The following is a 284,966-nucleotide window of genomic DNA, read 5'->3' on the forward strand; positions in this document are numbered from 1 at the left end:
CACCAGCCCACACCCCTACCTCTCTCCTCTCCTTTCTTCACCAGCTGTTTGCTAAGTCTGGAGTCTGTCTGATGATTCAAACATATTATTCTTGTCCTTGGAACCCCACTCTACCTCCCACCTTTAGAACTATGTTGCTCCCCAAACATTAGACACGAGCTGGGTCTTGGCCTCAAGAGAAATTGTTCACGGGTCCCCAAACTTTTGTGCACATTAGAATCACCTGGGGAAATTTTAACACTCCTACACCCTATACCAATTAAATCAGAACATCTGGGGGTGGCAGTCGGGCAGCAGTATTTTTTAAAGATCCCCAGATGATTCCAATATGCAGCCAAGATTGGGAACCACAACCTGGTGCTGTATGGAAGGGGGTTAGAGCCTGCAGCCAACTGAGTAAACCTCATGGAGCCTGGAGCTCAGACCTTCTTGTCTTCAGAGCTGTGAAGTCGAGAGATGAGGAGACAGGTCCCAGGTCCCCAGCGGGGCCAGGAGCATTCTCTCTGGAGTGTCCCTGCACTTGTACTGGGGGCTCTCCTAGCCTTGAGGTGAAGACCTGCTCTGGGGAGGGCTGACAGAGGCCCAGCAGACCTCCCCCTTCCTCAGCAGAGGGTGCTGGTTCCAGGCGGGACCTCTCAGGAGCTCAGTCCCCGGGAGAGCCTCGTATCTGTGGGGTGGGCAAGCAGCTAGGTCTGTCCCTCTTTCCCAAATGCAGCCCTCAGCCCGGGGTGGCTGACACACTTCTGATTAAGGGCACGGTCCCGATTCCCACTGTGCAGGCAGCCCCGATTCCTGCTGCTCAGCTATGAGGTCACCCAAGGTAGCAGGAGGCCAGGTGATGTGACAAGGGATGCAAGGCTGTGGATGCTCAAGGTGTAACCCCTGTAGGCTTTCAAAAAGAGAGTGACAACAAGGAAATTCTTTCCTGCTATTTCCCTAAAGCCCCAGTGATGGCAGTCCCGGGAAGGACCATCTCGGGCAGAAGTTTGATATTCTCACTCCTCTAGTCTTTCTGACAGACATCTACATGAGTGGTTCTTAATGTCATATCAGAATCCTCTGAAGTGCTTGTTGAAACACAGATTGCTGGGCCCAGCCTCAGAGTCTGACTCAGTGGGTCTGGGTTGAGGCCAGAGAAGTTGCATTTCTAGCAAGTTCTGCAGTGCTGCTGCTGCTGCAGAATGGGGGCCACACTTGTAAATCCCCTGGTCTAACCGCCTCTCCCCAGAACACGTCCAGTTTGCCACAGACTGAAATCAGAGGAAAACAGTAGGAAGAAATAAAAAGGGAAAGGGAAAGCTGATGTCGCTTTCTCTGATGAGGGAAGGCAGGGCTCTCATCTTGTGTGTCCCTCCTGCTCAGCGCTGGGCACGGTGCCTCTGAATCACGAAAGCACTGTGAATATTTGCATATGGTGATGTACTGGTACATGCAAACACAAGTGACAAATGCCAGTCTATCACGTACACTCGCGGAAAGAAAATGTCTATCTGTGGCTTTCTAAGAGCTCAATAATTCAACTCAACAAAAAACAGAGTTAGCCTAAAATGCCCGAAGGACCGTATCCTAAGTACATCATGTCAAAACAGTAGTGGGGATAAAATAGTGAATTAGACACTGACAGGGTTCCTGACCTTCTGGAGTTTACTGTCCTTCAGAGATGATAGATATGAAACAAGAAATTGCAGAGGTGAAAGTTTGGAAAGGAAGCTAACTTTCTAAGAGCAGGTTTTTCCCTCTTTGGACTGTTCACGCCCTGCTGACTTGTACCAGATTATAAATCTTGGGGAGATGGAATTAGCCCCAAATGTGCTGCTAGTTCTATTCACCTGAGCGGTGACCCATAGAGCCATTTAAAATAAGATGTTAAATGTTTCAGCATCTTTCCTGCTCATACTGTTTAAATTAAGACGAACTTGCAGTTCCACCCAGCTGAGGATTCGATGGAAACAGCCAGGCTAGTGGTGTGGAGGTTGCTGTATTTCTGTCTTGCTTGAGGCTGCCAGGCTGAGGGGGCAATGTGTTGGTCTGATGTGAACAAGTCGCTGAGCAGAGAATTCCAGCATGTTCAGGAAACCAGAGACAGTGCAGTGAAATGCACCATTGTGTGTCTTAGGACCAGCAGCCAAGTGAGTGGGTGAGCCCTGTGGCCATGGCAAAGACATTGATTGGCCAATGAATCTTCCATCCCAAAGCTCTCCTGAGAGCAGCTTGTGTCTAACTATTTTTCAGTCTGACCCGAAATCATGACCTCTTCTTGAAATTATCTTTACTCTTTTGTGGGAACAGAGGGGTGACCACATAGACCCATGGAAGGGACATCATTCACATGTCTTTGAGGACAAGGAGGTTGTCTGGTTTATCTGTATAGCATCCCACAGATCAGCGGCAGTTGCCTAAGCTTGGTCCACCACTTAGAATCTGTGACAAAGGTTTAAATTCTGGGGCCACTAGCTCTAGCTATGGAGAAATTCAGCCCAAGAATCCAAGTTCCACTGGGTGCTCAGGCAATAAACATAACCCCAGTGGCTTCGGAAGTCTAGAAGGACAACAAAGAAATGAGAGTCAGGGATGGCTTTTGAGGCTCTCAGTTCTTCCTTTTCAACTAGCTAATATATGCCGAAACAGGGGTACGCCTGTAAACAAGTGGAAATATTTTTTGGTGAGCTTCACATGGTCCTCCCATCTAAATGAGCTCAGTTTTTAGGAGTGACAGGGTTGCAAATAGTTAAACTTACAAGACGACCCATTTCTTAATATGGTGTGTTGCATCTATTTTAAAGATGCGTCCTTCACTTCTGGACCAAAGCATTTCAGTTTTGGATCTGGAGATTAGGGATCTCTTACAAAAGCATCTCTCGCCATCTCATAGTCCAGCATCCACACTAGAAGTTAATTCTGCAGTGAAAACTTTCCAAAGACAACAGAACTTGTGATCAAAAGAGTAGTCAGTTGGACGCACCCTAGGGATGCAGCTGAATGGTCACACTTGAATGCTCTTGGGCCTGAGCAGAATGGGAGTATTGGCCGAGCCCAGGATCTTCAACTGTGGGAGCACCCAGCTTGTCTTTACCCCACTGGGTAACTCACCCAAGATGAGGACTGCAAGGATTGAGGTTCAGCTACCCACCGTGGGCTCCACATGCAACCAGCAGTGAGTATATACTCCCTCAGAGGGGATGAATTGTTCATAGAAAACCCACCAGCATCAATGGACTTTGCCTCTTAGCTATTGTCCCTCTTTCCTGACCATGCCTCAACACCCTGTTTGCCCATGATGTGTGGCTTGGTTTCTTCTTCTCTACTTTGTCTTCTGCTGCATTCTTTATGGCTTTAGAGGGTGAGCGGCAACATACTATAGTAGAAAGAATGTGGCTTTACAAGCAAGGTAGACTTAATTTCAAATCCCAGCTCCGGTATGTGTCAGTTGTGAGTTTGTAGGCAAGTTCCTTACTCTTTTGTGCCCATTTTTTCATCTGTAACGTGGATAATGATATCTATTTCATAAGGCTGCTGTAAAGTTTAATGAACTAATGCTTGCAAATGCTTAGCATAATGTCTGTTAGAGGTTAAGTCTTCAATATGTATCAGCTGTTATCATGAAGTCAACTAAGGGAAGGATTGTCTTCAGGTAATTGTACAGATTACACCAAATGTGATGGAGTGAATAATATGGTATAGATTTCCTATGCTTAGCAAAACATTGGAAGTGGTCTAAATTTCTAACAAAAGAGAGCTAGTTAGATAAATTGCAGAGTATGGCTAGAAGAACCCTCTATTTCAGGCACCATGTATTGTGTAATCCAAATGTCAGCTGTGGTTATCCTTTGAGATCCCAAAATTGGCTTGAACAGTATCCCACATACAGTTGGGAAGTCCCGGAGGCACAATCCCATAAGGATTTGGTGGCAAGGTCCCATGAGGGCGAGGGTGTGGCGGGAGTGATATTTTCGTGGTCACCTCTGTTGCTTCACTGACTTTTCCATTTATGAATGATCTTGCTTCAGTATCTGCAAGCTTTTTTTTTTTTTTGCGGTACACGGGCCTCTCACTGTTGTGGTCTCTCCTGTTGTGGAGCACAGGCTCAGCGGCCATGGCTCACGGGCCCAGCCGCTCCGCGGCATGTGGGGTCTTCCCGGACCGGGGCACGAACCCGCGTCCCCTGCATCGGCAGGCGGACTCTCAACCACTGCGCCACCAGGAAAGCCCTCTGCAAGCTTTTTTTCTGCATTAGTCATACCACACTGATTCCTACTCCCTTCTTTCACTCCCCAAAAGAACACTGATTCAAAGCTGTGTGTGCAACAGGCTTTTACTGACTACTTGAGACAATGAAGAGGATTTACATTTTAGCACCACAGTTTGAAATCTTTTTGCCCTCTTGCCACCAGGGAGTCTTCTCACGAGTCCCTGAGAGGCTCCAGCATCCAGAGACCAAGCCCTGTAGCTTGGGTCCACTTTTCCTGTTCTGCTACTCAGCCCCCTACCCTCCATTGTGTACTGACTTTCTCTGCATTAGAAGGGATTTAGGGTCTTACTTTTCTAAAGAAGCCTAATAAGGTATCTTAGGAAACAAATGTAGTTTTGCCTCAAAGAGAACCCTGACGTTACTGTAATTTTGTGTATTTGCGTATCTGACCCCACAGGCCACTGTGAGCTCTTTTAGGTCAGGAATCTATGCCCGATCTGTGTCTCACGAGGTTAGGAATCCATGTGCTGAAGCTAAATTGCCTGGGTCCAAATACTGGGTCTATTATTTACAAGTTATGTGACCATTGTAGGAAATGAGTTGTAGGGAAGATTGAAATAAAAGAGCTAGTGAACTTAGTGTCTGAGGCATACACTGGGTACTCACTAAATGCCTGCACTGATTATACCCAGAAGGATTCTTTGCTGTCAGTCTGCAGTGACTAGCTTCATGCTTGGAGACATGTCATTCTAAGCTGAGAAGAGGCTTTGGTGTGATTAACTCGGTTTCCTGATGTAGAAGGACAAAGTATAAGTTTTTAGACAATTTTTTTTCCCCTTAGTAAGAAAGACTGTAGTTCAAATATTTGGACACAATAAAGGAAACTTTTACTTAACCAGGTTGGGAAAAAGAGTGGAAAAGAGTTCAATTGTTTCATCTAAACAGTAACAGGCCACAAAACGATTTAAGGCTTCCCTTCTCATTACTAATCACTTAACACTGAAGATTCATTTTGGGTCTTTTTTTCTCTTTCTACATACAAAACGAAACAAGGCAAGTTTAAAAATTCTTTATTTGAACTTTAGACAAGGAACAAGTATTGCATTATAAAGACTTGCTTAAAAGCATGACATAGTCTGTTGTCAAGTCTGTTGTCATTGTTTCCTTATGTGTTGTAAACCAACATAAATATTAAGGGAGAGAATGGTATATCTTTCCTCTGCATCTTTAACCCATTCTTAACTGAGCATGGATACAACCCTTAGAAAGAAAACCCTGGTGAAATGGCATCTCTAACACTCTCTCCTCAGGTTCTAATGGCTCCAGGGGAGAAGCACTGTTGGTCTTAGCCTAACCATGTTGGCAACATAACAAGAAACTAGTATCTCTAGGGCCAGTAGTGCACAGCAGTTTCCATCTAAAGTTCTATTTATTTTCCCACCATCTTTTATGAAGATGACTGACCTAGAAATTAGGGCTGAGTGTGAGTTAAAATGGTCCAATATACATTTACTGTGAAAGTCAACCTGCTAATCTCTATCTGGGATGATCCTGTTGGGGGATATGCCAAACTTCCTGGTTTGCTTATTAACTAATTAATTGTCACCAACATCACTGGGGGCAGGCAGCAAGACAGTGTGCTGTGTGTCGACCTTGGCAAATGATAAACTATGATTTATTTACTCCTTGGTTCCCCAACTTAATATAATTTAAAGTCTTTTAATGTGCCAGAAGTCTCTAAGGCAGCAAACTAATATGTTGAATATGGTGTCCACTATTTCACAGTGACTAGACGTGATTCATACATAGGACCAAGTTTCCTGATCAAGATACCTTTGTCATCCTTCTTTTTATAAATTCTGACAGATAATCTGACAGATATCAACATAGATATTAACACACAGATATTAGAATAAATTGCTAAAAGTTCTAGTCTTATCCAAAATAAACTTTGTTTTAAGCTTAGTCTTTAAAAATATAAGTTAACAGGATACATTCTGATTTCTTTTTTCAGGTAAGAGAAAACTTTTTTTTTCTTTTTTTAATGTGCATAGTTCCATCTGGACTCCAGCAACATTTTTGGGGGTAGTCCAATATTCTGTTTCCTAGAAAATTACAAATCAACCACAACCCCTAGGGAAACAGGAGTTGCTCCATCCCAAATATTGTCAGGGGTAAGAATAAAAATGTCTTACATTTCATTTTCTTTCTTTAAGCTTTATTCTTGTTTTTAAGGTAAAAGTTATAATTAGTATTCCTATTAGCAGCAAAGATCCTAATTTCTGTCAATTAAAATGACTCAGGACAGAAATCACATTTTCGCAAAGAATGAGGGATCCATAGCGGGTAATAAATGTCTATTAATTTGGGCATTAAGCAATCTTATTTGAGAGGTTAATTCATACGAAAACAGCCAATAGTATGCAAGGTCTCATTTGAAGTTCAGGCCTATGACGCTGCAGCAGGAAGCTGAGTTGGCCCAGCAGTACGCAGTGGAAAGAAGGCTTTCGTGGTGGAAAATTTCCACGTGGTCAGACTGAAGGGGGCATGGGCTCTTACTCTGGCTCTTCAGTAAAAGTGGTTACTTCTAATAGATAGTTGAAAGTGGAAGCTGCTTTGAAACTTTTCAAAGTGTTAGAAAGTCTAGTACAATTACAAGTTTTTCTGATATTCTGTCAAGTTTCACAACCTGAGCTTAGTGAAATGGCAAGAATCAGAAAATAGTACAAAAATTGCAAGGAGCTTGCGAGTTCTCCGGTTTTAGTCACTCCAAATGCCACAGCAGCAGCATCTTATCAGAGTGTCATTGCTGTGACTACTGGGGGTTCATTCCCAGGAGGAAGATTCAAGCCAGGAAAGTTTGATCAGGACAGTGTCTCTTTTAAAATGCTAGAAAAATCAGTTTGAATCCCGAGTTTCTTGTCTGTTTCTAAGTAGTGTTTATTCAGAACACTCAAGAATGACTCATATAACATTGCTGCTTTCAAATACCGCCATGTCTACTTCCTGCTAACAAGAAAAGGCAAAGAAATGCCAGCTTTGTTCTGGAGACTGTAGTCATTAAAAAAAAAAAAAATTAGAAGATGCTCAGAGCTTTATAATCACGGGATTTTTCACTTGTGAAAAGACAAACCCCACCCAATAACCTAAACCGCAAGAATGGCAAGCAATACATTTGTTTCAAGATGATCCTTTCACAAACCCTAACTTTGGAAAGAGGCATTTTACACTGCCGCCCTAATGGAGCTGTGTCCCTATTCTGCTGAGTGAGTTAACCCCATGGGGAAGAAGCTCCTGACGTCTGACTCAGTAGACAGCATGAGGGAACATCCACTTCCATTAAGCCTTAAAAACCTGGAACTTGCAACCAGGTGGAAAAACCATTCCCAGCAGTCTCTGCCATCACCTTCCAAGACAGTAGTACTGGTGACCCAAAGGGCACAGAGTCACCTAATAACAGGCAGACTTGCCTCCTCCATGAGCCTATCTAACAAACGTTCTCACAAGCTTGCAAAATGCCACTTAAAAACTCAATAAATTAAAAAATTACACACACACACACACACACACACACACACACACACACACGTCCCCCATAATTCCTGGCTGCAATCCCCAAAAGGCCATCTCACCAAAACAATTAAGTCAAAAGACCAGCTTAATTTATTCATCAGGCAGAGCAACTTTCCATTTCCTAAAGGACCTCGGGCTAATGTACAGACATGACAATAAAAACTACCATTGCGCCCAGAGATTAACAGTAGCCTTGACAGCAGTTTAAAAAGTAGAATACTTGTCAGCTGCCTTTCACTCCTTTCCTGAAACTTTACCCTGAGGAGAATCCTGTTCCCTCATCTCAAAAAGATCAATTCAAGAACGGGTAATGACAAGGGGGAGAAGGGTCAGTGAGTGAAAAGAGGAGGAGGCAAGGCTCTCAGACTGCTTTGCATGGTCACTTCACAGGTACCCTTAACCCACACTTTCACCTGAAAGGGAGGCATTAACATGACGTAACATAATTAAGTCTTCAGTCTGACCAGTTGGTAAAATGGACACAGGAAAAGCTGGGAATAGAGGGATAAAGTAAAAGCAAGTGCCCCAAACAAGAAATCCACGTGATGGTTTGTTTTTGTGTGATTCAGTGCAAAGGAGAGGAAGGAAGCACCATCTACAATCACTCCACACACACTGTATTTGCATCCACCGTGATAACTACGACAGTTGCAGGAGAAGATTGGCAGCTTGGGAATGACCATGTTGCCACTGCCTACTAGCCATGGTAGCAGCCTCTTGTTTGGCTAATTCACAGGACAGAATGGGAAGGAGCAGGGCCAGGAGAAGACAATCGATGAGAAGACCGCCCTGCAACCTAAAGGTCTTCTAGGCACTTGCCTTCTATTCCTTGGCACCCCTTAGAAGGAAGAGTGGTCCCCAGGGAAAATGGTTCTTGTCTGAAAGCTGCCTGGGGCAGCCAAATCAGAGAGGAGTGCTGCCCTGACCTAAAATGGTTGGTACATGGCTAAGGGATACTTTTCAATCTCCAGATTCCCAGGGAATAGAGCAGCAGAGTCCCCTTCCTCCCCTCACAAGAGTTAAACTGATTTCCTCTGAAAGTGTCTAACTGGCTTGAGCAGAGAGGCATCACTGTCCAGAGAGAAGTGCTGGTGAGTCTTCAAAATTATTTAGGAGCCACGCCTCATTTCACAGGTAGAAAACTAACTCACTAAAGGTAGTCCTTGAGGAGTTGATATAATGTCTCTTTCCTTTTCTTGCAAGGAGGAAGAGATTGATACAGTGTGGAATGGAAGGGAAGAAATCTGACAAGAGCAAGTCAATTAGGACAGGAAGCAGTGTTTGCAGAATGAATTCTATGGAGAAATTCAAAAGTTTCATAGGAGCAGAGGGTAGAAGACACTTTTAGAAGCTGAAGGTAGAAATCACAGAGGAGACAGTCAAAGTACAAGTGAACAAAGCAAGATATTTTTCTGTTTTGTTTTTGTTTTTAATAATGGGAGGACAAAAGAGTTAATTCCTTCACTGCCTTTTCACTGGAGGATTGAAAGTGATTGCCATGCTATGGGATGCACTCCACCAGCAGGAATCTAACTTGCCTGTCTGCATAGTCTTAAAGGAGTGAATACTTATCAATTCTCAAGAGAAAAAGCTCTTGTTTGTTTAAATGTAAAGTCACCTACATGCTCCTTAGCTGAACTGGGTATCGTATCAATAGAAGGTGTGTAGTGTGTGGAGATGCACAATGAAACTGAAGGATTTGTCCTGTGGTCCTTGAGGATCTGAACGAGATTACTAAAGAGAAGACATAAGTGCATGTGCTGACACTCAGCGGCCCATGGTCCTCAGAATCAGCGGCAGCTGTGGCTTTAATCTTAAACCGCAATCACATCAAACTTTCAGTGTTTTAAACATAGGTATTAATGAAGCTATCTCCTCTTGCAAAGCTCGCCTTCTCTTCCACTTCATTCTCGCAAATTTGCTACCCACCCCCGACACCAATACAGTTGTTCACATGCAGTCTCAGGTGTGAACTGCAAATCGCAAGATAAACTTTACCACCGGGGGATTTTCCCCTTTATCTGACACTCCAAATTGTTTTGCCTCTTCTGGGGATGCTTTTGGCTCTTCTGGTTTTGACATTTGCTTTCCAATAAGCACACATCCACAATTGGTTTGCATTAAGTTGATGAAAGATCTAATGAGTGGAAACATATGGGTGCTGTTAAATAAAAGTCTCTTTACCATAACAATAAGTGAAATGGCAGAGAAGGGAAATGGATCTTATTTGAAAGAATATGACTATTTAAACACAAAACAAATACAGAGGGAAAAGCAATTTAGAAAGGTACAGAAAAAAATATCTACACCAGACAACAGTGGAGGATGCAGGGCTACACGTGCCTGTGGAGATATGCTGCTCCCCTTGTGTCTGAGTTCCAGTGCTTTCCAAGTAGATGGGCAGATGGTGAAAATAGAGCAGCTTCTTTTTTTCTCTTCTGTCTCTTGAATTCTATTATGAGGCAGTTCTCTGCTTGCCACCAAGGCAGAAAGAAGCATTTCTCTCATCCACTCACCGATCTGGCAGGGTCCCATCCTTAGTTTTCCATTGTAGCCCCTGGGTACTATTGTAGTGACTCAGGGATGGTGCTGACCACGTGGGCTGCCTCTGTGGCTGCTGGAGGGGAACCAAAGAAGGTGTTGGTTTGATTCCTCTGCTGATCTCGGAGGTAAGGAGGAACTGACGAGCTTTTGATGTGGAGGATCCTGGTGTCCATCACCTGACAGTCAATCTGCATCATCACTTCGTAATCCTGCCCATTGATCACATTCTCTGCAGAGAGAAATAAACACAAGGAATAAATATTCAACAGAATGTGCAATTCTGCTATAAGCTTCAATCCCAGAAAGGCATCAATGCGTTTCAAGGGTGTGAACTGTCGACACGCTTTCAAGGGTACAGAGAGACTTCATCAGTCACTAAGCAGAGCTACAGTGCCAGGATGGCCTGTCCTCTCCTCAATTCTAGTTCCCAAACAACCTTCATTGGCTCAATAAAGCCTGGAGCCACTGTCAGAGTTAATACCACAGATTATCTGTCCACAGACATTATATGTCTTGTATGCTTTCCATGCAGTGTTTCACCACGACTGGAGCAACTGGAACAGCAGGAGATTTTATTTTATTTTATTTTATTTATTTTTTATTTTTTATTTTTTTGCGGTACGCGGGCCTCTCACCACTGTGGCCTCTCCCGTTGCGGAGCACAGGCTCCGGACGCGCAGGCTCAGCGGCCATGGCTCACGGGCCCAGCCGCTCCGCGGCATGCGGGATCCTCCCGAACTGGGGCACAAACCCGTGTCCCCTGCATCGGCAGGCGGACTCTCAACCACTGCGCCACCAGGGAAGCCCCAGCAGGAGATTTTAGTTGCGGGAGAGGAGAGCGTAGAGGGAAGAATACTTAAGTTCTCCCCTTCCCTTTCAACACTGGGAAGGAATAGTTGTCAAAAGGACCACCATATCATGCGAAAGGTAAGGAGACCTTGGCCAAGACTGCTTGGTTCCTGTTCATCAGTAATATTTCTAATTTCATCAGGACATTCCCAACTATGAATTTAAAGATTTGTGCTTAGGAACACAAAGTACAGTGAAGACTGACAACAAGTTGCAGACATCTGATAATCATGCTCTTTCCCAGAGACCACTGTCACTCCTTAATTTCAGAGTTCTGGAATCCAGGTACAAAGAGAGCAATACATTTCCAATTTGGGACTAACAGGAATGCTATAAGGACTTCCAGGTAAACTAGAGGCTACTGGCATAAGGGAATGGGAAAAACCACATAAAGCCATGCTTAACACATATGGGGTAACTTGCTATCATGAGTTTAATATACACAGACATGTACTACACTCCATTCTTCCTGAGGACAAAAGCTCTTTATTTTCGGGAGAAGGCCAAATTATTCCCCGATTTGTAATTCTAGGTTGTCATTTTCCAACTTGTAGTCAATGAAACTTGGGCATAAGACTGATGGAAGAATTATAAATAGATAACATCTTTCAAGACCAGCTGGACATTCATAGCAATGCAGCTAGAAAATGTGTAAACTTGGAAGAATGCTGGGGAGTCAACGTGGCACCTCAGTTTGCATTTTCAACCATGAATCCAGAGCTGGGTGTGGGACCAGGAAGAATGCTGGCGAAGGCCTAGTCCTGCACTGCCTTTTCATGAAGATGACATAGAGCCAACCAGTGATTTCAAAATTAAACATTTGGCTTCTCTAGGGCAAAGAATTGAATTTAAAAGTAGAATTCTTTCTATTCCATTATCTTTTTTTTTTCTTTTTTTTACTACTACACCATGCGTGCCAAGTATTATAAATCCAGAGGAAGAAAATCCAAAGTTTGACATTTGATCCTCAGATTCCATTATGTTTGGGAAAATTGAACTATGGAGCTTGTAACTTAACGAGGCAGGAAATGACTTAAGGAGATCATCTAATCCGGGTGTCTTAAATTAGGGTCTAATGCACAGACTTTAGGGAGTCCGTAAGTTCCCTGAAATTGCATGCAAAGTTTTAGTTGTATGTGCATTTTTCTGGAGAGGGGGTACATCAGATTCTTAATGAGGTCCATGACCCCCTAAAAGTTAAAAACTATTAAATCTAATAATGTATCAACTTTAAGTGCCTTGAGCAGATCGTATATCCCATTTTAAAGCCAATGGAAGACATCATTATTCCACTTCTATTGGTTGATTGCCTGTTTCAATTTCTAAAATAGTCTCCATTGATGGTGCATTTCCCATTACAAGTCTTATAAATCTCTTCAATTACAGTTGAAGCTAATTTCCTTCTTTCCCAGCCTTACTAGCAATGAAGAGCAGTTGGTTGCTGCTGTGTAATAACTAACCCTACCTATTCTTTAAGACCATTGCTGTGGACACTTAACTCCAATATGACAACTCCTGCCACTCTGTAATGGCTATCAAATCATTTACTTAGCTTTAGAGAATTAAATCTGATTGGTTGTAAGTTAGCCGACGTTTCCTATCAAAGTGATTTCTTTTCCAAAAAGTAGGCAATGGAAGAAAGACAACCTGTTAATGTATTTGGAGTCATTACATTCAGAACATGTGACAGGGTTCAGATTTCAAGGTGCCACACTAGTCATTTCCTTTTGGAACCATGGTCCCTCTCTGTTTTAGAAAAACTGAAAGACTGTGTGCATATACACACACACACGGACACACTGAGACACAGATGACCAAATAATGAAAAACACATGTATAAAAGACATGTAATATACGTTACTAATTTTTACTACTTTCCTAGATTAACTCAGAATCCAGATGACAGTTTAAGATCAAGACTAAGGTTCTGTCATATAGCCCATACCACCTGCAGAAGTTATTAGAGCCCATGCGCCTGCTATGGTTTAAACTGATAACTGGAGTTCTTTAATATCTTAAATGTTAGGAAGAGATGAAAAACCTGGTGATATGAGCTCAGATGCTTGGGGGAAAACTAGGGCTGCGACCTGATTCCAAAACCTGGGAGTCCCTAGTCATGGCTGAAGTGGTACTGTTATCTTAAGCCCAACCAGGAGGCTCATGCTAGGTACGGTTTGGGTGGCTTTAAAATGGATTCTGTTCTTCACTCCTTTCTGAACTTCTAGGCCAAGGAAACTGTCAGCATTACTAGAAGAAGATTCTACCAGATAGGATATGAACGCCTTAAACCGAATTTAGGAAGCCCCTTCTGAATGACAAGCTGGAAAATTTAGGTTTAAAAGTGACACACCATTAGGAATCCCAAGTTACCCAACACCTCTGGAAAATAGTTAAAGGGGCTACAGCAATTTCTTTTCTTCAGTCTCTGTGGGACCTTATAAAAGTGCTTTGGGTGTTTCAGTATTGACTCCCTTGGATAGTGAGTGAGGTGGTCTCTATTACTGACGAGGTTCTAATTATTTTAATTAAAGGAGGACAGAAGGGAAACAGCTTATGATAACTCGTGGTCTTCACAGGCCCCTGCCCTGCACTGTCGGGCATCTGTTCACGCGATCTGCTTCCAGGAGCAGCAGAGAGGCTCCGAAACTCCTCCCACAAGTGGCAGATGAGGCTCCCGTTATCCTTTACTTTCAGACTTTGAGCACAGTTAATAATTGACCACCCTTGGAAAGGACACTCTCAACTGTTGCCTATAATTTGTGCCTCGGTGTGAATAAAATATACCAGAGGAGGTTCTAACTGGAGAGATGAGAACCTGAAGACTCAGGTGGCTCAGCTAGGGAGGAGAGGAACAGCCTCTGAAGGAAAACCCAGGCAGGATGTTAGAGGCTGAGGACGGATGGCACACTTTCATTAAGGGCCAGGCCTCCATTATGAATGGGCAGTGCCCCAGTAATAAGAGAAAACATTACAGCTCATGGGCTTGCCGACAAGAGGGAACAAAGTAAACAACTAGGGAGTTGTTAGAGCTGAGTTATGTGAAAAGATTGCTGAAGGATTTTTGTGTACTTAATGAAAAAGTGACTATTTGGGAAAAACAGAACCAAAAGTTACAGTATGGAGCACAAATGTTAAAGGTTCACTTTCCCTCTTCTATTAGCAAACATTTGGGTGCTGAACAAGTGATATAAATAATCTTATGTTCTGGGACTTCTGAAGTAAACGGAATGAGAAGAAACACTGACCTGAGTCAGGAAAAAGGTATAGAATATGAATACTTCAAATTCAAAATTAATCAGACAAATAAAAAGGAAAAGAGATGACTGGCTTCAAACATGAGTGCCAGAAAGTGAGTCTGAATGCCCAGAAGAGTTGGGAAAGCAAGAAAAAAAGTGCCTGGACACTGGAGGTGGAAAAACTCTAGGCAATGTGGAATTCTGAACAGCCTGTAAACACACAATAACTGAATTAAGAATGGCCTGCCAAGAGGCTGTTAGCTGGGAGATGACTAACACACACATCAGGACCTTAACCATAAACAGAATTTAAATACCCCCAAATTTCACAGAAAGTTTAATTTTAAAAAATGACAAGACTTCACCAGTGCTTTGCAAAGACTATGTATGATAAAACAAGATTTCTATTCAGAATCAGACACCAATCCTAACAAGAGGCAGTTTGCTCTGTGTAAGCTAGGCTGGTGACAGGCAGTGACAGGCTGTCAGTACCTGTGCCTGAATCCTGTAGTGTGTGGGGTATGTGTGTGTACGTGGGGGAACATGGAAAGTAAATAAAAATCCTCCCTTCCACTGATCACAAGAGATACCTGCACCCAAAACAAACAAGTGGAAAAATCAGGAAAGGAACTCAAAAGGGTAAGAAAGAGGAGACAAAGGAGACAAAGGGAAAGGAAGGCGGGAATACAATGAACAATAAGGGGTAAAACACATTTTTTCGGTGGCTTTCAAAAACTTCCAAAGCTGACTTCACTATGTCTAACCAATCTTATCTCCAATTTTTAACCGGAGTCCTGGTTTTGACCATCCCAGAGCACCATGCATTGTATCTCTGCTAGTACTTTATCCTCTGCTTGGAAAAATAAAAATAAAAAAGCTCTTTCTGCTCTTCTCTACCCAAATTCTCCATCCAGTCAATTTCTATTAACGCTTTAAGGCCCATTTCAAATCCCACTTCTAAGAAACCTTCCATGAAAACTCTAGCATTGATCTTTTTCTTTGTAACCAATATATAAATGTTCCATGTTACTGAATATGTTAAAATGCTTACAGAAAAAAGGTTTGGCTCCTTTAAGAAACGTCGGGCACTTCTGAAGGTAGCGGGTGGGGGATCAGTGGTAGAACTAGATAGAACCTCTGCCTCATCAGTGGGGAAGAAGACTGAGTGAGTAAGTACCAGTCGTATTGCAGATGGAAACACAAAATATGCTTCTGACTTGAAAAATCTTTCTGGAGATATAAGGAAGAACACTGGCAGGAGCAAAGAGCTCCTAGCAACCACCATGTCTGCCCTTTGCCGTTTCCAGGACAGAGGAGAGATTTCAGGCTGTGAGTGTCCAAAGGCAGGGAGGGATGGTGGGAGGAATATTATTTGTTTAAGTGCAAGACAAATCAGAATTTGTTAAATATTTTAAAAATACATGTGTATTTATTTTTTTATTGAAGTATAGTTGATTTACTACATTACATAAGTTTCAGTTGTACAACATAATGATTCAGTATTTCTATATATTTGACTCCATTTAGAATTATTATAAAATATTGGCTATATTCCCTGTGCTGTACAATGTATGCCTGTAGTTTATTTATTTTATGCATAGTAGTTTCTACTTCTTTATTCCCTACCCTTATCTTGCCTCCCCCCCTTCCCTCTCCCCACTGGTAACCACTAGTTGGTTCTCTGTATCTGTGAATCTGTTTCTGTTTTCTTATATTCAGTCATTTTATTTTTTAGATTCCACATATAAGTGATAACATACAGTATTTGTCTTTCTCTGTCTGACTTATTTCACTCAGTGTAATACTCTCCAGGTCCATCCATGTTGTTGCAAATGGCAGAATTTCCTTCTTTTTTATGGTTGAGTAGTATTCCATTGCAGATATATACCATATCTTCTTTATCCATTCATATGTTGATAGACACTTAAGTTACTTCCATATCTTGGCTATTGTAAATAACGCTGTCATGAACATTGAGGTGCATGTGTCTTTTTGAAATAGTGTTTTGTTTTTTTCAGATATATACCCAGGAGGGGAATTGCTGGATCATATGGTAGTTTTATTTTTATTGTCTTGAGGAACCTCCATACTGTTTTCCATAGTGGCTGCACCAATTTACATTTCCACCAACAGTGTACAAGCGTTCCCTTTTCTCCACATCCTCTCCAACATTTGTTATTTGTGGTCTTTTTTTTTTTTCTTTTTTTTTTTGTAGTACGCGGGCCTCTCACTGTTGTGGCCTCTCCCGTTGCAGAGCACAGGCTCCAGACGTGCAGGCTCAGCGGCCATGGCTCATGGGCCCAGCCGCTCCACGGCATGTGGGATCTTCCTGGACCAGGGCATGAACCTGTGTCCCCTGCATCGGCAGGCGGACTCTCAACCACTGCACCACCAGGGAAGCCCTGTGGTCTTTTTGATGATAGCCATTCTGATGGATGTGAGGTGATAACCTCATTGTGTTTTGATTTGCATTTCTCTAATAATGAGTGATGTTGGGCATCTTTTCATATGCCTGTTGGTCATCTGTATGTGTTTTTGGAAAAAAGTCTATTCAGGTCTTCTGCCCATTTTTTAAAAAAATAAATTTATTTATTTACTTATATTTATTTTTGGCTGTGTTGGGTCTTCGTTTCTGTGCAAGGGCTTTCTCCAGTTGTGGCGAGCGGGGGCCACTCTTCATCGCAGTGCGCGGGCCTCTCACTGTTGCGGCCTCTCCCGTTGCGGAGCACAGGCTCCAGACGCGCAGGCTCAGTAGTTGTGGCTAACAGGCTTAGTTGCTCTGCGGCATCTGGGATCTTCCCAGACCAGGGCTCGAACTCGTGTCCCCTGCATTGGCAGGCAGATTCTTAACCACTGCGCCACCAGGGAAGCCCCCTTCTGCCCATTTTTTAATTGGGTTGTTTGTTTTTTCAAAGTTGAGTTGTATGAGCTGTTTATATATATATTTTGGATATTAACCCCTTACTGGTCACATCATTGCAAATATTTTCTCCCATTCTCCCATTTTCTACGAAAACAGCGTCTTCTCATTTTGTCAATGGTTTCCTTTGTTGTATAAAAACTTAAGTTTAATTAGGTCCCATTTATTTACTTTATTTTTATTTCCTCTGCTTTACGAGACAGATCCTAAAAAACAGTGCTACAATTTTTGTCAAAGAGTGTTTTGTCTTTGTTTTCTTCTAGGAGTTTTATGGTTTCTGGTCTTACACTTAGGTCTTTAATCCATTTTGAGTTTATTTTTATATATGTTGCTAGAGGATGTTCTACTTTCCTTCTTTTATATGTAGCTGTCCAGTTTTCTCAGTACCACTTATTGAAGAGACTGTCTTTTCTCCATTGTATATTCTTTGTCATAGATTTTTTTTTTTAAAGTTTATTTATTTATTTTTTTAATTAGTTTCTGCTTTATAACAAAGTGAATCAGTCATACATATACATCTGTTCCCACATCCCTTCCCTCATGCATCTCCCTCCCTCCCACCCTCCCCATCCCACCCCTCCAGGCGGTCACAAAGCACCGAGCTGATCTCCCTGTGCTCTGCGGCTGCTTCCCACTATCTATCTACCTTACGTTTGGTAGTGTATACACGTCCATGCCTCTCTTTCGCCTTGTCACAGCCCACCCTTCCCCCTCCCCATATCCTCAAGTCCATTCTCAAGTAGGTCTGCGTCTTCATTCCCGTTTTGCCCCTAGGTTCTTCATGACATTTTTTTTTTAAATTCCGTATATATGTGTTAGCATACGGTATTTGTCTTTCTCTTTCTGACTAACTTCACTCTGTATGACAGACTCTAGGTCTATCCACCTCATTACAAATAGCTCAGTTTCGTTTCTTTTTATGGCTGAGTAATATTCCATTGTATATATGTGCCACATCTTCTTTATCCATTCATCCGATGATGGACACTTAGGTTGTTTCCAGCTCCAGGCTATTGTGAATAGAGCTGCAATGAACATTTTGGTACATGTCTCTTTTTGAATTATGGTTTTCTCAGGGTATATGCCCAGTAGTGGGATTGCTGGGTCATATGGTAGTTCTATTTGTAGTTTTTTAAGGAACCTCCATACCGTTCTCCATAGTGGCTGTACCAATTCACATTCCCACCAGCAGTGCAAGAGTGTTCCCTTTTCTCCACACCCTCTCCAGCATTTATTGTTTCTAGATTTCTTGATGATGGCCATTCTGACTGGTGTGAGATGATATCTCATTGTAGTTTTGATTTGCATTTCTCTAATGATTAATGATGTTGAGCATTCTTTCATGTGTTTGTTGGCAGTCTGTATATCTTCTTTGGAGAAATGCCTATTTAAGTCTTCTGCCCATTTTTGGATTGGGTTGTCTGTTTTTTTGCTATTGAGCTGCATGAGCTGTTTATAAATTTTGGAGATTAATCCTTTGTCAGTTGCTTCATTTGCAAATATTTTCTCCCATTCTGAGGGTTGTCTTTTGGTCTTCTTTATGGTTTCCTTTGCTGTGCAAAAGCTTTGAAGTTTCATTAGGTCCCATTTGTTTATCTTTGTTTTTATTTCCATTTCTCTAGGAGGTGGGTCCAAAAGGATCTTGCTGTGATTTATGTCATAGAGTGTTCTACCTATGTTTTCCTCTAAGAGTTTGATAGTTTCTGGCCTTACATTTAAGTCTTTAATCCATTTTGAGCTTATTTTTGTGTATGGTGCTAGGGAATGATCTAATCTCAAACTTTTACATGTCCCTGTCCAGTTTTCCCAGCACCACTTATTGAAGAGGCTGTCCTTTCTCCACTGTACATTCCTGCCTCCTTTATCAAAGATAAGTTGGCCATATGTGCGTGGGTTTATCTCTGGGCTTTCTATCCTGATCCACTGATCTATCTTTCTGTTTTTATGCCAGTACCAGACTGTCTTAATTACTGTAGCTTTGTAGTATAGTCTGAAGTCAGGGAGCCTGATTCCTCCAGCTCCGTTTTTCATTCTCAAGATTGCTTTAGCTATTCGGGGCCTTTTGTTTTTCCAAACAAATTTTGAAATTTTTTGTTCTAGTTCTGTGAAAAATGCCATTGGTAGTTTGATAGGGATTGCATTGAATCTGTAGATTGCTTTCGGTAGTAGAGTCATTTTCACAATATTGATTCTTCCAATCCAGGAGCATGGTATATCTCTCCATCTATTTGTATCATCTTTAATTTCTTTCATCAGTGTCTTATAGTTTTCTGCATACAGGTCTTTTGTCTCCTTAGGTAGGTTTATTCCTAGATATTTTATTCTTTTTGTTGCGATGGTAAATGGGAGTGTTTTCTTGATTTCATTTTCAGATTTTTCATCATTAGTGTACAGGAATGCCAGAGATTTCTGTACATTAATTTTATATCCTGCTACTTTACCAAATTCATTGATTAGCTCTAGTAGTTTTTTGGTAGCATCTTTAGGATTCTCTATGTATAGTATCATGTCATCTGCAAACAGTGACAGCTTTACTTCTTCTTTTCCAATTTGGATTCCTTTTATTTCCTTTTCTTCTCTGATTGCTGTGGCTAAAACTTCCAAAACTATGTTGAATAAGAGTGGTGAGAGTGGGCAGCCTTGTCTTGTTCCTGATCTTAGTGGAAATGGTTTCAGTTTTTCACCATTGAGGACAATGTTGGCTGTGGGTTTGTCATATATGGCCTTTATTATGTTGAGGAAAGATCCCTCTATACCTACTTTCTGCAGGGTTTTTATCATAAATGGGTGTTGAATTTTGTCGAAAGCTTTCTCTGCATCTATTGAGATGATCATATGGTTTTTCTCCTTCAACTTGTTAATATGGTGTATTACATTGATTGATTTGCGTATATTGAAGAATCCTTGCATTCCTGGGATAAACCCCACTTGATCATGGTGTATGATCCTTTTAATGTGCTCTTGGATTCTGTTTGCTAGTATTTTGTTGAGGATTTTTGCATCTATGTTCATCAGTGATATTGGCCTGTAGTTTTCTTTCTTTGTGACATCCTTGCCTGGTTTTGGTATCAAGGTGATGTCGGCCTCGTAGAATGAGTTTGGGAGTGTTCCTCCCTCTGCTATATTTTGGAAGAGTTTGAGAAGGATAGGTGTTAGCTCTTCTCTAAATGTTTGATAGAATTCACCTGTGAAGCCATCTGGTCCTGGGCTTTTGTTTGATGGAAGATTTTTAATCACAGTTTCAATTTCAGTGCTTGTGATTGGTCTATTCATATTTTCTATTTCTTCCTGAGTCAGTCTTGGCAGGTTGTGCATTTCTAAGAATGTGTCCATTTCTTCCAGGTTGTCCATTTTATTGGAATAGAGTTGCTTATAGTAATCTCTCATAATCTTTTGTATTTCTGCAGTGTCAGTTGTTACTTCTCCTTTTTCATTTCTAATTCTATTGATTTGAGTCTTCTCCCTTTTTTTCTTGATGAGTCTGGCTAATGGTTTGTCAATTTTGTTTATCTTCTCAAAGAACCAGCTTTTAGTTTGGTTGATCTTTGCTATTGTTTCCTTCATTTCTTTTTCATTTATTTCTGATCTGATCTTTATGATTTCTTTCCTTCTGCTAGCTTTGGGGTATTTTTGTTCTTCTTTCTCTAATTGCTTTAGGTGCAGGGTCAGGTTGTTTACTCGAAATGCTTCCTGTTTCTTAAGGTGGGATTGTATTGCTATAAACTTCCCCCTTAGAACTGCTTTTGCTGCGTCCCATAGGTTTTGGGTCGTCGTGTCTCCATTGTCATTTGTTTCTAGGTATTTTTTAATTTCCTCTTTGATTTCTTCAGTGATCACTTCGTTATTGAGTAGTGTATTGTTTAGCCTCCATGTGTTTGTATTTTTTACACATCTTTTCCTGTAATTGATGTCTAGTCTCATAGCATTGTGGTCGGAGAAGATACTTGATACAATTTCAATTTTCTTAAAATTACCGAGGCTTGATTTGTGACCCAAGATATGATCTATCCTGGAGAATGTTCCATGAGCACTTGAGAAAAATGTGTATTCTGTTGTTTTTGGATGGAATGTCCTATAAATATCAACTAAGTCCATCTCGTTTAATGTATCATTTAAAGCTTGTGTTTCCTTATTTATTTTCATTTTGGATGATCTGTCCATTGGTGAAAGTGGGGTGTTAAAGTCCCCTACTATGAGTGTGTTACTGTCGATTTCCCCTTTTATGGCTGTTAGTATTTGCCTTATGTATTGAGGTGCTCCTATGTTGGGTGCATAAATATTTACAATTGTTATATCTTCTTCTTGGATCGATCCCTTTATCGTTATGTAGTGTCCTTCCTTGTCTCTTCTAATAGTCTTTATTTTAAAGTCTATTTTGTCTGATATAAGAATTGCTACTCCAGCTTTCTTTTGATTTCCATTTGCATGGAATATCTTTTTCCATCCCTTTACTTTCAATCTGTATGTGTCTCTAGGTCTGAAGTGGGTCTCTTGTAGACAGCATATATATGGGTCTTGTTTTTGTATCCATTCAGCCACTCTGTGTCTTTTGGTGGGAGCATTTAGTCCATTTACATTTAAGGTAATTATTGATATGTATGTTCCTATTCCCATTTCCTTAATTGCTTTGGGTTCGTTATTGTAGGTATATTCCTTCTGTTGTGTTTCTTGCCTAGAGAAGTTCCTTTAGCATTTGTTGTAAAGCTGGTTTGGTGGTGCTGAACTCTCTCAGCTTTTGCTTGTCTGTAAAGGTTTTAATTTCTCCATCAAATCTGAATGAGATCCTTGCTGGGTAGAGTAATCTAGGTTGCAGGTTTCTCTCCTTCATCACTTTAATTATGTCCTGCCACTCCCTTCTGGCTTGTAGGGTTTCTGCTGAGAGATCAGCTGTTAACCTTATGGGGATTCCCTTGTGTGTTATTTGTTGTTTTTGCCTTGCTGCTTTTAATATGATTTCTTTGTGTTTAATTTTTGACAGTTTGATTAATATGTGTCTTGGTGTATTTCTCCTTGGATTTATTCTGTATGGGACTCTCTGTGCCTCCTGGACTTGATTAACTATTTCCTTTCCCATATTGGGGAAGTTTTCAACTATAATCTCTTCAAATATTTTCTCAGTCCCTTTCTTTTTCTCTTCTTCTTCTGGAACCCCTATAATTCGAATGTTGGTGCGTTTAATGTTGTCCCAGAGATCTCTGAGACTCTCCTCTGTTCTTTTCATTCTTTTTTCTTTATTTTGCTCTGCATCAGTTATTTCCACTATTTTATCTTCCACCTCACTTATCCGTTCTTCTGCCTCAGTTATTCTGCTATTGATCCCATCTAGAGTATTTTTCATTTCATTTATTGTGTTTTTAATCGATGCTTGATTCATCTTTAGTTCTTCTAGGTCCTTGTTAACTGTTTCTTGCATGTTGTCTATTCTATTTCCAAGATTATGGATCATGGAAATAGAATCTTGGATCAGCTTTACTATCATTATTCTGAATTCTTTTTCAGGTAGACTGCCTATTACCTCTTCATTTGTTAGGTCTGGTAGGTGTTTATCTTGCTCCTTCACCTGCTGTGTGTTTTTCTGCCTTCTCATTTTGCTTATGTTACTGTGTTTGGGGTCTCCTTTTTGCCGGCTGCAGATTCGTAGTTCCCGTTGTTTTTGGTGTCTGACCCCAGTGGCTAAGGTTGTTTCAGTAGGTTGGGTAGGCTTCCTGGTGGGGGGGACTAATTCCTGTGCTCTGGTGGTTGAGGCTCGATCTTGTCTTTCTGGTGGACAGGTCCACGTCTGGTGGTGTGTTTTGGGGTGCCTATGGCCTTATTATGTTTTTAGGTAGCCTCTCTGCTAATGGGTGGGGTTGTGTTCCTGCCTTGCTAGTTGCTTGGCATAGGGTGACCCGCACTGTAGCTTGCTGGTCGTTGACTGAAGCTGGGTGCTGGTGTTGGGATGGAGATCTCTGGGAGATTTTCGCTGCTTGATATTATGTGGAGCTGGGAGGTCTCTTGTGGACCCGTGTCCTGAAGTTGGCTCTCCCACTTCAGAGGCACAGCACTGGCTCCTGGCTGCAGCACCAAGAGCCTTTCATCCACCCGGCTCAGAGTAACAGGGAGAAAAAGTAGAAAGAAAGAATTAGTAGAAGAAAGAAAGAGAGAGGGAAAGAAAGGAAGAAGGGAAGAAAGGAAGGAAGGAAGGAAGAAAGAAAGGAGGGAGGGAGGGAGGAAGGATGGAAAGAAAGAAGGAAAGAAAGGAGGGAGGGAGGGAGGAAGGAAAGGAAGAAAGACAGGAGGGAGGGAGGAAGGAAAGAAAAAGAAAGTGGAAAGAAGAAGGGTGGGAGGGAGGAAAGAAAAAGAAAGAAGGAAAGGAGGAGCGGAGGGAGGGAGGGAGGAAGGGAGAGTAGGAAAAAAAGAAAGAGCAGGTAAAGTAAAATAGAATAAAGTATGAAATATAGTAGCGTTATTAAAATTAGAAAGTAATTATTGAAAAAAAAAAAAAAAACCGGACCGATAGAACCCTGAGACATATGGTGGAAGCAAAGCTATACAGAGAGAATCTTACACAGAAGATTACACATACACATTCACAAAAAGAGAGCAGGGGGAAAAATCAAAAATCTTGCTCTCCAAGTCCACCTCCTCAATTTGGGATAATTCGTTGTAAAAAGAGGAAAAGGGCGAGAAGTCTGAAATCTTGCTCTCTAAGTCCACCTCCTTAATTTGGAATAATTCGTTGTAAAAAGAGGAAAAGGGGGGAAAGTCTTAAATCTTGTCCTCAAAGTCCACTTCCTCAATTTGGGACGATTCGCTGTCCATTCATGCACTCCACAGACGCAGGGCACATCAAATGGACCGTGGAGCTTTAATCCGCTGCCTCCGAGGCTGCACAGAGAGATTTCCCTGCCTCTGCTCTCACAGCTCCCGGGTCTCAGCCTTGGACCTGGCCCCGCCTCTGCGCGTAGGTCGCCGGAGGGCGTCCGTTCTTCGCTCAGACAGGACGGGTTTAAAGGAGCCGCTGATTCGGGGGCTCTGGCTCACTCAGGCAGAGGGGAGGGAGGGGCGCGCAGTGTGGGGCGGGCCTGCGGCGGCAGAGGCCGGCGTGACGTTGCAGCAGCCCGTGGCGCTCCGTGCGCTTTCCCGGGAAAGCCGTCCCCGGGTCTCGGGGACCCCGGCAGTGGCGGGGTGCACAGGCCCCCCGGAAGGCGGGGCGGACAGTGACCCGCGCTCGCACACAGGCCCCGCGGCGGCGGCAGCAGCGGCGGCGGCGGGCTGCGGCGGGCGGCGGCGGCCGCGGCGGCGGCGGCGGCGGCGGCCCACGCCCGTCTCCGAGGTCCGTGCCTTACCCGCGGCTCGTGCCTGTCTCCGGCGCTTCCCCAAGCAGCCCTCTTAATGCCCTCTCCTCGCGCACCAGGAAACAAAAGGGAAAAAAGTCTCTTGCCTCTTCAGCAGCTCCAGACCCTTTCCCCGGACTCCCTCTGGGCTAGCCGTGGTGCACTAACCCCTTCAGGCTCTCTTCCTGCCGCCAGCCCCAGTCCTCTCCCTGCGCTCCGACTGAAAGCCGATACCCGAGCCTCAGCTCCCAGCCCCGCCCGCCACGGCGGCCGAGCAGACAAGCCTCTCGGGCTGGTGTGTGCCTGAGGGCACCGGTCCTCTGTGCCAGAATCTCTCCGCTTTGCCCTCCGCACCCCTGTTGCTGTGCTCTCCTCCGCTACTCCGAAGCTTTCCCCCTCCGCCACCTACAGTCTCCGCCCGCCTCTTTGTCATAGATTAATTGACCTCCTTTGTCATAGATTAATTGACCATGTGTGGGTTTGTTTCTAGGCTGTCTATTCTATTCCACTGATCTATGTATCTGTATACAGTACCATACTATTTTGATGACTGTAGCTTTGTAGTGTAGTCTCAAGTCAGGGAGTGTGATACCTCCAGCTTTGTTCTTTCTTCTCAAGATTGCTTTGGCTATTTGAGGTCTTTTGTGGTTCCATATACATTTTTTAGAATTGTTTGTTCTAGTTCTGTGAAAAATGTCATGCGTATATTGATAGGGATTGCATTAAATCTGTAGATTGCTTTGGGTAGTACTGTAACTTTAACAAGATTAATTCTTCCAATCCATGAGCACAGGATACCTTTACATTTATTTGTGTTGTCTTCAATTTCCTTCATCAATGACTTAACAGTTTTCAGAGTACAGATCTTTCAACTCCTTGGTTAAATCTGTGCCTAGGTATTTTATTCTTTTTGATGTAATTGACTGTTTTCTTGAATTCTCCTTCCGATAGTTCATTATTAGTATATAGGAAAGCAACATATTTCTGTATATTAATCTTGCATCCTGCAACCTTGAAGAATTCATTTATTAGTTCTAATAGTTTTTTTTGTGGCCTCTTTAGGGTTTTCTATATAGAGTCATGTCATCTGCAGTGACAGTTTTACTTCTTCCCTTCCAATTTGGATACCTTTTATTTCTTGTCTGATTGCTGTGGCTAGGACTTCCAATACCATGTTAAATAGAAGTGGTGAGAGTGGGCATCCTTATCTTATTCCTGATGTTATAGGAAAAGATTTTAGCTTTTCATTGTTGAGTATGATATTAACTGTGGGTTTGTCATAAATGGGCTTTATTATGTTTAGATATGTTCGCACTATACCCACTTTGATAAGAGTTTCTATCATGAATGGATGTTAGATTTTGTCAAGTGCTTTTTCTGTGTCTACTGAGATAATCATGTGATTTTTATCCTTCCTTTTGTTAATGTGATGTATCACATTGATTGATTTGCAGATATTGAGCCATCCTTGCATCCCTGGAATAAATCCCACTTGATTATGATGTAGGATCCTTTTTATATATTGTTGAATTTGGCTTGCTAATATTTTGTTGTGGATTTTTGCATCTATAGTCATCAGAGATGTTGAGCTGTAATTTTCTTTTTTTGTAGGGTCTTTGTCTGGTTTTGGTATCAGGGTAATGGTGGTCTCATAGAATGAATTTGGATGTGTTCTCTCTTCAATGTTTCAGAACAGTGTGAGAAGGATAGGTATTAGTAGAATTTGTTAAATATTACACAGGCGTTATATTCCTGAACAATGGGGAGGCAGATGAGAAAGAGCTTATCTAGTTAGAAGATCTATAATAATTTCATTAAAGAAGTGTATGGGCCTAGAACAATGTATACAAAACCCACCAACCCTTAAGGAGCACTTGTAGTGGTCATGATGATTGAAGGGAACTACTAAAATTTAATGGGCAGGGGCCGGGAAGCTGAACAGTCTGTAATGCATAGGGATAGTCCCATGCAAAACTGTCCTGTATCTCATACAATATTCACATAGGCTAAAAAAAAAACCCTCATTATTACTATAGTAATAAACTCACCATTTTACATTAAAATATGGAGCGCTTTTACATGGGTTTTATATACACTAAATTTCCAGGAATAAACTGAGTAGTAATTTATTTATTTAATAACACCTCGTGCTTCTGTATGCCAGACACTGTTCATCTAATTCTCAAAACAACCTCCTAATTCAGGTATTATTATTATTATTCCCCATTTTATAGAAGAGAAAACTGGAACATAGAAACATCATGTGATTAGCCACTCAGCTGACAAATGGCAGAGCAGGAAGTTCAAACCTAGGCAGTGTGTCTTTAGAATACATTCTTATAACCACTCCACTATGCTGGGAATATTGCTTTTTTTCTGAACTTAACCAAGAATTATTCATCATTTCAGAAAATCACATCACCAGTGACAAATACAATCTTGGTATCTGGGTCACTATCAGGAAACTCTAGTATCAGTTTTCATTTGTAGCTGTTGCATTCGCAGTGATAGTACATATTGGTTCAAGCACCTGACGTGCTCACTGTGTCTTCTAATGCAATATAAGCATAATAATATATAATGTCTGAACACTATATATATTTATTAATTGAACAAATATTTACTGAATTCCTACCATGTGCCAGGCCCTGAGGATACAGTAGTGAACAAAACAGAAGAAGTGAGGAGTGAGCCATGCAGCTGTCAAGGGAGGAGCTGAGTGCACACATGTCTGAGATTCCGGGACATTTTAGTGCAGAGGACACGCAAGCAGTAGGAAATAGGGGTAAGGACTGATTGGTAGGAAAAAACAGGGCTAGAAGACTGACTGGCAGGAGAAAACAGAGCTAGGACTGTAATTGTGGAGTTATCTGCAGACAAGACAGATGGAGTCCTGAAACCAAATGGTACTCTTGGGGAAAGAACAATGGGAACACGTGTGTTAAGAAGGATGGGCATGAACCCACAGAATGGGAGAAAATATCTGCAAACAAAGCGACCGACAAGGGATTAATCTCCAAAATATACAAACAGCAGATGCAGCCCAATATCAAAAAAACAAAAAATGAACAACCCAATCAAAAAATGGGCGGAAGATCTAAATAGACATTTCTCCAAAGAAGAAATACAGATGGCCAAAAAGCACGTGAAAAGATGCTCAACATCACTAATTATTAGCGAAATGCAAATTAAAACTCCAGTGAGGTATCACCTCTCACTGGTCAGAATGGCCATCCTCAAAAAATCTACAAACAGTAAGTGCTGGAGAGGGTGGGGGGAAAAGGGAACCCTCCTACACTGTTGGTGGGAATGTAAATTGGTACAGCCACCATGGAGAACTGTATGGAGGTTCCTTAAAAAACTAAAAATAGAGCTACCTGATCCTGCAATCCCACTCCTGGGTATATATCCAGAGAAAACCATAATTTGAAATGATACATGCACCCCAATGTTCACCGCAGCATTATTTACAATAGCCAGGACATAGCAGCAACCTAAATGTCCATTGACAGAGGAATGGATAAAGAAGATGTGGCACATATAGACAATGGAATATTAGCCATAAAAAGAAACGAAATTGAGTTATTTGTAGTGAGGTGGGTGGACTTAGAGACTGTCATACAGAGTGAAGTGAGTCAGAAAGAGAAAAACAAATACCATATGCTAACATATATATATGGAATTTTTTTTAAAAATGGTTCTGATGAACCTAGGGGCAGGACGGGAATAAAGATGCAGATGTAGAGAATGGAATTGAGGACATGGGGGGTGGGGGAGGGGAAGCTGGGACGAAGTGAGAGAGTGGCATGGACATATATACACTACCAAATGTAAAACCGATAGCTAGTGGGAAGCAGCCGCATAGCACAGGGAGATAGCTCAGTGCTTTGTGACCACCTAGAGGGATGGGATAGGGAAGGTGGGAGGGAGGCACAAGAGGGAGGGGATATGGGGATATATGTATACATATAGCTGATTCACTTTGTTATACAGCAGAAACCAACATAACATTGTAAAGCAATTATACTCCAGTAAAGATGTAAAAAACAATAAAATAAAAATGAAGATGTGGTACATATATACAATGGAACATTACTCAGTCATAAAAAAGAGTGAAGTAATGCCATTTGCAGCAACATGGATGGACCTAAAGATTGTCATACTGAGTGAAGTAAGTCAGACAGAGAAAGACAAATATCATATGATATTGCTTACATGTGAAATCTAAAAAAAGGGTACGAATGGACTTATTTACAAAACAAAAATAGAGTCACAGATGTAGAAAACAAACTTATGTACCAAGGGGGAAAGCGGGGAGGTGGGGGGAATAAATTGGGAGATTGGGACTGACATCTACACATTACTATATATAAAATAGATAACTAATAAGGACCTACTGTATAGCACAGGGAACTCTACTCAATACTCTGTAATGACCTATATGGGAAAAGAATCTGAAAAAGAATGGGTATATGTATAACTGATTCACTTTACTGTATGCCTGAAACTCACATAACACTGTAAATCAACTATACTCCAATAAAAATTTTTTTTTTAAAAAAAAGGATGGGCATGAAGGAAAAGGGTAGGTCTGTGGTTTCATCAGATCACTGATTACTTTTAACTGAGAAACCAAACTCAGTTTGTAACCTTCATTCATTCATTCAACAAGTGTTTGCGCACTGACTGTGCTAGGCATGGTTACAGACTCTTATAAGCATTTAGATCCCATTTTCTGTATCCAAATTAAACAGAGGGTGAGTTTTCTAAAGAAAAATGGATACCATATGATGGGTCACAAAATTGTCAACCAACATTTACTGAGTGCCTTAAACTGTAAGGAATTACAGAAGAAAATGAGGTTTCTTCCCTTATGCAGCTTACAGGAGTGTTGCAAAAGCAGCAGAATTACATTTAAAATATTGGTAAAACATCAAACAAGTGCATTTCCTCAGAAAGGCCTTTTCTTACTACCAAAACTCAAGTAGCATCCCCAAATCATGTCAGTTCTTTTCCTTCATAGCACTTATTACAATGTATAATTAAACACTGGCTTGTTTACTAATATATGCCTCCCCACTAGACCATCAACTCCATAAAGTCAGAGTATGTCTGTTTCATTCAACACTGCATACCCAGAGTTAGCAAAGTCCCTTCTCAGCAGACAATGAAAAATACAGAACATGGTTAATAAGGCTGTCCTTCATGCTTGCTAGTCACGTCATCAGGTAATTCTTTGCTTTATGAAAGTTCCACCATTCTTTGACCCAACTTGAGAAAGTGCCATCCTAGAATAGTTCAGAAATGGTGGTAGCAACAAAGAATTTCTAACATCCTCAAACAAAAAAAATAATCCTATTAAGACCTCTGAAACACAGCCAAAGTCACTTCTCTTCAACCCCAAGTTTATATTTTGAATTCGTAACCATCAACAGTGACTCTTGGGTGGGAGGGAGGGAGACGCAAGAAGGAAGGGATATGGGAACAGATGTATATGTATAACTGGCTTACTTTGTTATAAAGCAGAAACTAAAAAAACCCCAAAAAAACAGTGACTCTTTTAGAGATGACCAGATGAAATTTATCCCCTGGGAAATTTAGGGGCTTATGCTACAGAGGTCTAAGCTATAAAGGGTCAAGTTCCTACTTTTTCTCAAGTTCAGCTCCCCTAGGGCTTTTGATAGTTTCCTAGGATGATTTCAGGAAATCTGGCTAATTCCATAATTGTTCAAAGACTAATGGTATCAGTTTTGCTTTACACCCTGGACTTGCCTACTCTTTCCCTGAAAATGCTGCCCACATATGTGAGAGTTTTTTTTCATCAGATCATAGAAAACAGTTACAGTTCACTGATCTCCATCAGCCCCTGAAAGATCATTAAAATGGACATGATGACATTATTAGTCATTTCTTCAAACTGAATTTCTAAACTACCAAATTGAAATCTGATTAAGTAATTTCAATTAGTGCCTCAAAAACGGAAAACAAGTGAACTTCAGGTATGAGTGGCAACAAAGGGACCCATAAGAAGACTGGGTTGGGGTTAAAATTCATTCTGAAAGCTGAGTGAACTTGACCTAGGACCTGATTTGCTGCCCTAAGACACAGTTTGGAGTTTTAGTCTAGGGCCTGGGCCCAACTATAGGGATGGCCAATAACTTTATTGCTTCTAATAATTAAATCACTGGCATCAAGTACTAGAAAACTGTTTAATGGTGTCACAATCTGAAATTTGAGAACCATAAGAACTGAACCAACGTTCAGAAGCACTTCCTTATAAAACCAGAACACGTGGAATAACTAGCCCACAGGCAGATTAAGGAGCAAACCTCTGCAAGTACTAACATTGGGTTAAAGAGCACTCTTTCTTCTGAAAAATAGTGGCTCTGTAATTGCATTTAAAGTTAATATATGGGAATTATACATTCTTCTCAGAGCATTAAAACGTCTTTCTCTGCAATATTTCTGCCATTGTGTTGGGCAGGCTCAGCTTCTAAAAGGAATCACTGAATCAGAATTTTAGAAGATGAAGGAACCTGAGGCCTGATACTGTCATATTACTCTCAGCCTATTAAAAAGTCTAGCATACTTTTTATTCATAAAATGGAACCTTAAAATATTTTGGAAATGATAGTCACACAATACCAACTACATTCAGAAAAACTCACTCACATGCTAGAAACAACTGTCAACAGGTTAAGATGAATGAGACCTGACGTGGTATTGCAATTGCAGACTAAAAACCAATAAAGTGAATCATTTATATATGGCCAGAAGGCAGTTTGTATTACACTGAGTGAAGGCAGCCGTTCTGCATTTTTTCTTAATAGGAGGAAATGTCTCTCCCCTTCCACATTAGCTCAGATATAAAACCTGCTGGAGGGCACAGAAACAGGTTAGGGGGCTCTGTAAACTCCTGAGGCTTCTCAGACACACCCACTCCTGAAGCTCCATTCAACTTGGACACCTCCTAGGAGGAGCCACACTAGAATGTCAGCTCCCTGAGAACAAGGCATTTTTATCTGTTTCTTCACTGCTGAATCCCCAGTGTCTGGCACACAGAAGGCACTCAATAAACATTTTTTAATAAATGAATGAATGAGGCCTCGGCTGTGTGGAAGTGGCCCCACAGGACGCTGACTTAAAGGGGGTGTTGTTAGTATTCCCCTCCGCCACACTCAGAGAACTGAGCTAAACAAGAATTAGAGTAAGGCAGCTCCCTCAGGAGAGACAGGCTGTCCTATGGATTCAGTTTTTAACTAGAGAATTCCTTCCCCCTCAGAAAAAGAGGCAGGAGTGGAGGTAAAACGGAAGTGGAGACCAGGCTCACAGGTCAATGTCCACAACATTATTTGCCATTCTGTGTCTCATTTTCTCCACTGAAATGTCTGCAGTTCTCAGTCTGCAGTAAATCTGGCTGCTTTTCAGTCACATAATGTTCAGAAAAACCTGGACATTTGAGAACTTTCATGTGTTTACTCCCCTCAGTTACTTACAACTGATAGTTTTGTAGGCTTACGTAAGTGAAACCCAGGGAATAGGTCTTCATAAAGGTGTCTGCATTTATAAATAGTTCTATTGCTCTGTTCAAGCTTTGTAACATGCAGTCCTGCCTGCAGCCAAGTTTCATTAACAACAGGTAAGGCCAAATATATGTTGAGATTCTGAGATTGCTAATTCAATCTCATCCTTAGTTGAAATTTAAGCAAGTATTGAGTCATCTAAGATTTTACTTTTTCAGAACTTAAAAAAATTTAAGTTTATCTTTTAGACACAGAGGTCTTTGATAACAAATAGGATTTTAAAAAAAAGTCTTAGTTAAGAAACGAATGCAGATATCACTCGTAGATATCTGGAAAAGAAATAACTGATGACTGATGCCTTTTTAGACATTCCCATAAATGACTGAAGCTCACTGTGGCATTTTCAGCGTTCACTTTACTCTTGCAGATGAAGTAATCAGAAAATTACTGGAAAAGATTTTTCCTTTTGCTACTATTGGAAACCAATCTGGAAAAGTTGTCTAACGATTGAGGAAACATCTCTGTATTTACTTAGAGGAAACAAACTAGAAGACACATAATTGAACAGCTGATAGAGGTCACTGCCAAGTACAATTAAGGCTCTGCTGTGAACTGATAGCCTATCCCCACCCCCCCACCCCCCAAAATTAGAAATGGACTGGCTTTTCCTCTTCTCTCAGATTCTCAAAAGAAGCGGCTTAGGGACTATAGAATATTTTTGATTTCTATAACATAAAATAATTTGGAATATACTATTCCATGCATCAAATAATTTTTCCATCCTGTGAATTCTGATACATTACCACATAAGTCTACAAATACTACCACTTATGACTCCTACAACAAATACCTCTTTTCCAAGAATTTATCTTGAGTTTTGAATTATTATAAAGTGGGATACAGACAAACCATCTCTTGCTATGATTGTACTGTTATTCTCTGAGCCATAAAAGCTATTTCTCTTTTTTGGCAAGGAAGCCATTTTCTCTCCGTCCTATTTCTATTTCTTCCAGAAGAAGGAAGCAGTTGTATTTACAAAACTACTGAGTAAATCCCGGTACCATACAGGTCTTTGGCAAGAAGCCAAATGTCATTTTGGAAAATTTCAAAGTGAATTAACCATAAAATGCTCTGATCAATAAATGTCATGTGACTTGCTGAGGAAAGAGTGAGAACAGGGAGTGAAGGATGATACCCAGGGATGAAGTCCAATGGAGAGAAGTCCCTTGCTCTCATTTTTTTTTTTTTACAAACTAAACTCACAAAAGCAAAGAGGTTGTTTGTTTTTTTAAGATAAGACCTGCTACATCGAAAATGATACTGAATGAAAAATGGGTATACTTGAGTAAATGTCACATTCCAGTGTTCTACTCAGCTGTGAAGATGACAAACTCTGCTGAAAACCAAAAACTAAGCCTGCTCTATCCCCCAAGGCCTGTGTGGAATGTATGCAACACATGCTCTGAGAATAGCTTCAAGACCAAATTCCCAGAGATTCCTGGTGTCAACTATGATACTCAAACTATGAAGAGATTTTTTATCAAGGATGTCATTTTGATTTTTTGAACTCCAGAGAATTTCTCATGCTCTCTCATGGAACAATTCCTAATAGGTGTCACTGCTACAGCCAAAGCATAATCTTCTTAAAGGATCTGTAGTTGTTCCCACAGGAGTGTTAACATCAGGGATAAAGGGCCCTCCTCACACTCCTGTCTGTTAAAGACTCTAAAGGTTTGCAGTCAAGAATCCTGTGCTGTCTTATGTAAACACTTGGGTAGCAGACACAGAAAATGTGCTCATAAAAGCTACTGGCTGTGGGTTCGGTGGACCCAGAGTGGTATCAGGCAGGGACTGCTTTCAGCTGAAATGTCTAACCAAGTTCCTGATCAGCTGTGATCATTCATAGAATTAGCATGTGTTCTGCTCCAAATGATTACATAACACAGTTTCTATCTGTAAGTAGTTTACAATCAAGTTGGCAGACAAAATACATAAAGAAAACACTAATAATTAGTTCAGAAGGAAGATATTAAAAAATTACAGAAAAATATAACAATTTGCCTATATGCAACAGAAATTAACAAACGGTAAACTTCTTAGGATCCTATTTGTAGTTCTGTTGTGACAGATAATTATACTTTCTCCCAGTGAAAAGTCATTTAAGAATAAATACAGTAGTGATGGGTTGGTGTTTTGGAAACTGCAAGACTTATTTGTGAAATCCAAACACTAGCTGGTACAGCGACAAGAGTAATGGTTATAATAAATTAAGGAAACCAGTTCAAGCAAAGAAATTAATAGAGTTGCCTTTAACTAAGTGCAGCTATAAAAGTGCTCAGGGATAAGGAGAAAGAAGAGATTAATTCCTTCTGGAGCAAAGGGAAATTGAGTAAGAGAAAGGTGACTGAGGATGCTGATGTTTTACTTTCAAATAACAGTTTTGATTTGATTACTGATCAAATCCCACATTCAGTAATTAACGTGCCATTCTTACTTTCTCAAATTTTTTCTATCTTGTCATGGTTCATGGCAGGTTAGTCATAAATCATTGTGCAAGCAGTATAATAGGAGTGGGAATCACAAACCTTACTCAAGTTGTGCGTTTCATAATTAATATTTGTGAAGGAGCTTGGAATGCTGCCTTCAGCTCATAAGGATATGCACACCACCTCCAGATAAATGTACTCTCTCTATAGAGAGAATTTTACCAAAGAAATGAACAGGGCTGAGATACATTGCAAAACACTGCCTTTAACCTCCTCTGCCAAAACTGTTGTACAGAGTTGGACAACCACCAACCTGACTTACCAGTGCATTTCTTTTTTAGGTCTGACAGCCTGGTGCATGTCCTTAACTCAGAATGGCAACAGTGTGGGACCATGTTGTAGACTTACTTCCTTTCCTAACCTGTGTGTCACTGTACTATTCCTGATTTAGTTCCCCAGCCTTAAGTGGCCTTGCCTTCTGGTTTGTTTGCTCCTTTGATGACTCTGAGGAAGCACTGGTAGAGTCGCCCTGCAGCAGAGGCTGCATGAGAGACCGGCATGCTTGCCAATCCTATAACGTAACACAGTGAGGTGAAAATACTAGGTCTATGTGAAGTTCTATACCTATTCTCATTATTCCTGCTGTGTGGAGACAGTCCAGAGGAAGGACTGGTCTATGTCCGCTATGATATAGTAATTAATGAAACAATTGTTTTAAAAGTACAAATTACATTGAAAGTATTCTTAATGAACTGGATTTTATGTTATAAAATCATTTATAACCTCTTCTGGATTTTGGCCCAGCTCAGCTCCAAACTGAAAAAGCATGGAATGTGGATCAGAAGACCAGGGTCAGCTTAAACCCTGACACTCTGGGCCACAGCATTTTCTGGGGAAAATCACTTTACCTTTCTGATCTTCCACTTTCTAATTTCTTTTTCATTCACTGAATATTTTCAGAGTGCTTACTATGTGCCAAGCCTGTTCTAGGTGCTGGAGTTGAGAAGTGAACAAAACAGACAAAACCATTTCTTCACAGCATTTTCTCACAGCATGTCCACCCTAGTGGGCAGGAGGAGGTCAGCGATAAACAAGAGAAGTAAATACATAGTATGTTTGAAAATGATGAACATTAAGGACAAAACTAAAGCATGGAAGGGGCATATGAAGAGCTGGGGGCTAGACTAGAATTTGTTTACAAAGAGTAGTCTGGGAAGGCCTGACCTGGAAGATGATTTTTGGTGAAAAGGTGACTTTTTCGTCAAGACCTGACAGTTCTAAGGCAGCTAGTCATGCAGGTATCTGGGGAAAGGGCATTTCAGACTGAGGAACAGCCAATATAAAGGCCCTGAGTATTTGAGGAACAGCAAGGAGGCCAGTGTGACTGGGGCAGAGAAAGAAGGAGGCATGAAGCCAGAGAGGGACTAGGGGACCAGACTCCTTACGGGTCACACAGATTTGGGCCTTTATTCTAATTAGATGAGACACAACTGAGAGTTTGAGCAGGAGTATCACTGACTTAGGTTTTAATAAGATCATTTTGACTAGTGTCTTATTTATTGCAAAGGGTATAACAACCATTCATATTTTCAAAGATCTTAAGAATTAAATGTGATAATCTTTGTGGAGGACTTTCAGGCTATAAAGTGATATATAATAAAATGTGACTTACTGTCATTGTGTGGAGTCAATGTGGCACAATGGAGAGAGGTCAGACTTTGGAATCACAGACCTGGGTCTGAAGGCCAGCTTTTCTAATTAGTAGCTAGCAAGTTTTTGTAACTTCATCTGTAATAGGGATGGGAATACCTAACCTGTAGGGTGGTTGTGAGAGTTAAACACATTAATTCAAGTACCTAACACAGCATGCAATGTACACCTCTCTAAGTAGCAGAACGGAAAGGCATCAGAGCACAGGGAAGAGGCCAGGGAATCAGTGATCCCGGGGTCTAGCCGTGACCTTCCACTGCCTCATGGTCTTGTGGTGAGGAAGTCAACTGCATTCTCCATAGTTAATTCATTTTCTCCATCTCTCCAATGGATGGAGATTACAGTGACTACCGTTTTCCTGTGGTGGTCTCAGGGTTAAGGAGTTAATACTTGTGACACCGCTGTATGAAAGGAGATACTGCAGAGTGTACCTATTGTTAATACAAGTGTGACTAAGACTTACATTATGGAGACAGTGAAAGAATCCAGAGGAAGGTGCTGCATTAGAAACAATGTGGGATTTATCTGTTTATCTTAAAAACACTATCCAGAGCCTTTCAAGTTCTATGACTTAGTATTTTAAAAAAAGGAAAAAAGAAAAGAAAAAGAAAAGAAAAAGGAGACAGGTTTGCAACCGCAGATCTCTATCACACAGTAGAAATGGTTCCACAAGGGAAATTTTTGGCAAGTATTAAAACCTTCTTTAAGTCTTCTTTTAGTGCTAAGAAAGCACTAGAAAATTTGGCAAGTTTCCTATCTCTTTTTCAAGATGAGTTATCCCAACCTGCTTTTGGTAACTTGGTACTTCTCACCAGGATCCGTGGCATCTTTCTGGGTTTCTTCAATGAAAATCTTGGGGCCCTTCCTGGGTAAAACAACTGGAACGACCACATAGTTTATATAGGTCACAGTTAATCTCTACGGGAGCCAGGCTAAAGGCTGAAAACTATGCTGGTTTATGACTTAGGAAATGCAGGCCATAAACTCCCTTGAAAGAACCTATATTTCTTGGGATTTTTTTTAAAAAGCAAGACTTTAAAGCAGAGAAGGCCTGCTACCCAATCTCTTCCACAGACCAACAGTGACTGGCTACTTTTACACTATTAGCTCATCTCATCAAAATACCACCAAACATAGAAAGCTACGCTAGACTGCAGCTGGGCATCACACATCCCAAACAACTGTAAAGTGTAGTCACTACCTATGTTTTTGCACTAGTAGGCACTATGTAATCTGAACAGAGCTACGAATATGCTCAATTTAACCTTTATTTTTTAAGCAGGGACTAAAGTATCCAATTTAATATATAGCATAGCAGCTCTCAATTAATAGAGTGTAATAAACAAGGGCTTTTCTCAGATATACAAGGCAAGGCAGATGTTCTCTCAGTGGGAGTTTGTTCATATGATCAATATGATTCAACTACATAAATATTTACTTAGCAGCTGTTATGTGTTGGGCACTGTGCTGTGTACTGGAGAAAGAGAGATGAGTAAGACCTGGCCCCAGATCAAGGCGTTTACCATGAAGTAAGGGAGGCAGCTATATAAACAGATATCACACAGCATAAATGCTATACGGGTATGCATATGGTATAAAGAGAACAAAGAGAAGGGGTGTCTTCCCTGGCCTGGGAGGTGAGGAGGGGGCAAAGGATGGCTTTCTGAAGGAGGTGCCACTTGAGTTGAACCTGAAAGATTCTTCAGCCTAGTTAGAGGTAGGGGAAATTCTAGAGAGGGATAAGCATTAGTCAATACATGAAGTCATGAGGCAACATTCTGTGCAAGGTGTTGTTGAAGTTACACTGTGAGGTGGAAAGTCGGGATGTGAGTCTGGAGAGGTGAGTCTGGGTGGTCCACACAGACCTTGGAATTTACCCCAGTGGCAATGGGGCGCCACTGAAGAGTTTTAAAGAAGTGAGAAACAGGATCGGGTATGTATTTTATTTAAATAAGTCACTAGTGGTAGTGAAGAAGATAGAGCTGGTGAAGGATGGAGACAAGAACAAAGGGATGATTCAATCTTAAATTTTATACATATTGAAGAAGTGAAGGAGTGAAGAAGTCCATTAGTTTTGCTTTATATCTGCCAGTGAAGATAAAAGTATGGAACAAAGATTTTTAATGTATGCCTAACATTCCAGAGCATATCCCACTTGATGCACAAGTCACACTCTGTCCTTATTAGGTCTCCTTTGTCTCTAATAAAGATACGTGAGCCCAATGTAAGAGGAGTCTCAAAAAAGTCCAATATGGCTCTTAGACCCACAGTGAAAAAGTCTTCCCTTCTTTTTTTGTAATAAAGTGGCAAAAACTACTGCAAAATTGTTTCCCCTTAAGCAGAATTTTTATTTTTTTTAAACATTCAAAATAGACTCCTCAGAACGGATTTGGAAAAATAAGGAATTATCGAGGGAATAGTGAAGAATTTGCTACATTTCCTACATTGCTTCCAATACCTGTATTGTTCCCTATTTAACTAAACTAACTTTGGTTACACTATTAAAGAACACACGAACATATCAAGATACTTCTATGGCTATGGTTGCTCTAGAATTAACACAACTGAACCAAACAATGGCAGTAAATGGCGTTATTAGGGAGGAGCAAAGCAGTTTAGAGCACAGGGAAGTGGGAAAGGATATGGAAACAGGATGGGAACTGTACCAAGGCACCTGGCATACACTGTTTCTTTTAATCCTCATGACAGCCCTGGGAGGTACCTATTGAATCCTCAATGTTGACACATGGGAAATCTGAGTCTGAGAGATTTATATAAATTGCCTCAAAGCACACAGCTAGTGAAGTAGAAGAATCACATTTGAACTCAGGTCTGATTCCAAAGTCTGAGTATTTTTTTCCATGACAGCAAGACTATGAGACCTTTCAAGAAGAGGTAGCATTCAAATTTTATCAACATATACTTAATTTGGGCTCAGAAAGAACTTTTAGGTTAACTAAAATGCCCTATATTTTAGAAATGTCTCCATTCCTTGTTTGCATTTTCTCTTCACTCTTCTAATCCCATGTATCTCTAGCTGTGTGAAAGAGTAGAACGAGACACCACTGGTTAGGAAGGAATTACAGTTGTCCTGCTGAGATGATTGAAGGGGGACAGATCAGAGCGACGAAGTGGAGATGATGAGAAGTTGTAGGATTTAGTGTTACTTTGAAGGTAAAGTTAATAAAACTTCAGATGGATTGGATGTTGGGTGAGAGAGAAAGAGAAGAACCAAGGTGGTCCTACATTTCTGACATGAGCAGCTGGGAGAAATAACATGAGAAAGGGGTTTGGGAAGAAAAGTAAAGAGTTCGGTTTTGGACATGCGGGTGTTTGGGGATGTTGAAAAGGCAGTTGGGTAAAGAATCTGGAACTCAGGGCATAGGTCAAAGCTAGAGATACAAAACTGGGAGACATCAGCACATAGATAATACTTAAAGCCATGTGTGGTAGAAATTGCTCCCTGTCCACCAAAATCCATTATCATCTTTTTCCTCTAGTAAAAGAATTGCCAATTTTTAGTTGGAGTCCACGGCTATCTGACTAAAGACTACATTCCCTAGAGGACCTTCAGCAAGTTGTTGTCATGTGACTCAGTTCTGGCCAGTGGGATGAAAACAGAAGAAATGTTTAATTCCTGTGTCCTCAAGGGTGGGGCTGTGTCCTTCACTTCCTATTTTCTTCTTCCTGCTGGCTAGAACACAGACATGATGTAGAGGCTGGAGCAGCCATCTGGGACCAGGAAACGGAGGCAGCATGTTGAAAACGGCAGAGCAACAGGAAAGAAAAGAGTCTGGGTCTCCAGCACTAACAAGCTATCATATCAGTGGGATCATCTACCCTCTTTTATAGGAAAGGAAAATAGACTTTCACCTTGTTTAAGCACCTGCATTCTGGGGTCTCTTTGTTACAACAGCTTGATCTACACTGTAATTTAGATACCATGGGATTAAATGAGATCACCTAGGTGAAAGACCAGGGCGAAACTCTAAGCCCTGAGATGTTTCAACATTTAGGGTTTGGGAGAAGAGAAAGAAAGAGTCAACAGATGAGACCGAGAAGCAGCTGCTAGTGAAATAAGGTGAAAAACAAACCTCACATTAATAGTACGGATGCTATTGCTACACTACAAATGGAAATAGGGGTAATTTATGGGACTCTTCTTATTTGTAACTCAGTGCCTACAATTAAAAAAAAACTTTTTTGATTGTCTGACAACTTTTGTCTACAAACTTTTAAAATCTACCTTATATATTTGGAACTAATGAATTAAAAACTTTGGTGTACTTTTTCCATTGGAGAAATCTGACCATTTCCCTGAAAATCCTTATGCTCTTGTATTCCCTTAGATTCACAGGGAAATCTCAAGTACTGTGAGAATCATTAACATTTGGTAGAAAAGGAGATGGGGGAGGAATCTAACTGTTCACACAAAATACTATATAGAGGCAGTTACTTCTTTAGATGTAATTCCAACATATTCATTTATGTGAGTCCAGAAGCCAAATCTACAATTGCCATTAGTCATAACTTCTGTAAGTACATAGAGTCTCATATAATATGTTAAAGAAACGACAGCTGGAAATTTCACAGGGAAGGTTCCCAGACAATAAAAGAGACGAGGAAAGTGCACTCTGGGCAGAAGGAATAGTAAATACAAAGGCCCTGATGTGGGAGTACACTTGGCATGTTCTGGGAACAACAAGGAGGACACTGTGCATGGAGAAGAGAAAATGGGTAGAAGAGTAGAAAACAAGATCAGAAATGCAGCATGTTTGTGTGTGTGTGTGGGGGGGGGGTCAGAATCATGCAGGGTTGTGCAGGCAGTTGTCAGGGCTCCAGCTTTTATTCTGAGTGAAATGGAAAGTGATTGTTTTGAACAGAGGAGGATTACTTACCCTAAAGAGGGCAAGGGTAAAAGCAGAAAATAATAGGACTCTGGGCCTCCCTGGTGGTGCAGTGGTTGAGAGTCCGCCTGCCGATGCAGGGGATACGGGTTCGTGCCCCGGTCCGGGAGGATCCCATATGCCGCGGAGCGGCTGGGCCCGTGAGCCATGGCCGCTGAGCCTGCGCATCCGGAGCCTGTGCTCCGCAACGGGAGAGGCCACAACAGTGAGAGGCCCACGTACCGCAAAAAAAAAAAAAAAAAGAAAATAATAGGACTCTGTTGAAGGATCCAGGTATGACATGATGAGGTCTGGTCCAAAGAAGCAGGGGAAGGAGGTGAGATGTAGAAGAGGTATGATTCAGGATATGTTCTTAAGTCAAGCTGGCAGAATTAGTTGAGGGATTAGATGTGGAGCACTGGAAGACAAAGAAAGGAGCTGAGGATGACTCCAAGGTTTTTGGCTGGGTGAACTGAAGGATGGATAGGCCGTTAACTGAGATGGGAAGACTATGGGAGGGGAAGGTTGGGGGTGGAAATGAGGAAGCCTGGTTAAGTGTGAGCTGCCTAGGAGTCATCTAAGTGGACATATTAAATAGGAAGTTGGATAAATGAATCTGGAGTTTAGGGGTTAGGTTGAGGTTAGAGGTATATCATTGAAGTGTAGATACTGAACACACATTGAGGAAGTGCATAGCCAAGTCACTCACTGTCATAATCAGGACCCCAAAACAGCTTGATAGGCTAGGGAAAACATGAGCAAACCCTAACAAGATGAAATTATTAAGTCGAAATGTAAAATTCTGTACAAATACATGATGAGGGATATAGAGTGACTAGAGACATGTTTGAAAAAAAGATTTGGAGGTCTTAAGCAAGTATATAAGTTTGATAAATCAAGGGTGAAATATAACTGCCCCCACCAACTCATGCCAACTAAGGTTTTGTTGAAAACACAGCCCAAAATTGAGAGTTCTATTCTCTCCCTGTTGATCAGAGCACACTTACAGTGTTGTGCTCCATTCTGGGTTGGTTTGAACCCAGGCTGTGAAAGAGTAGATGAAGGAACAAGATTCCTATGAACTGAGGGGGAGAAGATGCAGGGGTACAAAGCAGCCATTTTCAAAGATCTCAAAGCTGACCATGTGGGAAAGGGATCAGACTTCTTCTCTGAGGTCTAAGAATACTGAATTAGAACGAATAATTGAAAAGCACAGATTCTGGAGCCATATAGAAAGTAATTTCTGACATTTATAACTGTCTGAAAAATACAGGGAAAAAATAAATCACCGAGCTTAAGAACCAGAGGAACAACAATTAGAAGGGAGCTTAGAAGAAAACACTAAATCATAACTCCTATTAAAAAAATTCACACTCCTGAGAGTTATGGGCCATTACATAGAGGGTGTTGGCCATATATTTTCCTTAAAAAGCCTTTCGGGAAGTATGTGGTGCATCCAGCAAAAGCTCTGCCAGTACCACTAGGAACCAAAAGAGTCTCAGGAGCAACAGAACTTTGAAGAACTCACTCCTTCCTCTAGCTGAGCCCCTACTTCCTCAGTGGGTTTTATTCCTGATAAGGAATTTCCTGCGCTTCTTTGGCACCTCTTATTTTTATCAAACTTTTCTTTATCAGGTTTTGGGTTGTGAAGTGGCTCTGTTAAGGGAGTATGAAGGAAGGCAGCAACAATCTATTGACATTACAAACCAGAGGGAAGATCTGGTTTTCACAGGCCATTTGTGTAGCTTTACCCAGGCCAAAGGTGGTCTCACTACTGGGTGGCTCACCAGGGTGGGCTCAGATTCTAAGGAGTCCTCATGTGAAACAGACATACTTGAGTGGATGGAGCTTTTGCTTTGTACGGGGGCATTAAAAGGACATGTGTGTGGCTTCAACTACTGTGTCCTGATTAAAATTTTTCTTCATAGAGCAACATGTGTTATCTCCACACTAGCTAGTGAGTAATTAGCCACTAGCACTTATCCACTGGCTCAATCTGTGCTTAGTTTCCAACTGTCACTCTATATATTGTTTCACATAGTTTTCAGGTGATTCTTCTACCATTGTATTGTTTTCGCACTAGCATCTATGCTACTCCCTAATATAGTGGCCTGTATTAAAAAAGAAACCTTTACTTCCCTACATGATGATAATAATGGACATCATATTCTCACAGGTAATCACACAGATGATTGTGAACCTGCCAGGGAAATCCTAGCACAAAAGCTGGCCTCAATCAAGTTTTCACTAATTTCCTTTTTAAAAAACTGCATTCACTAACTCTCTATTCTTTGACATTTATTTTCATGATAGGATCAACTGAATTAAATATAAGACTGTCAAATTCATCAGTTTAGAGGACTGGAAGATTCTTCAGGTTGACCTACTCACCCACAATATCTGTGATCTCCAAAACATCCTCAGCACAGATGGGTAAGAAAAAAAAAAAAAATATATATATATATATAAAGAAAAACCTCACATATATTCCAGAAAACATGAAACCAAAATTAGCACAACAAAAGTTGTCTAAAAGAATACCTAGGCTTTTGGTAGCCTATATAGACAGGAAGGGGAGCTAGCCAAAATCACCGCAGTAGCACTGAATACTTGACATGAACTCTGAAAAATCCATGAGCCTTCTCAAGTGTAGACACAGGAAGAGTGGTTTGTAATCTCACCGAACATACAAAGATAACTGGATTGCCAGCTCAGGGAAGACTCACCCTGCTCATTCCTTATAATAGGTAGACCAAAAGGCTAATAGCAGATGTTTTCCACTTACGTTCATAGAGACATATTTCCCCTGTGCTAAATAGATATGATCATGGAGTAACCATGGAATGGAGATCCCAGTATCCTTCATCAACATGACACTTGTGTTCATGAGGGAAGCATTCCTCATGAACAAGTCTCCAAGGCAAAGGCAATAAAATGGGCAAAATTTATGCAAAAAGTTGAACGGGATCCTTTAAAATTGAGGTCAATTAAATGGTCAAGAAAAAATAATGTGGTTTTGGCAGATTACGTGCCATCTTCTGTAGTGTCTTGTGTTCTGCTTACGAGTACATCATCCTAACCTTTCTTTCAGGTCAGATCATTATCAATTCACAGCTGAATGAGTGTGAAAGTTCCTAACTGTAGCCTCTGCTCATCCATGTCTAATCCAGCCTCTGTGTACATACAGGTCATCTTGTACACTGTCAGGAGATTAATCTTTCTCCAATATCACTTTTGTCATGCCCCTGGCCTTTGATGGTCCTTATGATATTGTGAAGGGTGGTGAATGAATGCCTCTTTATGGTAATGATGCTGGAACAGAGAAGTAAATGAGGAGACGGAGTGAGCCAAGTGATGATGTGAGGTAAGAGGTTTCCAGAAAGATGGAAAGGCCTGAGGCATGAACAAGCAGTCAGGCTGAAGATGAGCAAGGACTGTGTGATGGAGCAGAATGAACAAGAAAGGGGTGGTGGTGATAGAGGAAATGAAGTTGGAGAGATGGACAGAGATCAGCTGAGCTATGGAGGCCAAAGTTAGGAACATGGACTCTATTTACAGGTGTAACTCACAGTGAGTTATGGGAGTAACTCAATAAGCCCTCCCTGCCTGTTGAACAAATGAATGCTTAAAGTCCATGCAGAACTACTTATTTTGTTAAATTAGAAGTGACGTTTATACATGATTTAAGAGAAAGAAAAATCTTCTTTTGCATGTTGAACATGTTAAATTAAAATCATCTTTACATTGGCCAAAGTTTTCCATTACTAAAACTGAATAATGTCAATCTTTCTAAGTCAAGGGAAAAAATGAAGTTACACATAAAAATTTCTCTTCTAATTGTGTCTCAGAACTTCAATGTCATCTCTTGATAAAGTGGATTAATAGTGGATATGCACATTTAAGATGCTTTAAAACATCATACATATATACACATATTTTAGGATGGAGAGACCTGCTGATAATATATATTTTCTGAAAATAAAATGATCACTTGTTTGCATGACAGAATCACATATGTCAATGTTCTACCTAAGAACACCATGACTTTGGGGTACTCCACGATTGGACAACAGATTCACTGAGTGTGATAGGTAGCCTCTAAGATCACCTCCAGTGAGCCCCACATCCTGGTATTCACACCCCTGGTACTCCTTCCTATTGAGTGTGGACTGTATTTAATGATTTCCTTCTAATAAGCAGAATATGGTAAAAGTGATGGGGTATCAACTCTGAGATTAGGTTACAAAGAGACTGTGGCTTCCACCTTGAGCATTCTCTTATTTGCTCATTCTGAGAGAAGTCAGATGTTGTGTTATGAGCTGTTCTGTAGAGAGGCTCATGTAGCAAGTAACTGCGGGAGGCCTCTGGCCAACAGACAGTGAGAAATGAAGCTCTCAATCCAACAGCTCACAAGGAAGTGAATCCTACCAACAACCATGTGAGTGAACTTGGACACGGATCCTCCCTAAGCTGAGCCTTAAGAATGAGACTGCAGCCCAGCCCCAGCTTGACTGCGACCTCACGAGAGACGTTAAACTAGAGGCACCCAACTAAGCTACCCCTATATTCCAGACCCACAGAAAGTGTGAAATAATAAATGTTTTAAGCCACTAAGTTTGGGGATAATCTGTTACACAACCATACATAACTAATATATTGAGCTACTTACACATTTTAATGGAGATGTAGATCATTTAAATTTTTTAACAGTGGCGAATCCAAAAGACATTTAGAATGTCTGAAATACACATTTAATTGCTTTGTAATAGCAAGTTTACCTTTATAATAGTTTTTAAACTTTGACTAATATTCGAATTAGTTTAAAAGGGCTAATTTGCAGGGAACAGCCAAAAAAATCCAAAGGTTATATTAATGAAAAAATTTGGTCAGAAACTAAGAAATTCCAGTTTCAAAGAGGCAGAAATCTAAGAGCAGAAGTGAATGACTGGGTTCCAACATAACTGAGAAAAATCTAGGCATTGTTATCGGATTAAAAATGAAGTTGTAAAATAATAGTTTTTAAAAGCATGACAGTGGAATATAAAGACACAATAACCTGAACTGGCATTCCAGCTTTAAAGCACTGGCATTAGTGCTTATTGATTTTGTGCAGTTCAACTTCTTCATGCCTGTTTCTTCATCCATGTAACAGGAATAATAAGAAAACCTACATTTTAGGGTTGTAAAGCATTCAGCACAATGCTTGGTACATGGTAAACAAACAAAAAATTTTGGTTCCCATAACAATTACTATTTTCTATTACAGTCTTAAATTAGAATCTAGTTCTACTTTCACAGAGTTTCAGGTTACTCTGCTTGAGACATTTAAAAAATTTAGCAGAAAGTTCAGGAAACTAAAGTTTAACTAGAGTTAAGAATAAGGCTTGTTCAAGAAAGTGAAAAGACAAACCCGTAGAATGAGTGAAAATCCTTGCAAATCATATATCTGATAAGGGAATGAAACTTGTACCTAGAATATATAAAGAACACTTACAACCCAATAATAAAGAGACAAATAATCAAATTAAAAATGGGCAAATGATCTGATTAGACAGTTCTCTGAAGAAGATATACAAATGGCCAATAAACACATGAAAAGATGATCAACGTTATTAGCCACTGGTAAAATGCAAATCAAAACCGCAATTAACATACCATTTCACACCCACTAGGATGGCTATAATCAAAAGATAGACAACAATAAGTGCTGTCAAGAATGTGGAGAAAATGGAACCCTTGTACACAACTGGTGGGAACGTAAAAGGTAAGGTTTTTGGTGGAAAACAATTTGGCATTTACTCAGCTGCTTCACTTTAATTATTTTAAACGCACAATTTGCTACCATCTCTATCACTGAATCAATTGAATCAAAAAAGAAAAATAGCTGACCAGTGGACACAGAATGTTTACAAAATCCTCCACCTTATTTATAATAAATGTGAAGAAGCCACTTTATAATAAACGTGAAAAATCTTGTATTTCACATTGAGACAAGACTATTTTTGAAAGAACATGATAACATTCTAATTCATTATCATAAATGCAACTTAATCCACAAATGTTACATCAGGTATGCTATGGCTTAAGATCTATTTGAGAAATAGATTATTGGAACTAGGAAACTAAAGAGGCTCTCATAAAAATAGAAGCCAAAAATAATGATGACAAATTCAATGAGTACTTCCCCTGCTGCAACTTGAATGCCTAAGCTGTACTGTGTGGGAAAATAGCATTGTCTTAAAATAAATAACTAAATTAAAAACTAAATGGGAGTTGAAGATTTAATTATGTGAGGTCATGGAAATTTACCATCATCAAAAAATAAGCTCATGATTTATTTACCTTCTAAGACACACAATCCATTTAAGCAAAGACATTAGTTGTCACTAGCCTATTACGTAGAAGTTATAGAACTTTAAAGATCACCTATCTCAACCTTCTCATGTTATAGATTAGGGCATTAAATTGAACATCTGGTTAAGGGCTGAGCAGGGTGAGAACTAAGAGTTCTGGCTCTAAGTGTGGGTTGTTTTCCTGGGCATTATGCTGAGACTAACCCTTTCCAAAGAGATGATAGCTCCTGTATCTGCACAGAGATAATGGACCTCAAGCGGATTACATTCTTTAGGACCTTATTAACTTCTGAGAGTATCAGTTATCACCTAGAGTTCCATTTAATGAGTTTTATCAAATGGTTTAGGAAAATAGTTTTTGGGGTTTTTTTTAGTTTAATGATATGAAGTAAGGTCAAACTCACTATATTTCTCCTTTGGTTATTGTTTCCTTCTTCTCACCTCCTGTGTTTAACCTTCTCTGACTATCCAAAACGTAGCTGATAGAAGTTTTTGCTCATTTAGCATCTAACTATCATTGTAGGTTTAGAGAATCTCCTATCTTATGAGGCAGAGCTTACCTCCCACTATATAAGTTTAAGTTCCTGTGAGATAATAGAAAATATATATTGGTCTCTGCCCCTGGTTCCTGGCACAGAGCTCCTGAAACCCTTGGAATTTCTTAAGTGATAAAAGCACTAGAGCATCTTTTGTTCTAATATTTGGTCTTTGACCTTGGTTCCTGACACAAGACTCCTGAAACCTTTTACTAGGTGACAGGAGTGTCTTTTGTCCTAATGAGGCCACTCTGGATTAGCTCCTGGATGGCTCCTGGATTAGGGCCGGTCACCGGAAAGACCAAGCCATGATGAGAAGTTTGGAATTTTCAGCCCTGCCCCCCATTCTCTTGAGAAGGGAAAAGGGCTGAAAAGAGTTAATGGTCAATCATGCCTATGTTCTGCATGAAGCCTCCATAAAAATCCCAATAGTATGGGGTCTGGAAAGCTTCCAGGTTGGTGAACACATCCATGAAATGGGAGGGTGATGTATCCCAATTCCATGGGGACAGAAGCTCCTGTGCTCAGGACCCTCCTAGACCTCACCCTATGGATCTCTTCATTTGGCTGTTCATTTGTGTCCTTTATCATATTCTTTAACAAACTGGTAAACATAAGTGTTTCTCTGAGTTCTGTGAGCCATCCTAGCAAGTTAATTGAACCCAAGAAGGGGGTCGTGGGAACCTCTAATTTGTAGCCCAGTTGGAGAGAAGTTGTGGGTAACCTGGGGGGCCTACTACTTGCAGTTGGCAGCTGAACTGGGGTGGGAGCAGCCTTGTGGGACCAATCCCTTAACCTGTGGGAGGTGACACTATTTCCAAGTAGACAGTGTCAGAATTGAGTTAAATTGTAGGACACCCAGCTGGTGCTGTGGAGAATTAACCTGGTGTTGGGGAAAATCCCATACATTTGGTGACCAGGAGTGTTGTTAGTGTTCTGTGTGAGAACTAAAGGAGAAAGCCACAGGAAAGGAGAATCATAGGTTCTTTTCAATACGGTACCAGATACTTTATTTCTCAGACTTCCTTGTAACTAGGGTGTGGGCATGTGACCTAGACATTGCCTACAAGATGCGCCAGCTCCAGACTGCAAAGAAGCTGTGGCTATGAAGACTCTTCTGGAGAGGGTGGTGGCCCTGGAAGCAGTAGTATCTAGTAGCATCAAGAGCCAGCTGTGGCACTGGTTCTGGAAGCAGAGTTAGGAAATCAGTGATCTCAATGGTGCAAGCTATGCTCTATGACCAGCTCTGTGGTGTAATTTGGGGCTTTGTTTTTGTTTAAGGGACCTCCAAGTCTGATTCTCTGGTTCTCCTAGAAATTCTGCTTGTTACCCAGAGTTAATTTCTGTTACTTGAAACTAAGAAAAATGACGACTAAAAGTAAAAAACAAACAAACAAAGAAAAGAAAAAAAAGGAAGGAAAAAAACACTCTATTGTGAGTTTATCTGGGGCAGGCACTGTATGTAGTTTTTTGGGGTTTTTAAAATTATTTATTTATTTATTTGCCTGTGCCGGGTGTGTGCGATCTTTAGTTGCAGCATGCGGGATTTATTTCCCTGACCAGGCATAGAATCCGGGCCCCCTGCATTGGGAGCGCAGAGTGTTAACCGCTGGACCACCAGGGAAGTCCCTATGTGTAGTTTTTATATTAAATAGTATTTCTCAGCTCATAAGATAATGTCTAGCCTTAATAAATGTGGAATTGAACTGGCTATTTACAAAGGTAGTACTTATTGATTAACTGCATGCTGAATGAGGCTCCCTGGGATAAAAGGGAAAAGAAAGCACCAACAGGATAGTACATTTGCTAAAATGTGTGAGAACAGCTCAATTAACCAAACTCAGAGTAAGGGGCAGGAGATTTTTTTATGTTCATAGCCTAGCTCTTCTAAAGGAACTTTCTAACTATCTTAATCTGAGTATAAGCCTGTTTTCCTGGGAAGATACATGGCCACATCTATAGAAATGTAGACAGTAAATTCATTAGTGAGCAGACAGACTGTTTATTTTTACTATTAAATGACATGTTTTATTTTGAATGTAGAACTGATCTGTTGGTCTGGGACAGACTAGGTTAGGGAAATGACTAACACTTACTTACTAGAAAATGTAAAACAAGGCTTTTGTATGTTTAAACACCATGGAAAAAACAAGCAAACTTTGAAATCAATGTTTGCTAAATTTGGATGGAATGAATTTATTTAAAAAGTGCTTTAATTAGGTAAATGTATGATGCCAAGAAAGCTGGAACTTACAGTTTCTCAATTTGTTTCTTCACATTTCAGTATACTGGTGAAAAAGTCTTTCTGGCTTATCATGGAAATTCGGGGGAACTAGTTTGTGAGCATGTCTATCTTATTATGAACATAAATACCTCATCTTTTTGTTGGCCATCATACCAAATTATGTGCTTAATACTAAATATTTATAGATGACTGGAACATAAACACAGTAGCTGTTACTCTGAAATTATGGTAACATAAACTGGCATTTAGTTCTACTGTTTTCACTTAGTCGAAGTAGGAGCCAGTGCTTGGGCTAAAGGAAATATACTGCAAGGACTATTCAGAAAGTTCAGTTATGGTTCTCTTAATTTCTCAGCCATTTCAGCTGTAAAATAGGGATAAAATTATACCATGGAGACTGTGTGAGGACCAGATGCAACTATGTATGTTAAAGAACCTACAAATATGCTTAATATACATGGTGGGTACTCAAAAAAAGGGAGGAACTAAACCTGAATTTGCAATTTAAACTATTTAGTAGCACAGGAAAATCTATGTCAAAAAGCATTTTGTTTGGGAAAAAAAATTCCAAAATATTTTAAGCTGTGTTATATGCTGAATAAATTTTATAAATGCTTAATTTTATTTATTTTTACCCTCTCATTATTCTAACAGTTTAGCTCATACTTACATACTATTTTTACTCATGATTTATACCATAATTCTTACTTTATTTATTTAACCCTTGATATTATCATTTTAATATGGGAAAATTTATGTAAACATCTCACTGTCAATTGGGGTGGTCCCTGCTTCAATAAACGGCAAGGTATGTGACACTGCTAATTATTTTCTCTAGGTTTACTAATGTATTATAATTTAGCTCAAAGTCATATAGTAATCAGTGACAAAGTGAATTGGTCTTTTAAGAGAAGATAAAAATGTTTTCTAAGATATTTATGTCTCATCTCTTCCATGTCAAATACTAAGTCATTTTGCTTCGAATATAAAAATGGTTTATGTTCTCAAAGAATGCCCTCGGTGGTATAAATAAATTACCTTTCACATTTAACTAAAGTGCTGTGTCTGGGAATCTGAAGATCTGGGATATGGTTACAGCTCCATTAGTAGCTGGGTTGGATCAGCCATTTGCCTCCTTCAACCTGTTTTCTTACCTGTATCATGAAGCTGTTGTGCTAAACTGTCACTAAGTTTTCTTTCAGTTCTGAGATTCTCTATGATCTACATATGTCCTGCTTCCCAGAAAGATTATTAGTTCTCTGAAGGCATAAATCACACCTTAGCGTTCTTTTGAAATTTGTACATTACTTAGCATAGTGCTATGCACTGAATATCTGTAAATCTGAACTGCAATTATATGACACTATAAAACAAATATGGAACAAGATTATTATATCTTATAGTATAAAACTAAGCAATTATTGCAAAGTAACCATTATTTAACATTTACAATGGGGTCCTATCTTACATTTCAGGCAAGCAAATGCTTCCTTTACCTGCTCTAGGTAGTAGGAAGCTGGGAGAAATGACTAAATAGGATAGTTTCTATATGAAATATTTTGTCCTCTTATCTCCGTAAACCATCAAAATACTCCTGAGTTCTAGACTTACTCTTTATACACTGTCATACGCCAGTGTGGTAAGCAGCCTCAATATGTTCCTCAATGATCCCCACTTCCTGGTATTCACACCCTTTCGTAGTTCCCTGCTACAATGAACCAGGGTCAGTCTATGTAACTAGCAGCATGCAGCAGAACTGATGGCATGTCACTTCCATGATTAAGTTTAAAAGACTGACTGCTCTCTTGGGAGCTCTCTCACCTGCTCACTTTCTCACTCTCATACATAACTTACTTGGAGGGAAGCCCCAGGGAGAGGGCCACATAGTGAGAAGCTGCAGCCTCCTAGCAACAGTGAGTGAGCTCGGAAGCAGATCCTTCAGCCCCAGGCAAGTCTTCATCTCCACCAGCAGCTTGACTGCAACCTCAGGAGAGACCTGGAGCCAGAACCACCCTGCTCCCAGATTCCTGACCTTCAGAAACTGTGTGAAATAATCAACGTTTATTTTTTCAGACTGCTAGGTTTGCAGGTTCTACCTGTCTATCTATCTATCTATCTGGCATCCTTTTTTTATATGAAGTACTCATCACTTATTTACTTCTTACCCAGATGATTATAACTTCCTAACTGTTGTCCCTGTAAAAGCATCAGCCCCTCTAATTCATCCTTTCCATGGCTGTAAGGGAAATATTTGAAACATGAGTCTATTTGTGCCTCTCCACTGCATAAAAAATTTTAGTAGCTCCCTAATATTGTTAGGATATTCAAAACTCCATACCATGTCATGCAAGGCCTTCACAAACTGGCTTCTGCCGTCCTCTCTAGCTTCTTCTACACCTCAGTTCCTGTGTTCTTTAATCCTACTTCAATCCCCCAAGTTGCCTAAGTATTTTTTCTTTTTCTGATATCACTATTATACTGTTCCCTCTGCCTAGAATATCTCATCCACTTGGCCAATCCTACTTATCCTTCAAGACTCAGCAAGTATCACTGTGTGTGTGTGTGTGTGTGTGTGTGTGTGTGTGTGTATTTATTTAATTAATTATATATTTTTCTCAGATACCCTATACAAGTGCCTGGCTTGTATAGATGCTTTATATATTTAATTCAATTTGACAAAAAAAAAATTTGAGCACCTACTATGTGTTAGGCACTTATTTTTTTAAGGCATTAGGAATAACAAAAAATATTAAAACAAACAAGGTCCCTAACCTTAAGGGAGACTACAATTTAGCAGGGAAGTTAGACAATGAACAACTGATTACAAATGATATGAATGTTACAAAAATAAGGGAGTTCAGAGTATTTTGGGCAGATAAGGTGGGGGAGGGGCCCCAAACTTATTCTATGGTTTTAGGAGAGCATTTCCTAAATGTCTGCTGAGTAGGGGATTTAAGAAAAAACTCTATCCAAAAGATGTTAAATCAGGATAAAAATACAGTCCTAAACTTTAGCCCAAAAACCAAAATCAGCAAGCAAAATGGAGACACAACTTGGTAGTAATATATGTGAAAAAGAGTCATGAACTATATTTGACAGAAAGCACAATGCCTGATGTAACTGGAAAAAAACACTGTGGTTTCACGAATAGAAATATACTATACAGATCTTCCTCAACTTACAATGGAGCTGCATTCCAATAAACCCATTGTAAATTGAAAATATAAGTCAAAAATGCATTTAATACACTTAATCTACTAAACATCATAGTTTAGACTAGCTTACCTGAAATGTGCTTACAACACTTACATTAGCCTACAGTTGGGCAAAATCATCTGACACAAAGCCTATTTTATAATAAAGTGTTGAATATCTCATGTAATTTACTGACTACTGTACTGAAAGTGAAAACCAGAATGGCTGTATGGGTACAGAATGGCTGTGTGTCAGTTGTTTACCCTCATGATCACGTGGTTGGCTGGGAGCTGCTGCTGCCCAGCATCACAAGAGTATTACATCACCAATATCACTAGCCTGGGGAAAAATCAAGATTCAAAATCTGAAGTATGGTTTCTACTGAATGCATATCACTTTTGTACCATCTTGAAGTCAAAAAATCGTGAAGTCGCACATTTGTAAATGGGGGACCGTCTGTATAGAATTTGGAGATACTCCATTATGCTCAGCATTCACAGTCTCTTTAAAAGAGGTGGGAAGAGCAGAGCCCATTCAGAGGAGAATGACCAGAATTGACGCACCTTGAACCCAGGTCACAAGAAGAATAGCTTCTGAAAATTGGAAGGCCTTGGTTTGTGAAGACTCAGAGGGTACACAGTGTATAAATAGCTAAAGGTCTGTCATGTAGAAGAAATATTTTATATTTAATCCTGTAGATTTATGGGTAGAGTAAGGAAGAGACAGAAAAGAAACAATTCGCAAACTTCCAGGGCTACTTAAAGCAGGTAGTCTTCATCCCAGGAGGTGACTGCTTCTAAACTTGTTGGCCACTGAGCAAAGCGCTGCAAAAGGGAATCTAAACACTGGAAGGGAGTCAGCATGTATGACTTTGCACTAAAGCCTTTTAAACCCTGATATTTTATGGCTTGAATACATGAATATTAATGTGTCTTTCTTTGTGCTAATCTATACTGTAGTGATGCCAAGTAGATCACATTTCCCACAAGGTTCTGTCCTACATAGTAAGTAGAATGAGAACAAAGAGATGGGCTTTAGATATCCTCAAAGAGTCTATCTATATGGCCTTCCTAACAACTCTGCTCCTAGCAACGAACTATTTTATAGTTCATCTGTCTCATTATTTAATCTAAATCTTATGTTTAAGGCATGCATTTGTTTCTATAAAATCTGTAATAAATCTGGAGGAAAATATCTCTATGGATATTTGGTTGAGTTCAAAGGCTACTCTTGCCTGACATACTCAAGATGCCCAAAGCAAAAGTTCTCTCTAATTAACTCTAATATCTGTATCTGTATTTTCAATTTCAACATCTGGATTCAGAAAAATGAAATACAGATTTCTTCAGACTCCCTAACCTTTATTTGCAAAAGCCCCAAAGGAGGAGTATTTCCCAGTGTGAACAAAAATTACAATGTCTTTGACATGTATATCCCTGAGATGATGCTGGCCAATCACCCTGTCCTCAGCTTATGTCTTAAATATCAAAGAATTTACCATGCAAATGCTAAAAGAACGGTGCAACACTCCATAGAAAGTTATGATACCTAGTGTTTCCAATTGGTATCACTGCAAAAGAGAATACACAGAGGAGTTGGACCCGTGCTTGTTAAGCAGGTCTTCTGAAAAACAGAAACTTGAGATTATGTGAAACGGCTCAATCTTCTGACACACTTACAAGGTTCTTAATTTTCTAGTACAAAGATAAATCCATTCTGAGTTCAATATATGTAAATAAGAAATATTTCAGATTGTGGACAGTCAGTAGGAGGTTCAAACCAATTTTTTTGGCTAAATAGATGCTGATCTGTAGTTTTTATTAGTTGAAAGCTAAACCATCTGTTTGAGTAGAAACAGATTTTTGCCACAAGGGAGAAAGAGTGAAAGTGATCTCACTGAAGCTAACGGGACTCTGAAGGTCAGTTAGGTACAGTGGGCTTGGCAATAAGCTCCTTTGGGTCAAGGAAGTCCTAATATCCTAGAAGATGCAGTGCAAACTGGTCTAATTTAAACCTCTGAAGTCTTGTGAAAGCTCCAATAGATTAAATGGTTGATTAGTAAATTACATACAAAAAAGACAAACTACTCATGGAAAAAAATTACGTGTATAACTGCCAATAAATCATCAAAATAATAATCATTCTTCACAAAGTGATAAGTATTCCAAGTACATAAAGGCAGATATACCATTAATCATGGTTTGCTTCTATTTTAAAAATCTATTTTCAGGGGCTTCCCTGGTGGTGCAGTGGTTGAGAGCCTGCCTGCCGATGCAGGGGACGCAGGTTCGTGCCCCGGTCCGCGAAAATTCCACATGCTGCGGAGCAGCTGGACCCGTGAGCCATGGCCGCTGAGCCTGCGCGTCCGGAGCCTGTGCTCCACAACGGGAGAGGCCACAACACTGAGAGGCCCGCGTACCGCAAAAAAAATAAAAAATAAAAATCTATTTTCAGATTTACTTTGTAGAAGAGGGTTCAGAAGAGGCTAGACTAAGTAGGAATAACCAATGGTTTGGAAGGAGTTAAAAACAGATACCCTGATGACTTCAAGAAGTAAAAGGGAAATAAAGCCAACCAGAGGAAATGAGGGTGGCAAGAAACAGCAATAGGACAGCTATTTGAAGATCATGGAATCAGCTTTTACTTCTCCCTCCTTCAGTTGCCAAGCACTGTAGATTTTTCCTTTAAATTTCTGTGGACATTTTCTTTTCTTACCATTCCAGGCCTTTAATGACCTCACCCCAAGATTGCTGCAATGTCTCCTAGCTCATCTTCTCTGAAGCTTCAATTTACCCTCCCCTTCTTCCTAGCTCAGCTACCCTCTTTTTTTTTTTTTCTATTTACAGACCTCAGCCAGATCAGCAGTCTCTTAATAGAGCTTTTATAGTGTTTTCTTAAAATTCGATAGCTTAAAGTCACTTCCTTAACTCATTAATGACCTAAATCATATAACTGTATCCCATGTAATAAACACTTATTCCTCATCTCTCCTCAACATGAATCCTCTCTTTACTGTATCCTCCTAGACACCTTGCTCAATCCCAACACAGCACATGATGGAGCGCTGCAGCAAGCAGCAGATGCTAGTTTGCCCACAATATCCATTATTTCAATACTAAGCGAAGTCCACATATTTTTCAGATCACAATGTACCTAGTTAAAACATTTCTGAGCCTCCCTTGAAGCTAGGCATAAGAATGTGACACAGTTTATATCCAATGAGACATAAAGTCTGCTAGAAATTTATAGACATAAAATCTGCTAGAAAAAAGGTACCAAATTATGTTAGTCACCAAGATTTTACCATCTATCATATTCCTCTAATTGTTGATAGGCATTGAGATTTATAACCACCCAGTACCTAATTGATCTCTCTTTTAAAAAATCAATCAGCATATTGTTTATGGTTTAGAACTGATCTAAGTCATCACTGTTGGTCTAGGTCCACTTGGTAACTTAGCATCAGTGGATGCTATGAGCTAAAAAGGGACCTAAGGAATTGAGCTAAATTTTACCCAAATTCTAAAGACAATTGAAGTCATACTCTGTCTCCCTTAGGTGACTGTCTTCTCACTAGAAAACTGCCAACTCAATCTGTGGATCAAAAGGTAAAGTTAGGTCTTTACAAAGGTATTGCTTATCATAGTATAGTAAATGTTATTTAATGCTCATCATTTTACTTGTCAGGTATTACTGTATAATACATAATTAACAGATCTCTGTATATATTTTGAGAGAAAAAACTTCTTTTTTTTCAGGTGAATAGTGTGATTTTTCTCCTTTTCTTAGTAGAAATTCTCAGTATGGGAATTTTACTAGTGGTTTTAATAGTGAGTCAGAAGTGAGAGAACAATTTGATAATGCATTTAAAAAAAATTGAAACATGGTTTCAAGAGACGACTCCATTTACTCAATTAGATACAATTACATAACACTGAAATGGAATGAACTGCAGTGAAAATGCAAAATTGTAAATATATCTAAAAAAATAAATAGCCTGTAGGCCTTTAAGGAGAAATGACTATATAAGAAGAAAAGGCACAACTTTCAGGCACAACTCTTGGACAACCAGCCTGCTTGAGCAGAACAAGTCTAAAATAGGACAGTTTCCAAATATACTTTCTTTGGGATAGCACTTCTATGAAAGTGATTACCAAAAGCAGTTGTATCAACAGTCTCATTATTAAAACCAATCCATTTATTTGGTTGGTTTGCTTCCTGCCCTTCTGTTATACCCTCTTCAACTAAAAAGATGTTTCATTGTTAGTGACGTCTCCTAGATTTTCTTTACATGGAAATTATTTTGAGATTAAATATAATTACAGCTTAGCTTTGTAGTCATTTCTTCACCTACTCAGACCCTTAATAATGACAGGTAACCGTATGCTAACACATATATATGGAATTTAAGAAAAGAAAAATGTCATGAAGAACCTAGGGGTAAAATGGGAATAAAGACACAGACCTACTTGAGAATGGACTTGAGGATATGGGGAGAGGTAAGGGTAAGCTGTGACAAAGTGAGAGAGAGGCATGGACATATATACACTACTAAATGTAAAATAGATAGCTAGTGGGAAGCAGCCAGCACAGGGAGATCAGATCGGTGCTTTGTGACCGCCTGGAAGGGTGGGATAGGGAGGGTGGGAGGGAGGGAGATGCAAGAGGGAAGGGATATGGGAACATATGTATATGTATAACTGATTCACTTTGTTACAAAGCAGAAACTAACACACCATTGTGAAGCAATTATACTCCAATAAAGTTGTAAAAATAAATAAATAAATAAATAAAATAAATTAAAAAAAGAATGGTAGGGTAGAAGTAGAGTTGCAGTTTTATTTTTATTACTCACCTACAACATTAACTTAGCTACATGGCATACAGAGGGAAGGAGAACAGTAAAACCAAATCAACAAAAGCATTGGTCAAACTGTGAAACGTATCTGCTAATGGCTGTGTTCATTCCCTCATAAAAGATGTCTACCAAGTAGCTACCATTAAAAAAATTCTTCTTTCTTCTATGTTCTATTTTGTTGAATTACTTATCAAGAGTGAAAGAAAGGTGGGGACACCCCTGGTGGCGCAGTGGTTAAGAATCCACCTGCCAATGCAGGGGACACGGGTTTGAGCCCTGGTCCGGGAAGATCCCACATGCCGCGGAGCAACTAAGCCCATGTGCCGCTACTGAGCCTGTGCTCTAGAGCCCATAAGCCACAACTACTGAGCCCGCGTGCCACAACTACTGAAGCCCACATGCCTAGAGCCCGTGCCCTGCAACAAGAGAAGCCACGACAATGAGGAGCCTACACACCTCAATGAAGAGTAGCCCCCACTCACCGCAACTAGAGAAAGCCTGCGCACAGCAACAAAGACCAAACGTAACCGTAAATTAATTAATTAATTTTAAAAAAAAGAATCAATAAAGAAAAAAAGAGTGAAAGAAAGGAAATGAGCAGATTTGCTATGAGTGGAAATAATTTAAAAGCAGGAAATGTTGACTTACGGTACAAGGAGACCTTCCAGAACCCTTTTCAAAAAAATAGCAATATCTTTTAATTCATCACCAACTGCTCTGCCATCCATCTGCAATCATTTTTTAAAAGCTTTTTAAAAGTATACCTAGAATTTCATTTTACTTCAATAATCTTCGATGTGAAGACTTCCTTAAAGAAAGACTTTCTTTCTTACAGCTTCAGTAACCTGTTTTCAACTCTCTTATGAGACAAAGGAAATTAAATAATAAAAGAGAATTCAAAATGAAGAGTAATAAACTACAAAAATTAAATATGGCATGGAGAACACAGAATGATGTGACTAGTATTTTCTAAATGGCATTAATTTCACACCCATATCCTACTCTCTTTAGCTATTTCTTTATATAGACTTTTTTCCACAGCCCAAAACCACAAAGTAGAATCATTATACATTATAGTTTAAGGCCAGCCATTGACCTGGCAATCTAATTTACTTTGCTAAAATTGGAAAATCAAATTCCTCTTCCCAAATATCCCTATCCAGGATACTACAAAATCCAGTTGCTCAATAAAATATGACTTTATGTCCTCTACACCCTCTCCAAAATTCTGCAGGCTCCACGTAAGTCAGAGAGAGGGATCAAACCCACAACTCATTTTTTCTTTCCAAGTTACGTGTAACTTTTGAATTCAGAAATGGCAGAAAATATATTTTATTCAACTCCCTCAAGTCTTCATATTACTCAGGATCAAAACTTTGATACTAGGGATGTCCTCACAATGACTTTGCTCAAATAAACAGGTGCTCAAACGTTTTTGAGCCCATGTAACTTATACGCTTCAGATTATAAATGATATAATTGTATTACAGCTTGTCAAATTCATCACCTAATAAGTCAAAGGAATCTATCTCTGAATCTTGGACAGTTCTACAGTTCAGTTTTTCACATGTGTTTTCCTTTGTAGAACAATTGTTGAAAGGAGGTTAATAATTTCAATTCACTCTTTACTGTGAATTCCAAATTTTTAAAATAATGTAGTAGAAAGGTAACCTAGTACATATTTTAATTATTTTATATTTGAAAAGATTAGACTAAACTGTGCTTGCCAACTGTTTTTAATCAAAGAGTTAAAATAGTAAAGTCTTTCAAGTGACCACAAAGTAATGACCAAATAACATTTACCTAGCTTATTCTGTCATTCAACAAACATGTGCCTATAAAATCCAAAACATTATATTACATTGAATTATATTGCCCTCAATAAATGCGCTTAACCTTTATACCACAGGGACAAAGTGGTATAAAAGTCTATCTGAAATTCTGGAGTCCAAATATTTTTAATATTTGTACACATTCATCTCTAATATTGATTTCATTAACAATATAATGACTGATCAAAATATATTTTATACAATGTATTTAGATCCTGGCTCTCCATTATGTAGTGGTTGAATAAATGGTATGACTTACTTCCATGAGCTTTAACATCTTCATCTATAAAATGAAGATAATACTTAGCTGGCAGCTGAGCATTACATAAAGTAACAGAGATGAACATCTCTGTTTCCTGTGCCAGACACTGCTCTAGGTGCTGAGGTTATGGTCATAAGTGCAAACATAAGAAACAACATTTCTGTCCTCACAGAGGAGGAGCTGGCTAAGCTGACCGAGAAGGAGATACAGGAGGAAAACTAGACAAGCTGTGGTATCATAAAAGCCTACAAAATAAAGTGTTTCAAAAGAGGGAATATCAAAAATGAACTTGAGGTGACTGACTGCGAAGGGGCACAAAGAAACTTTCTGAAGTAGTGAAAATGTTGATATCATGATTGAAGTGGTGGTTTCACAACTGTTTCCATTTGTCAAAACTCATTAAACTGTACACATAAAATTGGTGATTTTTATTGTGTGTACATTATACCTCAATAAATCTGATTTCTAAAAAAATGTATATGTCATGCAAAACAAGTCTAAAAAGGGCAGAAGAGCTGTTCTAGATGAAAGGAGACTAAAGAGGTGTGACAAGTAGATGCCATGTATGACCTTGGACTAGATTCTGAATCCCTCCCCCCAAAAGCTATAAAGAATATTTGGGGGCAAATGTGGAAATTTGAATATGGATTCTATATTAAACTCTATTTTATCAGTGTTAAACTTTGGTGTGGTCATTTTATTGTGCTTACATAGGAGAACATCCTTTTTTTAGGAGGTGCATATTCAAGTATTTACGGGTGAAGTGTTAAAATGTCTGCAACTAGCTCTCAAATGGTTCAGAAAAAAACACATGTGAGTGTAAACAGATAAAGAGATAAAAATGAAGCAAATGTGGAAAAATGTCAACAACTGGTGAAATCTTGGTAAAGGTTCTCCATATACTCACTGTACTCATCTTTCAACTTTTCTGTAGATTTGAAGTTTTTAAAAATAAAAATTGGAGGACTGAAAACAAGAGGGAATAGTCAACCATGTCAAATACTGTTAAGAGGTCAGGTAAGATGAGAATGAAGACATGACCTTTGGCTTTGGCAAGATATTGGTCATTGGTGACCCTTTTGCGAGAGCATTTCAGTAGGGGCAAAAGCTAGGTAAGAGTGGGCAGAGGAGAGAATGGGAGATAAGCAAATGGAGGCAATGAGTGCAGGTAACTCTTTCAAGAGCTTTGCTATGAAGAGTAGCAGAGAAACAGAACGTGGAGTTAAGAGAGTCTCCCTACACCAAATGGAATATTAAGACATTTTGTACGTTGATGGGGATGATCCAGTAGCGAAGAAACTGATCATTCAGGATAGAAAGACTAAAAATGAGGGAGCAAAGTCTTTGAAACTGTGAGAAGGACTGGAATGCACAATCCAAAAGGAAGGAGTCACCTTAGATAAGGGTGATGATGATGACAATGACAAAGGTGGTAACAGTGACTAACCTAACAGCTAGGCACTATTTAAAGCATTTTTGCTCATTTAATTCACACACAAATCTAAGAGGAAGGTATTAGTAATATCTCCTTTTACAGGAAGCCAAGTACAGAAAAGTTAATTAACTTGCCCAACTATACTTATCCAATAAGTAGCAAAGTTGGGATTTAAACTCCATGGAAGATACTTTTCTCCCAGTGCAATAAGAAGGCAGAGTTTGTGGGTGTAGATGCAGCTGGTAGCAGAAAGATAAAGTAGCTCTTATACAGTTACATCTATTTTCTCAATGTAGCATTTGGGTGAGTTCATCAGCTGAGGGGGTGAGGAGAGGGGATGTTGGAGATTTGAGAAGAGAAGGTGAGAAATTCTTGTTTCAGACGGAAGGCAAGTGAATTTACTAGCAATGACAAGAGGTAGTTTTTTTTTAACATCTTTATCGGAGTATAATTGCTTTACAATGGTGTGTTAGTTTCTGCTTTGTAACAAAGTGAATCAGCTATACATATACATATATCCCCATATCTCCTCCCTTTTGTGTCTCCCTCCCACCCTCCCTATCCCACCCCTCTAGGTGGTCACAGAGCATTGAGCTGATCTCCCTGTGCTATGCAGCAGCTTCCCACTAGCTAGCTATTTTACGTTTGGTAGTGTATATATGTCACTGCCACTCTCTCACTTCATCCCAGCTTACCCTTCCCCCTCCCCGTGTCCTCAAGTCCATTCTCTACATCTGCGTCTGCGTCTTTATTCCTGACATGCAGTACTGAATGCCCCTTTGGAATTCACGGTCATAAATTTGAAGTGAATCTACTTGTCCTGACTGGATGGTATTTTGTAGCAATTTTCAGCTGCTTGAGAGCAGGCATAAAGAGGATAGCTGGGTTTAACTAGGGCGGGATTTTTACAGGCAAGTGGGACCTAAGAAACGAGGAGCCAGGAGGGTGGTTTGCAAGAGAGTGGTGATAGTACGGGACATGGAATGTAGGCTGGGTAAGGAGGGGTGTATGGCCGTGATGGATGTAATGGACACAGAAAAAGCGGTAGCGTCAGAGGACTGGAGATCTGTGAGGTCAGAGATACCCAGCTGGAGTGTGGGTATTACAGTAGGAGAGTAAGGAAGAGTCAGAGGGGGATGCCTGAGGAGATTTCAAATGGAGTGCCATTACGGATGATGATACGGTCTAGAGTATGACCGTGTGGATGGGAGGCTGAGGTCATGCAGAAATAAAAGATGACTGGATCTAAAGAGGCCAGAGTGCTGGATGAGTCCTCTGTGTGGATGCTGAAGTTTTACAGAGAGCTGACAAAAGCAGTGGTGGAGAGTCATCAGTGAAGGTGGGATAGAAGACAGCAACAAAGAAGGGTAGGAGGAGCGTTACAAACTTGAAAGATGTTAGGGAGACCGAATAAAAAAGGAGAGGTCATTTGGAAGTTGTAGTGGGGAGCAGAGATACTACCCACCCCATCTGCAAGCTCAGAGGTATATGAGGAGGGGAAGAAAAATCAAGCTCTAATTTGAGAAGTAGCCCCAGTTAGAGCAACAAGGTGAAGAGACAGTTCAGAAAAGAGGCTGAGGATGAAGCACAGGACTGAACACATGGTATATCCTCAATCAGTATTTCCTGAATTTGAATCTTAAATTTTCTAATAGTATACTATATCCTAAAAAGGAAAACAAAACTTATTTACAAAGAAACCCAAACCAGATTAAAAAGGAAATGATCCTTTAATTATTATATTTTTCAAATCCATGAAAAGGCCATTTTCAAAAATTAGTCCCCTGGCCAAGAAAATCAGAATCAAACATCATCTTATTGTTCTTGGCTTAATACAAATGGATAGCTCAGTGTTATGCAAGAGAATGCCTGGTTTTATTTTATAAGAATCTGAGATCAGAACAATGAAATTAAGTGAATTCTGCCTTGTTGAAGCTTAGACAACAGCCTTTCTGAGCATAAGCTGACCAGAAGTTAAATCTATTACGGTTCAAGCAGAGAAACCTAGGTACCTATGGAATAAGATTAATAATATTCCCTAAGTATATTCTTTGGAGTGTAATATAGTACACTTTAAAATATACTGTTCCATTTGAAGTTGTAATATGATTGCTCCATGAAAGCTTCAGAGGTATGCCTTTATTGAAGGAAGATAAGTTCGTCTCAATGTTATAGTTTGTTTCTTTAAAAAATTTGTTGTCTTTGTAAGAGTAAGAAAATGTCATAATTCTTTTATGCTTTAAAAAAAAAAGTTTTATTTTGTGTCTATAACGTTGCCTCCTAAGCATTTCTAATAAGCTGTCTATATACAGCTAACTGAAATTTTATAGTCCTCTATGGTCTTAATATGTACAATGAATATCTAATGTTTTTTCTCTAAGACTAAATTTTATTGGAGTTTATCTAGAATCCCAGTGTTTTGTTCTATAACTGTATTTGGTGGCTTAATCATGATCATCAATCAGAATGTGGACTGGTTCAACTGCAGGTTAAAGGGCTTTTCATTTTCATCTTACTCATTAAACTATAAGGTTCCCATTACTAGACAGAAAATTTACCAGTAGTTCTATTACACCAGATAAATGGACTTGAGAAGGATAGCCAATTCTCCTAGTTTCATTAGAGCCTAATATGATGTGTCAGAGGAAGTAATCAGCCAACAATATACACTGTGCTCATTTACGACACACAGCTGGTATTGGGAGTGAGAGATTTCTTTTTTCCATGAAGAACCCAGCTGGAAGTAATCTCTTCTTTATTAAATTTCTTTAGTACTTTCTTTATTCCTTATGGGACGTTCTCTTTGGGATACAGTGATTTCCGTGCTCGTCTTATTTTTCCTCCTAGATTCTAAGCAAGTACGCTATGCCTTAACATCTTTGGATACTCTCAAAGTATTAATGGTATTATTTGTATTTTATCTAATACCCAGAACTAGTGGGACAACAAAATGCAATAGTAATACTATCAATATCAAATTCATCAGTATTATGGATTAAATATAAATAGGCTTCTTAGGTTTGGTCTGGTACTCATATCACCATTTATGTGATACAGGAAACTGCTTTGAGTTCCAACAACCTAACTTACAAATTCACTCTCAGAACATAGCAGGGACATCTTATACATCATGTATTACCAGAAAAAGGCCCTAGACAGCAAGTGTATAGATCAGTAAAGATGCTAACTTTTCCAGTTTTGTAAATAAAAGAGAATGATTTTTTCTTTTAAAAATATAGTAATTTAAAAAGCAACTTTAAATTAAATCCTTTACTTTTTAAAAGAGCACAGGAATTTAAAAATAATATTTTGTGAAAACAGTGGGAAAATGTTTCAGAATTAATGCATGGACATATAACTAACCAACTGAACATTTTGTGTCTTTTAGTTAATCCAGAGAATCTAGGTTAAACAAAGCAATTGCATGTCGTTCATAAACCAAAATTTCAACTTACCATTTATGTTTATTGCTGGTAATACAATTGACATCTTTGGTCTTGTAGTCTTGTTATGGGTGGTAGCTGGTAGCAGCAGGTGATCCTAAGATTAACAAAGAGCAAGTTGTTACTCATAATAATTGGCTTAGTCCTATAACAAGCCAAATTCAGAGTTCCTAGGATGCCAACATTTCATCGCAATCATAAAAAAATGACAGTTTTTATTTGAACCTGGCTTTGGGTGGAATTAACTACAAACCATTTACGATTCATTCATTCATAATGCAATAAACATTATGAATTGCTGAATGACTATCATTACCAGGTACTACATATCAATAGTATTCTTAGAATATTCATAGGTTCTGATAACATATATGCTGCAGTATACTATAAAGAGTATTGGTCAAGCAGTCAGAACAGAGGGATTTTAATTCTAGCTCTGCTGCTGAATAGCTGTATGATCTTGGTCTGTTTCCAGTCCTGTAAAATGAGGAGGCTAGACTAGATAATGTCACAAGATACTGAAGATATCTATCTAATAGAGTCATTTTCAAACTTCTTTTTTAAAGAAGAGGAACGTTCCCCCCACTCCCAAAAAAGAATTCTGATCCCAAATTACTGATATATAAAAGAGAGATTCTCACTGAAGCAAGGCCAAGGCTGAGAGCCTTGCCTGCTTAGCCTCCTCTTCTTCCTTTGAAGCAGCCAGTGTTAGACTTTTCTTTTGGTAAGCAACAGGTATATACTGAAGAAGATACATAGTTCTTGCCCTTAAAAAGCATACAGCGTAGTGGGAGGGTTAAAAAAATTACAAGTGCATGTCTAGCATAACTATATAATTCTAAATGTGATATTGCCAACCTTTGATCATCTATAAATGACCCAGGGCATCTGAGGTTTCTAGTTTACAACCACACAAATACTGCAATAAGAATGAGCCAGGAAGAGTTTGCCTTCAAAAACAGGGTAGTGTGAGTGTTTTGGAGAAGACAAACACATCTGTAGGTATTCCAAAGCTGATTATAAATGACTTAATGACTTTGATATTAACTACTGTTTTCAGTAACTCCTCTTTTTCCTAGCAAAAACATGGGAATTGTCACAGCAAAAAGGAAAAAAAGAAATAAGTATATATATATAAAAGTTTCCAGTTAAGGGAGCATGATTAAACTGAGATAAAGCTGACACACAGTCTAACTCCTCTTGCTTTCTTTTCTTGTTCGTTTCTCATTCATTCAACAAACTTGCTATACGGAAGGACTCATCAAAAAGTAGGATTTGACATAGCTGAGAGTGATAAAAATTCAATGCAACTTAATTCAAAGTCAATGTGATTATGAGATATAAGTATCAACAAAGCTAAGAAAAAAATCTGTGAAAAACAAATTGAAATTAATGTACATGAACAGAACTGTACAGAAAACATTTGCAGTAACTGCTTGTGCTTTGTCTAATTCAAGGCAACATCTCCATGAGAACATACATTTTTTTTAAAAAGAGGGGAAAAGATGAGTGAAATTGTTCTTTTAGAATTCCAGCCTTGCAGCATGAGAGGTTTTTTTTTTTTTAAGTGCATTGTTAGACACAAAGATCACATGTTTCTGAGAGTAAGATAACATGATAGCCAAGACAAAACAAAACATGCTGATCTTCAGGCCATGAAAATTATAAATAGCTAAACTCCTATAATTAAAATACTGCTTCAGGATCCCCAAAATTGAATGACAAAACAAACCAACAAACCTACAAGCCCCAAATTAAGGCTACTGTAAAAATAAACACACTTAGATTCCATTGGTCATGGGTTAAGGTCAGGCTCAGACTTAAAGCTGAGTTTCCTGCTAAGATCTTACGATTCTCCAAACATAATGCCTCCTACTTTCTTCATTAAATTTCAAACAAAGCAGTTACTTTTGCAGCAGAAAACCAAAAATCACATTATTATTTGTGACAAAGAAGAATCACATCTTGAATGCATAAAAACTATTACAGTTAACCTGCCTTACCTCTAATTATTAAATGTTTGCAAAATGGGAGGAAATCCTACAATTTAAAGTGCTTGTTTACCAAGAGGCCTACAGGTTAGAATGGCAGGAAATCAAAACTGGTATACTACAAACTCTAATTGTGCTTATTTTATATTAAAAAATAATTTGTACACACACATGCCTGGGACAGCATAGTTGTTTCATTTAACATTTACTTTCTCTTCCTCAAGTTAAATGTTTCTTGCCATAACAATGAATCATCAATCATTTTTTCTCTCCAACTATGTTCATTTCACTTTTTATGGCATTTCACTAATCCTAACAGTGACATCTCCAGAGAAAAGGAGCCAGTCAACAAGTATTTATTGACTTCGTACCATTCATTAAAAAAAATTTACCGAGCATAGTGACCTGCCACGTACTCAGCACTGTGCTACAGATGACAGTTTCTTTTAAAGAACATAAATTCAAGCTTTTATTTTGTTAGGGAAAGAATGCTAATTGTGGCAGGAACAGTCATTTGTGCTCAATATCTGCTTTCCCTTCTATAACATTAGAATAGAAATAGGACTTTCCATTTCTAATGGCATTTAGTTGGGCACAAAGCCACTCAGAAAAAGGACTATATTCCTTTGCAACCAAATGAATCCATACATTCAAGTTCTGGTCAATGGACTATAAGGAGAAATGGTGCACAAAACTTTGTCAAGGTGGTGATGGTGAAAGACAATCTTCCTCCTTCCCTTTTCTCTTCCCTGCTAGCTAGAATGCAGGTGTGACTGCTAGAACTGGAGTAGCCATCTTGGACCATGAGATGGAAACTGCAATCTGAGATTTATGGACCAATAAGATAAAGCAGCTAGTGATCCTGATGATCAAGGAGCTACCTACCGTAAGATCTCCAGAACTTCACAAGAGAGAGAAGCAAAATTCTAATTTAAGCCACTATTATTTTGGATTTTCTGTCACTTGTAGCTAAACACAACCCTGATTACTTATTATATTATAAATTTGTGAAATAATACTAATGGTATTTACTCAAGAGAAATCTCAATAAGGGTTAAAGTAATCAGAGACAGCTTTACTCTTTTTTTGACAGCATTCCAAAAACCACATTTGTTATCTGATATTACCTGATATTATCTGATATTGTTATTCTTAATATTACCACCCCGCTTTTACTTATTTATTAAAGAACCTGTATAGGAAATTCAATCCTGGAAAAATACAGGTACAATTAGATGAATCTGAACAAAACTCTTTCTTTTCTATTAAGTCAGTTAATATAATCCAACTGCAACAAAGGTGAAGCTACTTAAAAATAAAAAGGAAAAGTAGAAAAAAAGATGTTGCCAGAGAGATAAATATGATATATTTTGTCACTGTCATTCAAAACTATGTTACTAACTTTAAGATATCTTCAAACGGACTCCTAAAAAGCCTTTATAGGACTGAGATACCAAGGGTTATCTTCAGGGAGGAAACTATGTGCACAAATATTATAATCAAAGCTTTGTTATTTTTATGCCCAGAGGAAGTTAGAGAAACACTGGTGGGAAAACACAAAAACATTTCACTATGAGAATGAAGCATCAGTTTTCCAATGTTAACGCAATATTGTGCGTGAGAAAATACACTATTTTCATACGGTTCTCCCAATACCCTCTTCCAAGTACTTTGTTAGAAAAAGCCAAAATATTAGTGCATAATACAGCATCCGAAGTTATCTGTTTCTTCTCTTTTTAAGACAGCTAAAGCATTGGAGACTAACTTAGCAAAAGAACAGGACCACATTTTGCTCAGCTGGAGGTTATGATGGTAAAACACCATAAAACTGAGGTCCTACTAAGTTTTGCCAGATGTTGATTCTACATATCTGTGTATAATAGAAACTGACCTTAACTTAAACTAACTCACTAGGTTAAATGACCCTTCCCACTCCCCTCTAAAACTTACTGACTGATGCCCCTAGCACACTGAACATTCACGACTAGTTTTTGTATTTTGCCAAAACTACTTTTGCTAATTGCATTTGTTACTAATTGTGTAATTTAATAAACTACTATGTAACTGATAAGATACAGTGTGAAAAGAGAGCACTGTGAGTATAGTTTATTGCAAGAAAGACAACATGGAACTTTAGTAGATCTGGACCCAAAAGGAATTGGCCCTACCTCAAAACGTGGCAAATGAATGCACATTTATATAATTAACTGAAACAAAATAAGATACATATACATCTTTTTAAAAAAATGATCCCCTGCTTTAACCAATTTTGTTAATTAACAGATTACCCACTAGTCTCTGTAGTACTAGGTAAAACAGCTTTTCCTATATTAGGAAACTCTGATTCAAGGCTGGAGGGAGTGAGTGAGTGAGTGAGCGAGTGAGTGAATGAGTGAGTGAGTTATTTATTTATTTATTTATGCTTTTTTAAAATTTTTATTTATTTTTGGCTGCATTGGGTCTGCATTGCTGCGTGCGGGTTTTTCTCTAGTTGCAGCAAGCAGGGCCTACTCTTCATTGCAGTGTGCGGGCTTCTCATTGCGGTGGCTTCTCTTGCTGTGAAGCACAGGCTCTAGGCCCGCGGGCTTCAGTAGTTGTGGCACACGGGCTCAGTAGTTGTGCTCACGGGCTCTAGAGCACAGGCTCAGTAGTTGTGGCACATGGGCTTAGTTGCTCCGTGGCATGTGGGATCTTCCCGGACCAGGGCTCGAACCCATGTCTCTGCATTGGCAAGCAGATTCTTAACCACTGCACCACCAGGGAAGTCCCTGGAGTCCTTTATTTTTGAAAGAAAAGAAGGTCCTTAATATCTAATGATGTCCTGTAGGAATGAAGGAAACTCAATCTGCAACAGGTGGCACTTCTGACACTAAGCAGCTTTCACTTAGATCACTTAGATCAACATGTCAAAAGGTTTGCAGGGCTTCCCTGGTGGCGCAGTGGTTGAGAAGCTGCCTGCTAATGCAGGGGACACGGGTTCGAGCCCTGGTCTGGGAAGATCCCACATGCCGCGGAGCAACTAGGCCCATGAGCCACAACTACTGAGCCTGCACGTCTGGAGCCTGTGCTCCGCAAGAAGAGAGGCCGCGATAGTGAGAGGCCCGCGCACTGCGATGAAGAGTGGCCCCTGCTTGCCACAACTAGAGAAAGCCCTCGCACAGAAATGAAGACCCAACACAGCCAAAAATAAATAAATAAATAAATAATTTAGAAAGCTATAACACGTTATTTAAAAAAAAAAGTTTTGCAAATCAGGTCCACATTAATAACAATAGTCTCTTAACATTTTATATTTGATCCATATACACTGGATTACATAGATGGGGTTGGTTTTCCAACACAGAAAGCTGTTAAAACCAGACCAAAAATAAAAAGAGCATCTATCCTCATTTGAAAAATAGCTTTGTATTAAATTTTCTCTGATCTATGTTCCTACCCTAGAGAACTTTAGTGTTCTATCACTCTGCCTCATTTACCTTACCAAGTATCTTTCAAACTGCCAAACAAATTGAAGAGCACGTCAAATCTTAAAAATAAGGTCAGGGCTTCCCTGGTGGCGCAGTGGTTGAGAGTCCGCCTGCCGATGCAGGGGACACGGGTTCGTGCCCCGGTCTGGGAAGATCCCACATGCCGCAGAGCGGCTAGGCCCGTGAGCCATGGCCGCTGAGCCTGTGCGTCCGGAGCCTGTGCTCTGCAAGGGGAGAGGCCACAACAGTGAGAGGCCCGCCTACCGCAAAAAATAAAAAAAAATAATAAAAATAAAAAAAAATAAGGTCAAAGTAGTAATTAAAAGTAGGTCTTTCACAGTTATTTATCAGATTCACAACATTCTGAACTAATGTTAATTTCTAGTAGTTATACTAATTGTTGATCAGAAGCCAAATGTATCCCTTCATTTAAAGCAATTAAAAAATTGCAAAAGCAGTTAGAAAATTTGAAATCATTTAAATACACAGACACACATAGGGACATATCCTGAAAATAAGAATTAAAAAAAAATTAGAGGTAGTAAAATTAAGTATAGTGTAATCATTTAAAAGCCTATTAAAATGTCTATGATGTAGGACTTCACATCATAGTAAAAACATAGGCAAAGTACATTATTCATCCCCAAAGTAGAAACAGTTAATAGAAATAGCTATATGAATGCAGTATTTGTGCCACTAATGTATGCAATAAAACTACAGACCAATAAAAGGAAATGTAAAGTTTGCATCTGCACTATTAGCACACATGTCAGCCAGAGGCAGAATAAATCAAAACTATTAGTGCACAACAGATAGCCCAAGAGTGAGCCAAGGTTCACATTTTGACAAGAGGAAACTTTTGACACTAAATTCAAATTTGATAATGCAGGCAAGGTCACCAGAGGAAAAATTAGCTTGAAATCCTAATAATTACAAACTCAAGTTTAAGAGATGGTTCTCATATCAAACTCTATAGGAAGCCCCCAGAACTGCCCAACTGATTTTGAACTCCCCTTTTATTCACACAAAAAAGTGTATGACTGAACCATACAAAACTGTCATTTTTGTGAGTCAAATCTCAGTAATTTCAGGGGACCGCAGCTGCGCAGGCCGCATGAGGCCAGGTGCAGATGTACGGCTGCTGCCATAAAAGATGCAGGTGTACAACCTGAAGAGATATCCTATATCAATGCACATGCTACTTCCACACTATTGGGAGACGCTGCTGAAAACAAAGCCATCAAACATCTTTTCAAAGACCATGCACACGCCCTTGCTGTTTCTTCTACCATGGGAGCCACCAGACACCTCCTGGGGGCTGCCGGGGTGTTGAGGCAGCTTTCACTGCCCTGGCTTGTTATTATCGAAAACTGACACCTACTTTAAACCTAGACTGTACAGAACCACAATTTGATCTCAATTATGTTCCACTCAAGATACAGGAATGGAAAACTGAGAAAAGATGTATTGGACTCGCCAATTCCTTTGGTTTCGGTGGTACTAATGCTACACTTTATACTGCTGGCATGAAGGACAAATTATTTGCAATTAAATACTGATTTTTAAATGTTATAAACTGCATTAAGTTGAGAAATAATGTTTACATAAATGCATATTTTTATATATCAAAAAAATCTCAGTAATTTAATAAGGTTCAACCTAACAGTTATATATGCCTCTTTTTCAAATCCAGAATTAATTTTGAGTTTCATGGTCAAAACAAGTCCTTGTAAACTTTCCCAAGAATAAGACAGTAGCAGAAGCACTGGTTTGAGAAAAGCATGGGTCGCAAGTACACATTGGGACCCTGCCATTAATGGAGGGGAAAAGCGGGGAGACGCCAGCAGATTCCATCCTGTAAGCTGGTAGGAAGCCTGAAGGCTTGATGGGATTCCAGTGTGATAGGAGGCAAGGACATGCTTCAGGACCCCGGAGGAAGATGGCGGAAGAGTAAGACGCGGAGATCACCTTCCTCCCCACAGATACATCAGAAATTCATCTACACGTGGAACAACTCCTACAGAACACCTACTGAACGCTGACAGAAGACCTCAGACCCCCCAAAAGGCAAGAAGCTCCCCACATACCTGGGTAGGGCAAAAGAAAAAAAGAATAAACAGAGACAATAGGATAGGGACGGGACCTGCACCAGTGGGAGGGAGCCGTGAAGGGGGGAAGGTTTCTACACACTACAAGCCCCTTCGCGGGCGGAGACTGCAGGTGGCGGAGGGGGAAAGCTTCGGAGTAGCGGAGGAGAGCACAGCAACAGGGGTGCGGAGGGCAAAGCGGAGAGATTCTGGCACAGAGGACCGGTGCCCTCAGGCACACACCAGCCCGAGAGGCTTGTCTGCTCGGCCGCCGTGGCGGGCGGGGCTGGGAGCTGAGGCTCGGGTATCGGCTTTCAGTCGGAGCGCAGGGAGAGGACTGGGGCTGGCGGCAGGAAGAGAGCCTGAAGGAGTTAGTGCACCACGGCTAGCCCGGAGGGAGTCCGGGGAAAGGGTCTGGAGCTGCTGAAGAGGCAAGAGACTTTTTTCCCTTTTGTTTCCTGGTGCGCGAGGAGAGGGCATTAAGAGGGCTGCTTGGGGAAGCGCCGGTGACAGGCACGAGCCGCGGGTAAGGCACGGACCTCGGAGACGGGCGTGGGCCGCCGCCGCCGCCGCCGCCGCCGCCGCCGCGGGGCCTGTGTGCGAGCGCGGGTCACTGTCCGCCCCGCCTTCCGGGGGGCCTGTGCACCCCGCCACTGCTGGGGTCCCCGAGACCCGGGGACGGCTTTCCCGGGAAAGCGCACGGAGCGCCACGGGCTGCTGCAACGTCACGCCGGCCTCTGCCGCCGCAGGCCCGCCCCACACTGCGCGCCCCTCCCTCCCCTCTGCCTGAGTGAGCCAGAGCCCCCGAATCAGCGGCTCCTTTAAACCCGTCCTGTCTGAGCGAAGAACGGACGCCCTCCGGCGACCTACGCGCAGAGGCGGGGCCAGGTCCAAGGCTGAGACCCGGGAGCTGTGAGAGCAGAGGCAGGGAAATTCTGTGCAGCCTCGGAGGCAGCGGATTAAAGCTCCACGGTCCATTTGATGTGCCCTGCGTCTGTGGAGTGCATGAATGGACAGCGAATCATCCCAAATTGAGGAAGTGGACTTTGAGGACAAGATTTAAGACTTTCCCCCCTTTTCCTCTTTTTACAACGAATTATTCCAAATTAAGGAGGTGGACTTAGAGAGCAAGATTTCAGACTTCTCGCCCTTTTCCTCTTTTTACAACGAATTATCCCAAATTGAGGAGGTGGACTTGGAGAGCAAGATTTTTGATTTTTCCCCCTGCTCTCTTTGTGAATGTGTATGTGTAATCTTCTGTGTAAGATTCTCTCTGTATAGCTTTGCTTCCACCATATGTCCCAGGGTTCTATCGGTCCGGTTTTTTTTTTTTTTTTTCAATAATTACTTTCTAATTTTAATAACGCTACTATATTTCATACTTTATTCTATTTTACTTTACCTGCTCTTTCTTTTTTTCCTACTCTCCCTTCCTCCCTCCCTCCCTCCGCTCCTCCTTTCCTTCTTTCTTTTTCTTTCCTCCCTCCCACCCTTCTTCTTTCCACTTTCTTTTTCTTTCCTTCCTCCCTCCCTCCTGTCTTTCTTCCTTTCCTTTCTCCCTCCCTCCCTCCTTTCTTTCCATCCTTCCTCCCTCCCTCCCTCCCTCCTTTCTTTCTTCCTTCCTTCCTTCCTTCCTTTCTTCCCTTCTTCCTTTCTTTCCCTCTCTCTTTCTTTCTTCTACTAATTCTTTCTTTCTACTTTTTCTCCCTGTTACTCTGAGCCGGGTGGATGAAAGGCTCTTGGTGCTGCAGCCAGGAGCCAGTGCTGTGCCTCTGAAGTGGGAGAGCCAACTTCAGGACACGGGTCCACAACAGACCTCCCAGCTCCACATAATATCAAGCAGCGAAAATCTCCCAGAGATCTCCATCCCAACACCAGCACCCAGCTTCAGTCAACGACCAGCAAGCTACAGTGCAGGTCACCCTATGCCAAGCAACTAGCAAGGCAGGAACACAACCCCACTCATTAGCAGAGAGGCTACCTAAAAACATAATAAGGCCATAGGCACCCCAAAACACACCACCAGACGTGGACCTGTCCACCAGAAAGACAAGATCGAGCCTCAACCACCAGAGCACAGGAATTAGTCCCCCCCACCAGGAAGCCTACCCAACCTACTGAAACAACCTTAGCCACTGGGGTCAGACACCAAAAACAACGGGAACTACGAATCTGCAGCCGGCAAAAAGGAGACCCCAAACACAGTAACATAAGCAAAATGAGAAGGCAGAAAAACACACAGCAGGTGAAGGAGCAAGATAAACACCTACCAGACCTAACAAATGAAGAGGTAATAGGCAGTCTACCTGAAAAAGAATTCAGAATAATGATAGTAAAGCTGATCCAAGATTCTATTTCCATGATCCATAATCTTGGAAATAGAATAGACAACATGCAAGAAACAGTTAACAAGGACCTAGAAGAACTAAAGATGAATCAAGCATCGATTAAAAACACAATAAATGAAATGAAAAATACTCTAGATGGGATCAATAGCAGAATAACTGAGGCAGAAGAACGGATAAGTGAGGTGGAAGATAAAATAGTGGAAATAACTGATGCAGAGCAAAATAAAGAAAAAAGAATGAAAAGAACAGAGGAGAGTCTCAGAGATCTCTGGGACAACATTAAACGCACCAACATTCGAATTATAGGGGTTCCAGAAGAAGAAGAGAAAAAGAAAGGGACTGAGAAAATATTTGAAGAGATTATAGTTGAAAACTTCCCTAATTTGGGAAAGGAAATAGTTAATCAAGTCCAGGAGGCACAGAGAGTCCCATACAGAATAAATCCAAGGAGAAATACACCAAGACACATATTAATCAAACTGTCAAAAATTAAACACAAAGAAATCATATTAAAAGCAGCAAGGCAAAAACAACAAATAACACACAAGGGAATCCCCATAAGGTTAACAGCTGATCTCTCAGCAGAAACCCTACAAGCCAGAAGGGAGTGGCAGGACATAATTAAAGTGATGAAGGAGAGAAACCTGCAACCTAGATTACTCTACCCAGCAAGGATCTCATTCAGATTTGATGGAGAAATTAAAACCTTTACAGACAAGCAAAAGCTGAGAGAGTTCAGCACCACCAAACCAGCTTTACAACAAATGCTAAAGGAACTTCTCTAGGCAAGAAACACAACAGAAGGAATATACCTACAATAACGAACCCAAAGCAATTAAGGAAATGGGAATAGGAACATACATATCAATAATTACCTTAAATGTAAATGGACTAAATGCTCCCACCAAAAGACACAGAGTGGCTGAATGGATACAAAAACAAGACCCATATATATGCTGTCTACAAGAGACCCACTTCAGACCTAGAGACACATACAGATTGAAAGTAAAGGGATGGAAAAAGATATTCCATGCAAATGGAAATCAAAAGAAAGCTGGAGTAGCAATTCTTATATCAGACAAAATAGACTTTAAAATAAAGACTATTAGAAGAGACAAGGAAGGACACTACATAACGATAAAGGGATCGATCCAAGAAGAAGATATAACAATTGTAAATATTTATGCACCCAACATAGGAGCACCTCAATACATAAGGCAAATACTAACAGCCATAAAAGGGGAAATCGACAGTAACACACTCATAGTAGGGGACTTTAACACCCCACTTTCACCAATGGACAGATCATCCAAAATGAAAATAAATAAGGAAACACAAGCTTTAAATGATACATTAAACGAGATGGACTTAGTTGATATTTATAGGACATTCCATCCAAAAACAACAGAATACACATTTTTCTCAAGTGCTCATGGAACATTCTCCAGGATAGATCATATCTTGGGTCACAAATCAAGCCTCGGTAATTTTAAGAAAATTGAAATTGTATCAAGTATCTTCTCCGACCACAATGCTATGAGACTAGACATCAATTACAGGAAAAGATGTGTAAAAAATACAAACACATGGAGGCTAAACAATACACTACTCAATAACGAAGTGATCACTGAAGAAATCAAAGAGGAAATTAAAAAATACCTAGAAACAAATGACAATGGAGACACGACGACCCAAAACCTATGGGATGCAGCAAAAGCAGTTCTAAGGGGGAAGTTTATAGCAATACAATCCCACCTTAAGAAACAGGAAGCATTTCGAGTAAACAACCTGACCCTGCACCTAAAGCAATTAGAGAAAGAAGAACAAAAATACCCCAAAGCTAGCAGAAGGAAAGAAATCATAAAGATCAGATCAGAAATAAATGAAAAAGAAATGAAGGAAACGATAGCAAAGATCAACCAAACTAAAAGCTGGTTCTTTGAGAAGATAAACAAAATTGACAAACCATTAGCCAGACTCATCAAGAAAAAAAGGGAGAAGACTCAAATCAATAGAATTAGAAATGAAAAAGGAGAAGTAACAACTGACACTGCAGAAATACAAAAGATTATGAGAGATTACTATAAGCAACTCTATTCCAATAAAATGGACAACCTGGAAGAAATGGACACATTCTTAGAAATGCACAACCTGCCAAGACTGACTCAGGAAGAAATAGAAAATATGAATAGACCAATCACAAGCACTGAAATTGAAACTGTGATTAAAAATCTTCCATCAAACAAAAGCCCAGGACCAGATGGCTTCACAGGTGAATTCTATCAAACATTTAGAGAAGAGCTAACACCTATCCTTCTCAAACTCTTCCAAAATATAGCAGAGGGAGGAACACTCCCAAACTCATTCTACGAGGCCGACATCACCTTGATACCAAAACCAGGCAAGGATGTCACAAAGAAAGAAAACTACAGGCCAATATCACTGATGAACATAGATGCAAAAATCCTCAACAAAATACTAGCAAACAGAATCCAAGAGCACATTAAAAGGATCATACACCATGATCAAGTGGGGTTTATCCCAGGAATGCAAGGATTCTTCAATATACGCAAATCAATCAATGTAATACACCATATTAACAAGTTGAAGGAGAAAAACCATATGATCATCTCAATAGATGCAGAGAAAGCTTTCGACAAAATTCAACACCCATTTATGATAAAAACCCTGCAGAAAGTAGGTATAGAGGGATCTTTCCTCAACATAATAAAGGCCATATATGACAAACCCACAGCCAACATTGTCCTCAATGGTGAAAAACTGAAACCATTTCCACTAAGATCAGGAACAAGACAAGGCTGCCCACTCTCACCACTCTTATTCAACATAGTTTTGGAAGTTTTAGCCACAGCAATCAGAGAAGAAAAGGAAATAAAAGGAATCCAAATTGGAAAAGAAGAAGTAAAGCTGTCACTGTTTGCAGATGACATGATACTATACATAGAGAATCCTAAAGATGCTACCGAAAAACTACTAGAGCTAATCAATGAATTTGGTAAAGTAGCAGGATATAAAATTAATGTACAGAAATCTCTGGCATTCCTATACACTAATGATGAAAAATCTGAAAATGAAATCAAGAAAACACTCCCATTTACCATCGCAACAAAAAGAATAAAATATCTAGGAATAAACCTACCTAAGGAGACAAAAGACCTGTATGCAGAAAACTATAAGACACTGATGAAAGAAATTAAAGATGATACAAATAGATGGAGAGATATACCATGCTCCTGGATTGGAAGAATCAATATTGTGAAAATGACTCTACTACCGAAAGCAATCTACAGATTCAATGCAATCCCTATCAAACTACCAATGGCATTTTTCACAGAACTAGAACAAAAAATTTCAAAATTTGTTTGGAAAAACAAAAGGCCCCGAATAGCTAAAGCAATCTTGAGAACGAAAAACGGAGCTGGAGGAATCAGGCTCCCTGACTTCAGACTATACTACAAAGCTACAGTAATTAAGACAGTCTGGTACTGGCATAAAAACAGAAAGATAGATCAGTGGATCAGGATAGAAAGCCCAGAGATAAACCCACGCACATATGGCCAACTTATCTTTGATAAAGGAGGCAGGAATGTACAGTGGAGAAAGGACAGCCTCTTCAATAAGTGGTGCTGGGAAAACTGGACAGGGACATGTAAAAGTTTGAGATTAGATCATTCCCTAGCACCATACACAAAAATAAGCTCAAAATGGATTAAAGACTTAAATGTAAGGCCAGAAACTATCAAACTCTTAGAGGAAAACATAGGTAGAACACTCTATGACATAAATCACAGCAAGATCCTTTTGGACCCACCTCCTAGAGAAATGGAAATAAAAACAAAGATAAACAAATGGGACCTAATGAAACTTCAAAGCTTTTGCACAGCAAAGGAAACCATAAAGAAGACCAAAAGACAACCCTCAGAATGGGAGAAAATATTTGCAAATGAAGCAACTGACAAAGGATTAATCTCCAAAATTTATAAACAGCTCATGCAGCTCAATAGCAAAAAAACAGACAACCCAATCCAAAAATGGGCAGAAGACTTAAATAGGCATTTCTCCAAAGAAGATATACAGACTGCCAACAAACACATGAAAGAATGCTCAACATCATTAATCATTAGAGAAATGCAAATCAAAACTACAATGAGATATCATCTCACACCAGTCAGAATGGCCATCATCAAGGAATCTAGAAACAATAAATGATGGAGAGGGTGTGGAGAAAAGGGAACACTCTTGCACTGCTGGTGGGAATGTGAATTGGTACAGCCACTATGGAGAACGGTATGGAGGTTCCTTAAAAAACTACAAATAGAACTACCATATGACCCAGCAATCCCACTACTGGGCATATACCCTGAGAAAACCATAATTCCAAAAGAGACATGTACCAAAATGTTCATTGCAGCTCTATTCACAATAGCCCGGAGCTGGAAACAACCTAAGTGTCCATCATCGGATGAATGGATAAAGAAGATGTGGCACATATATACAATGGAATATTACTCAGCCATAAAAAGAAACGAAACTGAGCTATTTGTAATGAGGTGGATAGACCTAGAGTCTGTCATACAGAGTGAAGTTAGTCAGAAAGAGAAAGACAAATACCGTATGCTAACACATATATACGGAATTTAAAAAAAAAAATGTCATGAAGAACCTAGGGGCAAAACGAGAATAAAGACACAGGCCTACTTGAGAATGGACTTGATGATATGGGGAGGGGGAAGGGTAAGCTGTGACAAAGCGAAAGAGAGGCATGGACATATATACACTACCAAACGTAAGGTAGATAGATAGTGGGAAGCAGCCGCAGAGCACAGGGAGATCAGCTCGGTGCTTTGTGACCGCCTGGAGGGGTGGGATGGGAAGGGTGGGAGGGAGGGAGATGCATGAGGGAAGGGATGTGGGAACAGATGTATATGTATGACTGATTCACTTTGTTATAAAGCAGAAACTAATTAAAAAAAAAAAAAAAAGAGAAATCTAGAAACAATAAATGCTGGAGAGGGTGTGGAGAAAAGGGAACACTCTTGCACTGCTGGTGGGAATGTGAATTGGTACAGCCACTATGGAGAACGGTATGGAGGTTCCTTAAAAAACTACAAATAGAACTACCATATGACCCAGCAATCCCACTACTGGGCATATACCCTGAGAAAACCATAATTCCAAAAGAGACATGTACCAAAATGTTCATTGCAGCTCTATTCACAATAGCCCGGAGCTGGAAACAACCTAAGTGTCCATCATCGGATGAATGGATAAAGAAGATGTGGCACATATATACAATGGAATATTACTCAGCCATAAAAAGAAACGAAACTGAGCTATTTGTAATGAGGTGGATAGACCTAGAGTCTGTCATACAGAGTGAAGTTAGTCAGAAAGAGAAAGACAAATACCGTATGCTAACACATATATACGGAATTTAAAAAAAAATGTCATGAAGAACCTAGGGGCAAAACGGGAATGAAGACGCAGACCTACTTGAGAATGGACTTGAGGATATGGGGAGGGGGAAGGGTGGGCTGTGACAAGGCGAAAGAGAGGCATGGACGTGTATACACTACCAAACGTAAGGTAGATAGATAGTGGGAAGCAGCCGCAGAGCACAGGGAGATCAGCTCGGTGCTTTGTGACCGCCTGGAGGGGTGGGATGGGGAGGGTGGGAGGGAGGGAGATGCATGAGGGAAGGGATGTGGGAACAGATGTATATGTATGACTGATTCACTTTGTTATAAAGCAGAAACTAATTAAAAAAATGAATAAATAAACTTAAAAAAAAATGGAAAAAAAAAAAAAAAAAAAAAAAAAAAAAAAAGAATAAGACAGTAGCCTCCAAATCACTCTTCTCTCTTGATGAGAGTTTCAGGGAAAGTGTTTATAAACCTGGGTAGGATTGTTTTCCCTGAAGAAAGCTCTTAGACAAAATGTTGGTTATGTGCCTTGGACAGGTAGAGGGCTAGGAAGTTTTTGACTCTATACTTCCTATTACTTCATTCAATAATTTGAGCTCATCAAATTTCAAAACTTTGTCAGCTATAATACAGGGCTTCTTCAAAGGCTGGACCGTGTGTGATTTAGGAAAAATACATTAGGATTCCTGAAACTTGTTATCCATCATCACTTGTTGAGTGCCGAGAGTGGGGCAATCCGAAAAATGTCTTATTAAGGAAAAAGATCAAACACTAAATGCATAGAGTTTAACCATATGAGAGTTTGTCAGACATAAGGTTTATAAGATGTTTCATTTTAAAAATTGATTTTACTCAGGACTACTGGCAGGAAGTGAATTTCCTGAGAATTACATTGCGTCCTACAGATATGCTACCAAAGCAAAGCATGGGGAATGGACAGAGGGAGGGTCTGAGGCTATAGCAAAAGGAGTCAACAAGTTTTCTGAAAAAAGAGATTAATTAGGAAACACTTCAAGGAAAAAGTTAGATATTGATATCAAAGAGAATTACTTTACTTTTTGTTGGAAAAAATGGGGAAAATGTTAGTCAACTGTTAAGGTATAATTAAAGTATCAACTCCATTCTCAACCTTCTGGGACTAATCCTACCCACCCACTTCTCTTTGCGTTTCCCTTCTCTACCACCTAGGCCTAGGCAAAATTAACTGCCCCTCATTTGTGTTTCCACAATCCCCCCCTCCTAAATCGCTTAACATATTATAGTTTGTGTTCATATGTCTGTTTCTACTGGGCTGCATTCCTTCAGGGTAAGATTCATAATGGTGGGCTCCATGGGCTTCCTTAAGTTATGAGACTTTCTACTTAAATATGTAAATACATTTTTCTTGGGAGAGGGAAGAGGTCCATGATCAAAAAAGGATGATGATAGGGCTTCCCTGGTAGTGCAGTGGTTGAGAGTCCGCCTGCTGATGCAGGGGACACGGGTTTGTGCCCCGGTCCGGGAAGATCCCACATGCCACGGAGTGGCTGGTCCTGTGAGCCATGGCCGCTGAGCCTGCACATCCGGAGCCTGTGCTCCACAACGGGAGAGGCCACAGCAGTGAGAGGCCTGCGTACCACACACACAAAAAAAACGATGATGAATCACTGCTTTAAAGAGAAAACATCTCTCAATTCTCAGCATCTCAGACTAAAGGTACTCAATAAATATTTTAACATGAATGATTTTTTTTAGTGAAAAAAATCACCTCACTTAAAATTGTTTCATATCTTGTAAACAAATGACTTTCATGCTATAACTATTTTATTTACATTGAAACAAAAAGATTCACTTATAGACAAAATGTGCTTAAATGGTTAGATTTCATTTACAGTGAAACAGTGAGAAATCTTTAGTAAAATCATTTTATAAGAAAGTGTATTCTCACAATTAATGACCATTTCATTTCAGATTATCATTTTCTAATATCCCAGACATGATTTAATAGAAAACTGTTGATTTAATAGATTAAATTGCTCTGGTCAGTTTGTGGTTATTCTATCATCATGGTTATTATTCACTCATATCCTTAGAAAATCTTTTAATCTTAATCTCTTTCCAACAATTAAATGCACTCTTTTCCCAATACATCTTAAATTCCACCAAAACAAATATTATTCCTGATCTGTATTCTTAGTATGATGAGATACACTACTAGGAATAAAAGGAATTTAGGGCTGGTCGCTGCAAAGATAACTTAGAAGAGATAAGAAGTTTGGAATTTCTGTCCCCACAGCACTAGAATAAATTGGGCAAATAATGGAAACTCATTAAAACTTAAAAAAAAGTGAATAAGTAAATGGATGAATCTTTTTTCTTATTGTTACAGGGAGTCAAGTCAATAGAACATGAAGTATACTCATTTAAGAGACTTATATGTCTAGAGATGCTCTAATGCTTCTTTACAAACTTCCTTAGTTTTAAAGATGGCAAAAACAAAACAAAGCAAAACACACATGCATAAAATAGAGAAAGGAGAAAGTTTAGGGCACCCAAATAGAAAATATCTTCCTCATCAGAAACAGTAAAATGAGGAATACAACTGGAGGAGATCACACTTATTGGAAATCACTTACTCTCCTCATCAGAGTTCAGCTGTTAAACAGATGCCTCTAAGAAACAGAAGCCATCATTTTAAGATACTGCCCAACACTCACCTATGGAAACACTCAAAACAATGTAACAAGAACCTAAGCTGGAGTTCACTCTCCAGTGTGAGACCTTCACAAGTGCTGATATGAGTTATTAATGGTGAAGCACTAGAGGAAATAAGATGTGCTGAGCCCTGCCCTGGAATGCCAGGTCACACAAAAGAGTGTTCCTCATAATCAGACTCTGAATAGATGGGAGACCTTAGGCAAGATACTATACAAAGATAATGTTCCTTATTCTAGAAGGGCTTTTTGGGTGGGGTCAGGGGGATTTTTTTCTCTGAGTTTTGAATCTTTACTCCCAATAAGTAAATATTTTATTAGGAAATATGGTTATAGATATGCTCTTTAGATCTATCAAATGGTTGTGAGCTATGACATTCAAAGATTGTAAAAAATCATCTACCAACACAGAACTCAAAAGATGTGTAGAATGGGGCTTCCCTGGTGGCGCAATGGTTGAGAGTCCGCCTGCCGATGCAGGGGACACGGGTTCGTGCCCCAGTCCGGAAAGATCCCACATGGCGCGGAGTGGCTAGGCCTGTGAACCATGGTCACTGAGCCTGCGCATCTGGAGTCTGTGCTCCATAACGGGAGAGGCCACAACAGTGAGAGGCCCGCGTACCGCAAAAAAAAAGAAAGATGTGTAGAATGACAATCTGAAATGCCTGACTGAAGTATCAGGCAATTATAAAGAGGAGCAATAAACTAAAAAGGAAAATAAAAGCCTAACAATTAGGAAAACAAATAGGTACTATTTTAAAAAACCCACCAAGGAAAGTGTTTAGGAAGTGAATACCAAATAATAAAGGCAGGAAAAGACATTCAGTTGACTAATCTGACCCTTTTCTTTGTTTCAACATACTCACAATTATTAAGCAAACATACCAAACTGCTGCTTTCTAAAATGTTAAAAAAAAAAAAGAATCCAAAGCAATCTAACATTTTCCTGAAGTTTTTCTATTTCCCAACTTCTGCTATATATGGGACATTCAAAAAGCATATAAATATAGAATACATATTTAACTAAGAAGGTGATAGCCAATAAACTGAAAATCTGGTCCCAATTTCCTTCTCCAACCTTATCTTGTACAGTATTCCCTGAAATCTAATAAACTCAAAAGATTTCCTTTATTTCTTTTCTTTCCTACCACATTCTTTCAGGTATACTTAACTTAGCAGTGAGGGTCCTTGTGTCTGTATTGCCCTTGATCTTTATTATTCTGTGCTGGGATTACCTTCCCACCTTACATGACTTAGCACGTACATTCTTTTTTTCTTTGAAGGCTTTATGATCATCTCCCTCCTGACCCACAAATCTCATGTCTCAAGTCTCATGTAGGAGATTTTCTTAAAAGTCTGCTATTACATTCAAAAAGTCAACCAAAATATGACAGAAATTTTATTAGCAAAATCACAGAGTCATAGGGCAGGAAGAGACCTCAGAGATCATGCAGCCCATGCCCTCATTCGAAAAACTGAGGCCTAGCTGGAACTTAGACCAAGCTCTGTCGATAACAATTTTATTCAAATCTACCAACAATCACCACATCAAAATGAATGTTTCTAAAATCACCAAGAAAAATGACGGTGAGACCTCCAAAGTAGAAAATACAATTCACTCATGGAAGGCAATTTATCAAATTGCTTAGGGTGCTGGATTCTGCCCACTACCTAGATAGGTTTCTGGGATGTACCTAAATAAAAGGAAATCAATATCCATCAGCAACTTAACCAACATAATTATCTAACATGTCGTATTTGTCTATAACATAAAATTTCCACTCTTTCCCTTGTGTACTTCTCATCTTTCTTTGGTGTGTGATCAGGAAGCATATGCCACCTGTAACATAACTCTGAATCATATAATATCAGGATGTTAAATACACTGGGAAAAAAATTTTTCATCAGAGATAATCTTTATAGCCTCTAACCTAAATGAATGATAGTCAGAACTAGGGATGATTGTAAATAAAGATGAGTATAATTATTTCAATATTATCAATAGGATCCTAAAATGCATTTGCATGAACAATTCTAACACAGTCACATATTAAAGTGTTAATGTCAAAATAGGTATAGGCAATCTTATATGTTAGGAATTATTCTTGTATGTTTTAAGTCATGAGTAGTGGAAACAGTTCTATAAATCTTTGAATCTATTATTTCCACAGCTCCTAGGATATATCTTGTTCATGAAAAGAATTGAGAATTGTTAAACGATTTTCTTTGTTCACAAAGAGGAAATAAATGTGTGGCTATATTGTGGGCAGTCAAAGAATGATCAAAGTACAATTGGATGACAACTTTCAGAATATAAAACTTTTCTAGAAAATAAAATCACACCAATATAAAATAGCAGGTTAAAATTATAGTATAGTGGTTTTAAACCACCAAACTTCAGGTGAGTATATACCTTAGCTATTTATTTATTTATATGATCCAAGAGCAAGTTCAAAATCTAAAAAATAGCTGCTGTCTGCTACACCCATTAGTATTGCCAAAACTGTGAACAGAAATCCAATTGATGGATTTCTTAAGTTTACTGGGGGTGGGGGTAGGGAGGAATGTTGAGACTGAAGAATATGCTTGGTCATTCAAGAGTAACTGGCTTTAAAAATTACTTCACATAAATACATTCAAATACTTCATATGTATGACAAACAGGAAAATCAGTTCTATGACAGTTAAGAATAATGTTTGTTGGTTAACAGGACAGAATAATGTTTGGGTGATTGACACAGTGGTCTCTCTACTGTAATTTTATACTAAAACATCATAACAATGTTACTAAGGTTATACGGCAAAAGTATTGTCAAATGTAAGTTAGTGAATGCATTAATACTAATGGTGAGCCCAAGAACATGTACAGAAAGAGTTTCATATACACTTGAACAAAATAACAGATCAGTAAATCCTCAGGATATGTTAATCAATGGGCAGGTACAATTTGATGGTTTAATGAAATAATGCTGCTTCTTTAAATTACTGAGAAGAGATCAAGTTTGGGATTAACATATACACACTACTATATATACAACAGATAATCAGCAATGACCTACTGTACGGCAGAGGGAACTCTACTCAATATTCTGTAATAACCTATATGGGAAAAGAATCTGAAAAAGAGTGGATATCTGTATAACTGAATCACTTTGCTTTACACCTGAAACTAACACAACATTGTATATCACCTATACTCCAAAATAAAATTAAATTAAAAAAAATTAGCCATTAATCTGACAGTGTAGCTAAATATTTCAGAACTAATTTCAGAGTAAATCTAGTTAGTTTAGAAATTAATTAAGTTTCAGTGAGACTAAATAATTAAAGGAATAACTATATCCTACCATTAGTTCATTAAAAGGAACACCAATCTGCCTCTTATATAAACATATATTTAGAATAGTACTACTGTGAAGTAACTAAAAGTCTCAAATTTATTTTCTAGGCAGAACTTTTATATTAAACCTTTCTGAATAAATTTAAATAATTTCTGAGGTAGGAATGGAAGAGCTAAAAGAAATATTTTATATTTATTTAATATTTCTTTCTGACTACAATAATTCTTATAGCCTTTGCTATGGGAATTATCAAAGTTTTCATTTTTCAAATGTCATTTTTATTTTCAAATTTTCTTATGGGGCTGAAGTTCATTAGTTTTACACAAAAGTTTTACAGAACTCATTCATACAGAATGAGCATGTCTCAGTTAATACATAAATTTATGTACTTGAAAAGCAAAGAATTAGCACATACTATAAGATTAAGGAGATATTCTTTTAATAAACTACAATTATTTGCTTCCTTTCATCAAGCTATTCTGACTTCATTTGTTGCCATTACTCTTAATTCTTTCTGAAAGTATAAACAGAAATTAGATTCTTAAGTAACATTTAATACTTCCTACCATATGAACTATGTGGTCTTTAGGACTTCTTATAATACAGTGCAATAATGTGGAATTTAAATGCAAAAGATTATATTCAACTTATTGGTTTCTTATTGAAAATATTAACCCTCAGCTCATGAAACTCATAAAAATGGCCTTTTCATTACTCCTCTACAGAATAGCAAGCATATTCGTCTGTCAAATTTCTTCAGCTCCAGATGGGTGCCTATTAGAAGTACTGGAGTAAGCTATGAAATATATAGATAATGGGTTCAATAATTTTGAGCTTGTCTCACAGCATAAAACACAGAAAAGCAGAAAAAAATGTTCACCAATATTAAAAAAGTAGAGGAATAAGACAGTGATGGTTGAGTTCACTATACTTTTCAAATTGTTTAAAACTTATGAAATAATTTTTAACCAAAATGCTTTGTCTTTATATTTATTAGCAAATAAAACTTAAAATCTAAGAGAATTCTAATACTTAAGAGAATATTTTTTAAAGTATTTAATAAACTATGTAACTTTTAAGTATTTAAGAAATTAACTTTTGGAATACAGAAATCTGGAAGGGTAAAGCATTATGTTCATGACCACAGAGAATCAGTTTTGAAGAACAAAATTCTTCACTCTTTGATACACTAGACTTATTTCTCCATAACTCTTGGTTAGAAAAGTAATAAGAGAATTACTGATGCTGTTAATGGGGTGAGAGAGTTGTTTTCAAATGGGCTTACACAGCATGGGAATTCAGTACACGTTTGGAATAACTTGCAGCTGTTGCAGGGTGAATAGGCTTAAGGAAATCACTGGGAATATTGAAGGAGAATTACCAGAAGTACTTTAAAACATTTATATTATTGTGATAAGAAAAAATGTTTAATTAAATGCCTAAAATTGGTCTTTGTTTAATTCTGAATCAAATTTTTAGATGTCTCTCATCATTACATATTCCTGGGTATACATCCACAAACATGCTCAATTGTTAACAAAGTGGCTCACTTACTATATGTCTTATGAGAAAATAATTTCCTTTAGTTTGATCCAGTTTTGGTTTAGTTCAATGTAATTCAAAATACTTTATAAATTTACTATATGCAAAACACCATGAGGGATAAAGAGTGAAAGACCCTCACTCTTTTCAAGAAACTTATTTAGAGAAAATAGATATTACATATTATATAAAAATAATACAAAGAAACAGTATTACAGGAATTCAGTGGAATTTTGGGGATTTAATTGAGTGCTCAAATGCTGCTCCCTGAGGAAGAGCCTGATTTTGCCTGTAGGTATTTGTAGGTACCAGAGGTACATTATTCTTTCATCCAGGTAAAAACTGTTAGGAAAGTGTCTCAATCATCAAAATAAGATGTTAACCTTGTCATCTATTTGGTTTCTAAAGCATATGGAGTCACCCTGAATTAGCAATACAGAATGTTAGTACTCTAAGCTCTCACCATAAGTCTGGATAAGAGATATGATATTTAGAAGGTATGCCTAAGGGGCATGCTAGCCAACCACTCCTTTAGGCATTCCAAGTTCCAAGATCAAGTTGAATTCTGAGAAGGCTTGATTCACTTTTACTGAATTGCACATTATGAAAAGATGACAAATCCATGTCTACGGTTAATGTCCCCATCATATATCACTGTAGGTTTTGGTTCAGCTTCAAGACTCATCCCAATTACTTCAGAAACCTTAGCTCTAGAGCATGCTGTCTAATGCAAATATACTGCAAACCATATATGCAACCCACATGTAAACTTTCTAGTACACAGTAAAAAGTAAAAAGAAATGGGTGAAATTAATTTTAATAATCTATTTTATTGAACCCAATATATCCAAAAATATTATCATGCAACACGTATGTAATCAATGTAAAAATTACTGAGATATTTTACTTTTTCTTCTTCAAGCTCTAAGTCTTCAAACTCTAGTGTGCAGTTTATACTTGCAGCACATCTCCATTAGGACAAGTTACATTTGAAGATTAGTGGCTACTGTAGTGAACACAGTGCAGCCCTAGAGGATAAACTTCTTTTGGGAAATGGCCCTTTGAGCCTTCATCTCCAATAAAAAACTACAGCTCCTCTGCTTTCCCCCTTTATTCTGTAGGTTATTAGGGACAGAGCCATGACAACTCCACTTAGCAGTTCTTTGGTGGTGAAGAATGAGGGTTGGGGTACTGGGTCAGTAGGATATTTTAAACCCATATATTCAAAAGTGAAATAAACAAAATCATGTACTAAACTTCTCCCCATCTATCTCCAAATGCTCTAACAGCACCTCCTTCCAACACAAGTGGCATGGCTGATAGTATAGAATAATGCCTCCTCAGAAGGAGAAGTGGAACTGGAGGTATTGAAACTCCTGAGTTTTGTTTAGTAAGGGTCATTTTTATGACCAAACTAAGTTACAGTTAACATATAAATTTAGAGATTGTTTTAGATTTCTTCATATAATCTTTAATTAAGTAAAAATATTACAGCCCACTCTGGTTTAGAAACATTTCAACTTCCCTTAAATTTCGCAGAATAAAATAATACACCAGTTCATAGGGATATGTTAATTTATGGAATTCTACTGGTTTGCACATTTTTAGAACTCCCTTTTAACATAATCTCATTTATTAATAAAAAGGAGGTAGTACAATGCAGTGAAAAAAGCACTAGCCTGAAATGGAAGATGATTTGGCTTCTAGACTTTTGTCACACGAGTTGTGTGATGTTATATAATTCTCTGGATCTAAATTTCTTCATTTGTAAAATTAATGGGGCAAAAGTACATCCCTCAATCTCAAAAAGCTTAATTGGAAACTATATATTTATTCAAGAATTTCAAAATGCTATATTATCCAAAGCAAATGGTATTTCTAATGTAACGCTGTAAAACTTTGTAAGAGTGAGATTAAATGACAAAACCAAAATAAATGGCCAAGTTGTAAAAGGAACTTAATTCTGATTGCAGGTTTAATTCCTGTCCATTAGCTCCTGCTAGCTTTTCACCAATAAGTAAAAATAACGCTTAACATTCTCTATGTGAGAGAGTTCATTAAATTCAGTTTAGTATTGAAATATTTTAAATTTGAGTGACAGGGATCACTAAGCTTCACTGATAAAATTCTGCTAACTGAACTTTAGGAACCTGAAGACTTATCACAATAAAGAAAGCAAAGAAAAAATATATACAAATGTATAATCATCTAATATTAAATACCTATTATTGCTGATGAAAAGATAAGTCATGAAACTTCTATATTTCTATTCTGCTTCCCATGGATAATTTCAGTTCGAGGTAGGCAGATACTTAATGTGTTAGCAGTACAGTGTTGTAATGCAGAGAACAGGGGTGGTCCAGCACCTGTTTCTGTAACTGACTGAGTCCTTTGTTTTTTCAAAAAGATCAGGAATTTTAAAAAAATGCCTTGATGTCAGTGCACAATAGCATCTTTCAGAAATGTTTAAATGTTGACAGAGGAAGTAGGATTCCCTCCTACTCATACCAAATCATGTAAGCAGGAACAACTCATCTAATCAGTATAAGACAATGTAATTGCTTTCTTGAACATATTTATAAGGTAATAAAAATTTTTTTGAGGGGGGAGAGGATTAACACTAAATAATAAAATGGCTAATGCCATTATGGAACCTCAACTCAAAAGCAGAGTAAAATCCTAATATAAATATCTAGACACTCTCACCGTCATCTAGGCACATGTCCTCCTTGCTACTTGATCTCTATTTTCCACAGTCTACTCAAAACCCCTGCCCTACATGAATATCATTCTCACAGTTAGGTAAAAGAGCCTTAAGAATCCTTGAAAGACAAAATGAAATGGGGTTTATTGCTATCTGAATCTGGGGATATCGGCCAAATGAAATTTATATATAAATGCTTATCTTCTACAGAAGTATGTATAATCTTTGTTGCAATAATATAAAGACATGTATGTATTCTTTAAAATAAATAAAACCCACAAATACGTTTCAACAATTTTGTTAAACTAGTGGGTTATGGATGATTTCTCCTGATTTTTCAAATTTCTGAGCATTGAGATAGTCCTTTTGAAATTGAAAAAACATTTTAAATTGATCGCATAGTTATATATTAATGGCCGAGGCCATTTGGTAAGAGTTCTGTAGAAATATGAAAACCTCATAAAGACTATAAAAAAATGTTGCCTCTAACCAAAGAATTTATAAACAATAATTTAAAGAAACCTCTAAGCTCCAAAGTTTAAGAACTTTAAAATTAAACCTCTTCTATATCATTTATATGGCTTAAGAAAGGTATTTCACTCAGTTCTAAAAACCAGATCTACCAATTTTAGAATTTCCAATCAAATCTGCGTTAGTAGCTTTCATGAATCACAAAAAGAACTTAAAAATTATTTAATTTCAAATGATTTTTTCAAACCATTTCCTAAGAACAAAACATCATTACACACACTCTTTCTCAATTCAGCTGACTTTTAAAAAGGAATTAAAAGGGGCTTTAAGTGCTAACAATTAGCAAATGATTTACATTGGATACCATGTTTTGACACCAGTTCCTAAAATAGGTTTGTTATTATAAAAGCTTTTGCAACCATTTGCAAGAAGGGGAAATAATAAAGGACTTGATTTTTGCAGAAGTAGGGACTTTATAAAAGCAATCCAGCTCCAATTTTGTTTGACATAGTGTTAGAACAGGGAATAAAATGCAAATACCAGAATTCTTTAACTGCAAAGGACATGCATATTTTTTTTAGTAAAAGACATGTTTGGGTATTAGAGACAATTTATTTCAATCTGGCATAGGGTTTGACAGCTTAAGAGTATAAGGAACAAGCAAAAGATGATGGTTGTATTATGCATGGAACTGATATTTTAAACCTTAGATGATTAACTATGGTTGAAAAACAAGCAACAATTGGACTTCCCTTACATTGTCCACTACACACTGGCATGCAATTAAATGCCTGCCAAATGATATGAACTGATGTAGGATTCCTGGCACTTATCTGAATCAGATTTAATACCTTACAAGGGAAATAAAGAGAACTCTTGAGGAAGAATGTTAAATGCAAACAAAAGTCTTTCTATTAGGCAATATCTTTTGTTGTTTTATAAGGTCCAATTTGAAAGATTTGGGCTTTTCAGAAGTTCAATGAAAGAATAAACTTGTTTTACCGTGGCATCACAGTTTTTAGAAGTTTACTTTGAAAATAAAGCTTCCACTAAACCAGTTACAAATTTTTCTAATCTATATAGGTCAGAATAGACACATAGTCATATTCATTTTAGTAAGGACAGGCCCAGTTATAAGGTTGTAAGTTATACAGACATAAGTATAAGTAAAAAATTTTTTAAAGGTGATTGAAACAGTATTTTATCTCTAATTCACTTCACTCATGAAGAAACAGTTGTTTTACTCCTTCAGGTCAAACAGATAAGGAAAATGAAAAAGCAAAAGAAAAGCCAAAAATCATTAGGCACTTCCTGGGTAGACTGACACCACCTCAGAAAAAAACGTAATGGGCATCACTATCCACCCTAGAAAAACAAAAAACCACCCGCTAGAAATGTGGTGTGGTCAGACTAAGAAATATTTCTTTTTTAAAAAAAAGATGCAATAGAAAACATCTCTGCTTTCATCTTAAACAATTCTTGCTGTTAAATAGGAAATGCTTTCATAGCAGCTTTTAGAGTCAAGTCTGTATAATAAAGGTTTGTGCTGTTTTTCACCCTTGGCAACCAAAACGCATTGTTGAAAAGAAACTCCTAAAAAGTCTCATTCAAAAGTGACTTCGCTCATTAAATGGGGAAAGGGGAGAGGGGAGGGATGATTAGGATCAATTAAAAGAGTAGACAAAATAATCATGTTTTGACCCTATCTAAAGCAAGATCTGAAGGTAGTTTCATTTGTAGCAAGAAATATATTCCTACAAAGATATTGCACAAAGGGGGAAAAAAGGTAAAATTATGTAAGTTTCAGTAATAGATTCTGGACTCTGACTTATATAGTTACCTATATATAGTTTCAGAGGGTCTTACATTATGTGGAAAAGAAATTTCAATGGGAAATAACATTCTCATTTCTCACAAAAAATAAATTTAATCCCTCATAATTTCCCTACCAATAACTCATTTGAGAAATAATTGATTGCATGAAAGTACTACTATAAAAACACATTAAAAGGTTAAGCTCACAACTTACGTATGTATACAGTCTTGAAAATATTATAAGGATTCAGGGTACAGTTAGTTGAATAGGAAAAAGAGATAAAGCTGTCACTTGTACACAGGGATAATCTCATTCCTATCTATAAAAAGGCTCCCGCTCTCACTTTTTCTAAGTGTGTATTATGTAAGTTCCACAGGTGGTGTTTTTGAGTGATGAAGATCCTCAAATAATACTAAAACTGAAAAAAAAAAGTTTCAATAAATACACTTCAGCTGGCTGAAGTATCTTCATCATCAAAAAAGATAAAATTCTGAACAAAAACCGCTATGGAAGAATGATTCATCATATCACATCACAAGAAATTCTCTGATGCAGAAGGTTACTTGGGGTACAGTAATTTATCTTACCTGCAAATGAAATCTGGAAATGCTGGACTTGAAATATACCAACAGTATAGATCACTATTGAGAAGATGACAACGGTTTCCCCTCAACCAGGCAGCAAAAGCAGTCAGGAGGAAAAAACCCAGTCACATTTTAGAGTATTTAGATTTTTTAAGTGACCCATACAATTTGAGAGGAAAACTCTTATGAGAGCCTATAAGAAATATCTTAAGAGACAAAAGGGGAATGGAGATGAAAATTGGTTGAGAAAAAAATGTGATATAAAGCTTGAAGGACTTGGCAGGGACTTAAGAGATAAATGGATACATAGAAGAAATTCTAAATTGTGTGTAAAAGGAAAGTAGAAAACACTGAGATGGTAGAAGGTTGTGCAAGGAAGCTGCTTTCACAGATTTCTCTTCATTCTAAGGGAGGTATGGATGTCTATTTCTTTAGAACAGTTAAGACCTACTGCTCTTTACATGCTCATTTTTCTTACGCATCAGAGTTGAAAAATATCAAGGGTACGAGTCCAGCTGAGGAGAAGGGAAACTATACACCTGAAAATTAAAGTTCAGATAAGCACACTTATGCCATCAAAATACAGTAAAACCAAGTTTTATTTCAATCTGCTAAATTGAAAGCATACAATGACCTAAACACATCCCTTTAAACTCCTTTTCTTGCAAAAAAGAAATGATGGTATAAATGGAGAATTTCTGACGTTTGAACAAAGTAACATAGAGTGGAACCTTAGGAAAACCTTCATTTAACTTTCTTTTAAACTTTAGGGTTTTTTAAATTAACCCCTGAAACCATTCAATGTCACCAATGCCAAAAAAAAAGAAACCTTGGCCAACATTCATCTACAAAGCTACTTTTAAAAATGGCAGTCCTTTCTCCTTGTCCAACCTTACTACCTTCTACCAGATGGCTTCTTCCCATTCCCTCTTCTGGAAGAAAAATCAAATAAAAATGACATCAAAAGAGGATTCAGTATGAGGATAAGCTATACGAAACTGTCACTAAAGAGTAACGCACATTTCCAGTCGTTTCGTCACCTGTAGAGTCATCAATAACCAGCCTTCTAGCTGCCTGAACAGCTCAGCCAACTGCTGAAGGAAAGCAGGGTGGAGAAAGGTCCTCGGTATAGGTTGTCAGTGTTGGTGCTCCGAGGGGTCCTGATCTTCTCAATGTTTTTGACGATTACATCATGCAAGGTGGCATACTGGTTCCGTACGTGGAGCAGGATCTGGCACACACTCTGGTACTCGTTTTCCTTGACCTCGGCTACAGTGCGGCGATAATCTTCCCCCTGGGGGTATTTCACTATCTTGGATACCAACTTGGCCTGGGTGTTGTAATAGGTGGAGAAGCGGTGTAGATAGGAGGCTGCTGTGCTCTCCACGGTCCGCAGCTGGTCCGCAGTGTCTTCCTGGATAGACACTCCGAAGTTGTTGCCGTCCTCCGCCTTTGGGAGGAGCAGCTGCACCCACATCCGCACGGTGTTGCATTCCTCTCTCAACAGCTCGATCTCGGGTTTTACGGGCTGAATCAGCTCCACCAGTTGCTGGTTGCTTCACAGAAGCTGCCCCTCGCCGCCTGGCATTGCTAGTACTTTGATGGAGGACTGGGTCTGCAGAGGCAGCGGATCCCGGTTGGGCCCATCCCCCGCAGTGTCTGGGGCGACGGGGGTCTCTGGGGCTGGCACCAAACGTATTCTGGATAGGTCTTGCAGGTGGAGCTCCTGAACCCAACTATCCAGCTCTGACAGCTTCTGAGGGAAGAAGGTGGACACCAGATCCTCGGCCTCCTGGGCAATGCGGGCCCGAAATGAATCTACTTTCCCCTGCACGTCCTGCTCTAGCTTCAACGGGGAAGCTATGACCTCCAGGGGCGTTGAGTGTTGGGGGAGGCACGGCCTGAGTTTCTCCCTCCTCCGCAGGATGGGTTTGCGCTTCCGCCGCCACCACCAACTCCCAACAGACCAGGCCCTGCCAGGGCGAAAAGACGTCCCGGAGGTTCCTGCGGCCCGGCGCGCGGAGAAAGCGGGAGCCACATGCTGACCACGCCCTCCGGACGGCGCCCTGGCCAAGAGGCCGGGAGACAGGCTTCGTGGGACCAGCCTAGGCTTGGAGTGCCTAGACGCTAGAGCACCAAAGACCACGTGTCGGGGGACCCAGCTGGATCTAGTTATCTGAGCTGCGCCTCCCCTACCTACTGGCCTTGCTGGCAGGAAGCCACTTTCAAGAACATCGTCAAACTTAAGCTGTGAAGACCAGGCAATGACAAGTCGGTGCGCTTTACATAGGAGCTCAAGGAAATCCACAATCCCTGGATCCAGAATACACGATCTCTTTTGAAAGGCATCTCACAAAATGGGCTCTCCAGAGCAAGGCTCACTTCTGGAGAGCCTCAAGTCACACCTTTACAGGTAACCTGGGCCTATCCATGCTTTCCCCTTAGAAAGTCAAAAGTGAGTTCACGTCACTATTGTATTTTAATCAAGTCAGTAGACTTCTGAGATCTTCTATGGCTTACTTCATACAATTTTTAGTTTAAATTACAAATGTTAAGTTATATGACTCTTCTTAAAATTCATCTTTTGGGGGCTTCCCTGGTGGCACAGTGGTTGAGAGTCCTCCTGCCGATGCAGGGGACATGGGTTTGTGCCCTGGTCTGGGAAGATCCCACATGCCGTGGAGCGGCTGGGCCCGTGAGCCATGGCCGCTTGGCCTGCACGTCCGGAGCCTGTGCTCCGCAATGGGAGAGGCCACAACAGTGAGAGGCCCACATAACGCAAAAAAAAAATTCATCTTTTGGGGAATAATTAACAATTGAATCTGGACTGTAAATTAAAGTAACACAGTCAAACTTCCTGAACTTGGTAAGTGTATGGTTGTTACAGAGGTTATGTCCTTGGTTTTAGGAAGTACACACTACAGTATTAAGGGATAAAGTGACATGATATATTTAATCTATTCTCAGATGGTTCAGAAAAAGTGTGTGTGTGTGTGTGTGTGTGTGTGTAGAGAATGAGAATGCTAAATCATGTGGAGAAATGGTAAAAATTGATGAATCTGTATAGTGTATGAGAATTCAGTATTATTCTTCTAACTTCTCTGTAAGTTCAAACTTATTTCAAAATAAAAAATGAAAAAACTACCTTTTCCTTAAAGGTTTCCGGAATCATAGAGACAAATTCTGTAAACTTCTAAACTTTCACCCTATTTATTTATATTCATTTTCCTTTCCCTGAAATATTTTCCTTTTATTCTCTGCAGTACCACAGAGTAAAATCCATGCCTTTGACTTTTATTCTAAAATTATTGAAGTTTAGTTAAAAAAGGATTTTTCTAACGATGCTATAGTATGGTTTCAAATGTAATTGTCACCTCAGTCAGACTGTAAACTCCTTCAGGGCAGGGGCCAAGTCTTAATTCATTTCTTTTGCAGCTGGCATGGAGCAGGTGCTCAATACATGTCCGATGAAATGATCCTGACTTAGTAAGATTTTAGCTAACTATAACTTCACAAAATCTAGAACTGAAAGGAAAAAAAAATCAACAAGACAAACATGTTACAGGTTGGGTTCCCCAGCAAGCAGAGAAGTTGCTTACAGGAGGTTTATTAGGGAGTCCTCTTAAGATAAACACCTGTGGAAAGAAAGAGACAGAACAGGGAGAAGTTGGACTTCAATGCAATCTCAAGGCCTCAACTGACCCCATGGGGAACTGGGAAATGCCCTTCAGTTGTCCTGAGGTGGGGTCAAAGCAGTTCCTGAAGAGGGCTCTTTGGTAGCAAGACTTTTAGCAATTGGGAAATAAAAACTTTAGTTCTGAGGAGGGATCTGGGAAGCTCATCATAGCTTCAACTACACATGTAAGATATTAAGATACCTATACTAACAAACTAGCAATTAAGTTGTTCAGCCCCAGTCAGGAGTTGAAAATTCAAACATGGTTTCTGTGTTCAGATCAATTCAAGTCTCTCAGGAATGACAAAGAAGGCTGTGGTGACAGTAATTATATGTTCAGAGGTGGGGCAGGGGAGATAAAGGTGTGTATGTATGTGAGGGAGGTAATGGGGGATTACTGGTAAGTTGGATCTTAAGATATAAGGGAAGTGGCAGGAAATGAGGCAGGAGAAGCAAGCAAGGACCAGCTCATGGAGGTAGGGCCCTGTTTGCCATGCTTTAGGAACCTGGATTTAATAAAAGCCAATGAAGGACATTTAGGCAGGGAAAAAATATGCACAGATGTATGATTTCAATGGTGGAGGTGAATTTGAAGAAGAAACTAAAGGAAGAGAGACTGTGCCATAATCCAAATGAGAAAGTATGCCTCATTTTAAGTGGTGGTGATGGGGTTGAAAGAGAAGCATCAAGAATATATTACGGAAAAAAAAAGAATATCTTAGAAGTAAAATTAACAGTATGTAGTGATCGTTTTAGATGTGGAGACGTGAGAAAAGGCAGAATTCAATATTACGTAATTTTTGGGGGGGTGCTTAGGTAAATGATTTCTATTTATACTTATATTAAACCTCTCCTAAGAGGTGAATTAGATATACATTTTTACACACACATATTTACATTCAACTTATGGGAATTTAGATAGGGCTATCAAACAGAAAAGAAAAAGCAAATCTTAAAACATGACCACAGTTTCCCATATGTTGATTTTCTTCATAACTTTGGCTATACAAGATTATGATGGCGCCAGCATGGAAATTCCATTTTATACTAAAAACATCCTCAGTGGTATATATGGTTTAACAAATGGTTACTTTGTTTTCAAACAGAAAACATTTCTAGTTGCTCTTTTAAAGAAGTAGGGAAGTTTCTTTCTACTTAAATTATGACAGTGATTAATGTAGCCATTTATATGAAATTATTTTCTTTAGTTGTCTAATGATAAAATATAAAATCCTTTGGGGGATTAAGCTGCTCTTTTTTCTAGTGGGACATAAGAGTTTTATTTTTTCGTAATGTTTCCTGTCCTTGTTAATGAGATAGCAGTTGGTAGGAAAGTAACAGCTCCTAATTTTTCTACCCCCATCAACCATCAGCAATCAGTGGTTGTTTTTAAAAATTATTTAATAAACTTGCATGCCTTGATTTGACCCGTGAAATTAACACTGAGTGCTAACAGGTGGAGGAAGGCCAGGGACAGCTGTGTAGAGTATTGTCTTGTTCAGGTCAGTTTCTCCTTTCGCCACAGCCCAGCAGGGTTCATTATGTACTGATGCCAATAACTGACACCCCACTCTTCTTTTAGGAATGCCTACAGATTTATGGATTGGCTTATCCTTTAAATATCCTCCAACTCTGAAACTATGCCCTGTGAAGAAGGGATTCTGTGGTCCTGCGTATGGGTTCCATTTACAGAACTATTCTAAGCAACTGTTGTGTCAACTACTGGAGATAGCTGTAAGCTTGAGATATGGATTGAAATTTAATCATTCAAAATAAGCTGTTTTTCCCACTGATTTCTTTCTATCTATAAAAGTTAGGAGAAATATTATCAATGGTGCTAAATCTAGATAATCTTAAGGCTCTGGTGGATGGTAGTATTTATCCCCTTATATTTATAAAATTTTTATCTCTGGGTTGCAGTGGATCTTACGTTATCTAGACCCCCAAATGAGCAATTTCTAGGGCTGACAAATATATCATGTCCTCTTCCTTCATTCTTCTTCCTAGATTGCTGCACGTGAAGGTACAGAAATAAACGATGTGGAGGTATTCACTGCAGTGCCCTTTTGTCAGAATCAGCCTCCACATCAAACAGGAGCATGGCTCTAAATGAAGAGGAGTAGGCAATATAGCACTGTGGTTAAAGTTACGAAGTTAGTCATGTTCAAATCCTAGCTTTGCTACTTACTACCCATGTGACCTTGGCTAAGTTATCTAATCTCTCTGTGCTTTATTTTCTTCATCTATAAAATGAGCATTATAATAATATTTATAAAAGTTGTTTTGAGGATTAAATTAGTTAATACATGTAGAGAGTTTAGCACAGTGCCTCAGACATATTAATTGCTCAATAAATGTTAGCTATTATTGAAGGAGTCTATCAACAGTCCAAAATCTCCCTTCACTTTTTGAAATGTAGTAGAACTGTGTATTCTAGACAAACCAAGATACAATTTTCTTGTTCACTATCTTGTTACTTAGCAGTAGTGACTAACTGTACTACACAGTTGAATATAAGTATATTTTTTTAACGGCTTGCATTTCTGAGATCATCAGTATTTAGAGGCCATATCACAGAGGGCATAGGTGAAGCAAACACAAAGTTTTACTGGCTACCTTGGCTGAAAAGTGCATTTCTGAATAGAACCCCTTCTGGTAAAAGCCATGTCTCCATCAAGTTCACATTATTTTATCTTACAAATTACGTAATTGGGATAGTTTGGAAACAATGATGTCTACAGTCAAGGGTCCTTAAGATCACTGATTTTTAACAAAAAAACTACTGATCTCTAGGTCCTGGATTCCTGACTTTTTAAGAAGCTTTGGCCAATGACTCTCTACCGAAGACACTGATTTGTTTTCAATCTGTTTGATTTTGTTTACAAAATCCCTGGATCAATAATGTACTGGATGAACAATGAATCTTCTAGTTCAGCATTTTTCAAATTGAAGTCCATCGGTTCCCTATAATTATTTGTGTCTTCATTTTGATGATTCATTAATTGATGTAAGCATATTCTGGGTCATATTATAACTGACATGCAATCTGGGCCAGCGATTACATTTTTATGATTACGATAGCACCAAGTATATCTACCTTAATTGATGAGAGAGGAGCCTATTAGGTATGATTATCCTTTTTCTCCTTTTCCCAAATAACTGTAAATCAGATAAAACAAAGGTTTTCTTAGTGATCCAAATAGAGAAAACTGGGGCTTCCCTGGTGGTGCAGTGGTTGAGAGTCCACCTGCTGATGCAGGGGACACGGGTTCGTGCCCTGGTCCAGGAAGATCCCACATGCCACGGAGCGGCTGGGCCCGTGAGCCATGGCAGCTGAGCCTGCGTGTCCAGAGCCTGCGCTCCGCAACGGGAGAGGCCACAACACTGAGAGGCCCGCATACCGCAAAAAAAAAAAAAAAAAAAGAGAAAACTGGAGGGAGAATTAAGTTATCACACAGTACTCAATAATATGGAAATGTTTAATTAAAAACTAAAAAGACTTGCACCATGAGAGTCAGTATCACCTTCACTTATCAGTAGTGACACAAAAACATGGTCTATTACATAAATTCAAGTTGCTGATTTGTATTTTATCTTTGTAACATTATTTATATTTAATTTATATATTTATATAACTTATTTATATTATATAATTATATTATTTTGGTTTTGTAGTTGCAAACTAAAAGTAGAAGATGTTTCAAGTTTTCTGTTTATTTGTACTTAATAAACATAAGTCAGTGCTGGAGGAGAATTTCTTCCTTTAAAAGTAAAACCCCTCTTATAATGCCTTGTGCAAACAATTCCAGAGCTATCTTCCTGAAATGCATTTTTGATCATATTTCTATCTTCTATAGGGTAAGGACCAAATTCCTTAAGCATAGTCCACAAGTTCTTTCATGATCTGGATCCTGCCATCTTTTATTTCCCAGAACCTACTCTACATTCCAACAACAATACTCTCATACGACCTATGGTTTACATATTCACCTCTCTCTGCGTAAAATGCCCATTGTATCATCTTCCTCCCACTATCTCTCCTACCAATTCATCCTGCTGTAATCAACTCAAGAACTGTTTCTGAAAAAACCTTCCCTGATACCACCTTCTCCCTTCCTAGATGAAGTTAGTGCTCCTGGCACAAGTTAAATAGCATAATAATATCTACCTCATAAAGCTGTTGAAAGGATTAAATGAAATATCTTACATAAAACAGCCAGGACACTAAATTCTTCATAAATGGTAGTAGTTTTATTTGTATCTCAAAGTATTCTGCATAAATCTCTTTTACAGTTCCTATCACAGTGTTGTAATTTTGGATTTACAAGTCACTCTTCTTTACCATAATAAATTCCTTGAGGACAAGCACTTTAGTTTTTTCATTTTTATATGTTCTTTGGTAGCAGTGTGCCAGGTAACAATAAATGTTCAATGAATATTTACTGAATAAATGAATTAATGAAAGAAATAGGATAAAATTTATCAGATAGGACCTGACTAGTAGAAGAGACAGGACTCTCAAGCAACTTATCTTTTCTTATTTCCCCTGAAAAGTTGTTAATCTAACAGCAGTCTTCTGGGCTGAACTCTTTAGGGATTTATAGGAAAAGTATGACATACATTTCTTTTTCTCTCCCATCAACAGTATGCAGGGTTTCACATTCTGCTTTTGACTCTGGTAATATTCCAGAATTCTACCAGTCACAGTATTGCTTAGTTCTGAAAAAGAGCCCTCACTTAAGTAACTGGAGTTGGCCTGCAGAACAGTAGTTATGCATTACTACATGTTTGTGCAAAATGAACATATCGGGGAGTACCAGAGAGGTACACACACAAGGAGTAAGGGTGGTGCTGGCTCTGACTCACTCTCCTACTGTTTATTTATAGCTTCTTATTAGTATGGGATTTGTTTTATTTGGCAAAACTACAAGATCTCACTGAGAGAGGAAGATGTAAGAAAATGCCTAAGCATAAAAGTTCTACAGCTGAATAATAATCTGTAACTCAGTGCTGAATCAACAGACTCCCCAGGGGCTGGTGCAAGCTGAAACCACTCCAGAATTACAGATTTCATGAGCTGCAGACTTTACTGCTAAAAGTAAAATAGTGGTTAACTAAAGATTTTATTCCTCCATAGACACTTCCATTTATAAATGCTAAATTCACTAGTTGGGGCTAAATTAAGTTAGTATACAAAATATGTACAGTGAGTTTCTAATTTCTCTAAATAATTTTCACCAGCAGAAATAGTCAATAGTAAATTAAAAAAAAAACAAGCCAAAGAATTTATATGCTTCAGACTGAAAAAATGTACTTTCTCTGTATTCATTTAAAATCACTGACATTCACAGAGAGACAGACAAGATGAAAAGGCAGAGGGCTATGTACCAGATGAAGGAACAAGATAAAACCCCAGAAAAACAATTAAATGAAGTAGAGATAGGAAGCCTTCCAGAAAAAAAAATCAGAATAATGATAGTGAAGATGATCCAGGACCTCGGAAAAAGAATGGAGGCAAAGATCAAGATGATGCAAGAAATGTTTAACAAAGATCTAGAAGAATTAAAGAACAAACAAACAGAGGTGAACAATACAATAACTGAAATGAAAATTACACTAGAAGGAATCAATAGCAGAATAACTGAGGCAGAAGAATGGATAAGTGACCTGGAAGACAGAATGGTGGAATTCACTGCCACAGAACAGAATAAAGAAAAAAGAATGAAAAGAAATGAAGACAGCCTAAGAGATTTCTGGGACAACATTAAATGCAACAACATCTGCATTATAGGGGTCCCAGAAGGAGAAGAGAGAGAGAAAGGACCCGAGAAAATATTTGAAATGATTATAGTTGAAAACTTCCCTAACATGGGAAAGGAAATAGCCATCCAAGTCCAGGAAGTGCAGAATCCCATACAGGATAAACACAAGGAGAAACATGCCGAGACACATAGTAATCAAATTGGCAAAAATTAAAGACAAAGAAAAATTATTGAAAGCAGCAAGGGAAAAATGACAAATAACATACAAGGGAACTCCCGTAAGGTTAACAGCTGATTTCTCAGCAGAAACTCTACAAGAGAGAAGGGAGTGTCATGATATACTTACAGTGATGAAAGGGAAGAACCTACCACCAAGATTACTCTACCCAGAAAGGATCTCATTCAGACTCGATGGAGATATAAAAAGCTTTACAGACAAGCAAAAGCAAAGAGAATTCAGCACCACCAAACCAGCTCTACAACAAATGCTACAGGAACTTCTCTAAGTGGAAACACAAGAGAAGAAAAGGACCTACAAAAACCCAAAACAATTAAGAAAATGGTCATAGGAACATACATATTGATAATTACCTTAAACGTAAATGGATTAAATGCTCCAACCAAAAGACACAGGCTCGCTGAATGGATACAAAAACAAGACCCATATATATGCTGTCTACAAGAGACCCAATTCAGACCTAGGGACACATTCAGACTGAAAGTGAGGGGATGGAAAAAGATATTCTGTGCAAATGGAAATCAAAAGAAAGCTGGAGTAGCAATACTCATATCAGATAAAATAGACTTTTAACTAAAGAATGTTACAAGAGACAAGGAACGACACTACATAATGATCAAGGGATCAATCCAAGAAGAAGATACAACAATTATAAATATATATGCACCCAACATAGGGGCACCTCAATACATAAGGCAACTGCTAACAGCTATAAAAGAGGAAGTTGACAGCAACACACTAATAGTGGGGGACTTTAACACCTCACTTACACCAATGGACAGATCATCCAAAATGAAAATAAATAAGGAAACAGAAGCTTTAAATGACACAATAGACCAGATAGATTTAATTGGCATTTATAGGACATTCCATCCAAAAACAGCAGATTATACTTTCTTCTCAAGTGCACATGGAACATTCTCCAGGATAGATCACATCTTGGGTCACAAATCAAGCCTCAGTAAATTTAAGAAAACTGAAATCATATCAAGCATCTTTTCTGACCACAACGCTATGAGATTAGAAATGAATTAAAGGGAAAAAAACATAAAAAACACAAACACATGGAGACTAAACAATACATTACTAAATAACCAAGAGATCACTGAAGAAATCAAAGAGGAAATCAAAAAATACCTAGACACAAGTGATAATGAAAACATGACGATCCAAAACCTATGGGATGCAGCTAAAGCACTTCTAAGAAGGAAGTTCATATATACAAGCCTACCTCAAGAAACAAGAAAAATCTCAAATAAACAATCTAAGCTTACACCTAAAGGAAACAGAGAAAGAAGAACAAACAAAACCCAAAGTTACCAGAGGAAAGACATCATAAAGATCAGAGCAGGAATAAATGAAATAGAAACAAAGAAAACAATAGCAAAGATCAATAAAACTAAAAGCTGGTTCTTTGAAAAGATAAACAAAGTTGATAAACCATTAGCCAGACTCATCAAGAAAAAGAGGGAGAGGACTCAAATCAATATAATTAGAAATGAAAAAGGAAAAGTTACAACGGACACTGAAGAAATACAAAGCATCCTAAGAGACTACTACAAGCAACTCTATGCCAAAAAAAATGGACAACTCCTTTGAAAGGTATAACGTTCCAAGACTGAACCAGGAAGAAATAGAAAATATGAACAGACCAGTCACAAGTAATGAAATTGACACTGTGATTAAAAATCTTCCAACAAACAAAAGTCCAGGACTAGATGGCTTCACAGGAGAATTCTATCAAACACTGAGAGAAGAGCTAATACCCATCCTTCTCAAACTCTTCCAAAAAACTGGAGAGGAAGGAACACTCCCAAACTCATTTTATGAGGCCACCATCACCCTGATACCAAAACCAGACAAAGATACTACAAAAAAAAGAAAATTACAGACCAGTATCACTGATGAATATAGATGCAAAAATCCTCAACAAAATACTAGCAAACAGAATCCAACAGCACATTAAAAGGATCATATACCATGATCAAGTGGGATTTATCCCAAGGATGCAAGGATTCTTCAATATATGCAAATCAATCAATGTGATACACCATATTAACAAACTGAAGAATAAAAACCAAATGATCATCTCAATACATGCAGAAAAAGCTTCTGACAAAATTCAACACCCATTTATGATAAAAACTCTCTAGAAAGTGGGCACAGAGGGAACCTAGCTCAATATAATAAAGGCCACATACAACAAACCCACAGCAAACATCATTCTCAATGGTGAATAACTGAAAGCATTTCCACTAAGAGCAGGAACAAGACAAGGATGTCCACTCTCACCAGTATTATTCAACATAGTTTTGGAAGTCCTAGCCATGACAATCAGAGAAGAAAAAGAAATAAAAGGAATACAAATTGGAAAAGAAGAAGTAAAACTGTCACTGTTTGCAGATGACATGATACCATACATAGAGAATCCTAAAGATACCACCAGAAAACTACTAGAACTAATCAATGAATTTGGTAAAGTAGCAGGGTACAAAATTAATGCACCGAAATCTCTTGCATTCCTATACACTAATGATGAAAAATCTGAAAGAGAAATTATGGAAACACTCCCATTTACCACTGCAACAAAAAGAATAAAATACCTAGGAATAAACCTACCTAGGGAGACAAAAGACCTGTATGCAGAAAACTGTAAGACACTGATAAAAGAAATTAAAGATGATACAGAAAGATGGAGAGATATACCATGTTCTTGGATTGGAAGAATCAACACTGTGAAAATGACTATACTACCCAAAGCAATCTACAGATTCAATGCAATCCCTATCAAATTACCAATGGCATTTTTTACAGAACTAGAACAAAAAAATCTTAAAATTTGTATGGAGACACAAAAGACTCCGAATAGCCAAAGCAGTCTGGAGGGAAGAAAATGGAGCTGGAGGAATCAGACTCCCTGACTTCAGACTATACTACAAAGTTACAGTAATCAACACAATATGGTACTGGCACAAAAACAGAAACATAGATCAATGGAACAGGATAGAAAGCCCAGAGATAAACCCACGCACCTATGGTCAACTAATGTATGACAAAGGAGGCAAGGATATACAATGGAGAAAAGACAGTCTCTTCAATAAGTGGTGCTGGGAAAACTGGACAGTTACATGTAAAAGAATGAAATTAGAACACTCCCTAACACCATACACAAAAATAAACTCAAAATGGATTAGAGACCTAAATGTAAGACAGTACACTATAAAACTCTTAGAGGAAAACATAGGAAGAACACTCTTTGACATAAATCACAGCAAGATCTTTTTTGATCCACCTCCTAGAGTAATGGAAATAAAAACAAAAATAAACAAATGGGACCTAATGATACTTAAAAGCTTTTGCACAGCAAAGGAAACTACAAACAAGACGAAAAGACAACCCTCAGAATGGGAGAAAATATTTTGAAACGAATCAACGGACTCAGGATTAATCTCCAAAACATATAAACAGCCCATGCAGCTCAATATTAAAAAAACAAACAACCAAATGCAAAAATGGGCAGAAGACCTAAATAGGCATTTCTCCAAAGAAGACTTACAGATGGCCAAGAAGCACATGAAAAGCTGCTCAACATCACTAATTATTAGAGAAATGCAAATCAAAACTACAATGAGGTATCACCTCAAACCAGTCAGAATGGCCATCATCAGAAAATCTATAAACAACAAATGCTGGAGAGAGGGTGTGGAGAAAAGGGAACCCTCTCCCACTGTTGGTGGGAATGTTAATTGATACAGCCACTATGGAGAACAGTATGGAGGTTCCTTAAAAAACTAAAAATAGAATTACCATATGACCCAGCAATCCCACTACTGGGCATATACCAGAGAAAACTATAATGCAAAAAGACACATGCACCCCAGTGTTCACTGCAGCACTATTTACAATAGCCAGTTCATGTAAGCAACCTAAATGCCCACTGACAGACGAATGGATAAAGAAGATGTGGTATATATATACAATGGAACATTACTCAGCCATAAAAAGGAACGAAACTGGGTCATTTCTAGAGACGTGGATGAATCTAGAGACTGTCATACAGAGTGAAGTAAGTCAGAAAAACAAATATCGTGTATTAACACGTATATGTGGAACCTAGAAAAATGGTACAGATGAACCGTTCTGCAGGGCAGAAATTGAAACACAGATGTAGAGAACAAACGTATGGACACCAAGGGCAGAAAGCGGCAGGGGGGTGGGGGTGGGGGGTGTGATGAATTGGGAGATTGGGATTGACATGTATACACTGATATGTATAAAATGGATGACTAATAAAACCTGCTGTATAAAAAAACAAATTAAAAAAATAATAAAAATAAAATTACTCTCTGTCCTCTCATTTTGATTTTCCTTCTTAGCCCTTATCACAAACTGATATTCTATTACATATTTATTTGTATATTTGTTGTGTCCATCTTTAGAACATAAAAGCAAGGGCTTTTTTTGTGTGTGTATGGTACGCAGGCCTCTCACCGTTGTGGCCTCTCCCGTTGCGGAGCACAGGCTCCGGACGCGCAGGCTCAGCGGCCATGGCACATGGGCCCAGCCGCTCCACGGCATGTGGGATCTTCCTGGACTGGGGCACGAACCCGTGTCCCCTGCATCGGCAGGCATACTCTCAACCACTGCACCACCAGGGAAGCCCCAAAGCAAGGGCTTTTTTGTTTTGTTTATTGGATTCTTTGCAGTGAGGATAGCCTGAAACATAATGGCTACTCAAAAAATATTTTGCTGGATGAATGACAGCAAAATTGTTTAAATCTCTTAAGTAATAATTCTTTGAGGATAACTGTATTTGGAAAAACTTTTTTTAAATTATAAAAGTAAAGCAATTATTCAAATAGACAGTCACAACTTAGCATGAATAAAGTTTTTTGAATAATAAAATCAATCCTTAAAAGTTTGAAGAAAAAAACCTTTTATATTATGAAGATATCTCATATTTATGTTTTCTCTCAAAGAGCAATAAAAGAGATGTTACATGTTTAAAAACAATTTGGATTTTGCTATTTATCACTTCCATTCACCTTCTTAGAATATGTGTTTGTTTCAAAATGAAATTGAGATTCACATTTTGATAGATAGAAATTATGCCTCCTTATCTTTCTATTTTCAACTAATGCCAACTACACCAAATTGCAGTAAAATAAAAAAAATACAGATAAAAACAATTGAGTCTGGACTTGTTTTGGTTCTAATAAGTATTTTGCTTAAGGAGATACTGTATTCTCTTGAATCTAAGCTGAACACACAGTTGGTAAAATAATCCTAGGAGGACAATAGTTTTCAAAAAAATCAGCAATCATATATGCACAGTAATTAGGTTGACCACTTCTTTTTGTATGGTATAGTAATACATACTTACATATTTTACTAAAAAAAATAAGACAAACTGTATAGCTAAAAAGCTGACCCCAAAGCCTCAGTCTTAAGTGAAGCTGTTTCATCAGAATAGACTTGAACTATTTTATAATCTGAATTCAAATTATTTTATCATTAATTTTTGATCTACTTAATAGCCTATGAACTTCCATTACATATAAAAATGTCAGGTAACAGGCTTCATCTAAAAATGAGCAACAGAATTGGAAGCTTGTACAATAACATCTATTAATAATACTAAACCTATGCTGATGTAACTGTTTTAAAATCTGTGATTTTGTGTATGTTATTAATACTTATAGGAAAACAAGACTAGTTTTATGCCACAAATATATAATGTTTATTATATCTTCTGGATGACCTATCATATATACAATGTATCAGTCATGGCTCCTATCTGATATCAATATGGAAAGGTTAGATTAAAGACTACAGAGTTTCTTTTCAGTTATCAGCTGATGTCACTGAATCCATCAAATCTGAATAAACTGTCAATTTGAATAAACCCTAAAAACAGCTGAAAACCTGGTGTCTTCTGTTACTTAGTTTTCTGTCTGTAATCTAAGTATCTAGTTTCTATAGACATCACATGAAATGAACATTGAAATAGAGTCAATTCAGGAAATCACTCTAAAATCACTTTTTAAAAGGCTACTGTACGAGGTTATAGCCTACTGAGGGAGATTCTGGCTATCTTTCTGTTTGGAAGAGCTCTTCCTTTCAAATTTATGATTCCCTTTACCCCAAAAAGGGATAAAGGGTAGGTCTAAATTATATAAATTAAGCCTTCATAAACCTAATCAGATAATGGATAGTAATATAAAAGTCACTTGTAGGGCTTCCCTGGTGGCGCAGTGCTTGGGAGTCTGCCTGCCGATGCAGGGGACACGGGTTTGTGCCCCGGTCCGGGAAGATCCCACATGCCGCGGAGCGGCTAGGCCCGTGAGCCATGGCTGCTGAGCCTGTGCGTCTGGAGCCTGTGCTCCGCAACGGGAGAGGCCACAACAGTGAGAGGCCCGCGTACCGCAAAAAAAAAAAAAAAAAAAAAAAAAGTCACTTGTAAAATCTTGCAGATTTCATACTCTTTCCAAATGTGCTAATTTTCTGTCTGTTGATGGATGATAATGGCGTTAAAATGCATCTTTATGGGGAGCTGGGGCTGGGGTGTGATCATGGATGATTGTGCTATATCTAATGGAAAACTCTTTCCCCTTTTCCTATCCATTTATGGACTCTTCAAACTGTAGCCATAGGCTTCAAAAGGTCAGTTCCCTGATGACAGAGAAACAGACATATATTGAACACCTACTATGTGTTAAGTACTGTTCTACTACCTGATTTATTATTTTATTATTGTTTAAATTTCTTAACCTATGAACAGATAATTATTAATATTACTATATTAGAGATAAGACACTGAGGCTCTGAAAAGTATTTCCCTCAAGTCTTTGAGTTTGTAAGCAATAGAACAATGCTGGTTGAAATTCTACTTCATTTGACTCCTGAGCCTATGCTACATGATTGCCTACAAAAAAAGAAAAAAAAAAAAAAAAAAGAGGCTGTCTCAGCACCTCCGAAGTTATTCTCTCCACTAAACTAAAAGGTAATGACTCATAGCTGAGTGGAAAACCCTTTTTTCTTATTTCTGAATAAGGCTGCACAATGCTACAGGATAAACTATCTATACCCTCTGTCATTTTTCTATTTTTAAGCCAATGACTAAACTATGTGTATGTCATGTGTATGTAGGAATGTATATACACACACACACACATTCATACATACATAACACATATATTTTTAAAAGTTTAATTCTAGGGTCTAATGCTATAGCTCTCTTTTACTAAAAAAAGGGGGAAAACACTAGTAGATTAGACAAAAAGTAGCAGATAGCTCTTTTAAAAACTTTATAGTTAGTTCCTCTTTCACTTACTTTTCTGTGTATTTCTTAGCACTGTGATCTGTATAGGCACATGTTATGTGTTTATTTCGTCTGGTCTCTAGAACCTTGGTTTGGCAATATCTTCTGCTACCCATTACACTTTTGCTATAATTATCTATAGTATATGTTATGTTTCCAAAAGAATATATAAATAACAATTCATTGGTTAAGTATAAAGACGGGAAATTTGAGGTTGAAGGAGTTCAATCACAGGATACTGTTTTAAGAAGTTCCAGCAAAATGTACAACAAGAAAGTTTTAAGGATAACACAAGAAAACTGACAGCCTACCCTTTTAAGCTTGGTTTTGCTTTAACTCTATTAAAAGCTACTGGACACAAGGAAAAAAGATTTTTTTCTATTTATTTAGTTTTGTATCTATGAGATGATGGATACTCAATAAACTTATTATGATAATATTTCATGATGTGTATAAGTCAAATCATTATGCTGTACACCTTATATGGTGCTGTATGTCGATTATATCTCAATAAAACTAGAAGAAAAAAGCTACTGGATGAAAACACAACATTGAATATTATATAATACTGGATATCCATATGTAAAAAATGAACTTTGATCCATCCCTGCACCATATACAAAAATTAACTTAAAATGGATTATAGACCTACATGTAAAACCTAAAACTACAGAACTTTTAGAAGACAACATGAGAAAATCTTTGTGACCTTAGGTTAAAAACATGATCCATAAAAGAAAAAGATGATAGATTGGACTTCATCAAAATTAAGACTTCTACTCTTTTAAAAACACTTATAAGAAATGGAAAAGAAAGCAACAGACTGGGAGAAAATATACCCAAATCATGTAAGTGACAAAGGACCTGTATCTAGAATATTTAGGAACTCTCAAATCAATTATAAGAAAACAATTACAACCCAATTAAAAATGGGCAAAAGATTTGAACAGACAGTTCACCATAGAAGATATATGGATGGCAAATAAGCACATGAAACGATGGTTAAAATTAGTTTTCATTAGGGAAATGCAAATTAAAACCTGAGATACCACTACACACCTATTAGAATAGCTAAAATCAAAAAGACTGACCATATCTAGTGTCAGTGAGGATAGAGAGGAACTGGAACACTCATATACTGCTGGTGAAAATGCCAAATGGTACAACTACTTTGGAAAACAGTTTGGTGGCTTCTTAGAAAGCTAAACACATACCTACCATATAACCTGGCTGCTCTACTCCTAGGTATTTCCACAAGAGAAATGAGAGCATGTGTCTCTACAGAGACTTGTACACCAATAGTCATAGTAGCCTTATCCATAAACTCATGCTGGTCAAAGGGTACAAGTTTCCAGTTGTAAGATGAATAAATTCTGGAGATCTACGATACAGCATGGTAACTACAGTTAACAATTATGTGTATTAGTCAAAAGTGGAAGGTGAGTGGATAAACAAATTGTTATATCCCTACAATGGAATACTAAGCAACAGAGGACTGAACTACTAATAAAGCAACAATATAGATGATTTTCAAAATAATTATGCCGGAAGAAAAAAACACATAATGTATGATTTCTTCATATAAAATTGTTTTAAATGTAAACTAATTTATAGTATCAGAAAGCAGATCAGTGCTTGTCTATGACAGGGGAGAGAATGGGTGGGAAGAAATTACAAAAGGACAAGGAGAAATTTAAAACTTTTAGGAATGATGGGCATGTTGATTATCTTGACTATGGTGATGACTTCACAGAGATATACATTTGTCAAAACTTATAAAATGGGCAATTAAATATGTGCAGTTTCTTAAATGTCAGTTACACCTCATTAAAGCTTTTTTTTTTTTTTTTAAACAACAACAGTGACTAATGCACCATGGAAAACAGTATGGAGGTTCCTCAAAAAATTAAAGATAGAACTACCACATGATGGAACAATCCCACTTCTGGGTATATATCTGAAAAAAATGAAATCAATATCTTGAAGAGATATCTGCACCCCAGTGTTCACTGCAGCATTATTCACAATAGCCAAGACATGGAAACAACCTAAGTGTCTACTGATGGATGAATGGAAGAAGAAAATGTGATACACATACACACAAGTGGAATACTATACAATAAAAAGTAAATCCTACTATGGAGAACAGTATGGAGGTTCCTTAAAAAACTAAAAATATAGTTACTATATGATCCAGCAATCCCACTCCTGGGCATATATCCAGAAAAGACAAAAACTCTAATTTGAAAAAATATCTGCAACCCATGTTCATAGCAGCACTATTTACAATATAAGACATGGAAATGTCCATTGACAGTGAATGGATAAAGAAGATGTGGTATATATATGCAATGCAATATTACTCAGCCATAAAAAGAAATAATGCCATTTGCAGCAACATGGATGGACCCAGAGATTATCATACTAAGTGAATTCAGACAGAGAAATACAATACTGTATAACTGCACTTTTATGTGGAATCTAAAAAAGCTGAAACAGAATAGAATGTTACTCATAGAAACAGAGTAGAATGGTGGTTGCCAGGGGCTGAGGGGTGGGGGAAATGGGGAGATGTTGGTCAAAGTGTACAAATTTCCAGTTATAAGGTGAATAAGTTCTAGAGATCTAATATACAGCATGGTAACTGTGGTTAACAATACTGTATTATATACTTGAAAGTTGCTGAGAGAGTAGATAAATGTTCTCACTACAAAAAAAAAGGCAATTATGTGAGGTGATGGATGTGTTAACTAACCTTATTGTGGTAATCATTTTACAATATATATGTGCATCTAATCATTATGTTATATACCTTAAACTTATGCAATGTTATATATCAATTATATCTCAATAAAGTGGGGGGGTGGAGAACGCTAATCTTCACCTTAAAAAATGGTATTACGTGATATACAAGATCTCACTATCAACTTTAATTACAAACTATGTTAAAGAATAATTCTTTGCTTCATATAGCAGAAAATTAAATTCAAACCACGCACAAGGTTTTATTCTTATTTTAAGAGAATTAGAGTCTTCCAGGTGGTATGGTTCCCTGATTGCTAATAAGGGTAACTCCTCAGAAGGCCATAAGGCAGAAGTCCAAGTTAAGTGCTAAATGTTCCAATATTCCTGATTACAACAGCATAAAATTAGTTAGAAAATGATAAAAAGAACATGCCAAATAAAAACAAAACAGTATTATTAGGTTGCATCTACAAATTCTTCTAATTTTCTAGCTTCCAACAGCTGGAAGTAAAGAAAGGTGTGAGGGGAAAGAAGAGGGAGAAAGAAGAGAAGGATGGCCCTTTTTCTCACAACATTTCGAAGCATTAAGGAGGTGCCTGATGATGTTAGCAGAAAGAAAACAAGCTACTGCATCAAGATGTAATAATATAGTTGTGACTATCACACCGTCTAGAATATTCTTGTCACCATGAGCTATGATGTAATAGTTTTAGGTAAGGTATCTCAGAGCAGTCAGGTCTCAGCTGTTAAGTCTCCAGGAGGAGTTCCCTCTACAGGACTGTACTGTAATTATTTGTCTTTGATTCTTCAGATTATAAACTCCTTGAGTGCAAGGGCTGTGTCTTATTAATCAACTGTAACCCCACACCTAGCACCTTCTTGCAGAGATTTCACTTATCTCATACTGCAAATTGGCACCCCACCATGGCCTGGCAATCCTACCGTTTCTCTGGTAGGCACACAATCCGTTAGTTAAGACAAGAATTTCACACCTGCTCCTCTCTCCTCAAATCCCCTATCCCTCCTCCAACAGACTCACCTGCAGCTGATCACATTATACTTCAGTGGGAAAACAGAAGCCATCAGAGATGTCTTATCTTCCTAGAACCAAACGTCCTACATATAAACTGGCCTAGCCTCTACCATAAGAGAAGAAAGGTCTCACCTTCTAGTGCAAAGGGCAGTCTTTCTACTTTTGATATGAATTCCACCCTTCTGCCCTCCTCAAGGACTTCATCACTTCTCCTATTTAACACTGCTCTCTTCCTATCCACTGGTTCATTCCTTTAAAATTTTAAATTGTTATCTTGGGATTAAAAAAACAACAATTATCTTCTCTGTTCCCTTTGTCAACTAAAAAGAAAAAAAAAAGCCCAACCTAAAAGTTGAGAATTACACTTTATTTGGCGGACAAAACTGAGGACTTAAGATAGCTCTGAGACACTGCTCCGAAGAGGTAAGGGAGGAGCCAGGATATACAGGAGTTTCTGCTGCAAAGACCAGGTGGTTGGAACTTCAAAAGACTACTGTGAATTAAAGAAAACCAGATATCTCAAGTTAAGAAATTTAGCGCTTTTCTATGTAAGGGAAGATTCAAGAGTCTGGTCTCACTTAAATCATTCCTTTGATATGCACTGCACCCTAGCCATCCAGGGCCAGTATCCTGTGCTTTCCCATCCTGAGTTCCCTCAAGGCTCAAGGTTCGGGGGGGGGGCCATAGTGACTTGACGGCTGCAACATCTTTTATTTACTGATATGGCAGAAAACAAATTTCATTCATACCTTGTATAGGCAGTTCTCAAAATAGTTATGCTGTCCTCATTCCCTTACCACCTAATCCATCCTTAATCTCACTTTCACTTCCATCTCATCACTAAAGGGCTCTTGTGAAGGATACCAATGACTTTCATGTTGACACATCCAGGAGATATCTTGATCTTACCTGACCTTTCAGCAGTATTCAAATTCCCTCTTGAAGACATCTCCCTTGGCTTTCTTGGCTTTCCTCCAACTTTGCTGGTTGCTCTGTTTCAGTCTCCTTTGCAGGCTATCCTTCTCTAATGGAATCTCTAATTCAATCCTGGGCCCTCTTCTCCCTCTACCCTCTCTTCCTACATGAAATTCGCACAGATATTTCAAAATTAAGTGTTTCCAAAAAGAACTCAATATTCATATGAAATATATTATCCTGCCCTACACCAAATCGTTCTCATCTCAGTAAATGGTAGCACTATCTACCTAATTACCCAAGCCAAAAATCTGAACATCTCCAATTCCCACTAAACCTATCTGCAAAATGTATTTAGAACCCATTCATCACTCCATTGCCATCATCATATTGCCTGGACTACTGAAAAAGCCTTTTAATTGCTCCCTTTGCTTCCACCATGTCTCCTTCTAATTCTCGGCCCAGACAGCAACTAAAGCCGGCCTACAAACTAAATCATTCGTGTCATTCAGTTGCTTAAATCCCTTAATTGGCCCTCAGAATAAAATTGAAACTCCTTACCACAGCTCACAGTCCTTGTGTGATACGGCCCCTTCCAGTCTCTCCAACCTCATTTTCATAACTTAGCCTCACCTCCCAAACCATTCATTAAGTCTTCTGGAGAGGACTTTCAAGATGGCGGAAGAGTACGACGCGGAGATCACCTTCCTCCCCACAAATACATCAGAAATACATCTACATGTGTAACAACACATACAGCACACCTACTGAATGCTGGCAGAAGACCTCAGACCTCCCAAAAGGCAAAAAACTCCCCACGTACCTAGGTAGGGCAAAAGAAAAAATAAAAAACAGAGACAAAAGAATAGGGACGGGACCTGTACCAGTGGGAGTGAGCTGTGAAGGCGTAAAGGTTTCCACACACTAGGAAGGCCCTTCGATGCCGGAGACTGCGGGTGGCGGAGGGGGAAAGCTTCGGAGCGGCAGAAGAGAGCACAGCAACAGGGGTGCAGAGGGCAAAGCAGAGAGATTCCCGCACGGAGGATCGGTGCCGACCAGCACTCATCAGCCTGAGAGGCTCGTCTGCTCACCCGCCAGGGTGGACGGGGCTGGGAGCTGAGGCGTGGGTTTTGGGGGTCAGACCCCAGGGAGAGGACTGGGATTGGCTGCGTGAACACAGCCTGAAGGGGGCTAGTGCTCCACAGCTAGCTGGGAGGGAGTCCGGAAAAAGGTCTGGAGCTGCCAAAGAAGCAAGAGACTTTTTCTTTCCTCCGTTTCCTGGTGCGCGAGGAGAGGGGATTAAGAGCGCTGCCTAAAAGAGCTCCAGAGACAGGTGCAAGCCGAGGCTATCAGCGCGGACCCCTGAGATCGGAGTGAAACGCTAAGGCTGCTGCTGCAGCTACCAAGAAGCCTGAGTGCAAGCACAGGTCACTATCCACACCTCCCCTCCCGGGACCCTGCGCAGCCCCCCAATGCCAGGGTCCCGTGATCCAGGGACAACTTCCCCGGGAGAACACACGGCGCGCCTCAGGCTGTTGCAACGTCACGCTGACCTCTGCCGCTGAAGGCTCGCCCCGCATTCCGTACCCCTCCCTCCCCCCAGCCTGAGTGGGCCAGAGCCCCCTAATCACCTGCTCCTTTAACCCCGCCTCTCTGGGCGGGAACAGATGCCCTCAGGCGACCTACATGCAGAGGCGGGGCCAATCCAAAACTGAACCCCAGGAGCTGTGCAAACAAAGAAGAAAAAGGGACATCTCTCCCAGCAGCCTCAGGAGCAGCAGATTAAATCTCCACAATCAACCAGATGTACCCTGCAACTGTGGAATACCTGAAGAGACAACGAATCATCCCAAATCGAGGCGGTGGACTTCGGGAGCAACGATATATATTTTTTCCTCTTTTTCTCTTTTTCCGTGTGGATGACAGGGTCTTCGTGCTCCGACCGGGTGTCAGGCCTGTGCCACTGAGGTGGGACAGCCGAGTTCAGGACACAGGTCCACCAGAGACCTCCCAGCTCCATGTAATATCAAACAGCGAAAATCTCCCAGAGATCTCCATCTCAACACCAACACCCAGCTCCACTCAACGACCAGCAAGCTACAGTGCTGGACACCCTATGCCAAACAACTAGCAAGACAGGAACACAACCCCACCCATTTGCAGAGAGGCTGCCTAAAATCATAATAAGGTCACAGACACCCCAAAACACACCACCAGACACAGACTTGCCCACCAGAAAGACAAGATCCAGCCTCATCCACCAGAAGACAGGCACTAGTTCCCTCCACCAGGAAACCTACACAACCCAATGAACCAACCTTAGCCACTGGGGACACACACCAAAAACAACGGGAACTACGAACCGGCAGGCTGTGAAAAGGAGACCCCAAACACAGTAAGTTAAGCAAAATGAGAAGACAGAGAACACACAGCAGATGAAGGAGGAAGCTAAAAACCCACCAGACCAAACAAATGAAGAGGAAATAGGCAGTCTACCAAAAAAAAATTCAGAATAATGATAGTAAAGATGAAACAAAATCTCGGAAACAGAATGGAGAAAATACAACAAAAATTAACAAGGACCTAGAAGAACTAAAGAGCAAACAAACAATGACGAACAACACAATAAATGAAATTTAAAACTCTCTAGAAGGAATCGATAGCAGAATAAGTGAGGAAGAAGAACGGATAAGTGACCTGGAAGATAAAAGAGTGGAAATAACTACTGCAGAGCAGAATAAAGAAAAAAGAATGAAAAGAATTGAGGACACTCTCAGAGACCTCTGGGACAACATTAAATGCACCAACATTTGAATTATAGGGGTCCCAGAAGAAGAATAGAAAAAGAAAGGGACTGAGAAAATATCTGAAGAGATTATAGTTGGAAACTTCCCTAATATGGGAAAGGAAATAGTTAATCAAGTCCAAGAAGCACACAGAGTCCCACACAGGATAAATCCAAGGAGAAACACACCAAGACACACATTAATCAAATTATCAAAAATTAAATACAAAGAAAAAATATTAAAAGCAGCAAGGGAAAAACAACAAATAATATACAAGGGAATCCCCATAAGGTAAACAGCTGATCTTTCAGCAGAAACTCTGCAAGCCAGAAGGGACTGGCAGGACATATTTAAAGTGATGAAAGGAAAAAACCTACAACAAAGACTACTCTACCCAGCAAGACTCTCATTCAGATTCGATGGAGATATTAAAACCTTTCCAGACAAGCAAAAGCTAAGAGAATTCAGCACCACCAAACCAGCTTTAAAACAAATGCTAAAGGAACTTCTCTAGGCAGGAAACACAAGAGAAGGAAAAGACCTACAAATCAAACCCAAAACAATTAAGAAAATGGTCATAGGAACATACATATAGATAATTACCTTAATGTAAATGGATTAAATGTTCCAACCAAAAGACACAGACTGGCTGAATGGATACAAAAACAAGACCCGTATATACGCTGTCTACGAGAGACCCACTTCAGACCTAGGGACACATACAGACTGAAAGTGAGGGGATGGAAAAAGATATTCCATGCAAATGGAAATCAAAAGAAAGCTGGAGTAGCAATTTTCATATCAGACAAAATAGACTTTAAAACAAAGACTATTACAAGAGACAAAGAAGGACACTACATAATGATCAAAAGATCAATCCAAGAAGAAAATATAACAATCGTAAATATTTATGCACCCATCATAGGAGCACCACAATACATAAGGCACATACTAACAGCTATAAAAGGGGAAATCAACAGTAACACAATCATAGTAGGGGTCATTAACACCCCACTTTCACCAATGGACAGATCATCCAAAATGAAAATAAATAAGGAAACACAAGCTTTAAATGATACATTAAACAAGATGGACTTAACTGATGTTTATAGGACATTCCATCCAAAAACAACAGAATAAACATTCTTCTCAAGTTCTCATGGAACATTCTCCAGGACAGATCATATCCTGGGTCACAAATCAAGCCTTGGTAAATTTAAGAAAACTGAAACCATATCAACTATCTTTTCCGACCACAATGCTATGAGACTAGATATCAGTTACAAGAAAAAATCTGTAAAAAATACAAACACATGGAGGCTAAACAATACACTACTTAATAACCAAGAGATCACTGAAGGAATCAAAGAGGAAACCAAAAAATACCTAGAAACACATGACAGTGAAAACACAACGACCCAAAACCTATGGGATACAGCAAAAGCAGTTCTAAGATGGAAAACAGTTCTAAGATGGAAGTTGATAGCAGTACAATCCTACCTGAAGAAACAAGAAATATCTCAAATAAACAACCTAACCTTACACATAAAGTAATTAGAGAAAGAAGAACAAAAAACCCCCAAAGTCAGCAGAAGGAAAGAAAGCATAAAGATCAGATGAGAAATAAATGAAAAAGAAATGACGGAAACAACACCAAAGATCAATAAAACTAAAAGCTGGTTCTTTGAAAAGATAAACAAAATTGATAAACCATTAGCCAGGCTCATCAAGAAAAAAAGGGAGAAAACTCAAATCAATAGAATTAGAAATGAAAAAGGAGAAATAACAACTGACACTGCAGAAATACAAAGGATCATGAGAGATTACTACAAGCAACTATATGCCAATAAAATGTACAACCTGGAAGAAATGGGCAAATTCTTAGAACAGCACACCTTCTGAGACTGAACTAGTAAGAAATAGAAAATATAAACAGACCAATCACAAGCACTTAAGTTGAAACTGTGATTTAAAATCTTCCAACAAACAAAAGTCCAGGACCAGATGGCTTCACAGTAGAATTCTATCAAACATTTAGAGAAGAGCTAACACCTATCCTTCTCAAACACTTCTGAAATATAGCAGAGGGAGGAACACTCCCAAACTCATTCTACGAGGTCACCATCACCCTCATACCAAAACCAGACAAAGATGTCACAAAGAAAGAAACTACAGGCCAATATCACTGATGAACACAGATGCAAAAATCCTCATCAAAATACTAGCAAACAGAATCCAACAGCACATTAAAAGGATCATACACCATGAACAAGCGGGGGTTTATCGCAGGCATGCAAGGATTCTTCAATATATACAAATCAATCAATGTGATACACCATATTAACAAACTGAAGAATAAAAACCAAATGATCATCTCAATACATGCAGAAAAAGCTTCTGACAAAATTCAACACCCATTTATGATAAAAACTCTCTAGAAAGTGGGCACAGAGGGAACCTAGCTCAATATAATAAAGGCCACATACAACAAACCCACAGCAAACATCATTCTCAATGGTGAATAACTGAAAGCATTTCCACTAAGAGCAGGAACAAGACAAGGATGTCCACTCTCACCAGTATTATTCAACATAGTTTTGGAAGTCCTAGCCATGACAATCAGAGAAGAAAAAAATTTAAAAGGAATACAAATTGGAAAAGAAGAAGTAAAACTGTCACTGTTTGCAGATGACATGATATATAGTAACCTAAATAACCATATTAACAAATTGAAGGAGAAAAACCATATGATCATCTCAATAGATGCAGAAAAAGCTTTCAACACCCATTTATGAAAAAAACCCTCCAGAAAGTAGGCACAGAGGGAACTTACCTCAACATAATAAAGGCCATATATGACAAACCCACAGCCAACATCATCCTCAGTGGTGAAAAATTGAAACCATTTCCACTAAGATCAGGAATAAGATAAGGTTGCCCACTCTCACCACTATTATTCAACATAGTTTTGGAAGCTTTAGCCATAGCAATCAGAGAAGAAAAAGAAATAAAAGGAATCCAAATTGGAAAAGAATAAGTAAAGCTGTCACTGTTTGCAGATGACATGATACTATACATACAGAATCCTAAAGATGCTACCAGAAAACTACTAGAGCTAATCAATGAATTTGGTAAAGTAGCAGAATACAAAATTAATGCACAGAAATCTCTTGCATTCCTATACACTAATGATGAAAAATCTGAAAGTGAAATTAAGGAAACACTTCCATTTACCACTGCAACAAAAAGAATAAAATACCTAGGGATAAACCTACCTAAGGAGACAAAAGACCTGTATGCAGAAAACTATAAGACACTGATGAAAGAAATTAAAGATGATACAGAAAGATGGAGAGATATACCATGTTCTTGGATTGGAAGAATCAACACTGTGAAAATGACTCTACTACCCAAAGCAATCTACAGATTCAATGCAATCCCTATCAAACTACCACTGGCATTTTTCACAGAACTAGAACAAAAAATTTCACAATTTGTATGGAAACACAAAAGACGCCAAATAGCCAAAGCAATCTTGAGGATGAGAAACGGAGCTGGAGGAATCAGGCTCCCTGATTTCGGACTATACTACAAAGCTACAGTAATCAAGACAGTATGGTACTGGTACAAAAACAGAAGTATAGATCAATGGAACAGGATAGAAAGCCCAGAGATAAACCCATGCACATATGGTCACCTTATTTTTTATAAAGGAGGCAAGAATATACAATGGAGAAAAGACAGTCTCTTCAATAAGTGGTGCTGGGAAAACTGAACAGCTACATGTAAAAGAATGAAATTAGAAGACTCCCTAACACCATACACAAAAATAAACTCAAACTGGATTAAAGAGCTAAATGTAAGGCCAGACCCTATCAAACTCTTAGAGGAAAACATAGGCAGAACACTCTATGACATAAATCACAGCAAGATCCTTTTGCACCCACCTCCTAGAGAAATGGAAATAAAAACAAAAATAAACAAAGACAAAAATAAACGAATGTGACCTACTGAAACTTCAAAGCTTTTGCACAGCAAAGGAAACCATAAACAAGACCAAAAGACAACCCTCAGAATGGGACAAAATATTTGCAGATGAAGCAACTGACAAAGGATTAATCTCCACAATTTACAAGCAGCTCATGCAGGTCAATATGAAAAAAACAAACAACCCAATCCAAAAATGGGCAGAAGACCTAAATAGACATTTCTCCAAAGAAGATATACAGATTGCCAACAAACATATGAAAGAATGCTCAACATCATTAATCATTAGAGAAATGCAAATCAAAACTACAATGAGATATTATCTCACACCAGTCAGAATGGCCATAATCGAAAAATCTACAAACAATAAATGCTGGAGAGGGTGTGGAGAAAAGGGAACACTCTTGCACTGCTGGTGGGAATGTGAATTGGTACAGCCACTATGGAGAACGGTATGGAGGTTCCTTAAAAAACTACAAATAGAACTACCATATGACCCAGCAATCCCACTACTGGGCATATACCCTGAGAAAACCATAATTCAAAAAGAGACATGTACCAAAATGTTCATTGCAGCTCTATTCACAATAGCCCGGAGCTGGAAACAACCTAAGTGTCCATCATCGGATGAATGGATAAAGAAGATGTGGCACATATATACAATGGAATATTACTCAGCCATAAAAAGAAACGAAACTGAGCTATTTGTAATGAGGTGGATAGACCTAGAGTCTGTCATACAGAGTGAAGTAAGTCAGAAAGAGAAAGACAAATACCGTATGCTAACACATATATACGGAATTTAAAAAAAAAAAAAAAAGTCATGAAGGACCTAGGGGCAAAACGGGAATAAAGACACAGACCTACTTGAGAATGGACTTGAGGATATGGGGAGGGGGAAGGGTAAGCTGTGACAAAGCGAAAGAGAGGCATGGACATATATACACTACCAAACGTAAGGTAGATAGATAGTGGGAAGCAGCCACAGAGCACAGGGAGATCAGCTCGGTGCTTTGTGACCGCCTGGAGGGGTGGGATGCGGAGGGTGGGAGGGAGGGAGATGCATGAGGGAAGGGATGTGGGAACAGATGTATATGTATGACTGACTCACTTTGTTATAAAGCAGAAACTAATTAAAAAAATTAAAAAAATAAAAATAAAATTAAAAAACAAAAACAAAAAAAAAAAAAAAGAAGCTGGTCTGTCACAAACTGTCTATCACATCATGGTGATGGTATGAACTAATTTAGAATATGGCATGTCAAACTGATGGATTTGGTATCCAGTTTGTTCATTCATTCATTCAATATTTACTGAATACCTGCTATATGCCTGGTACTATGCTGGATACTAGGGAGAGCATGATGACTAAGATAGAGATGGTTCTTGCCCTCAGGGTGCTTAAGGCCTGGCCAGGGAAACAGACATTAAGCAAACAGTTGCACAATTATTTAGTTAGACATATACCACACTCCTGGTCTCAGCTAATCGTCCATCCTGCTGGCTTCCAGTGTGATTCCTATACTACTAGGAATTGGAAAATTCCTCAAAGCCCATCCATAACAGACTCTTTCTAGATTAGCATCAGTGCCTTGAAATAAATACCACACACCTATTAGAGCCTTAGGATCTTTCAAGAAAAACCAACTAAGTGTCAGTGTTCAGATTTGCTGATGGGGTCAAAGTTAAACAAATCAGAGTCCAGAATAAGAAATCACTACATATGGGGGAGGGGAGGACACAAGCATTTCAGATCTTACTCCTGAGTCAGAGGATAAATCATCAACTTTTCCTAACTATAGTAATTGCTTCCTCCATATTTAAGTTTTGTGACATTATCAAAAAGCTTGCATCAAATTTTGTTTAAACATAAAATGATTTAACAGTCTATTTTGCTAGTTTTCTGACTTATATGAGGAAAAACTCCAAGACCATCTATGTATTAATTAAATTAGAAATAGTTCTATCAACTTTTATATTTTAAAAACATCTTACCATTATTTTTATTTATTTATTTTTTTGCGGTACGCGGGCCTCTCACTGTTGTGGCCTCTCCCGTTGCGGAGCACAGGCTCCAGACGCGCAGGCTCAGCGGCCATGGCTCACGGGCCCAGCCGCTCCGCAGCATGTGGGATCTTCCCGGACCGGGGCACAAACCCGTGTCCCCTGCATCGGCAGGCGGACTCTCAACCACGGCGCCACCAGGGAAGCCCCACATTTTACCATTATTAAAAGGCATCTCCTTATTTAAGATTTAGAAGACTTTTGATGTCTCAAGGAATACTTTAAATATGATTTTATTTTTTAGAAATCTGGTTTTAATTCTACATTCTCTTTTATTTTTTATAGTCCTACTGCAAATAAACAAAAAATTTTCTTCAACTTTCTCCATGTTCTGATTTCAATAGAAAAACATTAATACAGATGAGGAACAAACATTGACATGTTTATTTTTCTTTAAAACATCTGTCAAAAATAAAATATGCACTCCATTCTTACATTTATATGTATATAAATTAACCACAATAGTCTCTCTTTACTTTATACTTTACCTTTATAGCCCTCCTATCCTTAAACACACGCACACACGCATATACGCACAAACACAAACACCTTAGTTCTCTTCCCTTTACCAGTCTCCAGGCTATTTCCCCTTCCCTTCAATGCCAAATTTACCAGCCCACCACTTTATTTCCTGCACAATCTCTCTTAGCCTCTAATCTGGATTCTGTCCTGATTACTCTACCATAACTGTAATCTCTAGTCACCAATGATTTCCATGTTTATATAGGCCAAATAGGCTTTTCTCATTTCTAATTCTCAGTGAGCTCTGTGACACCCAATACTGCTGACCACCTGCTTTTTGAACTCTTCTTCCTTGACCTCCATGTTTTAAAATAAAACAAAGTTGATTTTTTTCCACTTTCATCTGTAGTACTATTCCAATTCTCCTTCTATATCTCTAATCATTGCCTCTGTGTTTCCCTGGTAGCTCTTATTCCTCCTACACTATTACTCTATGTAGCATGGTTCTTGGGATTTTTTTCCACAGGGCTTTATCTTTGGTCTTGCCCTCTTTGGAAAATGAACCTAAAGCAACTCAAACGATGTTTTGAACAGACAGATCAGTGGAATTAAATTCCAAGTTGAATATTCTGAAGGATAAGGCAGCATTTGGACATAAAAGTGCTAGAAAGGCAATATAGGGAAGTGGCCAGAAACACAGACTCTGGAGCCAGACTCTCAGTTAAATTCTGGCTCGGTGACTTCCAAACTATGTCACATTGGACAAATTAATTAACCTCTCTGTGCCTTAGGCTCCTTATCTGTAAAATGAGGACAATAATCATACCTACCTCAGGATTAAAGACTGGCATATTATAAGCGCTATAAAGATCATTATTAAGTAAATTATAAGACCACCATCTATTAAAAAATCAAACTCATTAATTTATAGGTCTACCTTGTAACTCAACATTTTGTTTTTGTTATGGTTGTTTTTCAAAACCCTTAAAATGTTCTAACTCCAACTGACTGAGAGTCACTCTAGTAACTTTAAAGAGTTTTAACACAATACTATAGATTTCTAAGAGGACAGTGTTCACACACAGAAACACATATACACACATATACCTACACACACACACACACACACGCACACACACACAAAGAGTTAGAAGAATACTATAAATTTCTAGAGCTAAAAGGAAAATGCAAATCTGCTCTAACTTTATCATTTTACAGATCAGGAAACTGAAGATAGGAGAGACAAGTGATTTGTCCAAAGTCAAATAGTAAGTGACAGAATTGGGGCTCGAATGCAGGTCACTAAGGCCTGTATCTATGAATTATTTAAAAAACATTTTTCCTCACATATTCATAATGTAAAGAAATATCTTTTCTTCGAATGCAGTTTTGCTTTCAGGAAATGTTTTCTTCCCTCATTATGAAAAATCTGAAATTTTATGAGAAGGAAACTATCAAAACTTTAAACTATCGATTATTAAACCCTACCTGAAGAATCAGGGTAACTTTAGATGTCTTTCTTTAGAAGTCATTCTATTCTATAGCTAAAAGTTTGTCCACATCAAAGTAGACTATATATTTTAAATTTTTTCATGGTTATTCAATATACAAAAGTAATTTTAAACATTCATTGAGAAAAATTTCCTTGTTTGTCTCTGCAAACCCCATCTCTACTAATCTTTTGAACAGTAGGACATAAAAAATAAGGTAAAAAAGGCACAAATAAACAGCAGTTTGAGCCCTAACATTTATTTAGGACTAGCCCTGCACAGTCTGCAGTACATAGCAACAGACCTTGTAGAAAGACAAAACAGAAGGAATAGACTTTATCCCTGCCCAGAGAAAGCATGCAACCTAAAAAAGGAGCTTAAACAAATGCATATGAAAAACACATTATAAAATAAAGACTACCAAATAGAGCACAAGAATAACGAACAGTTGGAAAATTATCCTGACTCAAATGGACTTGCCCACTATCTGAGAATTTTGAAGACTTCAAATAGTTCATGAGTTATAAGTTCTTTGTGCCCATGGCTATTCTACTTACAAGTCTAGTTACAGAGACTGTTGAACAATCATTTTTCAAACATAAAACAAGTTATATTATAGTATGCAATTGAAAAATCCAAATAACAGGTTGTTGGTTTTTTTTTTTTTTAATGTTAGCTAGGAATCTGTTACAGAGCCAAGGAACAAATGACTAAATCCCCTAAAACCACACAACAGTAACTCATATTTAACAAGGAGCTTGAGATCAAAAGTTTCTGATCTCAAGAATCCGGCATGCCATATACAGAATGCATAATAAAATGCATTTACACACGCACAAAAACCACTCTCCTCTATGAGAAGTTCTAGAGTACCAATCATTAAAATACTGTCTATTTTGGCTAAAGTACTTCCTTTTTAAGACACAGCAAAGATTTTTTTTCTCAAATGTTTTAAAAAGAAACCAGAAACTCTCAAAGCCTATTTATTCTATTCTCTTGGTTTGAAATCTGAAGCTATACTATAACCTTTCAGACCATTAAGTTATTCTTTACTATTATCAAAGTGTAACCTAATAAAGCACTTAATCTACAATCAGGTAATTAACAAACAAAATATTTTAATTGTTATGCAATAACTCCAGCAAAACTGTCCAGCAGATTTGGCAACAAAACATGGTTGGCTTTGGAGGAATAGAGTAATTTTGCTATTTAAATATTCTGCAATCTAAAATGCAGCATCAGAATGTAAAGGAAAAAAATCATTGTATTAAATTAGAACACTTCAATTACTGCCCTAGTTCTACTGCTTACCATTTTTCTGTCCTTAGAGAAGCTACTTAACCTCTCTGTGCCTCAATTTTTCCATCTGTAAAACAGGACTAGGAATACTTACTTTATTATATGTAAAGAACTAACAAGATGATATGTGTGAAAGGGGTTTGTAAACTATAATGGCCGTATATATTAAAGGTGTCTGTATTTGTATATAAATGAAAGAGAAAATGGATATATAATGTTACTGATGTAATCATTAAGTAAACTCAGGTTAAATGGATCCTCAGACAACTCTGTTCTATTTTTTACAATATGCCTAAGACCTGGATAAGAGTAAATCTCAAAGTAAGCTAACAATTATTTAGAAAAAGCCCTCTAAAAGAAGTTTTTGAAAAAGTCTCTTCTAAGATAAGACTTCTTTTTAATGCAAGTATCTTTCCAAACTCGTTTAGTCACATTTTTTTTTCCAGCCAGAGAAAGAATCTGGCTAAAAGGCCATGAAAGCAGAGATAAGAAAATGGCCAAACTCCAAGATTCATGTGCACACTCAAGTTGTGAAGTTCCAAAACAACAGAAGCTGTATCCTTTTGAAGTAGACTTTATAAACTAATTTCCTTTGATTTCTAAGGAAATTCCTCTTGCCTCTGAAGATTTTATATAAAGTTATATATACTAAACAAAAATTTCCAAGAAATACATAATATACATTAAGAAAATATGCCATTCTTCCAAGCATGTATTAGGTATTAATCTAGGCATTAATAGAAAATATCATTGCCATTCTGTGAAACTCTCTTTTATGGCCTTCCATGGGAATAAACCTTTGGCAAACCTTTTGAACCAATAACATCACCAGTCAACCTTTCTGCATTAATTAGCATCTTTCCTATTCTTTGTCCAAAGTTTCAAGTTTCTGGCTCATGCTGCTTGAATCTGTAGAGATACTAGACACCATCCCTTCTCCACAAAAGAAAGCAGTGAGGTCTAACAACAATCCACTCCAAAATGACTCTGCCAAATATTAAAAAAACGAGGATGCAAGTACCTCAAAGTTCTCCCTATTGACTATTAAACATTTCACAGTCAAACATTTCACCAAGGTGATTTTTTTTTAGCTCTAAAGCTTAGATTCAGAAACAAGCACAAAGCTGATGCATCTCTGGCTAGTACAACCATAAATAAAGAAGAGACAGGTCATCTCTAACTGAACTTTCTGCTGGACTTCAGCACCGTTTGTTACTTCTTAGATCAGGAAAATAGATTTAAATTTCTCCAAGCAAAACATGCAAATATACCCTTTAAATGATTATGGAAAACAATGAACTTCCATCACTGTGACTTCTCTTAGTGAACCACACCTAAAATTGTTCTGTTTAATAAGCACTGAGTGGCTAACATTGTGCTGAGTGTCAGGAGTGGTAATAAAAAAGCACGTGACACTTCCTGCCTTTCAGAGGCTTATGATACAGATGAGAAGACAAGCCTTTTAGATCAAACAACTAGGGAACAATACAAGAAAGAACTTTTTTTTTTTTAAAGCAGGTGTTGTGTGGCATAATAAACAGTTTATGAAGCTCTAAGGGCCCACCACAATCATTTGCTCAGAAGAGTGGCCCAGGCTGTTCCTTCTGCATAGTTGCTGGCTCACAAAGCAAAAGAATACATTTAATGAAATCAACCCTATTTCCCTGGTCACAAAAGAATGGACCACGGATCATGAGCCAAGGTTATCACAGCAATTCTACCCAACTATATATATAATCAGATCCTCTTTCTGCTTAGGGAGTCTGTATGAGCAATGTGTGAAAAAGACTAAAATGGAATTACTGGAGCTGCTGTTGAATCAGGAATGACAACAAGCCACTATTCCAATTTTCCATGAGGACAAGTGTACGTTCCAAGCTATGAAGCATAAGAGTTGGTTTATTAAATAATGGTATACTAAACAGTCAATAGCTACATCTACTTTTTTAGATATTAAAATATTTTGTTAAACACATGTCCAATTATACAATAAAACTACATGGTTTGCTTACTGGCTCTGTTAAGTCTGGTTTATACTAAGCAAAACCTTGAGGCATGAGAATCCCTATATTTCTTAATTTCTAATGTAATCGCACAGTGTCAATTACAATAATTTCTGTCAGTGAAATTAAGCGCCTAAATGAAAGAAAAAGTCTACATCTTTCTACACAAGAAATGATGCCATTTGCCTTTTTGATGAAACTGTTAGAATATTTTATATGGAAAAATGAAAAAAAAACTAAGCATGAGATCATTATGTCTTTCATTTTCATTTTAGCAAGAACAAAAAGAACAATCCGGGATTTAAGAATCAAATTCCTGTCCAATGACACTATTTATAGTCATGATGATAAAATTAACTTCCTTATCTCAACTGTTAAAACAAAATAAAGCAAGAAAGAAAAAGTGAAAAAGGATGCTGTCTCTCTCTAACTACTGTTATCTAGTTAAGTTCATGCTTATCCTTACTTCACCTTGATATAAAACACTAAGATATGATAAATCAGTAATTAGGAAATGAAAAACTCAAACAGAATGTGAAAGAGAGTCCTAACAGTTTTCTTACACATGAGACTGTTTATTCTAGAACATCAAAGGATTGGAGGGAGAGTCATAAATAATTTTCTAGTAGCACTTTTCACAGCAAACTAATGAGAAGTAGCTTTTACAAATGCAAGAAATGCAATGCATTTATTTAAAAAAAGAACACCATTCATCTTCCTTTGTAAAAAATACAGTCCCTTTAAGGCTAGGATAATTTTCTTCATAACAAATACTTGTTCTCTTCCCTAGAAAAATGCTACTAGTCATGAGGTCAATCTGTGGCTTGACAATTGCTACTTTTAATATATACTGTACTGTTTTAATCAAATAATAGAGAAATTATCCCAAACCTAAGAAAATGTATTCAGCTATTTCAGTGTTAAAAATATTCTTCTGTGGTAACTTCCATAACATATACTTCAACACATTCATTTTAACATCTATCAAGTCTCTTCTTCGTAGTGTTGGATCCCATCTTAAAAAGTTTACTCCCACCCCCCAACCCCTGCCAACTTTAAACATGATTGTGTCAACCCAAAGCTAATACTAAGCTCTGGTCAGCCAATACAGTTGGAGCCTTGCTGAAGCCCTGTTCTCAGCTGCCCCCTTGCTGCTGAAAATGAACTTGGAGGCTGGCACAGTACAGAAATATACCAGCTATGTCTGAGAGAATAGGCTGAACACAGGAAATTTTTGAGAAAAGGCAGAAATCATGAGATACCATCACTATAGTATTCCAAATCTCCTAACATATTTGATTAATAACTAAAAACACATGAAATGTTTGATTTCCCTAATCTTCAAGTGTCAAAGTTCTCTGGTCCAAAATTCTGAGCTGCTAGGTATTTATACCTTAGGAAGAGCACTGAGTTAACTGAGAATTTCAGTGACAGTGAGTGGTGACAATAATCAGAGAATGAATCGTTTATTGTTAGCATATGCTTATTTCTATCATACACTCTCTATGTTCTTTAAAAAAAAGACAAAGAAAAATAAAAACCTAGGATACAAACTACAAGGAATTCTAATTCATTCATATGTTACTGGTTTAACATACAGCACTGTAACCGAGATATTCATATGGCAACTCTATGCAGAATGTATTTTCATTTTAGAGGAAAAGCAGATGGAATGAAAGTAAGCTATGCATTTTTTCCCCATTTAGTCTCCCATTTGTAACATTCAAAAGTGCTCATATAAACATTTACTTTTGTATAAGCTAACTGATTATCTTACACATTCTTCACTAACAAGAGTAAATGCTTGATGAAGGACAGAGAAAAGAGGGATAGAAAGTCTCAGGAATATAGCCTAAAAAGACATTTTTATGTTTATACTTCTCCGTTGGTTATAAACAAACAAACAATATGTTGGTTATAAACAAAGAATAAAAATCAATAAGCAGCTTATATTTTCTAAATATTGCCTGGCATCAACTCCATGTTTCCTCTTCATAACGGTGAACAGCTCAAAATCAAGCTTGTATTATAGCACTTAGACTGTTCCACTCATACAATTTATTTTATATTGCTTCCTATCTCTCATATCTTTTTATCTTCCACAGCATTCAGCTCAGTGCCTCATATATAGCAGGTATTCAAAACTATTTCTTTTATTCTTTCAAAGTGAACTTACCCTTCGAAACGATACAACATAAAACGTGTCTCCCCTTCTGTGGATGGCTTCAAAAAAGTCTTGATAACTTCTGGGTGAAGCATAATACACCTGTAGCTCACTCCCTGAGTTCCTGCTGAAGTAAGAAAATGGCAAAGTGTTCTTTAACTAATAAATTTCTATCCTCTCAAACATGCTTCCCATTCTAAGGTAACATCAGAATTATAAGAATCTCTCTCAACCAAAATATTAGTAGTATTTTGGCAGCAATTTTTATAGTAACATTTTGAAAAGCTCAAGGTCAGGATATTTGTAAGATCCAACTCACTAAAGCCAAAACTCTCATTTCTGTATCAAGGCTCTAAAATGTACCAGTCAAGTGCATTGCAAAGCATGTAAAAAAAAATAGAAGTACCAGAAAATAGATTTCTGCATTGGTTTGCGTGATTTTAAAATTTTGGTAACATACATTAAGTCTGAGGAAAAGTTATCTTTCACCATTCTGTCAAATCTGTGAAGGCGCACTTGTCTATGAGGCTGTGTGAAAGGTGAAAAGCACTTAGGATTTGGAAACAAATACACCTGGCTCTGAATTCCTGCTCCACCTCTCAACTGGATATTCTTGGGGAAATCAATCTCTGAGGAACATCAGTTTCCTCATCAATAAAATTAGGGTAATCACATAAACCTTTCAGGACTGTTACTGGAGTCAGAGACGTCAATACTAAGCATGGGTCTCTTCCATGGGAGTCACTCAACAACTGCTAGCCATATAGATATTAAAAGTACCAAGTCAGTGCCTTGGTAAAATTATAACTAAAACTATAATACCTCAAAGCACATCTTATCCCAAAAGATATACTCAAATTATATTAATATAGTTCTTAATAATATTTTCAGGGTCTTTTATTGTTTAGCACAATAAGCTGATACCCAAAAGTTAGACTTAAAAAAATACTTCATTTTTCTTCAAAAAGAAAAATCATATATATTTCTTTCTTATATGTTCTTTTATGTCTTCAATCAAACTTATATTAACTTAAGAGGAGGGCAAAGATTGACCTAAAAGGAAATTATAACTGAGTCATAAGAACTTCCTTTGAAATAATTTCACGTGCTTAAGAGGACATCTCTGACTGTAATATTTTGAATATACAGTCAATTCTTATTATTTATGGTAGTTATAGTCCTATAAAGTCAGTACAAACACTGAATTAGCAAATACTGAACCATTCTCCTAAAGGAAATACAGGTTAGGTTCCTGTGAACGCTCAGTTACAGCATTTTTTTTCCCTGAATTTTTTAAATTTATTTTTTTATACAACAGGTGCTTATTACTCATAATTTTTATACACATCAGTGTATACATGTCAATGTATACAAACATCCATATGTTTGTCCTCTACATCTGTGTCTCAATTTCTGCCCTGCAAACTGATTCATCTGTACCATTTTTCTGGCTCCACATATATGCGTTAATATACAATATTTGTTTTTCTCTTTCTGACTTACTTCACTCTGTATGACAGTCTCTAGAGCCATCCACGTCTCAACAAATGACCCAATTTCATTCCTTTTTATGGCTGAGTAATATTCCATTGTATATATGTACCACAACTTCTTTATCCATTTGTCTGTCGATGGGCATTTAGGTTGCTTCCATGACCTGGCCATTGTAAATAGTGCTGCAATGAACATTGGGGTGCATATGTCTTTTTGCATTATGGATTTCTCTGGGTATATGCCCAGTACTGGCACTGCTGGGTCATATGGTAACTCTTCTTAGTTTCTGAAGGAACCTCCATACTGTTCTCCATAGTGGCTGTATCAATTTACATTCCCACCAACAGTGCAAGAGGGCTCCCTTTTCTCCACACCCTCTCCAGCATTTGTTGTTTATAGATTTTCTGGTGATGCCCATTCTTACTGGTGTGAGGTGATACCTCATTGTAGTTCTGATTTGCATTTCTCTAATAATTAGTGATGTTGAGCAGCTTTGCATGTGCTTCTTGGCCATCTGTATGTCTTCTTTGGAGAAATGCCTATTTAGGTCTTCTGCTCATTTTTGCATTCGGTTGTTTGTTTTTTTAATATTGAGCTGCATGAGCTGTTTATATATTTTGGAGATTAATCCTGGGTCCATTGATTCGTTTCAAAATATTTTCTCCCATTCTGAGGGTTGTCTTTTCGTCTTGTTTGTAGTTTCCTTTGCTAAGCAAAAGCTATTAAGTTTCATTAGGTCCATTTATTTTTGTTTTTATTTCCATTACTCTAGGAGGTGGATCAAAAAAGATCTTGCTGTGATTTATGTCAAAGAGTGTTCTTCCTATGTTTTCCTCTAAGAGTTGTATAGTGTCCAGTCTTACATTTAGGTCTCTAATCAATTTTGAGTTTATTTTTGTGTATGGTGTTAGGGAGTGTTCTAATTTCATTCTTTTACATGTAACTGTCCAGTTTTCCCAGCACCACTTATTGAAGAGACTGTATTTTCTCCACTGTATATCCTTGCCTCCTATGTCATAGATTAGTTGATCATAGGTGCATGGGTTTATCTCTGGGCTTTCCATCCTGTTCCATTGATCTATGTTTCTCTTTTTGTGCCAGTACCATATTGTGTTGATTACTGTAGCTTTGTAGTATAGTCTGAAGTCAGGGAGTCTGATTCCTCCAGCTCTGTATTTTTTCCCTCAAGACTGCTTTAGCTATTCGGGGACTTTCATGTCTCTGTACAAATTTTAAGACTTTTTGTTCTAGTTCTGTAAAAAATGCCATTGGTAATTTGATAGGGATTGCATTGAATCTGTAGCTTGCTTTGGGTAGTAGAGTCATTTTCACAATGTTGATTCTTCCAATCCAAGAACATGGTATATCTCTTCATCTTTTTGTATCATCTTTAATTTCTTTTATCAGTGTCTTATAGTTTTCTGCATACAGGTCTTTTGTCTCCCTAGGTAGGTTTATTCCTAGGTATTTTATTCTTTTTGCTGCAGTGGTAAATGGGAGTGTTTCCTTAATTTCTCTTTCAGATTTTTCATCATTAGTGTATAGGAATGCAAGAGATTTCTGTGCATTAATTTTGTATCCTGCAACTTTACCAAATTCATTGATTAGCTCCAGTAGTTTTCTGGGGGCATCTTTAGGATTCTCTATGTATAGTATCATGTCATCTGCAAACAGTGACAGTTTTACTTCTTCTTTTCCAATTTGTATTCCTTTTATTTCTTTTTCTTCTCTGATTGCCATGACTACAACTTCCAAAACTATGTTGAATAATAGTGGTGAGAGTGGACATCCTTGTCTTGTTCCTGCTCTTAGAGGAAATGCTTTCAGTTTTTCACCATTGAGAATGATGTTTGCTGTGGGATTGTCGTATATGGCCTTTATTATGTTGAGGTAGGTTCCCTCTATGCCCACTTTCTGGAGAGTTTTTCTCATAAATGGGTGTCAAATACTGTCAAAAGCTTTTTATGCATCTATTGAGATGATCATATGGTTTTTATTCTTCAATTTGTTAATATGGTGTATCACATTGATTGATTTGCATATATTGAAGAATCCTTGCATCCCTCGGATAAAGCCCACTTGATCATGGTATATGATCCTTTTAATGTGTTGTTGGGTTCTCTTTGCTACTATTTTGTTGAGGACTTTTGCATCTATATTCATCAGTGATATTGGTCTGTAATTTTCTTTTTTTTTTGTAGTATCTTTGTCTGGTTTTGGTATCAGGGTGATAGTGGCCTCATAGAATGAGTTTGGGAGTGTTCCTTCCTCTGCAATTTTTTGGAAGAGTTTGAGAAGGTTGGGTGTTAGCTCTTCTCTAAATGTTTGATAGAATTCTACTGTGAAGCCATCTGGTCCTGGACTTTTGTTTGTTGGACGATTTCTAATCACAGTTTCAATTTCATTACTTGTGATTGGTCTGTTCATATTTTCTATTTCTTCCTGGTTCAGTCTTGGAAGGTTATACCTTTTGAAGAATTTGTCCATTTCTTCCCGGTTGTCCATTTTTTTGGCATAGGGTTGCTTGTAGTAGTCTCTTAGGATGCTTTGTATTTCTGCGGTGTCTGTTGTAACCTCTCCTTTTTCATTTCTAATTATATTGATTTGAGTCCTCGCCCTCTTTTTCTTGATGAGTCTGGCTAATGGTTTATCAATTTTGTTTATCTTCTCAAAGAAGCAGCTTTTAGTTTTATTGATCTTTGCTATTGTTTTCTTTGTTTCTATTTCATTTATTCCTGCTCTGATCTTTATGATGTCTTTCCTTCTGCTAACTGTGGGTTTTGTTTGTTCTTCTTTCTCTAGTTCCTTTAGGTGTAAGGTTAGATCGTTTATTTGAGATTTCTCTTGTTTCTTCAGGTAGGCTTGTATATATAAACTTCCTTCTTAGAAGTGCTTTAGCTGCATCCCATAGGTTTTGGATCGTCATGTTTTCATTATCATTTGTGTCTAGGTATATTTTGATTTCCCCTTTGATTTCTTCAGTGATCTCTTGGTTATTTAGTAACATATTGTTTAGCCTCCATGTGTTGGTGCTTTTTACATTTTTTCCCCTGTAATTCATTTCTAATCTCATAGCGTTGTGATCAGAAAAGATGCTTGATATGATTTCAATTTTCTTAAATTTACTGAGACTTGATTTGTGACCCAAGATGTGATCTATCCTGGAGAATGTTCCATACGCACTTGAGAAGAAAGTGTAACCTGCTGTTTTTGGATGGAATGTCCTATAAATATCACTTAAGTCTATCTGGTCTATTGTGTCATTAAAGCTTCTGTTTCCTTATTTATTTTCATTTTGGATGATCTGTCCATTGGTGTAAGTGAGGTGTTAAAGTCCCCCACTATTAGTGTGTTGTTGTCAACTTCCTCTTTTATAGCTGTTAGCAGTTGCCTTATGTATTGAGGTGCTCCTATGTTGGGTGCATATATATTTATAATTGTTGAATCTTCTTCTTGGATTGATCCCTTGATCATTATGTAGTGTTGTTCCTTGTCTCTTGTAACATTCTTAAGTTAAAAGTCTATTTTATCTGATATGAGTATTGCTACTCCAGCTTTCTTTTGATTTCCATTTGCACAGAATATCTTTTTCCATCCCCTCACTTTCAGTCTGAATGTGTCCCTAGGTCTGAATTGGGTCTCTTGTAGACAGCATATATATGGGTCTTGTTTTTGTATCCATTCAGCGAGCCTGTGTCTTTTGGTTGGAGCATTTAATCCATTTACGTTTAAGGTAATTATCGATATGTATGTTCCTATGACCAGTTTCTTAGTTGTTTTGGGTTTGCTTTTGTAGGTCCTTTTCTTCTCTTGTGTTTCCCACTTAGAGAAGTTCCTGTAGCATTTGTTGTAGAGCTGGTTTGGTGGTGCTGAATTCTCTTAGCTTTTGCCTGTCTGTAAAGCTTTTGATTTCTCCATTGAACCTGAATGAGATCCTTGCCGGGTAGAGTAATCTTGGTTGTAGGTTCTTCCCTTTCATCACTGTAAGTATATCATGACACTCCCTTCTCACTCGTAGAGTTTCTGCTGAGAAATCAGCTGTTAACCTTATGGGAGTTCCCTTGTATGTTATTTGTCATTTTTCCCTTGCTGCTTTCAATAATTTTCTTTGTCTTTAACTTTTGCCAATTTGATTACTATGTGTCTCGGCATGTTTCTCCTTGGGTTTATCCTGTATGGGACTTGCTACGCTTCCTGGACTTGGATGGCTATTTCCTTTCCCATGTTAGGGAAGTTTTCGACTATAATCTCTTCAAATATTTTCTCGGGTCCTTTCTCTCTCTCTTCTCCTTCTGGGACCCCTATAATGCGAATGTTGTCGCATTTAATGTTATCCCAGAGGTCTCTTAGGCTGTCTTCATTCCTTTTCATCCTTTTTTCTTTATTCTGTTCCACAGCAGTGAATTCCACCATTCTGTCTTCCAGGTCACTTATCCGTTCTTCTGCCTCAGTTATTCTGCTATTGATTCCTTCTAGTGTAATTTTCATTTCAGTTATTGTATTGTTCACCTCTGTTTGTTTGTTCTTTAATTCTTCTAGATCTTTGTTAAACATTTCTTGCATCTTCTCGATCTTTGCCTCCATTCTTTCTCCGAGGTCCTGGATCATCTTCACTATCATTATTCTGAATTCTTTTTCTGGAAGGTTGCTTATCTCCATTTCGTTTAGTTGTTTTTCTGGGCTTTTATCTTGTTCCTTCATCTGGTACATAGCCCTCTGCCTTTTCATCTTGTCTATCTTTCTATGAATATGGTTTTTGTTCCACAGGCTGCAGGATTGTAGTTCTTCTTGCTTCTGCTGTCTGCCCTCTGGTGGATGAGGCTCTCTCAGTTACAGCATTTTCATCAACTGATCAATATATAATCCTGTTTTATGTGTTTCTATTTAAAGACACCTTCTTTAACAAATGCTGTGTTCACTCATTACCACTGAACTCACAGTCAATAGCACTATATCTCAGGCATGAATGAAGCTTATCTAACATGTGCATTTTCTCCACATGGCACAATACAGCTTTCTCAAGCTTATGAACACTAGGCAGCACTTCAGTACTATGCTTGGGGGCCATTTTAAAGGAAGAATTCACAAGCAAAAACCATAAAATGTGAAAAATATGGCACTAAATAGACCTCAAAATGGACAACCGTTTACAGTATGAGAGCTGAAACAGGAAGGCAAAGTATTCCTTTGTTAAACTTTTGGGAATGCAAATGACCATGAAAGCACTTTCAGTATTGATTTTGGGGGTAGAAATAAATTTTTGCAAGTAAGCGGATTCATAAATACAGAATATATGAATAAGGAAGGTCAACTATAATTCACTTTAAAACATTTTTTAAAGATTATTTTTTAAATAGCAGTTGCAGGTTCACAGCAAACTTGAGAGGAAGGTACAGAGATTAAAAACATTTTTAACTAATGAAGAAATAATATGAGTATATTTTTAAATATACACATAGTAAATGAATGAAATATTCTGTTTACAGAGAACTGTTAGTTTCTACATATATCTGAATTATCTATTTCTACAAGATAATGATGAGAACAAGTTTAAGATGGAAGAGAAGTGTGTATGTCAACCTTACTGAAATCCTAGGTATTTAAAATTCCTGGGACCTCCCTGGTGGTCCAGTGTTTAAGACTCCACGCTCCCAATGCAGGGGGCCCGGGTTCGATCCCTGGTCAGGGAACTACATCCCACATGCCACAACGAAGATCCCACATGCCACAACGAAGATCCCACATGCCACAACTAAGACCCGGAGCAGGTGAGTGAGTGAGTGAGTGGTGAGTGAGTAAGTGAGTGAGTGAATGAATGAATGAATGAAATAATAAAATTCCTTAGCCAAGAGCTTCTACACTTTCTTACCTGATACTAGTGGTTTCTGTGTATTGGACAGCCATGAGCTGAGAATTTGAGCCCTGTTCCAGAGCACCCTGAAAGAAAAAAAAATGGTTAGATGTCATATAATGTAATTATATGAAAAGCTTCCTATATTGACTCATTCTACATTTACTAAACTTCATTAAAGTATTCATAAAGTTTGTTTGGTTTTTTTTTTGGCTGCTTTGGGTCTTCGCTGCTGCACACAGGCTTTCTCTAGTTGCAGCAAGCGGGGGCTACTCTTTGTTACGGTGCATGGGCTTCTCACTGCGGTGGCTTCTCTTGTTGCGGAGCACAGGCTCTAGGCACACGGGCTTCAGCAGTTGTGGTGCACAAGCTCACTAGTTGTGGCGCACGGGCTTAGTTGCTCCACGGCATGTGGGATCTTCCCAGACCAGGGATCAAACCCGTGTCCCCTGCACTGGCAGGCAGATTCTTAACCATTGTGCCACTAGGGAAGTCCCCATAAAGTTGTTTTCATGAATATACTGACATATTAAGTTCACATAACTAAACACCAATATAGAAATTAGAACTCTTTTTGTCACATTCTGGGCTGAGAGATGTGTCTTACAGACAGTAAGACATTTAAAGCACTTCCCACAAAGATTAAAGAAATAGCTCAGGACTTCCCTGGTGGTGCAGTGGTTGAGAGTCCGCCTGCCGATGCAGGGGACACGGGTTTGTGCCCCGGTCCGGGAAGATCCCACATGCCGTGGAGCGGCTGGGCCCGTGAGCCATGGCTGCTGAGCCTGCGGGTCCGGAGCCTGTGCTCCGCAACGGGAGAGGCCACAACAGTGAGAGGCCTGCGTACCGCAAAAGAAAAAAAAAATAGCTCAAAAACTTAGTCCAAGTATCACAAGGTTTATGACCAAGTCATACAAGTATTACTGAACATATAACAACTTACGTTTTTCTAAAATAATTATTTTCCCAATGAAAATTTCCTGAAGTATGAAAGGTCCATAATGAAACTAGATCCTATTGTTTACTGAGTTAAACACAAAGATCTTCATGCCTAAATACACCTGTGGACTAATCCATCATTAAAGAGATCTCATCAATGATTCTTGGCCAGAGAACAGTCCAATCTGGAACCATTAGTGGTCCACATAGACTACACTGGAAACCTGTCTTCCACATAGCGCCTGCTTTGCACTATGCCTTCTTATATACCTCAGCAGCTTTGTAAGCTGATCTTCAAAAAAGTTTTATAAGAGTATCAGAGTTCAAGAGCACATTACCAATTATTATGTTAGGGTGACCTTATTATTACCCTGTCAAACAGTGACTTGAATAACTGTTTAATCTTAAGATTACTAGCATTTGTTCATTACTATATCCATCCATCCTTCCTTCAGCAATCAAACTTTCATAGAGTGCCTGCTACATGTACTGGTGCTACAAAATTTAACATTTGACTTTTGCCCTCTAGAAGCTTGCAGTTTAACTGGGAAGACAGATATGTAGAAATGATATAATGTGATGCTAAAATAGAAGAATATACAAAGGGTTAAGGGAAGAGAAGAGGGAACAATTTTGTTTGGTGGTAGATGGAACCAATATGCAGGGATGAATAGAGGGCTTCCAATTTCTGGCTCTGTAACAAGTCAAGGGTCTAATTTTATGAAAATCTAATGTCAGTCTTACATATAGTAAGTTTAAAAATGTGTTAAACAAAAATAAAAAGAGCACAGATAAAATGAAAAGAAAAACAAATATATTTAAATAATAAAATACTGTATTTATTGATATGCTTATCAAGTAAGTAGTAAATCAAGCCAAAATTAAACTACAGCTAGTGGATAAATATAACATTTAAAATAAACAGATTAAATAGCTGGTGAATTTTAAATAGCTGGTGATTTTGCTACTTTGGCACACATGAAATTAGCAGAGAAGTCTGAAAGAAGCCAGACTTCTTTCTCTAGGCTCAGAAATGAGTGGGTAGGCTTTAAGGATAGCTGAGTTACAGAGACATCAGGCAAACAGCAACTGAATATGCCATTTACCTATGCAAGATTTACACCAATAAACAAAGGGACTTCTGAAAACTTGACCATGAACTTCAGCATTTTTAGCTATGTGGATTTAGCAAAAGGTCACAATCAGCCAAAAAAAGGTGAGACAGACATTTACATAGAAATGAGAAAGATATTAAAATCTCCAATTATGTTGCAGATTTATCTGTTTTTCCCTTTAGTTCTGTCACTTTTTTGCATTATGTTTTTGAAACTTTGTTACTTGGAGCCTATACATTTAGAATTGTTATGACTTCTTAATTTAATATGTCAAAAGATAAGGCAAAAAACTCATTTAGGCCAATAATTTTAATCTAATTTTTCATAAAGCCCATTTTACCAGCTGTGTGGAATTCTCTACTGGCAATTATCTCTTCCTGCTCCCTTTTTGCTCTTCCCCTGTATAACAAGGGATGAAAGCCTGAAAACTATATTACCCAAACTTTTTTGCGACCAGGGTCTAGGCATAATTTAGGTTCTATGAATAATATATACTTGCACCAGATTTGGAAAGCAGAAGGGAAACAGAGTCCATTTTTCCTCCAGCCATGGAGGCAGCTAACGTGTAGGCTTTGGCAGACTGGACACTGTATTCCAACGTCAGTAAACAGCTTTGGGACTCTGAGGTAACTGTGACATTAGTAATGAAGTACTAACAACCAATAAAGATGCCATAATAGGTGAACAAAAAGTGCTGGAGAGGCCCAGAGAAACACATACTGGATAATCATGGAATCTCAAATGTCAGAGCTTAAGCTCATTTAGACTAACCCTCATTATTTTATAGTTGAAAACAGTCCCTTAATGGTTAAAAGTCCATGTTTCTCAATATACTTTTAATGTACTTAGGAACCTATCATGTGCTGCTTCCAATTAGTCTCCAAATAATCAAATAGCTAAGGAGTTTCCATTAGTAGATAAACAGGTAAACCTGGTGAAACATATCCCATCCCAAAATAAAACCTCTTCCTTGATTCTTACAGCTACTCCATTTCTCTGTTTCCATTAATGGGGATTATCCTGAAATAATTTTCTCTATTTCCTCATTTTATTTTTACTTCCTGAACCCACACCACTCAGACTTTTGTCATCACCACTCCAATGAGACAACCTTCATCAAAGTAACTAACAAGTTCTAATAATCAAATCCAATGGTAATTTCCCAGTCCTCATCTTAACATCTTTTAACCTTTGTAACAGTAAATCACATCCTCTTCCTTAAAAACTTACTTTGCTTGGGTTTTTGGATACAACTATCCTACATTTTTTCCTATTCTACTGGCCAGCCACTCCTCTTCCTTCTCAAGTGCTGATTTTTCCTTGTCTTTCAGCCTCTAATGTTGAAGTTGTTCCAGGGTTCAGTTCCTTACCTCTTTTCTCTTCTTTTTACCTTCTCTCTAGGTGATATCATCCCAAATTAAACTTCCAGTCTCAACCTCTCCCCTATACTCCAGACCTGGATATCTGAGTGCCCACCTGACTTCCCCACTTGAATGTCTAATAGCCATCTCAAACGTAATATATCTAAAACTCTTTTTTCTTGCCTCCAACTCCTCCTTCCCTACTCTCAGTCTCAGTAAATGGCATCATCATTCATCCAGTAGCTATAGCATAGGAATTATCACTGTTTCCTTTTTATTTTACAATAGCAATTTCTATCATCTATACTTTCAAAATATATTTGGCATTCAAGTACTTTCCTCCACCTTCAAATCTACCACTCTAGTATGGGCCGCAATGATCTCTCACCTAGACTACTGAAATGGCTTAACTGGTCTCCCTACATCCACTCATGTTCCCTGCTGTGGTCTACTCAGGGTAGCAGTTAGAGCAATCTTTTAAAAATATAAATCAGATAAAGTCACAGCCTTGCTCAAACCTCTCAATGCTGTCCTCTCGCACCTAGGATGAAAACTAAAGTTCTCACCATTGCATATGAGATTTGATATGATTTAGCCTCCTCTGTCTTTCTGACATCATCTTTGGCTACTCTCCCCTTAGTCATTGTAATCCAGCCTTACTCAACTTCTTGATGTTCCTCAAATATGCAAACTGTTTCCTCCTGAGGGTCTCTATACTTTCTATTCCCTTGGTCTAAAAGCTGTTTCTCCAGATTTTCTCCTAGACCTTTACATTTTGTCCATTTTCTGCCTATGGCAAAAGCTATGTTCTCACCAAACCCCTTCTTCATCCCAAGCACATAGGAAGACGACATTTGCCTAACCTTCTGCAAGGGAGGCTGGGAAAAGTGACAGAGTTTTAGTCAACTGAACATTGACTAAAGTCCAGGCCTGATCCCTAAAACATGCTGCATAATCTTCCAAACTTTCTTCCCCAACACCCAAAGCTAAAAGCAAAGGATTTCAAGTTGCTGGGCTACAATGTGGAAGAACCTGGATTCCTTAGTCACTGCTTGGAGGAAAGCCACTCTAGAGAGCTACCTCAAACTCTGGGTGAGAAACAAATTTTTATTCCATTAAACTACTGAGATTTTGAGGCTAAATGTTATAACAGCTGGTAATAACTACCTTGACAATACCTCACTCAAGTGGCATCTCTTTAGAGAAGGATTCTCTAACCACCCAATCTAAAATAGCCACTCACCTCTCAATTTGAACTCTAACTTCCAACCTTGCTTTTTCTTTAGAGAACTTCTAATTTTTAGTATATTTATTTATTTACTTGTTTATTTATTTTTTAATTTAATTTTTTCCCTCATGATGAGAACTTTAAAGATCTACTCTCTTAGCAACTTTCAAATATACACTACAGTATTATTAACTACGGTTATCATGCAGTAAACGACATCCTCATGACTTCTTTATTTCATAACTGGAAGTCTGTACCCTCCACCCACCACCTCTGGCAACCACAATCTGTTCTCTGTATCCATGAGTTTTTTTTTTTTTTTTTAAGATTCCACATGTAAATGAGATCATATGGTATTTGTCTTTTTTTGTATGACTTATTTCACTTTACGTGTTTATTGTTTATCTTTCCCATTAGAATGTAAGTTCCATGAAGGCAAGGATTTTATCATACCCTCTACTCTATTCCCAGGGTCTAGAACAGTACCTGGCTCATTATGACTACCACAGGTAACATTTGCTGGGAACTTGCAATGTGTCAGTCTAAGTGCTTCAGAAGTAGTAATAAATAGTTGAATGACAGAAAGACTATAAATGATGCTCTGTGGTAAACAATATTAAGATAGAAGCCCAATTTAATAGGTTCTAAATAAGAGCTGTCATTAACCTGTAGTGCTACAAGTCTAAGTACAAAAATGCCCCCCATGGAGATGTGCCTTCACTTCCAAGCTGTCCTACATTTGAAAAGCTCTAAGAACAGAGGGGATAAACAGTATCATTTATTATATTATTTGTGCCAAAAACATGTCATACAGATGTCCATGCACCGAACCCCTGGCTTGAAAGCAAATTTGAGGGAGAGAGCAGGAAACAGCACTATGCCTGAGCAGGAAATACTAGTGTTATAAAACCTAAATGAGTGCTGTGAAACCTGGGAGGAGGGCTTCAATGGCAGTGACACCTGCTTCAATAGCAGCAGGAGGTAGTGGGAAGTGGCTAAAGTTCAAGCTTCCCAAATGTTCCAAAGAAGAGAGCAACACATCTGCAGGAAGCCTTCTAACAAGTATGCCAACTATTGTTCAAAGACAAGCAGAAACAAACCTGAAGAATACGGGTTTTCTGTTGATTATTTGTCGTTCTTCTCGACTTGGTCCTTTCCACTTCGTGTCTATGAACCCACCCTCGAAGTTCATGATTTAACCTATAAAATAGCTTAATTAGTTAAACATATTTCATAGAAACAGATGTCTCACCTTTGGTTGGATATGAATTTAATCATATTCTGAGGCTCTAAAGAGCATTCCAAGTGCCTAATGGTTCAATATTCTTTTTTGATTTGAGAAAGCTAAGACACTTAATGTTAAGTTCTTTTTAATGACATGCATTTTTATATGGTAGCCTCCTCAATCATGAGTTCAAAATTCAAAAAATATTAGAGCTAAATACCTGGCAAACATCAATATTGGATGCAAAGGTTTTTCCACAAAAAAGTATTTCCTGTTTCTGCTCTTGGACTATGTACACACGAATACTGGAGACACTGGAGAGCACAAAACAAATCATAGGACTCCTAACAACAAATGGATTCATTAAAGCCTTTGAATATCATGCTTTTTGGGGAAGTAGAAAAAGAATGAATCAACTGCTCAGGAGGAGAAATTTCAAGGTACTATAATCCAAATTTTCCAACACTGGAAATTAAAAAAAAAAAAGGCCAGTTCAAATATAACTTCCCTTTATTTTGCTTACTCTTTAGAGTAGTTGTGAAGATGTCAGACTATACTTACTTAACTATAGTTGATTACTACGTATCACAAAAAAACTGAAGCCGTTTTTGAGGTTCAAAGATAGGATCCAAAATCACAGGAAAAAATTCAAGGGAAAAGTAGATAAAGAAAAGTACACTAATGTGAAAGTGACTCCAGAATCACATATCTTCAAATTATTATCTTCCTAATTTGAAGAAAAAGGTGTTTTCCACTATGAATGTTACCACTGCAAGTCTAACACTTATCCTGAATTTTTATATTAATATCATTCTTCAGTTTTCAAATAAGACATTTAAGTATACAATCCCAATACCATCACATGAAATAGACCCATCACCATCTCTATCAGGTTGGTGGGGAAACCGGACAACAATTGATATGCTTATGGTTATTCAATAAATAATTCAGAGTTTTCTCAACCACTTGGTTAATCCAAACAAATACTCTTCTAGGTTCCAAAGCTAAACACAGGAACCCACTCAGATATATCTGCAACAACTGACAACACTCACCTGAGAGATTCTGTTGTGTTAATCAGGGGCTGACAGGGAGGTGGAGGAATATAGAGTAGTGGTTTTTCAGTTAGCACCATCAGGGCTTTGTCATTTGAAACAGAATGATCATATCTGAAACACAGATTTACAAAATGTGTTGGCTTCTGTCTTAAATTCCTAAGAGATTGCTATAAGAAAGTCATTGCTAGTATTAAGTTTTCATGGAAATAAAAATATTGTATAAACAACAAAGTCCTACTGTATAGCACGGAGAACTATAGTCAATATCCTATGATAAACCATAATGGAAAAGAATATGAAAAAGAATGTGTGTGTGTGTGTGTGTGTGTGTATACATATAAAATGGAATCACTCTGCTGTACGGCAGAAATTAACACAACATTGTAAATCAACTATACTTCAACAAAAAAAGTTTTTAATATTGTAAATAGAACATACTGTAAGAAAGAAGTGAATGTAATTTAAAAAGGAGGGAAGTATAGACCATACAGCACCAATTTCATTTTCCAATTTTCTACAGAGATTATCATGATAGTTCACATTTATTGCTCAATTATTATGTACCCAAAACTAGGGATACAATGACAACACATGGCTCACGTCTTCAATGAGCTCAAGGCATACACAGTGTTGCTGGAACAGAGGTGGTGACAAAGTAAGAGGGGAAATTGGGGGAAAGACCCACTGATTGATAGGAAAGACTTACGATTGATAGGAAAGTATTATGTAACCAGGACTGAAGTTTTGTGGTCATTCTCAACTCTGTGATAACAGAACTGAATAGTCTCCTTAAAACAGTGTGTGTGGTAGGGGAAAGGGAAAGCATAAAATACTTGGTAGGAGAAAAGTAAAAGCCTTGAAAAGCTAAATATAAATTTTATAATCCCTAATAAAACAACAGAGTGCCATTAATCAGTTATTCTATTAGCTTCAAAAAATATACTTTCCTAATCATCACAGTGATCTATATCATGCAAATTCATATCCAGGGTGTGATGTAGGGAGCAAAATCTGAGTTGAAAATTAGAATCTGAGCCGAGGGCATTATTGTTATTTATTCCCTTCAGTTGCCTATTGTAACCTTTCTCACTAAGAAATCTTAGCTCTATCTTGAATTTCTTTATATACAATACTCTGGATTTAGAAAACTGGATATATTAAAATCCAAAAAGAAAAACTATAAACACAAAATTGGACATAGCTAGATTTGTACTTTTCATTAATTCAATCAACAAATATTTACTGAACACCAACTGTGTGCCAGGTACTGTGTTAGGTGCTGGAATTCCAATAGGGAACAAGGGAAATGAAGTCTCCATCCTCAAAGACCTTAACGGAGAAGATGCACCAAATACAAGAAAACAAACACATAAAATAAATCCAAACTGTGGTAAGAGCTATGAAAGACATAAACATATGGTTGAAATAGAAAACCAACAACAATGCCTACTTTAGATAAAATGGTCTGAAAAGGAGATAGTATTTAAGACAAGGCATAAAGGATGAGAGGAAGCCAGCCCTATAGAAACTGGGATAAGAGCATTCTAGACAGAGGCAGTTGGGACAAGGGAGGGTTTAAGGAACTTAAGGAAAACTACTCACCAGCTGAAGAGTTGTAAGCAAGTGAGGGAGGCACAAGATGAGGTTGGAAAGACAGAGACCAGATTATGATAAGGAATTACTAAATGTAATAAGAAGCCACAAAAGGGTGTTAAGTAGAGAAGTGATATATTTTAATTTACGTTTATGCCTTGCCATTGTTACCAAAAAGAGTTTTGATAGAGGCAAAAGGGGAAGCTGGGAGACCAGTTAGGAGAGATCTATCGCAATCTGGGCAAGAGATGAAGATACTATGGACTAAGGTGGTGGCAAGGAAGATGAAGAAGAATGAACCAATTCAAGATAATATTTGGAAAGAACATCAACAGCACTTGTTGAAAGGGAGGAACCAGGGTTTCTGGCTTGAGAAACAGAAATGAAGAAGCCTCTTGTAACCATTTTATCCTGGGTTGTCTGGTGGGCGAGTGGTGAAGCAGTCCTCTCAGAGATGAAGGAACATGGCGCTGCCCCCACGTGCACTGTAGTCTCTGTCAGTACAGTGTCCAAACCGCAAGGCTTGACTGACCCAGTTTCAGTTTCCACCTGAGCTGATAGGAGCCTGCCTCCCTCAGGATCCCTGTGGAGCCGTGTGGATGACAGGGTCTTGGTGATCCGGCCAGGTGTCAGGCCTGTGCCTCTGAGGTGGGAGAGCCAAGTTCAGGACACTGGTCCACAAGAGAACTCCCAGCTCCACGTAATTTCAAATGGCAAAAGCTTTCCCAGAGATCTCCATCTCAATGCTAAGACCCAGCTCCACTCAACAACCAGCAAGCTAGAGTGCTGGACACCCTATGCCAAACAACTAGCAAGACAGGAACACAACCCCACCCATTAGCAGAGAGGCTGCCTAAAATCATAATAAGACCACAGACACCCCGAAACACACCACCAGACACGGCCTTGCCCACCAGAAAGACAAGATCCAGCCTCGTCCACCAGAACACAGGCACTAGTCCCCTCCACCCGGAAGCCTACACAACCCACTGAATGAACCTTAGCCCTGGGGGCAGACACCGAAAACAGTGGGAACTACGAACCTGCAGGCTGCGAAAAGGAGACCCCAAACACAGTAAATTAAGCAAAATGAGAAGACAGAGAACACACAGCAGATGAAGGAGCAAGCTAAAAACCCACCAGACCAAACAAATGAAGAGGAAATAGGCAGTCTACCTGAAAAAGAATTCAGAATAATGAGAGTAAAGATGAAACAAAATCTCGGAAACAGAATGGAGAAAATACAAGAAACGTTTAACAAGGACCTAGAAGAACTAAAGAGCAAACAAACAATGATGAACAACACAATAAATGAAATTTAAAACTCTCTAGAAGGAATTGACAGCAGAATAACTGAGGCAGAAGAACGGATAAGTGACCTGAAAGATAAAAGAGTGGAAATAACTACTGCAGAGCAGAATAAAGAAAAAAGAATGAAAAGAATTGAGGACACTCTCAGAGACCTCTGGGACAACATTAAATGCACCAACATTTGAATTATAGGGGTCCCAGAAAAAGAAGAGAAAAAGAAAGGGATTGAGAAAATATGTGAAGAGATTACAGTTGAAAACTTCCCTAATATGGGAAAGGAAATAGTTAATCAAGTCCAGGAAGTGCACAGAGTCCCATACAGGATAAATCCAAGGAGAAACACGCTAAGACACATATTAACCAAACTATCAAAAATTAAATACAAAGAAAACATATTAAAAGCAGCAGGGAAAAAGAACAAATAACATACAAGGGAATCCCCATAAGGTTAACAGCTGATCTTTCAGCAGAAACTCTGCAAGCCAGAAGGGACTGGCAAGACATACTGAAAGTGATGAAAGGGAAAAACCTACAACAAAGACTACTCTACCCAGCAAGGATCTCATTCAGATTTGGCGGAGAAATTAAAACATTTACAGACAAGCAAAAGCTAAGAGAATTCAGTACCACCAAACCAGCTTTACAACAAATGCTAAAGGACCTTCTCTAGGCAGGAAACACAAGAGAAGGAAAAGACCTATAATAACAAACCCAAAACAATTAAGAAAATGGTCATAGGAACATACATATCGATGACTACCTTAAATGTAAATGGATTAAGGGCTCCCACCAAAAGACACAGACTGGCTGAAGGGATGCAAAAACAAGACCCGTATATCAAGTGTCTACAAAACACCCACTTCAGACCTAGGGACACATACAGACTGAAAGTGAGGGGATGGAAAAAGATATTCCAGGCAAATGGAAATCAAAAGAAAGCTGGAGTAGCAATTCTCATATCAGACAAAATAGACTTTAAAATAAAGACTATTACAAGAGACAAGGAAGGACACTACATAATGATCAAGGGATCAATCCAAGAAGATATAACAATTGTAAATATTTATGCACCCAACAAAGGAGCACCTCAATATGTAAGGCAATGAGAAAACCATAATTCAAAAAGAGTCATGTACCACAATGTTCACTGAAGCTCTATTTACAATAGCCAGGACATGGAAGCAACCTAAGTGTCCATGGACAGATGAATGGATAAAGAAGATGTGGCACATATATACAATGGAATATTACTCAGCCATAAAAAGAAACAAAATTGAGTTATCTGTAGTGAGGTGGATGGACCTAGAGTCTGTCATACAAAGTGAAGTAAGTCAGAAAGATAAAAACAAATACCGTATGATAACACATATATATGGAATCTAAAATTTTAAAAAATGGTCATGAAGAACCTAGGGGCAGGATGGGAATAAAGACGCAGACCTACTAGAGAATGGACGTGTGGACACGGGGAGTGGGAAGGGTAAGCTGGGACAAAGTGAGAGAGTGGCATGGACATATATGCACTACCAAATGTAAAACAGATATCTAGTGGGAAGCAGCCACATAGCACAGGGAGATCAGCTCGGTGCTTTGTTACCACCTAGAGGGGTGGGATAGGGAGGGTGGGAGGGAGAGAGATGCAAGAGGGAATAGATATGGGGATAAATGTATATGTATAGCTGATTCACTTGGTTATAAAGCAGAAACTAACACACCACTGTAAAGAAATTATACTCCAATAAAGGTGTTAAAAGAAATTAAAATATAAAATAAAAGGATCATACACCACGATCAAGTGGGGTTATCCCAGGAATGCAAGGATTCTTTAATATACGCAAATCAATCAATGTGATAAACCATATTAACAAATTGAAGGAGAAAAACCATATGATCATCTCAATAGATGCAGAAAAAGATTTCAACACCCATTTATGATAAAAACCCTCCAGAAAGTAGGCACAGAGGGAACTTTCCTCAATATAATAAAGGCCACATATGACAAACCCACAGCCAACATCGTTCTCAATGGTGAAAAACTGAAACCATTTCCTCTAAGATCAGGAACAAGACAAGGGTATCCACTATCACCACTATTATTCAACATAGTTTTGGAAGTTTTAGCCACAGCAATCAGAGAAGAAAAAGAAATAAAAGGAATCCAAATCAGAAAAAAGGAAGTAAAGCTATAACTCTTTGCATATGACATGATACTATACATAGAAAATCCTAAAGATGCTACCAGAAAACTACTAGAGCTAATCAATGAATTTGGTAAAGTAGCAGGATTAATTACAAAATTAATGCACAGAAATCTCTTGCATTCCTATACACTAATGATGAAAAATCTGAAAGAGAAATTAAGGAAACACTCCCATTTACCACTGCAACAAAAAGAATAAAATACCTAGGAATAAACCTACCTAAGGAGACAAAACACGTGTATGCAGAAAACTATAAGACACTGATGAAAGAAATTAAAGATGATACAAACAGATGGAGAGATATACCAAGTTCTTGGATTGGAAGAATCAACATTGTGAAAATGACTATACTACCCAAAGCAATCTACAGATTCAATGCAATCCCTATCAAACTACCACTGGCATTTTTCACAGAACTAGAACAAAAAATTTCACAATTTGTATGGAAACACAAAAGACTCTGAATCGCCAAAGCAATCTTGAGAAAGAAAAATGGATCTGGAGGAATCAGGCTCCCAGACTTCAGACTATACTACAAAGCTACAGTAATCAAGACAGTATGGTTCCGGCACAAAAACAGAAATATAGATCAATGGAACAGGATAGAAAGCCCCGAGATAAACCCACGCACATATGGTCACCTTATTTTTTATAAAGGAGGCAAGAATATACAATGGAGAAAAGACAGTGTCTTCAATAAGTGGTGCTGGGATAACAGGACAGCTACATGTAAAAGAATGAAATTAGAACACTCCCTAACACCACACACAAAAATAAACTCAAAATGGATTAAACACCTAAATGTAAGGCCAGACACTATCAAACTCTTAGAGGAAAACACTGGCAGAACACTCTATGAAATAAATCAGATCCTTTCTCACCCACCTCCTAGAGAAATGGAAATAAAAACAAAAATAAACAAACGGGACCTAATGAAACTTAAAAGCTGTTGCACAGCAAAAGAAACCATAATCAAGACAGAAAGCCAACCCTCAGAAATGGGAGAAAATGTTTGCAAATGAAGCAAGTGATAAAGGATTAATCTCCACAATTTACAAGCAGCTCATGCAGGTCAATATAAAAAAAAAAAAAAAACCCAATCCAAAAATGGGCAGAAGACCTAAATAGACATTTCTCCAAAGAAGATATACAGATTGCCAACAAACACATGAAAGGATGCTCAACATCACTAATCATTAAAGAAATTCAAATCAAAACTACAGTGAGGTATCACGTCACACCAGTCAGAATGGCCATCATCAAAAAATCTACAAACAAGAAATGCTGGACAGGGTGTGGAAAAAAGGGAACCCTCTTGCACTGCTGGTGGGAATGTGAATTGGTACAGCCACTATGGAGAACAGTATGGAGGTTCCTTAAAAAACTACAAATAGAACTACCATATGACGCAGCAATCCCACTACTGGGCACATACCCTGAGAAAACCATAATTCAAAAAGAGTCATGTACCACAATGTTCATTGAAGCTCTATTTACAACAGTCAGGACATGGAAGCAACCTAAGTGTCCATCGACAGATGAATGGGTAAAGAAGATGTGGCATATATAGACAGTGGAATATTACTCAGCCATAAAAGGAAATGAAATTGAGTTATTTGTAGTGAGGTGGATGGACCTAGAGTCTGTCATACAGAGTGAAGTAAGTCAGAAAGAGAAAAATAAATACCGTATGCTAACACATATATATGAAATCTAAAAAATAAAAGAGGTCATGAAGAACCTAGGGGCAGGACAGGAATAAAGACGCAGATGTAGAGAACAGACTTGAGGACACGGGGAGGGGGAAGGGTAAGCTGGGATGAAGTGAGAGAGTGGCATGGACACACGTACACTACCAAGTGTAAAACAGATAGCTAGAGGGAAGCAGGCACACAGCACAAGGAGATCAGCTTGGTGCTTTGTGACCACCTAGAGGGGTGGGATAGGGAGGTGGGAGGGAGGGAGACGCAAGAGGGAAGAGATTGGGGATATATGTATATGTATAGCTGATTCACTTTGTTATAAAGCAGAAACTAACACACCATTGTAAAGCAATTATACTCCAAAAAGGTTGTTAAAAAAATAGAAACAAAAAAGAAGCCTATTGTAGACAAGTGGGTGGAAACAGATTATGGAGAAGGACCTCGAGTTTCACTGTGTAGGTGTTAAGTTTGAAATGTTAAAAGAGAATTCAAGGAAACTACTAGATATATGACTCTGGAGACTCAGAAGTCTGGACGGGAAACATAAATTCAAGCGGATATATAGAAATGGATTGTGGGCTAAATTATGGCAGAAAGAAAACAAAAAAGTTCACAGTTCCAAGCCTTAAGATTTGGATAGCGGAGGAGCCTACAAAGATGAAACAGAACCCATGAAAAAAGAGGAAACTAAAAATGTAGCAATACAAAAGGAGAATGCTTCAAGGAGGAGTGATCTACACAGCCAAGTGCTGAGGAAGGATCAACTAAGATTAAAACAAGTTTTCACTGAATTTGACAGTGCTGAATTCACTGGCCCCCTTGACAAAAATAATTTTGGCAGAGTGGAAAACTAACTTCAAGATAAAAGTCAGAGACTTCTATGTATGCCACATACAAGGGGAAAAAAGCAACAGCTGAGGGTATATAGATGATTCTTCCCTGCAGGTTGCACCAGAAACATTCTTGATGTCCTTTCTTCTGCCTGTTAGGGTTAAGTTATTTGAAATAAAACAGAGATGGTGGTACACAAGTAATGACTGCACACAGCAAAGGAAATCAGCCTAAACTAGCTGCTGAGGGAGAAGAAAAAAAAACTCTGCCTTGCACTTGGTAAATTCTGAATGCTTATAAGAAAAGGCTGTTTGCCACACTAAAAAAAAAAAAAAAAAAAAAAAAACTTGCCAAGAAAAAAGATCTGTCACATACTTGTTATTTTAAAAATCAGGCCTGGGCTTCCCTGGTGGCGCAGTGGTTGAGAGTCCGCCTGCAGATGCAGGGGACACAGGTTCGTGCCCCGGTCCGGGAGGATCCCACATGCCGCGGAGCGGCTGGGCCCGTGAGCCATGGCCGCTGAGCCTGCGCGTCTGGAGCCTGTGCTCCGCAACGGGAGAGGCCACAGCAGTGACAGGCCCGCGTACCGCAAAAAAAAAAAAAAAAAAAAAAAAAAAAATCAGGCCTAAAATACAAATGCTTAAGTCCATCAGAAAAGTCTAAAACTACTATTGAAAATATAATTCTGATTTATAATTTTATTTCCATGTGATAAACTCTAGTAATGATTTCTGCACATCTGTGCTGACTGGCTTTGTTCTATCAGTCAAAAATATTCTTTGGAAAAAAAAAAAAAATCTGATAGGAAAAATACCAGGAAAGGGACTGGGTGGAGTTGAAGGGGAAAGAAAAGGGAAAACCTAAGCCAAAATGCAATCTGGAGGCAATTAGATCTACACTAGTCCTGAGATGGTCAGGGTTCTAGGCTGCCTGCAAACCATTCCATACCAATAGAAAAAATTTCAACAAATAAATCACTAAGGTGAAGGACAGTATTAAGGAGCTAGAGTTAATGAGAATTCCTGGACTATAGGTTCTGGCTGATGCTTTATGTGTAGGGTGACTATCCTTTTCCCTTTATCTAAGACAGTCCTGATTTGTGCCTGACATCCTGACATAAATATTACTAGCACCACCTTTCATTCTTAGAAGTGCCTCAGTTTGGTTGACAAACTATATGGTCATATTATTTGTATACCACACATTTCTAAGGCTGAAAAAATATATGCAGTTAATTATTAAATAAAAGGCAAATGCAATATTATAAATTACAACATTAAGAATCTACTCCTTTTTTATTTGAACCAGTTCTCGTAACTCTCCTAAAAAATGAAACATAACATAAAATAAGCTGCATTAAGAAAATAAATACAAATGTCATGGCTGAGTATATATAAACCACCTAAAATTCAGTTTAAAACAAATTCATACTTGGTGCTTTCAAATGTTTCACAAACACGTTTTTCGTATCTGTTATTCAGTATTTATAATAACAAAAGAAAGAACATCAAATAATGGACCAACACCTAAATCTCCCAAGTGCCTCAATAATAATCTTAGATATTTCAAGAGACTTACACGTAACCTTTACAAGAATCGATTACTAAGACCAGTAACCCAGATTATGCACAGGCAGTGGTGACTCTGGGGTCAGGGACAGAGAGATGGCTTGCATTTCATGCACTACTTTGAAAGCTGATAAATTACAGCCTAAAAGTCATCCAGACCTCTAGTTTGAACTAGTACAATCAGTGTACTGTGCTTTTCGGGAACCACCATATTACCTTACTCTAACATGGACATATAATAAGTGAAGGCTTCTATTTATTGTGGTTAGTGCAAAATAAGTAATATTCTTGTCAAGCTTACCTGAACGGTAATTTCTGGTGTCTAATCTCATTCCATTTTTAGCAACAAGCTGTACAACCTAAGTGGCACACTCTCAACTCTCACACATCCAAAGACTATCTATTAAAAATGTAACCTTTAGGGCTTCCCTGGTGGCGCAGTGGTTGAGAGTCTGCCTGCCGATGCAGGGGACACGGGTTCATGCCCCGGTCCGGGAAGATCCCACATGCCGCAGAGCGGCTGGGCCTGTGAGCCATGGCCGCTGGGCCTGCACGTCCGGAGCCTGTGCTCCGCAGCGGGAGAGGCCACAGCAGTGAGGGGTCCGCGTAGCGCAAAAAAAAAAAAAAAAAAAAAGTAACCTTTGCTGGATCTCATGTAGACAACAACAGAACTCAAAATTACGGGACATGTAGGGCAAACTTGGAAAAATTATTTAGTAAATTAAAAATTCTATTAAACTCTAGCAATATTCAGGGACACTCTTATGTGATCACTAAGATCAGTATTTCAGAAGCATGGCTAATTTGGGCATGTAAAAACAAAAGGCAGGAAATAGGTTTTCCAACATCATGGCATCTATCACATTCTATGTTGCATTACAGTCACTACCATATAATTCTTTGGATCCTCTGCCACATTTAGCATAGTACTTTGCACACTGCAGCTTCCTAAAAAAAAAAATGAATACTAGCATTTTTTCCAGGAAGACTAAATGAAGACAAGCCTGAAGGACTATGGTAATAATCTCATTAAATGGTATGGGTGTAACAAAGTAAAAATCAGGAGAATGATTCCCCTATAGCCTTTGGCCTGTAAAACCTTAGTTAAGAGTAAACAAATCTTTAATGATTTTCAAGCATTATTCTGTGCCACAGTTGCCACACTATGACCTCCCTTTGCCTTGTTAGTCAAGGACCTAGCTCCATTTGGCTCTAATAACAATTACAAGTAACACAGGGAAATGTTTATCAAAAAGTATACAGGTCTGAAAAGGTCCACTATAACCTTGTTCTAGTTGACATAACAAAGAAATTGTATTTTCATAGAGTTAAGTCTTTTACTATTGACAAGCTATATGGAAATTTACCATGACAGAATTAAATTATAACAAGGGAATGAGATTCAACAAAAATCACAACAAGTATAAATGATTTTATCTAATAACTACAAACAGGTTCAACCATATCATTCTACCAAATCATACCTATCACAGATGATATCGTAACAAATATTAAATATATTATATGTATAAACATGATAGATAAAATAACTATATGAAAGACATTATTTACAATATAGTATGTATATATTACATGCATTTCAATTTGGATATTAGTACACACAAACTGAGATTTTTAAGGTCACATCTCTATTAGAATTCTGAAACTGGGACAGCTTTTAAAAAGTATATTTATTCTTAGAACTGATCTTAAGAGTAAAATTAATGAATGTCCTTGTAACTTGTTTGTTCTACTAGTTAAAATTGTGTATAAACAATTTAGATACAAATCTAACCTGTAGCTGTTTTTCTGGATGATACCATCTGATGTGTCTTGCTCCTCTTTAGCAGAAAATCCTAGAAGATGCCTCCTTTGATTTGTAGGGTTCACACCAGGATTCATTCTCCTGGAATCTCGTTCCAACATACTGAAAATTTTAAAATGTTAAGAAATAATTGAAATAAAAACATGTCATACATATGCATACTACATGTAACTCTGAAGCAAATCAAAATTCCTTTTGTAGCTCTATACACACAGCAAGAATACTAGGTGTAGAAGCAAGTCAAAACAGCTTACTAATATGGTCAAATCCCTAGCTTGGCATCCTGTACGTATATGAAAAATAATTTAGAAAATAATTTTTATAAGTATAGAGGTACCTTATTTATAACCTGTTTAGACAAAGTCAGTATTCTATATGTTTTAAAAACTATAATTATGGGGCTTCCCTGGTGGCACAGTGGTTGAGAGTCCACCTGCTGATGCAGGGGACACGGGTTCGTGCCCCAGTCCAGGAGGATCCCACTTGCTGTGGAGCAGCTGGGCCCATGAGCCATGGCCGCTGAGCCTGTGCTCCGCAACGGGAGAGGCCACAACAGTGAGAGGCCCGCATACAGCAAAAAAAAAAAAATATATATATATATATATATATCATTCAAGAACTTTTAGAATTCTAATTAGCAAAAGAAATTCACCTTCTAAGCAAGGAACAACATACCATCAACATCCTCAACTGAGTTGTTATTAAGATATCGAAAAGAACAGAGCCAAGAAATTGAGCCCTGCAGCATGCTCCTAGGGAGAGCCTTCCAAGTTTGTAAAAACGTAAGTTAAAACACTTATGAATTAATTGTAATATATCCTAGACCAAAATATCCTTGACCACAGAGATATTACAAGACTGTTAAACATTCTTCTAAGATGCATATACAGTATAACAGCAGCAACCATTTTTTGAGCACCTACTATGTACTAAGGAATGAAAGCTCAAAGAAAGTTGAGGCTCAAAGAGTTTAAACAGTGTGCCCAAGTCATGCTGTGATATGGTGATTATAAAAAGAAATATATATTTGGTCACAACATTTTCCTGGCACAGAGCTCCTAAAACCCTTGGAATTTCCCAAGTGATAAGACCCATAAAGATGCCTTTTGCTATGTCAATGAGGCGAGCTGGAAGGCCCTTAGGTTACCTAAGGATAGAGAGTAGAGAGAACCATAAGAATAGAGAGTTGGAACTTTCAGTCCCACCCACCACCCCCCAACTCCAGGGAGGGGAAAGGAGCTAGAGATTGAGCTCAATCACCAATGGCCAATGACTTAATCAATCTGTCTCTGTCATGAAGCCTCCACAAAAACCCAAAAGGAAGGGATTCAGGGAGCATCTGGGTTGGTGAAGATTCAGGGACAGTGGTGAGCTTGAAGAGGGCATGGAAGTTCCCTGTCCATTCCCCCATACCTTGCCCTATGCAGCTTTTCCATTTGGCTGTTCCTGAGTTATATCCCTTTATAATAAACAGGTACTCTAGTAAGTAAAATGTTTCTCTGACTTCTGTGAGCCACTATAGCAAATTAATTGAACCTGAGGTCATGGGAACCTCTGATCTATAGCCCGCTAGCCAGAAGCACAGGTGAAAACTTGGATTAGCGATTGATGCCTGAAGGGGGTGTAGGGTAACTCTTGTAGGACTGAGCCCTTAACCTGTGAGATCTGACACTATCTCCACACTGTCTGTGTCAGAATTAAGTTTAATTGTAGGACACCCAGCTAGTGTCTGAGAATTGCTTGGTGGTATGGGAAAAACCTCCCCACACATTGGAACTGGGTGATCAGAGAACCCTTAGGGAGAACTGTTTGGTGGTGTGGAAAAACATACATTGGAATTGGTGTCAGAAATGTAAGTGCTCTGAGTAATTAACAAAGCCAGGATTTGGGTCCAGGATTAGAACATCATCACTGCATCATGTTGACATTTCCCAGAATGACTGTTTTTTTTTTAAAGTTGTTTCAAACTAGTTTAGGGGTTCCATTTTCACTCCTCAATAGATTTTATGTATTTCTCATATGCTTCTTCACTCATTAGTTCATCTAGTTCTGAAGGGTTACTGAGTGTCATCTTGATCAGCCAACCATCTTCATAACAAGATTTGTTGACAAGTCCTGGATTTTCTGCTAGAGCTTCATTAATTTCAGTTACTTCTCCTGATAGAGGAGAAGAGAGTTCACTAGCAGCTTTCACACCTTCCAAAGCACCAAATTCCTCTTGTTTGTTCAATTTTGTCCCAACTTCAGGCAGACTACAGTAAACAACATCTCCCAAAGCTTCCTGCGCAAAATTGCTGATTCCCACTGTTCCAACACCGTTTTCTGTTGTTACCCATTCATGTTTGTCTGTGAATTTACGACCCGACAGCAGAACTGGGCCGGTGCGCAGCGCCCGGATGGCGCCTGCCCGCAGTCCCCAGGGTCGCGGCGGGCAGGGCGCCTTAGGCGCAGAGATGGCGCGCAGGCTGCAGACCGCGGCCCACACGCCCCACGCCACTCGCAGCGCCATGTTTGCAGCCAGAATGACTGACTGATTCACTCATTTATTCAACATGTACTAGATACCTATTATGTTCCAGGAATCATATTTGATGCTAAAGGCTCAAAGATAAAAATCAAATACTGTGTGTGTGTGTGTGTGTGTGTGTGTGTGTGTGTGTGTGTATGGCGGGGGGGGTGGGGGAGAGTGATACAGACAAAAGATAATAGAATAGGGGTTAATGCTGAGTGTTACAGAAGCATATAGCTAGGGCATTTGATCTTTACCAAGAGGATCATGAAGTTATCTTAAAATACAGGCAGTAAATAAACAGGTGGAAAGGAGGATGTGAGTGAGAAGGCATTTCATGTAGATAGACTAGTATATGAAAAAGGACACAGTCATAAGAGTTTGTATTGCTTGGGGAATTGCAAGTAAAGCAGGAGAGGGTATGTAAGTGGACATGTGCGTGTGCAAGCACAGTGAGAAAGGGATCATCTCAGAGAAAGAAGGAAAAGAAAGGAGACTAACCATAATGCAAGGCTAGATTATTTATGGATGGCCCTGTCTGCCACATTATCATTAAGTCTAGCAATTTATTCAATAAAATAAACAAAACTGGTATGTTTTGTTCTTGTTTTAACTGTGGCTCCCAGTTAACATACCCCTTTCTATATCAAAATCTCCCCTATGAATAATATTAAATCCCCTGGTCTAATGGGGAAAATCTACCTTCTTTCTTTTAAAAACTGGTATTACATTTGTCTCCTATTCATCTAGGAGTGGCTGCTATGGCTTCTAGGAGTAGTTTCTATACTTTTCCTTTCTTGAATCCTACTGTCAACTAGCAATTAACACACTTTGTTAGTTCCTCTGGATCAGAATGCACCTTCCCCTAGCACAGTGATTCTCAGAGTGTGGTACCTGGACCAGCAGCATTAGCTCACCTGTTAACTGGTTAGAAATGCAAACTCTCAGGCCCCATTCCAGACCTACTCACCCAAGAACTCTGGGAGCGGTGCCTAACAATCTGTTTTAACTAGTTGTCCAGGTGATATACGCCAATGTTTGAGAGCCACTGTTTTAAACTAATCTTGTTTCTCATAACATCTTTCCTACCTCAATTCCCTAAAAGTTACACGTTGTTCACAGTAAATCCAACAGAAGTGGACAGTGTGGGGAAAAGGATGGGGAAGTCAGACGAGAGGGATGTGGAAGGACACAATCAAAAATGATTTATGTGGGCTTCCCTGGTGGCGCAGTGGTTAAGAATCTGCCTGTTAATGCAGAGGACACGGGTTTGATCCCTGGTCTGAGAAGATCCCACATGCCGCAGAGCAACTAAGCCCGTGGGCCACAACTACTGCGCCTGTGCTCTAGAGCCCGCGAGCCACAACTACTGAAGCCCGCGCACCTAGAGTCTGTGCTCCGCAACAACAGAAGCCACTGCAGTGAGAAGCCCGCGCACTGCAACGAAGAGCAGCCCCTGCTCACCGCAACTAGAGAAAGCCTGCACCCAGCAACAAAGACCCAACTCAGCCAAAAACAAATAAATAAATAAATAATTTTTTTAAAGAAAATGATTTATGTGGTTTATGGATGATTTATGGAGTAAATTACAAGAGTTCACAATCATTAGTACTTGGAAGTTTTTAAAGAGCTCTTCTACTGATCATTGTTCTTTTCATGATTTTATTACCATTGTGAAAACTGGCATTTCGATTCACAATCTGTGACTGTTACAAGCAAATGCCTTGAGTTTAACTATCAGTTTAGGTTATTCCATCTGTAACTGGACTGTGCTATAATCACTTAGCAGCTACACTTCCTAGGAATCAGTTTTAATGTTGATTGGTTTGGCTCATAAGTGATCACTATTTTTTCCCACTGCCCACATGAGTAATGATTATCACAATGTAATGACAATATATGTTTAACCATAGCTACTTTAGTAACTTTTACCCTTTTTTAGCCTGAGGGCTCACTCAGATCTCATTCAATGGACTCCACAAAAAGGATCTTCACAACACTTTTATTATACAGAGTCAACAAAGCATTTTAAACAAGGAAGTGGGTCAGAGAAGAGGCAAAAATAAGGATCCAAACAGTCTGTAAGTCTCAATTTTATTATCTACCCTTTGGGCCAGAAAGTATTTTGAAAAAGCAATATATTAAGAAATTTTATAAAGAATCTTTTAAAGTTTTTCACTTTTTTGGTTTTAGTTGTTGTTGTCATTTGGTCCCAATTCCTTGTAAAATTTTTTTAAAGTCTTAAAATGAAATTTCTAAAAAATTAATTAATTAAAGTGAAATGAAATTTCTCAAGCTAAATTACAGAGAAGCTGACTGTCCAATTCAGCTCAAAACAACTACATATGCTTGAACCTATGAAATGACCTATAAAAACTAATTTTAACCATCTAAATAACCGCAAATTTACATTTCCCTTGTTTTTATTAATATCTGAAAGACATAAAGGAGCTTTATTTTACTGCCAGAATTCAAGACTGTCTTAGTTCAATTTGGACAACACAAATATTAAGAAAGGAATTTGACAGTCCTTATAATGGCCAAATGTACAAAAGAGTATGAGAAAATTACTGCTGATATGAGCTTTTAGATTCTTGGCACGAGTGTTTTACATCATTCAATGTCCCTTTTTGTCAATTTTGGGAAAAATAAATTTCCAAGAACACAGGAAATGACTCAGAGTCACAATAAGAATTAGTATAATGATTAACTGTTTATAGATCATGATATTAATATGGCAATCTAATCACTTTTCATAATTAGCTTAAATCAGATTCTATTCAGTATTTTAAAATAAACTAATAAATATTTTTAAAAATAGAAGTCTCTATGTCTCTATGACCAGAAACATGCTACCCTGCAAGAATCACAACAGTTTTAAGCCTTAGAATAATCATTACACCAATAAACCTTGCTCATGCTGTGGGTCAATGGGCCTGAAAAGCACAGATTAATAAAACACAAGTAATTTCAATTTCCCCAAATGTCTGGAAAAAGTATTATAAGAATTGTTACTTTACTTTTTCATTTATGAAATTCTAAAAGCCAACAACTGTTTTAGATTATTTATGAAGCCAACTTAATCCTTAAGATATGATTTCAGATACCCAATTTTCATACCAAGTAGCTGAACAAAAAATGGCAAATCTCCAAATCTATTCTTCCCTTTGCAAACCTGTTTCCTTATGGTACAAGTTGGTCAATTTTAAGTTCAAGCCATCTCAGCAGTTAAGAATCTTACTGGTTCCCATCCCCAAAAGAAATCCATATGCTGCTATTCCTCTTCCTGAGAACTGCACATGAAAAAGTGAAATCACTTTAAGCTGGAAAGAGCATGAAGATCCTCAGGTTTTAATGTGGAATAGAGGAAAGAACACAAAATTTGGAGTCAAGAGATATGGATTCAATGTGTGGCTATGAGACTCTCCAATTGAGTCGCTCTGGGAAAGTCGGTTAACTTCACTGAACCTCCAATTCCTCACATGTAAAATAGGAAAAATAAATATTTCACAGGGTTTTTCAAAGATTCAAATGAAACGATGGATGTGAACATGCTTTATAAATTGGAAAGTGCTATGTGTCCCACAGATGACACAGCAGTTAGTGGCACAGCCTGTCTTCCTGCCTGCCAGGTTCAGGCTATTCTCAACATAGCAACTGGAAGGATTGCTTTAAAATCTAGGTCAGATTACTATGTCACTCCTCTGCTCAAAACCTTCAGATGGCTCTTGATTTCTATCACGGTAAAAGCCCAAATCCTTACAATGACCAAGGCCTCACTAAATTTAACCCCTCCCTCCACCGTATCTCTCTGGCATCATCTCCTACTACTCTCCCCCTTGCTCACTTTAGTCCAACCACACTGACCCACTTGCTTTTCCTTGAACATGCAAGGCACACTTCCACCCTAGCACCTTTGTACTGGTTGTTCCCTCTGCCTGGAATACTCTTCCTCCATATATCCATATGGCTATTTATCACCTTTAAGCCTTGGTTCAAATGTCTACTTTAAAGTGATCACTATTTAAAACTATAATTCCAACAACTACTCTCACACTTGTAAAACCATTTTTACCCTACTATATTTTATCCCTTTGTTCTATTATTTCACTTATTATGTTTATTGTCTGTATGTCCCTGTAGGTACAGAGACCTGTTTTGTTCAAGGACAATGCTTAACCCATAGAAGGCATTCTTTTTTTTTTTTAAATAACAAATAAATGAATTTTATGTAACATTCTGCCTCATGCCAGGAGAAAAAATCCAGATCTTTACTTTAGAGAAACTGACCCACAACTCAAGAACAGCAGGTGGTAAACTCATTATTATACCATCTCCAGATCCAGGAACAGGAAATTATGTTAATTTTCATTGCAACTGAGGCTAAAGACAGGGAGTTCTCCAAATCTTAAAAAAGCTATTTTTCTCTGTTTATTGAATGGTTCACAGATGATTTTTGCAGACTTGTAGTAAATGGGGGTAATTTATTAGAAACAGAAATTTGACTGAAGGAAGAAATAGATCAGTAGTTGAGATTTTTTTCTAAAAATCCTCTAAATAGCAGTTCTCAGAACCAGGGACTACCAGACCCTGAGAAGAAACAGGTACTTTACAGTGGCAGTTTGCCAAATGAGCCAACAAGAGCAAGAAAACAACCTGAGATTCTTTCATCCATTCAGTGAACAATTATAAAGCAAGCACTCTTCTAACAGGCGATGATCAGTCCTGGAACCCAGCCACTATACTCCGAGGAAGGCCAAGCAGCTTGTGGAGAGGCCCAAATGAAGAAAAACCGAAACCCTCTAGCCAATAGCCCTGGCTCAGGTCCCAGCTCAGGCCAGCACCAACCTGCTGGCCTGATGAGTGAGCCAGCTCGAAAGTAGGTCCTCCACCCTGAGCCAACCCCGTTGACACTCCATGGAGCAAAGAAGCACTGTTTCTACTGAGATGTTGAATTTCCCAAACTGCAGATGTTTCAGCAAAGTAACTGACTGTTATTGTTTTAAGCCTTTAAGTTTTGGGGTGGTTTGCCACACAGCAATAAATAACCAATACACTATAGTTATTAAATTGCTGAAGTCAATGAGTCAATGTTTAATACAAAAAGCTTGTGTGCAAACAACTCTTTGGTATCCTCTCACTTGAGAAAGGCACACTCTACTCATTCTCAATGTCAAAAAGATGCCTGTAAATTTGAGTGCAATCTCTTCTATTATATTCCCACCAATCCCATCAACCCATAAAATATATATTTTCTCCTTTCACATCCAATCTTAAGCTTTAGGAAAATGGGTAAAGTTATTGGATAGAGTCCTAACTCCTCTATCTGTAAATACCAACTTTTTCTCTGCATGGATCGCTGTTGTTCTATTAATGATTAACACAAGGGCTCCAAAGGCAGACTGTGAATCCTAGCTCTGCCAAATGTTAGATGTGACTTCAGTTTCCTCATCTGTAAAATGGAGATAATAACACTTACCTTAGAGTTCAAGGAGGAATTAATTTATATAAAGTGCTTAGACTAGTACTTGGTGCAGAGCAAATGTCTGATAAATAAAAGCTTAACACAACAAAACACACAAAAACTGCTACCTTTACCAACCAAGCACAGGTGGTATCAACATACAGCCAAACCCAGATTATTTTGAAACTGTCTTCACTTTTTTCTTCATCTTCTTTTTTCCAACCGTCTTATTTCCATTTATCTCTCATTTTCAAATTCACATCACACAAAAAAAAGGGGGGGGGGAGAAGGAAAAATGAAAGCAAGTAATGCGGTTTTATTGAGAATTCCAGTAAAAGAGTTTAGATAGAAAGCCATATAAGGCATACAGAGTATCTGTGATTCCCCAATATTAGCTCCTCAGAGCTCATGGATTGTGACAAACGGCCTGGGAACATAAGATATCAATGCCCGCTTATGTTCACAACACACAGACACCATGAAGTCTAGATGCACAGCACACACAGTTCATGCTATACTAGCCATAACTCTGTTAAAAACAATCTGTAGAATAACCCTTAAAATATGTTTCAAATGCTTACTGAAATGACAGAACAGGTCAAATCTGGAGAAAATAAGACATTGAAGGCAAACTGCCTAGAAGCAATAAATAATTACATATATATTTTGAAAAATCAAAAGTTTCAAAGTTATCTTATACTACCTTAATATTAGGCTAGACCTTCACTTATTACAAAGTAAAGCTGTGTGTTCCTCTATTATTTATGTTTTGCACAGCTCAGTACTGAAAATGGTGTTTGAGAAAGCTATTTCAGACAAACCATCCACTAGTCCTTGTTTTATGCTAAAGATTTGTAGTCTAAAGAAAATATCAAAGTAACCAACTTAAACTCTGACAGTTTTCTCATCTGCCCTAGTCTCTCACTGATGTCCTCTCACAAGACAGAAGCACCAGAAGTTACCACATTATCTCCTTTTATCTTTGAAAGTGACATAGTGACTTATTCGAGGTAAAGAAGGAAGTTAGCAAAGGATGTATGTTTCTGATTTCAACTGCCTTTCCCTTCACTGTAACAAATCAAGTCTGAGGGGAAAGTAGCCAAGTGATATATGATAAAGCCACTGTGATACTCCTCCTAAGCCTCCCTATATATAACTCACAAAAGCCAAAACTAAAGAAAATCATCAACAGAATTTTCCATGCCCTCAAAACTCAGCTCTTCACTACTGATACACTCTAAGCCATTTTTTTTAAAGGATGAAATCCACAGGGGCTAGAAGAAAAGAGAACCAATTACTTTGCCGCAGATACTTTTTTGAAGAACATGAGTAAATTAGACTATTTGGGAAAAGAACTGCCCTTAGCTCTGCTACCTCTCTGCAACCCCAGATTCAATAACACCCGGTATTTAGATGTATTTCTTCAGTTTATGTGTCACTTTGATAAATGTGGAAAATACTTTTAGCCAAAAACTTGAATTAGATTTCATTTAAAAACCTAGCTGAACAAAGCCATGTATACTTGGTGGTTTGAAGTCTGACATTTAAATTATACAGTAACTTTTAACTTACAGCCAATAGTGATATCATACAGCAAAGTGTGCTCAGCAATTGAATGAGGAAAAAAAATTGAAGCCAGATTTGGGGACAGGCTCATCTCAGGATTAAAGGTAGAATTCTTCCTATAAAAATAATGAAAAGCTGACAAACTTGGAGAATATTGGAATTAGAGACATTTTATTTCTAACCAGTTCCAGGCCACTCAAATTCAATACCATATTCTCTGTGGTTACCTTTCCCCTATAACATAGTCTCATAAGAAAACCACAGAGTAGCTGGTCCTTAAGTAGTACAATTTGCCCTTCCTCATCCAAGTCTGATGTCTCAAACTGTAAAGATTCTGGTTCTTGTGAGGGGACACCACCCAACCAGAACAAACAAGGGGAAAAGTATAATCAATTTCAAACACTTGTTAATTTTTTTAACACCTAATATATTTAAAACCGCCTCGGGATGTTGCCTTATTATTTGCAGAAAAGGAGAATGGTTATAGTGACTTTTTAAATAGTACAAAGGGAAAAATGTAACAAAGGAATCTATATACTGAAGTCCTATGTGCCAGGAAGAAGTTCCTCTCACAGGGTTCTGTTATGATTCCTGTTCTGTCCAAAACACAGGTCCATAAATTTCCTCAATTACACAATACAAACCTATGACTATACAAGCATCTGTCTAAAGATTTAATAAAATTTCTCTTATATATATTATCTTCTAATTTAATGGATAAGTGCTCTTACAATTACCATAGGGGTCAATGTACAGAAAGAAATATAAAACTATACACAGTAGTTTTCAACCCTGGACATACCTCAGGATCACCTAAAGAAAAATACTTTGTTTAAAAATAAATGATTTAAGGACTTCTCTGGTGGCAGAGTGGTTAAGAATCCACCTGCCAATGCACGGGACATGGGTTCGATCCCTGGTCCGGGAAGATCCCACATGCCACGGAGCAACTAAGCCCATGCGCTGCAACTACTAAGCCCATGCGCCGCAACTACTGAGCCCGTGTGCTGCAACTACTGAGCCCGTGTGCTGCAACTACTGAGCCCACGTGCCACAACTACTGAAGCCCATGCACCTAGAGCCCATGCTCCACAAGAGAAGCCACCGCAATGAGAAGCCCGCACACCACAATGAAGAGTAGCTCCCACTCGCCACAACTAGAGAAAGCCCGCGCACAGCAATGAAGACTCAGTGCAGCCAAAAATAAAATAAATGAATAAATAAAATTTTAAAATAAAAATAAATGATTTAGACCCATCTCACTAGATTCCATAGGTTTCGGGTAGGGCTCAGTTAGCTCTCTTTTTAAGATTTCGTAGTGATTACGTACAGGAAAGGTTGAAAACCACTATGAGAGAATTTACCAAAAAGTCATCCAAACTGTTAAGGAGAAAAGGAAAATTAGCAAAACATCAGACAAACTTCTATGATAAAAACTGTAGCCCTACCATTACTCAACAGTCAACAAAATGCAGAACATAACAAAGCTGATAATAAACAACAAATTGCAAGTAGCATTTAGACTGATGTTTTTCCAATTAGCTCTTAATCACCCTGTTTTATAAAGAAGGAATTATTTTTAACACAGTTTGTTGCTGGTTAAACTTTATGTTGATAACAGAATCTTTCAGAAATTCTTTTCTATCAAAATTAATCTATTTTCCCTTTTTCTTCCCTTATTCCTCCCTCATTTCTTAAATTAATTCAGCTTCCCTCCACGAAGAAATATTTTTACCAGTGTCTAAAATGAACACTGCTCATTTCCCCTACCTCACTGTATTTCCTTGATATCTGTACAAGTCTAAGATTTACATCAATCCTTGGGGCCTGGGAGCAAGTTAAACTTACCTAATGTCAAAATAGTGATGAAGTGCAAACTTAAAACAACAAAACTTAAAAATCAAACAGAAACACAGCATAGAGAAGTAATGAAAAACCATGCCTTTGGTATGAACAATGTCAGGTATGAACTTTGACCACTGCATTAAGTAAGTACGAACCCAAGAGGAGGAAATTCTAAAGATTAACTCCTCTCCCTAACAAAGAAAATATCTTTCTCAACCTCATAAAATTTAAATGTAATAACCATTTATACTGTACCCTATCCAATTTCAACGTCTGTTAGAAGGTTTAGTGTCTGAAAAATGACTAGAAGAAACTACATTTATAGTGCAGAAAGTAGTAGTAACGAGATAAAGAGAACAGCTATGAAAATTAAGGTATCTTAGAAAATGTACAATCAGAAAAACATAAAGAAAATGGAACCAGTCATAGAGTGAAGTCAGAAAGAGAAAAACAAATATCATATATTAATGCATATATGTGGAATCTAGAAAAATGGTACAGATGAACTGGTTTGCAAGGCAGAAATAGAGACACAGATGTAGAGAACAAACGTCTGGACACCAAGGGGGGAAAGCAGGGGGGTGGGGTGGGGTGGGGAAGGTGTGATGAATTGGGAGATTGGGATTGACACAGACACACTAATATGTATAAAGTAGATAACGAATAAGAACCTGCTGTATAAAAAATTAAATTAAATTAAACTAAAAAAAAAAAGAAAATGGAACCAGTCATAGGAGGCCCAGGACTCGAAAAAAATTTTTTTTGCCATTTTTATTCTTTTAAGAGGGGAGACAGACTTCCGGGTAAGATGGCGCAAGAGTAAGACGCGGAGATCACCTTCCTCCCCACGGATACACCAGAAATACAGCTACACGTGGAACAACTCCTACAGAACACCTACTGAATGCTGGCAGAAGACCCCAGACCTCCCAAAAGGCAAGAAACCCCCCACATACCTGGGTAGGGCAAAGCGGAGAGATCCCCACACAGAGGATCGGTGCCGAGCGGCACTCACCAGCCCGAGAGGCTTGTCTGCTCGCCTGCCGGGGCGCACAGCGCTGGAAGCTGAGGCTCGGGCTTCGGTCAGAGCGCAGGGAGAGGACTGGGGCTGGCGGCGAGAACTCAGCCTGAAGGGGGCTAATGTGCCACAGCTAGCCGGGAGGGAGTCCGGGAAAACTCTGGAGCTGCCGAAGAGGCAAGAGACTTTTTCTTCCCTCTTGGTTTCCTGGTGCGCGAGGAGAGGGGATTAAGAGCGCTGCTTAAAGGGGCTCCACAGACGGGCGCGAGTCACGACTGAAAGCGCGGAGCCCAGTGACGGGCGTGGGACGCTGGGGCTGCTGCTGCCGCCGCCAAGAAGCCTGTGTGCGAGCGCAGGTCACTGCCCACACCGCCCTTCCGGGAGCCTGTGCAGCCCGCCACTGCCGGGGTCCCGGGATCCAGGGGCGGCTTCCCTGGGAGAACGCACGGCGCGCCTCGGGCTGGTGCAACGTCACGCCGACCTCTGCCGCTGCAGGCTCGCCCCGCACTCCGTGCCCCTTCCTCCCGCCCGGACTGAGTGAGCCAGAGTCCCCGAAGAGGCTGCTCCTTTAACCCTGTCCTGTCTGAGCGAAGAACAGACGCCCTCCGGCGACCTACACGCAGAGGCGGGGCCAAATCCAAAGCTGAGACCCAGGAGCTGTGAGAACAAAGAAGAGAAAGGGAAACCTCTCCCAGCAGCCTCAGAAGCAGCGGATTAAAGCTCCACAATCAACTTGATGTACCCTGCATCTGTGGAATACATGAATAGACAACACATCATCCCAAATTGAGGAGCCAGGAGTCAGTGCTGTGCCTCTGAGGTGGGAGAGCCAACTTCAGGACACTGGTCCACAAGAGACCTCCCAGCTCCACGTAATATCAAATGGCAAAAATCTTCCAGAGATCTCCATCTCAACACCAGCACCCAGCTTCACTCAACGACCAGCAAGCTACAGTGCTGGACACCCTAAGCCAAACAACTAGCAAGACAGGAACACAACGCCACCCATTAGCAGAGAGGTGGCCTAAAATCATAAAAAGTCTGCAGACACCCCAAAACACACCACCAGACGTGGACCTGCCCACCAGAAAGACAAGATCCAGCCTCATCCACCAGAACACAGGCACTAGTCCCCTCCACCAGGAAGCTTACACAACCCACTAAACCAACCTTAGCCACTGGGGACAGACACCAAAAACAACGGGAACTACGAACCTGCAGCCTGCAAAAAGGAGACCCCAAACACAGTAACATAAGCAAAATGAGAAGACAGAAAAACACACAGCAGGAGAAGGAGCAAGATAAAAACCCACCAGATCTAACAAATGAAGAGGTAATAGGCAGTCTACCTGAAAAAGAATTCAGAATAATGATGGTAAAGATGATCCAAGATTCTATTTCCCAGATCCAAAATCTTGGAAATAGAATAGACAAAATGCAAGAAACAGTTAACAAGGACCTAGAAGAACTAAAGATGAATCAAGCATCGATTAAAAACACAATACATGAAATAAAAAATACTCTAGATGGGATCAATAGCAGAATAACTGAGGCAGAAGAACGGATAAGTGAGGTGGAAGATAAAATAGTGGAAGTAACTGCTGCAGAGCAAAATAAAGAAAAAAGAATGAAAAGAACAGAGGACAGTCTCAGAGACCTCTGGGACAACATTAAACGCACCAACATTCGAATTATAGGGGTTCCAGAAGAAGAAGAGAAAAAGAAAGGGACTGAGAAAATATTTGAAGAGATTATAGTTGAAAACTTCCCTAATATGGGAAAGGAAATAGTTAATCAAGTCCAGGAAGCACAGAGAGTCCCATACAGAATAAATCGAAGGAGAAATACGCCAAGACACATATTAATCAAACTGTCAAAAATTAAACACAAAGAAATCATATTAAAAGCAGCAAGGCAAAAACAACAAATAACACACAAGGGAATCCCCATCAGGATAACAGCTGATCTCTCAGCAGAAACTCTACAAGCCAGAAGGGAGTGGCAGGACATAATTAAAGTGATGAAGGAGAAAAACCTGCAACCAAGATTACTCTACCCAGCAAGGATCTCATTCAGATTTGATGGAGAAATTAAAACGTTTACAGACAAGCAAAAGCTGAGAGAGTTCAGCACCACCAAACCAGCTTTACAACAAACGCTAAAGGAACTTCTCTAGGCAAGAAACACAACAGAAGGAAAAGACCTACAATAACGAACCCAAAACAATGAAGAAAATGGGAATAGGAACATACATATCGATAATTACCTTAAATGTAAATGGACTAAATGCTCCCACCAAAAGATACAGATTGGCTGAATGGATACAAAAACAAGACCCATATATATGCTGTCTACGAGAGACCCACTTCAGACCTAGGGACACATACAGACTGAAAGTAAGGGGATGGAAAAAGATATTCCATGCAAATGGAAACCAAAAGAAAGCTGGAGTAGCAATTCTCATATCAGACAAAATAGACTTTAAAATAAAGACTACTAGAAGAGACAAAGAAGGACACTACCTAATGATCAAGGGATCGATCCAAGAAGAAGATATAACAATTATAAATATTTATGCACCAAACATAGGAGCACCTCAATACATAAGGCAAATACTAACAGCCATAAAAGGAGAAATCGACAGTAACACAATCATAGTAGGGGACTTCAACACCCCACTTTCACCAATGGACAGATCATCCAAAATGAAAATAAATAAGGGGACTTCCGGGTAAGATGGCGGAAGAGTAAGACGCGGAGATCACCTTCCTCCCCACGGATACACCAGAAATACAGCTACACGTGGAACAACTCCTACAGAACACCTACTGAATGCTGGCAGAAGACCCCAGACCTCCCAAAAGGCAAGAAACTCCCCACATACCTGGGTAGGGCAAAGCGGAGAGATTCCCGCACAGAGGATCGGTGCCGAGCGGCACTCACCCGCCCGAGAGGCTTCTCTGCTCGCCCGCCAGGGCGGGCGGCGCTGGAAGCTGAGGCTTGGGCTTCGGTCAGAGCGCAGGGAAAGGACTGGGGCTGGCGGCGAGAACTCAGCCTGAAGGGGGCTAATGTGCCACAGCTAGCCGGCAGGGAGTCCGGGAAAACTCTGGAGCTGCCGAAGAGGCAAGAGACTTTTTCTTCCCTCTTGGTTTCCTGGTGCGCGAGGAGAGGGGATTAAGAGCGCTGCTTAAAGGGGCTCCACAGACGGGCGCGAGTCACGACTGAGAGCGCAGAGCCCAGTGACGGGCGTGGGACGCTGGGGCTGCTGCTGCCACCGCCAAGAAGCCTGTGTGCGAGCGCAGGTCACTGTCCACACCGCCCTTCCGGGAGCCTGTGCAGCCCGCCACTGCCAGGGTCCCGGGATCCAGGGGCGGCTTCCCTGGGAGAACGCACGGCGCGCCTCGGGCTGGTGCAACGTCACGCCGAACTCTGCCACGGCAGGCTCGCCCCGCACTCCGTGCCCCTCCCTCCCGCCCGGCCTGAGTGAGCCAGAGTCCCCGAAGAGGCTGCTCCTTTAACCCTGTCCTGTCTGAGCGAAGAACAGACGCCCTCCGGCGACCTACACGCAGAGGCGGGGCCAAATCCAAAGCTGAGACCCAGGAGCTGTGAGAACAAAGAAGAGAAAGGGAAACCTCTCCCAGCAGCCTCAGAAGCAGTGGATTAAAGCTCCACAATCAACTTGATGTACCCTGCATCTGTGGAATACATGAATAGACAACAAATCATCCCAAATTGAGGAGCCAGGAGTCAGTGCTGTGCCTCTGAGGTGGGAGAGCCAACTTCAGGACACTGGTCCACAAGAGACCTCCCAGCTCCACATAATATCAAACGGCGAAAATCTTCCAGAGATCTCCATCTCAACACCAGCACCCAGCTTCACTCAACGACCAGCAAGCTACAGTGCTGGACACCCTATGCCAAACAACTAGCAAGACAGAAACACAACGCCACCCATTAGCAGAGAGGTGGCCTAAAATCATAAAAAGTCCGCAGACACCCCAAAACACACCACCAGACGTGGACCTGCCCACCAGAAAGACAAGATCCAGCCTCATTCACCAGAACACAGGCACTAGTACCTTCCACCAGGAAGCCTACACAACCCACTAAACCAACCTTAGCCACTGGGGACAGACACCAAAAACAACGGGAACTACGAACCTGCAGCCTGCAAAAAGGAGACCCCAAACACAGTAACATAAGCAAAATGAGAAGACAGAAAAACACACAGCAGGAGAAGGAACAAGATAAAAACCCACCAGACCTAACAAATGAAGACGTAATAGGCAGTCTACCTGAAAAAGAATTCAGAATAATGATGGTAAAGATGATCCAAGATTCTATTTCCCAGATCCAAAATCTTGGAAATAGAATAGACAAAATGCAAGAAACAGTTAACAAGGACCTAGAAGAACTAAAGATGAATCAAGCATCGATTAAAAACACAATACATGAAATAAAAAATACTCTAGATGGGATCAATAGCAGAATAACTGAGGCAGAAGAACGGATAAGTGAGGTGGAAGATAAAATAGTGGAGATAACTGCTGCAGAGCAAAATAAAGAAAAAAGAATGAAAAGAACAGAGGACAGTCTCAGAGACCTCTGGGACAACATTAAACGCACCAACATTCGAATTATAGGGGTTCCAGAAGAAGAAGAGAAAAAGAAAGGGACTGAGAAAATATTTGAAGAGATTATAGTTGAAAACTTCCCTAATATGGGAAAGGAAATAGTTAATCAAGTCCAGGAGGCACAGAGAGTCCCATACAGAATAAATCCAAGGAGAAATACGCCAAGACACATATTAATCAAACTGTCAAAAATTAAACACAAAGAAATCATATTAAAAGCAGCAAGGCAAAAACAACAAATAACACACAAGGGAATCCCCATCAGGATAACAGCTGATCTCTCAGCAGAAACTCTACAAGCCAGAAGGGAGTGGCAGGACATAATTAAAGTGATGAAGGAGAGAAACCTGCAACCAAGATTACTCTACCCAGCAAGGATCTCATTCAGATTTGATGGAGAAATTAAAACGTTTACAGACAAGCAAAAGCTGAGAGAGTTCAGCACCACCAAACCAGCTTTACAACAAATGCTAAAGGAACTTCTCTAGGCAAGAAACACAACAGAAGGAAAAGACCTACAATAACGAACCCAAAACAATTAAGAAAATGGGAATAGGAACATACATATCGATAATTACCTTAAATGTAAATGGACTAAATGCTCCCACCAAAAGACACAGATTGGCTGAATGGATACAAAAACAAGACCCATATATATGCTGTCTACAAGAGACCCACTTCAGACCTAGAGACACATACAGACTGAAAGTAAGGGGATGGAAAAAGATATTGCATGCAAATGGAAACCAAAAGAAAGCTGGAGTAGCAATTCTCATATCAGACAAAATAGACTTTAAAATAAAGACTACTAGAAGAGACAAAGAAGGACACTACATAATGATCAAGGGATCGATCCAAGAAGAAGATATAACAATTGTAAATATTTATGCACCAAACATAGGAGCACCTCAATACATAAGGCAAATACTAACAGCCATAAAAGGAGAAATCGACAGTAACACAATCATAGTAGGGGACTTTAACACCCCACTTTCACCAATGGACAGATCTTCCAAAATGAAAATAAATAAAGAAACACAAGCTTTAAATGATACATTAAACAAGATGGACTTAATTGATATTTATAGGACATTCCATCCAAAAACAACAGAATACACATTTTTCTCAAGTGCTCATGGAACATTCTCCAGGATAGATCATATCTTGGGTCACAAATCAAGCCTTAGTAAATTTAAGAAAATTGAAATTGTATCAAGTGTCTTTTCTGACCACAATGCTATGAGACTAGATATCAATTACAGGAAAAGAGCTGTAAAAAATACAAACACATGGAGGCTAAACAATACACTACTTAATAACGAAGTGATCACTGAAGAAATCAAAGAGGAAATTAAAAAATACCTAGAAACAAATGACAATGGAGACACGACGACCCAAAACCTATGGGATGCAGCAAAAGCAGTTCTAAGAGGGAAGTTTATAGCAATACAATCCCACCTTAAGAAACAGGAAACATCTCGAATAAACAACCTAACCTTGCACCTAAAGCAATTAGAGAAAGAAGAACAAAAACACCCCAAAGTTAGCAGAAGGAAAGAAATCATAAAAATCAGATCAGAAATAAATGAAAAAGAAATGAAGGAAACGATAGCAAAGATCAATAAAACTAAAAGCTGGTTCTTTGAGAAGATAAACAAAATTGATCAACCATTAGCCAGACTCATCAAGAAAAGAAGGGAGAAGACTCAAATCAATAGAATTAGAAATGAAAAAGGAGAAGTAACAACTGACACTGCAGAAATACAAAAGATCATGAGAGATTACTACAAGCAACTCTATGCCCATAAAATGGACAACCTGGAAGAGATGGACAAATTCTTAGAAATGCACAACCTGCCAAGACTGACTCAGGAAGAAATAGAAAATATGAATAGACCAATCACAAGCACTGAAATTGAAACTGTGATTAAAAATCTTCCATCAAACAAAAGCCCAGGACCAGATGGCTTCACAGGCGAATTCTATCAAACATTTAGAGAAGAGCTAACACCCATCCTTCTCAAACTCTTCCAAACAATATCAGAGGAAGGAACACTCCCAAACTCATTCTACGAGGCCACCATCACCTTGATACCAAAACCAGGCAAGGATGTCACAAAGAAAGAAAACTACAGGCCAATATCACTGATGAACATAGATGCAAAAATCCTCAACAAAATACTAGCAAACAGAATCCAACAGCACATTAAAAGGATCATACACCATGATCAAGTGGGGTTTATTCCAGGAATGCAAGGATTCTTCAATATACGCAAATCAATCAATGTGATACACCATATTAACAAGTTGAAGGAGAAAAACCATATGATCATCTCAATAGATGCAGAGAAAGCTTTCGACAAAATTCAACACCCATTTATGATAAAAACCCTGCAGAAAGTAGGCATAGAGGGAACTTTCCTCAACATCATAAAGGCCATATATGACAAACCCACAGCCAACATTTTCCTCAATGGTGAAAAACTGAAACCATTTCCACTAAGATCAGGAACAAGACAAGGCTGCCCACTCTCACCACTCTTATTCAACATAGTTTTGGAAGTTTTAGCCACAGCAATCAGAGAAGAAAAGGAAATAAAAGGAATCCAAATTGGGAAAGAAGAAGTAAAGCTGTCACTGTTTGCAGATGACATGATACTATACATAGAGAATCCTAAAGATGCTACCGAAAAACTACTAGAACTAATCAATGAATTTGGTAAAGTAGCAGGATACAAAATTAATGTACAGAAATCTCTGGCATTCCTGTACACTAATGATGAAAAATCTGAAAATGAAATCAAGAAAACACTCCCATTTACCATTGCAACAAAAAGAATAAAATATCTAGGAATAAACCTACCTAAGGAGACAAAAGACCTGTATGCAGAAAATTATAAGACACTGATGAAAGAAATTAAAGATGATACAAATAGATGGAGAGATATACCATGCTCCTGGATTGGAAGAATCAATATTGTGAAAATGACTCTACTACCCAAAGCAATCTACAGATTCAATGCAATCCCTATCAAACAACCACTGGCATTTTTCACAGAACTAGAACAAAAAATTTCAAAATTTGTTTGGAAAAACAAAAGACCCCGAATAGCCAAAGCAATCTTGAGAACGAAAAATGGAGCTGGAGGAATCAGGCTCCCTGACTTCAGACTATACTACAAAGCTACAGTAATCAAGACAGTGTGGTACTGGCATAAAAACAGAAAGATAGATCAGTGGATCAGGATAGAAAGCCCAGAGATAAACCCACGCACATATGGCCAACTTATCTTTGATAAAGGAGGCAGGAATGTACAGTGGAGAAAGGACAGCCTCTTCAATAAGTGGTGCTGGGAAAACTGGACAGCGACATGTAAAAGTTTGAGATTAGATCATTCCCTAACACCATACACAAAAATAAGCTCAAAATGGATTAAAGACTTAAATGTAAGGCCAGAAACTATCAAACTCTTAGAGGAAAACATAGGTAGAACACTCTATGACATAAATCACAGCAAGATCCTTTTGGACCCACCTCCTAGAGAAATGGAAATAAAAACAAAGATAAACAAATGGGACCTAATGAAACTTCAAAGCTTTTGCACAGCAAAGGAAACCATAAACAAGACCAAAAGACAACCCTCAGAATGGGAGAAAATATTTGCAAATGAAGCAACTGACAAAGGATTAATCTCCAAAATTTATAAACAGCTCATGCAGCTCAATAGCAAAAAAACAAACAACCCAATCCAAAAATGGGCAGAAGACTTAAATAGGCATTTCTCCAAAGAAGATATACAGACTGCCAACAAACACATGAAAGAATGCTCAACATCATTAATCATTAGAGAAATGCAAATCAAAACTACAATGAGATATCATCTCACACCAGTCAGAATGGCCATCATCAAGAAATCTAGAAACAATAAATGCTGGAGAGGCTGTGGAAAAAAGGGAACCCTCTTGCACTGCTGGTGGGAATGTGAATTGGTACAGCCACTATGGAGAACAGTATGGAGGTTCCTTAAAAAACTAAAAATAGAACTACCATATGACCCAGCAATCCCACTACTAGGCATATACCCTGAGAAAACCATAATTCCAAAAGAGACATGTACCAAAATGTTCATTGCAGCTCTATTCACAATAGCCCGGAGCTGGAAACAACCTAAGTGTCCATCATCGGATGAATGGATAAAGAAGATGTGGCACATATATACAATGGAATATTACTCAGCCATAAAAAGAAACGAAACTGAGCTATTTGTAATGAGGTGGATGGACCTAGAGTCTGTCATACAGAGTGAAGTAAGTCAGAAAGAGAAAGACAAATACCGTATGCTAACACATATATACGGAATTTAAAAAAAAAAAAAAAAAGTCATGAAGGACCTAGGGGCAAAACGGGAATAAAGACACAGACCTACTTGAGAATGGACTTGAGGATATGGGGAGGGGGAAGGGTAAGCTGTGACAAAGTGAAAGAGCGGCATGGACATATATACACTACCAAACGTAAGGTAGATAGCTAGTGGGAAGCAGCCGCATAGCACAGGGAGATCAGCTCGGTGCTTTGTGACCGCCTGGAGGGGTGGGATAGGGAGGGTGGGAGGGAGACGCAAAAGGGAGGGGATATGGAAACATATGTATATGTATAACTGATTAAATTTGTTATAAAGCCAAAAATTTAAAAATAAATAAATAAATAAATAAAAACTTTAATCAAAAAAAAAAGAAGAGGGGAGACAACTTCTTTTCCATTTCTGTATTATACCTTGGTTACTGTCATGTGTCATACACTTCCCTTGGAATGTCCTTCTCTCCTTCTCTCCTTATAAATCTTTAATTCTACTCTCCTCTGTGAAGTCTTTCCTTATAATAACTCTCTCCATTTATCTCCCTCTTCTCAGTACAACACTCACAACATACACCACATTACTTGGTGCTCACTATGACATTTCCTTGCACTAGTTACTGTTTCATGCTGTTCTCCTTTAGAGTGAACATGATAGCCTATGTGACCTGAACACAGCCTACCCTTTCAGCCCAATTGTTTACCCTTCCCCACCATACATTCTATGCTCATTAACATTCAATCATTCATTCATTTAGTCACTCAACCATCATCCAACAAATATTTATCAAGTAGCTACAACACATCAAGCTCAATCTAAAAGCAAGGTAAGCTCTAGCCATCTGTGACTGCTTCTTACTGTGGGTAAAAGCCATCTTCTTTCACCTCTCTAAGCATTTGTTCAGAATATTGCCTCTGCCTGGAATGCCCTTCCCTCTCTGTCACTGTGACAAAAACCTTCTCTGCAATTCACTGCAACATGTGTCTACCATGTACTACATACACTATGCTAGATGCTGAGAATATATTAAAAAAGGAATAAGGCAGAACTTCTATTCTCAAAAAAAAAAAAGGAGGGAATTCCGTGGCAGTCCAGTGGTTAGGACTCAGCACTTTCACTGCCGGGGCCCAGGTTCGATCCCTCGTTGGGGAACTAAGATCCCACAAGCTGCTCAGTGAGGCAAAAAAAAAAAAAAAAAAAGAATGGTCCATGGGAAACTGTGGAATCTCAATAAAATAAGAACCACTAAGAATTTAAAAAAAAAAAGGAAAAAGGAGTCTATAGTGATGAAGACAGATATACCAACAAATAATTAGCAAAATATGATACATTCTATTATATGTATACAGAATAATTTGGGAACACCAAGAAATACTTAGCTCAGCCTAGGGGTGAGCTGAACTTGCTCAATGTCACTTTTGAAATCTGTAATAACAATTCCCTTGCTTTTCTTTATAGCTATACCATTTATGCACATGCATTCATAATGTACAGTTTTCCTGATTTGAACTTTCTATAAATGTAATCATATTGTACATATTTTTCTGCAATTTGCTTTTCCCACACAGTATGGTACTTTCTACAAGGTCTGATAAATAGCATTTTAATACCATAATTTAAAACCAAATTTCATTATGACTTCTTTGATCTATGGGTTATTTAGAACTGTGCCTTTTAATTTTAGTAGTATAGGAGTTCTTAGTTTCATCTTTTTGTTATTGATTTCTAGCTTAATTGCATTAACAGTGAATGTAGTCCATATGATAGTTTTTGAAACTTGCTGATATTTCCTTTATGACCTAGTACAGATTAATTTTTAACACTTTCATATATGGTTGGAAAACTATGTGCTGATAGATGCTGTATATATACATACAGCCACTAGATCAAATTTAATAATGACAATAATCAACTCTTCTGTATCCTTGCAGATTTTCTTGTCTATGTGGTCTATCAATTACTGAGAGAGGTATGTTAAAATTTCCCACTATGGCAGCAGAATGTCAATTTTCTCCTGTAGGTCCATCAGTTATTGTTTCCAAGCTATATTATTAGGAACATATTAATTTAGAATTATTATATCTTCCTGATAAACTATACTTTTAAATCAGCATGTAGTGACTAGGTCTAATAATACTTTTCTTCTTAAAGTATATGTATCTGATATTAATAGAGTAACTCCAGCTTTCTTTTAGCTACTGTTTGCTTTTCCATCCTTTGATCTTCTACTTTTCTGTAGCTTTATGCTTTTAGGTGTTTCTCTTATAAACAGCATGAAGTTGAATTTTGCTTTTCTCCCGCATCCAGTCTGACAATCTTTGCCTTCTAAATGCACAGTTCAGTACATTTCCATTTATTGTGATTACAGATAATATTCTAGATTCATTTCTACTACAATATTTTGTGCTTTCATAATCTAGCTGTTTCTTTATTTCTCTCTTCATGCCATCTTTTTGACTGAATCCGTCCACCTCATTCCACAATACTACTTCTAATAGATTTTGAAATGATATATTCTAATTATATTTTGTTAGATGTTACCCCTCAAAACTTTAAAATGCCAATAAATTTAACAAGTCTAAACACAGTCATTATCTTTACTTACTTCCCAAACAATAGAAACTTTGAGTGCTTTAAGTTCAGTCACACCCCTCACAATTTATCAGATGTTATTGTCCAGAAATTATAGTAGTCCCCCTTTACCTGTGGTATCACTTTCCACGGTTTCATTTACCTGCAGTCAACCACATACTAAAAATATTAAATGAAAAATTCCAGAAATAAACAATTCATAAATTTTAAATTGTGCACTATTCTGAGTAGCATGATGAACTCTCGCACTGTCCTGCTCAGTCCCACCCTCTCAAGACGTCAATCATCCCTTTGTTTAGTGTATCCCACTGGTTTAGTCACTTAGCAGCCATCTCAGTTACTAGGTTGACTGTTGCAGTATCAGTATTGCAGTGTTTGTGTTCAAGTAACCCTTATTTTACTTAATAATGGCCCCAAAGTGCAAGAGTAGTGATGCTGGCAATCTGTATATGCCAAAGAGAAGCTGTAAAGTGCTTCCTTTAAGTGAAAAGGTAAAGTTCTCTACTTAATATGGAAAGGAAAAAAATCATATGCTGAGGTTGCTAAGATCTACGGTAAGAACAAATCTTCTATCCATGAAATTGTGAAGAAGGAAAAAGAAATTCATACTAGTTTTGTCATCACATCTCAAGCTGCAGAAGTTACGGCCACAGTGTATAAGTGCTTAGTTAAGATGGAAAAGACATTAAATTTATACCATAAGCTATTTTGAGAGAGAAAGAGGTCACATTCACATGACTTTTATTACAGTATATTGTTATAATTGTTTTTTTATTACTAGTTACTGTTGTTAACCTCTTACTGTGACTAATCTATAAATTAAACTTTATCATGGGTATGTATGTATAGAAAAAACATAGTATATATAGGGTTTGATACCATCCATGATTCCAAGGCATCCATGTGGTCTTGGAATATATCCCCCAAGGGTAAGGGGGGAATACTATACTTCCATCTTCATTTGCTTTAACCTTACAAACTAGACATTGTTAATGTTTTATACCATCAACTTTTTTAAAAGTTTCATTCACATTTATTATTTTTGTTGTTGTTGGCTCTTCATTTCTATATCTCAAAATCTTCTTTGAGGTTATTTTCCTTCTTCCTTAATACCTTGACACTTTTGAAGATTACAAAAATATTTAAATGTCCCCCTCAATCTGGCTTTATCTGATGTTTCTTCATGGTAAAACCCAGGTTATGCCATTTTGGCAAGAATGTCACAGAAGTGATGTGCTCTTCAGTGCATCACATCAGGAGGTCTAAGATGTCAGTATGTCTCATGACTGGTGATGTTACTTTGATTACTAAGTTATTGTAGTGTAACCCCATAGTTATGGTAGTGTCTCTTAATATCTCTCAAGTTTTCCATCTCTATGTCTCTCTGTGTTACATTCTGTATAATTTCTTCAGATCCATCTTCCCATTTACTATTTCTTTCTTCAAATGTGCCTAATTTTTTGTTTTAACCTGTGCATTGTTTTTCTAATGTCAACTTTTTAATTATCACATTTCCAGATTCTTTTTCAAAATGTCGTGATTAATTCTTATAGTCTTTTGTTTTTTCGTCATACTTCAATTCCCTCTTTTATTTAACATATTTATTTTACCTCTAGTATCTGTTAATTCAAATATCTGTAGTCTTTCAGAGTTTTATTCTGTAGTTTATGTCCTCTAACTCTGATTCATGGTGGCCTGTTTCCTGGTGTGTTTAATAATTTGAGGGAGGTGAGAGGATGTGGATTCATGTTCAGTTGGAACCCTACCTTTGGCAATTTTTTAGATGTCTGTTTAAAGTGCCTTTCTCTGAGAAGGATTTACATTTGATTCTGCCAGGAGACCAGCAGTACCACCAACACAGGACTGCTTAAACTAAATTTTTGTCTTGGTTTTTTTGGGGCCCACACAAGTAGTGTAAATTCAGGCTCAAACTGAATGAGTTAGGGCTTGTGGTAAGGAGAAAATTCTTTCTTTATTTCTACTCTACTCAAAGCCAATACCAAGATAGGTACTTACCAACACTCTCCCTATGTGGTATGGCAATCTACTTTTTTCTCTTTTAGCAACCAAGAATGTCATTCTTTGGAAGTTCCAGCTTTATTTGGGTGGGGGTAGGAGGGCTTCAGTTGTGACTTCTCACCTTGTTTGGATCCAGAGTTTTCTTTCCTCTTCCCAGATGCTAGGACAAAAGGATGAGGAAATAACTCTAGGACAAGCACCACTTCCAATGTTAGCTTACCATTATGGATTTATGTTACCTTAATATTCTGGCCTCTGAGAAGTGCTTCATTTTCCTCAGTTCAGCCATGAAATCAAAGAGTTTTGATTTGTTTTTTAATCCAGCATTTTCCGGTATAATAAAACGCAAAGTTTCTCTGTACCTCTAGCCCACCATACTGCCAAAAACAGAAGTCCTTAAGGTTTCTTGAAGAATGGTAGGAAAAAAATTGCTTTATGGTGTAGTAGAAAAGGCAGAGTTTTCAATGATCATTTCTTAAAAAGAGATCTGGGTTAAATTTCAGGTTCTACAACTATAAAATATGACAATTAATCATAGAATCAACCCCAATGACTAGTAAGTAAGAAGAGGTTTTCCTACCAATTCACATTTGTCCTGTTTAGCCATTCCCTGCTGCCTAGAGTTACTATTTTTATAGACCACCCAGAGTAGGCCAGTTCTTTGAATCCTGTGCCAAAAATAGCTAGATGCCTTCTTTACCATCCACACAATATCAATAAGGTCAGAAAAATTAACCCTTTTAAGTCTACTTAGTTTATTTTCTTTTTCTGTGTGATGACTATTCAGTAACCCCAAACTCTCCAAACTAGTCAGTTTTGCTACACATTACTTTGACAAAACTCTTTTACTTTAGATGTAAGATGTATTTACATTTCATCACCAAGTGCCTTCAGGAAATGTTTCTTAAGGCATACTTATATTTGGCAAATGTGTGTTATATATTGTCTCACTTGGACCCATACCAGTAAGGCACAAAAGTTCAATTCTACATTGAACATCTGAAACAACATTAACAACACTACTATGGTAATGTGATCTCTTCTGAAAGAGTTTAGGTTCCTAAATTTAAAATGCTTTCGAAATCTCTGATTAAAATGTCTATTTGTCTGGCCAGACTTTATTTTGTAGTACCTGAGAAAAGCTGAGTTAGAACTCACAATCTATTATTTAAAAGCCTATGCAGTTTCTGCACCAATTAAAACATAATGCTTGCTCTATAGATATTCAAGGCCACGGATGTGGAAGTTGTTCACTAAGTATCTTCCAGGTGGTACTAATAAGGTTCAACTGGGGATTTCCAGCTCCTCTGGCAGATTCCCAGGTCCGAGAAGATCATTGGTTTTGCAGTGAAAAGACTGCAAACAATGAGGTCAATTAAGAAATGCTTCTGAATAATATACATGATGCAACATCTCCATTCCCAACATTTGGTTCAGGGGTAGATTTCAGTCTTTCAAACACTGTTGCTCTCTGAGCTTTGATATTTCACTGTGCCAAATTTTCTCCAGAAGAAATTGTTCCTGCTTTTTATGAGTTTCATAGCCAGTTTCTTTCCTATTTCCTTCTTGGTATCTGGAGATATTCCAACTTGTTAAGACATTCTGATATTTCTTCATTCCTTCTAGCTCTTCTCTTTGTTGCTTTTCTTCAATCTAAGCCTTTTAACATGTTTTCAAAATGTGAACAGTTCCTAATATTCCCACTACTTCTTGGCTTTCTGTTCCTAAAGCCTTCACACAGAGACAGACACAGATTTCCTTAGGTTGTTGCTCAGTATTTTCAAGTATTTAAACTTTCTCCCATTCTTAATTCTCCTTTTTGTACTGTCCATTTAATTTTTTTAAACAAAAACCTTTATTAATAAATTGAGACCATTATCTCCTCCATCCATAATGGATCAATCTACTTGCTCATGGAAATAAGACCCAACCCATGATACACCCATCACCTCAGCATCAGTGAAGATCATTAATTCATTAAAAATTTTTTGTTCCTGTCTTATTTTTCAAATCTCTGTTGACTTATAAGGGCTTTCACAGCAAGACGTCCCCAATACCATCCTCACTTCCTGCAGCATAATTCCATTATCTTTATTCGTTCAGCAAATGCTACCCCATAAAGCCTCTGTGACTACCATCATCAGAGTCACCGATGTTCCTTCAACAATATGCCCCTATTGGGAATTCCCTGACGGTACAGTGGATAAGACTCTGCGTTCCCAATGCAGTGGGTCTGGGTTCGATCCCTGGCCAGGGAACTAGATCCCACATGCATACTGCAACTAAGAGTTCACATGCCACAACGAAGGAGCCCACGTGCCACAACTAAGGAGGCTGCGGCTGCAACTACGGAGCCCGCCTGCTGCAACTAAGGAGCCCACCTGCTGCAACTAAGACCCGGTGCAACCAAATAAATAAATATTTTTAAATATATATATATTAAAAAAAAGAATATGCCCCTACCTTTATACAACATCTACATAATTGTTTTTCATACTACATTTGTTTACATATGTGCTTCTCTTACTAGACTTTTATTCATGTTTGCATTCCTGGTTCCTTGCTCAGTACCTGGCAAACAACAGTCTTCTAAAAATATTTGCTGTATGTCTGACTGAATAAATAATGAGTACCTCATATAGTCTAGATAAGAAACAAGGAACTAAAAGCACACAGCTTTTGAGAAATAGCAAATGAACACACATAACTGTGTATCTCCTCTGGGATGAACATTGTCTTGTCTCTACAGGACAAAATCAAAGAACTAGACAACATGATCTAAGACCTTATACCTGTGACAAAATATGCATAAGAAACAGTAACAGCACGAAGCACAACTTCAACAAGTGGAAGAAAATGTAACAAATTGATAACTGGTGAGAAGCAGTTGAATAAAGCAATATCAAGAATGTCAGTGGGGAGAGACTAAAACACATAAGTTGAAAGACAGAAGGAAGTTCTTTCAGTTTAGGAATGGTGTACATAAACGTACAAAAATAGGAATTAGTAAATATATGCAGAGTATGGCAAGCAGGTTACTTGTCAATAAACACTAGATACATATTTAATACATGCAAGTAGGCTTATAGCAATTCATACCAAAAGAGAAGATTTTTTGGTCAAGATTACAAGTAATCCTTTTAAAAGAGAAATACAACTAGCTAAAGACTTACCAAAAAATAACTTACTACTAATGGGGGGTGGGGGTAGGGGGGAACATATTCATTCATACCACAAATATTTATTGAGAGACCACTATGTGCCAGGCACTGTTCTAAGCACTGTAAAACAAAAAGAGATGAAACAAAAAAAGAGATGAAAATCTCTGCAAGGAAATAAAGAAAATAAATAAGTAAATTATATAGTATACTAGAAGACAAGAGGTACTATGGAGAAAAGTAAAAGAAAAAAGAGAATAGGAAGTGTGGTGGCAGGAGCAGGGGTGGCAATTTAGAGAAGGCAGTCCAGGACAGTCTCATTGAGGTGGCATTTGAGCTAACACTTGAAGGAAGGCCAGGAGGAAGAGCATTCCAGGCAGTAGGAATAATAAATGTGAAGAAACTGAAGCAGGAACATCATTAGTTTGTCTGAGGAAGAGCAAGGAGGCCAGTGTGTCTGCAAAAATGTTAAGATAATATTTTTGATCCAGAAGATAGGTAAATATTAAAAAACGCTTACAATATCCATGTTAGGAAAGGTGTAGAGAAATGGATCTTCCTTTCACTTGCTGGTGGGAGTGTAAACTGGGACAGTCTTTTTGAAAGGCAATTTGGCAGAATCTATTACAATTTCAGATATTCATGCCTTCTAACTCCAGTCTACTTACTCTCTCTCTCTCCACACACACAAATACAGACTCCATGTATGTAAACAATACCGTGTGTGTGTGTGTGTGTGTGTATGGAAATAATTTAAATACCCATTAATAGGAAAATGGTTAAGTTAATTATGGCAGCAGTTCTCAAAGTGTAGAGCCCTGGGGTTCCAGGTAGTCCAAAGAGCATTCAAAAGGAGAAGGAAAAGTAGCAGCCTCTGTAATGATAAAAGAATCTTCAGGGTATAACTACTAATGGTCACTTTTAAAAACTGGTATTTAAATATAAGATAATAATTGAAACCTGTGGCTCTGTTATCCTCAATGGCTGTGGCAAAAGTCACAGAGGAAAGTCAGTGGAAAAAGTCATTATATAAAAGAGACTTTGAAAGGAAGAAATGAGTGTAGCTGGAGAAGTTCTAACAAATGGCCTACACCCATGAAGCCCCATCTGGTACCGAGGGTCCCAGTATAAAACGCTTCATTTTGAGAGCTGTTGATGACTCTATATTCACTCCACAGTAGTCTGATTAACTTTAGTCAAGGAATTTAATTATATTCAAGTTCCTAAGTCAGGACGACAAAGTTTTGATTAGCATGCCTCTTTTCTCCTTTATTAATCAAGAGATAGATCTTCATGAATAAAGAAGTCCCAGTCCTCAAATACAAAAATTAAAATGACAAAATAATTTTAATATGAAAAATATGGGTAAAATGTCAAGAGTAAATAATGAATAAAGTAGTAAAATAACTTTTTAATAATTCAAAGGCTTACTCCAGGTATCTCTTCAGCATATTCTATGTAACTTGTCTAATATAGTGTGAACTTTCAAAAATAAGTCAACTCAGAATTATGCCTTCTTTTCACTGAGTTGCTTTAGTGAACTAATTAAAAAGTAGATAGGTCTCTGGGGCTCCATGATGAGGTATCAAATGGGAATTGGTATCTGGGGAATTGTGCTAACACCAAACAATAACAAAAGTCCAATACGAGATCTATATTTTATTTTTTAGAAACCAACTACATAGGAATAAAATGGGAGTGACCTAGTTTGGCCATCAAACATATGAAAAAGGGGGTTCATTATAGTCTTTTTCTCTAATTTCTCTGTTTGAAAATCTTCATAATAAAGTTTTATTAATAAAAAAGAGATTTTTCAACTTATAACTTTCAGTTCTCAACTAATTTTAATATAGATTTCACTCCTATCCCTAATAAATCTGCTTTCCAAGATTACTACTGACCTGCTAATTACCAAATTCAATGTCTCTGTCTCAGCTTTCTGCCCCTCTCAAGCCCTCAGCATGTGATATCACTGCTCAAGCCCCTCTTGAAACTCTTTTCATCCTTAGCTTCAGAAAACTATTCTCTTCTCATTCTGACCCTAACTCTATTCACTCTAAGTTCCTTTTCCTGAGTCAATCTACTGTTCATGCTGATTCCCTCAGATTCTTACTACTCTTCTTCCTCTATTTTTCTCCTTGGATAATCTCAGCTATTCCACTAACATCTCTGTTTGTCTGTCTATCTACCTAGCTATCATGATAATTCCCAATATCTAGTCACTATCTCAAATTTCCCATACTACTAATAAAAACCATTGTATTCCATCATAAAACTATTCATCTTTCTATGTTGGCTACCTCATATTACAGCATCACCATTCAGTCTTTCAAGATAGAAATTTTGGAATTATGTTTAATTTCTCTCTTTTCTTCCTCATGTTCCACATTGTATTCGTCACTAAATCCCACAAAAGTCTATCTCAGAGATGTACCCTGAGATAGTCTATCCTTTCCATCACCATAGGCTAAGTTCAGGCTCTCATCTATTACCTTAAATACACCAACAGCCTCCTAATGCTGTCTCTGCCAATAGTTTCTCCTCCATCCAATCCATTCTCAATACCACCCTCAGAGTCATCTTCCTAAGATACAAAACTGATTATGTTACCCTCTGCCTAAAAACTCAGGAATGCCTGGTTTATAGTAGCACTGTATATAGCAGCATACAAGGCCCTTCATTATCTGGCCCCCACTTATACTGCTAGCCATATTTCCTCATGCACACTCCCACATATATAAAAATGCACTGAATTTTTCATTTTTTTTCCTGAAAATGTCAGGCCATTTCATAATTGTGCCTTTTATCATGCTGCTCCCTCTGCTTGGCAGCCTTTCCCGTACTTTCCACCTGGCAGACTGTCATCACACTTTAAGATTCAGCTTCCTCTATGGGATGTTCCTTACCATTCTGTCATTCAACAAAAAAATGTTTTGAGCATCTATCAATATGACATGAACCTTCTCCTCAAGGAATCCATATTCTCATTTATATTCTTTTAGTACTTTGTTCATACTGATGATATGACATTCATCACATTATCCTGTAGTCATCCTTTTACATGTCTCTCCTCCAGCTGGATCACGAGATCTTTAAAGGCACGGCCCCTGTCTAACTACTCTTGACTCCCCAACACCTAGGATGCTGATTTTGTTCATGTGTTGAGTGTGCCATGGTTAGTGGGAGTCTGAAAAAGATGATTTCTAAGATCCCTTTGAATTCTAGTATTCTATGACTCCAACACAAAAGCAGCATTTCTTAGTTGTGATTTAGCTGAAAACCTGAACCAAGTTCAGCTAGATGCTTAAAATATTTATACTGATTCACATTCCAAATCTACTAAAGAAGAAACTGAGAATTATTGCTCTACCTATTTATTTTATAGCTAGGGAGGAAGCCACCCAAGTGCCTTATAATCTCTGATACTCAAGTATCATAGTACTGAGGTAGGTAATGTTATTCTTATAAACACATTTTAAAAGTAAGTAACTGAGGCATAGAGAGATTAAGTAACTTGCCTAAGACAACAAAGTTACTAAGTGGAGGAGATAGGATTTGAACTCAGGCAGTCTAATTTCAATGCCCATGATCCTAATCAGCTCATTATTCTGCTTCATCAGTGATCTGTTGAATAACTTAAGGCTTTCTTCATTAAAAAACATGAACTTTCTGCCAGACCTAGGTGAAGAACAAAACAAATCCATTTTCCCCTATCTTATGACTAAAGCTAGAATAATAAATAACAAGAATTTAAATTTTTAGCATTAGTATCCAAAATAAATATCTATACACTTACCTCATGGGTCCATAGTTCAGTATTACAAATGCCAAAACTATCATCACACAGATAGCTCTTCGCTTCGGACTGGGAACTCTAAGCCTCTGGTTCTAAAGAAAAGGATCATATTAAATACAATTGAACTACACATCAATCTCACAAAAAGCAACATCTAAGACAACTCTCCTCTTCACCAGTTATGTGAATACTTAAACAAAAAAACAAAATGCAAATGTGAGGAAATAGTACTTTTCAAAAGACTAGAGCAGAACCTTCCAGAGAGAGAGAAAAGGAGAGTAGCAGGAGAGAAGAAACATAGCAGCCCCGCTGTGGCAGAGGTATCCTCACCCAAAAGGAAAGAATTCAACAATTTTTTATAATTTTATGGATCTTCAAAGAATCCTAAGATACTTCTGTGGTTTGTCTCCCTGTTAAATCATTGTTTTCAGTAACATAATGGAATATTCCCATATGTTCAAGGAAAGATAGAAAGAGCAATATAAGAAGCCCCACTCAGTAGGCAGAGGCATCAATTTGGTTCAGGACAGCACTGCAGTAGGAAATCCTGAAAGCAGCAGATTTCATCAACAGAACTGAGGAGAAGATTAACCTTGCTGGGACCAGCATGGCAACAAAACAGAAAACATAATAGTGGTCATGTAGACCAAGAAGACATTAACAATTTTTTATTTTGTATTGCTTTCTTTTTTAAAAGGGAAGACCTAGTGGGCCTATTTAGGAGCCTCAATGTGATTCATTTAGTCAAAAAAAAAACCCAAGAGAGTGCTATGGTAATAAGTGAGGAGAAACCCAGGAAAAGAAAACAACTTCTGTATACAGCTTGTGAGGTACAATTCAAAACCTCCTCTTTCCAATACTTTATCCTTACTACAAATGTTTTGAGGTTTATTGTGCATGCCTTTTCCTAGTACTATTATTTTACGCAATTTAATTTAAAATGTAAAATTTCCAATTGATTTATCAGAAAAAAAGAACACTTTAACCCATTATCCTGGCTCTATCACCACCATCACTCACCTCTGATACAACTTCATCCAGCTGCCGCTTCAGGGATCCGTTCTCTTTCTTCAGCTTCTCATTCTCCAGAAGGGCAGCCTTTAACCTTGCCTCTAACCCTAGCATGTATTCTTTCTTCTTCTTGCGGGACTGACAAGCTGACTCTCGATTTTTTATCATACGTTGCTGTCTCCTTAGCACAGCAATCTAGGAAAAGTTACAGTGAATCAAAATATTTGGATTTTAGGATCAGATCAGTTAAGAATATACTGATTTTTACAATTATCTTTTAAACAAATTGTTCAAAACACAGGTTACTGGTTGTTTTAAAAAATATTACTCAAACTAAGTAAATTGAAATCAAGTGATTAAATAAGGCCTTCTAAAACCTGTTAAATGTTTTCTTCTGGTGTTTTCTAAGGCTTATTTATTGATCTCCCAATTTTCCCTTTAGAAACACTACGTATATATGTATGTATATATACATACACCTTTAATCTATATCGCAGGCCCTGAATTAATTGACTATTTTTCAGAACCATATATCCAATTACCTATAAGGCCACTTCTACTTGTAGAGTTACCATCACTTGAAATTCACTATGTGCAAACTGAACTCATTATCTCCCTCTACTTTTTTTAAATCTATTCATTTTATATCAGTGGTAAGTATCTCTCAGGATATAATGGAAGATGTGACCAGTAACCTATTTTTCTTTCATTGTCTAAATTTACTCCTTCTCTCAACCTCCCACTTACTCAATATGTACTGAGGATATACTAATGACCAAGTTTCTTCCAGTGAAAGTGACTCTCAGTCATTCCTTTCTATTTCCACTGCCATTCTCCTAATGCAGGCACTCATTAATTCATCTCTAGACTACTACAATAGCCTCCTAACTACTTTAATTGGCTTCAGGCTCCTTCTGTCTACCATTTCTAAGATAACTTCCTTCCCCTAAAAACATTTTAATCTTGCTATTCCATTGCAAAAGCAAGCCAGTCATGCATTCTAGCTACCCACCTTTGCTTTCAAGATCTTCCATAATGTGACCACCCCCTACTTCTCTAACTCCACAACTATTCACACCACACCCTCCAATCTTAACATTTAAGGAAGGCTACTCCATGATCTTCATACACACCTAATTCATTCCTTTATTCATACTGTTTGTTCCAATTTGGAATGCTGTCTCCTCTACTAAGCTAATATTAAGGACCGTCCAAACTCTAACTATGATAAACCACTGGGAGTCTTTATATTGTCTGAATTTCTTATGCCCATATAATTTGGAAGATACACCTGAACACTCTATGGTCTCAACTGTCTCAAAAATGTTGACTCTCTCTCTCTCCCCCTAGATTTTACACCCTGGAAACCAAAACTATGTAGTATGACCCACAATAGCTACCATAATCAAAACTTACTGAGTAAAATTATTTTTGTCATATTTTCTGAACTAAGGTGTGGAACCTATTTGTTTTAATTTTAGTCTAATTTATTTGGGAGAGATGGTGAGGTAGCAAAAGTCCATAAAAAGCACCAAATAGTATTAAATTTATTATTGTAAGAATACAGATGACTGAATTACTGAGTTCTCTGTTTTGTAAAGGACTTTAAAAAAATAGACATTTTACTCTGGGCGTTTAATAACGCTTACTCAGATTGGTAAATAAAATTAAATAATTTAATACTGATTTCTTTTGAAATAACAACAATTCCCACCCCATACTACATTTGCTAGAAACAGAGGTATACCAAAGCCAACCAAGCAATCAGAATCCACAAGGAAAAGAAACATTATATGAGATGTCAAGAAGAGTATTTTTCCTTTTTTTTTTCTTTTTTAACTGAAACTTCACAAGAATGCTGACTTTATAACCATCTACCAAATTTATAAAGTTTCCCTGTGGAATAACTATCCCACTCTTCAATAATGCTAAACACACACACACACACACGTGCGTGCACACGCACACACATACACACACACACACACACAGAGGTGGCAAAGCCACGATGGATTGATTATTCATCAATTTCAAACTATTCTCTGGATAATGCCACTTTGTTCAAACTACTGTTACTCTCAGTGATCTTCATTGTTACTTAGAATGCCAGTGTCCATAATTAATACTTAATACCAGAGTGCTTAAGTACACAGAACACTGAACACACACATAAAAGAGAAGGTTCCCAGATGGAAGAGTTTATACTAAAAGTTAGATAAAAGGTAACCTTACTTTAAAGGCTAATTAACGTATGGAATTTGGGAAGGCTTACAGATGGCACACCATTTAATAAATTTCAAACAAGGATTAGGGATTTCTGTAAACAATAAAAGCACCTGCATATTATACAGCATAAAGTTTCAAAGGCTGTCAATGCACATGCCTCATACTAAAAAAAATGAAAACCACCTGTGGCCAAATATTCATTTCTTCCCACAGAAAAAGATACAATAGCTCTGAAAATGTGGTAAATACTCAATATTACCAATAAATACAAAGGATAAATACAGTAAAAATATATAGAATCCACAGGAATCACCAGAGTTCCAACTTTACATTTCAGCAAGCTATCTTCAGCTATCTAAATAATATTTAAATTATTCTGTATATTCTAGGCAAAAAAACATAATTTTCAGATTAAACACACACATACTGTTTGGTTTTTTGATGGGGAATGACATTTTATAAGAAAAAAGGATTACACTATAATAACTGTTTTGTAAACTGATTTTTTAACAGTGTATCATGATCATCTTTGACATGCCATGAGAATGGCAACACAGTATTTCAATTATCTTGCTGTTCCATAATACATTTAATTAATCTCCTCTTGTTGAAATTTTTACAGCTTTCAAGATTCTTTAAAATAAGCCTTATCATTTGATACTGTTAGAGAGTAGAAGAGCCAAGGTTAGAACTTAGGACAGTTGATTCCAAGCCCAGTGCTTGTGACACAACAGCTCCACACTGCTTTTAAATACCAAACAGGAAGTCTTGCATCACAGTATGGAACTCTAAACTCAGTGAGCTGTATGATCACTTTAATTATGTACCTGTTTGAAACTGAAGGCTTATGGAACTGCTTGAATAGAAGCTTACTCTCCTCTATAAGCAGTCTGCAAACATAAAATCAATACTCTGGCCCATTAATCAACTGACACATCTCCCTTATGGGCATATGAGAAGATTCAACATGACTAAAATGAGTGAACAGCTAGCCAGTCACTGCTTCTGGTCATCCTGCCTTCAGACAACTCTTCCACCAAGCATTGTGCCTTGGAAAAAGAAAAAATAAAAAACTCCACGGCAGCAAAATATTCTCCCTTTAGTGACACTGCACTATAAAATATAGTGTTTCACTATCAAACAAACATTTATTTGACTGTAAGAAAGAATCTCGTAAAAGGAGAACTTTCACAAATGGACAAGTACTTTTTGAAGGCTGGATCAATTTAAGAGTCAAATTTCTAAGTCTCTTTCCATTATGTTTTTAAATTTTAAGTTACTGACTGATAAACACTATAAGATACTATGTTCTTCTTACAAATAAAATAAGGCTATTTAGACCCTTGATTCTGTGATGCTGCTAAGAAATAAGCTTCAAAGTCCTGAATGGCTATAAATTAAAGATATTAAAATAAAATATTTTACTGCTAAGAAATACATTCTAACATCACACACAAGCTCAAGAGAGATCAAGTACTGATAACATACAGGTGAATCAATCACTGGCTTACTGCACATCTGTCAGTTCTAACTCTCATTTTGCTGAATCTTTCCCTCTAAACTGACGTATGAAGCAGAAACTGTCACTGATTAACCTCTTCATCATATCAAACAAAAATTTTTTCAATTAAATAAAAAAAAGAAATAAACTTTATTTGAAATCGATTTAAAAGGCAAAGGAGTAAATTTTCTTAAATACTTCTTTTAATTTACATAATTATTATATTATTGTATATCATAGTAAATATACTTATTATAAATACATCCTAAAAAAGATGTACAGCAAAAATCAATGGCAAATTTAATTTATGGCAACCTTATTTTAAATATTCAAATAAATTAAATATTTTAATTGGATTTCTCTTAAGAATCTTAAGTACACTCCTTTTTTTCTCATAAAATTATTTAAAACAGAAAAACAAAATTTTTACTTATACTACATCTACTTTTCTCAAATCTTATGACAGAAAGCCAAAATTTTATTTTACTCTCTATTAAGTTGTGTGTGTGTGTGGTATAACTAGTTCCTACTCATTAAAAGTTAAATAAAGACTCTTCATTACTGGTAACAGGAGCCATTAAATTGGCAGAGTCAAGTAGATAATTTTCACCCCAAAGTTTTCCTTTCTCTCTCTCTCTTTTTTATTTCTGAATGAAGAATGCCTTGTGACACGTAGTATGGTTTCCAGAGTGAGAAAGGATAACAGACAAAATCCCTACTAGATTGTAGGTCCAAGCTGCCCTATCCAATCCCATCTTCTGAGTGAAAAGAAAGAACAACTGGTAAGAGAGGCAAAGACAAGAGTATCCACCAGATGCCCTCAGGAAAGCCACACTGTGGGCAGAGCCTCCTGAAGAATGCAGGAATCTTAGTCCTGTGCACAGGATCTTCAAAGATCTTCAAAGCAGTTTCCTGTGCCTTCAGTTAATGACTCCTCTGCTTCATATGTCCCTAGAAATACTTGGTGTAGCTATATAAGAGTAACAGTAATTTAGTCATTAAGTGACAACACTGGGTGCTTCCCTGGAGGTGCAGTGGTTGAGAATACGCCTGCCAATGCAGGGGACACGGGTTCAAGCCCTGGTCCGGGAAGATCCCACATGCCACGGAGCAACTAAGCCCGTGCGCCACATCTACTGAGCCTGCACTCTAGAGCCTCTGAGCCACAACTACTGAGCCCACGAGCCACTACTACTGAAGCCTGATTGCCTACAGCCCATGCTCCACAACAAGAGAAGCCACTGCAATGAGACGCCTGTGCACTGCAATGAAGAGTAGCCCCCGCTCACCGCACTAGAGAAAGCCCATGCACAGCAACGAAGACCCAACACAGCCAAAAATAAATAAAACAAAATAAATAATTTTTTTAAATGACAACACTGGAAGTCGGGAGGGTTTTTTTATGATTTTTTTTTGATGAGGACCATTTTTTTTAAACATCTTTATTGGAGTATAATTGCTTTACAATGTTGTGTTACTTTTTGCTGTATAACAAATTGAATCAGCTATATATATACATATATCCCCATATCCCCTCCCTCTTGCATCTCCCTCCCATCCTTCCTATCCCACCCCTCTAGGTGGTCACAAAGCACTGAGCTAATCTCCCTGTGCTATGTGGCTAATTCCCACTAGCTATCTATTTTACATTTGGTAGTGTATATATGTCAATGCTCCTCTCTCACTTCGGATGTGGACCTTTTTTTAAAAAATATTTATTTATTTATTTATTTGGCTGCACCGGGTCTTAGTTGTGGCATATGGGACCTTTACTTGCGGCATGTGGAATCTAGTTTCCTAACCAGGGATTGAACCTGGGCCCCCCGCATTGGGAGCGCAGATTCTTAACTGTTGGACCACCAGGGAAGTCCCAGAAGTCAGAAGTTCTTAATTCTTGTCCCAGCACTGCAATAAATTAATTGGAAGATCTTAGAAAAATCATTTCTTCTCCCAGAGTCTCTTTAAACATTAATAAAAAGAGGGAGTTAATAAGAGCTTATCTCTTGTTTCATTAGACTGTGTATGTCAAGAGAAATGTAAAATACGTTTCTTACTGTGGATTGTGGACAAAAAGTTTAAAGCCACCGCTTTAATCCTCTAAAGGTCTCATCCAATCCAGAAACAAAATGGTTCTAGCACTGATGTTAAACATGTGTGCTTAATTACCATGTAGCACAATAATGACTACTGTATCATAAAATATGGATGATATTAACTTTGCTGTTTTATTTGATACCAGATTGTTCAAATAAGGTCAATCTTTATACTTTGTCTCTCAAGACGTAAAACCATCTGCTTGAATGTTTTTTTTTTAATTAAGGGAATACATTTGCAGAGGGAGAGAAAAGGGAGCAGCAAGTTTCAAGACGTAGGTAATTTGAAGCTTGCACTGCATCAGGGCTGCCTTGAAAGTAAAGCCCCATTAACGCAGCACAGAGTAATGACAACAGCACTGGACTCAGAGAAGGCCTAAGCTTGAATCCTAACTTCATTATCGCAGGTCATATGATTGAGGTGAGGATCAAATGAGTAATGGACATGAAGGGTCTCTGTAAACTATAATGTACCATACACATAAGTGTCAGTAAAAAGAAACATCCTGCAGCTATGAATAAACTGGGTGAGGAGGCAAAAGTTCTTAATTCCAACAACAATGTGCCTTACAGCTGCTCCGATAAACAGCGCAACTAAAGTAATATTGAAAATATCTGTCCTCATTCCATCTCTTATTTTTACACATTTCAAATTTTAAATATCAGGCTAAAACAAAAACAAAAACAGACAAAATCTGGAAATCTCATTTAATTCCTACAAGAGCAGGAAAACAGCGCCTAAGAATAAAAATCTAATCTCCTCCCAAGATCACTCAGACTGCTCCTTATTCTGTATTTATCAGGACTTTCATTCACCTCAAAAGGCCAACAGGAGGTTTTATACACTTAGAAAGTGTCTGGCACATACCACTTTATCAATATTAGCCATCTAAGTAATATGGATTGGCTGAAATATTTAACCAATTGATTCATTCAATGGTAAAATGGGAATAAAGCCTACTTTACAAGGATTCTGTGAGAATCAAATGGGACTATGCAAAAATAAATGTGAAGTACTTATCGAAACTATATTAGAGGGGCTTCCCTGGTGCCGCAGTGGTTAAGAATCCGCCTGCCAATGCAGGGGACACAGGTTCGAGCCCTGGTCCGGGAAAATCCCACATGCCGCAGAACAACTAAGCCCGTGCGCCACAACTACTGAGCCTGCGCTCTAGAGCCCGTGCTCCACAACAAGAGAAACCACTGCAACGAGAAGCCCGCGCACCACAACAAAGAGTAGCCCCCACTCGCCACAACTAGAGAAAGCCCACGCTCAGCAACAAAGACCCAACGCAGCCAAATTAATTAATTAATTAAAAAAAACTATATTAGAAAAGAGATGAATTTCTCAAAGGTGTCAAAAAGACAAAGGCTGGGGCTTCCCTGGTGGCGCAGTGGTTGAGAGTCCGCCTGCCGATGCAGGGGACATGGGTTCGTGCCCTGGCCCGGCACATGCCACGGAGCGGCTGGGCCCGTGAGCCATGGCCGCTGAGCCTGCACGTCCGGAGCCTGTGCTCCGCAACGGGAGAGGCCACACAGTGAGAGGCCCGCGTACCGCAAAAAAAAAAAAAAAAAAGACAAAGGCTGTGGAAATGTTCCAGATTAAAAGAAGCTAAAGAGACATGACATCTATATGTAATATCTGACCCTAAACTGGATCCTGTATTGGAGAGAAAAAAACTGAACTGAGAAAACTGTAACACTGACACTTGAATAAAGTATTTTACAAACATAAATGTATGGGTCTGTACTGCAGATATGTAAGAGAATATCCCTATCCTGAGGAAATACACGCTGAAATACCTAGGGGTAAAGGACTATGAGGTATGTAAGTTCCTTTAAAATAGTTCAGGAAAAAATCTGAGTATGTATGTATTGATAGATGGATAGACAGGCAGATAGATAACATGAACTAATAAAGCAAATGTGGTAAAATGTTAACAATAGGTGAATCCAGGTAAAGGCACATGGGTGTTCTCTTTTGTTTTTGCAACATTTTAAAATTTGAAATTATTACCATATACAAAGTCTAATACACATGTACACACACACACACACACATGGCTGCAGTGCACACATAACACTAAGGAGTTACAGGAAACGAAAAAAGAAACTTTCCTTTAGAACTCATAGTCAAGGGGGGGTAAGAGCCACAGAAAATTTTAACCATAACAGGTTTATTCCTTGAGTACCATTTGTTAACCACCTTTAACCAGTCAAAAGTCCTCTTCTGTTAACAATTAATATTCTTTCACATATTTGTAAAGCAGTAATGTTCTGGAGAACATACACCTTCTAAGACTATATAGCTATTGATCCTTTCATTGAAATAATTTGCCACTCTCCTTTGTAAATTATCTATTCACTTATTTTGTCCATTTGATTGCTGGATTAACTTGCATTTTTCTTTTTTGCAAACACTTTATATACTAAAAATTGTTTTTAAAAGACTATGAAAGCTTGTACATGAATGCTCAAAGCAGCATTATTCATAACAGCCAAAAAGTGGAGACCATCCAAATGTCCATCAACTGATGAATGGATAATCCAAATGTGGTATATCGGAACAATGGAATATTATTTGGCCATAAAAAGGAGTAAGATACACGTCACAACATGAATGTCCCTTGAAAAATATTATGCTAACTGAAAGATGTCATACACAACAGCTACATCATGTATAATTCCATTGACATGAAATGTCCAGAATAGGCAACTCCATACAGAGAGCAGATCAGTAAGTAGTTGCCAGGGGCTCTGGAGGTTGGGGGATGAGGAATGACTGCTAATGGAAATGGAGTTTCTTTTTAGGGTGATGAAATATTCCGGAAGTAGACAGCAGTGATAGTAGCACAACTCTGGGAATATACTAAGCAACCATTAAATAGTACATTTTAAAAGGGCAAACTCTATGGTGTATGAATGTTAGCTCAATTAAGCTATTAGAAAACCAAACAACCAAGGACTTTTATTCACCTCAAAAGGCCATTAGGAAGCTATGGACTCTCTTTCCAGACAAATGTACATGCACACATGCACACAAAGTGTTACAAATAATTATGCAAGGAATGAGTGAGGTGAAGAAAAGGGAACTTGTTTATGTAAACACTGAAACCTATCTATGGGCTCCATTAAGAAACCCTGTAACTGTCACTCTCATATGCTGAAAGTGGAAGAACAAATTACAACTGTGTAAAAGAACAGTTTACCCCTAAGGTGAAAAACTACTGACCTTCTGACTCTCCAATTCCAATTACAGGAATTTCTCCTACAGGTATACTTGCACATGAACAAAATGAAATAAGTAACAAGTTATTCAGTGGAGGAATGTTTACAAAGAAAAAACCTGCAAAACTCTTAAATGATTATGGCACCCCTGTGAAGTAAGACTACCATGCATCTATTTAAAAAATACGAAAGCTTTTTTATGTACTGATGTGGAAAAAATCTCTAAGATGTATTAAGTGAGAAAAGCAAGGTGCAGGACAGTGTTTATATTTATAGTATGTTACCATTTCCATAAAATAGGTAAATAGGTAAAAAGACAAATACTTATATATTAAAGAACTGTCTCAGGAAGAATGCATAAAAAACTAGTAACAGTGACTGCTTCTGAGCAGGGAACAAAATGGCTAGAAAGCATCTAGGGCATGGGAGGACTGTCTCCTTAAGAATGAGTCTCCAGGGACAGGTTACAGGAAGGGAAATCAGAGAAAGGAGAGAAGTATTTATTTATTGATATAAATCAGCACCCCTCTAAAAATAATTATTTATTAACCTTATCAAGATGCTACACTGAAAAATACAGAATAAAGAATGTTAAAGTCGCCACAACATAAATCTAACCTAATGCAACACATCAGGGAAAAAAAGAAACCTTCTGTTCACTTCCCATTCCAAAGATACTGTAAACATAAATGAGATTACTTGCCAACGTCTTTATTCAAGATAAATTTTTAGAAGCCCCAAATCTCCATCTAAAAAGGAACTGCAAATATTTTAACAAAGCATGTTTTTCTTTTATTTGCAGAGTCCCTGGTAGCAGCAAAGCCAAAAAGTAGTCAACACAGAAGTGATTTTTTTACTAGAATGTGGATAGCTTTTCAGATCTCCAAATCTTCCTGTTGAATTTGTTCTGATGGATTCCTCTACTTTACAGCCTGAAGAAATATCATGATCTCAATGTTTCTGTTAAAGACTTTAGTTACTAAAAAGTATCTATTCATTATTTACCTTCTTAGAGCTGAGGTACCCACACAATTTAAGGATATTCAGCTCACACCTTGACCCAACAGAGTATCTCTTCTTGGGTGTTACAGATAAAATAAGCAGCTTAAGTGTCAGTAAAAGTTACACTTTTTTTTTTTTTTCTGAAATAGAACATAGGCACTCTCCATTTTCCTAAGAGTTTCTCTGCACTGCTTTGCATTGTAAACAGATTATTTTAGATTCATATTTTTCTTGGAAGATACTGCTTTAGGGGGTCCCCTGTGAGTCATGCTACTACATGTCCTCCTGGGTACAACAAGAATACAAGGCCCTGACCACTCTTTACCTAGGCCATTTCTCAGGGTTGAAACCTTGAGAGATGAGGTAACATCTCCCTCGGGACAATTAGGAGGCTTGCTTACTCCTTGCTGTAAAGGTAGTCAATTCCCAAGTTCAGCATTCCTCCACTGCAGTAAAGGAACACTGTGTGCACAGCACCCATCTGGGCCAGTATCACATTACCTCAGTGGTGACAATACTAACAATACCTGAAATCTTGAACTTAACTGTATAACACGATCTCCATAGGAAAGAAATACAAAGTTTTAATTTGGTATGTATGCTAGGGGAATCCCCTTCACACCATTCAAATATTTGAAGGACAGTGGAAAGGGATCCCCCCAGCAACTACTTTCTCATGATGGCTCTAGTGACCCAGGGCAGGGACTTCCAAAGGATAGGGACTGGGATGGAAGAGGTCAGGTCACTAAGTAAAGAATTAGACAGAGGGTCCAAAGTAATAAAGGGTTTGGAAGATGCTCAACAGAGTGAATGGGCTGAGAGGAAGACCTGGGCCTCCTGTCAGTATAGCCTGTACCCCTTCATCAGCCTCCTATCTGATGTTATTTCTAGTTCTGACCTAGTTCCTGATCATTTTCTTTCCATTTTTCCCACCAACTGATTTCTATTAAGGGGTTTTGCTCCACTTTGACCCACTATGGGACATGTAGAATAGAATTTCACCACTTTTTTTTCCTGCTCTGTTGTCCCAATCACCAGAACAATGTAGCTCCACAGCCTTAAAACCAGGGCCGTAATGTCTCATGAACTTTATGGAATTATAACGGGTAGGCGGAAGTACTAAATGCAGATTTAAACAGACTGCTGTTTCCAAGCCGTTGGTTTGATGTCTGGTCACATTCAATAGCACTTTAAAGAAAGATAAGCATGCTCTCCCATGAAGGCATCTTTGTAGTTCCAAGATTACCATTTACTAAGAAACTGCTTAAGAGAATGTCTACACTGAAATAAGAGACCATGTTCATTTTTTCCATCAGGATCACAGCCAAAAACCAACCATATTTCTTGAAAACTTAGTTGAGGTTTCCAAGAGTTAAACACAGATTTACCAGCAAAATGCAGAAAGAGTGAGATTATAATTTGAACCAGGCAAGCTGTTTCATAACAGAAAATGTGGCACTTAATGTAGTTTGCAGAATATGGTATGCTAAAAACGCTACTTTATGGCAGTAGCAGGCCTCTAGAGAGTGGAACTAGCCAAACAAAAGAACAAAAAAGGTAGAAAAAAAGAAGCCATGTCAGCAATACAAAGCCACAAAAGACTGATGCACTTTTTTTTTTTTTTTTTTTGGTGCTGAATTACAACTTTTTCACCAGACCTTTGGTTTAAAAACAAAAAAAAAACTTGAAAAATTTTTCATTTTGGCCATTTTAAACCAGGAATTTATACTAACTCAAATTTATCCTAATTTAACAGGACTTGAGTCTAACAAACACATGCACTGTTGAGGTCACAGAAGACTATATACATGAGCAGATCAAAGTTTTCTGCAGCTCCTTCTGGAACAGATTTACTCTGGGTTCCTGAATGGCTTGGCCAGCAGATAAGACAGACTGATGTTTCTTTACTTGAAATAAACATTAAGTCAAAACCTCTACCAGAAAACTCATACTGAAAAGGCTTGGCTCACTTCCTGATGTGCTAGCCAAGGAAAAATAAGCAAAAAAAACCTCCGTGCAGGTTGACCAGAAACTTTATTCTAATCGTCTTTAGGTCTCTTGCACCAGACACACAGTACTTGAATCTTTCTTGTGTATTACTGTCAACTCTAAATTTTGAAAAGTAATAAGAATGCTAGTCAATAAATAATGCTTAAAAAAAAGCTAATACTTGTTGGTTCTATACTTTCTCATCTCACACATCCCCCAGTTCTTCAATGTTGACTGAAGTAGTCACCAAAGTTACATCAGTAAATTATTCACCAAAGTTACAGAGCACTCTTAAGCGTGCAAACGCGGAACAGACATAGTCTTTCACACCAAAGAACTTCCAAAGGATGTCTGGCTAAAAGACCAACAAATAATTAATTGAAATGTTTAGAGATTGCAAAATGGGTCAGTGACATACAATGATTGCCAACATTAAGATGCTCACTATTCAGATATTAAGCCTAGAAAAAAAAAAAGACCTCTTCTGGTTTTTAAATACAATTACTATATCAAAGAATCTTAAATTAGAAGAAACTTTTCTATAACTTACCTGAACCTGTTCTAGATGAGTCCTCTGAAATAACTCAGAGCAATATCCTATTTTCCACATGACAACCTTCATTTCCTAGAAGATAGCTCTACTTTCAGTCTTCTCTCCTTCAGCTTACTGAATCATACCAACCCTTAAACCCTTCCTCTCCCCATGACATAGTTTCTAGACCTCCTCCCCATCCTAGCTATGTTCCTCTGGACTGTCCAGTGATTGAATGTCATAATTCTATGAATGTAGACTAAGAATATATTAATATTTTTTAACAACTGTGATATACTGTTTATATTTTTAAAATATTTAATTAGTCATTATGTTTTTCATGTCTAAAATATTTCATAATACATATTTTAAATGTCAAACAAATTACATAAAGACAACTTTGAATATTTTCTATTGCAAGTTCTATTTGAGAATATTATACAAGAAACACTCAAATTCACAACTGAAAGAGTATTAAAAGAAAATTTTAAGGGATCATTGTAAAAATCCTTCTTCGGGACAGAAATTATTTCAAGCATCTTATCTGGCCACAAAGGTATGAAACTAGAAATCAACCACAGAAAGAAAAATGGGAAAAGAACAAACACATGGAGACTAAACAACATGCTACTAAAAAAACAATGGGTCAACAATGAAAAGAAGAAATCAGAAAATACCTCAAGACAAATGAAAATGAAAACATAGCTTTCCAAAATCTATGGGATGCAGCAAATACAGTTCTAAAAGGGAAGTTCATAGTGATACAGGCCTTCCTCAAGAAACAATAAAAATCTCAAATAAACAACCTAAACTGCCACCTAAAGGATTTGGAAAAAAAGAACAAACAAAACCCAAAGCCAGCAGAAAGAAGGAAGTAATAAAGATCAGAGAGGAAATAAATAAAATAGAGGTCAAAAAATAACAGAAAACATCAGTAAAACCAAGAGCTGGTTTTTTGAAAAGATAAAATGGACAAACCTCTAGCCAGGCTCACCTAGAAGAAAAGAGAGAGGACCCAAATAAACAAAATAAGAAATGAAAGGGCTTCCCTGGTGGTGCAGTGGTTAAGAATCCACCTGCCAATGCAGTGGACACAGGTTCGAGCCCTGGTCCAGGAAGATCCCACATGCCGCAGAGCAGCTAAGCCCGTGCGCCACAACTACTGAGCCTGCGCTCTAGAGACCACGTGCCTCAACTACTGAAGCCCACGTGCCTAGAGCCCGTGCTCCACAACAAGAGAAGCCACTGCAATGAGAAGCCTGCACAACCGCAACGAAGAGTAGCCCCCACTCACCGCAACTAGAGAAAGCCCACGTGCAGCAACAAAAACCCAACTCAGCCAAAAATAAATAAATAAATAAAATTTTTTAAAAATCCTCTTTCATTCTTCTTAACTTCCTCAGTCCCCTGTAAAAAACATACTCTTTTTTTATTGGTTGTACAACTTTTTAATTGAAAATATCATGAAATATTTTTAGATCTTTGTTATTGTTGTTCATATACTTATAGTAGAAAATTTACCAAACACCAAAAGGAAAGGAAGATTACATACCCAACTTAAATGATTACCAACATTTTGCCAATCATGTTTCCTCTATCCTATGCTCATCATCTCCCCATAGAGTATTTTAAAGCAAATCCCAGCTTCATATCATTTCATCTTCAACTGAAATACACACTATGCATTAGTGCCTATTATGCCATAAGCACTGTGCTTACCTTTTTTAGTCCTCAAAATAAACTAACATAATAGTCAAGCTTAATCCTGTACTATCCATGTCTGTTCTCATGTGACACACTAATGTTCCTCCTTCATGTTTTGGCACACACTGTTTTCAATACCTATGTAAACTGTGGGAATTACTATAGAATTTCGATGTTCTACTTCCAGTAGATAATATTCTTTTGTTATGGGTCCTTACAATATTTCTGATGGAGATTACTTGGTTGTGTTTATGCAACAGTAGAGCAGTTTCACAACTAAATGGGCTACTGACATGCTAGTTAATAATTCTGGTAGACAGATGAGTCAGTAGTATGATAAACAACCTTACATAACTCACAGGATTTTAAAAGTACTTTGCAATACCTAAAGAAAAGGTGGAGTAGCAATATTAACAACCAGTAATATCCACTTTTATTTTAAAGAAAAGTTATAGACTTTGCTTTCCCAATCACAATTTTAGAGAACCCACTTTTAGACTGATTATTTAACTTTCATTGAACTTTAGGACCATAATGTTCAATTACTATTTAATACATGACATGAGGTATTTTGTATCACTTTTAAAGAAAGCAAGACTTAGCTGGCAAGTACTATAACCAGTTCTAGATTGTGACAGATCTTAGGAAACTTTCTGTGATTCATAAATTACAAGAAGTCCCTACAACAGAAATTTTGAAGTTTTGCAAAGATGGGAAAAAACTAAATAATCATTAAGAAACAGAATTCCTAAGAATAGCAAGTTGTCCTTATGCAGTGGTGAAAACCCTTCAATAAGTCAAGAGGGAAGATAAATATAAACCCTGACTAAAAAGCAGTCTACAGACTCTTATCTGGGGAGTTGCCAAAAACATTTCAATCAGGAAACATGAAAGAATCCTGTAAAATACTAGTGTATGATTGAGTTGGGGGTGACAGTCTGGAGAAATGTGATGAAAGGGTTCAAAGAAGGAATTAAAGAAGAGGGAGGTATGCATACTTCTCTTTTCGTCAAACCACTTCAGACTTCTTTTAAACCATTTCACTTAGATTCTAACATAATAAGCCTTACCCTCATTTTCCACCAAAGACTGGATCTGCAATTTCAGTACACTTGATACAATATAACAAACTTTAAAAAACAAAAAAGTGTTTCGTTCTTTTTTTTTTTTCATTTTTTAAATCAGGCATTAAAAAAGCACTAAGCTTCAAAACTTACATCTGAACCCACACTTCTCATGGTACTTTGTAGGACAGGTTTAGTCACAGAAAGTTTTCCATTCACTGGGCTATTTGCCACTGGGGCTGGTACCACATTCACCACGTGATTAGGTAGCTGTGTGGTTGCCCCAGCGACAGCAAGGACTGGTTGAGGAGGGGACAGAACTCCAGGTGCCTGGAGTTGTACCATGGTAGGCTGAGAGAGCACCACAGTCTGACCTGCAGTAGAGAAAAAAGAAAAGGAATCAGAGGGTGCACAACTACTGTGGCAGGAGAAGCTATTCAACATTTAGGTTTCTTCTGCAGATATAATAGGTGAGACCAAACGGAGGGATTTGAAACCGCCAATTAAAACACAATCAATAGCAGCACACATTCATACTGACTTTTGTTGTGTTTTTAATGAAACCGACTAGATTCATTCTCTTTGAAGTTATCAGCGATGTACTTCCACACTTTTTTTCAGCTAACACACATCAAATTTGCTGTTATACATAGATTTCTCTAAGTATTAACCTCTGAAATTTATTAGTGCTAGAAGTATTTATCATATTACAAATATCAAACCTTCTATTCTGAACACAGAATCATATATTTTATTTTTATTTATTTATTTATTTATTTTTGCGGTACACGGGCCTCTCACTGTTGTGGCCTCTCCCGTTGCGGAGCACAGGCTCCGGACGCGCAGGCTCAGCAGCCATGGCTCACGGGCCCAGCCGCTCCGCGGCATGCGGGACCTTCCCGAACCAGGGCACGAACCCGTGTCCCCTGCATCGGCAGGCAGACTCTCAACCACTGAGCCACCAGGGAAGCCCAAAATCATATATTTTAAATTAATGGGATTTAGAAATACATATAACACCAAAAATATATGACAGAGATTCAGTAACTCAATACTTGGAAGAACCTGAGGCTACAAATATCAAAAATGTTAAAACCACTCAGCTAACACGGGAAACGTAAACCTGTAATTTAAAATAGTCTGCAGATAATATTGACTCCCCTACCCACCAAAATGGTCTACAAATCTTTTCTTAATCTTTACATTTAACCTTATTTTAAAATTATACTAATCTGAGGAAAATTAGTATCATTAACCTAAAGAAGGCTCATACAACTCATAACACTGGCCTGTTAAAATTTTTACTTGCCTGCTGAGTGTTTGCTTTCAGATCTGGCCCATTTTATAAGGTGTTGAAAGCCTCACCTAACATCCACAGCTGCTTGAGCCTATTTAGCAAAATAAAGGTACTAAACTAACTGGCAACTAAAATTGCATATAGTATATTTATACTCTTCTTTAAGGGAAAAAAAACATACTATACTTTCAGACAGTGTAACATGATCCATGTAAAACTCAGCTCAGTATTTCAAAGGATCAAGGAAAACTAAAAATCAAAATCATGCTTCAGAACACCTTTTAAGAACATCTGTCTTAGCTCAAAAAAAAATCTCTTGTATAAAATCAAAGTCTTTATGTTTCAGAAGGCCTCAGAAAGCATATGAAAACTAGAATTTAATTCATAGCATTTTATCCCAGGTAAATTAGTAAGAAAGACCTAAAAATAATTTCACAGATTTGTAATATATACAATTTACTTGAGCGTAAATGATCACTAAATATTTTTATCTTCTAATTTTCCCTTGGCATAATTTATTTTATGAAATGAAAACATATAAAATATGGAAATGACTCATAAGCAGATATATATTTGCTTATGCCAAATATTCAAATAAAAATAATTAACAGGGAATTCCCTGGCAGTCCAGTAGTTAGGACTCTGCGCTTTCAGTGCTGAGGGCCCGGGTTCAATCCCTGGTCAGGGAACTAAGATCCGGTAAGCCATGTACGCAGCCAAAATGAAAATGTATAAGTAAAATAAATAGCATATTTATTTAAATAGTAAATGTTAAGTTTTTTAATTACACTTGTTGAGATATTACAGTCAATCTGGTACTACGAAAAGACATACTCATCAGAATGTAAAACTTAAACCAAGGGTTCCCACCCTGAATATAAGGACCCGTCTTTTTTTTGTGTGTGTGTGGTACGCGGGCCTCTCACTGCTGTGGCCTCTCCCGTTGCGGAGCACAGGCTCCGGACCCGCAGGCTCAGCGGCCATGGCTCACGGGCGCAGCCGCTCCACAGCATGTGGGATCTTCCCAGACCAGGGCACGAACCCGTGTCCCCTGCATCGGCAGGCAAACTCTCAACCACTGCGCCACCAGGGAAGCCCAGGACCCTTCTTTAATAGCAAAAATATCATGGTCACCCAAGATGATCATGGCTGTCCTTTCAGTTTCTGTGGATTGAGAAAATACGTGATGAGAAAAGGCTATTAAGAATTTAGTAATGATTTTAAATGAATTCTGAGTTTAGTAATCAGAAGTATAACCACAAAATTTAAAAACATCAGTACAAAGATATATGAAACAAATTACTTATTCAGTCTACAGAAAATATGGATTTGCAGATGCCCTGCAAAAAGCCAAAGGTTACTACTACTCCAACCACACGTATCCCAGGGCCCACTGTCTACAGGTTGAGAACCACTGACTTAAACCAATACTTTGAGAAGAGCATTATCAGAAATAGTGTTCCGCATCTTCTGAGTTTAAAAATTATGATAGGGCTTCCCTGGTGGCGCAGTGGTTGAGAGTCCGCCTGCCGATGCAGGGGACACGGGTTCGTGCCCCGGTCTGGGAAGATCCCACATACCGTGGAGCAGCTGGGCCCGTGAGCCATGGCTGCTGAGCCTGCACGTCCAGAGCCTGTGCTCCACAATGGGAGAGGCCACAACAGTGAGAGGTCCGCATACCGAAAAAAAAAAGAAAAATTATGATAAAAAGACCCTAAAAAACTAAACAATGTTCAATGAATTGCGGGATTATTCCAAAGAATAGAGAAGGTGGTAAACATAAAGAATTAAGTCATTTCAAAGAAAGGATCCTACTTCTAGCTCCAGTTACAGATTTAAAGTATTAGCAGTTAACACATGTAGATAGCTTTGTAATATTTCTTAAAGCTAATTGAGAAAAATAATCCAAGTCTGTAGTATCCAGTGTCTGGTTATCACCATCTCATTGCTGAAAGAACTGCAACATGGAGCGAGGGAGATGGAGCAATGTCAAGTCAAGGTCTGCGTACCAAATGTGGCTCCAAGTCCTACCAGGCCACTGATGCCTCCTTTTTTTTCCAAAATGCACATCAAGCCCCTTCATCCTAGAGTGCCTAACTAACCTCAAACTATTGAGCACCTAAATCAAAGATCCTATAAATATACTAGGCATGTTTGGGTTCAAGACAAAATGTGGAGAAACAACTAAATTTCCACGACAATGTGTTCGAGGTGACTTGCTAAACCTGACATGCTAGATGCCCACCAGCTCCCAAAATGCAGTGCAAAGGACTGTTTCGGGTCTTAAATAGTTAGCAGCTGAGCATAGTTACTACTGTTCCTAGTGTGGAAACAGTTAAAAAGGACATACCAAAAGGCTGTTTCTCCATTTCAGCATGCTCAAAACCTTCTTTGGCATTACACACAAATCCCCCTGAATGGACCACGGCTGGTTTCAATGCTGGATACTTTTGACTATGTATGACTCACTGATAGTGATGGTCAGTTTCTTCCTTTTCAGTTACCTTCAAAGATTTCAAACTTTATATCAAACATTTATGGAATGCCTGCTTTGTCTAAAATAGTACGGCTGTGTGACAGTAAATTTCTCTGTGTATTAACTTTCTCATCTATAAAATGGAGATCATAATAATAGTACCTATCCTCACAGAGGATCTAAGGATTAAATAAGATGATGCACTTAAGCACTTAGAACAGTGTCTGGCACGTAATAAGAGCTTAAATGTTAGCTAGTATTAATTATTTTTATTATTATTAATTACTATTAACCTTCTTTTATGTATAATAATAGCTTCTATAAGGGTATTGCATGTATTATCAATTCATTAGTTCTCATAGTTACTGTTGTTTAACTATTGATATAAATTTGTTAACTCCCCAATTAGATAGAATTCTTGAGATCAAATACCACATCTCTGCATTCTTTTAGAGGCAGTATACTATAGTGATTAATCAAACAGACTGAGCCAGACCACCTGGGCTCAAGTTCTGACTCTACTGCTCACTAATAGAATGACCTGGAACAAGTTATTTTACCTCTATCCTCCATTTCATTGATTTGTTACCACTATCTACCCAAAAAGCCCAGGACAGGATACCTTCCTCTCTATCCTCCATCCCCCTTTCACATGACCTAATTACCAAGCCCTGTGATTCTACACTTTTTAACATCTCTACTGTCTATCCTGGCTCTTCATTTTCATTGATATTCCAGGCTTTCATCAACTCTCACCTGCACTACTCGTGCAAGTCTTAATGGATGTATAGGACTTAGATGTAGAAGTAGGCAGAAGCTGTTTCAGGCAGATAGAATGGCATGTCAAGAAACGAGGAAAAAAGAGAAAATTTAAGGGACAATGGCCAGATTAGTTGAACTAAAAGATTTATAGAAAGGAGAGTTATTATAAGGTAAAGTTAGAAAACTAAACTGGAGCCAAACCATGAAGGGTTTTACATTCCAAGCCAAAGAATTTGAACTTAATTCTATAAGAATTACTTCTCTTTTAATGGCAAAATATTTACTTCTAATACTTATATCGATTAACTGTAAAATGCCTTTCCTATATTTCTCTTCTTCTTCCCTCCCCATTTTCAACTAAATGGAAGATATACACTTAAATCTATGTTATTACAATATACCTCTCTAGACTGTACTATAAAAACAGACAAGTGCCCTATATTAGCATATGTTCCCCCAAAATAAAACTGTCTTCAGATAATGGGAAAGCACTGAAGTTCTGAATAATGTATGATTCAGGTTTCTAAAACTGATAAACTGCTCAGAGAAGTTTCTCTTCTTGCTATAGGTAGGAACTTCTATCATTCAAACACAGCCAATGGTCTGCTAAGAGCAAATTCTTACGAATACCCCTTGCTTTACATACTGGTCATATTAATATAAACCTTTTACTTTTTATACACGTGTCTTAACAGCTTATGGGAACTATAATGAAGTTCTTCACAAGTTTAGATTCTCAGCCTTTGGGAAAACACAGACCCGTTTGAGATGCTGATGAAAGTTTTGGAGACTATCCCTAGAAAAATCCACAAATAACATACACTAAATCTTGCATTTTATTTCAAGGGGTTTATGAACACTTAACATCCATTCACAGGCCACAAGAATACCCATTCTACAGGACTGCTATTTTTCACATGAAAAAGGCAGTAGTTTTCACCCTGTCCTAAGAGGGCAGGTATTTCAGGTTTGTTTGGTTGGAGGCTTTTTGGTAGGGATTGGTGGATTTTCACAGATCCATCCAGTCTCTCACCTAGTTCTTTTTATCAATGTCATATTGTCTATGACCATGGAACAGAACAAAGATAACAGAGTACCTGGAAATCAAATTTATGACCTTGCCCTCATTAAAACCATGCTCCAAAGAAATGAGCTAACAATCCATAGCTGGAAATACAGCCCTAAATGTAACACTGGGTATTTATTTACAACCCATTCCCCATTGACCCCAGTCCTACTTGGTGCCAACAAGCTAAATCCAGGGAAAGAACGCTGCACAAGTTTCCCTTTAGTCATGTGTACACATATCAGTATAAGTACAATGATGAATAATCTTCCCAAGAGATCTCTATGTGCAAATGATTCCTATATCTGAATAGTACCAAATCCTCAAACTTGAACTTCTTTCAGTATAGACCTCAGCTTCTTGTAGACTCAACTATGGGAGGCCATCTAGTGGACAAAATATAGAAACACACATTCTTAGCTACTTGAAGACAGAGTTTCAGGTTTCTTCTTAATGCCCCGTACAAGATCATGTCACTAAACAGTGCTGCCTCCTCAGAGATCAAGAGTCTGACTCTATTGCCAAAACTGAAATGGACCATATTATTTTAAATACTGACTCCTCCTTAAAAACAAAAAAGTTCATGGACACAAAAATCTCAGAAAAAAATGGCACCGAGAAAGTTTCCCAGATTTTCTTCTTCATTACAAGTGGTTATATAAAACCACAAGCCTTAGAGATAGGCGCTTTCATAATTAAAACTGTGAGAAAAAAGAACTATCAGATGTAAATAATCTTAATAGCTATCTCCCTTGTTAGGATAGGAACCACATCTCTACAACATCCTCAGAACCAAGGACAATTCTTGACACACAGCATGTGCTCAGAAATTATACCCTGAATTAAAACAAGTCATATGACACAAGCCTCAGTGACCTCCAATTAAACATACACAGCCTCAAATTCCATTCAGGTACCTTTAGTGGGTGCAGGATGTATACTGATAATTGGTTGCTGCTTCGCCAATGGCATAAGTGTTGGTAGTGTTTGAATAATGATGGTTTTTGCTGGAACGTTGGGGTTTGTTTGAGTCTTGGGTGCTGCTGGAAGTAATAAAGGCTTGGGCTGAATTGAAGGTTTTGAACTCATCTGAATTTTTTTCTTTGGAGTCAGTCCATTTTCTGGAGAAAAACCAAACAAACCACAAATCAGTTTAAGGGCAATTAAGCAAATCCTAGAAAGCAGATTCTATTATACACCTTTCCCTAAACATTATCTTGACCTCTGACTACCCTTACTGAAGTTTAGGCATAGCCACTCTATATCTTAATGGACCAAAGAAAAGTCCTCAATCTGAGGTCTTCCTTTTTGACCAAGCTGCAGCTTTGCCAAAGGGACACGTGAACCAGTAAAGAAGGATAGCTAAAACCCCTGAATAAAGCATCGAGGTGAATAAGGTTAACAAATGTCACAGCCAAATGGCCCTCACATTCAATATCTTTAACTGAAACTTTGAAATTTCTCCTGAAGATGGTGGGGCCCTAAATCTATTTAAAGTATCATTCACCTATAAAGACAAAAACAACCAAAGAAGATTATTTCTTCCCTTTCCTCTCTACATTAATCATCCACAACAAACAAAACAAGTCCACTAATTTAAAAACAGCAAGCCAGCTTAATAAACATACACTTAATCCAACATTTTCTTATAAGAAATGGAGCCTAAGCTCAGTCTAAAAATAGAGATAACAGAAATTAGGAGATGGAGTAATACCAGTTTTGCTCTTAGGACTAATGATGGGCTTGTCTTCCTTCAGTGGCTCTGCTGAGGAGGAACTATTAAAGCTTTCACCATATAAGGAAAAGGGAGACATCTGGGAAGTAGACGACAAATCCAACTCCTCCTGTAGCAAAATAAAACAAAACAAATTCATGCAGAAGAATACTATCCTTGAGCAGAAAATTGCTTAGAAAGAGAGGCAAGATCCATATATAAACAGAGAAACACTTCAAGACAACTTCAAGGCAAAGGTGTGATATATTGGAACTATATCTATATATGAAGTACTAAGAGATGATGGATAAATCAACATTATCCATCTATACTAAAGGAAAAATAACTAAAAATGAAGTATGTCTATTTCATCCTCTTATATGAAAGACATGACTCACTGATCTGACCTGCTTCTACATTTTCTCCCACAAATTTTATATTTTACTTGTTCCTAGTCATATAAACATTTAGTATCATTATAGAGTTACTGTTAAAACACTAATATCTTTTCCCCACCATCTCTTATTCTGTCTTACAGGAATCTCAAAAGCAAATAATTCTCACTATTTGTATCCTTTTCTATTTCTTAACACTGCCTTTGTCCCGAATGTTTTGAAAGAAAAATACTGAAAGGAGCAGGGCTATTTTATTTTACTTAATGGGTAAACTAATAATACAGAGGGACTTCCCTGGTGGTCCAGTGGTAAAGAATCCGCCTTACAAAGCAGGGGACATGGGTTCAATCCCTGGTCGGGGAACTAAGATCCCACACACTGCAGGGCAACTAAGCCCACGCGCCACAACTACTGAGCTCACACGCCTCAACTAGTGAGCCTGTGTGCCACAAACTACAGAGCCCACACGCTCTGGAACCTGGGTGCCACAACTACAGAGCCCACACACCCTGGACCCTGCGCACCACAACTAGAAGGAAGCCCGCGCGTGGCAACGAAGAGCCCTCGCGCCACAATGAAAGATCCCACATGCCTCAGTGAAGACCCTGTGTGCCACAACTAAGACCCGATGCAATATACAAAAATAGTATTTAAAAAATAATAATAAATAAATCTTTTTTAAAATACAGATATATAAATATTAATATTTTCTAAAAGTCTTTTAATATTCAGTGGATCTGTCTCATTTTGTTAGAATAAAGAAGCTTAACATAGGATAAAAGTAGCATTTCAATTCCAAGAGAAAAAGATGTTATGTATAATAATGGAATGGGCACAAGTACGTAAATACATACATCATACCATCTTCAGAAGAATCTATAAGATTACTGAAAGAAGAATTAAGAGAATACTTGTTTACCCGCAGCAGGATGTAGGCTCCCTTACATCAAAAAATCCAGAAGCCATAAAGGAAGAAGAAATACATTTGAAGAAATAATAATTAAAATATTTTATAAGAAAAAATAGAACATAAACAAAGTTTAAGCTCAAAATGGATTAAAGACCTAAATGTAAGGCCATACACTATCAAACTCTTAGAGGAAAACATAGGGAGAACACTCTATGACATAAATCACAGCAAGATCCTTTTTGACCCACCTCCTAGAGAAATGGAAATAAAGACAAAAATAAACACATGGGACCTAATGAAACTTAAAAGCTTTTGCACAGCAAAGGAAACCATAAACAAGACCAAAAGACAACCCTCAGAATGGGAGAAAATATTTGCAAATGAAGCAAGTGACAAAGGATTAATCTCCAAAATTTATAAGCAGCTCATGCAGCTCAATAACAAAAAAACAAACAACCCAATCCAAAAATGGGCAGAAGACCTAAATAGATATTTCTCCACAGAAGATATACAGACTGCCAACAAACACATGAAAGGATGCTCAACATCTTTACTCATTAGAGAAATGCAAATCAAAACTACAATGAGATATCATCTCACACCAGTCAGAATGGCCATCATCAAAAAATCTAGAAACAATAAATGCTGGAGAGGGTGTGGAAAAAAGGGAACACTCTTGCACTGCTGGTGGGAATGTGAATTGGTACAGCCGCTATGGAGAACAGTATGGAGGTTCCTTAAAAAACTACAAATAGAACTACCATATGACCCAGCAATCCCACTACTAGGCATATACCCTGAGAAAACCATAATTCAAAAAGAGACATGTACCAAAATGTTCATTGCAGCCCTACTTACAATAGCCCGGAGATGGAAACAACCTAAGTGTCCATCATCGGATGAATGGATAAAGAAGATGTGGCACATATATACAATGGAATATTACTCAGCCATAAAAAGAAACGAAACTGAGCTATTTGTAATGAGGTGGATAGACCTAGAGTCTGTCATACAGAGTGAAGTTAGTCAGAAAGAGAAAGACAAATACCGTATGCTAACACATATATATGGAATTAAAAAAAAAAAATGTCATGAAGAACCTAGGGGCAAAACGGGAATAAAGGCACAGACCTACTTGAGAATGGACTTGAGGATATGGGGAGGGGGAAGGGTAAGCTGTGACAAAGTGAAAGAGAGGCATGGACATATATACACTACCAAACGTAAGGTAGATAGATAGTGGGAAGCAGCCGCAGAGCACAGGGAGAGCAGCTCGGTGCTTTGTGACCGCCTGGAGGGGTGGGATGGGGAGGGTGGGAGGGAGGGAGATGCATGAGGGAAGGGATGTGGGAACAGATGTATATGTATGACTGATTCACTTTGTTATAAAGCAGAAACTAATTAAAAAAATAAATTAATTAATTAAAAAAAAAAAAGAAAAAATAGAACATAAACGAAGTTAAAAGATACAAATGGGGAGAAAATATTTGCCAAAAATGGATGAAGGAAAGAAACCACCATTTCATTGAAAAGGAAATGCAAATGGTATCCAAAGGCAAATTTAAAAGAAAATCTTTTTTTTTTTAAATCATCAGATAAGAAAAAGTTAAAATGACCCGAAAGAGCATACGGGAGAAATGGTCATCCTCAGTAATGCTGTTGAGAATGAGAATTGTTTCATTCATTCATCCTCAACACCTATTCAGCATGTAGCCATAAGCGGGGCTGTAGGAACCTTACAGAGTATATTATAACAATAATATACTTGGAAAAAAACCAAAGACTATGAGATAACACAGGAGGAAATGATTATCTTCATGGCCTTAGATGCTTACAAGGTATTTGATAAAATTCAGCAAAGATTCCTCATAAAAGTCCTAAAAAATAAGGACTGGAGGGACACTTTCTCAACATTAAAAAAAAAAAGCTATGCATAATTGTATAGCCAAAGTCATACTTAATGGCAAAATATTAAATGCTTTGCCATTAAAGTCAGGACAAGAAAGAAAGAATTGCCTTTTCTGTAATTCTAGCAAACATAATTATACTAGAAAATGAAATAAAAGGAATAAATATTAAAATAGAAGAAACAGAAGCGCCTTTGTTTACAAGGTGATATGCTGTCTACTTGGAACACATTTAAGAACCAACTAACAAAATTTTCACTATGAAAATATTGTATTAATAATCACTTAGAGGGTTTCCCTGGTGGCGCAGTGGTTGAGAGTCCACCTGCCAATGCAGGGGACATGGGTTCGTGCCCCGGTCCGGGAAGATCCCACATGCCACGGAGCGGCTGGGCCTGTGAGCCATGGCAACTGAGCCTGCGCGTCCAGAGCCTGTGCTCCGCAACGGGACAGGCCACAACAGTGAGAGGCCCGTGTACCGCAAAAAAAATAAATAAATAAAAATAATCACTTAGAAAATATAATTAAAAATAGTTCACTCATAATAGTAATAGCAATTATAAATACCTTGGAATTCATTTTCTAAAGAATGTGCAAGACTTATATGAAGAAAACTATAAAACTTAATGGAGAAGCATAAAAGAAAATCTGAGTAAACAGAGAGACATATAATATTCTTTAACAGAATGATTATAAGGGTGATACAACTGGGAAAATTGGTTCACTTATATAGTGAAAATCAAAACTAGATTTGTACCTAACACTTCATATTAAGGTCAACTCACAGGCCCACAAGGGGACATTTTTGACAATGTTCACTGTGGTGTAGGTGAAGTGTTGTGTAGTTACATGCAACAGATTTTGATGTAGACAGAGCAATATGACTTGATCTTAAATAAACAATGTGCTAATTTTGAAAAGTAAGAAATAAAGAGACCTGATATAATAGCATTTACATAAATTTAAAATACGTACACAAAACTGAAATCAGTGAGAAAAAGATGAGCTTTTTAATAAATGGTGCTAAGGACTTCCCTGGTGGCACAGTGGTTAAGAATCCACCTGCCAATGCCAGGGACAGGGGTTCAAGCCCTGATCCGGGAAGATCCCACATGCCGCGGAGCAACTAAGCCCATGCGCCACAGCTACTGAGACTGCGCTCTAGAGTCCATAAGCCACAACGACTGAGCCTGCATGCCACAACTACTGAAGACTGCGCACCTAGAGCCCATGCTCCACAACAAGAGAAGCCACCGCAATGAGAAGCCTGCACACCGCAACAAAGAGTAGCCCCTGTTCGCCACAACTAGAGAAAGCCTGTGCACAGCAATGAAGATTCAACGCAGCCAAACATAAATAAAATTCATTTTTTAAAAAAAGAATTGATTTAATAAATGGTACTGGAACAATCCTTCTGATACTCATTTGGGAAAACAAGAAACTTGGATTCGTATTTCACATCATAAACCAAGATAACTCCAAATGGATCGGAGATCTAAATACTAAAAATAAAACCTTATGAAAAATATATATTAACACAGTCACTTAGAAACTATTACTTTCTGAATAATTTGATCCTAAGGCCACTAGATGGAGCAGTGCAAGACCAGCATCCATGCAGAGAGGCAGGCTGGTGGAGTATTGGAGTCTAAGGAGAGGAGGTAGGGGCAGGCAGCCCAGCACAGGGAGTCAGAGCAGATTACCCTGCTCATATTGGGTCAGCTTGATGCAGGTGTCAACACCCAGCACACAGGAGTCAGTGTGAAAGGACCTGCACTGGCCAAATCCAGGATAACATAAGAATCAGAATAAATAATTATAGTAATGGGTTATAATCTGTTGAATAAACTAGGAAACGATGAGTCCATACTGATATAAACAAATAAATGAATAAATTTAAAGTCTGATGAGAAACAGGTTATTTTTACATAGTTTTTTTTTTTTTCTTTGCGGTACGTGGGCCTCTCACTGTTGTGGCCTCTCCCGTTGCAGAGCACAGGTTCTGGACGCGCAGGCTCAGCGGCCATGGCTCACGGGCCCAGCTGCTCCGCGGCACGTGGGATCTTCCCGGACCGGGGCACGAACCCGTGTCCCCCGCATCGGCAGGCGGACTCTCAACCACTGCGCCACCAGGGAAGCCCTACATAATTTTAAAGTACCTCCTCATAAAATATTTATTTTGGGCAAAGGAAGAAAGAGCAACTTCACAGTGGAATAGCCTGGCAGACACCACCTTAATCAAATGAACGAAGTGAACCTCATCAGTAACAGGACAAATGAAAATTGTGTGCCATCACATCAAAAGTACATCAGACAGACACAGCATCACTTCTGTGATATTCCTGCCACAAATACAAAAGCTGAATCTCATCCTGAAGAGACATCAGACAAACCCAACTGAGGGACATTCTACAGAATAATTAGTCTTTAATCTCCAAAAGTGACAAGGTCATGAAAGTCAAGGAAGAATGAACTGTTTCAACTGAAGGAGATTAAAGAGACAAGACAATCAAATGCAATGTGTGATTCTAAACTAGATCCTTCTGCTCACTAAAGGACATCTTTGGGACAACTGGCGCAATCTAAATGGGAATTGAAGATTAGATGATAGTATGGTATAAACATTTATTTCCTGATTTTAATGGTTTTATTGTGGCTAGAAGACATATCCTTGCTTGTAGGAAGTAGACACTGAAGTATTTGGGGGTGACAAGGCATCAAGTTGGCAACTTACTCTCAAATGGTTGAGGAAAAAAAAAGTTCTTTGTAATGTACTTGTAATATTTCTGTAAGTTTAAGGTTTTTCAAAACAAAAAGTTAATACAAGCAAGAAAACAAGAATAAAATATCATAACCTATGAGTGGTGAAAACCCTCCTTTGAGTAACAACAACAAAAAGCAATAAAAGATTGATAAGTCAGCTATGGAGAAAATAACCACCAGAGATAAAGCTTAAAGACAAATGACAAATTGGAGAAAAAACACTTGTAACTTATTTCACAAACTAAACACTAATAATCCTAATATGTAATTAAAATTGAAGAGACAAAGACCAATACAATCCAATAGAAAAGTGGACAAAAATTTGAACTGATTGTTCATAAAAAGGAATGCAAATAGGCCTTAGACATATGAAATATACAAAAAGATGTTTAACCACACTTATAATAAAAGAAATAGAAAACAAAACATGCTGTGTAGTGATGAAGGGAAAATTGGCCCTCTTACATACTGCTGGTCAGAATACACAACCGTACAACCTGTGGAGGGAAATCTGGCAATAAACAGTAACATTAAAAAAGTATTCACCCCGATCTCAGCAATCTCTCTTTAGGAGTATAACCGGAAGATATCCTGGCAAAAATATGAAGTGACTTATGTACATAGTTATTTATTACAGCATCGAGTCTAGAAAAGACCGAAAACAACACAAATGTTCATCGATAAGGAAATCACTGAATAAAGTATAATACAGTCACACAATGGAAGACTATGCAGCCATAAAAGGGAATGAGAAAGATTCTATATCCTGAAATTGAGTTACCTCTGGGATATACCACTATGTTAAATAAGCAAGGTGCAGAGCAGGGTATGTAGTATGCTACCTTTTGTGTAAGAAAGGATGGAAAGGAAAGAATAGGATAGAAATCAGGCTTCTGTGAATATACCTTGTTATATATTAATACTTTTGACTTCAAAAGTAAATTAAGTTTTTAAAATTAAATCATTGGAGAAACTGTGGGACCACAGAGAACTGCCAAGAGCGGCAATCAGAGAAAAGCTTCATAGAGAAAGTAATTTTTGAACTGGGACTTAAGGATGAATAGGAGTTTTCCAAAGAAGAAAAAAATGAGGCTATTTCAGGCAGAAGGAAGAGCATGTACAAAAACCTAAAATGGTTAAGAGCAGAGAGCTCGCTGCTCTTGTCCATGGACAGTGTTTCGCACAGTTCCTGGCACAGTTGTTGAATGACTGGAGCACACAGGAGCTCTCAGGGTTAAACCTAAGGGGAGTGTGAAGGGAGGAACAGGAAGGATAGTGAGAAACAAGACTGGAAAGGTAAACAGGAGCCAGAACATGGAGGGCCTAGTACACTGGCAATTTGAATTTTGTCCTTGTAAGGGTTGGGAAGGTTTTAAGCAAAAAACTGACACATCAAATTTGTGATTTTGAAAAAATTCTCTTTGAAGATTCCTCTGCTAAGAAAGGTTTGGGGAGTTAGGAGGCAGAGAGACCAGTCAAAAGTCTATTGCCTTAATCCAGATGAGGTGATGATGGCCTGGTGTGTGTGGAGAAGATGAATCTTAGAGATACTAAGTGGATAGAATCATCAGGATTTAGTAACTGACTATATGGAAATTATGTCAGAATGAAGATACCTCAATTTACAACAGATATAATTCACTGAAACAGTAATTTGAATTTTTCTTCTTATATTTTTTGCTTTCCCCATTCCAAAAAATACCTAAACCCTTGGTACTTCCTTTTCCTGGCCTCAGAGCTTTTGTCTAGATGAAGAGCAGAAGCATTTTTAAGGTGCTTTTGTAAAAAACCTTATTAGCACATTCAAAAGGTAGTACTAGGCTTTCCTGAACTAAGGAGACCATTCTAGGTTACATGGCTAAGGAATTACAGAAACAGACCATCTTACAGTCTTCTATGTCCTCAAAGAATGTATATTCTAATGGGGAGTAAAGAAGGTAGCAGGGAGAAAAGACAATAAGTCAATAAACAAAAAAAAAATATTGGGTACTGGTAAGGTGCAATGAAACAATGAAATTATGAAGACAAGAACATAAGGGAAGGAGGGCAAAACCAAAGAGACTAACAGCTTTCTAGCTCCCTCAAGGCCATTCCTCAAGATTCAGCTTCCTCAGGATTAAATGAGATAATAGGACGTATATTAGCACTTAATAAATGTTAACTGCCTCCCACACATACATATTTTCCAGATTCCATTGTAACCAAAATCACTGTAAAAGACTGGTTACTTACAGGAACATGCTGAGTTGAAGAATAAGAGTCCACTGACTGAGGAGATGAGATTGAACAACTTGAGGAGGCTGGAGAAAGTGGCTGAGGTTCTGCTTTAATATCTTTAACTGAAAAACAAGGGGCAAAAATTTTCCCACTGAACAATATAAACTCAGAATGAAATGAATAAGAAAGAAGGTAAAATCTGCTTTTAAAATTCAATGATATAGAAGCTAAGGTCACCAAAATATATCATCAAGTGAAAATTCAAGAGCAGAAAATAGTAAATCTAGTATGCTTCCATCTGTGTAATAAGTTATACATGTGTATACTATTGTACTACTAGCATCTGCATTAACTCTCTTGAAGGATGAACATAAGAAATTGATAACAGTGGTTGTCTCTGGGAAGCAGAACTTGGTGGCTGAGGAACAAGAGCCAAAAGAGACACTTTTCTACTCTACAGACTTTTTGTACCTTTTGAATATTATGCAATATGCAAAATTATAGACTCCCCCCAAAATAATTTTAAAACATAAGAAACAGGAAAGAATTATTGTGAAAAGCATTTTTGACAATACAATTAAAACACAAAAACGTTCCTATCTTTTGAACTATGTATTTTTAAAAATGTGCTGAGTAACTATAGCCTAGGTGTTCCTAGGTGTCAAATTTATAACAGGGTAGGAATGGGGAAGAGAAGAATCTCTGTGGCAGACTGTGTTTTCCAAAGTTAGGTGCAAAATATCTACCATATCTCATGATCTATAATGTGATTTTGCCACTTCCCCATCAAGAAGTAGCCACAATTTCCTCCTCTGTTTGAATCTTGGTGGGCTTATGACTTCTTCAATCGACAGAGTATGGAAGTAATGCTATGTGAATCCCAAGGCTGTGTTACATTAGGCAATGCAGCTTCTATTTTGTGTGTTGAAACACTCACATTTGAGCCTTTGAAGTCTGACTACCATGAGACCGCCAGGCTGTGAGGAAGCCAGGCCATATAGAAAGGTGACGTGTAAGCACTCAAGTTGGCAGTCCTCGTCTTCAAGTCATTCCAGACCAGGCATCAGACATGTGAGTGAAGAAACCTTAAGGTAATTCTAGCCCCCAGTGTCAAACTACCTCCGCCTTCAAATCTTCCCAGATGAGGTCTGGACACCATGGAGCAGAGACAAGCAATTCCTGGTGCATGCTGTCCAAATGCCTAACCCACAGATTCTGGGAGCCTAATAAAATGGTTATTGTTTTAAGCCACTAAGTTTTAGAGTAGTTTGTTACACAATGGCAGGAACCAGAACACTGGCCTTGTGTAGCTCTTATTCTGTGAGGGAAGACAGGAATTGAGCAAGATATACAAATACATAAAATGAAAGGGAAAAGGAAATGCAGCAGTGGGGAGGACTGCAATTTAGATGGGGAAATGTGCTGGTTATTTACACATTGTCTCTCAGCTCTTAAGTCTACCTTCTATAGTCTGTGATGCAAATTATTAATACATGTCTCAGCTGGCTTCCTTTTAGGTCCCGTCAATAGGGGGTACTAGAAGGATGCTAAAAGGTAGAAGGGAAGAAGGGATTTCTTCATCCTCCCATCAGCTTCATCCCAGAAGGGACAGTTTGCTCCAGGTTCCAGCTTTTTTCAGCACACCTAAAACCCACCTCATTGGGCCCCTTAAAGATACTAGCATTAGCCAGGTAGGGTCTCCTCCTCAGATGTGTATACACGGGACCCCTACACTAAGGTCCTAGGTTCTAATAATCCCAAGCTTCTTCCCTTTGATTCCCTAAATTCTGTCTAATTCTCAGATAGGTTAATCTCTTAGAGAGTATTACATATAATTCAAAATCAATATTTCTGAATAATAAATTTTTTATTCATTATGTGACTAACACATAACTATGAAATTCTTTATATCTATTTTGGCAAGAAATTCATGTATGCCTTGCTACACCAAAGTAGAATGTAGTCCCTGGAAATTTTTGGCCTACAAAAGTAGCCCAGTAACCCCACCTAATTTTGACTATTACCAAACTATAAAATAATATGGACCCATTTAAATTTTTTATCAATGAAATAAATCATTACCTGTACAGAATTGATTGTTGATGTCCCAAATGCCTGCCTCCCAAGGCATCAAATCAAAATCAAAATCAAGATTATCAAAATTATTTTCCTGTAGGTTTCAAATCAGCAAAAGAATATTACAAGATTAAAATATATACATCCAGAAATCAAACTAACAGATGCAATTTGCCATAAATAATTGTGATTACCCAACTTAGTAAAAATAACTTTCTAAGTTAATCAGTTCATCTTGAAAATACATCTTGGATAGCTTAGAGATAAACAAATTTAGTTATTTTAAGCACAGTAGTAACAACTAGGAAGGAGGTATTGAAGTCAACATCTATCTGAAAGATTCCGTTGGTCTCATTCTTTTCAGTGGAAATAGACCTTTACAACAGTCACAAAATATGTGCTTTGTCATAAAGGAGATCCAGCAAAATAAGTTTTCCCCATTGCCATTAAGGAAAAGAAGTCACAGCAAATGCCTATTTACAATATCTCTATATACAAGGGAAAGAATACAGATGTATCCAACAGACATGCAGGAATCATAAAGAGACTTTAACTGAAACTTCAAATATACCACATATTAAAATGCTTGTGGGAGAAGGAAGAGATCCATAGGAGGATGGGTAATTTTATATTTCTTACTGTTCTGTACTTTTCAAATTTCTAAAATAAAATTTCTAAATTTTTCTTTAATCCTAGAAGATAAAACTAAGTTTCTCAAATAGGGGTCAGTAAACTTCTTAGAGGGGCTCTTAGTTTCTTTTCATTCAGATGACAATTTTTTAATTTAAATATAATCATATTCTAGGTCTTTGGATGACCATCTTATACCATATATATTAATAAAGAACTGCCACATGATTTCAGAGCCCTCATATGAGTTTAAGATTAAGACAGTACCACAACTATTTTAAATGTTTAAGGTTACAGAGATAAGAACAGAAGTAAACTTAATATATAAACAGTACAACAAAGTTAAAAGGTAGTCAATATTAACTTAATGTGACAGATAATAAACAGCAAGAAAGCAAGCCTCAGGAAAAAAATAAAGATTAATCTAGTTATCAATAACAACAATTTGGTAATAATTTCTAGAATATTATCATTTCAAATGTCTATTCTGTGGTTTATTTTTATTGAGAATGTAACAGAAGGAGAGAAGAGAAACTTTTCTTATCATACTGCCCTAAACTGAGTAAATATTATTGCAAATTATATAAAGAGAATGTGTGAAAGTTCACATTAAAAAAAAGAAAAAACTACTTAAATTATGAAAGAACCACCTTTTAAATCAATCCTCTTTGCTTTTTTCTCATATTTGAATCTAGATATCAAAAAATTAAGCAGCCTCATACTTTCAGCAACGAAAAATCTTCAAACTTTCTTAGTCTAAGTAAACTGAGGAAGGATATTTGCCTGAGTGCTAGCAATACTTTTTAACATGTTCAATAGTGGCATGACCGACTTCGAGGATGCTTCATACTCAATCTTCAGACAAAAAAGTCAAATACATTTTACAGCATAAGAATTTTATCTGGTTGGAAATTTCACAAACCCATTTTATGTAAAGCAAAACATACTGGTACTTATATACTCTAGTTCTTCAATGACTTCTCAAGGGAAACTTGTACAGCCATGTGAAAGAAGAATGACAGTCTTAAAGCTAGAATGGGCCCTCTGAAACCATTTAATCCAATCTCTTATTTTATACCAGAAAAACTAAGGAACTGAAAGATTGTGTGACTTGTTTGAGGTAACAGAATGTTAGTTATAAAATCAGGATCATATTTCCCTGAATCTTTCAAATTTACTATATTGTTTCTTGATGATGTTAGGCTCTGGAGGTTATGAAAAAATACCAGTTGCTTAAGCAACCAGCCAATATTAAAAGCCAATTTAATCAACAGACAACACTGTAAAGCATCTCACAGAGTAAATGAAACCATTAAAATCTCATGCATTGATTTTAAAAAATATCATGTGTTTCACTCCCTTCTATTGATTCATGGTAAAACAACTGCTAAATTATTCTTTGAGAAATGTCTTAAACTCACTGAGCAAGCTTTATTTTTATTAAGGGCTTAAAAAATAAGTGATAAATATTCAACCTGATTGATATGCATATAAAATCACTCTGTTCACTTGAACTACTTCCCAAGTCAAACAGCACCTCATCCATTAAAGAATAAGACAAGAGTGGTGTTTAGGCCGAGCTACCGCGGTGAGGAGCGAAACCGTGGCCATGAAGGAGGAGAAGGAGCATAGGCCTAAGGAGAAGCGAGTAACCCTCCTGACTCCCCCGGGAGCCACAGGCAGCGTCTGTGGGGCTTCGGGGGACAGCATCAAAGCGGAAGATAAGCAGGATCGGAACAAGGAGAAGAAAGAGGCGTTGAGCAAGGTGGTAATACGGAGATTACCTCCCACTTTGACCAAGGAGCAGCTTCAGGAACATCTTCAGCCTGTGCCTGAGCATGATTATTTTGAGTTCTTTTCTAATGATACTAGCCTGTATCCTCATATGTATGCCAGAGCATACATCAACTTTAAAAACCAGGAGGACATTATTTTGTTCAGGGATCGTTTCGATGGTTATGTATTCCTTGACAATAAAGGTCAGGAATATCCTGCCATAGTAGAATTTGCACCTTTTCAAAAAGCTGCAAAAAAGAAGACTAAGAAAAGAGATACTAAAGTTGGGACTATCGATGATGATCCAGAATATAGAAAATTTTTGGAAAGTTATGCTGCAGATAATGAGAAAATGACATCTACTCCAGAGACGCTGCTAGAGGAAATAGAAGCAAAAAATAGAGAATTAATAGCTAAAAAGACAACCCCACTTTTGAGCTTCCTGAAAAACAAGCAGAGGATGAGAGAAGAAAAGAGAGAAGAAAGAAGGAGGCGAGAAATAGAAAGAAAAAGAGAAGAAGAGAGGAGGAAATGGAAAGAAGAAGAGAAACGAAAAAGGAAAGATATAGAAAAGCTAAAGAAGATAGACAGAGTTCCAGAAAGGGACAAATTAAAGGATGAACCAAAGATTAAGCTGCTCAAGAAGCCAGAAAAAGGCGATGAAAAAGAATTGGACAAAAGAGAAAAGGTCAAGAAATTGGACAAAGAGAATCTGAGTGATGAAAGAGCCAGTGGGCAGAGTTGTCCATTGCCCAAACGTTCTGATGGTGAATTTAAAGATGAAAAGCCTAAGAGACCTGAAGATGAGAGTGGCAGAGAATACAGGGAGAGGGAGCGGGATTATGAACGAGACCAAGAGCGCGCCCTGCGGGAAAGAGAGAGGCTGAAGCGGCAAGAGCGCGCCCTGCGGGAAAGAGAGAGGCTGAAGCGGCAGGAGGAAGAGCGCCGCAGGCAGAAGGAGCGCTATGAGAAAGAGAAGGCTTTTAAAAGAAAGGAAGAAGAAATGAAAAAAGAGAAAGAAGCCCTTCGGGATAAAGGAAAGAAGCCTGAAAGTACAGAACCAGTAGGCAGCTCAGAAAAAACTGAAAAGAAAGAAGAAGTGGTTAAGAGAGATCACATAAGAAACAAGGATCGCCCAGCAATGCAGCTTTACCAGCCAGGAGCTCGAAGCCGAGATCGACTCTGTCCCCATGATGACAGCACCAAGTCTGGAGATTCAACCATAGAAAAAAAGCAGGAAAGTGGTATTAGCCATAGAAAAGAAGGAAGCGAGGAGTGATAGGTCCAAATGGCCTTAGGTGTCCTGACTGTCTAGGCAGCCAAAGAGCACGAATTAAGAAATCCAGAAGTGCCTTCAGGGCAAAGGAATAGAGAGAGAGAAAGGGGGTCGCTGTGCTGGTGGGGTACACTGCAGAGGAGTATGTTTTGCGTCAAAGCAGGAACCCGATTGCAGGTTCAGATTGGAAGTACAATTTCATTTTTTATGCAGTTCCTACAAATTAACTTTAAAGTGTCAGACAAAGCTGAGGGAGAGGACATACATTGCAATTTGCAGGCAGGAAACGTCAAGAGAGGACTTAATTAGGTATGACACGAGAAGAAGACACGGGAACTGACTCTAAAAGCAAAAGGTTTTGTTAATCCTGGATTGAATTTTCTTAATTTCAGTGGAGCAGAGTCACTTTGCAGTCTTGTTCAGATCTAGTTACAGTCATTGTTGGTGATAACCGTTGACTTTGTGTAGTGTAGAAGCAACAAGCATGTAATTGTAATACAAGTACAGTGAAGGATATAACAGATTTTCGCTTCTGCAAAAATTGAAATAGTCATGTCATGTCTATATCCCATGTCCTAAAGTTTTAGGATTAGTTTTAGTTTTTGGTTTGCTTACGTACGTGAGCTTAGCATAAAAAAACCTTTTTTAACATCTCCTTTTGCCTTTAGCAATTTTTATATTACTCAAGTTAGACCCTTAGTTGGGGCTTGACAATCCAGTCTTTGTTTTATCTTAGGTCTGGAGCAGAGTGCCTACCGTCTCCAGGAAGGAAACTGAACCAATATTTGTTCCTATTAAATAGCAACTTTTAATCTTAGCTTGTTTTGCGTCGATGTCAATAAATATCAATTATCACTCAAAAAAAAAAAAAGAATAAGACAAAGTAAGAGTTCAGGCCAAACAGCTTCACATATACTAATCCAGAAAAGAAAAAAAAATCTAAAATATTTTTGAGAACTTAAAGTGCTATAATAATAGCTTTTACGCATACTTCTAACCACTCAAAGGCAAAAAATAAGGACATTTCTAAGTTTCAGAGCTTTCAACATTAAGGATACGTAACTTTTAAAAAGGAAGTTGGTAAGTTCTCTTAACTAGATCCATGACACACATACTCCTTAATATCACACTGTTTCCCTAAGCAGCAAAATATCTGTAAAAACCAAGAGGTAGGCAGTTAAGTAACTTTTCCAAGGTTACCCACCCCTGGGGCCAAAGGTAGACTTAGAATACAAGTCTTCTCATACCAAGACCAATGCAATTTCTACAATCCTACATTCACTGACTACAAAATGGCTACTAAGTTTCATACTTAATCTTAAAAGTTATTTAAACTTAAATAACTAGCCTAAATGTGTTATCCTGAAATCTTCTTGCAATAATTAAAGATTAAATATCACATTATTCAGCATTTCTCCTCTAATAAATACTTACATAAGTTTCATTTGCCGCATCCAACTGCAGGTCATCGTAGCCAAGTTCAGCAAAGAGGGTAGAATCTTTGGACAAAAGAAAAGAATACGTATTTATTGTTAATTCAATGTTTTGACAAAAGAATAAGCACTGTATCCTTATGTCAGCTCTATTAGGGTTTCTCATTAGCCATTACTATTACTGATAAACTCTAGGAGTGTGAATGACAACCAATTCAAAGCTGGTTTCTAACATATGTATTGTTTTCCACACAATTTTTATCTTGTGAACTAAATCATTATACCAGGGATTAAAAACCAGGTTTTATGTCCTGTCATGTCATGTTGGACTAATTGGTAGTGACTTCCTGGAACATTACTAACACAAATTCTGAGGCTTCATCTAGGTTCAGCACAAAAAAAAGTGACGTGGTTGATCAGCAGTGATGACAGGAGAGGAATATGGCAACACATGTACCAGGTATTTGCCATCCTTGCCTTAAGTTAGAGGTACAACCAATTTTCTATCCAAACAATAAAGAACTCACTCATCTAAACCATTTCATTTATTTCAACAAATCTAACTATGTTCCAATTTCCTAATAAGATTTCCTTATAAACCGAGAAATATATGAACACAGGTCAAGGTGCTGATAAGGCCAAAGAAGACTGATTACTGTATAATCTGTAAAGTGTCTATTTTCTTTAACATTTTCAGAACTTCAAGCACTTTGAAGAGTTTCCCAATCTAAGTCTGCCTTTGTACTCCCTACTATCATGCCACTGAAATTTGCTCTGGTGATTTCCTTACTTCACATATATAAGAACTACACTGCAAGTCTCTCACTGACTTGGTCAATGGTAGAAACATTTCACCAGCCTAAAACAAAATAGTACATAGCACATTTTTTGTGTGTAGTGATAATGAAAGGTTATTCATATAACTCTCAGAAAAGGACTACCTTAAACTCAGCTGCACAGCAAAACAAAACAAAAAACCCACATAAGTAGATGACTGTGGCTATGTACCTTATACAGAGGCGAAAACTCCTTGAAAGAGTTCTTATCTGCTGCCTCTCATTTCTCTCCTTCTTGAACCTATTCAAAGCAAGCTTCCTCCACCAACACATACACAGGCATACACATCAGTTATTATGTCACCAATGACTTCTCCTCTGCTAAATTCAATGGTAAATTCATGGTCCTCATCTTACTCTCAACAGCATTTGAAACAGTTGATCTTTTCATATAAATTGAAGCATTTTCTTCACTTGGCTTCCAAATGACCATACTCACCTGGTTTTCCTCCCACCTCACTGGTTGGCCCTACCTTACTGGTTATTCTTCATCTTCTTAACATGAAATTGTCCCTGGGCTTAGTGCAAACTTTTCTATCTATTCTACTCCCTTTGTGATCTCAGCTGAGCTCATGGCTTTAAATAGCATCTATATGCCAAGGATTCCTAAATATACATCTCCAGTCCATACCTCAAGACGCATGTACACAGTGAGTACTCTACGTCTCCTCTTGGATATCTAAAAGGCATCTCAAACTTAACACATCCAAAACTGAGCTTCAAATCATCCCTCACCAAACCTCCTACTGGTTCGTCCTCATCTCAGTTAATGACAATTCAATTATCCCAGGAGTTCAGGTCAAAAACCTTAGGAGTCATTGCTTACTTCTCTTCCTCACTCTCTGTATTCAATCTACCAGTAAATCCTGTCAGCTCTGTCTTCAAAGTATGTATTGGTAATCTGGCATCTTACCTTTCCTTTCCATTCTTCCTTCCCTTTCCATCTTTCCGTTCCTTCCCTACTCTTCCCAACACAGAGATGTCAGCAGAGCAAGGAGGGTGGTGGGGTTGTGTGTGTCATCCTCTGTGGCAATGTGCCTGGTACCCAAGGAAATAGGATGGTACAGGAGGGGAGGTGCCTTGTGGAGGTGGCAGCATGCCTCAGATGCCAAAAAAAATGGGGCAGTGGGAGGAGGAACAGAGTGGCAGATGTAAGAAGCAGCCTGAGTGGTTAGGAGAGTGATAATACCGAACAAATGTGTTAATTGATGGAGCAAATGATAAAATACATTAGAGCTAGGTTTCTCACTGTCTGAGAAAGGATTTAGAAACGTGAAAAGGGTAGAGAATAAAAGAACCCTAAGATGTTGCACTGGAATTAGAAGTATTAATACGAACACATTTTCTTAAAATATTCATACACAGAAAGAATTATAGATGTTTGTATATGTGTGTACACATATACATACATGTATGTCCTAATTCTGTCTGCTAACAGGTCCTAGAAACGAAGACATCCCACAGCACTGAAAAATCGTATGTTTCCAGACCTTGGATACTGAATACCATCCTCTACTAAATGGAAGTCCACTAAAGGGCTCCTCAGAGAAAGAGCTGATTCCAGGGCTTAGGCAGAGAAAGTGCAAAGTAGGCCTGGGAAAATCTTGTTGTGCCAGAAAATAAGGAAATCCTCGGAGAATGATGGAAACATGTCAAAAGAACAAAGGAGCTGATATGAATGGACTCTTACTGGTCAATTCTCAGAAAATCTGAGCATCAAAATAAAGCCAGATTACAACCCATTGAATCAAATAGGAATTAGTGAGCTCATAATGAAATAAACAAAGAAACAGAGAAAGCTTTTTCTTACAGTATAATGTCAATTAATAAATGTACACAGAATGTTAAGAGAGAATCACCATTTGGCATTAGAGTGGTAGTTGATATAAGCTGGAGTTATCAACAGAGGCCAGGGCTGGTGAGTGAAGGTTTAGTAAGGGATAGGACATTGGTGGCATTCAGATTATCTCCCCCAAAATACTGGGTTAGCCAAAAAGTTTGTTCAGGATTGTCGTAAGATGTTACAGAAAAAACCCGAAGGAACTTTTTGGCCAGCCCAATACGAATCAAATGTAAAAGGGGAAATAGTGACTTTACAGTGGAGAAATCCAGCAGATACTAACTTGACAATGTGATCAAGGTGAACATCACCTTGGAACAGGTCAACATAGTGTGCCTCTATCATTTCTCTAGCATTCCTGTCACGGGCTCGTGGCCTGATTCTGGTCATGAGGAAACAGTATATAGACCTAGGTTTAGAGTCATCTTACAGAACAAAAGACCTGTACTCTTTAAGACTGTCAAGAATACAAGAAACAGGAAAAGACTGAGCAACCATCCCAGGTTGAAAAACTCTAAGGAGACATGAAAAGTAAAAGTAATGCATGTTTGCAGGTAGGGTCCCAGACTAGAAAAAGAGCCATTATTAAGACATACAGCAAAATATGAATGGTATCTGTGAATTGGATAGTAATGCTGTATCAATGTTCATTTCCTGACTGGAAGGAGTGTATGACAGTGATATAGGAGAGTATCCTTGTTTAGGGGAGGAGGAGATACACACTGCAGTATTTAAGGGTAATGAGTTAACAACACATTTCACTCTCTTTTTCTCTCTCTAAAGAAGGAGAAATGGGGCAAATACAGTAAAATTTAACAATCAGGGAATCTGTGTGACAGGCATGCAATAGTTCTTTGCACAGTTCTTATAACTTTTCTGTAGGTTTGAAACTATTCCAAAACTTAAATTTTGAATAAAAAATATACATGGGGAGCTTCCCTGGTGGTGCAGTGGTTAAGAATCTGCCTGCCAATGCAGAGGACACGGGTTCGAGCCCTGGTCCGGGAAGATCTCACATGCCGCAGAGCAACTAAGCCCGTGCGCCAAAACTACTGAGCCTGTGCTCTAGAGCCTGCGAGCCACGACTACTGAGCCCATGTGCCACAACTACTGAAGCCCGTGCACCTAGAGCCTGTGCTTCACAACAAGAGAAGCCACCGCAATGAGAAGCCCGTGCTCGCCACAACTAGAGAAAAGCCCGTGTGCAGAAGAGACCAAACACTGCCAAAAGTAAAATAAATTTATTTAAAGAAATATATATATATATATACACACATGGGTATATACACATGCATATGTGTATGTGTATATATCCACAGTCAACCACTTCCATTATCTCCACTGCTCCCATCATAAATCACTTGGAATAATGCAGTAGCCTCCAAATGGTCTCTCTGCTTCTGCCCTTGACCCTCTTTCAGTCTATTTTCAACACAGCAGCTAAAGTGAGCCCATAAAAACATAGGATGTTATTGGGAATCAGGATTTACACAGTAGGAAAAGAGAAATAAAAGTATATAATGCAAGAAGGTGAGAAAGAACTCTGTGGTACTGGCTTTGAACTGTGGGTATTAGCATGAATTCATGCTTTTAAAAAATACATATTTCCTTGTTCTTAGGAGATACATAGTGAAGTGTTTAGGAGTTTCATATTATTTGCAGCCTGCTTTCAGATAATGAAAGAAGAGGGAAGTGTGGGTAATACTGAGAGAAAGAGTGAGTATGGCAGGATGTTAACAGTTGGTAAATCTAGATAAGGGAAATACAGGTTATCACTGTACTGATCTTTTAACTTTTCTGTGGTTTGTAAATACTTAAAAAAACTGAGAGTGGGTTGATAAATACATTTGTATACTACAGAATATTTTAGAAAGATCCATAAGGAAGTGGTGGCATTGGTGGCATTGGTTACCTATGAAGTATCTCTAAAATTTACTACCTACTTCTGTATCTTTTTCACCAACCCCACACTACCTACTATATAGATTTCTCCTAACAGTAGTAAACTATGCTAGCTATTAGTTTTGGTTTGCTCAGCAAGCTTTCCCACCTGACTGCCGCTTTGACCATTTATTTATTCTTTTACTTCTTGTAAGATGAGAGATGGCCACTGGAAAACAGTGGTGACCTTAGAAAGAGCAGCTTTGGTGGAGTGGTGGCGCCTGACTGCATTGTGTTCAAGAGACAGTGAAAAAAGAGAAAGTGGAGTCAGTGAACATGGACGTTTTTTAAAAAAGAATTCTGCTGTAAAATAAAACAGAGAAAATGTAGTTGAAGCTAAAAGGGAAGTAACATCTAAAGAGGGTTTGGGGGTTTTTCTTTTTTTTTCACTCTAGACAGGAGAAGCAACTACATGTAGGGATGGAAATGCAGATTCAGGAAAAGGAAGAAGAGCTTGAGCAATATTCTTTTTTTTTTTTTTTTTTTTTGTGGTATGCGGGCCTCTCACTGTTGTGGCCTCTCCCGTTGCAGAGCACAGGCTCCGAACGCGCAGGCTCAGCAGCCATGGCTCACGGGCCCAGCCGCTCCGCGGCATGTGGGATCCTCCCGGACCGGGGCACGAACCCGTGTCCCCTTCATCGGCAGGCGGACTCTCAACCACTGCGCCACCAGGGAAGCCCCTGAGCAATATTCTTGAATAAAGGGGTGGGGGCGGGGTGTCTAGGTACTTCCCTGGTGGTGCAGTGGTTAAGAATCCACCTGCCAATGCAGAGGAATGGGTTCGAGCCCTGGTCTGGGAAGATCCCACATGCCATGGAGCAACTAAGCCCGTGTGCCACAACTACTGAGCCTGTGCTCTAGAGCCCATGAGCCACAACTACTGAAGCCCACGCACCTGGAGCCCACGCACCGCAACGAAGAGTAGCCCCCGCTCACCGCAACTACAGAAAGCCCGTGAGTAGCAACGAAGACCCAACACAGCCAAAAATAAATAAATAAATTTAAAAAAAAATAAAACAAAGAAGGAGGGGTCTAAAGCACACATAGAAGTGATCGGCTCTAGCATTCCCACCAACGAAGAGAAGGCAAATATACTGGTACACAGGTAGATGAGGTAGTAGGAGATTGCAGCAGTTCTCTTCTGATTCAAAGAATGCAGGAGGAGGTGCTGGAGGTTTGAGGAGAGAAGAACCTTTATAAAAACGATCATCAGAGAGAGAGGACCAAGGAAATATGATCAGCCAGGTAATACTTAATGGTCTATTTCAGGTTAGTATCATAAATTTAAAGTGAGACCAGTCAACATGGCTGAATTTTCTTTTTTAGCCACTTTCAGCTACTTGAGTGCATTCATGGAGTAGACAGAGTTGGATTTAACCAAGGTTGTAGTTGATCAAAGAGAGAACTACAAAACAAGAGAGAGACAAGGATATTGAGGGTATGAGGGAATGATTACAGAGATTGTCCATGGAATTTAAACTGGATAAGGGGAAAGTGATAACATAAAGGGGAAGAGGGACAGTGAAAAGATGGCAGAATCTCAGCAGTGTTGAAGGTACCACTGGAATTGGAGTACTAAAGAGAGAGAGCTGGTAAGACAGAAGGTGATGGTCACAGTGGGATGCTGGAAACTGAGATTATGTTACTAGTACTGACAAGGTTTAGGTTTATGATTGGGGAAGAAAATGCCTGAGACAGGGTGGAAGGTGGAGAGGAGACCCAGGAGATGAGAGGTCAGGGTATTTGAAGGATCTTCTCTGAGAATACTGAAATCAGCCAAGAATCATGATGGAAGGAGTGTTAAAGAAAGTGACAATAAGCTAGGAACTAAATTTTTTCAAAAAGTGAGGGAGAGTGAACCAGAAATCAGCAGATGACTATAACAGGGAGAGGTAGAGGACAGCATGTGAGACAATGTGAAATTTAGGCCTGGATGTTTTTAGGGAGGATGAAAGGAGAATGATCTAAAAGTAGCAGTGAAGAAAAAGGAAGATAACTAACCCACTTTCAGAGGCCCTAATGGAGAAAAGGTTTTGAGAATGAAAAGAGCTACCATTCACTAGGACTTCAGGGAAAACCGTGTCATCAGGGGAGTCAGGTTTTGGTCAACACAGGAAGGTACAGAGAACTTTCACAGAAGACACTGAATTTATCAAAGAAACCACAGTGGCAGATGGAAGCTTCTGATCTTGGTACATATATCTTATGTGCAGCAAAAAAAAGTGGCTTTTGCAAAATGTAAGAAAAAGAAAGGGAGGGAGGGAGGGACGTAGGAAGGAAAGAGGGAAGGAAAGATATACAAATGACAAATAAAGCATATGGGGACTTCCCTGGTGGTCCAGTGGTTAAGAATCCGCCTTCCAATGCAGGGTACATGGGTTCAATCTCTGGTCAGGGAACTAAGATCCCACATGCTGCAGGGCAACTAAGCCTGCGTGCCGCAACTACTGAGCATGAGATCCACAACTAGAGAGCCCACATGCCGCAACTACAAAGCCCACATGCTCTAGAGCCTGAGCGCCACAACTAGAGAGAGAAGCCTGCACGCCACAACGAATATTCCGCATGCCGCAACTAAGACCCGACGCAGCCAAAACATAAAATAAATAAACAAACAAATATTTTTAAAAGACCTTTCCTTTAAAAAAATAGATAAAATAAAGCATATGAAAAGATGCTCCACATCACATGTTATCAGGGAACTACAAACTAAAATAATGAGATACCACTACACACCTATCAGGATGGCTATAATCTGAAACACTGGCAACACCAAATGTTGGCAGGACTGGAGCAACAGGAATGTTCATTCACTGCTGGTGGGAATATGGCATAGCCACTCTGGAAGACAGGTTGAAAGTTTCTTACAAAACCGGACATACTCTTACTGTATGATTCAGCAATCATGCTCCTTGGTATTTACCCAATTTATATGAAAACTTATGTCCACATAAAAAGCTGCAATGGAGTTCCCTGGTGGTCTAGTGGTTAAGATTCGGCGCTCTCACTGCCATGGCCCGGGTTCAATCCCTGGTCGGGGAACTGAGATCCTGCAAGCCCCACAGTGACGCCAAAATAAAAAACTGCACATGAATATTTATAGCAGCTTTATATATAACTGCCAACTTTTGAAAGCAACCAATTTTAATTCTCTGTGCAATGTTCATCACTGGAGAACAGTTTGTGGCTGTCCCTTCACTGCATGTAAGCCCTTTATAAGCCGGAACCTGTCACTCTTGTCCCCCACGCCTGGCCCTCTTTCCTGGCCTCAGTCTGTCTTTAACTGGTTTTGAGACCCTAGAAGCAACCAAGGTGTTTTTCAACAGGTAAATGGATAAACAAACTGTGTGCTAGGGACCAAATTGTGTCCCCCCCAAAATTTATATATTGAAGCCCCCAAGATGACTGCATCCAGAGGTAGGGTGGTCTTTACGAGGTAATTAAGGTTAAATGAGGTTACAAGGGCGGGGCCCTAGTCTACTAGAACTGTGGCCTTATAAGACTAAGAGATAGGTCTACCTACCTACCTACCTCTCTCTCTCCCCCACCTCTTCCTCCTTCCCTCCCTCCTTCCCTTTCCACCCCTTTGCCTCATGAGGACACAGCAAAAAAAAAAGGCCGCCTATAAGCTAGGAAGAGAAGTCTCACCAGAACCTGACCATGCTGGCACCTGTGCTTGGACTTCCAGCCTCCAGAACTGTCAGAAAATAAATTTCTGTTGTTTAAGCTTCCTGGTATTTTGTTATGGGAGCCCAAAAGACACTGTGGTACATCCATACCATGGAATATTATTTAGTGCTGAAAAGAAATGAGCTATCAGGCCATTAAAAATAGAGGGATCTTAAATGCATTTTGCTAAATGAAAGAAGCCAAATTAAAAATGCTACGTACTCTATCATTCCAACAATATGACATTTTGAAAAAGGCAAAACTAGGTGACAATGAAAAGAACAGTGGTTGTTGGGGCTTTGGAGGAGGGAGGCAGAGACAAACAGGTGGAGCACAGCAGATTTTTTAGGGCAGTGTAACTATCCCATATGATACTGTAATGGTAGATACATGACATTATGCATTTGTCAAAACCCACAGAATGAACAAGAGTGAATCTTAATATAAACTATGGACTTTAGTTAATGATAATGTATCAATACTGGCCCATCAATTGTAACAATGTACTCCTCTAATGCAAGATGTTACCAATAGGGGAAACTTGGGGGGCAGGAGAACTCTGTACTATCCCCTCAATTATTCTGTAAATCTAAAACTGTACTAAAAGTAAACTCTATTAAGTATTAAAAACAATTACATGAAATAGAATTTCAGCATCCATAAATAAAGTTGTTTTGGAACACAGTCATGCTCAGTTTACATTGTCCATGGCTGCTTTTGTACTACAACTGGCAGAGCTGAGGAGTCAGAACAGAGACCACATAACCACAAAAGCCTAAAATATTTACTATCTAGACCTTTACAGAAAATGTTTATAGGCCCGTTCTAAATTTCATCACCCCACATAAAGGGAAAATACACATGGGATGCACATCCCATCATAGGCTGTTCTGAGTAAGTCATTTTTAATTATACAAAGTTGTTAAGAGTCACAAGTACTAATTACATAATCTGATTTAAAAATTTTTAACTAGCTAGCTTCTAATATAGAAAAAAAAAGGTCAAATAAATCAGTGAAGTCCTTGAACACCCAAAATGGCAACTCCCAGAAAAAGAGTCCATATTCTACTGAGAAATGCTAGCAAACAGTAACCTTTCACTCCAGTGCCTGCAAAATCTATCCTACTTACTGAACACCTGAGGAAGCAGAATTAAAGTGTTCCACTAAGAAAAGATTGTTACAGTTTTAAAAGAGAAGCTTGGAAAACCATGGGAAATGGGCATGTTCAGGGAGGGGCAGGGCAACATACCTGAGCTGAGTCAGTGAACCTACTACAAAGAACTGAATGCTCTGTTAAAGAACATTAAGACTAGGAGTCAACTGATCAGATTAGTCAGAAAAATGCAGCCTGGGTATCAGAAGACATAATAATGCTATCAGGAAGTGCCTCACAGTTATAGTTTAAGAAACATCATGAAAATATAATAGTTGACTAGCTAAGAAAACAGATCATAACAACCCAGTATACTGAAGTAGATTTTTTAATAACTGGGGGGATCTTGGTAAAAATCAAATCTGTAGAAATTACTTAGGAAAGCAATACAGAATAGTGACTAAGTGCACAGGCTTTGGAGGTAGACAAACCAGGTACTGATCCTGTTTCTGACACTCACTAGCTATAAGACTCTGAGCATTCATTCTCTCTCAGCCTCAGTTTCCTCATCTGTAAAATAACAATACCTCACTGGACTGTTGGGAGGATTAAATAAGATAATACATGTAAGAGCTAAGCAGGGCACCTGACACAAATAAAGTGCTTACCGGCAATTGTTCCTATTACTACAACTACATTTGGCTTGGGAGGTAAGAGCTAAGCAGGGCACCTGACACAAATAAAGTGCTTAATGGCAATTGTTCCTATTACTACGACTACATTTGGCTTGGGAGGTAAGAGCTAAGCAGGGCACCTGACACAAATAAAGTGCTTAATGGCAATTGTTCCTATTACTACGACTACATTTGGCTTGGGAGGTAAGAGCTAAGCAGGGCACCTGACACAAATAAAGTGCTTAATGGCAATTGTTCCTATTACTACGACTACATTTGGCTTGGGAGGTAAGAGCTAAGCAGGGCACCTGACACAAATAAACTGCTTAACGGCAATTGTTTCTATTACTACGACTGCATTTGGCTTGGGAAAATACATTTGGAAGAGACAGTTTAACGTTTTTCCAACAACTCATAGAAAACCTATCCAAGGACTGAAATAAATCTCTAACACTATATAATTTAAGAGAAGTTCTGCCTTTGGAAAATCAAATGAGGACTTCAGTTCAACAAAGAGAATTGAGATTACACTCTTGCTACTGAGAACGATGGTCCAAGGGGAAAAAAATGAAGGTCAGTCTGGGTTTCCCCCAAATTTTAAAGCTAGTGAAGGGTGTAGGTTCACCGCAGGACACATTTAGGGACGTATACAACTCCAAATTCACACTGAAGCCCAAGAACAGTATTAGTACTATGTCTGGCAAACAAGGGAGGAATATAAGTTTCTTCTAAACACTTATATGATAAAGCTTCTCCACTCTCATTTCCACTATATTCCATTCCACTCTTCCTGACCACAAAGCCAAACAAAATATCCATAACAAGAAAATTTAGAGTTGTATCCGGAGAGCAATCAGGATTATATCCGTTTATAAGCGTCAGGTCTACGTAATCAGGGACCTGAGGTCAGGTGCTGGGGTGCTTTGCTTCTCTGCCAAGATGGGCATCAGCCTCGATCAATAGTGGAAGCTTCGAGATGACGATTCATATTCTCTCACACAAACCAAACACGTACACGTACACTCCACGGCAAGCATCTCCCACATCCCACACTCTGAGAAAATAACTTGCAGCCTTTTTGATGGTCACAGCCATCCTGCCCTAAGCTTCCTAATGACGTCGTTTTCGCCCCACATAATCATCACCTGGTACTTTCCCAAAGGAAACGGTGAAACACGATAGTAATTCCAATCAGGCAACATTTTACGCTCGCTGTCGCCAGGGCAGAAACCGAGAGGTTCTGCTAGACTCTACTAGGACCACGGACGGAAACAACGAGTGGCCCTCGCTCCTCCGGCAGGGTTCGTCCACACCTGTCACCACAAATGCGCGGAAGTAAGGAGGAAGAAACCTGGGGCCACCCCTGGTACAGTCTCAGATCCCACTCACCCCACTCTTCATCCGGCCGGTGAGGGAGTCCCGGACTAAAAGGTGACTCCATGGTGCCGGCAACGCCAGCCGGCTCCCCCGAAACACACGTTCCCCTGCCCTGGAACTCGGCGACTAGTATCTGGGACGGTGGCGGCAGATGGACAAAATACTCCGTAACGCTGAGGCGACGGTGGCCGAATGAAGACAAATTGCTTCTGCGCGAGTGACGTCAGAGACTAAGTTAATTTTAAGCAAATCTCTAAGTAAATATTTCCCTTTTGGAGGTTTCGGCATTTTCTGTCCCGCTGTTTTAGGGAAAAAAGAAAGAGACGTAACCACTACTTCGGTTAAATAAGATATATTGATAACATTAAAAATGGGGAAGAAAATCCATTCTGAACATACTGGCTCGTCCCCTGAGTATAATTCTCAATACCACAGTGTAGATATATCAGAACAAAACTAGAGACTAAGAAAGTAAAGTTGGTTTAAATTTTACGAATAACTCACTATCAATGTAAAAATTCTCCATATACACAAGTGTGTGGAAGGAAAACACACAACTATTTTTTCCACATTCGTTTGAGCTGCCTCTCCACTGGCACAGTACCTGAGATAAGCAAAAATACTATGAATCGTACTTCTAGAAAGACTACATTTATTTAAACAAATTTTTAAAAGTAAATATAAAAGATAAACTCCCCAAAATCAAACTCACCTCCTTAAACATACATTTCTAAAGCATAGTACCTAGTAGTGAAAGTCCAAGCGACCCTACCCTAAGACCTACAATAAGGTAAATTCCCAGTCTTTTTATTACTAAAACTTAAGAAACGGTTTTGTTTAGAAAAATTCATTTACATCACAAAATCTAACTGAAAATTTTAACTAAGTTTGATGAAGCAGTTTCAAGAATGCTACTTAATAGAATTTCTTTTTAAAGCATTTCAGCAGATGAATATTTAAAGTACTCTACCTTAAGAACACATATCCCCAATGGAGAAAAGACAGTCTCTTCAATAAGTGGTGCTGGGAAAACTGGACAGCTACATGTAAAAGAATGAAATTAGAAAACTCCCTTACACCATACACAAAAATAAACTCAAAATGGATTAAAGACCTAAATGTAAGGCCAGACACTATCAAACTCTTAGAGGAAAACATAGGCAGAACACTCTATGACATAAATCACAGCAAGATCCTTTTTGACCCACCTCCTAGAGAAATGGAAATAAAAACAAAAATAAACAAATGGAACATAATGAAACTTAAAAGCTTTTGCACAGCAAAGGAAACCATAAACAAGATGAAAAGACAACCCTCAGAATGGGAGAAAATACTTGCATATGAAGCAAATTTTAAACAAAGGATTAATCTCCAAAATATACAAGCAGCTCATGCAGCTCAATATCAAAAAAACAATCCAATACAAAAATGGGCAGACCTAAATAGACATTTTTCCAAAGAGGATATACTGATATACTGATTGCCACCAACACACGAAAGGATGCCGAACATCACTAATTAGAGAAATGCAAATCAAAACTACAATGAGGTATCACCTCACACTGGTCAGAATAGCCATCATCAAAAATCTACAAACAATAAATGCTGGAGAGAGTGTGGAGAAAGGGAACCCTCTTGCACTGCTGGTGGGAATGTAAATTGATACAGCCACTGTGGAGAACAGTATGGAGGTTCCTTAACAAACTAAAAATAGAACTACCATATGACCCAGCAATCCCACTACTGGGCATATACCTTGAGAAAACCATAATTCAAAGAGTCATGTACCACAATATTCATTGCAGCTCTGTTTACAATAGCCAGGACATGGAAGCAACCTAAGTGTCCATCGACAGATGAATAGATAAAGATGTGGCACATATATACAATGGAATATTACTCAGCCATAAAAAGAAATGAAACTGAGTTATCTGTAGAGAGGTGGATGGACCTAGAGTCTGTCATACAGAGTGAAGAAAGTCAGAAAGAGAAAAACAAATACCGTATGCTAACGCATATATATGGAATCTAAAAAAAAAAAAAAAAGCTTCTGAAGAACCTAAGGGCAGGACAGGAATAAAGACACTGAGGTAGAGAATGGATGTGAGGACACAGGGAGGGGGAAGGGTAAACTGGGACGAAGTGAGAGAGAGGCATGGACATATATACACTACCAAATGTAAAATAGATAGCTAGTGGAAAGCAGCCGCATAGCACAGGGAGATCAACTCAGTGCTTTGTGTCCAGCTAGAGGGGTGGGATAGGGAGTGTGGGAGGGAGACACAAGAGGGAAGAGATATGGGGATATATGTATACATATAGCTGATTCACTTTGTTATACGGCAGCAACTAACACAACATTGTAAAGCAATTATACTCCAATAAAGATGTTAAAAAAAAGAACACGTATCCCTCTAGGACTAAATGGAATCTTTCCCTCGGTTACAAAACAAAACAAATGCTTCCCAGAATCCTCCAAACTCCTCGTGGCTGGATGATTACTACAGATTACACAATCCCCAGTGTACAAAATAGCCCTGGGACCCAAACCCTGAAAAAAATCACGAAATTCCCTTATGTTAAAGGTGATTCTTTCTGTCATCAGCTAACTAATCAGTTTTCATTTCAGGTGCAATTTATAAGATTTTTATTCTTACCCAACTGCAAATTCAAAAATTGGCATAAAACCTAAAATAAAACCAGCAAGAGCCTTCTGTATCCACCAGACAACTTAGTCTTTTTTTTTAAGAAAATCACCATGACTGAACTCCAGTAAGTTTTCATTTTTTTAATTTTCAAAATGTTTATTTTTTATTCAAGTGCAGATAATTACAAAACAAGCATTTGTGTACTCATTGCCAAGAATTAACAAATATTAACTTTTCCATTTTTGCTTCAGATTTTTCATAAGAAATTAAACATCGTAGATAAAGTTGAGTTCTGTGTTTTCCTCTGCTTCATTTACCTCCCTCCACATAGACAACTTCCATTATAAATTTTATGGTAATCATTCAAAGCCATTTTTTATTTTTATCATGTTTAAATATGTGTATAGATACATACATTTAGTGCTGTTCTGGGGTATTTTAATTTACATAAACTTATAGCACTAATGTTCTCCAAGTCACTTTTCTCATTCAACATTACTTTTTGATGATCTGTTTTAACTGTTCTATGGTATTTCCTTGAATATATACATTATTAATATATAATATAGCTTTTTTCATTTCCCTACTGATGTACATCTGGATTGTTTCAACTTTTTACTGTTACATAAAATATATCGTTTTATGGGTATCCTTGTGCATATATGCAAGGATGTCTTTAAGATATATGCTGGATCGTGCAGTAGGAGTACTACTATTTGCCAAATTATACCAATTTACACTCTCATTAGCAGTGATGAATTCTCACCAATACTAGATGTAGTCAGAGTTTTACTTTTTACCTGTGAAGGGTGTGACTATAATTTACATTTAAATTAAATGTAAATTAAAGAGGTGGTGCACCTTTTCATGTTCATTAAACCTTATTTCCTCTTCTGTGAATTGCCCATTCTTATCTTTTATAAAATTTCCTATTGGATTTTCTTTCTCTCAATGATGTGTACACCTTTAGATAGTCTATTCATTTAACCTGTATGTATATAGCAAATACCTTCTCTTAGGTTGACACTTGTCTTTGTTTATGGGGTTTTTGTCCTCTAGGTTTTAATTTTAACATAGTCAAATTTATCAAATTTTGTTAATGATCTCTGCTATTTGTATATTGCATAAGAAATCCTTCCCTCTACTGAGGGAAGTTTTCTTTTCATAGTTTTAGTTTCATTTTACACATCCTTTTCTTTAAAAATTTTTTTTTAATTCAGTTATTGCTGGGGTATAGTAACACTATTGACTTTTATAGAGCAATTTTGTATTCAAAAACCTTATTGAATTATGTCATTCTAATATTTTGTCTGTAAATCCTCTAGAATTTTCTGTGTAGACTTACTGTATACAAACACTAACATTTAAAAATCTATTTTATTTAACATCATCATTTAAAACTTAACCTTTAATATGGAAAATTTCAAACAAACAAGAGATAAGAATCTGTCACTTGCAGGAATTCCCTGGTGGTCCAGTGGTTAGGACTCTGCCCTTTCAGGGCTGAGCACGTTCACTGCCTCACTGCTGTTGTCCGAGTTCAACCCCTGGTTAGGCAACTAAGATCCTGCTCTGCGGTGCAGCCAAAAAAAAAGAAATTTTCATTTGTCCTGTATCATTTCTCACTTTGTGATTCTGCTGATTGTAGTATCTAGGGGCTTGATTGGTTTTGTTTTTCTGTTTCCTCATTTGTTTGTGCAAAATTTTTTTCTGGAGACTTTTTTTTAAATACAAGGAAACATTTTCAATTATCATTAAGAAATGTGCTGTTTGTAGTTTTTTTTAATATATGCACATTGTTTAAGGAAGCTTCCTTCCATTCTAGTTCTTTTTTTTGTCATAAATGTTGAATGTTATCAAATAGTTTTTCTTTCATTTATTCATTTGCTGTCAACTTAAACCCTTGGCAGAGAAATAAAATTTGAAAGAATTTTATGTCTAGATCCATACCTAGGACTTTACTCTGGCATCTGGTAATGTCTCTTCCCACAGGTTAAGAATCCATGATGCCAAAGTGATGTGCTCAGCCAGGACACATGGTCCCTTTCAAGACACACTTCTGACAACCAACTAGCCCAAACAGCTCCAAGCCTTGCTCAGGCCTCTGACAGAACTGTGCCAATACTGTATGCCAGGAGTGTAGACAGAGCTTAGAAATGTGAGGTGGGGAGTCCACATATACATATACACGAGGGTCCGCATGAACAAATCCAGGGGTGGGAAAAGGGGGACAGTCTGTAGGTCAGGGGCCAACTCTCACTGCATTGCCATATTTTGTCATGAAACTCCATGAAGTCAGAGAATTCTAAATTCAAACCTTGTCTTCCAGGTCATTATGAAGATATATTTGTCAAGAGAACAAAACATTTTAATAGTTTGATAGCTTTATTTATAACTTTTAAGAGAAATAGAATGTAGGCCTCAATTTGTACCCTGCAAATGTTGGTGGGATGACTGACTAGTGAATTTATAGCTTAGTTAAAAACTGCATTTCATCAGTACTATTAGATTTTACAATCTGATTGACATTTTTAGTATGACATCTTTAAGACAAATACAACCCTGAACAGGGAACCCAAATATTAGAATATAGAGGTTAAAAGCTCAGATTTTGGAATAAGCCAAATCTTGCTTCTAATCTAGGTTCATTTGCTACGTAACTTTGAGGAAGTGACTTAATCCTTCTGAGCCTCAATTTCACCCGTAAAATGGGAATAATAGGATCTATCTCACGGCTGTTTTGAGGATTAAATCAAATACACATTTAAGTGTTTAGGAGAGTGACTGGCAGGTAAGTGCTCAATAAACTGCAGCTATTTTAAGGGAAAGGTTTTTTTTTTAAGAATGCTAATTTTTAAAAAATATTTATTTGTGGGGGCTTCCCTGGTGGCGCAGTGGTTGAGAGTCCGCCTGCTGATGCACGGGACAAGGGTTTGTGCCCTGGTCCGGGAAGATCCCACATGTCGCAGAGAGGCTAGGCCCGTGAGCCATGGCCGCTGAGCCTGCGCGTCCGGAGCCTGTGCTCCGCAACGGGAGAGGCCACAACAGTGAGAGGCCTGAGTACCGCAAAAAAAAAAAAAAAAAAAAAATTTGTCTGCGTCGGGTCTTAGGTGCAGCACGCAGGATCCTCTCTAGTTGTGGCGCACGGGCTCTAGAGTGCATGAGCTCAGTAGCTGTGGCATGCGGGCTCCAGAGCCTGCGGGCTTGTTGCTCCGCAGCACGTGGGGTCTTAGTTCCCCAGTCGGAGATTGAACCCACATCCCCTGCATTGGAAGGTGGATTCTTAACCACTGGACCACCAGGGAAGTCCCTTTACGGGAAAATGTTGACTGCTACTAGCTAGGCACTATAATAAGTTCTTTATCTGCAGTGTATCACAAAAATCCTTGTAATAACCCAGATACTACTGTTATCTCCATTTTATGTAAAAAGAAATTAAAGCTAATGCAAATGATCTTTCAAACAACCCTTGCAGGACAGCAGAACATATATTAATCCCATTTTGTGAAGATGAGAAATGACTCCCAATTTTCAAAAGACCTGCTCACTTCCAGGAAGATGGCGATCAGTAGAGCCAGAATTATTAGAGCCACTCTCTGACTTCTACTTCAGTACTGTTTTCACTGTACCACACTGCCTCTGAAGTAAGGTTAATATTGCTATTTTCAACAAATGTGTAAATTCAAATGTTTTACAATTATATTCCTAAATACTAAAAAGAAAGGATTCCTTTTTTATTTTGAGAACAAAGGCATAAAGGATTTACCCCACCCCCAAAATAAAACATTAAAAGACTTTAAATCTGAAAATCTTGCTTACTGGATGTTTCACAAAACTTCAAAATTTACATAAAGAAAAGTCAAGTATCCCAAAATCATTCCTCATTGGCAAATACCAATTATCTTTCAAAAAAGATACTATTTTGTCAATGTCTCCTGGCTAGAATATAAATTACAAGGCAGAGATTTTATCTAGTTTGTTCAATGTATCACCTAGAATCGTGTACATAAAAGGTGCTTAGTAAATATTTACTGAATTAACAATTATAAATTCAAATAAAATCTATGTCATTTTCTCTGTGATAGATGCCACAGTGTTATGGATAGGTATTAGCTTGAACCATATACAAAACTGCTGCTACTCAATTACTTTTCACCTACAAAGAGGCAATTTCATATGGTTCAACCTAATTGTTTTTAAAAAGCTTTCTGGAGTATAACATTACAAAGTAAAGAAGTAAACAGATATTGTGAAAGCTAAGACAGAAATGGAGAAATTTTTTCTCCTAAGAAAAATTTATTATACGAATGCTGCCAAAGGCTTCAGGTCCTATGCTGAGATATTCTCAAGAATCACCTATAACACTCCCACACTTTTAAAGAGGATCATGATTCACATTTTTTTGCATTTAAAGTAACTCCCGTTTTGGTGTTTATGTACATATACACTCACGTGTAAATATGAAAAACATATTAAGAACATGGACTATATTTCTCTTTATTAGCTAATTCTGATTTCATGTAAATGTTCAAGTATCTAATTAGGTATAATTCTAACTATTATCAATGAGTAAAATAAATTCCAGTCTCCAGAGATCACATTAAAAAGCTAATCTGGGGGCTTCCCTGGTGGCGCAGTGGTTGAGAGTCTGCCTGCTGATGCAGGGGACACGGGTTCGTGCCCCGGTCTGGGAAGATCCCACATGCCGCGGAGCGGCTGGGCCCATGAGCCATGGCCACTGAGCCTGCATGTCCGGAGCCTGTGCTCCGCAACGGGAGAGGCCACAACAGTGAGAGAGAGGCCCGCGAACCGCAAAAAAAAAAAAAAAAAAAAGCTAATCTGGACATATTACCTTTTCCAATATACTAACACATCGGGCTAAAAAAGGTGATTGATATGTAGTTACTCCACATTTAATTTTCTTCATCGTTAGAAATATACCTAACATTAATATATTTCTTTAAGTAGATTACTTCAAAAAGTATCATAGGACAACCACATTTTAGTCAGTGTTTTACTGATGTCCTTTTCTTCTACATTTCCAAGAAAAACCCAGACTAATGTAGCTTTACTAATGTCCCTTAAAAGAGAGAAAGAGAAATGTCAAAATATGTCCAAACAAATCTGCTTTACATTTCTAGAAATAAAAGAATGTCACTTAAACATGACAGTTTCTAATTTTTATACATAATTTTGTCCATCTAGACCTTAAGATTACATAACTAACATTCCAAAATCACAACTTTTAAATATATATGAAATAAAGAAAGTATCTAGGTTATAAAAGACTTGAATATCAAATAAAGTATAATTTACATGATTAAAAGGTTTTGATTTCCATTCTACTCAGTGTAAGAAGTTGACAAAGTATAGTTTCTCAGTCACATCAAATGATTTTTATCTTCTCATATTTCAAATGAAATGTTAATGGCCTAAAACTAAACAATCTGCCATGAATGACAATAAGCAAGGGTAGCACATATCATCAGCAAGTTATCAAATGTCGCAAGTTCATATTTTTCTTGTTTGTGATCCCCAAACTGGCAGCATTTTCATTTCATCCACTCTGTTCTTATGTATTTGAAAAGCAGGTGTTATCCATCTACCACATGAGCACTGTTCACCATACCAGTTGAAAGAACCCAACTTGGCATTGCATTTGGGGCAAAGAAGCTGAAATAAAATAAATGTGTTACTTCATTCATTCACTTTTATACAAAACAAATAATTATCTCTGGCAATATATGATATAGAAACAGGTAAGACATGGCTCATACCTTCAAGGAGTTGATGGTCTAATCAGTGAGATGTAATGGCAATTTACTGTAATAGACAGTAGACTACAATAATTGTGTAAGAAGTATGTTGTCCTCTGGGAGTTTAGAGGAGGAATAGATTAATTCCAGCATTAAGGGCGAAAGGTGAAGGTTGAGATGTGAAACAGAAGGTTTTGTGACTGTTTTGTGACTGTGGCACATGTGTTGACTTTTAAATCATCAACGAGCTATATAGAAAGTCTGGGCATAAAACTCAGAAACTAGAATTGATTACATAAATATCTTAAATTTTAGTTTGACAAAATATACCACATTCCTCAAAATAATTAAACATAGAGTTACTATATGATCCAGTAATTCCACTTCTAGGTATATACCCCAAAGAGATAAAAGCAGGGACTCAAACAGATATTTGTATACCCATGTTCATAGCAGCATTATTCACAATACCCAAAGGGAAGAAGCAACCCAAATGTCCATGGATAGATGAATGGATAAACAAAATGTGGTAGCCTATACATAAAATGGAATATTATTCAGCACTAAAAAGGAAGGAAACTCTGATACATGCTATAACATGGATGAACCTTGAGGACATTATGCCAAGTGCAATAAGCCAGTCACAAAAGGACAAATATATGTGTAATTCCACTTTATGAGGCACCTGGAGTAGTCAAATTCATAAAGACAGAAAGTAGAATGGTGGTTGCCAGGGCCTGGTGGGGGTGGTATGGGGAATTAGTGTTTAATGGGTATGGCATTTCAGTTGGGGAAGATGGTGGTGACGGTTGCACAACAATGTGAATGTTCTCAAGGCTACTGAATTATACACTTAAAAATAGTTAAAATGGTTAATTTATGTTATGAATATTTTACCACAATTAAAAAAACCCACATTCACAATATATGTAGGTCATTTATACAGATACCTTCAACTTATACACTGCTATATGTCAATTATATCTCAAAAAGCTGAAGAAAAAAATGTATCACAAAGCTGAGATAAGCAACAGACTGGAGAAAATATCTGCAACATATTACACGAAACATTAACTCTAGACTACTAAAGAACTCCTACAAGTCCATTAGAAAAAGACAAAACCCACAGAAAAATGGGCCAAGGACATGAAGGAAATTTACTGTAAGAGAAAATATAAATGGCTCATAAGTATATAAAGATGTTGGTCTCAACAGTAGTCATGGAGATTCAAATTAAAACATTTTAGGATTAACATTTTTCATCGCACAGACTGACAGATTGACAAAACCTTACCAATTTTACAATATCCAATATGTCAAGGGTATGGGGAAATGAGTACATGCATTCAACATTAGTCAAAGGCAAATTTGTATGGGCATTGTTAATGTCAGCCCAGACTATCAGTAATATTTAAAATGTACACACTCCTCAAGCCAGGAATTCCACTTTTAGGTATATATTCTATAAGAAAATTCAAATAAGTGTACAAAGAAGTATGCACAAATGTGATCTAGAATATTTCATAAAAACACCTTTATCTTGTGTGTTTTCCGGGTTAAATAAAAGCAGCAAGGGAATTCCCTGGCAGTCCAGTGGTTAAGATTCCACACTGCCACTGCTAAGGGCCCAGGTTCAATCCCTGGTTGGGGAACTAGGATGCCACAAGCTGCACGGCACGCCCAAAAAAACAATAAACAAAAGCAGCAAGGTAAAAGCACAAGCCACAAAAGAAAAAAACAGATAAAGTGGACTTCAACAAATAATATCATCAAGAATGGGAAGGGACTGCTATACAAGGTTTATTTGGTAGCGATAAAAATGGTGATAGTTGCAAAAACCTCTGTGAATATATGAAAAAACACTGAACTGTACACTTTCAATGGGTAAATTATATGGTAAGTGAATTATACCTCAATAAAGCAGCATTATCTGAAACCATGGGTTTGAATATAGGGTACCTCTTTCTAGGCAAGACACTAACTAATGCAAACTAAGTTTCCTCACATATAAAATGTGCATAGATATGTGCTCGATTTTATAAAGTTATTGTATTCTTCAAATGAAATAATGCAGTGAAAAGGTTTCATAAAATACTCACCATACAAACTTATACAAACTTTAAACATCATTATATCTTAGATTTAGAATATCTTTAGATTAATATCATGTAAACCTAAAGGAGAATTGTGGCTGTCACAGGATGCTTTGTGGCTGTCACAGGATGCTCATATGAGCTGCATTCTTTAGAATTAACAGGAAGTGAAAAAAAATCTCACAACAAACATACAAAAGATCAAGGAAACAAATACACAGAGCCAAAAGAGAAAAAAAGGAAGATTAAGAAGAAATTTAAAATCTAATTTTAAAATCCTTGATTTGCCCTACTTCTTACAAAGTTCAAGTTTTGTTAAATATATTCTAGTTTGTTAGTCTTAATTTGAAAAAATACAAACAATACCCTTAAAAGGAATTAATTAACTTAGACCAACAGCTTTCCACCAAAAGTGGTTCACTATTTTACATCAGCTGGTTTTGACTAATTTATCTTTGATAAAGTCTTGTCTATATTAGAAAGATGTTAAACTTTAGAAAGAAAGCAGTTAAGATGGAGTAAAATGCTAGTTAAAATATGGTTTAAAATGAAAGGAACAAAATATAGATGACATAATAAAACCGTAGAGAGTAAAATGTGTTCTCACCTGTCCATCCATCACTCCCAACAAAGTGGATTCCATCCACTGCACAGGTTCAATGAAGTAAGATGTACATTGAGCCTGACTCCCTGTAGTAAGCATGAAGGACGGTGTCACTCTCTTGTGGGCAAAGGCTATAGGACCACTTCCTTCATTATGATCCAAAATGCTAGAACTTCGAAATAAAGATCGCCTGCAACCCCCAAACAAACAAAAATATTAATGACTTGCGAAAGGATGAAAAAATAGATTAAATGTGCAGTATTTCTTAGGGGGCAAATTAATATAACATTGATTATGCTACTTTAATTTTCAATAACTTCTACAAGTAACTGCATTACTTTTACTTTTAAGAATTCATATTCTTCTTAAAACCAGATTTGAATATGAAATTTCTGTATTATTCAATTAAACAAATTCCTCCTACAAGATTTTAAGAAACTGAAACTTTCAGTACTTTTCAGCTACTGAGACAAAATAAAATCTCCAGAGGATACAAAATATTTTACCTGCACTTTCTACATTTGTAGAGAACCCCATCTTTCAATCCTTGTGTAATGGCGGATGGGTCAACAGCAAAGAGTTCTTGAGGTAAATTCTGCAATTCTACGTGACACAAAATGTATCCATTTGTCAAAATCAACTCTGCATTTTCAGACAAAATTCAGCTAATGTCAAACTGAGGCAAGTAGTGCTAACTTCAGAAATTAAAAAATATATATATTCTCCATTGTTGAGAAATCAGGATGAGGTAGGAGGGCACAGTGATCAAGCCCTTGGGTTCCAGGCACAGACTGCCTGAGTTCAAATTCAAGCCAGCCACTTACAAACCTTGTGACCCTGAACAAGCTATTTCTTGCTAAACCATGGTTTCAAAAGGAAATAAAAGTACCTATCTCAAGGGATTGCTGGAAAAAGGGATAATGCACCTGAAACATTGGGTGTCAAAGTAAACAGCATCTAGAAAGGACCAAACACATACTACCAATTATTACTCACCTGGATACTTCTCTGTAACCTTTTGTAAACGATACTGTTTATAAATTGCACTAGAGGCATCTACTTCACATCCCATTGCCTGGTATAATTTCAGTTGCCACTCAAACCCCTCATTCATCCTGCAAGGACAAACAAACATAGAGTTAATTTTTATTTAAATAAATAAAATCACATCACAAAAGCAGAATTATTACTATGACAAAGAACTCACTTAGCCTCTGGTTTGATAGTCTTAAGGTTTTCATAGGCTTTTTCAAAGGTAAGCTGGCCAGTCTTCATCATAAAAGCAGTCATTACAGCCACACTTCGACTGACCCCTGTGTGACTGAAAAAGAAACCTTTAAAATATCAAATAGCAACAATTAAAAAAAAAACAAAAAAACCCAGCCTCCCATTAATGGTAAAGTTCAGGTCCACTTCTTGTCTGCTTCTTCTACTCAAATAAACCCTTTGCCTCTGAATTACTACTGCTGTACAAAGGAATTATTCCCTTATTTCCTTATTCATTTTGAATTCTGAACCATATGAAGGTATTACCTATTCAAAAATAATTACACTAATTTTTTTTAACATTTTATAATGGCTTCAGAAAAAATCTAAACTCCTTTGCTGGCTTTAAGGGCCCTGGAGACCTGATTCCAGACTTCTTTCCCTTTTATCACTACCTTATGTCCTTTATGTAATATTTAGAACAAATGCTGGCAGTAAAAGTGCTGGCTCAATAAATGTAAACTATCGTTATTATACTCTTTTTGCCATTGCTATCACCTACTCCATCTTTCCCCTAGGAATGGCTTAGGGATCCTTTACGTCCTAACCAATTTTTCTCTCCCCAAATTTCCCCTACATCAGCCACCCCGCCTCAAACAAAAGCAATGAAAATAATCTCTTCCTCTGAAGTTTGAATAACCTTAACCTTTGTTAATCTCTTACTACACACCTCGCATCCTAGTCTGCATTACAATAATCTGGGTATGTGTGTGGCTTCTCGTGAACAGATTTAAACTCTGTAGGTGCAGGGACTTTGTCATTTACCTGAAGATTTCTCCTACCTCCGAAACAAAACTCAGCGGCTGCAGAATGAACCAACACAAACTGAATGAATCAAAGCCTGCAGGCCATCAGGGGCCCGCCTCCTGCCCGATCCTCTCTCAGACACAAGCCTGTGCGAGAGGGAGGAGGAGAAGGTTCTAGTGGCTGACAGCCCCTTCGTCCTCTTCTGGGTCCTGGGAGAAGGGTGAGGGGGGCAGACTGGAAGCGTGGCGGGGTTGCTCTCCCCACGGACCCGGCCACTCACCAATGCACCAGCACCGCGCGGCCCTCGGCGCGGGCCTGGCCGATGAAGGCCACGCACCGGTCCAGATGGCTAAGCAGGTCGGTCTCGGGTTTGTCCAGCGCTGGCACGAAGAGACTCCGTAGACCCTCGACCCCATCCCCCGTGTTGAAGTCGGGCTCCTCCGAGTCCACCGTCAGCACGGCCGTGATGCCCGCCTCCCTCAGGTGGTCCGGCTCCGCGACTGCCGCAGCTCCACCCAGGAACAGCCCCGGCCGCACCTCCAGCATGTGCTCAGTGAAGCTGACCCGAGTCCGGCTGCCGGCCGTACGCTCGCAGCCATGGCTCCCGTTCTGAGGCTCCAACATGGCGGCGCCCGGAGGCCGGACTGCGAAGGGCCCTACCATCGAGTAGGGGGTCGGCTAGAATGTCCTTCATCTAGGACCAGCCGGCCTGAGTTGCGCCGCCGTTCCCTCGGAGGACCATGTCGACCGCGGGAATGTGGATTTACTGGGGGAAGGTGACGTTACTGCGGCTGGGGCGGAGCTAAACCCCGTTCAGAACCACTTCTGGACCCTTGTCTCTACCCGGCTCCTCCAACTTGGTGGGAGAGGATAAACTAACGCTAATAGAGGGCTTCTCAGGCTCTTAGTGTAGAGATTTTCTGGATTTTCTGCAGGAGCAGAAAATGGACTCAAACTGAAATGATGGTCCCACCAACTGAATCAGCAGCATAATTTTATGCATTTGAAATAAAACATTTTTTCAATGCTTATGAAGCCATTTGTTTGTAGTTCTTCTCTTGTGACTATTTTTCCTTTTTCTTTTCTTTTTGTCCCGTTTTTTATTGGTATGTGAATACTTTTCTTGTTGATGTATACTGTTCTATATATTTGAAGATATTAATCCCATGGTTTTGTGTGTCAGTGCCCTCCAGCCAAAGACCACCAAGAATCCACCTGTAGTTAAGTAAATTGGGTTTATTACTCAACCATGAACTGGAGAATTTCGAGAAATCTAGGTAAGAGAGTGTTAGGAAGATCCTATTACAGGATTTGAGCTTGTATTAGATGAGTTTGGGCTAAGGGTCTAAGGGATTAAGCGTCTAAAGAAGCAGGACTTTGCTCTGGATTGGATGCTGTCAGGAAGTGGGGGTGATTCTATGACTGAGTATCTTAATAAATCTTACCTAAGGGAGGGAAGGCTAGAGAGACACTAAAGCTGTACTTGGTCAAGAAGTAGCAGTCAGTCATGGTACTGGCATAAAGACCGAAACATGGACCAATGGAACAGAATAGAGAGCCCAGAAATAAACCCTCACATAGATGCTCAAATGATCTTCAGCAAGGGTACCAAGACCACACAATGGTCTGGGCAACAACTTTTTGGTTATGACACCAAAAGCAATAAGTGGGACTATGCTGGACTAAAAAGCTTCTGCATAGCACAGGAAGCAATCAACAAAGTAAAAAGCAATCAAACCTCTGTAGAATGGGAGAAAATACTTGCAAACCATAGACCGCATAAGGGGTTAATATTCAAAATATATAAGGGACTCACACAACTCAATTGCAAAAAACAAAAAATTAGAAAATGGGCAGAGGAACTGAATAGAGACTTCTTCCCAAAGAATACATACAAATGGCCCACAGATATATGAAAAGATCCTCAGTATTACTAATCATCAGGGAAATATCAAAACAAACCAAAACCATGGTGAGATATCACCTCACACTTGTTGGTATGGCAATTTTTAAAAAGACAAAAGATAACATGTGGTGATAACATTCTCATGTGGTGAGAATGTGGAGAAAAGGGAACCCTTGTGCACTATTGGTGGGAATAAATTGGTACAGCCACTATGGAAACAGTATGGAGATTCCCAAAAAAGTTAAATATAGAACTACCATATAATCCAGCAATCCCGTTTCTGGATATATGTCCAAAGGAAATGAAATCAGAATCTTAAAGAGATATCTATACCCTCATGTTATTCACAACGGCCAAGATATGGAAATGACCTAAATGTCCACCTGTGGATGAATGGTAAAGAAGATGTGATTTATATATCACATCTAAATATTACTCAGCCATGAGAAAGTAGGAAATTCTGCCATTTGTGACAACATGGATGGAACTTGAGAGCATTACACTGAGTGAAATAAGCTGGAGAGAGAGGGACAAATACTGTATGATATCACTTATATGTGGTATCTAAAAAAACTGAACTCATAGAAACAGAATAGAATGGTGGTTGCCAGGGGCTGGGGGGAGTGAGAATTGAAGAGTTGTTGTTCAATGAGTATAGAGTTTACGTTTTGCAAGATGAAAAAGTTCTCTAGATCTGATACACAAAAAATGTAAATACAGTTAACACCACTGAGTTGTACACTTAAAAATGATTAAAAGGGTAAATTGTATGTATTTTTTCATCATAATTTATTTTTAAGTAGCAGTTAGTCATTTGAGCTAAAATAGAGGTATGTTTGGCATTTTGAATTTGGACAACATTCATGTTTTATCTGTGTTCAGACATGATTACAGTGGTCTTGTTTTTGTTTTAAGGGCATAAAAAGATTTATTACTCACATAATGAGGCTTTCTGGAGATAGCAGGTTGACTCACAAGTAGGTCCAAAAATGAATTGAGAAAGCAGAGACAGAAAATTGGCTTGGGGTTTTTATTGCTGTTAGAGTATGGCCCAGAGTGAGGATTCCCACGTGGGCAGGGAATTTCATGGTGGTCTTGATTTTGTCTTTCTTCATCATGAGCTCAGTGTTGCCTTGTCTGGTGTTGATGTCCTGTGAAATTGTTTATATTCAGCAGGAGGGGAAAAACACCTAACTGTGTGTGCCCGGCCAGCTGTAGCAACACTAAGGAAGATCTATCTCATAGTTCCAGGCCAGTTCCTGGATGCCAGGGCTTGCTTTTGTCTTTCTCGTATATAACTTTATAATTTTCAGAGAGATTGAGATTCGGGGCAGGGACACTTGAGACCCATCCAAGTCAGTTGGAGGAAGTAGCAAATGCTTCTGCTTGGGAACACTTAAGTGGGCAGCCTGCAGGGACAGAGGAAGAGTGCTATCTTCCCTTACTCCCACCACAGGCTGTGAACCTCTTCAGGGTAAGGACTTTGCATTTTCATCTTTGTATCCCCAACAGAATTTAGGCTAATGGTGCTGGTTACTCCATCTTTTGAAGGTTAGAAATGGAAGGGAAAGGAGTACCAGAAGAGACACTACTTCCCTCTCAATGCCATTTCCTTCCCCATCCCAAAGGGTTTACCTCATGGGCTCACTTAGCGTTTTTGCCTGGAGAGTCATGTTAGCGGTCTTCTGAGCCCCCAGTTGAATCAACTCAACCTTTCTCACTTTACAATCCTGGAAACAACTACTGTGTGTCGGGCACTACAGTAGATGCTGAGGCTACAAAATGAATAAGAGTCTTTGCCCTCGAGGAACTTAGAGAAAAGCTGGAGTAAAAGATAAGTAAATAGCCCAATTATTGTTCTGATAGAAGTAAGGGCAAATTACTAAGGAAGCATGTGGGAGCTGGGCATCTAACCCTAATGGAAGGGGAGTAATCAAGGATAGCTTCCCAGAGGAAGTGATGCTTGATCTGGGTCTTGTAGGATAAATGGGAATTTGTCAGGCAAAAAGGAGGGAGGTGAGGCACTTGCTTAATTCTCCCAGCACATTCCAAAGTGAAGTCTGTCTTCAGGAGGACTGCCCTTGACCAGCTCCTGGGAGACAATCTCTGTGTCCCCAGAATAGCCTGCCTGATAAAAGTGTTTTTGAACGCCTGAAGCCCTGGGCCATGCTGTATCAGTTTGACCTCTGGGAGGCTGGAGATTGAGTACTTACGCTCAGTCATGCAGGAGCTGCATGCCTATGTGACTGGCCCCCAATAAAACCCCTGGATACCAAGTTTGGGTAAGTTTCCTGTTTGGCCACACTTCAAGTGTGTTGCCACACATAATCACTGGGAGAAAGAAGCAGGTGCCTCTGTGACTCCACTAGGAGGGGGGTATCTGGAAGCTTGCACCTGGCTTCTCTTGGACTTCACCCATGCACCTTTTCTCTTTGCTGATTTGAATCTGTATTCTTTCACTGGAATAAGCCATAACTTTGTATAATTGTTCTTCTGAGTTCTGCAAATCCTTCCAGTGACTCAGCAAGTCTGAAGGAGCCTGGTGACCCCTGACACAGCATCCATTGTCTAGTATAGTGAAAAACAAGAAACATCTAAATAAATGCAAGTAATGGAGTAGTTAAAGAAGTTGTTTTATCCATTCAATAAAATACTAGGCAACTATTTAAAAAGATAACAAAGGAAGTGGTTGATACTAGCTATATTATAAAATTTTTTAAGATGGTTTACAAATAGAAAGCATGTCTGAGCATATATATGTGTGTATATATATATATATATATATGTATGTATGTATATGTATATATACATATGAACTGTTAACAGTGGTTATTTCTGGGAGCTGGCATGAGGAGACTTACATGATAGGCTTTATACACTTCTTTCTATACAGTTTTAATCTTTTTTCAACAGGTATTATTAAAATTATTCACTGTTGGGCTTCCCTGGTGGCGCAGTGGTTGAGAGTCCGCCTGCCGATGCAGGGGACACGGGTTCGTGCCCCGGTCCGGGAGGATCCCACATGCCGTGGAGCGGCTGGACCCATGAGCCATGGCCGCTGGGCCTGCGCGTCCGGAGCCTGTGCTCTGCAATGGGAGAGGCCACAACAGTGAGAGGCCCGCGTACTGCAAAAAAAAAAAAAAAAAATTATTCACTGTTAACAATCATAGGTATTGACATTCTGGAAAAATGGGGGGAAAAAAGAATTAAGGGTTAATTTCCTGGACATTTTATTAAGATATCCTAATCATTCCCTCAGCTTTATTAGTTTTCTGTTGGGAATGAGCTTTTCTTCCTCAACTCCCTAAAATGAATATAAGTTCCTTCAAGGATGGGAGTAAGAGACACTTCTGAATTGTTGTTGAATACCCACAAAGCCCGGCTCAGTGAATATCTGTATCTGGGGGAATAATAAGGCCTCAATTCCTGAGGCTGAAGTGTATTTACCAGCTTCTGTATTCTTCCTCCTAGCCACTAGCTGGCACCATGTGCCCTTTGGCAAGATACATTTTCTGTACCTCCCTTGAAACAGGGGAAAATGAATATGGCAACGTGCAAGAAAGCAGGATGTTAGGCCCAGGGAAGGAAATGCGGCTTTAGAGGGGCAGCTGGGTTTCTTCCTGTCAAGGAGAAGAGAAGAGGCTATATGTCCTAGCACTGGTAGGCGCACTTGTGCACGCACACACACATGCATGATGTATCTGTTCATTTTATTATGAGCAAGCCTACATCATTGATAAGCATGAATTAGGCAAAAATTCTAAGAGATAGTCTAGTATGGTGTGGCTTGCATTTTAAGAAGACACCCACCCATTCTATGTAACATGGCCTAATCACACGAGAATACACATCACCCAGCCTTCCCGTTCTTTGGTTTTCTTCTAGAGCACAGTCACAAGTATGACTCATCACTTTCATCTTTAAAAATATTTGCGGTAAGTGCATATCTGTGCTGAGCAATGAGCAGGGAAACTTCCCCTCTTCTGCCCCATTGCCTCCCCATCATGGTCCAAAGACAAGTTCCTCTTTCTATCTCCAGCATGTTGCCTAGGCCCTCCTACACCCAATGAATTATCAGTAAATGTTTGCCAATTATGTTCTTAATGGGACTTAAGATCTAGGACAGTTATGAAGATACACATGAAATGTACTTTAAGATCCCCAAATCAAAATGTTGAAGAAAAATATAAATGGGTGATAATAACATAATTCTATTACTTTTTCTGTGTTCATGAGTAGAAGGTGTATACTTACAAAATGGTGAGTTCAGATTTGGTACTGTCTTTGAGGAGCACAGTCTGAAGACAGAGAAAACCCAAGTCTGAACCCCAGACTGCTTCTGACCCTATTACCTATTAATATGTGATTGTATGCCTGTAGAAAGTTATAGGATTTCTCTAAGTCTCAGTTTCTTCACCTGCAAAATAGGAGTAATTATAGCCATATTACAGAGTTCTAACAAGAATTAACTTATCAACATGTATTATTAGTGGGAGAAAGAAATCCCAAGCTGAACCATTGCATCAGAAGCAGCTCGGAGAGGATTCCATGCAGGAGAGGCTGAGCTGTGGTGAGGGAGAAATGGCTGCAGATGGCTTGTCTTGAGCAAGCTGTTGAGCAGAGATAAATTGCTGAGCGTGATCAGTCCAGGAATTCAATGGTTATGAGATTTAACGGAAAGTGGATCCTAACTACCCATCCAGCTACAACCACACCCTGAAGTCCACTTATTAATGTAGAGTCTGTGTCTTGGTAAAGATGTGTCCTCCTTCCCTAGAAGGGCATCTATTGTCAAGATTCTGAGGGAATAATTTCAGCTCCACAAACCCTGGGACCAGAGATGACTGAATAAAGTTGAAGCCCCCTCGTTATGTAAGGACAACTTGGTCAGCTGATCCAACAACTCCTCCTGCCTTATTCCCAACTGTGTCCCCCACTCACCCCCAGTATTTACAAACTCATCACATTGTAGGACTATCCATATGAGAAATACTGGGGCAGGAACTGGCTGGTGATATCTGGGTCATGCTCTCAGTTCCTTTTATGACTCAAGGAGAAAGTGGTAAAGAGTCAGATGAGTAGAGCAAAGGAGACCACAGATGTTCCCTGTTGCGTGTCAGAGGTTTGCTGGGTTACATTTTGCAGAACTCCTCTCCCTCCATTCTTCCCCAAACAAAATACAGAGAATGGCCACAGTTGCCCTTTCCCAATGTCACAACCTTTGGAGCTCTCTTGCAGTCTAAATGTAGTCAAGTGTGTTGTAATGGAAAGAACTCTGGACTTGTATGCACAAGTCCTAGACTTAAGTTTTGGTTCCATCATGTATTAATTATATAACGTGGCCAAGCCAGTTAAGCCCTCTGAATTTCAGTGGCCCCACCCCAAAAAGGCAAGGCTAATAATGCCTGCTCCAACATTCCTTAAATGATTTTAAACTATAAAAATCGGAAATCCTGTAAACTCTTGGTCAGTCCACAGAATATTTCTAAATCCTTTAAAATGTTGTCCCTTGCCCCTCCTTACTACCAAATATACTCTGCTGCTGCTTCTAAGTGTGTTTTATATCCACTGTCTCATATATTTCAAGACGTATTTCTTTGCCCACGCTTACCAAGAATTACTCATCTCCAGCCAGGAGAACTGAAAACAGAGATAGGCCATTTATAAATGTTCAAGCTGGCAGGAGGAAACTGCCCAAATAAAGAGAAAAAAAAACTAGATTTGGATGTTCAATAGAAGCATTTTTATATGGTCCCAAAGTGGGGATGCAGCATGGAATAAGATGAAGCCCTTAGACTCAAGTTTCCACTATGCAGACAGGGATGTGAATACCCAAATCATGTGTTAAACTGACAGTACAGACAAAATGCTTGGGGGCTCAGACAGAAAAAAAAAAAATAGTAACTTATTTTGGCTGGAGGAAACTGGGAAAAATTCTCTGGGAAGGTGGCATTTGAGTTGGGTCTTTCCCACAGTTGAAGGAGAGAGAGATGACAGAGGAAGGAATGGAAAGGTGGTGGAAAGACAGAGAGCACTGAGGGGGAAGGCACAGGGATGTGAGGGCTAAGACACTTGAGAATGTTTCATTAAGTATATGCCCAATATGTCTGAAAATGAACGATTTGTTTTGAGACTTCACAAGCAATCCTGGGACATGTGTTCAGTCCCACCAGCCACATCCAGTCCTAATAGCGGCCACGCAGAGTTGCAGCCATTTTGGAGGGAAGGGGCTACTACATGTCCAGCACAGGCCTCATCTTTCCACAGCCCCTTTCACAAAGGGTCTCAGAATCCCTTAGTGGGGTCACTAAATGGAAAATGGGTAGTGGGGTACTAAGTGGATGAGCCCCATCTGCTTCTATACCTCTAGGCTGTCAAACCATTACTGGTTGCCTCTAATCCAAAATGATGCAGGTTAATGCAGGAATGTCTTGTAAGTACTTATAAAAAGAAGCAGCTATATTAGCTCTAATATTATCAACTATAGAAAGTATGGTGACTCTAGTTAACAAAACTGTTTGAAAGTTGCTAAGAGAGATCTTAAAAGTTCTCATCACCAAAAATAAATTGTGTAACTATGTATGGTGAAGGATTTTAACTGGACTTACTGTGATGATCATTTTGCAACATATACAAATACTGAATCATTACTTACAGACCTGAAACTAGTGTAATGTTATATGTCAATTATCTTACCTCAGCTGAAGAAGGAGAGGAGGGAGAGGGGAAAGGGAAGAAGAAGAGGAAGAAGGGGGTGGTGAAGGAGGAGGTGTGAGGGGGTGGAAGAGAAGAGAAGAAGCATCCACTAGGGGCCAGCATGAGCTTACCAAGAAGAGTCTTGCCCTGATAGCCTGTTCTTTTTCTGACAATGACTAGACAGGCAGATTAGGGGAAATGCTCACCCACTGAATCCGTACTTCTCCAGTCTTTTAGACAGATCTCCTTGTAGATAAGGGTGAGATATATAGACTGAATATTAGAGCAATTGAATAGGTTGGTAATTGGTTAAACAGTTGTACCCAAAGAGAGAAAATTGGATCCATAGCAATCATGAGAGAAATTTCTAGTGAGATAGAGCCATCATCTAAATTTCTTTTAATCTGTTTCTGTTTTTTTTATATAGTGATTTGGATTACGGCGCAGAAGACATGCTTACTAATCTGCATGTGTTACAGCTGAGAGGGACTACATTGGGATCCAAAATTGTCTTATTAAACTAACAAAAACAAAATTCAAAAAAGATAAATATAAAATTCTGTACTTTGGTCCCCCAAATGAACTACATAAATATAAATTGGGGGTCGAAGAGGTATGCCTTAGATGAAAACAGTGTCTTGGGTGGGTTTGCAAGCAATAAGCTTAATGAGGCTGGACAATATCACTTGCCTCCTGGGAGAGTGGCTATTCTTTAGGTTACACTGAACTCCTTGTCAAAAGACCTGAGCTCTATTTCTACCCCCACCACTAACAAGTCATTTAGTCTCTGCGTCTCCATCTCCTGATCTCTAAAATTAACAAGTTGGACTAAATCTCTAGGTCCTTTACAGCAGTAAAAGCCTAGGTAGGACTCACCCCTTTATTGTCTGTGGAGGTGGGGTGAACATCCACTTCATTACCTCTCAAGTGCCTTCCTGAACTGCAGAGCCTGGAAAGCTAAAAGGGACTGAGACTCCCTTGCAGCTAGGTACAGGGTGTAACTTAGGTCTGGCCACTCAGAAGCCCTTGGACAACATATGGAAGGTGAAAGTGAGGCAGAGTCTATACTTGTGCAGCCTTTGTTGCTTCCGGAACCAGTTTGAGGAAGCTGTTGGTTTTCTCTGCAGTAGCAATAGCAGCAATCCCAGTGTCCAGGCACTAGCTCTGTGGTGCTGAGATGAGAGGCAGGACCTGAGCATCCATTTCTTGGACTATAGCAGACAGGATATGTTGAAAGCACAATTCATGGCATGATCAAAATGTACCTTTTTTTTTTTTAACATCTCTATCGGAGTATAATTGCTTTACAGTGTTGTGTTAGTTTCTTATTTATAACAAAGTGAATCAGCTAGACATATACATATATCCGCATATCCCTCCCTCTTGCGTCTCCCTGCCACCCTCCCTATTCCACCCCTCTAGGTGGTCACAAGGCACCTAGCTGATCTCCCTGTGCTATGCAGCTGCTTCCCACTAGCTATCTATTTTACATTTGGTAGTGTATATATGTCCATGCCACTCTCTCACTTCGTCCCAGCTTCCCCTCCCCACCTCCCCGTGTCCTCAAGACCATTCTCTACGTCTGCATCTTTATTCCTTTCCTGCCTCTAGTTTCTTCAGAACCATTTGTTTAAAAATTCCATATATATGTGTTAGCATATGGTATTTGTTTTTCTCTTTCTGACTTACTTCACTCTGTATGACAGGCTCTAGGTCCATCCACCTCTCTACAAATAACTCAATTTCGTTTCTTTTTATGGCTGAGTAATAGTCCATTGTATATATGTGCCACATCTTCTTTATCCATTCATCTGTCGATGGACACTTAGATTGTTTCCATGTCCTGGCTATTGTAAATAGTGCTGAAATGAACATTGAAAATGCACCTTTTTAAAAAAAATTTTTTTGGTCTTGCCACGTGACATCTTAGTTCCCTGAGCAGGGACTGAACATGGGCCCCCTGCAGTGGAAGTCCTAACCACTGGACCACCAGAGAATTCCCCCAAATGCAGCTTTTTTAATCTTCTATAGTCCATTTAAAATTCATTCAGTGGGGTAATCCCCTGCTCCCCTTGCTTCTCAAAATGTGACCCAAAATGCCAGCACTGGCATCAATTGGGAACTTGTTAGAAATGCAGATTCTCAGGCCCCACCCCAGACCCACTGAATCACAATCTGCATTTGCAGAAGAGCCCGGGGTGATTCATGTGTACATTAAATTCTGAGCCAATCCCTGCTTTTTGTGCTTCTTTTGATAATGGATAGTCTTTTAACAACTTTAGGTCACAAGCATAGTTTCAATTTATGAATTAGAGTGCCCAGTCCTAGATGTTAATCAGACCTTCAATCTTAATTCAGAGATAACTCTTTGCCCTCCTACTTACTCAGTTTAGGTCCTGACTTGGGAAAGGAGCTTGACTGGTTTCTCTCTCTCTCTCTCTCTCTCTCTCCATACCTCCTCCCTCTCTCCTCAGTGTCTGTTTCCTTTTCACCTCACCTAGGCCAAAGTAGGAAGGGAGGGAGGCTAGATAAGGGAGTAGAAAGTTCTTTGGCTGGGCAGCTTCCTGCTGTCTCAGCTTGGAGGTGACTGGCCAATTCTTTCTCCCATGGGCACTTTTGTGGACTTTTTAGAGGTGTTTGTTTGGGGGAACTGCCCTCCTCTATTCAAGGCAGATGCATCTTTCTTCCAGGAGTGCACTTGCACCTCTTTCCTCAACCCCTAAGAATCTAGATTCACCTCCAGCTTTTTGGTGCTTATTTCAACCCCTCATTATTGTACGGGAACCCATGCCAGCTCTCTGTCTTTCACGGATTATGGAAATACATACACACATGGCTTTGCCCCAGCAACTTCTGTAGTGCAGAATCCCAAAACAGGCTCTCCCATCCTACAGCCACAATTCACCTTAGCTTTCTCAGGGGTGAGTCAGGCCTAGTTCCCTGTGTTTCCCTACTGTGGGCAACACACTTCAGACCTCTCTGGGTGAGTTCATGGGCATCTCCCTTATTAGGCTTGATGAGGAGAGGGTAAACTTTCCAGAACTCCCCACTGTGAGTAAGAATTGTGATGGCGACTATTCACATGGCAAAGAAACCTTGACAGACCTTCTCTCTTCTCCATACTCTGACCCCTTTTTATCTCCTTGATGTGATTTCAGAGTCCAAAAGTCAGGGAACAGATCCTTAACCATTTCCTTTGTAAATTCTGGGTATGATGATCCGGCTTCAGAATTCCATGTCTCTTGTATCATGAAATATCACTTTTGACATCCTGTCACAAGTGCAATTGCTTAATTGTAAAAAATAAAAATAAAATTCTGCCTTCCTGCCTCATTCTCCCTGGACACACCCACCTGAGAAACAGCATTCTGTTGTGGGTCCCACATTTTAAACCAAATATAGAGCAATTGGAGATGTGCTCAGAAAAGCCAGGATGAGGACTTTCTGGTGGCACAGTGGTTGGGAATCCGCCCGCCAATGCATGGGACACGGGTTCGAGACCTGGTCCAGGAAGATCCCACATGGCGCAGAGCAACTAAGCCCATGCGCCACAACTACTGAGCCTGTGCGCCTAGAGCCCGTGTTCCACAACAAGAGAAGCCACCGCAATGAGAAGCTCACGCACCCACGCACCGCAACGAAGAGCAGCCCCTGCTCGCCACAACTAGAGAAAGCCCGCCCAGCAACGGAGACCCAACGCAGCCAAACATAAATAAATAAATTAATTAAAAAAGAAAAAAAAAAGAACTCTGAATATTAAAAAAAAAGGAAGGGCTTCCCTGGTGGCGCAGTGGTTGAGAGTCCGCCTGCCGATGCACGGGACACAGGTTCATGCCCCGGTCTGGGAAGATCCCACTGCCGCGGAGCAGCTGGGCCCGTGAGCAATGGCCGCTGAGCCTGCGCGTCCGGAGCCTGTGCTCCGCAACAGGAGAGGCCACGGCAGTGAGAGGCCCTCGTACCGCAAAAAAAAAAAAAAAGAAAAGAAAAAAGAAAAGAAAAGCCAGGATGGAGAAGGAACTCAAAATTAGGAACAGTTGAAAACACTGAAACAAAGTCTATCTTTAAGAAAACTGAGCATAACCTAAAGAAAACTAAGCATAACCCAAGCAATGTCTTTAAACGTCTAAAGCCCTGACAAGAGGACCAGGAATTAGATCTGCTCTGTGTAACCCTAGGAGGCACAATGAGTAGAAGCTATAACAAAATCATTTTGCTCATTATCCATAGGAAGAATTTTCTAATTACCAGAGCTATCCTGAGATAGAGTGGGCTGTCCTTGGGAGGTAATAAGGACCACATCCTCACAAAAAGTCAAGCGTGGCCACATGGCAGGAGAAGTTTAGAAGGTTTCAATAAGTGGTTTCTTGGTTGAACTAAACAGGCTTTAAATTCCTTTCAGATTTTTGAGAACCTCCACTTCTCAACTCAAAAGAAGTCCACCTTTAGTCTCAGGCTACATGTAGTGTCATATGTAACTTTTTTTCTAGACATTTTAAAATTTACTTTCCTAGATTTGCTTTTAGGGTGCATTTCGTATTTTATTAATTCTAAGAAATAAGTTTCTTCAAACTACATTTAACATCTTTGAAACCACAATGCATCTTATAATTGTTGTCTTGTCATAGTTTTCATTGCTTAAAGCAAGCATGAACATTAAAGTACTGGCATCAAAATTTAAGAATGGGTGTGAGCATATTGGGAGAAATTTCTAGAGATGAAGGTGAAATATTCATAGGTTGTGAGGAGGAGTGGAGTGAGTGGTGAAGCAGACATGCTTAGCAACATTCCTGAAGTAGAAGTCAAAAGTAAGCTAACTCCAGATAATTGCAAAACCATCCTAAAAGTCTGGCAACGATAACTTACTCTTGTTATGGCTTCTTTTAAGAAACGCTGCATTACTAATGCTCTTCACAGGAAAGACTATGTTACAAGAATGGGAAAACACAGACTTGGCTAAATCTGAGTGGAAAAGTGTTTCAGAAAAGTCAGACTCTGAAAGTGAAATAGTTTTAGGAATACCTTACCCAATTTATTTCCCTTATGGTGTCCTTTTTTATGAATATTTAGAGTGATTCTGATTTTTTAATTTTCTGTTTCTAATTAAACCTAAAAGACATCGTGTGGCTACTTGGCCACAATTTCCTTTCTTTGTGTTCTCTTTAATGGTGCAACCTACAGTCAACATCATTTTAGATTCAGTGAATTACAGTCATAATAACAATTTACTGCTTCTACCAAGTATGTTACTTGCATAGTCTCTTTTAATCCTTCTAGCAGTTCTGTAAGGAAGATACTATTATAATTATGCCTTGCAGATGAGGAAACACAACTTCAGAGACAGAGTATCTTGTCCAAGGCTATACAGCTGGTAAGTAGTAAAAGTGATGTTTGAACCCAAGTCTATTAACTGCTTAGCCAGGGTTCATAATTTTTATACTCTGTCACCTCTAGGTCCAAAGCTAATTAGCTTGGCTATTACAACTTAACACGCTACATTAAGAGCATATTAACTGTAAAGAAATGGGGGAGTGGTCATTTCCCACATCACTGTAATGAGATTGGCTCCTTTGAACTGAAAAAGGCTAACATGTACTATACCAGTTCTTCAGCCTCAGATGTTAGCTGAATCAGGGATGTACAGTTACATGAGGCCTCATTATAATTAGAATGTCAAGCATTGAAACCATTTATCTTTGCAGGTATAATGACTGGGGAATAAACTAAACCAATATGGGCAAACTGTAGTACACGTTGGGAATTTGGTGAAGAACCAGGATGACCTGGCTTGGAATAAGAGCTCTACTTGGCAGAAAGTTCTCATTTAATAAGGAAATATAGACAGGAGTACATTTCTCTTAGTTAACTGCAGACCAGCTAACAAGAATTCAGAAGACGGATGGGTTAGGATTACAAACAGGGATATTGACTCTGGAAGGACTGTACTGCTGGGCTGTTGCACAACACAAGGTTAATAATGTTACCAAGATCCAACTGGAGGAATTCAATAGCAGATAAAGAGTCAAGAGGTTCTCTGGGTCTAATTAAGAAATATGTAAGTATGATGATGTGCTATCCTGGCTAGGGTAAGAGAAACAAGCTCTCTCATGCATAATTTGAAAATATCTATTAAAATGAAAAAAGACTCACATTCTTTGATTCAGCAGTTCTACTTAAGTCTAGGAGTTTATCCCACAGATATGTTCAAATATGTGCATAAAGATATAGGTGTAAGAATATTAATTGCAGCATAATTTAAAACAGCAAAAGTTTAAAAATAATCTAGGGGCTCATCAGTAGGGACTGGCAAATGTCATCTCTCTCTCTGGTAAGTGATTTGTGAACCTCCACAGTGAACTTAATGCTCCTCCTCTGTGCTTTTAAGCACCTTAGCATCCCATGTCTTAAAACCTCTAGTAATGAAAAAGTCTGTTTATTTGTCTGTCTCTCTCTGTAAGGGTACTCTTATTTCCCTCTTTTGACAAATGAGAGATCTTGAGCTCAGAAGGCGTGTGCAGCCCACTCCCCACCAATAGAGGTTGAGGCCAAAGTATATGTAAAGGCATGAAAGAGGCTGGTGTGCTGGGGAAAGAGCAAGTGGTCAGTGTGACTGCTCTATATGTCATGATAGGGAGTTTGGACTTTAACCTAGAGGATTTGATTCACTCTTTTATGGACAAAGTCATAAGTGTAGAACCCAAAGAGTTGAGTTCCTTCTTTCCATAGAGTTAAGTCCAGATAAGAAACTTAGACTCAGGGAGGACAGAATGAGAGAGTAAAGCTGAGATCCAAATGAAACTTGCCAGAACCCTTTCTGCTCTCTGGTGGAGGACATTTGGGTTCCTTGCCTGGTATCTGGTATGGACTCCCACAGGTTTAGGGTCGAGGTCTGAGTCTGAGACACAGAAGTGATCAGCGAACCAGAGAGAAGCAGCTTCCTCCCCAGGCTTCTCCAGCATTTTGTTGCTACCCTTGCTGCTTGGGAATGAGCCTGAGATTCTCCTTAGGCAGCCTGGGCTAGCCCAATGTTTCCCTAAATGCATGTTGGAACCTGAAACAGAAGCTGGATGAGGACTTTTTTTTTCCCCCAGAGGAGCATGGCCAGTAAGCTGCCTGTCTGATATCTCTTGATATCTCCTTAGTGCAGGTCTTCCCAGGAGATCATGAACAGGTATTGTAGGGGAAGATCAACGAGAGCTGGGGGGCTTAAAGACAGTGCAGACTGGAGGGCATAAAACTCACCCTTTCCCCCGCCACACACACATCATTTAACCCATAAGTTCTTATTCTTCCTCACTCCCCATATCCCTAGCCCTAAATGGAGGTATGTGGCAGGACAGGAAGAAAGATATTGTGGCTGCTAACAAGGTGTGAATGAGCAGATACTGAAGAGATAAAACTCTCTTTTGAGTGGCTATTTCACTCTTTTGCTCTCTTAAAAAATGATCAACTGAGTTTTTAAATTAATTTTTATTGGAGTATAGTTCCTTTACAATGTTGTGTTAATTTCTGCCGTGCAGCAAAGTGAATCAGTTATACGTATCAAATGATTTTTTTTTAATGACTCGATTCTTTGATTACCTAGACTCTTGATGCTAATGCTAGTCATTTCCTGCCTAGATCAGGGATGGCAGAAACTTCAGGGGCCACGGGAGTAGAGGGGGGTTAGCCAGGGAAGGCTTGCAGGGGGAGAGGTCTGAGAAGTGAGCTAAGCCTACATTAGAAAGGTGGAAATCAGGACCACAAAGACCCTTGTAAACCAGAACCCCAGTACTGGATTATAGGGCCTGGACATACCTCCTCAGGGTTAAGCAAGTGTCCACTGAGATCAGTTTATCTGATTGCTCTTTTGTAATTTTAAATTAGCTTCTCCTCCAGTAAGGCTTATTGATGCCCTGAATAAGGAATGCTTCCAAATATCCATCCCAAATATCCAACAGGTTAAAGAACCTCTTAACAAGACCTTCATGTTCTGATCCCTTCCTACTTCCCCATGTTCATCTCCTGCCACCTTCTCCCTAAAACACCCCCCCCCACACACACACATGCATAAATACACATAATTCTCCAACCACTTTCAATTATTTGCAGCTCTACAAACACACCATGGTCTTTTATGTCTCTTTGCCTTTGCACCCTCAGCCTGCATGCCCTGCCCCTCAATCTTTTCACATCTCTACTTGGTGAAATCTTGCTCTTCCTTCAAGATTCAATTTCCTCCTCTGAATTCCCAGTGTTTCATAGAGCACTTATCACATTGCACTGTAATTTATGTATGTATCCACCTGCCTTTCTCTTTTTTATAATTTCAGTGACTTTGCAGTAATAACATGGTGAAGATAATACCAAGAAGAAAAGGATGAAGTATGTTGATGTTATTCTGGTTAATTGTTCAAAAAGAAATGGGAAATTGCATTATGACTGAATATGTATCAAGTAGAAGGATGGGAGGGTAGAGTTGTTATCAGTTCTAAGCCTTAGCAGTAAAGGTTAACTGATGAAGGGTAAGGACCCAATGAGAAATAAACCTCCTGGGAATAATTCACACCAGACTTGCAGAAAACCAATAGTTTTAGTAGGCAGATGAGGGACTTATAAAATTGAATTGTATGTTAGTGTTGGAATGGCTCTTAGGGAGGTAAGAACCTGCTAAAAACTAGAATTCAGCAATTTTGAGAATTTGTCTTAAACTTTCTTCAGAGATTTCTCGATGCTAATAGTACCACTTGTTTAGTTAGGCTAAAGTGAGCATGGCCTGCCTGCTGCCACCAGAGCCCATCAGCCTGTCTAGCTATGTTGGTGCAGGAGGTGCATCTGGGTGAGTCTAACAGACTCGGAGCTGACCCTTATAACCTGGAATGGAGGCCCACACGAGTCCCTTTCCCTCTCTAAAACTAGCCCAGGACTTTGAAGGTATACACTCATCAGAAACAGAAATGACAGTCTTTTAAAATTTAACATTAAAGTCATGATGAATAATTACAACTTGACCCTTAAATGTTCCAAAGAGCTTAGTACCAAATAACCTTAAGAACCAAAACATTGCCTGTGCTGAAATACATGTTGGGTGGATTTATATGAAAAGCTAAGGATGACTAAATTCAACTTCCAAACATATACCTCAAAGTAGTAAATAACAGGTTTCTCCTTCTTACTGAAATCTGTGAGGGGAAGGAAGCCATCAGAGGGAAGGCCTTGTGGTTACAAGGATGTGCTGTGTTAGACTGACATGGCAGCCACCACACTTGATATGCCACAGTAAGACAGAGGGATGCAAACAGTGATGTCTTTGTAGGGTCTCCACGTGATGGGAAGCAGGAGAGACCAGGGATGGATACGCCTGGAGAGGGGGCAGTAGCCACCCCCTCCCTCAGCTCTCCACAGCAGTGGTCTCAGGGGTTCCCTGACTCACAGCAAAGTGGGAAGCGGGGGTCTCGAGTGTGTCCCTGTGCTCTGGTAAGGCCTGTGGCTCCTTTAATTCCAGGACCACCCGGCTGAGAAGGCCTTTAAGCAGCTGCATTTCTCGGAGCAGAAGGTCCACGTCGGGTTTTAGGGCTCCAGTGGTTTGTTCCAAGGGGGTCAGCGGAGCGCAGGCCGGTGGCCCAGCAGTGGGGGCTCCGCCCGCGGGGAACAGCAGCCCGGCTGAGGTGGTGTTTGGGACAGAGGTGACCGACGGGACCGATCTGGACAGCGGGGGCTTTCTGAAGGAAAGCGGCTTGTTACCGGGCGCCAAAGCCGCGGCCTGTGGGACCGGGACGGTGGTGGACGCCACGTCCAGGGGAGAGCCTGTGAACGCAACGCACAAAGAACCGCACGGCTGAAATCCTTCTCCCAAGGGCTGCGGGGTAAGGAGGGGGCAAGGGATGGGGGTGGTGGGCGTGGGGGAGAAGAGCCGGGCCGGGGAGGGGAGTTAGGAGAGTGAGGAGGGTGGGAACAGAGGTGGAGAGGAGGGAAGGAAGGGGGAGGAGGGCGGAGATGGGGGATGGACATGGAAGGCGCGGGGAGAAGCGGGGGCCGGCGAGACAGGCGGTCCAGATGGGCGGACGCGGGACTGCCCGCCCGGGTGGGCTTCCGGAAGGGCAGTCACTCACCCCGCCCCGGAAGCTGCAGCCAAGGGCTGCGTTTCCGAACGCTGCGGCTGGCGGTAGCAGCCTCGCACCAATGCGATTCCAGCTCCTCGACTTCCGGCTCGGGGACGGTGTACTCGGCGCCCCAGTCGAAGCGGCGCACGGCGCGACTGTACTTGTAGAAGGCGAACTGCAGCGGCGTGTCGCGCTTCTGAGGGTGCAGGAGCGTCTCGCACCGCAAGACCACTCCGCCGAGGGCCGCGCCGCGAGCCTCCACCCGGCCCATCACCCTCAGCACCGGCGCCTGGAACAGCTCTGCGGAGAGGAGGCCCAGTGGCTAAGGATGCACTTTAGGCCGGCGCAAGGGTCCCAGGGAACCAGGTCCGGCTGGTCTACGGTCCCACGACCCCTCTCCCGGTTTCCCACAAGGGCCCGTAGCTGACCAGGGAGGAGGCTGTGTACACGTGGAGGGAGGACAGTCTTTTGAAATGTGGGGAACGAGTCCATGAGGGAGGGGAGAGCTTGAAAGGAGGCGGGACCAGGTATGACGCTTCGTGTCACCTCCCGACTGACACCCAACCCGGATTCTCCAGCCTAGAAGGGGGTCGCTGTGCCTGCTTCGCAAGACGCTCAGGAGCAGTCCCCTCGCCCCAGTCCCACAGTGATCCCACCTACTGCTGCTGTCTTTCTGGCTGCGGCTGCGGAGAGAGCCGCCCCCAATATGGGGGTCTGTACCCGGAGTAAGAACCTGGATGTGTATCGGGGAGAAGGGACACCTGCCCCCACGCAGGCTACAGATCAAAGGCGACTTCACTGAGGAGGAGGAGAGGAAAACGTGTACTTGGTCCCGCAGAGAAATCCGCCATGTGCCAGCTACTGTAACCTCCGCCCCTCCTTTCCCCGCCTGGTTTCTGTCCCAGAATTTCCCAGGGCTCGTTTGCCTCCCTCCCCGGCCCCAAGTCTCCCCCACCTTGCACGGTCACGGCCACCTTGGCGGAGAACATGGGCGCGCTCTCCACCGGGATGCGCATGGTGCCGGAGCACTGGTAGCTCCCGCTATCGCTGGCGCGCGCCTGGGGCACCGTGTAGTTGGCGCTGGAGTGGAAGTAGCGCACGGGTTGGCCATCGTGGTAGTAGTGAAGTTTGTAGACGACCTTGTCGTACCAACCGCGGCAGCGCATGACCAGCGGCTCGCCCTCGAACACCGCAGCATAGGGTACTTGCAGGATCAGCCAGTCTACGACAGTTAGCACAGACAGACTCCAAGAGAAAGTCCATCCCTTGGGGTCTCCCATACTTCTCCGCCTCCCTGCTCCCCCCCCTCCTTCCCCTTTCTCCTCACCAACTCCCTCCCCCCTTACTGGGCACCCCAGGAGCCTCAGAACAAGAAGCATCAGAAGGTGAGTGGGAAGGAAAGGGGAAGGCCAGCCTTTTATTAGTACTAAGAAGACAAAGATGCCTGAGACTTGGTTCCAGCCTCAAAGAGTCATGCCCATCAGAGTCCAGTTTAAACTCCTTAGGATGGTATCAGGGCCTTCCTGACCTGGCCCCTGCGTACCTTTTCAGCACCATCTCAGGATTCTCCCCTGCCCCGTGTCTCCTTTTCTCTCTCCACCTTCCATTCCTAATGCAGGCTAAGTCCGTGCATACTGGACTGCTGGGAGAACTGGCCCTGCTCTGAGCCCAGAGGCTTTGTACCTGCCAAGAAGACCCCTTCACCTGCTGTAGTTGAGGCCTACTTATCCTGCAGATCTGGGCTTAGATCCTGTCTCCTTGAGAAAACTTACCTGACCCCACCCCCAGACTTAGGCACCTCCCCCAGCACCCTTATTTACCTGATCACCATCATCATCATAGCCAACACTTACATAGCCCTAGTGTCTGCTAGATGCCACTTTAGGTGTTTCACATCGAGAAAGAATTCCGCAAGTGATAGCCACAATCTCTGTGTTACTCACAGTTCTGCAAGCAGTGACTACCGTCTATCATATTCAATATGTTATCTGTACTCGCTATCAATTTCCAAACAAGAAACCACAGAGTATGGATGTGAAGTGTAAGTGCTAATCAGAACACTGAGTGATGATCTTTAAATTCTGAATACAAAATATAGCCTACCAGGCTAAAATGGCATAATATTCCCTACAAAGTAGCCAATCCTGTGCCCTAATGAACAAATGACTGTTATTTCTCTTATCCTGTTTGGAAATCCTTTATCCCCCAGGGAATTAGTTTCTTAATTGACTCTTATGTACACATGTGTACATGTCTATAATAAAATTCTGCTGAAGTGCTTTCTTCATCTTTTTTCTTTGAAAACCTATCATAATTCATTTTTAATCTTCACAACAACCAAAGAAATAGATACTATCATTGGCCGTATTTTAGTGGTGGGAGGCACAGAGAAGCATCACACTGGTCAAGCAGGAGTAATTCCCCCAGCTGCATGCAGCCTGCCCAGGGACCCTCACTTTTCCTGCTTTGCTTTGCCCTTTCTCTCCCTACCCAACCCCCCTCCTCAAGTTCTCTATTCAATATACCAGGTCCTTGGAGCCTCTTCTCTTCTGAGCTACTAAATGAACAGAGATAATTATTTAGTGTCCATTGTGGCAGGATGGTAAGGGGACCTTTGGGGCCACACAAGACTTACTGCATCTCTCACATAGTGCCAAGCAGGTCCCTGCCTGCCCCCAGAGACTCAACATAACCCCCTCCTTCCTGCCCCAATGGGAGTGGCCCAGTGTCCTCCCCCACAGGAGGGCCATCACTACCAGAGGACATGTGTGCTGCCCCTCCCCCATGCTCAAACACTCACCATTGGATACAGAGAGGTGGATGGGGTCACTGACAGGTGCTCCCCGTGTCTGGCATCGATACACCCCTGGTGTCTGCACCTCGATGCTCTTCTTGTGAGAGGGCAGGAGTAGGTGGCCCAAATACCAGAGAGTGCTGATGGGTCGGAGCTCCAGGAGCAGAGGGTGGTACCCATCACACCGCAAGGTTACCCTTTCCCCCTTGAAGATTGTGGTCCAGGGTGGGTGTAGAGACAATATGGGCTTCTCCAGAGTAGCTGGGAGGGTGGGGTATGGGAGGGGGTAATGTGAAAAAGAGAATCAAGGTGAGGTGCCCAAAGATGAGGTCTGAGGTTGGGAAATCTCAGAAAACGCTAGCTTCTAGGACCCATCCCTGTGAGAGGAGAGACCACATTGGGCTACAAACTAGTCTGGTCAGCACCATTTCTAAGTGCCAGTGCCTACAGGCAAACTGAGTCACTGGGATTGAAGAGCCATGAGAAGAGTCACTACGCCAGAACAGCTAAGAAGTGGGGAGTACCCAACCAGGTCACTTAGGATGGTTGGAGTGGAAGTTATAGAAAATTTGGATGAAGGATGTGTAAGACTCACCAGCTTGCCCACTGCTTGGAACTGCAAAACAAGAAATGAAAGAAGCAAGAAGAAGGAGCATGTTGGAGATGAGAGGAAAGAAAGGGACTCTCTTGACCATAGGAAGGATTCAACAAGTCTCAAGACCTGTTTTTCTTCTGCCTTTATTTCTCTCAGCTCTCAGCCCCTTCCTCTTTGCGTCTCCAAAAATAGATAACGAATCGAGGATTGAATATTCCCCCAACACACACACACACACACACACACACAGAGAGAGAGAGAGAGAGAGAGAGAGAGAGAAATACGCTGGCCCCCACTCTTCCCCACACCCAAAGTCCTTATGCCGCTGTTGCCTCATTGAGGACTCACCCAGGAGCAGGAGGGCTGTCAGTTCCCACATGATGGATCTGGCAGCAGCAGCTGCAGACCAATGGGGATGCGCTGGCATGGGATGGGGGAAGAGAGAGAGAGAAGATGGCCAGTGCTGACCACTGAGTACTTGGAGACACTGCTGCTTCTCCCGCCCATTTCTAATTCCTGACGACGGTGGACTGGAGAGAGCAGGAGACAGGCTGGATAGTGTCAACTCTCAGGTGTCCCAAGCACCAAACATTGTCCCACACACAGCCCCTGAAGCCACCTCACATCTCAGGCCAGCCCCAACTCCTGTAGAGAAGGCCTGCTGAGCAGAGTCTGTGCCCTTTTCAGCCCATGAAAGCCACACAGAATCCCAGACTCTGGCAGGTGACCCTGCCACCTTCAGGCTCCCCAAAACATCCCACTCCCATCCCACCTCCTCCCCATCCTCCAGCAGGCTCCATAAGCCTCAATTGAGAAAGACATCTTCATGTCCTTGAGGTCTACCCAGGATGTTTATTCTGCTCACTTCCTGGTGACAGACATTGGTGTGAGGCCTAGTGAGGTTGACACTGGATTGTGTGCACCCAGCGTTCACATCCTCCCATGGGTTAATAGACAGGAAAGCATGACTCACCAACCACCTTCTCTGTCACTGTCTTACAGTGTCACAGTCAAGAATAGAAATGTTATGTTTCCCCCATCTCCCTTCCTGAAACCTTAAACCTTTAGAAATTAGAAAACACTTCTTTCCTACCCATCGCAATGCTCTCACCCTATAGCATCTCCACTCACTTGTGCCTTCCTTCCTTTCATCTGTCCCCAACCATGCCCCAGTTCTAATAGTCCTTACCTGTGTTAGAGAAGTCACTGCATCAGCTCCTTAGAAGCTTTTCAGAACCGTCTTCCCAACTGTACTACTTGTGCTTTCCAAGCCATGTGATCATACCCTGAGCAATGGGGAACCTGAATTCTCCTGTAAATACTTAATGAATTTTCCAACCTGATAGTATGTCTCCTTGGACCGTCTTCTGTCCTCACCCGTGGCTGTTTAATACTGGGGCATCTCCTTCCCTTGGAGCTCTGGCAGGAAGGAGATCGACTATCAGACCCTGTCAACTCTCTTAAAGACAGTCCCTTCCCCTCTTCCTTGCTGATGCCCAAAGCTTCACTCGGAGAATTCCCTCATAGTTTCTCTTAATGTGCTAGTCCTTGTTGAAATGCAGGTGCCCCTTAGGGAAATGTGATTGGTCCTTTAAATTAAGCTGGTCACTTCGGATCCTGTTTTGAGAGCATGTGTTGATAAAAGAGAGATAGAGTCATATGGGTCTGAACAGTAGGGAGGTAATTGATAAGGTGCTCAGGAGTGGGGGAGGGAGAGAACTAGATACCAGGAACAGAGATTATAAACCGCCTGCTTTGGGAGGGCCCAGGCTAGGCAGTGCCCCCAGCTTCCCCACCTCCTGCCTGATGCCTCATCCGGGGCCTGTGTGGGCCTTCCCATATCATTCACAACCTGCCCCCAAAGTCTGACCTCTGCACCAGGTCACCACCTCTATGATAAGAATGTAATGCACCCATCAGCTGTCCCTTAGTCTACACAAGCCGACACTGTTTTGGCTTCTTATCACTCAGAACACAGATCTCAGCCTCTTCACCTGATTCCATAAGAAACTTTTTTTTTTAAAGTCATTGGAGGTGATTCATGTATTTAGGCAGTTGAGTTGGTTTTTTTTTTTTTTTTTTTTTTTTTTTTTCTTTTTGCAGTATGCGGGCCTCTCACTCTTGTGGCCTCTCCCGTTGCGGAGCACAGGCTCCGGATGCGCAGGCCCAGCGGCCATGGCTCACGGGCCCAGCCGCTCCGCGGCATATGGGATCCTCCCAGACCGGGGCACGAACCCGTATCCCCTGCATCGGCAGGCGGACTCTCAACCACTGCGCCACCAGGGAGGCCCTGAGTTGGTTTTTTTAAAAAATATTTATTTATTTATTTGGCTGCGCTGGGTCTTAGTTGCAGCACGCAGGATCTTTTTTTTTTTTTTTTTTTTTTTTTGAGTTGCAGTTCGCAGGATCTTTTTAGTTGCAGCATGTGGGATCTAGTTCCCTGACCAGGGATCAACCTGGGCCCTCAGCATTGGGAGCACGGAGTCTTAACTACTGGACCACCAGAGATGTCCCTCCATAAGAAACTTGATTGTACTCAAAATTGGTGAGGTGTCCGATCTTCCCTGAAAATCTCTAGAATCACCCATAGGGTTCATATCATACAGTGCTCAAATTTTGGCTTGAAGAATGTCCCACCCACACTTCTTTATTCTAGGCTTTCTTCTGAATTTTTCCCAAATTGGATCTTTTTCTCCATTCAGGACTTTTCCCTGCAGAATTTCTAACTCTTCACGCCTTTACTATGCAGAGAAATGTAACAGTTATCATTTGTTACCTGAGCAATTGTTTTAAGCCTATCATGACATAAGTTCTGGACAAGATACGCTGTCATCTGATAAGAATTCTGAGGAACAAAATGTTTTCAGTGATGGTAGTGGGATATTGCTGCTGTTGCTATTGATGATGACACCAGCTTACTTTCAGTGAGGGCTGCAGCCGTGAGCATGTCGCCTGCACCACGCTAAGTGCTTCACAGATGTTACTTTATTTAATCCCCACAAGGGCCCTTTAAGGAAGGATTATTATAATCTCCATTTTACATGTGTGGAAACTGTGGTGATAGAACTGGAATTTGAATAGAAATCTGTCTCACTCTAAACTCTGCTCTGTCTCTCATGCTCACGGCAGACTGTCATCACTAGTCTTTTCAAGTCTCCTCTCTTGTTTTAATATGATTTTTTACCTTCATTCACATTACCATTCTCTCCCCCACATGAGCACCCACTACATAATGTTTACAATCCTTTATACATGCACATACTTACGCTTGAGAAATAGTTTGTATTATTAATTTACATAAATGGTATTGTGTTTTAGATATTATTTTCTCTTTTAGAACAAAAGCCAGGGTTTAGAGGAATTTGCCTCTTTTTTTTTTTTTTTCCTTCCTCGATGATTGAGCTGAGACATCTCACCTCATCTTCTCCAGCCCTTGAACTGGGATTTACATCATTGACTCCCCTGGTTCTCAGGCCTTTGGATTCAGACTGAATTATCCTCTCCTAGGTCTCCAGTTTGCAGACGGCAGATCATGGGACTTCTCAGCCTCCATAATCTCATGAGCCAATTCCTCATACTCAACTTTCTCTCTCTCTCTCTCTCCCCCAGCCCGTGACAACCACCGTTCTACTCTTTGCTTCTACAAATTTGGCTGTTTCAGATCCCACACATAAATGAGATCATGCAATATTTGTCTTTCCGTGTCTGGCTTATTTCACTTGGCATAACGTCTTCCAAGTTCATCCATATTGTTGTGAATGGCAGGATTTTCTTTTTTTTTAATGGCTGAACAATATTCCGTTGTATGTATAACATATATAAATATAATACATACAATATATAGTGTATATAATATAGTATATATATACATATATCACATTTTCTTTATCCATTCATTTGTTGACATTTAGGTTGTGTTCACATCTTGGCTATTGTAAATAATGCTGCAATGAACATGGGAATGCAGATGTCTCTTTGAGATACTAATTTCACTTCCTTTAGATATATATCCAGAAGTGGGATTACTGTTCATTAGGCAGTTCTATTTTTAATTTTTTGAGTAATCTCCATACTGTTTTCCACAGTGGCTGCACCAATTTGCATTCCCACCAACAGTGCACAAGTGTTCTGTTTTCTCCACAGCCTTGCCAACACTTGTTATCTTTTGTCTTTTTTTTTTTTGTAAATAATTCTAATTTTTTTGGGGGGGTAGGAGTTTATTAATTTATTTATTTACTTTTGCTGTGTTGGGTCTTCGCCTCTGTGCAAGGGCCCTCTCCAGTTGTAGCAAGCGGGGGCCACTCTTCATTGTGGTGCGCAGGCCTCTCACTACCGCGGCCTCTCCCGCCGCGGAGCACAAGCTCCAGACGCGCAGGCTCAGCAGTCGTGGCTCACGGGCCTAATTGCTCCGCGGCATGCGGGATCCTCCCAGACCAGGGCTCGAACCCGCGTCCCCTGCACTGGCAGGCAGACCCCCAACCACTGCGCCACCAGGGAAGCCCTATCTTTTGTCTTTTTGATAACAGCCATTCTGACAGGTGTGGGGTGATATCCTATTGTGGTTTTAATTTGCATTTCCCTGATGATTAGTGACATAGAGCACCTTTTTATAATATATACCCATTGGCAATATGTATGTCATTTTTTGAGAAATGTCTATTCAGATTCTTTGTCCATTTTTTAATCCAGTTATTGGGTTTTTTTGCTATTAAGTTGTTTGAGTTTCTTATATATTTTGGATGTTAACCCCTTATCAGATACAGGGTTTGCAAATATTTTCTCCCATTTCACTCTGTTGATTATTTCCATTGCTGTGCAGAAGCTGTTGCTTCTTCTCATAGATGTACAAAGGAATGAAGAAACATGTAAGATAACCAACTTAGACTTTTAAAAAGCATCCAATTAAAAGCATTAAAATGATTGACCTGAAGTTGAGGTCAAAATTATTTTATTACACTTAGAGAACTGATTTAGGAATAGAAAAATAAATGGGTTCTTCTCTTCAGAAATGCATAAATATTGGGATTTCTGAGAGTAGTGTCAGGCTGGGCATTAAGAATGATCTAGTTCAATAATTCTCACTTTGGTCTGTAGATACCTGGGGGGTCTAATGACCCTTTAAGGGGCCTGCAAAGTCAAAACTCTGTTTGTAATAATACTAAGAGGTTTGCCTTTTTCACTAGGTTGACACTTGCATTGATAGCATAAAGCAACAGGGAATAAAACTGCTAACTCCAAAGCACAATTTAAGGCAGTGGCACCAAACTGTATTTTTCACCGTTATGTTATGCACTCACAGTAAGAAACCAAAACCAAAACAAAACCTTGATGAAATAATTTTTTAAATTAATTTTATTAAATTTTGAGCTCAAAATATACGTTTTTAATATTCTGTGTGATGAAATAGGAAGTATGCACTTCTGTACTGAAATACAAAGGCTGTCTTCATTGAAAGGTGTTACACAATTGAGTTCTGAGCTGTACCAGAACAAGCTACTCTTTTTCTTGGAATACCATTTTTAATTGAAAGAATGACTAAAAAACTATGGTCATTCAGATTTGGGTATTTCTCAGACATTTTCTCAAGAGTGAACAAAGTGAGTCTGTCACTTCAAGGAAAACATCCGACAGTAATTATTGCCAATGATAAAACTCAAGCTTTCAAATGAAAATTAGAATTTTGGAAAAATTTGTATTTATGATCATGATCTTGACAGCTCCCCAGTAATTAAAGACTTTTCTGAAGATATTGGTGGTGATATTACATTCGATTTTTAAAATATTGTATATAGTGAGATGGTATCAACATTTGAAAGGTCTGTATAACTTTGTGAACAAATATTTTCAACCAACCAATTCATGGGTGAAAGATGTGTTTAAAGTACAGGAAGGACTAATGAATTTTAATGTAACAGAGTAAGAAACACTTGTTACTATGGTTTCAGATTCCATAATGCAACTCCTGTTTAAGAAACTACCCCTTGTCGAGTTTTCAGGAAGCATCAAAGAAGAATATCCACAATTATATGAAAAGGCTCTTAAAATGCAATTACAAATCTATGAGGTGGGATTTTCTTCATAAGCTTCCATTGAACTCTCCTTTGAGGACAGAGATCATGTTAAATTTGTCTTCTTTTTTTCTCATAGAACCTTGCACATAAATGTCAAATTAAATGAAGGTGCTTCTGTACTGACAAAAATTAGCTGTCTTGTCTGGCTGGGAAAATGTGTGAAACATCTACAGTCATATCTTTAAGGTCAACAAAAAAATGTTCACCAAATCCAGCAATACTAAGGGTATACTGGGGGCAATCTTTAGTAAGTTGGGGTTACTTGGGGATCAGTAAAGGAAAGAACTACTTCATACTGTAGGTAATAAACTTGACTTCTTATTACTTCTAAGAAAAGACAATGGCAGAAAACATAAAGGAATCTGAAGATGATTTAGAGAAATATATATATATATATTTAAGGAGGCCTAAATTCCTACTCTGAGATTTTAAAAATTAATAATTTAGGGCTTCCCTGGTGGGGCAATGGTTAAGAATCCGCCTGACAATGCAGGGAACACAGGTTCGAGCCCTGGTCCGGGAAGATCCCACATGCCACAGAGCAACTAAGCCCGTGCGCCACAACTACTGATCCTGCACTGCAGAGCCCACATGCCACAAATACTGAAGCCCACACACCTAAAGCCCATGCTCCACAACAAGAGAAGCCATCGCAATGAGAAGTCTGTGCACCGCAATGAAGAGTAGCCTCCTGCTCGCCGCAACTAAAAAAGCCCGCGCACAGCAACGAAAACCCAATGCAGCCAAAACTAAATAAATAAAATAAATAAATATATGTATGAGTGAATGGTTAAACAATATATTCCTTTGTATAAAGGGCATCACACCATATGGTATCTTCTGGGACTTGCTTTTTTCACTGAATGTTAATATTCCTGATACTCTTTTATGTTGCTGCATTGTAGCTATGGTTCATTTATTCTACTGTTGTATAGTATTCTGTTCTGTGAAGATAGCACAACTTACCCATTTTTCCATTGAACAACTGAATTGACTCCACAACTGAATTGACTCCAAAGTTCTGATTTTACAAATAGTGCTATTATGAACATTATTGTACTTGTCTTCTGGTATACATGTACTCGGCATATATACCCAGGCATGGAATTCTGGGTTATAGGGTATGCAAGTATTCACCTTTACAAGATAATAGATGTGCTTTGTATCTAATGTTTATTTCAGAGATAACATCCAGTGTAGCTGCATTAGGACCTCTGTGGGTCACAGAATCCTAAACTGCACAGGCCATAAACCCAATCTAGTATAACAATTCCTCTTTCCCACCCCCTCTCCAACTTCCCCAGGACAGGTAGAGACAGATAAATCTCTCTCACTCTCTCTCTCTCTGTCTCTCTCTCTCTCTGTCTCTCTCTCTCTCTCTCTCTCTCATTCTTTCAGTTATGTCCTTGCCTTCCTCATCCCTGATGATAGCAGATTCTCTCCCTGAGGCTTCCAAGTTCCTGACCTAATCTGGGTCCCCTGGGGAGAATCTGAAGATTTTGCTGATACCAGACATACCACTCATCCTTTAAGGTTCAGCTTAATTCCCATCTTCTTCTCGATGCCTTCCCTTATTATGCTGACCCAATTCAATTCAATGAAACAAAATTTACTGAGAGTTTAAATATGCCTCATTAAACTAGACACCAATGAGTCAATGTGGATCAGAGAGCTCAAGGAGCTCTAAAAGAGCTCACCCTCTAGTGAACAGAAATAAGATAGTAAAAAATTAAAATGCAGTGTGACGATAGAGGTCCACACAGACACATGGATGAGGAGTACAGAAGTGAGACACTTAGCCAGCTGCACCCATTTCTTCCTTCCTTGATCTCGGTTAGCTTTTATTGTCTGTACATGACTTCCTTATTTAGCATGAGCTTGCAGGATGCGTTCATGAACGTGGTACCATTAGCTGAGATCAATTCCATGTAGAATGGTTATAACATAGTATCTTTGGAGGTCCAGCATAGTCCACTGGCAGCTGAGCTTCCACTTTGGTCATCCACCAAATGACATATCTCTGGTCATCAGTTCTTGCAACTCCCATTCATACAGTTGCTAATCGATCCTCTCATGCTGCAGTGATATTTGCGGACTTTTACCAATTTCCAGTTGCTTTCTGATCTTTCCACTTGAAGGTGTTAGGAGCCACCATAAAATTGGCATTTTAGAGGGAGCTAGGAACCACCATAAAACTTGAATTTTAACATCCAGCATGATTCTATTCCTGTATTTCTTTGTGGCATGTCTGGACCGATCACATGTACATATTTTGTAAATCACTGTGGGTCCAATCTACACACAGAATAAATGGCACAAAGAAAAAGTACACTGGATAACTTCATACCACAAGATTTAGGAGAAACATGGTAGAATGCTCTTTGGCTGAGGTCATAAAATGGTGTGCTAACTCACTGACCAAAGGTTACTGTAGAATCTGGCAGGCTAACTCTCATTGGCTGAGAATGTACAATAGTCCAAGCATAGAAAAAAAAGTATTACTATGGTACCAAAATAGATTTATGTATATTTTTAAAGAAAAATATTTCAGAGATGGATTAAAACAAATAATTGCTGCTCTGGCATTGTTCTACTCGATCACATGTTGCTGAGTCCACTAGGATCTTATGGGAAATTTTTATATACCCTGCTTTAATTGTTTAATGGGTAGGAGTATTACTGCCCCTCCATCCCAAATTGTAAACTTACTATAGACAGAGACACTGTCTTATGGGTATACTTAACATAGCATCAACTTGGGTATGTAGCAGAGGCCAACAAAATACCAGCACGTAATTAATATTTGCTGAATAAGGCTAGGAGGAGAGAATAAGTAGAAGAAGCAAAGGTCCATCCCAGAGTCCAACACCTCCGTTAGGCTGGGGTTTCCCAACCTCAGCACTATTGACATTTTGGACCAGATAATCCTTTGTTGTGGAAGGCTGTTCTGTGTATTATAGGATGTTTAGCAGCATCCCCAGCTTCTACTCACTAGACACCAGTAGCACACCCTCCCCGCAATGTAACAATCAAAAATTTCTCCAGACATTGCCAAATGTCCCCTAGGGTGGGGAGGGATTGCCCTTGGTTGAGATTGCTGCATTAAATCTATCATCTCATTGCTTCTCTTTCAATCACCAGATTCTGGT

At 38.9% G+C, this 284,966-nt stretch overlaps 7 protein-coding genes across 14 annotated transcripts; 1 reads left to right on the top strand and 6 right to left on the bottom strand.

Annotated features, from left to right (window-relative positions):
- Window positions 1–5,243: 5,243 nt before the first annotated feature.
- ATF6 (activating transcription factor 6) lies at window positions 5,244–240,703 on the bottom strand. Of its 4 annotated transcripts, none has more exons than XM_081256538.1 (17): window positions 240,575–240,703; window positions 229,133–229,197; window positions 224,023–224,110; window positions 221,956–222,062; window positions 213,749–213,878; window positions 212,952–213,155; window positions 206,587–206,807; window positions 191,104–191,289; window positions 190,084–190,175; window positions 183,251–183,289; window positions 157,098–157,229; window positions 146,093–146,206; window positions 144,913–145,012; window positions 139,188–139,255; window positions 131,837–131,951; window positions 65,404–65,488; window positions 5,244–10,535 (listed from the first exon to the last, which is right to left on the bottom strand). In XM_081256538.1, the coding sequence occupies exons 1-17, from the start codon at window positions 240,624–240,626 to the stop codon at window positions 10,327–10,329; spliced, it is 2,007 nt and encodes a 668-aa protein (XP_081112664.1). In that variant the 5' UTR covers window positions 240,627–240,703; the 3' UTR covers window positions 5,244–10,326. The 4 variants fall into 4 exon arrangements, with proteins under 4 accessions (XP_081112664.1, XP_081112662.1, XP_081112665.1 ...); XM_081256536.1 differs by having other exon boundaries at window positions 131,837–131,948; window positions 240,575–240,697; XM_081256539.1 differs by lacking the exon at window positions 183,251–183,289.
- Window positions 93,804–96,540, bottom strand: LOC308611775 (proteasome activator complex subunit 3-like). The gene has a single exon (XM_081223808.1). The coding sequence runs from the start codon at window positions 95,354–95,356 to the stop codon at window positions 94,946–94,948; it is 411 nt and encodes a 136-aa protein (XP_081079934.1). The 5' UTR covers window positions 95,357–96,540; the 3' UTR covers window positions 93,804–94,945.
- LOC308612495 (uncharacterized protein) lies at window positions 95,438–115,603 on the bottom strand (the record flags this gene model as incomplete). Its single annotated transcript, XM_081224974.1, has 2 exons — window positions 95,438–96,228; window positions 115,564–115,603. 2 exons carry the CDS (start codon window positions 115,601–115,603, stop codon window positions 95,438–95,440), a joined length of 831 nt encoding a protein of 276 aa, XP_081081100.1.
- LOC308629131 (glycine cleavage system H protein, mitochondrial-like) lies at window positions 157,974–159,728 on the bottom strand. The gene has a single exon (XM_081256655.1). The coding sequence runs from the start codon at window positions 159,634–159,636 to the stop codon at window positions 159,115–159,117; it is 522 nt and encodes a 173-aa protein (XP_081112781.1). The 5' UTR covers window positions 159,637–159,728; the 3' UTR covers window positions 157,974–159,114.
- On the top strand, window positions 225,005–229,092 carry LOC308629098 (regulator of nonsense transcripts 3B-like). 2 transcript variants are annotated; one of them, XM_081256573.1, is made up of 2 exons: window positions 225,005–227,304; window positions 227,344–229,092. In XM_081256573.1, exons 1-2 carry the CDS (start codon window positions 226,256–226,258, stop codon window positions 227,699–227,701), a joined length of 1,407 nt encoding a protein of 468 aa, XP_081112699.1. In that variant the 5' UTR covers window positions 225,005–226,255; the 3' UTR covers window positions 227,702–229,092. The 2 variants fall into 2 exon arrangements, with proteins under 2 accessions (XP_081112699.1, XP_081112698.1); XM_081256572.1 differs by having other exon boundaries at window positions 225,005–229,092.
- Window positions 240,704–245,576: 4,873 nt separating the features above from the next.
- Window positions 245,577–254,650, bottom strand: DUSP12 (dual specificity phosphatase 12). 2 transcript variants are annotated; one of them, XM_081224653.1, is made up of 6 exons: window positions 253,957–254,641; window positions 252,871–252,984; window positions 252,660–252,778; window positions 252,170–252,266; window positions 251,667–251,853; window positions 245,577–248,883 (listed from the first exon to the last, which is right to left on the bottom strand). In XM_081224653.1, exons 1-6 carry the CDS (start codon window positions 254,337–254,339, stop codon window positions 248,722–248,724), a joined length of 1,062 nt encoding a protein of 353 aa, XP_081080779.1. In that variant the 5' UTR covers window positions 254,340–254,641; the 3' UTR covers window positions 245,577–248,721. The 2 variants fall into 2 exon arrangements, with proteins under 2 accessions (XP_081080779.1, XP_081080780.1); XM_081224654.1 differs by lacking the exon at window positions 251,667–251,853 and having other exon boundaries at window positions 253,957–254,650.
- Window positions 254,651–269,759: 15,109 nt separating this feature from the next.
- On the bottom strand, window positions 269,760–276,125 carry FCRLB (Fc receptor like B; the record flags this gene model as incomplete). 3 transcript variants are annotated; one of them, XM_081224929.1, is made up of 6 exons in its annotated part: window positions 269,760–272,061; window positions 272,367–272,657; window positions 273,313–273,579; window positions 275,158–275,412; window positions 275,747–275,767; window positions 276,095–276,125. In XM_081224929.1, 6 exons carry the CDS (start codon window positions 276,123–276,125, stop codon window positions 271,646–271,648), a joined length of 1,281 nt encoding a protein of 426 aa, XP_081081055.1. In that variant the 3' UTR covers window positions 269,760–271,645. The 3 variants fall into 3 exon arrangements, with proteins under 3 accessions (XP_081081055.1, XP_081081056.1, XP_081081057.1); XM_081224930.1 differs by having other exon boundaries at window positions 271,772–272,061; window positions 272,367–272,512; XM_081224931.1 differs by lacking the exon at window positions 275,747–275,767 and having other exon boundaries at window positions 271,772–272,061; window positions 272,367–272,512.
- Window positions 276,126–284,966: the final 8,841 nt, after the last annotated feature.

Source organism: Mesoplodon bidens, assembly GCF_964165515.1.
Source record: "Mesoplodon bidens genome assembly, chromosome: 2".
Classification (NCBI taxonomy): Eukaryota; Metazoa; Chordata; class Mammalia; order Artiodactyla; family Ziphiidae; genus Mesoplodon; species Mesoplodon bidens.

Excerpts from the sequence above, each read along its gene's own strand:
- LOC308611775 (XM_081223808.1), bottom strand. The coding sequence starts at position 95,356 with ATGTGGGTGCAGCTGCTCCTCCCAAAGGCGGAGGACGGCAACAACTTC.
- LOC308629131 (XM_081256655.1), bottom strand. The coding sequence starts at position 159,636 with ATGGCGCTGCGAGTGGCGTGGGGCGTGTGGGCCGCGGTCTGCAGCCTG.
- LOC308629098 (XM_081256572.1), top strand. The coding sequence starts at position 226,256 with ATGAAGGAGGAGAAGGAGCATAGGCCTAAGGAGAAGCGAGTAACCCTC.
- ATF6 (XM_081256538.1), bottom strand. The coding sequence starts at position 240,626 with ATGGAGTCACCTTTTAGTCCGGGACTCCCTCACCGGCCGGATGAAGAG. Across the intron at positions 213,879-221,955 it reads CTTCAACTCAGCATGTTCCT|GAGGAGTTGGATTTGTCGTC; the intron begins GTAAGTAACCAG and ends ATTTTGCTACAG. Across the intron at positions 146,207-157,097 it reads ATCCAGAAAAACAGCTACAG|ATATGATCATTCTGTTTCAA; the intron begins GTTAGATTTGTA and ends TCTGTGTTTCAG.
- DUSP12 (XM_081224653.1), bottom strand. The coding sequence starts at position 254,339 with ATGGTAGGGCCCTTCGCAGTCCGGCCTCCGGGCGCCGCCATGTTGGAG. Across the intron at positions 252,267-252,659 it reads GGTTACAGAGAAGTATCCAG|AATTGCAGAATTTACCTCAA; the intron begins GTGAGTAATAAT and ends TGTGTCACGTAG. Across the intron at positions 251,854-252,169 it reads TACAAATGTAGAAAGTGCAG|GCGATCTTTATTTCGAAGTT; the intron begins GTAAAATATTTT and ends TGGGGGTTGCAG.